The 276273-nt window shown below is 39.1% G+C and overlaps 4 protein-coding genes across 13 annotated transcripts; 2 read left to right on the top strand and 2 right to left on the bottom strand.

Moving 5' to 3' along the window:
* Positions 1-58540: 58540 nt before the first annotated feature.
* LOC129768368 (serine/threonine-protein phosphatase rdgC) lies at positions 58541-256515 on the bottom strand. Of its 10 annotated transcripts, none has more exons than XM_055769978.1 (13): positions 255688-256515; positions 154251-155007; positions 105449-105576; positions 87493-87586; positions 87110-87426; positions 86699-87052; positions 86554-86634; positions 85617-85802; positions 85242-85494; positions 79715-79893; positions 60749-61100; positions 60566-60655; positions 58541-60434 (listed from the first exon to the last, which is right to left on the bottom strand). In XM_055769978.1, exons 2-13 carry the CDS (start codon positions 154462-154464, stop codon positions 60418-60420), a joined length of 2265 nt encoding a protein of 754 aa, XP_055625953.1. In that variant the 5' UTR covers positions 154465-155007; positions 255688-256515; the 3' UTR covers positions 58541-60417. The 10 variants fall into 10 exon arrangements, 8 of the variants coding, with proteins under 8 accessions (XP_055625953.1, XP_055625946.1, XP_055625950.1 ...); XR_008741667.1 differs by having other exon boundaries at positions 58542-59944; positions 60398-60434; positions 60505-61100; XM_055769975.1 differs by having other exon boundaries at positions 58542-59944; positions 60398-60434; positions 60566-61100.
* LOC129768374 (uncharacterized) lies at positions 92999-94337 on the bottom strand. The gene is made up of 2 exons (XM_055769983.1): positions 93469-94337; positions 92999-93408 (listed from the first exon to the last, which is right to left on the bottom strand). Exons 1-2 carry the CDS (start codon positions 94076-94078, stop codon positions 93248-93250), a joined length of 771 nt encoding a protein of 256 aa, XP_055625958.1. The 5' UTR covers positions 94079-94337; the 3' UTR covers positions 92999-93247.
* LOC129768371 (uncharacterized) lies at positions 185141-192434 on the top strand. The gene is made up of 2 exons (XM_055769982.1): positions 185141-185608; positions 190368-192434. Exon 2 carries the CDS (start codon positions 190710-190712, stop codon positions 192291-192293), a length of 1584 nt encoding a protein of 527 aa, XP_055625957.1. The 5' UTR covers positions 185141-185608; positions 190368-190709; the 3' UTR covers positions 192294-192434.
* An 11892-nt stretch (positions 256516-268407) lies between the features above and the next one.
* Positions 268408-269628, top strand: LOC129765769 (uncharacterized). Its single transcript, XM_055766198.1, has one exon. The coding sequence runs from the start codon at positions 268408-268410 to the stop codon at positions 269626-269628; it is 1221 nt and encodes a 406-aa protein (XP_055622173.1).
* The last annotated feature ends 6645 nt before the right edge of the window (positions 269629-276273 follow it).

The raw sequence follows: 276273 nt of genomic DNA, 5'->3' as shown, positions 1-276273 counted from the left end.
TGACGTAGGACTGCCGTTGGCTTAGTAATAATTTGTGTTTTTTCAATAAGCAATAATCGCACTTCGAGTGTTCCTCATTGGGTACGATATCAATGCTGCGCAAAGCTATTGACTAAACTAGTGAATGAATCAAAACAATGTACGAATTCAATTGCAAACAAATCCCAATTTAGGTCAATTCATTTATTATGGTAGTGGTTATCGCAGCAAAAAGTTATCAACATTTTGCCTAATCATCAAACGGTATGCGTAGAAGTTCAGTGAGCTGGCGACATGAAGGGGCATGCAGTCTTGAATAACCAAGCCAAAAAAATTTTGAAAATAAAATTACTTTGAGACCCAATTTTACTCTAATTTTTATTTGAATACGTTCGAATGTATGGTCATCAAAAGGTTTGCGTAGAAGTTCAGTAAGCTAAATACATGAAGGGATATTTCCCAATGCAGTCTTGAATAACCGAGCCGACTGAGAATAACCACATTCAGAAGTGCAAAGATGCATGCAGGTACAAAAGTTCCCGCAGCTTGCATATATTTGCAATGACGATTTTTCCAGGCTCATTAGTTTTGAAATGTGTGTTAGGTAAACGCTTTCTCGCATCCCAGCGATCGTACATCAACCGCTGCGCAATCAGAACTGAGTGGATTTCCAAGTGGGCATTCGTATATATACAGATTTGTATGAATTCAATAGCCAATTTTCAAAGCAGTGTATAAGCTATTGAAACAAGTTTTTGGATCAATATGTAACAAGCATATAACGCGTAGACATCTTTCGGATGAAGTAGTTATCATACCATTTCGTTTAGCCAGCAAAGAGTTATTTACGTTCAAAATCTTGTTGCTCCGGCGTAACGCTCTCGTTTTCGAAACTTTGAACTTACACCCCAGTAAAGAGATGAAAGACGTAGTTCTACCTCGAAAATTGTTCAACGCAGCAAAATACAAACTAAGATTAGCCATGGCAATCACAATATTTAGAGAAGTTTCACCGACAGCCAACGACATGCATCGACAAAACTTGATATTTCTAGATTTTTGTGATTTAAATAGTTTTCAGTTTTGAGCAATTGGAACCACTTTTTGGGCCAATAAGTAACCAGCATTATACATACACTTTTTATTTTTCGAATGATGTGATTGACGTAATACTTTGTACAACTGACAAAGAGGTATTGACGCCTAAAACTTTGCACCCCAAACGTAACACTCTCGTTTTAGAAATTTCAAGCTCACATATCATTGAGAAAGACTTCTGTCTGAATGCTGGAGCGAGACGACTTGAACGTTGACGATGATTATGAAGTTTTGAAATATAGAGGCTTTAGAAATCATCGGTTCATTCGCCTCTAGTTTTGAAAAAGTGCAATTCAAAAAACTAAACTGAACAGGTCATTTCGAAACCCTCGCGGTTGTCTGGTCGTTAGAGAGATGACTGGTGAATTGTGGCCCTAACGATCAGATTAAATATATTTGATAGATATTTAATCCATCAATACCCCTCAACTAGACAACATACTAACGTGTAATAATGTGTAATGTGTCAAACTCTATTATTCACATCTCATGTTTCCTAAATGATTTCTTAAGTTTTCGTGATTGTTGCACATACAAAATGGTATCGGGCCGGGCGGGCCAACCAAAAAAGCCCGGTAGGCCGCAGGTTGAGTATAGCTGTTCTATCCGAATGAATGATTTTCGAGTGACCTTGTTTCATGTAAATGCTCTAAAATCTTGCTGTGTTATAATACTGTTCGTTTATCTCCGATTGATTGATTTCGAACTATGTGGACCAATTTACACTTGTTATAATTCAACAGCAGTAATTGTTAAAGTAACAACAAAACCATTTTCATGTTCATAATGGTGATGAAGACTAATAAAACAACATATTATTAGTCGGATATTGAAATAAAAAGAAATTACTCATACTAGGTTATCTATCTTTCATGATGTATGTTTAACGAATTTGAAATTCGAATTTTCTATGAGTTTTATGGCGCCTGCTTGAAATTACCAGCTTTCCTATACTTATAGGGGGTTCGTGATCTAAATGATGGGTTTCTTGGAATGAATGTTAAGTGTGTTGAAATGTAACCAACAACATACAAATGAATCGGGTGCTCGTTTCATCTTTGAAACATTATTTGTATCAGTCTCTTTTGAAATTATATCAGACTAAATAGGAAGTACCGTTGTGTGGGTTCAATTTGAGCTCAAAAATTGTTACTGTCGATACGCCTGCATTTGAAGTGATTTCCCTCGTCGAAGCCCACCGAAACGATGAGAAAGTTTTTGTTATTTAATTTATTTTTATTACTCAAACTTAACTTGCTATTTTAAATACAGTAGACTCCGTTTATTACAACTCCGTTTATATTGGTCAACCGCTTATTATAACGTAATTACACAACGAAGTTTGGTTTCATTGAAAATTCATTGTTAAAAAATCGAATTTAATGACTTTACTTACAGTGGCATGTCGCCTTTTATGATCCATTTTGAAAAAAGTATTTCCGATCATAATGACCGACATTTTTTCACAAAACGCTTTGTATGACGTCCGATTATTATGACGCGTTTCTCAATTCCCTTCGATGTCATTACACTCGGATTCCACTGTATTCTTTTGCTGCTTATCGCTATCGCTATCATGTTTGGTTGTCCATTAAAATTTTTCAATAGATAATAGCTATTGAATTGCTCTTTTGACGTAGGATTACGGGAACATATTGTGTGTACACATTGGAAAACAAAATTAGATCACATTGTGAAAAATGTCCAATTTCGAACGCTTATTGCAGTCATTTCATGATGGATTTATGAGGAGGCGCTTACATCGTACGTTTGATTGGCATAAATGGAGGTAGCATTCGTGGATTTCACCAATTAGAGGTCAATGAACTCCAAAGTCTGGACATAGAGGTCGCGACTTAGCGTTTTTACAAAAAAGTTTATAAATCTGGTTTTCTATTTTGTAGCTTACTCTAGCTTAGCTTACTTTTCCGGCATCGTTTCCCACTTCATCATTCTTTGATGGTGCTTTTTTTTATCCCATTTATTTATTTAAGGCTAATTAGCATTTTAGATGTAACAGAGCCGAATTTTAATCGTGTACATGTCACATGGTTATCATATCTATAATTAGCACATTACACAGTTGTCATTCGCCAGTATTCCTTCTAAACCATTACATATGGTACATTCACATAGTAGCCATTTAGGCATAAGAGTATTCTTTCTGTTCTTCCATTATCCAGTTGGACCACCGGACAGCGGAAACAGTTGATTGATCATTGTTGAGTTATTTATAGAACAGCAGCCCGATGTGTCTTGCAGAGCAGAGCAGTTGTATGGATGAATCGATCTTATTTCGACCGTGGATCGATCTCCATCGCTGATGATTGTTGCGTGGACGTAGCTATTCCGTAACAACACAAAGATGGTCAATGAGGGCTCTGAGTTTTGAACTCACGATCGATCGCTTACTAAGCGAACGCGCAACCAATGTGGCTACGGAGACCCCCGTCTTTGATGGTGCTTCGCCGTCGCTGTTGACGTCATCTGTGGAAGAACGATGCTTTTCCTGGCGTTTTTCATCGGTCTGTACAAAGAGAGGAGTAGAGAAGAAAGAAGACATCCATCCGCTGAATTTCAACCATTGTGGCGGCCGTTGGTGGTTTGGCTATCGGCGATACAAAATGTATATGGAAGCACAAAAACTGAAAAACTCAAAAGCTAGTAATTTTTGATGTGTTATTATTAATTTTATCCCGAAAATTCATATTAAACTTGATTGTTTCGATCAACCAAATTAAAGCTCTCTAACTGCTCTACAATTTGTTCTGTCACACCCAACTTCATTTTTTCTTAATTTCGCTGCAATATCGATAAAAACAATTCCTGGTGAAAATACAAGCAAAATCTTCAAAAATCACGATTGTTACCCCAATATACTTATAATAGCCACTTGAATTTCACCACAACCTTGAAATATTACATTTTCTCTCGAAATAAGTCATGTTTGAAATATGAAAAAAAAATCCAAACTGTATATAATCGAGTCCAAAATTGTATAGAATCGAGTCTGTATATAATCTGACCTGTAATTAATTAATGACTTGTTTCTACGCTCGGTGTGCCTTTTTGAACATATTCGAATAGTGTTTTCTAAGTGGAATCACAGTCTACAGTGTTGTGTCCTTTGTCCTCCACTATTTTTAAAACATATCCCAATTTTGACGTAGGTTTACGTCACAAACTGAAAAACGAAAATCGATCGATTGTGAAAAATGTCCAATTTGAAACATTTATTACTCAGTTATTTCATGATGGATATATGAGTATTTCAAACAAGTTCAAAATCAGCATGCCACAGATAGCCTAACGTAATTCTACGTTAACTAGGTGGTCGTGTCTCGGACACAACCCTTCTGTTATTTGTTTTTATTATTCAAAATATTCTCTAGAATTATACGATGTGCAGAGATCGAGCCCATCTATGTCGGACAAAACATTAAGACCATTGCTCAAACAAAAAAAGAAAAGTGACAAAACTTTGAGAAAAAATAATCCAATCCAGTACTTCAATCCATTTATAATAATTTATTCGAATTGTTCGAAGAAATTTATAATATCTGTAGATAAAACAATAGTCATTCATTAAAATACGCGTTTTAAGCAGACAACTAAAATGACGCGACAAAATTTAGGACCAGTTCCTCGTTTTGACTGTTTCGATTTTTGAAGAAAACTGATTGTTTCTCGGTGGTGGTTTTTGTATTTTTTGAGACGATCAAAAACCTTCGTGTTTAATGTCCTCCACGATCGCATCAAAAATCCGAAACGACTGGATGCCCAAGGCAAACGAGCGCGAAGGTTGACCCTTCCATAAAGCGAGCCTCCAAGAAAGAGGCATCATTATGAGGTGGGGTTGGCCCCCTGTACTGGGTGGATAAGATCAATGATCAGTACTTCGATTCCCAAACCCTAAGGGATGTTATGCTGTCACACGCCGAGTGGGAGATGCTCTTGAAATGGCAGGTCATGTAGGATAACGATCCGATACACACCGACAAGACCGTCAAAAAGTGGTTCCATGATAATAAATTCGACGTCGCCAGCACGGTCACCGGATCTGAACCCTATAGATAACCTATGGAGAATCGTGAAAAGGTCGGTGTACACGGAGAAGTCGAAGAATAAGCAGCAACTGTGGGATAGGATCCAAGCTTGTTGGTACGCCATCCCGGTCACCACGTGACAGAAGCTGGTGGAATCCATGCCAAACCGGGTGCGTGAAGTGATGAGTAACAAAGGTTATACGACCAAGTACTAACCCCAGAAGCTTTTCACGGTTTGAGTTTTCTTGTTTTTATTTGTTTTACCATAAATTTTAAAACCGGTCTTAATTTTTGTCGCGTCAATTCAGTTGTTAAGTATGTAAATGTAAATAAATTATTATAAATGAATTGAAGCACTGGATTGGATTATTTTTTCTCACTGTTTTGTCACTTTCTTTTTTTTTTGAGCAGTGGTCTTAATGTTTTGTCCGACACTGTATATAATACCAATTTTCATGTCGATCAACATACCAATTTTCATGTCGATCAGTTCAGTAGTTTCCGAGTCTATAAGAATCGGACAGACAGACAGACATCACTCCATTTTTATATATATAGAAATTATATTACTACTGAACCGATCGACATGAAAATTGGTATGTAGGGGTTTTTGGGGCCGGGGAAGGTTTTCGTGATATTTTGAGACCCCTCCCCCCTCTCTAAGGGGGGGCTGCCATACAAATGAAACACAAATTTCTGCATTACTCGAGAATTAATCAAGCAAATGAAACCAAATTTGGCATGTGAAAGTTTTAGGGTGCAATAAATGTTTCTATGATAGTTAGAGAGTCCTTCCCCCACTCAAAGGGGGGGCTGCCATACAAATGAAACACAAATTTGTGCATTACTCGAGAATTAATCAAGTAAATGGGCCGGACGAAGTTTTCCGGGTTAGCTAGTGATCATATAAAGCAAAAAAAAAAATCTTAGATATTTCAAATTCCTATATTCCCGACACCATATTTTTAGCGTAATTCTAGAAAAAAATTAAATCTGTTTACTTCTGGTATACATGGTAAACATGCATTGAAGAAAATTGCGAAGAAAAAAAAAAGTGGGTTATATCTATGATATAACCGCAAGGTTCACGTGGAACTACCTTAGCTGAGCAATCATTCGTTTGTATTGATTAAATTCTTGATTGAATGAAACAGTTTCCAAATTCAATTGAGTTCAATATATTTGCTCTGTGAGTGAAAAAAATGAACAAATGCCGTGTAAAGTCAATTCATTTATTGTGATTGATTGTTCTTCGTTACAATTAAATTTAATGACGGACCTTTTACGTTTGGTATGATGACTAGAACAAAATATATGTACGGAAGAATTATCAAACGTTTGATGAACCAGCCTAAGGCTGAAAATCTTTCCAATAAAGACAAAAAAAAATATCAAACGATTATTTTATTTTACATTTCCCTCTGAAGTTTACATCCCAAAAGTGTACATACTTCTCGAATCTCGAATTTGCTTGAAACTGGGAAGTTCATTCGCTTCTAGTGGCTGCACGATTTTCCCAGGTTCCTAAGTTTAGAAGATCATGTTAGGACAGACATATTCCACTCTGCACAAAGGCATACTCGTAGTTTGCATTTATTTGCAGAGCCGATTTCCCCAGAAACCTCGGTTTTGAAGTCTGTGTTAGGGAAACACATTTCAATCGGAACAAAAATACCCCCGATTTGTATGAATTCGCAATGCCGATTTCCCCACGCTTCATGGATTTGAAGTCTGTGTTAGGGAAACACATTCCAGTCGGAACAAAAATACCCCCGACTTGCATGAATTTGAAATACCGATTTCTCCAGGCACCTTGGTTTAGAAATCTCTATTAGGGAACACATTTCGGTGGGAACAAAAGCTCCCCCTACTTTCGTGTGTTCTTTTTCTTCTTTTTGGCTTTAAGAGGGTTTAAACTTTTCAGTTCACTCGCCTCTAGGCTCTTTCGTGTGTTTGCAATGCCGATTTCGCTGCTTGGTTTTAAAGTCTGTGTTAGGGAACATTTTTCGATGAGAACAAAAGTCCCCCTACTTTCATGTATTTGCAATGCCGATTTCCCCAAGGCTGCTTGGTTTTGATGGCTGTGTTAGGGAAACCGTAAATCGGGCCAATCAAAACGATGCAGTTAGAGCGTTTAGATAACGCCTAATATTTTACAGTTATTCAATTGTTTATCTAATGAAAAACAACATTTTGTTAGTTGCGATAGATGCGTAGAAATATTCCCTATCAAGTGATGCAAACATCTCTCCTATCCAGTACGAAATGTTCGAGCTATAAGCATTCGAAATCTTTCATTTTTTCCTGCATGTTCTGTGTTTAGGTTTTCATTTTACCCTCCATTTATTCCGGTTAGACGTAGTCCCACGTCAAAAAGGTTTTTATATTATAGGAAAAGTAATTATAGGGTAGGGCGGGGCTAGTTGGTCATAGGGGTAAGTTGGTCAGTGACGATATCTTGGAATCTGAGCGTCCAAAAAATTAGCGATCTATGGATGAAAAATAGAGAATTACTGATACAAAAAAAATAAGCAAATCGGAAAAACTTTTTATGAAGTAGGTTAAAAAATACGGACATGGTTCCGATTTTGCCAAAAATCATTCACGGTTTGCGCTTTATAAAATGTGTTCTAAAACTGGTCAATAACCATGAAAAAAATCGGTTCAAACGCAAAACAAAGGTTTATTGGCTTTAAGTGTTAATGGAAATCGCTTTTAAAATTATTTTTATTGAATTTTCATGAATATTCTTTTTCATATATAGAGGGGCTAGTTGGTCACACATATTGTTCGTTTGAGAGCAACGCATATAAAATTCTCAGGTATGCCGTGTTTCATTACGCAAGCTACAAATAAATATAGAAAGTATATGTTTTATTGCTAAACCCAGTGTATTTGAAACGAGACAACCACCACACAAACCACTTGCAATATAATTGTCATATTTATATTTTTTGTTGTAAAATTTTCATTAAATATACTAAACGCTAACATTGAATATCAGAACTCACAATACTGCATTGAGTAATGTAGCATACCTGGAGGATTTTTCTGTATACTTTGGGACGAACGGTACAAGTGTCATCAAAACAAATTCAAGCAAGAATGCAAGCGGTTGTGCGTCACAGGGATGCCAGGTGATTTTCTTCAAAAGTCATGACATGGTACGAGAAAATGTCTTCACCATAATATCGGAGGAAAGTTCTTCACACAAAAACGGAACTATGATAACTCTATTTGTTTATTCCAGCTTTGTATTTTTGGTTGTAACTCAGACCATATCCATTATACTAATTGTAGGAAAGGTATGTAACCGGAAAACCTTCGATTTGTGAAGTGGTCGTTTGAAAGATCTAGGTTAATCTATTGTACAGTAGGGCCAAAATAACAGAAATTCAATGTCACAATCATTCGAATTTTCGAGCGCAAATGAACTAATGTCTTCTAGAGAGAATATGTGTTCGGACCGCTTCGATCGCTGAGACTAAAGCCCTACTTTTTTGACGATATTTTCGGCCAATAGTTAGAATTCCATGGAAATGATATCTTTAAAAAATCCACGTACGTTATCATACTGAAATATCTTCACATATTTTATAATGACTTCAAAATGTCTTCAAAAAATCAAATGTCTGTTTTACTTGCTTCATGATATTAGTTAACTGTTTTTGTTTCGATTTAATTAATTAATTTATAATGAAAATAGAAAAAACATTTGTTATTTGCTACAAAAAACATGCCTATTATTGACCAACTTACCCCGTGTGTGGGGTTAGTTGGTCAATTTATTCTGAAATATAAAGATGTTAAATACAAGAAAAATGTCAAATAATTGATTCTCTGGTTATTTTTCATTGAAAGGGAAAAGGTAAGGTTCATTGTGGTACATAACATTCTAACGCAAAACTTCGTACTACAAAGTTATGGTTCCCGGAATAAATCGCCACAGAAAACGACTGCAACAGAAACCACCGCTTATAAAATGTGTAGTAGGCTATAAATATTGTGGCGCGGTATTGTATTTCAAAACAAGAATTAACCGGGCAAACGTATCGCCCCAGGCAAACGTAACGCCCCGGGCAGACGTATACCGTCCGACGCTCGCTAGAGCTCGGTCGGACATTGCTAAAGGATCGTATCCTATGTTTCAAACTAACCGGGCAATCAGTGGATCCCAGGTTTGCGTGCGAGACACCGCCGCTTCCGACGGCGGGTCGGCGGTGGACTCGGATTGCGTCATCTTGGCGGCATGGGCCGCCTCGATTCCTTATCCTCGCCAAATGGGGACTTCGTCCCCATTACATTGTCCTCAGAATAAATTTCGAAAAACGAGAACAAGAGAATAAATTTATAATAGAAATGTGAGGCACATGATGTTTTTCCCGCGCCAAATATTTCTAGCCTACTACACTTTTTCTAAGCGGTTGTTTCTGTTGCAGTTGTTTACTGTGGCGATTTATTCCGGTCACCCAAAGTTATAGCCAAATTTATTCAAAAATGACCAACCAGCCCCGCCCTACCCTATTACATGGTGATACAGTAACGTTGTATACAAGCAATTATAAACGAAATTCAAAAATGATCCGCTCGTGGTGGGTTTAGTGTTAGGTAAGTAAGCAATGTTTAACTCTCCTATACTCGCACATCCGGTCTAACACACCGAGAATAAATGAGGTTGCTGAATTAAATGACTATTAAAACTCAATGAAGTTAAAGAAAAATTCATTTTTCATTCAATTATATCTTTTTCTTTGAATAAACACCGATAACGTCTAAAAATACACCATAGCAATATTACAGAGAAGCGCACAGTCTGTGAGTACACGAGTTATGAATTTTCGCGTGAGTACAGGAAGGTTAATTATTGGTGGTTTATTTAAACGAAATATGCGAATTTATTAGGAATGGATAAACCAATTTTTTGACGTGGGACTACGTCTAACCGGAATATATGGAGGGTAAAATGAAAACCTAAACACAGAACATGCAGGAAAAAATGAAAGATTTCGAATGCTTATAGCTCGAACATTTCGTACTGGATAGAAGTGATGTTTGCATCACTTGATAGGGAATATTTCTACGCATCTATCGCAACTAACAAAATGTTGTTTTTCATTAGATAAACAATTGAATAACTGTAAAATATTAGGCGTTATCTAAACGCCCTAACTGCATCGTTTTGATTAGCCCGATTTACGGTTTCCCTAAACGGGCATCAAAACCAAGCAGCCTTGGGGAAATCGGCATTGCAAATACATGAAAGTAGGGGGACTTTTGTTCTCATCGAAAAATGTTCCCTAACACAGACTTTAAAACCAAGCAGCGAAATCGGCATTGCAAACACACGAAAGAGCCTAGAGGCGAGTGAACTGAAAAGTTTAAACCCTCTTAAAGCCAAAAAGAAGAAAAAGAACACACGAAAGTAGGGGGAGCTTTTGTTCCCACCGAAATGTGTTCCCTAATAGAGATTTCTAAACCAAGGTGCCTGGAGAAATCGGTATTTCAAATTCATGCAAGTCGGGGGTATTTTTGTTCCGACTGGAATGTGTTTCCCTAACACAGACTTCAAATCCATGAAGCGTGGGGAAATCGGCATTGCGAATTCATACAAATCGGGAGTATTTTTGTTCCGATTGAAATGTGTTTCCCTAACACAGACTTCAAAACCGAGGTTTCTGGGGAAATCGGCTCTGCAAATAAATGCAAACTGCGAGTACTTTTGTCCTCGCTTGCCTTTGTGCAGAGTGGAACATGTCTGTCCCAACATGATCTTCTAAACTTAGGAACCTGGGAAAATCGTGCAGCCACTAGAAGCGAATGAACTTCCCAGTTTCAAGCAAATTCGAGATTCGAGAAGTATGTACACTTTTGGGATGTAAACTTCAGAGGGAAATGTAAAATAAAATAATCGTTTGATAATTTTTTTTTGTCTTTATTGGAAAGATTTTCAGCCTTAGGCTGGTTCATCAAACGTTTGATAATTCTTCCGTACATATATTTTGTTCTAGTCATCATACCAAACGTAAAAGGTCCGTCATTAAATTTACTTGTAACGAAGAACAATCAATCACAATAAATGAATTGACTTTACACGGCATTTGTTCATTTTTTTCACTCACAGAGTAAATATATTGAACTCAATTGAATTTGGAAACTGTTTCATTCAATCAAGAATTTAATCAATACAAACGAATGATTGCTAAGCTAAGGTAGTTCCACGTGAACCTTGCGGTTATATCATAGATATAACCCACTCATTTTTTTTATATACTTTCCAATAGGGGTAGTGGGGGATTGGTCATGGGGGGCCAAGTTGTCACCTGCTTGTTTGGTAGTATGTATAGATGCCGTATTGATAGTCACCTTATGTTTGAAGAATTTAATGACTTTTGAGTCACCCTGTACTTCAGTAGAGCTGTCACATGTCAAAATACAAATAAAAACTGAAATTACTCTCTCGATAGCCATTCGGCCGTAGTTCTGTGCGCAGGGTATCTAAGGAATTTCTCGTGAAATTTAGTTTATTCAGTCTGATGGACTGGACAAATCATCAGTTTGGACGACTGTTCACATATTCTAGTAGAGGTGAACAGATATTTTGTTTAACCTCAGCGATTAATTAGCATAGAAATTATGTTGATGTTTGGGGGCAAAATGGTCATAGGTGAATAACAACTTACAATGTTCTGTTAACTAAAGCTGATTACCTCATCACATTCTGCTTTTGAGGAAGCTCCTTTTGTGGCTTTGACCCTGGCTGTGGCTGAATATGCCACTCCACTAAACCAAAACTCATTATGCGGAACGTAATGTGTTTCTTACTACGTTTTTGTATGCAAGAGAAAATTTAAATTGAGACTTTAGGTGAATACGCTTATTTCATACATGTAGATACTATATCAAATATGATTTGAACAAATTTGGACGAAAAAAAACGCATAAATCTATCACATTTAGCTTGATATGTGCGGATGACCACTTTGCCCCCTTTAGGTGACCACTATACTGCCGTAATCTCACAAAGTGACGCAAGCGCCAGAGGTAAAAATTTTCAGTACGAGACTTTTTGTAAAATTGCATGTATAATCAGCATACGCGTTCATTACGAAAATCTGATCTGTACAAAATGTGTATTGTTGATGGAAAAACATTGCTATCGGCTTGATTTTTGAAAAAATGCAGTTTTATTTAAGCTATGCCACCAACGCCAATTTGTTTTGGAAACAGCAAATTTAATCGCTGTTTCCACAACCGATTGGCATTCATCCATCAAAGTATGTGAGAATCTGTTTTCAATTATGTATTTGAGAACCCGATTGTAATAATTATGGACAGCACCGATTTTTGACGTAGGACTACGTCTTTCATTTCTATACCGGGGTGTAAAATCAAAGTTTCGAAAACGAAAGCGTTACGCCGGAGACCGAGATTTTGAGCGTTAATAGCTCCTAAACAGCTGAACGAAATGGTGTGATTAACACTTCATTCGAAAGATAAAATGTCTACGCGTTCTATACTTGTTACTTTCTGATCCAAAAACTTGTTTCAATAGTCTTAAAATTGCTTTCAAAACAGGCTATTGAAATCACCAATCGGTATATAAGCGAGCGCCACTCGGAAATTCACTCAGATATAATTGAACAGCGATTGGAGCATGTTGTCGCTGTTGTGGTGAAGCTCTTCATTTATCATGAAAGCGCGGATGAACGGTGTCACCAAGAGCCTGTTTGTGCACCTTAGGCCGAAAGGGAATCCATCAGGAGGAGAGTGATGCCACAAACGGTTCCGCTTACACGCGCGGAACTATTTTCGTTTGGATGCCATTCAGCATCGAGAAATTTCCGGAAAGATTCAATCGTTGTTGAAAAATAATCTGCCAGTTCCCCTGAAAACTGAAAAATATATTCATGCGAAAGAGTTCATTTTAATGTTTTCTATCCATGTAACACTGTGACCAAATATTTTTCAATTAAGTGCTATTAACAGGTGGTTATCGAGTTAGCATTAACCACTGGTGGGCTTCGAGTATCGAGGAAAATCGGGAACGAACTAATCGTTGCTGAAAAACACTCTGTCAGTTCCCCTGGGAATTGAAAAATACATTGTTGAGAAAGAGTTTATTTTAATGTTTTCTATCCATATAACAATGCAACCAAATACATTTGGTTTTGTGATTTTTCAATCGAGCGCAATTAACAGGAAAGCTTCTGAAAATTATTCTTTTTCGGCGAGGAATCAAGGGATCGAGGGATTCATTACCTAGCCTGACCTGACCTGAAAGACATGCAGTTTGTTTGGAACTGTGAGGGAGGGCAGAAACCCCAGGAGGCAGGAGGCAGCAGGAGAAGAGAAGGTGACCAAGAGAGTATCAGCATCGAAAAACGGTTCCCCGGGAAGACATCGAAGCAGCCGCCACACACACACACACGCACGGATTTTTTGACGTAGGACTACGTCTTTCATTTCTATACCGGGGTGTAAAATCAAAGTTTCGAAAACGAAAGCGTTACGCCGGAGACCGAGATTTTGAGCGTTAATAGCTCCTAAACAACTGAACGAAATGGTATGATAAACACTTCATTCGAAAGATAAAATGTCTACGCGTTATATACTTGTTACTATTTGATCCAAAAACTTGTTTCAATAGTCTTAAAATTGCTTTCAAAACAGGCTATTGAAATCACCAATCGGTATATAAGCGAGCGGCGCTCGGAAATCCACTCAGTTCTAATTGAACAGCGATTGGAGCATGTTGTCGCTGTTGCGGTGAAGCTCTTTATTTATCATGAAAGCGCGGATGAACGGTGTCACCAAGAGCCTGTTTGTGCACCCTAGGCCAGAAGGGAATCTATCAGGAGGAGAGTGATGCCACAAACGGTTCCCTGGGAAGACATCGCTACACACACATACACGCGCGGCTATTAACAGGTGGTTATCGAGTTGGCATTAACCACTGGTGGGCTTCCAGTATCGAGGAAAATGTGGAAATATCTAATCGTTACTGAAAATAATCTGCCAGTTCCTTTGGGAATTTTCAAAATATATTCATGTGAAAGAGTTTAATTGAATGTTTTCTATCCATGTAACACTGTGACCAAATATGTTTCAATCAAGTGCTATTAACAGGTGGTTATCGAGTTGGCATTAACCACTGGTGGGCTTCCAGTATCGAGGAAAATGTGGAAATATCTAATCGTTACTGAAAATAATCTGCCAGTTCCTTTGGGAATTTTCAAAATATATTCATGTGAAAGAGTTTAATTGAATGTTTTCTATCCATGTAACACTGTGACCAAATACATTTGGTTTTGTGGTTTTTCAATCAATCGCAATTAACAGGATAGCTTCAGAAGATTATTCTTCCCCATCAGTAGGATATTTCCGTATCCAATATTGTATGCGCCCGCAATCGATTATTGCTCAGTCGCCGAAAGTTCCGAGCTCAGAGAGTTCATTCCCCTCTAGTTTGCCTTCCAAATTGCCATCGTAAACCACACCTTCTCTCGATTCAATCACACACAAAAAGCATACTTAAGCGATATTCTGGTGGTGAGACATATTCATTTTTCGTGAGGACATCGACAAGACAACATCGTTGCCTAACGTGCTGGAGGAGGTGGACGGCGAAGGATCGACACATACACGCGCAGAACTCTTTCCGTTAGGATGCCATTCAGCATCGGGAAAGTTCCGGAAAGATCTAATCATTGCTGGAAAATAATCTGCCAGTTCCTCTGGGAATTTTCAAAATATATTCATGTGAAAGAGTTTAATTGAATGTTTTCTATCCATGTTACACTGTGACCAAATATGTTTCAATCAAGTGCTATTAACAGGTGGTTATCGAGTTGGCATTAACCACTGGTGGGCTTCCAGTATCGAGGAAAATGTGGAAATATCTAATCGTTACTGAAAATAATCTGCCAGTTCCTTTGGGAATTTTCAAAATATATTCATGTGAAAGAGTTTAATTGAATGTTTTCTATCCATGTTACACTGTGACCAAATATGTTTCAATCAAGTGCTATTAACAGGTGGTTATCGAGTTGGCATTAACCACTGGTGGGCTTCCAGTATCGAGGAAAATGTGGAAATAACTAATCGTTACTGAAAATAATCTGCCAGTTCCTTTGGGAATTTTCAAAATATATTCATGTGAAAGAGTTTAATTGAATGTTTTCTATCCATGTAACACTGTGACCAAATACATTTGGTTTTGTGGTTTTTCAATCAATCGCAATTAACAGGATAGCTTCAGAAGATTATTCTTCCCCATCAGTAGGATATTTCCGTATCCAATATTGTATGCGCCCGCAATCGATTATTGCTCAGTCGCCGAAAGTTCCGAGCTCAGAGAGTTCATTCCCCTCTAGTTTGCCTTCCAAATTGCCATCGTAAACCACACCTTCTCTCGATTCAATCACACACAAAAAGCATACTTAAGCGATATTCTGGTGGTGAGACACATTCATTTTTCGTGAGGACATCGACAAGACAACATCGTTGCCTAACGTGCTGGAGGAGGTGGACGGCGAAGGATCGACACATACACGCGCAGAACTCTTTCCGTTAGGATGCCATTCAGCATCGGGAAAGTTCCGGAAAGATCTAATCATTGCTGGAAAATAATCTGCCAGTTCCTCTGGGAATTTTCAAAATATATTCATGTGAAAGAGTTTAATTGAATGTTTTCTATCCATGTAACACTGTGACCAAATATATTTCAATCATGTGCTATTAACAGGTGGTTATCGAGTTGGCATTAACCACTGGTGGGCTTCCAGTATCGAGGAAAATGTGGAAATAACTAATCGTTACTGAAAATAATCTGCCAGTTCCTCTGGGAATTTTCAAAATATATTCATGTGAAAGAGTTTAATTGAATGTTTTCTATCCATGTAACACTGTGACCAAATATGTTTCAATCAAGTGCTATTAACAGATGGTTATCGAGTTAGCATTAACCACTGGTGGGCTTCCAGTATCGAGGAAAATGTGGAAATATCTAATCGTTACTGAAAATAATCTGCCAGTTCCTCTGGGAATTTAAAATTACATTCATGTGAAAGAGTTTATTTTAATGTTTTCTATCCATGAAACACTGTGACCAAATACATTTGGTTTTGTGATTTTTCAATCAATCGCAATTAACAGGATAGCTTCTGAAGATTATTCTTCCCCATCAGTAGGATATTTCCGTATCCAATATTGGATGCATAAAACCTTGTGGCTCCAACGTAACGCTCTCGTTTTCGAAGTTCTCCAAATATTCATTCATTCAGAATGAATTCAGATTCAACTTCAAACAAATGATCTCTAAATCAACGATAGTCCTACGTCACCCTTGCGGTTATACCATAGATATAACCCACTTCCTGTTTTTTCGTTTTGATGCCATTCAGCATCGAGAAAATTCCGGAAAGATTCAATCGTTGCTGAAAAATAATCTGCCAGTTTCCCTGGGAATTGCAAAATACATTCACGTGAAAAAGTTTATTTTAATGTTTCCTATCCATGTAAAACTGCGATCAAATACAGTTGGTTTTGTGATTTTTCAATCAAGTACAATTAACAGGTGGTTATCAAGTTAGCATTAACCACTGGTGGTGGACTTCGAGAAGAATCCGGAATGATGTATTCGTTACTGCTAAATAATCTGCCAGTTCCCTTGGAATTGAAAATTTTGTTCAAGCGGAAGAGTTTATTTTAATGTTTTCTATCCACACAGTACTGCTGCGATCGAATACATTTGGTTTTGTGATTTTTCAATCAAGTGCAACTAATTAGCAGGAAAGCTTCTGAAGATTATTCTCCCCCATCAGTAGAATATTTTCGTATCGAATACAGTTCGCGCGCGCAATGGAAAATGTTTCGCATCATATAATTTTCAATTATTGCTCAGTCGCCGAAAGTTTCAAAGTCAAAGAGTTCATTCGCCTCTAGTTTGCCTTCCAAATTTCCATCGTAAACCACACCTTCTTTCGATTCAGTCACGGACAAAAAGCATACTTAAGCGATATTGTGGTGGTGAAACGTATTCATTTTTCGTGAGGACATCGACAAGACAACATCGTTACTGAACGAGTTGAACGAGCTGGACGAGCTGGACGGCGAGGGATCAAGAGATTCATTATCATTAAGAGAAGAGAAAACGACCGAGAGAATACCAGCATCGAAAATTAGTTCCGGTTGAGACATCGGAGCAACCGTCACACACACATACACGCGCGCAACTCTTTACGTTTGCTGATTATTGAGAAGAATCCGGAAAGAAGTGACCGTTGCTGAAAAATAATCTGTCAGTTCCCCTTGGAATTGCAAATTACATTCGAAAGAGTTTATTTTAACGTTTTCTATCCATATAATAATGCGACCAAATACAATTGATTCTGTGGTTTTGACGTAGGATTACGTCTTTCGGGAACATATTGGGGTACAAATTGAAAATCGAAAATCGAGCTCATCGTGAAAATTGTCCGATTTCAAACGCTTATTGCTCAGTCAATTCATGATGGATTGATGAAATTTTTGCGTCAATCGATTCCGGCACTCCATAACAATTTTTTATATTGAATAAAATAATATATATCATTAAACTTACTATCAAACAATTGAAAAATCTCAACCCCTATCCTAACGGAAATACCCACTTCTGATTGGTCGAAATTGACGACACATGCGACGGTTCCCTAACAGAGACATCAAAACCAAGCTGCCTGGGGGAAATCAGCATTGCAAATACATGAAAGTAGGGGGAGCTTTTGCTCCCACCGAAATGTGTTCCCTAACAGAGACATCAAAATCAAACTGCCTGATGGAAATCGACATTGAAACATACATGAAAGTCGGGGACATCTTCATATTGCAAGTAAGGAGAGTGATACGATTTATTCTAGCAAATAAAAATTAAATTTGGAACTATAATGTTGATTGCTTCGTGAAATTCCATATCAATGTCCGATTGTGCATTGTGAAAAATTTAGCACAAGTGTAAGTGTAAAATTGTATACGATAGCCGTTGTGTTGACCCTTCCCCGCACAACATCGAGTCTCACTCGTGGTGTACTTGCATAACATAGGGCACTAGAACAGAGCAGAGTAGTGAAATCAATTGATTTGTGACGTATTAAATAATACGTGAAGGGGTTAAAAATGACTTGATATATGAAACGATTTATCGTTTGGTTGAGGCTGTCTGTTATGTTGTGTTCATTTTCATCCAAGGAAAGTTTAACGGCGAGAAAAATTGGAAAAGAGAAGAAATAGTGATTTCCCATGCTTTACATATAGTATTAGGTGTTGTTAGTCTAATTAAAATTCGCATTGGGTTGAATAAATAATTCCCATTTCAAATACATTTTCGCTATATTAAAGTAACATGTTTTTACTGTTGAGAAAAATTAATAATTGTGTTCGGTATTAATAATTATCTTATATTACAGTGGTGAATTTTTTTTCTTTATCTCATCCATACATATCACATAAGGCATCTCGTCTAGGATCACAGAGGGCGGTTCTCATCATGTCTCGTTCCACTTCGGAATCTTTTATCTGATACGCACCATCCAATGACTGTTTACCATCCTTCTGTCATCATCACTCGGTAAACACTGATGGAGTGAACAAGCAATACCCAACAACCAAACAAAAATGGGTGGGTTATATGTATGATATAACCGCAAGGTTGACGTGGAACTACATTAGCCTAGCAATCATTGGTTTGTATTGATTAAATTTTTGATTGGATGAAACAACATTTTGCCTAATCATCAAATGGTATGTGTAGAAATTCAGTGAGCAGAAGATATGAAGGCATATCCTTCAATGCAATATTGAATAACCGTACCCACTTTTGTAATCCGTGTTAGGAAAGTACTTTTCGGAGTGCAAAAAAAACATGCAGATGTAGAAGTACTCCCGGCTTGCATGAATCAACAACTTCAACTTCTACTTTTTTATACTATAGAGGTTTCAAACTTGAAAGTTCATTCGCCTCTAGTATCTGCACGATTTTCCCAGGTGTCTATGTTTAGAAGACCGTGTTAGGGAAACAGATTCTGATCTGCACACAAGCAAGCGAATACAAAAGTACCCGCACTTTGCATTTTTTTTGCAAAGCCGATTTCCCCTTGGTTTTAAAGTCTGGATTTGGGGAACACATTTCAGTCGGAACAAAAATACTCCCGACCTGCGTGGATTTGCAATGCTAATTTTCCCAGACACCTTGGTTCTAAAGTCAGTGTTAGGGGAACACATTTCAGTCGGAACATAAACGCTGTCCTCGACTTACTTGTATTTGAAATGCCAATTTCCCCACACTCCATGGGTTTGAAGTCTGTGTTAGGGAAACACATTTCAGTCGGAACAAAAATCCCACCAACTTGCATGAATGCAATGCCGATTTCCTCCAGGCACCTTTCTTTTGAAATCTCTGTTAGGGAACACATTTCGGTAGAAACAAAAGCTCCCCCTACTTTCATGTATTTGCAAGGCCGATTTCTCCAACACTGCTTAGTTTTGAAGTCTGTGTTAGGGAACACATTTTGGTGAGAACAAAAATTCCTCTACTTTCATGTAATTGCAATGCTGATTTACCTAAGGTTACTTGGTTATGATGGCTGTGTTGGGGAAACCGTAAATTGGGCCAATCAAAACGAGGCATTTAGGGCGTTTAAGTAAAGCTTAACATTTTACAGTTATTCAATTGATTATCTAATGAAAAATAACATTTTATTAACTACGATAGATGCGTAGCAATTTTCCCTATCAATTGATACAAACATCTTTCTGATCCAGCAAGAAATGTCCGAGTTATAAGCATTCGAAATCTTTCTTTTTTCCTGCATGTTCTGTGTTTAGGTTTTCATTTTACCCCCCATATATTCCGGTTAGACGTAGTCCCACGTCAAAACGGCCCTTTTCAGGTCCACCAAATCATTCTTAAAGAGCTTAACGATGTAATTCTTCAAACATATCCAAAATCAACAGATAACCTAACGAAATCCTACGTCAATTATGCGGTCGCGTCTCGGACACAACCCTCATGTGACTTTTTCAATCAAGTGCTATTAACAGGTGGTTATCGAGTTAGCATTAACCACTGGTGGTGGACTTCGAGAAGAATCCGGAAAGATATCGCTGCTGCAAAATAATCTGCCAGTTCCTCTTGGCATTGAAAATAACATGCAAGCGAAAGAGCTCTCGTTTTCGAAGTGCCTCAAATATTCATTTAGTCATTCATTCAGAATGGATTCAGATTCAACTTCAAACAAATGATCACTGAATCACCGATAGTCCTACGTCACCATTGCGATTATACCATAGATATAACCCACTTCACTTATTATTTTTAATTGCTGTGCAACGTAAGAACTTCACGACACTCATAAGACGCGACGCGAGACAAGACATAACACTTATTGTTCTTACTTAATTAAACGAATTAAAATTTACCTTATGTCGAACGGTTTCGGGCGCGAAGCTGCCCATCTACGGGACAATGTCCGACTCCCACTTCCTGTCCTCAAAATGCAATTGAAACCATCCGTGTTAAATAACATAATGCCGTCCGAAATTATCCGAAGTAAAACAGATTCAGTTTACGCGAGGATGTTTTGAGTTTCGTTACAAGATGTGTTTCGTTTCGTTTGGAGCATTTAGAAGAGTTGAGCTGTTCACCAAATCCGACATTTATCCTTCAATCAACACTCAGCTTCAATTTATCCGAAAGAGAAATTGAACAGGCGAGGAAAGTAAACATCGTCAAGAAGCTTTGTCCCTTGATGCCTGAAGAAAAAAAGACACTACATATTAGGGTAAACTGACCAGACGTCCCGCTTTTCGCGGGACAGTCCCGCGTTTCAGCAAAGTGTCCCGCGTCAGATTACGTCCCGCGAAACGTCCCGCGTTTGTCAAAACTTAGTCGCTAGTTCTAGATCGTTTTCTCTATTAGCCAAAATTTTTTCGTGATCTGTGAATCTGGGAATCGTTACCGATTGAAACGAATGTTCTGATTCAGTGTTCTGTTGGGCTATTTCTCGTATCTCGTATTTTTTTTCCGATGCTTTGACTTATCAAGACAAAAAACTTCTTCCTCTGTTTTTGACTACAACCGTTAAAAAAACATACGTCTGAAATCATCGCGACATTAATTTTTGAAATTTTTATCAAATATTATATGCACATTGCTCTTCTTATTCGGCAGATAATATGAACACGAACTTTGGCGGCCCTCTTAGGGAAGGCCAAGACGTCTATGACAAGCTTAAGGATCAACTTAAATACCGACAATAGTTGTAGGACGCGTTGCCTATATCTTCAGCAACACAATTCAGGCGGCTGCGGATCAACTTCCCGTAAATGTTGAAGGGATAATAATCAAGTTTTAGAGTCATTCGACGCTGAAAGATTTTCATGAGGAAATAGAGGTGGAGTATATAAAAATTCTGAGTAACCGAGTTTTCAAAATATTTTAACCATTGAAATCCAATGTTTTGTCTATTGATAACAGCCCCAGAGTTCTTTGAGACTTTTTCGAATATAAATGATCTGAAATGTGGTTGTTAGGCTGCAGTTTTCCATACTGATGGAGAGTGGCAATATTACAATCAGTTGTAAGTTGCATCTGAAATTGACGATCTCTGGTTTAAGCACCGTGAAAGCGTAAGTAATCGGTTTGTACCATTAAATGTACAAAATGAACTGAATGTTCTTGAGGAAAAATATATGTATACTGAAGGTTTTTTGGAGCTTATCGCATTATCTGTCATGCCAAAAATTTCACGAATAAACGAGACTGATTAAATTATTTTTGTATATTTTTACAGCTCATGTTTACATAACTTATATACACAACGTTGTTTTTTTTGTTGGTGTCCCGCGTTAGACCTCTGGTCATATGGTCACTTTATATTAGGGAATCGTTGTAATCAACAATTAAATTGATGAGTTTGAACTGTTTAGATCTAATCTTTATGAGCTATATGTGAGAACAGCAATACACTTCAATCTAGGATAACTGTACTTTAAGATGAGTTTGATTTTATGAATATAAAGTACATGGTTTTGTGAGCTTCTTAGTACATGATTTCTAATTCTGAAACAAAATTGCTATTATAAAAGTGGTTTGGTTGTATCTATGATATAACCGCAAGGTTGACGTGGGACTACCTTAGCTTAGCAATCATTTGTTTGTATTGATTTAGTTTTTGATTGAATGAAACAATTTCCGAATTCAATTGAATTGAATATATTTGCCTTGTAAGTAAAACGATTGTATCATACCATGTGAGGTCAATTCATGCATTTGGATGGATTATGTTCTTCGTTACAAGTAAATTTAATGACAATCCATTTACGTTTGGTATGTTGTTTGTTTGTTACATGTTGGTTTTGAAGTCTGTGTTAGACAAACACATTTCAGTCGGAACAAATATGCCCCCGATTTGCATGTATTTGCAATTCCGAGTTCCCCAGACACCTTTGTTTAGAAGTCTGTAATAGATAAACACATTTCAGCCGGAATAAAAATGCCCCCGTATTGTATGTATTTGTAACGCCAATTTCCCCACGCTCCTTGGATTTGAAGTCTGTGTTGGATAAACACATTACAGCCGGAACAAAAATGTCCCCGACAAGATTGTTTTTTCAATACCAATTTCCCCACACTCCATGGATTTGAAGTCTGCGTTAGGGAAACACATTTCAGTCGGAACAAAAATACCCCCGACTCTCTTGTATTTACAAAGTGGATTCCCCCAGGCACATTGACTTTGAAGTCCGTGTTAGGGAAACACAGCTCGGTTGGAACAAAGATACTCCCTACTTGCATGTATATTTGCTAAGCGGATTCCTACAGGTACATTGATTTTGAAGTCTGTGTTCGGGAAACCGTAAATCGGGCCAATCAAAACTAGGCAGTTAGGGCGTTTAGATAACGCTTGATATTTCACAGTTATTCAATTGTTTATCTAATGAAAAATAACATTTTATTAATTGCGATAGAAGCGTAGAAATATTCCGTATCAATTGATGCAAACATCTTTCCGATCCAGTAAGAAATGTTCGAATTATAAGCATTTGGAATCTTTCATTTTTTCCTGCATGTTCTGTGTTTAGGTTTTCATTTTACCCCCCATATACTCCGGTTAGACGTAGTCCCACGTCAAAAGTACCATTACATGGGGATGGACTGTTTTTGATTAAAATACTTGGTATGACAAGCTTCTCGGAAAAGTGTTTTTTACAAGAAATAAGGCATGTGACTTTTATTATGCTAAACGTTCACTGCGGAAGAAGTTGTTATGTGAATATTGCTGTCCCTGCTCGTTCATCGTACTCTATCAGAACAGACCAAAAAATCACATCGCATCACTATCAAATTACCCCACAACATAGAGAAAATGGCGCTTGCGCCCCATCACAATGGAAATGGCGCTTGCGCCACTCCGTTTTCAAGCTTTCACGGGGTCATTTTGACACATTTCTGTAAATTTTCACAGTTGTTTGGAACAATTTAGTATTTTTTATCGATCTATAACAAAAAACGTAAAATGTCAATGTTGGCGCTTGCGTCACTTTGCGAGATTACGGCAGTATACCTCCAAGCAAAAAAAAAAGTTCGATTTTTCACCTTTTTTTCTAATGATGAAAAGTGTACTATTTTGAATTTTTGTAGTAAACGTCGTGCTATCTTGAAGAACAATAAGTTGAACTGTAATATTCTTCGAGAAACAGGAATTGAAGCGGTATGTGCGCGAATATTCCTTAGGGTGACCACTTTGCCCCCACTTCCTCTACTATCATTTATTCAGAATTCATATTCCATTGTTCATCGCGATTGAATAGAATCGAAGTTTGACACGGAGAAAACGCAAATCTTACATTTTTTACCTCTTTATTTTTCCGAATAATTCTCGTATCCTCAGGAATTATCCACCATCGTTCGGCCCCTCGCCAAGCTCGTCCGCTTCGCCCGTCTCCACAACCATCTGATGCGAGTCTTCACCTTGGGTGCGAACAAGCGCGCAGCCGAGATTTTGCGCGTCTATGCTTCTGGATTCGGAGCACCCCGAGAAAATATATCCCCGAGTACGTACCGGTTCTCAATCATCGTTCTTATCAGATAAGCCCGTGTGTTTCAATAATTTAAGGAGGAAGTCATAAATCTTGCCTCGCTTAATCCGACCACAGCGTATTACGGCTTGCCGCGGGCGACGTCCGCAGAGCTACCAACCAACCGAGAATAGTGAACCGGAGCGAGTGCGATATTTGAAATTGTATAAATCAAATCGAGCTACCCGTCGGACTACAGATTCGATGAGGCCTTCTGAACTCGACGATCATGCTCTCGCTCGAGCGAGGTAAAACATGAGCACTTGATACCCACAATTTAGTTGCACCCGCGACGGTTCACTTGCCGCCCCCTCCTCCGATTCGCGAACGCGTGGATTGATTCCAGCCGAGAAATTATAACTAATTGCTATAATCGCTATTCGAGAGAAGTAAAATACGAGATCTGCTGCAACTTTTCAAACTTTAAACAACGGTTTCTCACTCTCGGATGTGGAAGCGAATATAATTACTGTTTGCTGTCGAGGAGAGGTTGTTTCTCGCTTGTTTCGTCAGGCGCTGCCGTAACCATCCCAAGGCGCCTGCAAAAACAAATTCCTTGGAAAAATCAATAATCGTATGATCTCCTCCATATGCCTGATCGATCTCTTTGCAGGCTGAAGCAGATCACGCGATTTGCGCGAGAGCGTAAACAAACTCATAACTCACCGAGGCTCAATTATCCTGTTCGAGAGCGTTTGATTCATTATCTGCTCCGTCTTAGGCAGATTGTAACGTCTTAATCAGAAGCATGGTACCTATTGGGGAGAAAGAAACACGTGTTCACGGGTCGAAGATTGTGGTGCTTTATTGGTGATTTATTCATGTCTGGTAGCAATTTGTCATCCCTTACTATGCAGTACTCGCATCTGGTACCTCGCTTGAATTGTATTCCCACGAGAATGCATTCGTCATGCAAACCACTACTTACTGCATCCATTTTGCACCGCCTCCCTGCCATATGGCCAAACGGTGGCCGTGTCACAAAATTCCACCGTCGCCTGTCGCCTCCATTATCTAATTATCGATTCCAGTCACGGAGCATGGCTGCGATGGTCAACCGTCAGCTAGCCACAGGGTGCGCATTTCAAATGCGGACCTAATTGCGTCGAAAATGGCCGACGTCGTCTCGGAGCTTCACGAGCCACCGCCCGGCCGTAGGACCGTTGGCGTTGACCAATTTGCGCCGCAGAGCTCATCGTTGGCTAGGTCGGACCTAAGCAGAAGCAGTTTGAAACTGAGTTTTTTTTAACCCACATGACAATGGTTTGGGTTCATCAGTGGACAGCAGCGATACGGTCCGAGAGTGTACAAATGAGAGGGGGGCGATGTAATTACCGGTCTAATTAGTAGCTAGTATTGTGATATTATTTTGATGTTTTTGTGACGTCGAGGGGCGTGTTTGGTTATGTGGCAAAAAAGCAGACGTTAACAAAAATGGCTATGTCGTGAATAACAATTGTGCAGAGGAAGACAACCTTTGCGTTTTTACAGCTGGAAAAATGACATTCTGCTCTCGTATTGGAGAATATATGAATATATTGTTTGGTTCATCCGAATGGAAATTCTTCTGCATAATAAATACATTGTTTTGTTACAATAGTTTTATGAGATTTTAAAGATGGTTGTTGTTTGATGGTTGGACCGAGGTTTATGAACGAATAAAAAATGATATAACCTTTGTACAACGTTTCTCCCATCGTTCTTCCTCTGTTCGAGAAGAACACTGATTGGTCTTCTTCTGCATATGAAATAGAATTTGACAATTAACATTGGTGGTGATTTGAAGATCGGTTGCAATATTCTATGATTTATCATAGTGAAATTATCTCCAATATGTAGTGCTGACCCGACCCTCTCTGATTCTTTGAAGCTTGGTACTTATGATTGAAACTACCTAAAATCACAGTTTTCATTATCATATGACCAATTTAAATTACGACTGAGTTTTTGAAAGGGCGTATTGTGCAATTGTACAAAATGAAATCGAACTAACAATGCGGATTTCAAAAACTTATATTTTTGATTCGAACGAAAGTTTGTATCCCGTTTGGGTTGGAGGAAATATGAGTTTTCCACGGCATTTGGGACTTTTTTGACTAAAGTGTAACTTTTGAAAGGGGCGTATCGATTTTAGTGAGAGAATTTTTGATAATTTATATCTCAAAAACTATGAGTCGTACCGAAATACCGAGTCATAGAGTATTGATGTTAAAACGTGAAAAAAATATACACTGCAGAAAATCGAAACTTCGAATTTTTGTATGTTAACAATCATTTTTAGCCACAAATTATGAATCCTGATGTGAATTAAAACAAAAAAGCTCTTCATCGATCTCCTTCTAAATGCAGCCATTCTCAAGATAAAGGGTGTGTCACATCAAATTGCATCACGGAAAAAACGCTGTAGAAATTTAATTTTTAGGAATTATATCTTCAGCTTTCGCTTATAATCAGATAAGAGTGTATAGATCACGTTGGCTATGCTTCACTGTCAATTTTTCGTAAATTTGGAAAAATGTCGTCGAACGAAAAAGAGCGTCGAGAATTAATCCTGTGCACTCATTTCGAGAATCCGGAGTTGTCACATCGGGACATCAGTAAGATGCTGGGAATCGTCCAATCCACAGTCAGCAGAGTACTAAAACGATACTTCGAGAACCTAACCATCGACCGGAAGGTGAAGAACGGCAAAAATGTATGCTCCGTCAGTGAAAAAGATCACAAGCGCGTAGTTAAGCAGTTTAGAAGTGATCCGAGAAGTTCGGTCCGGGATGTCGCCAATAAGCTGAATTTGTCAAGTTCATTCGTCCAGCGGACCAAGCAGCGGGAGGGCCTGCGTACATACAAGGTTCAGAAGGCTCCTAACCGCGACGAAAGGCAAAACATGGTGGGGAAGACGCGAGCCCGGAAGCTGTACACCGAAATGCTGACGAAGCCGCATTGCCTGGTAATGGACGACGAAACCTACGTCAAAGCGGACTTTCGTCAGCTGCCGGGCCTGTTGTTCTTCTCCGCAGAGGACAAATTCAGCGTTCCGGAGGAGATTCGCAAGCAGAAACTATCCCAGTTTGCCAAAAAGTACATGGTGTGGCAAGCGATCTGCTCTTGCGGAAAGCGGAGCGCCCCCTTCGTGATGACCGGCACGGTAAACGGGCAGGTTTACCTTAAGGAGTACCTACAGAAGCGCTTACTACCACTATTGAAGCAGCACGAGGGCTCGACCATCTTCTGGCCGGATCTCGCTTCGTGCCACTATTCAAAGGACGTGTTGGAGTGGTACGAAGCCAACGGGGTAACCTTCGTGCCAAAGGAAATGAACCCGCCCAACGCGCCGGAGCTTCGCCCAATAGAGAAATATTGGGCGATTATGAAGCAGGCCCTCCGGAGGAACCCAAAAGTTGTCAAATCGGAGGCGGACTTCAAGAGAAAATGGATTTCTGTTAAAAAAAACTACAACCTGACGTTGTACAGAACCTTATGGACGGGGTAAAGAGGAAGGTGCGAGCATACGGGCTTGGGCTCGAAGTATGAATAAAAAGAAAATGCCAAAAGTTGTTTAATAGTTTTTATTTTACTGTCTGAAATTTTCAAAAGGATCGGTCTACTGGGCGAATTTCTACAGCGTTTTTTCCGTGATGCAATTTGATGTGACACACCCTTTATTTCAATTTTCATAAATAATAACCAAGATTTGTTCCCGCTCGAGAAAAGCTTGTTGGTTAGGTTAAAGCTTGTTGTGTTCATTTTCACCCAAGGAAAGTTATTACGGCAGAAAAACTGGAAAAGTGAAGAATTAATAGAAAAAGTGATTTCCCCTATGCTCTACATATAGTATTAGGTGTTGTTGTCCAATTAAAATTCGCATTGGGTTGAATAAATACTCAGAAAGTAAAAAATATAAAACGAAATTACCTTTTCCATTTCAAATAAGTTTTCTCTATATTAAAAAAAGATAATTGTGTTCGGTATTGGTAATTATCTTATATTACATTGGTGAGTTTTTTTAATTTTATTCATCCATACATAACACAGGAGCCATCTCGTCTAAGATCACAAAGGGTGAGTTTTTTTTATTTTATTCATCCATACATAACACAGGAGCCATCTCGTCTAAGATCACAAAGGGCAGTTTTCATCATATCTCGTTCCACTTCGGTATCTTTTATCTGATACGCACCATCCAACGACTGTTTACCATCCTTCTGTCATCATCACTCGGTGAACACTGGTGGAGTTAACAAACAATACCCAACAACCAAACAAAACAGCCATTTTCATTATCAAAGAGTTTTACGATGTAATTCTTCAAACATATCCAAAATAAACAGATAACCTAACGGAATCCTACGTCAACTATGCGGTCGTGTCTCGGACCTACTGTGATTTTTTCTTGTTAATTTCTCGAAGCTCAGGATTCGGTTCTCGAAGGACCAAATGTTGGCGACCTAGCCTACTCTTATAGGGAGCGCCTTCACCTTTGCAGCAAAGGCCGGAACTGTATTCGTTGCCACCTCGGGATGTAGTAGCAAACCTGGCACTGAGAGGGCCAGAACTGGACACGTCTCCACAACGGATGTAGTAGTTAACCTGACACTGGGAGGGCTGGAACTGGACACAACGCCACCACGAGATGTAGCAGCAAACCAGGCACTGGCACTGGGAGGGCTGGAACTGGACTCGTCCTCTTCACGGGATGGAGTAGCTAAACTGGCACTGGGAAGGCCAAATTTGTACTCGTTTTGGAACTGAGAACTAAATTTGCACTGGAAGACTGTAACTGGTATTCTTCTATTCACCTTTCACTTGGAAGGTTTGATCACTTATAACTAAATCCTATTTTTTTTTTCTAATTCTACATTAACTAAACAAAATCCTATTTTTCTATTTTTCATTTTATACTCTTCGGAAAATTGGGGTTTACCAATCATATTCGCTGTTATATTTGATTCAACGGTTGCTTGGCATCATTTGTTTGGTCACCATAGGTACAAGTATTACTGATATGTTGTTTCAACAGCGTTGCCAAGCGGTTGTTGTTTGATTGTTATAGAAACATATGAAATATTAAAATTTTGTTGTGACAACGACGTAAGCTGCTGCGATGATTTTTCGTGTGCGAACATTATTAATATTGTTAAGAATCTAACCACTACAACCTAAACGCACATCTCTATCGCATTGGGCTCGCAGCAAACAATCTTTGTGATTGTGGCGATGGCTACCACGACATCGAGCATATTGTCTGGTCGTGTATCCGGTTCCATGCTGCTCGCTCTCAGCTCTCTAGAGCACTGAGAGCAAAAGGCAGACAATCGGATATCCCCGTCCGGGATATCTTAGGTAGCCGTGATCCTGATCTTCTGCTTCATCTATACCTGTTCCTCAGAAACGCCGATGTCAACGTTTAATGATGTTTCCTTCGTTGTGTCCCCGTTTCATATCCCTCCTATCCGATCTATAAACTTTTACTTAGTCGCGGCAATACATACACACACTCTTTACAGATACACGGACCAAAGGTTGTGCAGTCCACTGATCATTCAACAAGAGCCAAAGGTTGTATCGCTCATGACAACTCTACACGAGCTGATGTTTGCGCCGGCTAGTGACCATCCTATCCTGGATTCCTCGAGTCGAGAAGACGCACCACGCTAGATATGGGGTACAGACTAGGGGGCGTTGCTGATTAATGGTCAGCTGCATCCCAAAAGGAAGTATCCCGTGTCGGGCACAGGTACAGAGCATTGGAGACAGCAACATCACAATTACGAAAACACTTGTAATACTAACCTCGAGCCAACCGCGAGTAATCGGTTACATATTACTAACATAGTTATAAGGCAAACATTGTCGAAATATTGAACTCCCGGCCCCGTCAGGTTGACGCCATATGAGCCTTAATAAAAATATATATTTTGGATAAAAAAAAAAAAGAATCTAACCTTTCAACTTTTAGGAATAGTTACAGATGATGAAACTTTTCTTCAAGTTAGTGACACCTTACGAAAAGTTCTCCTAGCAAGCACGACTTTTCTTGGTCTAGAGTGAGCTTGAAGTGAGTTGTAAAATCTCATTTGATTATCCGTAACTCGTTCAACTTTGGCTTACAGTTTATTAGCACCTGATTGTTTTCAAATGATCCTAAAAATGATTTTTAATTCTAATGCCTTCCTATTCAGTTTATTTTCGTTCACAAACAATAGACGTAAGATGAAATATTTTGGCTCAACTTTTCGCAAGCTTTTAGCATCCATTACGTGAGGGGTTTTGAGTAGTCGTTTTGTGCTTTATTTTATTTCCACGAATAAATGCAATAAAGGGTGTGTCACATCAAATTACATCACGGAAAAAACGCTGTAGAAATTTAATTTTTAGGAATTATATCTTCAGCTTTCGCTTATAATCAGATAAGAGTGTATAGATCACGTTGGCCATGCTTCACTGTCAATTTTTCGTAAATTTGGAAAAATGTCGTCGAACGAAAAATAGCGTCGTGAATTAATCCTGCGCACTCATTTCTAGAATCCGGAGTTGTCACATCGGGACATCGGTAAGATGCTGGGAATCGTCCAATCCACGGTCAGCAGAGTACTAAAACGATGCTTCGAGAACCTAACCATCGACCGGAAGGTGAAGAACGGCAAAAATGGATGCTCCGTCAGTAAAAAAGATCACAAGCGCGTAGTTAAGCAGTTTAGACGTGATCCGAGAAGTTCGGTCCGGGATGTCGCCAATAAGCTGAATTTGTCAAGTTCATTCGTCCAGCGGACCAAGCAGCGGGAGGGCCTGCGTACATACAAGGTTCAGAAGGCTCCTAACCGCGACGAAAGGCAAAACATGGTGGGGAAGATGCGATCCCGGAAGCTGTACACCGAAATGCTGACGAAGCCGCATTGCCTGGTAATGGACGACGAAACCTACGTCAAAGCGGACTTTCGTCAGCTGCCGGGCCTGTTGTTCTTCTCCGCAGAGGACAAATTCAGCGTTCCGGAGGAGATTCGCAAGAAGAAACTATCCAAGTTTGCCAAAAAGTATACGGAAAGCGGAGCGCCCCCTTCGTGATGACCGGCACGGTAAACGGGCAGGTTTACCTTAAGGAGTGCCTACAGAAGCGCTTACTACCACTATTGAAGCAGCACGAGGGCCCGACCATCTTCAGGCCGGATCTCGCTTCGTGCCACTATTCAAAGGACGTGTTGGAGTGGTACGAAGCCAACGGGGTCACCTTCGTGCCAAAGGAAATGAACTCGCCCAACGCGCCGGAGCTTCGCCCAATAGAGAAATATTGGGCGATTATGAAGTAGGCCCCCCGGAAGAACCCAAAAGTTGTCAAATCGGAGGCGGACTTCAAGAGAAAATGGATTTCTGTTCAAAAAAAAACTACAACCTGACGTTGTACAGAACCTTATGGACGGGGTAAAGAGGAAGGTGCGAGCATACGGGCTTGGGCTCGAAGTATGAATAAAAAGAAAATGCCAAAAGTTGTTTAATAGTTTTTATTTTACTGTCTAAAATTTTCAAAAGGATCGGTCTACTGGGTGAATTTCTACAGCGTTTTTCCCGTGATGCAATTTGATGTGACACGCCCTTTATATGTATCATTATTGAACTACTACATATTTTGTAAATGGAAGATATAAAGCGCGAACGCCCTCTGTCATACGACCTGATCGACTGATTCACTCAACCCTAACAAGGTTGACCCTGCCAATTCACGCTAATCATGCTACCGACACCCGTCGTCCTCTTCTTCGTCAGATTTGAGCAGCTAATCCGATTTCACACGAAAAGCAAACCTGTTCGCAGTCCGCTTGTGTCCGAAAGTCTCTGTGGAAGAGACGAATAAACGAAAGAAAACGATCAAACAATAGAAAATCAGATCACAGCATGATTTTGAACCGAAAAGCTCAATAGCGGAACAACCATATCGTTGGAATCCGCACCGGACTCGGCCTAAGATAAGCGGCCGAAGAAAAAGAAAACAAACTCATCTAATCCGTTCGAGGGCTACAATTTGACACTTCGCTGACGAGCGAGGAATGGTGTGCCCCAGAGACTCCCGGGAACCCTTTTCACAGCGAATTGGTAATCCGATACTTTCGGGTACTCGGAGCACGCGAAGGGGGTCCGCTTGAGTATTTAGAAGGAGGTTTTTGTGGTTTGATCTATCTCGAATGCGCTTAGCGCTTGGGTCCACCACAGTTTGGCTCACCAGTTTCTTCAAGGTGAGCCCGAGGTACTAACAACCAGCCATTGAGCGATTTTCAGACACAAGCTTGTCACCTCCGATTAACCGAATGCCCCACCGATTAGATTGAATCACTCGACAGGACGGGTGCGTATTTTCGTAGAACAGTAGTATCTGCTTCTGACAGTTTCGGACGTCAACCAATCGGGGGATTAGGATCGATTTTGGTTGAGTACCATTTAGTTGCGTTGAATCGATTCGCTGGAAATTCCTGCTGGGGACTTTAGTGTGACAGTAATTCTGGGAACTGACAATTTCAAGCGTCCATTCCACACGGTGAGTCGGAATTATCGTTGCTAGCGGCCACCATAATTGCCCCCCGATAATGGTGCTCGTGCTTAGACAAAACCACAAAAACTGTCTCATTCCGTTTGAGTGGGCGTTTTTTTCCCCGTCGGACCGGGTGGGTTATTAAGTTAATTTCCGAAGCGCAAAAAATGGCGTTCAAACTGCTCGCGCACACCCTCTTCCGGTAATTGTTTTGTTTCGACTTGGCTCGATCATCTCTGCTGACACTCAGTCAGGCAGTCAGTCCGACAGCTGTGTTGTGTTCACGGGTAGCCGTGGGGTATTGTCACCAAGTTCGGAACCTGAGCCTGAGAATGTTTCCAATTGTCAACGGCGACTTATCCCCGCTTTGAACTTATGGTTCAGCTCGGCGATGAAAATGATTACTTTGAGGAACATAAAAAGCACTGCGCGAAGGTGAAATTAATGGGCAGTTCGTGGAGGCAAACAACTGTTGACGGCGCGTTGCAAAGCTTCGATGCGACGAATGAACACCACTGCGTGGGTGGTTGTGGTGCAGAGGCAATAATTACCCTGTTTCGACGCTTTGCACGATTCTGTTAGATGGAATGACTTTTAAGTTTCTGTGGGCCATAGTTTTCACAGAGCTGCGGGAAAACGGCTCACGGATGTTTTGCATTTTTTTTTGTGTTTTATTGATGAACACAATAAATTGATTCACATTTTTCCCACACAATTGCAAATAACGGACTATCGGTTAAATTAATACGTATCTCACCTGCGCGCATCAAATTTCCCAGTTTGTTCGACGTTTCCGAACAAAACCAATTATCGGCACGCCATCACGGCCGCCAGAATCGCTCTGTACCGGGCCAAGGTTTTGTGACGTTCGAGCACGAAATCACAAAAAAAAAAAACACCGCCAGTCAGCAAACTGCTTATTTTCCGCCCCAGCGTGCGCTTCCGAGAGTCCTACAGATGGAAGACGGCGAATTTGAAATGAAACTGATCCGAAACCGAAACCAGCGACCAGCGCTGGGCATGCAGAGGATGCAAAACGGAGCAGAACAAACAGTTTTAGAAATGTTAGAAAAAAAAAATTGGTTGATTATACACTTCCGATGCACTCGAGCGGAAAGTCAAATTTTCGGGGACAATGAGTTCAGGGTATAACCGCAAATTTAGAACAAATTATCGCATTCGTAGTACACTGAATGATGCGGATGAGCTGCGTCACCATGCAAAGATTTCGTGGACTTATTCGGAAGCTAGAATTATTATTTTAGTCGGTTTCGAAAAGGTTTTTTGACGTAGGATTACGTCTTTCGAGAACATATTGGGGTACAAACTGAAAATCGAGAATCGAGCACATCGTAAAAAATGTCCAATTTCAAACGCTTATTGCTCAGTTATTTCATGATGGATTGATTAAATTTTTGCGTCAATCGCTTTCGGTACTCCATAACAATTTTTTATATTGAAGGAAATAATATATGTCATGAAACTAACTATCGAACAATTGAAAAATCTTAATCCCTATCCTAACGGAAATACCTACTTCTGATTGGTCGAAATTGATGACACATGCGGTGGTTCCCTAACAGAAACATCAAAACCAAGCTGTCTGGGGGAAATCAGCGTTGCAAATACATGAAACTAGGGGGAACTTTTGTTTCTACCGAAATGTGTTCCCTAACAGAGATATCTAAACCAAGCTACCTAGGGAAAATCGGCATTGCAAATATATGCAGATGGATGGCATTTTTATATTGCAAGTAAGGTGAGTGATACGATTAATTCTAGCAAATAAAATTCAAATTTGGAACTTTAATGTTGGCTGCTTCGTAAAATTTCATATCAATGACCAATCGTGTTTTGAAACATTTAGCACAAGTGTAAGTGTAAAATTGTGTATGGTAGCAGTTGTGACTGCTGAATGACTTGATATATTTTTTTTTTCCAAAATATATATTTTTATAAAGGCTCATATGGTGTTAGCCTCACGGGGCCGGGAGTTCAATACAATTTTTCTTATTATCTATGTTAGTAATATGTAACCGATTACTCGCGGTTGGCTCGAGGTTAGTATTACAAGTGTTCTCATAATTGGTATGTTGCAGTCTTCGATGCTCTATACGTGTGCCCGACACGGGATACTTCCTATTGGGATGCAGCTGACCATTAATCAGCAACGCCCCCCTAGTCTGTACCTCATATCTAACGTGGTGCGTCTTTCTCGACTCGAGGAATCCAGGATAGAATGGTCACTAGCCGGCGCAATCATCAGTTCGTGTAGAGTTGTCATGAGCGGTACAACCTTTGGCTCTTGTTGAATGATCAGTGGACTGCACAACCTTTGGCCCGTGTGTCTGTAAAGAGTGTGTGTATGTATTGCCGCGACTAAGTAAAAGTTTATCGATCGGATAGGAGGGATATGAAACGGGGACACAACGAAGGAAACATCATTAAACGTTGACATCGGCGTTTCTGAGGAACAGGTATAGATGAAGCAGAAGATCAGGATCACGGCTACCTAACTTGATATATGAAACGATTTATTTCAATTTTCCTAAATAAAAACAGGAAGTGGGTTATATCTATGGTATAACCGCAAGGGTGACGTAAGACTATCGTTGATTTAGAGATCATTTGTTTGAAGTTGAATCTAAATCCATTCTGAATGAATGAATAACTGAATATTTGGGGGACTTCGAAAACGAGAGCGTTACGTTGGAGGCACAAGGTTTTATGCATCCAATATAGGATACGAAAAACCTTGTTCTGAAGAATAATCTTCAGAAGCTAACCTGCTAACTGTACTTGATTTACAAATCACAAACCCAAATGTATTATATGGATATTTTGTGGATAGAAAACATTAAAATAAACTCTTTCGCTTGAATGTAATTTTCAATTCCAAGGGTAACTGGCAGATTATTTTCCAGCAACGATTAGATATTTCCACATTTTCCTCGATACTAGAAGCCCACCAGTGGTTAATGCTAACTCGATAACCATCTGTTAATAGCACTTGATTGAAAAATATTTGGTCACAGTGTTACATGGATAGAAAGCATTCAAATAAACTCTTTCACATGAATGTATTTTTAAATTCCCAGAGGAACTGGCAGATTATTTTCCAGCAATGATTAGATCTTTCCGGAACTTTCTCGATGCTGAATGGCATCCAAACGGAAAAAATTCCGCGCGTGTATGTGTGTGTAGCGATGTCTTCCCGGGGAACCGTTTGTGGCATCACTCTCCTCCTGATGGATTCATGTCTGGCCTAAGGTGCACAAACAGGCTCTTGGTGACACCGTTCATCCGCGCTTTCATGACAAACGAAGAGCTTCACCACAACAGCGACAACATGCTCCAATCGCTGTTCAATTAGAACTGAGTGGATTTCCGAGCGGCGCTCGCTTATATACCGATTGGTGATTTCAATAGCCTGTTTTGAAAGCAATTTTAAAACCATTGAAACAAGTTTTTGGATCAGAAAGTAACAAGTATAGAACGCGTAGACATTTTATCTTTCGAATGAAGTGTTTATCATACCATTTCGTTCAGTTGTTTAGGAGCTATTAACGCTCAAAATCTCGGTCTCCGGCGTAACGCTTTCGTTTTCGAAACTTTGATTTTACACCCCGGTATAGAAATGAAAGACGTAGTCCTACGTCAAAATGAAGGTCCCGTTCGAGAACGGGTCGTTTGGTTTAAGCTGTCTGTTTTGTTGTGTTCATTTTCAGGAATGTTTATATGGCGAGTAAAATTGGAAAAGTGAACAAATATTAGAAAAAGTGATTTCCCATATACTCTACATATAGTATTAGGTGCTGTTAGTCCAATTAAAATTCGCATTGAATGGAATAAATTGGATTTCTTTATATTAATGTAACATGTTTTTACTGATGAGAAAAATTGATTATTGTGTTCGGTTTTGGTAATTATTTTATATTACATTGGTGAGTTTTTTTTTCTTTATTCCATCCATACATAACATACGAGGCATCTAGTCTAGGTTCACAGAGGGCGGTTCTCATCATGTCTCGTTCCACTTCGGTATCCTTTATCTGATACGCACCATCCAACGACTGTTTACCATCGTTCTGTCATCATCACTCGGTAAACGCTGGTGGAGTGAACAAATAATATCCAACAACCAAACAAAACGGCCCTTTTCAGGGCCACCGAATCATTATCAAAGAGATGAACGATGTAATTCTTCAAACATATCCAAAATCAACAGATAGCTTAACGGAATCCTACGTCAACTATACGGTCGTGTCTCGGACACAATCCTCCTGTGACTTTCTTACATACATGCAGCTTTTTTTGGAATCCAATCTTCTGCAAATGGTTCCAAACGGTTTTATGGTCTATACCCAGTTCCTGGCCAATGGAGCGAGTGCTAGTACGGGGTGTATCTTCGACAGCCACTACATCAGAACGAAATCGATCAAACCAACGCTGTGCTGTGCGAATCGTTACAGTATCGAGTCCATAAACTACACGAATTTTTTCGGTCGCCTTCGTTGCAGTTTTATCTCGCAGGTAGTAAAAAGTCACATGAGGGTTGTGTCCGAGACACGACCGCATAATTGACGTAGGATTTCGTTAGGTTATCTGTTGATTTTGGATATGTTTGAAGAATTACATCGTTAAGCTCTTTAAGAATGATTTGGTGGACCTGAAAAGGGCCGTTTTGTTTGGTTGTTTGGTATTGTTTGTTCATTCCACCAGTGTTTAACGGGTGATGACAGAAGGATGATAAACAGTCGTTGGATGGTGCGTATCAGATAAAGGATACCGAAGTGGAACGAGACATGATGAGAACCGCCCTCTGTGATCCTAGACGAGATGCCTTATGTGATATGTATGGATGAAATAAAGAAAAAAAATTCACCACTGTAATATAAGATAATTATTAATACCGAACACAATTATCAATTTTTCTCATCAGTAAAAACATGTTACTTTAATATAGCGAAAATATATTTGAAATGGGAATTGTTTATTCAACCCAATGCGAATTTTAATTGGACTAACAACACCTAATAATATATGTAAAGCATATGGGAAATCACTATTTCTTCTCTTTTCCAATTTTTCTCGCCGTTAAACTTTCCTTAACCTTTAACCCCTTCACGTATTATTTAATACGTCACAAATCAATTGATTTCACTACTCTGCTCTGTTCTAGTGCCCTATGTTATGCAAGTACACCACGAGTGAGACTCGATGTTGTGCGGGGAAGCGTCAACACAACGGCTATCGTATACAATTTTACACTTACACTTGTGCTAAATTTTTCACAATGCACAATCGGACATTAATATGGAATTTCACGAAGCAACCAAAATTATAGTTCCAAATTTAATTTTTATTTGCTAGAATAAATCGTATCACTCTCCTTACTTGCAATATGAAGATGTCCCCGACTTTCATGTATTTGAAATGTCGATTTCCATCAGGTTTGATTTTGATGTCTCTGTTAGGGAACACATTTCGGTGGGAGCAAAAGCTCCCCCTACTTTCATGTATTTGCAATGCTGATTTCCCCCAGACAGCTTGGTTTTGATGTCTCTGTTAGGGAACCGTCGCATGTGTCGTCAATTTCGACCAATCAGAAGTGGGTATTTCCGTTAGGATAGGGGTTGAGATTTTTCAATTGTTTGATAGTAAGTTTAATGATATATATTATTTTATTCAATACAAAAAATTGTTATAGAGTGCCGGAATCGATTGACGCAAAAATTTCATCAATCCATCATGAATTGACTGAGCAATAAGCGTTTGAAATTGGACAATTTTCACGATGAGCTCGATTTTCGATTTTCAATTTGTACCCCAATATGTTCCCGAAAGACGTAATCCTACGTCAAAATGTAAAATATGGCGAATTTCTTGCTTGGTGGACTCCATCTTTGACGCGCTATAACTTGAGACTGAAAAGGACAATCACAACACTGTCAAAACGACACTTGTAGCACAGATTGTCGTCTTTAAATAGCCGTATAGTATAGTATGAACCGATACGTACAGGTAAGTACAACACAAGATATGTTTAAATGTTGCCATATATTGACAATATACGACATTTCTTTTTCCCCAACCCAATATATATAAAGATATGCATAGTCAATTTTTCCGAATTTTTCTAATCATCTCAAATATTTTCCAAAGTAATCTATCATTTTGCGAGTTTATCTTTACCCAAAAGATAAACTCGCAAAATATATGGATGGCGTAGATCTGATCAACCGTTCTCCCGTGATGATATTTTACACTTACGTGGGAAAATCCTTCTTTTATATATAAAGATATGCATAGCCAATTTTTCAATTTTTTTTTCTAATCAACTCAAATATTTTCCTAAGTACTCTATCATTCTAATTTGGGTGAAGATAAACTCACAAAATATATGGGCGACGTGGATCTGATCAGCCGTTCTCTCGTGATGATGAGTTATACTCACGTGGGAAAAACTCTCTTTCATATATAAAGATTTGCTAGAATTAATCGTATCACTCACCTTACTTGCAATATAAAGATGACCCCCGAATTGCATATATTTGCAATGTCGATTCTCCCAGGCAGCTTGGTTTAAATATCTCTGATAGGGACCCGCCGCATGTGTCGTCAATTTTGACCAATCAGGAGTGGGTATTTCCGTTAGGATAGGGGTTGAGATTTTCCAATTGTTTGATAGTTAATTTCATGACATATATTATTTTCTTTAATATAAAAAAATTAGTGGGTTATATCTATGATATAACCGCAAGGTTCACGTGGAACTACCTTAGCTGAGCAATCATTCGTTTGTATTGATTAAATTCTTGATTGAATGGAACAGTTTCCAAATTCAATTGAGTTCAATATATTTGCTCTGTGAGTGAAAAACATGAACAAATGCCGTGTAAAGTCAATTCATTTATTGTGATTGATTGTTCTTCGTTACAAGTAAATTTAATGACGGACCTTTTACGTTTGGTATGATGACTAGAACAAAATATATGTACGGAAGAATTATCAAACGTTTGATGAACCAGCCTAAGGCTGAAAATCTTTCCAATAAAGACAAAAAAAATTATCAAACGATTATTTTATTTTACATTTCCCTCTGAAGTTTACATCCCAAAAGTGTACATACTTCTCGAATCTCGAATTTGCTTGAAACTGGGAAGTTCATTCGCTTCTAGTGGCTGCACGATTTTCCCAGGTTCCTAAGTTTAGAAGATCATGTTAGGACAGACATATTCCACTCTGCACAAAGGCAAGCGAGGACAAAAGTACTCGCAGTTTGCATTTATTTGCAGAGCCGTTTTCCCCAGAAACCACGGTTTTGAAGTCTGTGTTAGGGAAACACATTCCAGTCGGAACAAAAATACCCCCGACTTGCATGAATTTGAAATACCGATTTCTCCAGGCACCTTGGTTTAGAAATCTCTATTAGGGAACACATTTCGGTGGGAACAAAAGCTCCCCCTACTTTCGTGTGTTCTTTTTCTTCTTTTTGGCTTTAAGAGGGTTTAAACTTTTCAGTTCACTCGCCTCTAGGCTCTTTCGTGTGTTTGCAATGCCGATTTCGCTGCTTGGTTTTAAAGTCTGTGTTAGGGAACATTTGAGAACAAAAGTCCCCCTACTTTCATGTATTTGCAATGTCGATTTCCCCAAGGCTGCTTGGTTTTGATGGCTGTGTTAGGGAAACCGTAAATCGGGCCAATCAAAACGATGCAGTTAGGGCGTTTAGATAACGCCTAATATTTTACAGTTATTCAATTGTTTATCTAATGAAAAACAACATTTTGTTAGTTGCGATAGATGCGTAGAAATATTCCCTATCAAGTGATGCAAACATCTCTCCTATCCAGTACGAAATGTTCGAGCTATAAGCATTCGAAATCTTTCATTTTTTCCTGCATGTTCTGTGTTTAGGTTTTCATTTTACCCTCCATATATTCCGGTTAGACGTAGTCCCACGTCAAAAAATGTTATGGAGTGCCGAAATCGATTGACGCCAAAATTTTAGCAATCCATCATGAAATGACTGAGCAAGAAGCGTTTGAAATTGGACAATTTTCACAATGTGCTCGATTTTCTATTTTCAGTTTGTACCCCTATGTGTTCCCGAAAGACGTAATCCTACGTAAAAAAGAAAGAGATGTCTGCTTCCATACATACAAACATTTTTAAATGTTGGGGGACAGATGACATTATTAGCTCATTCACGCTACAAGGCATGAAAAGACATGGTTTCTGCCGAAAATGAAATGCTTTCTAGCAACGCTAGTTTGGGTGTACGTAATCGTCAGCCTCTGACATTTATCCTCTCAAACCAGAGCGGTAATCTACGTGAAACGGCAGTTTAGGAATCCGTGACTAACAGAACTCAACTCAATGATTACTGATTTCCTATGACCTCACGTAATCATTCGTTTGATTCCCCTAAAAGTTATAGAAGTGAACTAAAAGCCCTTTTGCATGTCCCCTTTCGAAGAAAACCGCTACACTCTATTTTAAAAAACAAAATAAAAAATACATAATCACCACCTAAAGAACAAATGAAATCAAATTACGAAAAACTACCGTTTTTGATCATTTCCTGCATGCAAACCGTCCGCAGGCTGAGAAAAAATAGTCAGCCAGCCAATCCGAGAATGGATAACCGAAAACGAAAATATCTGCGGGGGAAGTGCATAGAAACAAAACACAACCGCGTATGGCGTGTCTTTCCAGTGACCCCCCAAATTTCCACGCCTTTACTTCTTCGTGCGTGACTTGACTCGACTATTATCGTAAAAATTGTACCCTTGTGCGCATTCGAACTGACCACCGGAGTTGCAGAGTGACCCCAAATACCGGACGCCTAATGAACCGGAAAACGCGCGACTGCGTATGATGTGCGTACTTCATCAGATTGGCCTCCCCGGAGAGGTGTTAAAAATATTTTCACACCTTCAGGCGTTGAATCTGGTCGAAGGTTTAATTGGCAGAGAGCAGCAGCAAAAAAAAAACACAGCACCAGTTTTGACAAACTGTCAATTTCGTTTCAAGCTACTCAAAATATCTTCGCGAGCACACGTACGGCACCGGTTCGATGACTGCATCCAGGAGTTCGCCGACTTTTTTCGATTCTCACGCAAAAGTGCTTCGAACCCTCGTTTTTTTTTCTCTGGACAGCAAAAAAAATCGAAGCTCTGATGTGACCAAAGCTGTTAGGATCAATACTAGCCTAATTGACAGGACAACACCTTTCAAGAGCGATGAACTTTTTGTATTTTAATATTTCATATTTTTTAACTGCGTACGAAACCTCCTTCCAATAAAATTTGATACCAACAGCACACTCCCGAAGCGATTCCCTCAATTTTACCGGGACTGACTATCGCATCCAGTTGATGACATCGATTACTTCCAGATAACTCGACAGCGAATTTGGACAGCTTCCTCTCGATTCTGGCAGAAAACGAACGGACGGACGAACGAATGGACCATACTCGTGCAGCATCAGCAGCAGCCCCGTTGTGGTTTCGCGCTTGAGTGCGAATCCTTCGCACGTGAAATTCGATATCCCCCCCGGTGGGGGTACGATACGTATTAAGATGCCACATGGCTCGTAACAGAAGCGATGCACTTCTGCATAAGATCACTTTGCGATGAGCATTCGGTTCGATTGAGACACGGAAATCGCAGGATTTTCGCTCTGTAGAGTGCTGTAGCAAACTGAGAAATGCAGCTGAAATTACCGCCTATCCGTCACTGCACCTTACGATGAAATATTCCCGTGCAAATGCTGCGCAACGTTATGCTAGCGTTAGCGTTATGAAAAATATCGTAACGTGCGTCACACTCGATGTATCATGTGAACGATTCTATTACAGGTTTGCGTATCAGCTCACACACTTCGAAATATTTCAAATTGTGTAAATTTAGAAATGTTTCTAAGCGCCTGATCATGAATGCCACTCCACGGTGAAAACGATATGAAGTGCGTATAATCTTGCATACAATTCATTTCGTTTTCACCATGAAGTAACGTTCGGAATCAGGCCCTAAATCAAATAGTCGCAACTAGTGATCCCCGATTTATGGAATTAATCGTTCATCAACTAATCGAATACTTTTCAACAGTACATTATTCAATATGATAAAAAATAATAGAATAATTGATTTATTGCCACACTGAGAAAAAAATAGTTAGACTCATTTTAATAATTTTCTGGAAATTGCTTGCCGTTATAATTAATTGTATTTGTAATTCCTTTAGTTGCTAGTAGTGCTGTGGTTGCTGTTTGGTTTACCAACGTGTTTGTAACGATTCTACATCAGCTGTTAAAATGAAAACAAGCTATGCATCGTGCAACAAACTCTACCCTACCTCTATGTTAATTAATATTGGAATTAAAATATATTAATTGGAGTTAACTTTTCGTACTAAACCGATTTTCTATGTGATATAATAACACGATTCTTTGCAATTGGTGAAAAAAAAATGGGTGGGTTATATCTATGATATATATATCCGCAAGGTTGATTACCTTAGCTTGGCAATCATTTGTTTGTATTTATTTAGTTCTTGATTGAATGATTTAGTTCATGCATTTGAATAGATTATGTTCTTCGTTACAAGTAAGTTTAATGACAGTCCTTTTACGTTTGGTATGATGACATCTTGGTTTTGAAGTCTGTGTTAGACAAACACATTTCAGTCGGAACAAAAATACCCCCGACTTGCATGAGTTTGTAAGGGGCTGTCCACATACCACGTGGACAGAAGAAGCATGATTTTAGACACCCCCCTCCCCCTCAGTGGACAAGCGTGGACATTCCTTATACCCCTCCCCCTGTTGTCCACGTGGACATTCCTCCGGTTATCGATTGTAAGCTTATTCTCGAGTATTTTTATTAAAGCTAGCTGGCTGTTTGAGTTTTCAAAAAATCAGACAATGAAATCAAGTATTTTGTTTGAAAACAGAATTTTCTCGTGTAAACACCAATGACTTTCGCTTTTACAGGTTCGGTAGTGACTGATGGCTATAATGAACCTAGTAAAAACAAAACATCTGCAGTATCATCGTGATCGATGATTCCGTTGACCTACAACCCTGAATTGTTAAACCATGCTAAATATTGTACTGAAAAATTCGTACCGGTTCTAAGGAAAAAACCAAAAGCATATTTTTGTAGACATACATTTTTTCGATCATAGATGCACCGTTTTTTCCTGAATATTTCAGCATCTTCATGCAACTTGAGAATTCCATCCCCTCAGACCTTATGCTATGCAGTAAGTTGAAGTTCTTACAAGAATCTTAACAGTTAATAATCTGAAGAAGCAATATCTAGTGTGTAAGTCGGGTGGAGTTTTAGAAGCGTTCTGGAATGTTGATTTTCATACGTTCAGCTGCTAGCAGTACTTGTTGGAATTCATCGAAACTAGTTGCTTGGTAGAAGCTTATGATACAGATTTTCTTCCAGTCCTACCAGACCCAGCCATAACTTTCTTCAAGTGAAAACCTGCTTCGGGGTTCCATTCACTTGCTAAGATTTATTTTAACTCAACATTCTTGTAAATGATTTACCCTTTACAATTCACTACAAATATGTATTTTCGTCGCGTTTATGAAACGAATTGCAAATTGAGATAAGTCCCTTCAAGTGTTTTTCGGTAAAATAAATCCTTATTCCGGAATCTGGTCGGATTTGAAATCAGCACAATGTTGCCTTCTTTAAGAGGGTATTCTAGTCTTGAAATGAAAAAAATCAATTTTTTTTTCTTCATATTTCTCTAATTCAGACATTTAAGAATATACCATAGAAGAGACTTTTTGAAAATCTCATTATTAACCAAGTTATAGATATTTTAGTGATGTGATATCTTATCTAGTACGGCCATAACAATTAACTTCAAACGCGTTTTTCTCGAAACATGTTTTTTTCAAACTGGCTTACACGATATCTCAAGTTCTACTTATCCGATCTATGTTTATATGAATACAATCTGTATGTATGAAGCGACCCTAATTCCTCCATATATGTATGTAGAGACGCTTGGAGAATGCTTCGCTCCATTTTTCATATTTCATTGAAGCACACTTGCGCTTTGTCGTCAAGATCCAAAAGTGCATCACCCTTGTCGAAAATCGAACACTTCTCTAATTACATTATGTTGTTACCGAGTCTACATTTTTTTACGTACATCAATTTTGTTATTTTTGTGCGAGTGAAACAAATCTCAAGTTTCCATTCGGTTCGTGGCAGTTCAACACACACGGGACATTTTTTGATTACTCGGCGCGTAATTATTTATCGGCAGATATAGCGGGGTAACTTCAAGCGCCTCCCCAGAAATTCGAAGGTAGAAGAATTAGTTTGTAGAATTAATGTCGGAAAAATAAAAGAGTCGAGAGTTGCACGCTAACACGATTGGTCGAGTTTTAGTTGTATGAAAGAAAGCCAAGACCGTTCAGGCAACGCTACATGTATTTTCTATAAAAAAATCATAATTTCGTTACATTACTATTTTTAAAAAATGTTTTAAACAGCATTTTTTTTATTCAAATTTCCCCCATTTTATTAAAAAAACACGTTTTGACTTGTCCGAGGTTCATGCGATGTTGGCATCTTTACTGATTCAGAATCTGTTTGATTTGTTTGTTTCAGAGAACCAGAAGTGCTGGAATCTTGTACACCATGGCACAACTTTTTTTAAACCCCCTCACTTGATCAGCTTCTAATTATGGATATATTTTTTTCCGTTAAATTTTTGTTCTATTGTTGAAAGATAGATCAACAAATAGTGATATAATGGATGGTAAAAATATTCTTTGTTTTACTTTTTCGTAGCACGAAGAAACGTCCGAAATTCGTGTCTCTATCCACCTTCATCTGATCGAGTCAATTCCTATCGGATTGTACAAATGTTGCAACCTTGAAATGCAGAATGCAAAAGTTTATTTCGTTCGGATTGCGATATGTCAAATCCGATCGGGTTCCGTAATATGGGTTAATATGTAGTCAATGCATTGTTGTATGTTTGCATGTTGTATGCATGTTTTTCGTGATGTTTCGTTTCTGTGATCTCGGTGATTTTCGACATCTGTAGCGAATCTACTAATCCATGTGCATGAAAGATTAATATTTTCTTTTAATTAATCAGCAGTAGCAGCATGAACTTTCCAGACAACTCAAGAGGAGCGTATAACAAAAATTACCAGACATCAATGAAGAACAACATCATTGCAAGAAATAGATCTCCAGAGATACGGCCCGTACACTCATGGAAGAATTTGTTGTTCGTTTCAATGTTCAGAAATCCTTGGGAGTTCTCGAAAAAAAAAACCAAACAGTTTTGTCATCAAGAGCAAAAGCTGAACTCAACCCGCACTTAAGTCGTGATGTTTGATACTACAAAAATCCAATATTCTTTGTGTTATTGGGTGTCTTTATCCTGGTGGATTTAATGGGCCTCTATTACCGATTGAAATAAATTGGACCCTAGTTCATGTGCGTTACCTTTAGACTATACTTTTCAGGAAAGAGGTTCAGTCATATGACAAAAAATATGGATGTTTGACCGAGCAGCACTCTCAGGCAGTTCAGTATTTTTGTTGATGAATACTGAGTACTCAGGGCGGGCGTGAAATTCAAAAAATCGTGTAAATACAAAACAGATCTCATTCAATTTTGACTACTAACTTGAATGTTTTACTTTAAAAAATACTTAGCGTGTCCACGTGGACATTATCAAAACCCCCTCCCCCTTGACCGTGGACAAGCATGGACATTTTCGTAACCCCTACCCCCCCCTAAAGTTGTCCACGTGGTATGTGGACAGCCCCTAATGCCAATTTCCCCAGACACCTTGGTTCTGAAGTTTGAGTTGGGAAAACCATTTCAACCGGAACAAAAATGCCCCCGACTTGCATGTATCTGCAATAACAATTTCCCCACGCGCCATGGATTAGAAGTCTGTGTTAGGGAAACACATTTCAGTCGGAACAAAAATAAAGGGTGTGTCACATCAAATTGCATCACGGAAAAAACGCTGTAGAAATTTTATTTTTAGGAATTATATTTTCAGCTTTCGCTTATAATCAGATAAGAGTGTATAGATCACGTTGGCCATGCTTCACTGTCAATTTTTCGTAAATTTGGAAAAATGTCGTCGAACGAAAAAGAGCGTCGTGAATTAATCCTGTGCACTCATTTCGAGAATCCGGAGTTGTCACATCGGGACATCGGTAAGATGCTGGGAATCGTCCAATCCACGGTCAGCAGAGTACTAAAACGATACTTCGAGAACCTAACCATCCACCGGAAGGTGAAGAACGGCAAAATGGATGCTCCGTCAGTGAAAAAGATCACAAGCGCGTAGTTAAGCAGTTTAGACGTGATCCGAGAAGTTCGGTCCGGGATGTCGCCAATAAGCTGAATTTGTCAAGTTCATTCGTCCAGCGGACCAAGCAGCCTTCGTACATATAAGGTTCAGAAGGCTCCTAACCGCGACGAAAGGCAAAACATGGTGGGGAAGACGCGAGCCCGGAAGCTGTACACCGAAATGCAGACGAAGCCGCATTGCCTAGTAATGGACGACGAAACCTACGTCAAAGCGGACTTTCGTCAGCTGCCGGGCCTGTTGTTCTTCTTCGCAGAGGACAAATTCAGCGTTCCGGAGGAGATTCGCAAGCAGGACCTATCCAAGTTTGCCAAAAAGTACATGGTGTGGCAAGCGATCTGCTCTTGCGGAAAGCGGAGCGCCCCCTTCGTGATGACCGGCACGGTAAACGGGCGGGTTTACCTTAAGGAGTGCCTACAGAAGCGCTTACTACCACTATTGAAGCAGCACGAGGGACCGATCATCTTCTGGCCGGATCTCGCTTCGTGCCACTATTCAAAGGACGATTTGGAGTGGTACGAAGCCAACGGGGTAACCTTCGTGCCAAAGGAAATGAACCCGCCCAACGCGCCGGAGCTTCGCCCAATAGAGAAATATTGGGCGATTATGAAGCAGGCCCTCCGGAAGAACCCAAAAGTTGTCAAATCGGAGGCGGACTTCAAGAGAAAATGGATTTCTGTTCAAAAAAACTACAACCTGACGTACAGAACCTTATGGACGGGGTAAAGAGGAAGGTGCGAGCATACGGGCTTGGGCTCGAAGTATGAATAAAAAGAAAATGCCAAAAGTTGTTTAATAGTTTTTATTTTACTGTCTAAAATTTTCAAAAGGATCGGTCTACTGGGCGAATTTCTACAGCGTTTTTTCCGTGATGCAATTTGATGTGACACACCCTTTATTTCAATTTTCATAAATAATAACCAAGATTTGTTCCCGCTCGAGAACGGGTCGTTAGGTTAAAGCTTGTTGTGTTCATTTTCACCCAAGGAAAGTTATTACGGCAGAAAAACTGGAAAAGTGAAGAATTAATAGAAAAAGTGATTTCCCCTATGCTCTACATATAGTATTAGGTGTTGTTGTCCAATTAAAATTCGCATTGGGTTGAATAAATACTCAGAAAGTAAAAAATATAAAACGAAATTACCTTTTCCATTTCAAATAAGTTTTCTCTATATTAAAAAAAGATAATTGTGTTCGGTATTGGTAATTATCTTATATTACATTGGTGAGTTTTTTTTATTTTATTCATCCATACATAACACAGGAGCCATCTCGTCTAAGATCACAAAGGGCAGTTTTCATCATATCTCGTTCCACTTCGGTATCTTTTATCTGATACGCACCATCCAACGACTGTTCACCATCCTTCTGTCATCATCACTCGGTGAACACTGGTGGAGTTAACAAACAATACCCAACAACCAAACAAAACAGCCCTTTTCAGGGCCACCGAATCATTATCAAAGAGATGAACGATGTAATTCTTCAAACATATCCAAAATAAACAGATAATCTAACGGAATCCTACGTCAACTATGCGGTCGTGTCTCGGACACGACCCTACTGTGATTTTTTAATAAATAATAAAATTTTAATAAAATTTTCTAATATTGACTCAAACACTATAATATCTATAAAATTCTGGTGAAAGGATAAAATGAAGGAAATTGCTCGTTATTGACGGTACGGGTACGGGAAAGACACAAATCGGCAGAACAAATGTATAGAAAAATGGGAATGCTTCCAATTTTCATCAATTTAAAACGTTAGAGAGAATTGTAATCTATAGCATATCAAACAAATCTTGGAGAATTTCCAATTCGATTGGTATGCAAATCGTCAGAATCCGTTCGCTGTGGAAATAGTTATTAACTCTAACTTTATGTCATAAAAACGTGACTTGTTTTCGGATTTGGCACCCTTCCTGAAAGACGTAGTTCTACGTCAAAAATCATTTCAAAAAATTGAAATTCAAACTCAAATTAAAACTCAAAAACTTTTTTTTTTAACTCTCAAAAAAATAAAAGTTACAATTTACAACAAGTTACCCATACATCGGAAACATTTTTTACAGGGAACAAGTTTTTCTAACAACAACTTTTTCATGTTTCGCTCGATGTGATTGGAAAAAATATTGTTTTCATTAAAAATATTGGGTTGGGGAAAAAGAAATGTCGTATATTGTCAATATATGGCAACACTTAAACATATCTTGTGTTGTACTTATCGCATCGGGTCATACTATACGGCTATTTAAAGACGACAATCTGTGCTACAAGTGTCCATTCTTTGTGTGGACACCGACTGGACAACATCGTTGCTGGACGAGCTGGACGGCGAGGGATCGAGTGCCTTTCTCAAGGCAAGAGGGCGGAGGTGGTAGCGCTGGAGTAGAATAGAGTAGAGTTTTCAAAGGGCCTTTCTCAAGGCTAGAGACGAATGAACTGCAAAAGTTTAAAGTCTCTATAATACAATACCTTTCTTCCTTCCTACAAGTGTCGTTTTGACAGTGTTGTGATTGTCCTTTTCAGTCTCAAGTTATAGCGCGTCAAATATGGAGTCATCCAAGCAAGAAATTCGCCATATTTTACGTTTTTACTACCTGCGAGGTAAAACTGCAACGAAGGCGGCCGAAAAAATTCGTGTAGTTTATGGACCCGATACTGTAACGATTCGCACAGCACAGCGTTGGTTTGATCGATTTCGTTCTGGTGTAATGGCTGTCGAAGATACACCCCGTACTGGTCGGCCAATCGTCGTGGAAACCGATAATGAATAATGAAGTTGCCTTCCAAATGGCAACAACTTTGCGAAATATTTGACTTAAATTGGATAATTTTAAGTATGTTAAATAAAGCGTCAAATCTCGATCAGAAATACGACATTTCTTTTTCCCCAACCCCATATCGAACAAAACAATATTTCATTGAAAATATTTTTTTTTTAAATTCAAATTAATTTTTCTCAAAAATATATCCAAATATAATTCGCTTCAATTGCCAAATCGATTAGCTCCATAAAACAAAATGTTGAGAAAAAATATGATAATATATTATAAACAAAATATGATATTATTTTTTTTTCTCAAGCATCCATTTATCATAAAATTCTGTAAGGAATAGATATGCATAGCCTTTACGATTTCCAACAAATAACCCATATATCGGAGGATAGGCACTTTTATAGGGAAAGAGTTTTTCCAATAACAACATTTTCATGTTTTCGTAATATTTTAATTTTTTCATGTTCTTGTAAAAATTATCGCGATTTACAAATTCTGCAATTTTTTTCTATTTAAAAACATGTCTAGAATATGTGAAACGCGAAAATTTACACACGAAAATTTAACGAGTAAAATTTCACTTTTTCAGGAGTCTCCATACAAAAATTCCATGTATTCTAGAAAGTATAAAAAGTTGGTGTCTTCTACAAAAGTTCACATTTTAATGAGATCTAATACTTTGTCGAATACATTATATCGCTATCTTGACATTAAACGAATTTAGGATTGTTAGTAATTTTTTGAAAGGAAACATGAAAAAGCAGTTGTTAAAAAAAAATTCCTGTAAAAGTGCCCATCTTCCGGTGTCTTCCGATGCTTGCTAGAAATTGTAAGGGGTATCATGTAATTTTATGTTAAAATTTTATATTAAAATGCGTTTTTTGAAAATTTTTTAAATATTTTTTCCAGTGTATTTTTTTATATTTTTGTATGTAAATTTAAACAATCTCCTACATTTCATCCTTTGACCAGAATTTTATGGATATTATAGTTTTTAAGTTATAAAATTTTGAAAAAGATAAAGAAATTTATTTTGGCCCTCTTCAAAAAGGACTCTTATTCTTTTTTGAACATTTCAAGTATGCAAAGTTGCTTAAATGACCAATGCTCTTAAGGCCCATTTATACGTTGCTAGTAGCTGACTTGAGAATGAGCAGCTACTGACCCGGTGAACTCGCTTGACAATTGGTTGACTCGCCTTGTCCGTTCACACAGTGTGAGCTGCTGACGAGAAACTAGATACTACAGCATTGGCTTACCAGGGATGCCAGATGATTTTTCAAATGTCCATCAAATAGTCAGAAACAGTAATCAGGTCCGAATTTAACAGATGATTGATCCGAAATCGACTTCTCTATTGGCAGTTTTCGTCTCAGGTTTTCAATTGCATTTATTTTATTTAGTTCCACAATTTTATCGCGAAATACACGCTGACCGTGTATAAAAATACTTTGTGCTGAATTTCTTCGAACTGAAGGTACTATCCGAAAAAGCAGAAAGGCAACAGGATTTGGGCCAGGAATTGGATGTAAGGAAAAGGAGCAACAAATAAAATCTTGAAGGAACTCTACGATGATGATCCTCTAGAGTACATAGCAGTGTTGAGAAAAACACCTCAATTAGTGGAAACACTGTTGGATTTCATTGGACCAAGAATACAACGGCAAGATACACTCATGAGGGATGCTATACCTGCAAGAGTGAAATGAAAAAGGACATTGATGTGCCTTGCTTCTGGAATATCGTTCAGATAGTTGTCGATATTTTTTAGAATCTCGAAAGCATTCATAGCTAAGATAATTCCGGAAGTATGTGATGCTATAAATGACAACCTAAAAGATTTTTTAAAATTTTATTTATTTCGCCTTGCCAGCAGCTTCGTGTACCAATTTATCAAATAAAAATGATAGTAGATTTGCAGGTGGAATAAATACGCGTCAAAAATTAAAATAATGAATGAAAATGTACTTTTTGAAATCGAATATGTATTCTTTTTTTTTTTTGCAAGTTGTGAGTGAATTTTGAATGAAAATTGTGCCTGATTCTATATTAGAAATTCTCAAGAAAACTATCTCAAAAATAAAGCGTGCCCCGCCAGCTTGCAAAACAAAATAACAACGATTTCATTTAGAAACTTTGAGGGTTTTATTTGTTGATCCAATAATTTTCAAGTCTATAAATATCTTCGCATATTCGCAAATATCTTAAAAATAGAGACATTTCTTCACATTTGGCATCCCTGATTCGAACGCTAAATTCTGTTTTTGGCGTTTTGAGGGATGCAAGTGCGAGTGAATTCAAAAAACTTTGAAGTAGCTCGCACGCCGAATTACAAATGACACTAACTGGCATGATGTGTTCACACGGTGTGAGTAGCTGCACTGCAGTAACTGACTAGACCGAATCGTATTCTTACTCGCACCGTCTGAACCCGGCTTTACATCCATAAAGGCCCATTTATACGTTGCTAGTAGCTGACTTGAGAATGAGCAGCTACTGACCCGGTGAACTCGCTTGACAATTGGTTGACTCGCCTTGTCCGTTCACACAGTGTGAGCTGCTGACGAGAAACTAGATACTACAGCATTGGCTTACCAGGGATGCCAGATGATTTTTCAAATGTCCATCAAATAGTCAGAAACAGTAATCAGGTCCGAATTTAACAGATGATTGATCCGAAATCGACTTCTCTATTGGCAGTTTTCGTCTCAGGTTTTCAATTGCATTTATTTTATTTAGTTCCACAATTTTATCGCGAAATACACGCTGACCGTGTATAAAAATACTTTGTGCTGAATTTCTTCGAACTGAAGGTACTATCCGAAAAAGCAGAAAGGCAACAGGATTTGGGCCAGGAATTGGATGTAAGGAAAAGGAGCAACAAATAAAATCTTGAAGGAACTCTACGATGATGATCCTCTAGAGTACATAGCAGTGTTGAGAAAAACACCTCAATTAGTGGAAACACTGTTGGATTTCATTGGACCAAGAATACAACGGCAAGATACACTCATGAGGGATGCTATACCTGCAAGAGTGAAATGAAAAAGGACATTGATGTGCCTTGCTTCTGGAATATCGTTCAGATAGTTGTCGATATTTTTTAGAATCTCGAAAGCATTCATAGCTAAGATAATTCCGGAAGTATGTGATGCTATAAATGACAACCTAAAAGATTTTTTAAAATTTTATTTATTTCGCCTTGCCAGCAGCTTCGTGTACCAATTTATCAAATAAAAATGATAGTAGATTTGCAGGTGGAATAAATACGCGTCAAAAATTAAAATAATGAATGAAAATGTACTTTTTGAAATCGAATATGTATTCTTTTTTTTTTTTGCAAGTTGTGAGTGAATTTTGAATGAAAATTGTGCCTGATTCTATATTAGAAATTCTCAAGAAAACTATCTCAAAAATAAAGCGTGCCCCGCCAGCTTGCAAAACAAAATAACAACGATTTCATTTAGAAACTTTGAGGGTTTTATTTGTTGATCCAATAATTTTCAAGTCTATAAATATCTTCGCATATTCGCAAATATCTTAAAAATAGAGACATTTCTTCACATTTGGCATCCCTGATTCGAACGCTAAATTCTGTTTTTGGCGTTTTGAGGGATGCAAGTGCGAGTGAATTCAAAAAACTTTGAAGTAGCTCGCACGCCGAATTACAAATGACACTAACTGGCATGATGTGTTCACACGGTGTGAGTAGCTGCACTGCAGTAACTGACTAGACCGAATCGTATTCTTACTCGCACCGTCTGAACCCGGCTTAACGTTTCACTGCTATCTGAGATGGTGCTGCCAACTCCAAAGACGAGTTGACATGACTTTGGCTGTATGATGAAAATGTTGATGTTTGGAAAGGTGAAATGATTTATTTAATCAGTGATTAGGAGAATACATTGATATGGAGTTTTGTTTATGTTTTCAGAATTGAAAAAGTGAATGTACTCGTTGTTACCGTAGAGTCATCCTTTCGGGAGAAGCAATGGTGATAACTGATTTAAATGGTACACCCTGTATAATTCGATGCACTCTATTCACCAGACACTCGTCATTGGCGAGATTCTCCCGCATTGTCGCATACTGCCGCAGATTCGTAGGGTAACACGGGGTGAGTTGGACATACGGGGTGATTTGGACCACCCCATTATCTCAAAAAGTTCGGCTCAACTTGGATTTTTTATAATGTCATCTTCTTTCATTAATAAACCGTATGTAACTAACGTAAAAAAAACTTTGTTAAAATTCGAAGTGAATGATAGCATGAACACAGTAAGCACTTTGATTGTCAAAAAATGTGAATTTTCCGATCGTGGTTTTAAGGTTTTTCCCGCTGATTAAACAAACTTTTCATGTATTGTGCAGTAAAGTTCTGTTCGTCTACAGAAGAGGAACCAGGGCTCTGCATAGTCATAGTCAACTGAGGATAGTCAGCTGACTATCTGACTGACTATATCCATAGTCAGTTACAAATGACTTTTGGCTTCTTCATGCAGTTTCTCCACCAAAACGACTGAACAGCCAGTCGGGCGTTTAGTCACTATCTCCCTCTACCGACTCGACTATATCATTTCATTCTTCCCAGTCAAATTGTCCTCATTGCATTTTGAAGTGACTTCCCCCAAAACGAATTCGTTCCTCTCTTTCTCTCTCCATGTACATGTGCATGCATCGATGTTTGAGTTCAATGTGGTTTGACATACGCTACAGGTGAGCTAGATTCTTCTGTATCGTACACGAAAATCACTTACACGTATAAAATAACGTGCAGTGTGTGCGCGCGCTATTTTGCACGCCTTATACTAACTAATACTAACGTGAGGACCTTTATAGCATACTTGATAAATGTCTAAGTTCATTGGTTTGAGTTCACGATGGGTAGACAATAAACCGTCCATTTATGGGTTAACTTCTTTTTTGCATCAGAAATCAAGTTTCCGTTCCTCTTTATATGAACGTAAAATAAGATTGCGTGCGCGGGTATAAAATTAGTGCCAGGGGGAAATGGAAGTGTGGATTGAAGTCAGTTGAATGAAGAGGCAGATTTGTAATCATTAGTCAAGTCACTTTTGACGTAGGACTACGTCTAACCGGAAGATAATGGGGGTGAAATGAAAATCTAGGAACTGAACAAGTAGGAAAAAATGCAAGATTTGGAACGCTTATAACTCGAGCATTTCTCAATAGATCGTAAAGGTTTTTGCATCAATTGATAGGAAATATATCTACGCATCTATCATAACGGATAACATTTCATTTTTCATGAGATAAATAATTGAATAATTGTGAAATATCAAGCATTGTCCAAATGCACTATGTGCCCATTTTTGATTGGTCCATTTTGTGCTCCTCAAATCGTACCGACCAAAACGGGCAACCAGAGCAGCAGCGAAATAGAATGAAGCACGATTGGAAAGGAAAAAGAAACAAAATAACGAAACATTGGTCGCAGTCTCACACATGCGTAATTCTCCAGTCAGCTTAAAAATCCCCGCTCCGCTGCCGTAACGATCATTCTTTGTGTGGACACCGACTGGACAACATCGTTGCTGGACGAGCTGGACGGCGAGGGATCGAGTGCCTTTCTCAAGGCAAGAGGGTGGAGGTGGTAGCGCTGAAGTAGAGTAGAGTAGAGTTTTCAAAGGGCCTTTCTCAAGGCTAGAGACGAATGAACTGCAAAGGTTTAAAGTCTCTATAATACAATACCTTCCTTCCTTCCGTAACGATCATTCTCATTCAAACCGTACACCACATCGGTTCGCATCACAACACATCAACAAACCAACCCAAGCAGCCATGTCTGGACATGGTAAAAGAGGAAAAGTGAAGGGAAAGGCAAAATCCCGCTCGAACCGTGTTGATCTGGAGTTCCCCGCAAGGGTAGCTAGGCCGAGCGCGTTAGTACCAGTGCACCAGTCCACCTAGCAGGCGACATATAGTTTCGGCCGCCGATGTTATCGAATTAGCTGGCAAAGCTGCTCGCGACAATAAGAAAACCCGCATTCGGAACAGAACACATTCGGTTCGGTGGACATCAAGACAACAGGCAGTTGCAGCGAGTGGCGAATGGCAAACGCAATCGCAAAACGGCATTAGGTAGCAGAAGAAAAAAGTTTGTTCTTTATACAAACTGCTTTGGTAGCAAATCCAGAACAAGGCGGCATCGAGGGCGTTCGAAATGGTTTTTTTCAAAACCACGAGTACTAAGTTTTTTCTAAATTGGAACCATTCCATAAAACAAGGCGCTTTTCAGGGCCATTAAACCTTCCAAAAAAGAGTTCAGGAAATACAGTTCAATGCTTTCTAAAACAATATCCAAAATAATAATAAAACAAATTGATTTTTTCATAATTTGTTCGCCAGGATATGATGAGTATGTGAATTTGGCAGTTGTTCTGAGCTATTGATTTTCACCAATTCTTAAATTGCTTCTAGATTGAAAGTACAGTAATTTACACTTATCTCGACATTTAGCTAATTGGACGGACCTGTAATGCGACATATTTAGTTGGACATTTTTGTAAACATAGAGTTGGACCCCGAAATTATGACCCCACATTGAAAGTCGACACTGTACCACTGTCATCGCAAATGTTCAATTACAGGTTAAAATTACCTTCAATCCGATACTGAGTGGTGGTAATGCGACGTGCCATTGAATGTAATTTACTGTAAAATATGTCACAAGCTGGATGGGAAGAAATTTTCCAACTGTGAAAGCTGTGGCGAGTGGCAAATGCAATCGCTAAACAGAAAGGTTTAGCCGAACAAGATGGGGATATCGAGAGATAACAAAACAATAAACTCTTTAGATTGAAGATCATTTTGTGATCCTAAAAAGGACCCTTTTTAGCCTGCATGTGAATCCAACGAGCGAACAAATCGTAATGAATGTATTTTTTTGCCATCGCTCCCTTTTAACGCTCATTCGTTCGTCTCGTTGGACTCGCCCCTCTGGCTGAGTCTGCCGATTTGTCTCTATCCTGTGAGTGTGTACCGCTAGAGTATAAAACACGCGGACCCTAAAAAAATATCTTATTTTCTTTCAAACCGTAAACCAGTGTGGTTGTACGGCATCGGCATCGTGGACGTAACAAAGGAGGACAAGTTAAGGGAAAGGCAAAGTCTCACTCGAACCGTACAGGTCTCCAGTTCCTTGTTGGTCGCATTCACTGATTGCTCCGCAAGGATAACTAGGCCGAACGAATTGGTGCCGGAGCACCAGTATACCTAACAGCGATTATAGAGTTTCGGCCGTCGGAGTGCTCGAGTTGGCTTGCAAAGCTGCTCACGACAATCAGAAACCCCGCATCAAGAACAGAGCAGCTTCGGTTCGGCGCTCATCAAGGCAACAATTAGTTTCAGTGAGTGGCAAAGTGTTTCTCCGGCACGTCTCATTAAATGTAATTTACTGAACAACATGTCACAAGCTGGATGGGATGAAATTTTCCAACTGTGAAAGCTGTGGCGAGTGGCAAACGCAATAGCTAAACAGGAAGGTTTAACCGAACAAGATGGGAATATCGAGTGATAACAAAAACACAACACCAAAGGTTCTTTTAGAACCATCAACATATTCATAAAGAGTAAACAGTAAACTAATCCTTTTTTCAGGTAGATAGGTATGTATTCACGTAGGAGAAGAAAATAAAACAATATATTTAAAATATATATTTAACAAAAGCTGTCCCCTTTTTATAGTCCTACGTCACTCCGGTTATGTCCCCGACATTACCCACCCGTCTTTTTGTTGGCGGCGACTCCCGAGGCAGTTCTTGTCGAAGCGAAGCTGCTGAGAGTAGATTCGGTCCTCATTTTTCACTTTCGAAGATTTCGGGCTCTGAGAGGAACAATTTGATGCAGCGAAACTGTAAGTTTGATAACAATAAATTAAATTAATTGCATTTTATTTTTTGCATGTTGTGTGGGGTGACATGGAAACGTTTTTGTGGGGTGAATTGGTCTTACAGATTTGGGGTTTTTCTTTGATCTAATTGATTCCAAATGCCGCTGAATAACAAAAAGAGGATGGACAGACAACGTTGGAAGAAGGAGGAGCTTGAAAAAGCAACGCAGGCCATCGAGAACGAATTTTCTTTGACCAAGCATCAAAAGTGTTTGAAAATGCTCGAACAACAGTGAAAACATCCATGCAGAATTCGAGATGTTCTCAATCCATTTTTTCTGGTCTGGAATATGGCCAAGACACCTGGTATCGATCCCAGACCACTGTTATTGATTGTAACATTATTCCAAAATATTTTACATAAACATAAATATGTTTTTTCGATGAAACAAGCACTGGACCAAATCACCCCACAGATGGTCCAAATCACTCCGCATCAAATTTTAATGTCCAAAAATCATCTCTTTTATATTGTGATATATATGATAGTTTAAAGCTTGATATAATGATTAAACATTATTGACTGAGAGAAAACAAGTGTTGCATAGGATACAATGTGACATTTTTTTATTTAGACCGTATTGGTTTGGAAAGATTAGGCGATTTGCTTAGGTGGTCCAAATTTCCCCCTTTTCCCCTGCATAGAGAGATCATGACTTACCAAAACAATGTTTTCACAATATTACAAATAAAAAAAAGGGTGTTCCCCCATATATATTTATATTCATTATCTTTAATTCGCATTCCAGCGTGTCTTTTGTTGAAGATAACATTTTTCGTAAAAACAGCAACATTTAGCTTTGGTATATTTTATCTTGTTTTTCATTCATAGTAGACGTTTACGTAGCTTAAAAACACAAAGTGGCCTGAAATGACTCCTTGTTCAACGTGTAGCAGAGGAAAAATATGCCAGCGTATTTCTTTTTCAAACGTGAATGTAGTTTTCTTGTTTTTTTCCGGTTTTTGCTTCGTTTTAAAGCGACTTATGAAGAATTTTAAAAATTCATGAATTTGACTAGTTTTAATGCAATGCGTTAAATTAAATCTTCATTCCATAACAGTTAAAACCAGGAATATACAAACACTATATACAAAAGTTTCTTCTAGGTAAAATTATACCTTTGAAAGCTTGCACAAATATGTTTCTCATTCTGCAAACGGTCGAAATAAATTACAACTGCTGAAATAAACTAGATCTCTATGGAGAAACTTATTCCACTGCCTTACATTATCACTAGCTTCAGGAGTAAAAAACGTCTAGATTGGTTTTCTTTCACCTCTTTCTCTCTTGTTTGTTTGGCATGTTCTCTTTAACAACTATAATCGATTAGTTTCTCGGTGTGAATTAGTTAATGGGAAATATTCTTATAAAACAGCAACCATTGAACTCGCAAAAATTCGCTTTAACATGTTTGTTTTTTCAAAATTTTATCTATATGCTTTATTTTTATCCGTGGGTCACACAGTAAGATCGAAAAAGTGGTTGGTGCGTGTGATACGATTTTGTTCGTGTCGTAAGGTGTTGTGAAAATGGTGAAAATGTAGTAATAGTTGTAGTAATAGCGGTAAAAGTAGTAGAAGAGTAGTTGGCCATGCGTTCCTTCTGAATATGCTATTTGTTTTCTGTTGTTTTCCTCTGTTCATTCGATTCAGTTGTCTAACAACTCACATCTAATAGTTTGGATTTGTTTTTTGTTTGTTTGTTATCAGGAAACCATCGATTTGATTTGTAAAGTTAATATATAAGTTTAAATTTCAATTTTTAACTGTTTATTTGTTCAGTATTTTAAATATACGCTACATCTGCTAGATTGAATATATTCTCTATCTTCGTAGAAAAGAATCAAAACTAATTAAAGCTTCCATAGAGTTTTTCGTCGCTTCCGAACGTTGTATGTATTCGAAATATTGGTAAAATGCAACTCTGCGTATAAAATAAATTATTCTCTCAAATGTGTGTGTATTTTTTTTTCGTTCTCCTAGATTTGATATTGCTCCGTTGTTGTGTGTTAACAGAAAACATAAGTTGTTTGTAGGATTTTAAAAGTTTTGTTCCCAGCTTTTCCATTTTCTTTGTCCCCACCGCTTCACAGAAACTTGAATGCGTAGCTTCGGCCTGCAGGTAGAATGAGAGTTATCTTAAAACCGGGTAAGGACTTCTTGGAAATGTTCAGTCAACGGTTTTGGTAGCGTTGATTTGCCCCAAAACAATACGATGAAATGAAATTGTAAACGAAACTGACTACAGAAGGGAAAACATTCAATTTAATTAATTAGCTACGTGATGGTTGCGCAACACAGGGCAATAAAGGCTCTCCAAGCTCTACATCAATTACCACTCGAGAATGTAATAATATTTCTCTTCCCTAGGTGGTAACAGCTGAGTGGCCGGAAAAATGAAATTTGGAACATACTTCTCGAGGCTTCTCGGAGGCGGCTAAAATTTAGAAATCTCGTCTCAATTGCGAACAACTCGAGGAATGGGGAATGTGACTAGGATACAAATTTAATTAGCACTCGGAAAGTAATCAAGCGAGAAATGGAATGAAATTCAATACACGTCGCTCACTTTTGGTAGTGGAGATACGATTAGTTCCGAAAGTTACCTAATTAAATTAAAGTCAAAGAAGATTAGCGGAACATTTCTTTGGGCAAAGAAAACGGCACCTAATTTACCTTGCTAATTCCCCCCTCGTTTAGGACTTATCCTCTAAATTCCCATTGCTGGTTAGCGTACCTTTCGCACTGTTCTCCGTGCTTTTCTTCTTCCTCGTCTCCTGATCCTCGCCCTCCGCTTCGAACGTTTCGTAATCTTCCGAATCTTCCGCTGTTTTAGAGGAATCATCAATCTTTTTACCGTTCGTTTTCTTATTCCCCTTCCGTTTGGTGTCCCCATTCTTTTTAGCCCCCTTTTTCTTACCCTTGTGCTGGTCGCAATCCTCGTCGCACTCCTCCACCGAAGCCAGCGCCCGGTCTTGCAGACTCGTCAGCAGCTGTTCCTTCGCGTTTTCGCACAACCGGAACGTCTCCAGGAACTCATTCAGATCCACCAGTCCGTCCTTGTTGATGTCCATCATCCGGCACATGTCCAGCAGCTGTTCGTGGGTGTTGTGGGGGAAATGCTTCTCCAGCAGGTCGCAAGCCTCCCCGAATTCCTCCAGTGAGATTTGGCCCGAGTTATCCTTGTCCAGTATCCGGAAGATGGTTTCCAGGCTGTTCTTGTTCTTGTACAGCGATTCCGCCACCGACATCGTTCCATTTTGGGCGCATTTCTAGGAAAAACAAAAAACGAGAGAGGGAAAAATAAGCGTTAACAGAATCAACGCTAGTAGGGAAAAAACTTGAAAGAAAAACAGTCCACGGAACAAGGTAAGAAAATTCAATTTTTTACCTTTGTGACACCCGGGGACGGGATGAATTGCTAACGACAACTTATAAATTGAAACGATGTTAACTCAGCTCAGCAAACACAGAGATCTGGGCTGGGATGAAAGAAAAAGGATTGCTTTGGATTTCCAACGCCTGATGAATTCCGTAATGACGTTTCATTATGCCAACAAAGCTAGAGGGGAAAGGTAGACGACGCGCAAAATTCCATTTGGAATCCCCTTTTTTTTCATTTTATATGATGGGATCTATTCGATGTGGTATTTTCTCCTGGGGTGCGTCGTGAGAAATCATTTACATAATAAATATGAGGAATGTCGAAGATGAAAGTATAAACATCATTCACTTTTTTCGTTGCAAAATGTTGTATGGAATATAGAGAAGCGTAGTCTAAACACTTCATATGTCCAAAATTTGGATGCTCTACAAATTGAACTGATCTCTGCAATCCAGCTGAACAGACGGAAATTATTATCAACAGGTGCACCAAGCAGAATAGAGTACTCGGAACGTTTTTAACTCGTAGGGTAAATGATCTTGGTTTGTCCAGTCGAAAATATGATCATGGTTTGCCCACTTTTTTGAATGCTCTAATTCAGCGCTCCTGTGTCAAATAAGGCCTTCGAATGTTTCGAAACATATAAATGAAATTGTCTTTTACATGATTTATAGTAGTTTGATAGTATATTTTTACGAAATCACATGTTTTAAAGGATTCTAACTTTTAATCGATCACCAGATGATTATTTGGCACGTATTCAGACAAACAAAACTTATAAATATTGCAAAACTTATAAATATTGTAAACATCATGCTTGCTCACCATTTGTATCGGATTTACATAGCTAAACCATTAAATTAACGCATTTTGATGAACTCAATTCTGATCATGAGTTGTCCAATTCAATAATGTTGTTTTGCCCACATGATTTCTATGGCAACCGCTTGGCGCGCTGCAGTTTGTTTATGTTTGTTTATGGTGTGCTTCGCGCATAGCAGAAGTATGGTTTTTCTGTGTTGATTGTGTTGAGGTGAACACTTCTAAAATGCCCAAGAAAAGGCAATATTTTGAAGAAAGCCTAAATTATGAATGAATCAATATGATGACAGTAAACTCAAGCAATGATAAATGCAACATCTAATTGTGAATTCGAATGTTTTCATTCAAAGATGGAGATTTCTAAAACCGGACAAACCATGATCATTTTTTTGGGCAAACCATGATCATAATTCTTCTTTAAGGAAAATCTTTAAAAAACATAAAAATTTGAATAATTTCAACACCTTATGATAGTATTAGCAAACAAGAGACTTGGGGCTTTTCAACAAACCCAAACTCGTATCGATTATGTGTGATTTTCATGAAGAAAAATCGATTTGCATTTACTAGTTGCGTAAAAACACCCCAAATTGGACAAACCAAGATCATTTACCCTACTTGTTTTTTTTTTTTTTTTTTGGAATGGTATTACTCAAGAATGTTTTAATGATCGAATTCAGAAGAAAATAAATGAGGAACAAAAAAGTGCCCAAGCGAGATCGCATTGTGAATGTAGTAATATATTGTCGACAAGAACGAATATCGTAGAAGTTTGAGAATGAAATCTTCAATACAAATATTTGATAGCCCTGACAAGGGCCGATGGCATCGAAATTTTAACAATAACTATTTAGTTGGAGGCCTTTAAAAGCCACCCCACTTCCATGTTTTTGATGAAGCAGCTAAAGATGGTTGATTCATTCTTACCCTCGAGTCAACAACACACAAATTGATATGCGGCAATTTGTTCCGATTTTGTCAATGAGCCCTTAAATAAAGCTATCGATTTCGAAGGGAAAAATGATTCCGTAAAATCGTGACCTGTTCTCAAACTAAACTGCTTGCGGTTGAATTCGACACGTTCATTAAACAGCGCAAACTAACAAGCGCTTGGCGGATTAGATCCATTAACACTCCTATACTCGCGCATTGGTCTGTCAGACCGAGAAATCAATAATTCGTTCATTTCTTAGAAGATTTCAATACTACGACTTGGCGATTTTCTCTAGCTTCGTTATTCGTCATTCTTCATCGTTTAGCGTATCGCATGTGTTGGTACAATGGGGACGTTTGCCACTTTTTTAACACTTTCGGTCTGACACACCGACGCGAGTATAGGAGTAACTTTTTTGGACAAGTGCCTTTTTGAAGTAGAACTACGTCTTTCATCAAGGGTGCCAAATCAGAAAACAGGTCACGTTTTTATGAAACAAAGTTAACGTTAATAACAATTTTTGCAGCGAACGGATTTTGGCGATTTACATACCAAACGAATCGGAAATTCCCTAAGATTTGTTTGATATGCTATACATGACAATCCCATAGTCTGTATTAGGTTTAAACTGATGAAAATTGGAAGCATTCCCATTTCCTCATACATTTGTTCAGTCCATTTGTGTGCTTTCCCGAACAGAGCTGTCAATAACGAGCAACTTATTGACGAGTAACGAACGGTTTCTCCCGTATGGTGTAAAGTCTCCGTGAACAAAGGAAAAGAAGAAGAACGAAGGGGGATATTTGCCTAAACGGTTGATCTCACTGAGGCAAACTTTCATTCTTAGTGAGGAAATCGACTGAACAACATCGTTGCTGGACGAGCTGGACGGCGAGGGATTTCTCAAGGTAATGGGGGTGGAGGAGTAATATGATGGATAAAGTAAAGTTTTCCAAGGGCTTTTATGAAGGTTAGAGACGAATGTACTGAAGAAGTTTAAAGTCTGTCTAATTCAAAAGCAAGGAAAGAAGGCAAACTTTCAGTCTCGTTCTGTATTCAAAGCATCTCTTGTTTTACGTCATCATATGTCTTCGTTTCGGATTGAGCTGTGGACGCGACTAAATTACTCACTCGCTAATGTCTCTGGTATTACAATCATTGCTTCAAACTGATGTCATTGCATTAAGGTTCTGAACTACACAATTGTGTGGGGAATCATCAAACTAGGCTATCATCAGCTCACCAAGAAAATAAATATTCTGGAATTTTGTCAGTGATTTGGTTTCGCATGACGGTAGGAAAACTCTCTCCACAAAGGATGACAGCTAAGCTAATCTAGACTGACAATATTAACAGAAAGGGCTTCTGTTGAGAAGAGCGCAAAACAGAGATAAGTGTGTGTATATTTAGTTGCTTCAAGCCATCGATATATGGATATTCCTGTGCGTACGTGCGTGCTTCATAACCCGTACGGAAAAATAGTGCATCTTAGCGTAGCGAAACCCCATTTGTAATCTATCTCTATATATAAAAATGGAGTGATGTCTGTCTGTCTGATTCTTATAGACTCGGAAACTACTGAACCGATCGACATGAAAATTGGTATGTAGGGGTTTTTGGGGCCGGGGAAGGTTTTCGTGATATTTTGAGACCCCTCCCCCCTCTCTAAGGGGGGGCTGACATACAAATGAAACACAAATTTCTGCATTACTCGGAAATTAACCAAGCAAACGAAACCAAAGTTGGCATGTGAAAGTTTTAGGGTACAATAAATATTTCTATGATGGTTAGACAGTCCTTCCCCCACTCAAAGGGGGGGCTGCCATACAAATGAAACACAAATTTCTGCATTACTCGAGAATTAATCAAGCAAATGAAACCAAATTTGGCATGTGGAGGTTTTAGGATGCAATAAATGTTTCTATGGTGTTAAGATACTCCTTCCCCCTCTCTTAGAGGGGGCTGCCGTACAAATGAAACACAAATTTTTGCATTACCCGAGAATTAATCAAGCAAATTAAACCAAATTAGGCATATGGAAACTTTAGGGTGCAATGAATGTTTCTATGGTGGTTAGATACCCCTCCCCCCTCTCTTAGGGGTGGCTGCTATACAAATAAAACACAAATTTCTGCATTACTCGAGAATTAATCAAGTAAATGGGCGGGACGAAGTTTGCCGGGTTAGCTAGTATATATATATAAAAATGGATTTCTGTCTGTCTGAAACTACTGAAACGATCAACATGAAAATTGGTATGTAGGGTTTTTTGGGGCCGGGGAAGGTTTTCGTGATAGTTTGAGACCCCTCCCCCCTCTCTAAGGGAGGGGGGGCTGCCATACAAATGAAACACAAATTTATGCATTACTCAAGAATTATTCAAGCAAATGAAACCAAATTAGGCATCTGAAGGTTTAAGGGTGCAATAAATGTTTCTAAGGTGGTTCAACACTCCTCCTACCTTTCTGAAGAGGGGAGGGGGGAGCATACATGCATACATCTGCCATACAAATGAAGCATACATTTCTGCATAATTCAAGAACTAATCAAGCAAACTGAACCACATTTGGCATGTGGAGGTTTTTGGGAGCAAGAAATATTTCTAAGTCGGTTCAACACTCCTCCTACCAGTTCTGTGATTGGACCCATGAACATGCTCATAGTAAGAAAACGTGGATGTTTGAAGGTATTGATAACAAAACACAAATTGTGGGCGGGACGAAGTTTGCCGAGTCAGCTAGTATACTGTATATAATCTCACAAAGTTCTACATCACTGCTTTGTCAAGTAAAAACCATTGCGACCAGTACAGCACATATGTCAACATTTAATACGATCGTAAAGGGTTAAATTTATAAGTTCAATTTTGAAGCATAATCTTAGCTATATTTTCATTGATTGGCATAGTTATTATAAATTTGACGATGTTGATGGTATCCACGTAAAAATTCGCATTCACTTTGCTTTAGTAGGAAAAAGATAAACAGTGTTATTTATTTATTGTAAATGGGCTAGATGACGCAAATTTTTGCATCTTTTCGCCTGAGATTTAATATGAGAAAGCAGTCCTACAGGCTACACTGACTCTCATTCAGACTGATTCGAATGCTATAGGAATGAAATTGATGAGTTGGAAAAAATATTATTCAGATCAAGCCATAACTAATATTGGTTCGCTATTTTGAAAAATCTGTAAATCTGTATGAAAATCTGAAAAATCTGTAATCTACAGATTCTTGGTTTCAAAAAGTCTGAAAAATCTGTATAAATACAGATTATTCTGTAGATATGGTAACCCTGGTCCTGGGGTGTAAACTTAAAGTCTCAAAAACGAGGGGGTTACGTTCTAAGTTACCGGATGAACGAAGTTTTATGAAAATAATATTACTCGAATAATAAAAGACCTACAAGTGATATTTTTTTACTCATTGGCCATAATTTTTTTTTAATATCCCAAAACTGCCTCAAAAATATTTAAATCTCTATAAATAGCGATAGCTTCTTGAAATTTCATTTCAGTCTGATTTGAGTCTGATCTGATTTGGGTCACCCCATTATCTCAAAAACTACGGCTCAACATGGATTTGTTATAATGTCATCTTCTTTCATTAATGAACCGTATGTAACTAACGTAGAAAAACTTTGGTAAAATTCGACAGGTGGAAGGAAATGTTAGCATGTACACAGCAAGCACTTTGATTGTCAAAAAATATGCATTTTCCGATCGTGGTTTTAAGGTTTTTCTGTTAGAAATCATGTCATGCAAAAACTTAGAAAAACTTAGAGCATTTGATGAGAGGAGGGTAATGATTTCAGAAGTGGATAATTGAGACGCAAATATGCATTTTTCGCACTGAAATGCATAAAGGGTGTCTCACATCAAATTGCATCACGGAAAAAACGCTGTAGAAATTCGCCCAGTAGACCGATCCTTTTGGAAATTTTAGACAGTAAAATAAAAACTATTAAACAACTTTTGGCATTTTCTTTTTATTCATATTTCGAGCCCAAGCCCGTATGCTCGCACCTTCCTCTTAAGATTCTGTAAGGTTCTGTACAACGTCATGTTGTAGTTTTTTTTGAACAGAAATCCATTTTCTCTTGAAGTCCGCCTCTGATTTGACAACTTTTGGGTTCTTCCGGAGGGCCTGCTTCATAATCGCCCAATATTTCTCTATTGGGCGAAGCTACGGCGCGTTGGGCGGGTTCATTTCCTTTGGCACGAAGGTGACCCCGTTGGCTTCGTACCACTCCAACACGTCCTTTGAATAGTGGCACGAAGCGAGATTCGGCCAGAAGATGATCGGGCCCTCGTGCTGCTTCAATAGTGGTAGTAAGCGCTTCTGTAGGCACTCCTTAAGGTAAACCCGCCCGTTTACCGTGCCGGTCATCACGAAGGGGGCGCTCCGCTTTCCGCAAGAGCAGATCGCTTGCCACACCATGTACTTTTTGGCAAACTTGAATAGTTTCTTCTTGCGAATCTCCTCCGGAACGCTGAATTTGTCCTCTGCGGAGAAGAACAACAGGCCCGGCATCTGACTAAAGTCCGCTTTGACGAAGGTTTCGTCATCCATTACCAGGCAATGCGGCTTCGTCAGCATTTCGGTGTACAGCTTCCGGGCTCGCGTCTTCCCCACCATGTTTTGCCTTTCGTCGCGGTTAGGAGCCTTCTGAACCTTGTATGTACGCAGGCCCTCCCGCTGCTTGGTCCGCTGGACGAATGAACTTGACAAATTCAGCTTATTGGCGACATCCCGGACCGAACTTCTCGGATCACGTCTAAACTGCTTAACTACGCGCTTGTGATCTTTTTCACTGACGGAGCATCCATTTTTGCCGTTCTTCACCTTGCGGTCGATGGTTAGGTTCTCGAAGTATCGGTTTAGTACTCTGCTGACCGTGGATTGGACGATTCCCAGCATCTTACCGCTGTCCCGATGTGACAACTCCGGATTCTCGAAATGAGTGCGCAGGATTAATTCACGACGCTCTTTTTCATTCGACGAAATTTTTCCAAATCTACGAAAAATTGACAGTGAAGCATGGCCAACGTGATCTATACACTCTTATCTGATTATAAGCGATAGCTGAAGATATAATTCCTAAAAATTAAATTTCTACAGCGTTTTTTCCGTGATGCAATTTGATGTGACACACCCTTTATAAACCATCGAAAAAAACTGTGGATGATAACTTCGTCAAATATGCTTCTTTTCATACATCGCACAAAAAAATCGCACAAAAAAAAACGGCACAAGAACAGAAAATCGCACAAAAAAAATTCGCACAAAAAAACCGCACAACAACAGGTTCTACTGTATTTGGTAGTTTAAAGCTTGATATAATGATTAAACATTTTTGATTGAGAGTAAACAAGTGTAGCTTAATATACAATGTGACATTTTTTATTTAGACCGTATTGGTTTGGAAATATTAGGCGATTTGCTTAGGTAGTCCAAATTTCCCCTTTTCCCCTACGGAGGATTGGTTGTCTTGATGATTTGAGTGTCGAACGCCAAAAAGAGATCACACGCGAAAGAATATTATGTCGTTTATATTTGAACAAATCACAAGACAATTCCAAGAGAAAACAAAATATCCATTCATCCATTTATTGGGAATTGACTTTTTTTTTTGCTGTTTATTAAAATCCAAAGAGTAAAAGTTTGCTACTAAAAGGAAAAATTCGTTCTAAGCTGAGCAAACCAAGCGGAAGACCTTCCGGATCCGGTCCAACAATGGAAAAGGGAATGTTGGAGTGCATTGGCGATTTTCATCGGGAATTATAAGAACGGTCAAAATCGTCTAAAGCCGAAACATTTAAAGCAATTCAAGCTCGACACATGTTATGAGTATCTGACAGTGAACTGAAAAAGTCGATTTGACAAACTGGCAACTACGAAGTTTCGGAAAGGAGGTTTTTGCCAAAAGAAACCAAGACTCCGTAGTTATTTGCTGCTGAAATCAATTCTAATGATGTCATTAACGGGATTGCATTGGATGTGTTACAGTTCATCATGAAGTGGGACTTTCAAGAATCGGTTCTAATTGTTACAGTGAATTGAAGCTGTTTCTAACCGTGTGCGTTTCTGTGACATCTTGTGGAGAGGCTTATCAGAGTTGAAATTAATTTAAAATTTGCGATCATCGAAGGGTCAGACATGTTTAACAAATAAACCATATTTTATTTATTTTCATCAGTTCATGTAGAGCATCCATACCAAACGGTCGTTCTGCTAAACTGCTCTTAATCCAAAGTGTACATCGATTTGAATTCAAAAGTCGGCCTCAGCCACCCGAGATAATTAAAGTTAGTGCTCCGCCACCCGGCGAGACCTTATATGGAATCATTGCGACGTAAACTTGAGTGAAGTTATTGCTACCGTCTTACTTCACATACTGAAGTAACAGGGTCCAAGGACAGAAGAGAGCTACCTAGTGTTTTGCGTCTCCATTGAATTTGAAAATTCAAAATTAGTGTGTGATAAACACCAAGTGTATCCATAAATTTTTTATACTAACTATAATTAAGTCGGCAGTAAGTGACGAACCCAAAAAAAGGAAGTTTAGTGTGGAAGCACATGGCATGTATGAGCGGGGACGATCCCGGAGGGTCAAGAAATGAATTCGGAGCTGTCACCACCCTTCTCCTCACCGGGAAAAACGGAACAAACCTGCCATGTAACCCGTTTGTAATAGGGAAGAGCATAGAAAATTTCGCCGGAGCAATAGAGAGTGCAAAAAGTGAGGCAAAATGCACTCGATATGTACTTCGAACGAGAAGTGCAACCCAGGTTGAAAGATTACTTCAAATGACTCAGCTTTTCGACGGAACTGAAGTATCGATCGTATTACATCCGACTCTCAACATCAGTCGCTGCGTCATATCTTCGTTCGATTTATTACCTCTAAGTGAGGAAGAAATAAAAAAAGAATTGGAAGGTCAAGGGGTTATAAAAGCGAGGAGAATATTAAAAAGCAATAAAGAGAATACCCCAGCCATCATTCTAACATTTAATAAGTCGATTTACCCGGAGACAGTGAAAGTAGGAGTTCTTCGCGTAAGAACTCGTTCCTATTATCCGAACCCAATGCTGTGCTTTAAGTGCTACGAGTACGGCCACCCACGATTGAACTGCCCTAAAGATATAAAACGATGCTACAATTGCTCCAGCGAACATGAAGATAGAGAAACGTGCGAAGAACAACCATTCTGCCGAAACTGTAAAGGTAGTCACCGACCTAGCAGTCGTCAGTGTGAAATTTATAGAACTGAAGTCGCAGTGATCCGTACGAAAATAGATTACAACCTCTCGTATGTGGATGCGAGAAAACGTGTAGCGGCTACCTACTGGTACCTACGCACAGGTAGCTGCGCAACCCCGACTTGATCACGCCAGACTGAACACTCTCTCAAACCAAGTTAAAGAAAAACAAGCGGAAATCTCAAAACTCGAAAAGCAACTAGAACAAAGACAAGCGATGGAAGAGAAAATGAACACCATCATCGAACAAAACAAGGAGAAGGATGACAAAATTAATGAATTACTAGAACTAATCCGAGACAGAGACACGAAAATTGAAAAACTTGAACTACAAAGCCAAAAAATGAAAAAGTTCATCGACACGTCGCTTCATGGTAGATCACGGTCGAACTCACAGACCAGTGAACCAGAACACGAAGGAATAAGGAAATCAAAACGAGGCACAATTCAGCAACATTCTCATTCACAACAACAAACATCAGGCATGTCACCACCTCCGAAAAAAGTATCGAATAATTCAAGAAGCCTAATCATGACCAGACAAGCAGCTAACCACATTGCCGTGGAAGAAGTTGATCTAACCGATTCCGAAACCAGCCAAGATTTGTTCAAATCACCTGTTCGACCCAATAATGCAAAATCGAAATAGTCATAAGCCTACGCCAAACCCCAAGTCTCACATTATAAACAACAACAGCACGCAACATAACAACATCAGCAACCGGTTTGAGGAATGGGAATGTGAAGTACCACCCTCACTTCGTAAAGAAGCGCAGCAGGAAGGTGAATCCGTCCGGGACGTCTTGCTTCAACCCGTTGATGGTGAAGCCTCCTCTGCGGCCGGCAGTAGAATATCAGAATATCCAGCTAGCGCACAGCAACAAACAACAACGCAATTCAGAACAACCAAAGTAAATTTTGACCCAACGTACGAATCATCAATTATTTCAACTCAGAAAGAAACATCGAATGTAGTCAGCATAACACCAGTCCCCGTAGCATCCCTGCCCGGGGAAGTTCCGACTTCTAACGATGAACCTCCGGCGGCAGATGCTGCGGGGAACCTGGGTTGCCCCCGGGTAAGTTCACCTATTCATTCCTCCACGAACACGACTGGCGGCCTCGTCTGTTTGCTTTCAGTATCTCCACAAGCAGCAGAAAACGCCAGTGCAACAGAGTCAATACCAGCAAACTTACCGATTCCACTCGTCAATCCTCACTACCCGCTTCATTTTCACCCGTCGATCCACTGTAGCAGAGAGAAAATCATAAATGTAACGAACAACGAAACACATACAACACCCACCCTCGCAGCATCCCTGTCCGGAGAAGTACCGTGTACTAATGATGAGCCTCCGGCGGCAGATGCTGCGGGGAACCCGGGTTATTCCCGGGTAAGTTCCTCATGTTTATATAACTTGAACACATCCACTGCCTCTACTCACGTTTCTCCAGAACCCTCGTCAACGTCATCCAGTGTCAACATCACACTCGCCATTCAGTGGAATCTGAATGGCCTCCGTAATAACCTGGGAGACTTGCAGTGCATTATTGCACGTACAGATCCACTGTGCCTGGCCCTGCAAGAGACCCATATTCGTGGCGATACGAATCCGTCGAGTTGGTTTGGTAACCGCTATTCATGGGAGGCGGCAATCGGGGAGAACATTTTTCAGTCTGTTGGTATTGCAGTCCGTTCTGATATCCCGTCCACCCCTGTACAACTGGACACCGAACTGATTGCAATTGCCAGGAAGATGTTGTTTCCGGCAGCCATTACGGTTGTATCTATCTATGTACCGCAAAACCAGCCCAATTTCTGCGCCATGCTTGACCATTTGATAGATCAGATCGACACACCATTCCTGCTCCTGGGTGACTTCAATGCACACCATACGCTATGGGGATCCTCTAGAGATAGCCGTAGGGGGTTAGAAATCGCGAATATTGTAGAGAACCGGAACGCGATAATTCTGAACGACGGTAGCATCACCTTCTCACGGGGTCGATCAACATCAGCCATTGACCTCTCCATCTCCTCCCACCAACTGGTTGATTCACTTAGTTGGTCAACGTTTTCAGACAAGTGCCACATTGATCACTATCCCATAATGGTGAGATACGGCAGGTGCCCGCCAGCCACCAGCCGGAGACGTAGATGGATATTCGAAAAGGCCAACTGGGATGGCTATGAAAGTGAAATAGCAAGTGAGCTGAGCCTGAGTGAGATGGATCGAGGGATTTTATCCGATGAGTTCGAGAGCATCATCGTTCGTGTTGCGAGCAACCATATTCCCCGCACAAGTGGTTCACCCCGCTGACCGCTGAGCTCTGGAGAAGAGTGAATGCACTATCCGGGAAAAGGAGGAGCACTGGATTCACCATCGTGGAAAACGGTGTCGCCATCACAAACCCGATTGAGATTGCTAACCGGATGGCAGTATTTTTTGCTTCGCTATCAGCCGACACAGCACTCCTTGCGCGCTTTATAGCACGTAAACAAAGCGTAGAACGACAGTTTCCCATCGTCTTCCCACCCGATTCTACGCAAGTGTACAACAGGCCGTTTGCTGGAGCTGAACTTCATTACGCCCTTTCGACGGCCAAAGGCAGTTCACCGGGGATGGACAACGTCAGCTACCACCTATTAAAACATCTACCGATTGAAGGAAAGAGGGTGCTTCTGGACCTATACAACCAAATTTGGAACAACGGTATAATTCCAACGACGTGGAAAACTGCATTAGTCATTCCCATTCCCAAGAAAACCCAGACGAGGTCTCCCAGCGATTTCCGCCCCATTAGCCTACTACCTTGTGTAGGAAAAATTATGGAGCGTATGGTGAATCGTAGACTGATGCAGTTCCTGGAGGACGGCAAATATTTAGACAATCGGCAGTTTGCTTTTCGTCAGGGTTTTGGTACTAGTGTTTATCTTGGATCACTTAGCGACACAATCTGGCGCGCCATCGATTCAGGTCAGCACGTCGACATTGCCATCCTGGATATTGCAAAGGCGTACAATTCCGTCTGGCGTGCGGGAGTCCTTCGTCAGCTACGCGATTGGGGTATTAAAGGTAGACTTGGACTTTTTCTGCAGGATTACCTAGCTGACCGCAAGTTCAGAGTAGGGATTGGAGGATGTCAATCCGACGAGTTTGTGGAAGTGAATGGTGTTCCTCAGGGCTCAGCGCTTGCTGTTACACTGTTCCTGGTTAGTGTCAACTCCGTGTTCCATTGTCTACCAAGGGATGTGTACGTCTTTGTGTATGCGGATGATATCGTCATTGCTGTGTCTGGAAGAAGCATTCGTCTAGTCCGTAGGAAAATACAAACCGCGGTAAACGCGATTGGACGCTGGGCTGAATCAGTCGGTTTCTCAATTGCTGCAGAGAAGTGCGCGATAACGCACTGTTGCAACTCACACCATGTGGCAACTGGTGTTCGGGTGAAACTGGGAAGCATCAACATTCCGTTCAGGCGCGAACCTAAGATACTTGGTGTGACCATCGACCGGAAATTCTCCTTCGCACCGCACTTCCGCAGAACTAAACAAGAATGCGAAAGCCGCCTAAGACTACTACGCACCATCAGCTCGCGTCATCCCAGATGGAACAGGCATACCGGGCTGAATATCAGCAGAGCTCTCATCAATAGCCGCATATTCTACGGGGTGGAAGCAACGTGCACCAATAGAAGCGGCTTGATAAGTGTACTTGCTCCACTCTACAACAGATCGGTGAGGCTCTGCTCAAATCTTTTGCCCGGTACCCCGGTAACAGATGCTTGTGTGGAGGCAGGGGTTCTCCCTTTTCGCTGGATCGTTGCAGTTACCATCATCAAACGTGCTCTCAGTTATCTTGAAAAAACCACAGGGAACGATTGTGTGTTGCTCCATGTGACTAAAGAGATCTATCGCAGTTACGTTGGAACTGATTTTCCGAAGCTTGCCCGGTTGCACCGCGTGTGCAAACGGCCATGGTTCGAGAGAAGAATCAATATCGACACCAGCTTGGCATCAACACTAGGAGCAAACCCCAGCTCTAGTGTGGCAACAGCGAAGTTCGCGGAACTGGTGAACACAAGATTCCTCCACCACATGCGAGTGTTCACCGACGGATCCAAGTGCAACGGTTCAGTCGGCATTGGAGTCAGCGGCATTGGAAGGGGCTTATGTCTTAAAATGCCGAAATTGTGCTCGGTTTTGACGTAGGACTACGTCTAACCGGAAGATATAGGGGGTGAAATGGAAATCTAGGCACTGAACAAGTAGGAAAAAATGCAAGATTTGGAACGCTTATAACTCGAGCATTTCTCAATAGATCGCAAAGGTTTTTGCATCAATTGATAGGAAATATATCTACGCATCTATCATTACGAATAATATTTCATTTTTCTTGAGATAAATAATTGAATAATTGTGAAATATCAAGCATTGTCAAAATGCACTATGTGCCCATTTTTGATTGGTCCATTTTGTGCTCCTCAAATCGTACCGACCAAAACGGGCAACCAGAGCAGCAGCGAAATAGAATGAAGCACGATTGGAAAGGAAAAAGTCACAGGAGGGTTGTGTCCAAGACACGACCGCATAGTTGACGTAGGATTCCGTTAGGCTATCTGCTGCATGCTGATTTTTGATATGTTTAAAGAATTACATTGTTAAACTCTTCGATAATGATTTGGGTCCGTTTTATCTGGTTGTAAGGTATTGTTTGTTCACTCCACCAGTGTCCATAACCGAGTGATAATGCTAGAAAGATGGTGATTATTCATTAGATGGTGCGTATCACGAACTAAAGCCGCCCTCTGTGGTCCTGGACGAGATGGCTCCTATGTTATGTATAGATGGAATTAAGAAAAAAAAGCTCATCAATGTAATATAAGATAATTATCATTATCGAACACAAGTTTTCTCACCAGAAATGAAGTGTTACTTTAGTATAGAGAAAATATATTTGAAATGGAAAAGGTAATTTCATTTATATTTTTATTTTCTGAGTGTTTATACAACCCATTTTCTTTTCGCTTTAAACCCAACGGAACACGATGCTATTTGCCTCAATACAAATTTCAATTAGGCTAACAGCACCCAATACGATATGTAGAGCATATGTGAAATCACTTTTTCGAATATTCCTTCATTTTTCCAATTTTGCTCGTCGCATGAACTTTCCTTGGGAGAAAAAAATTCGTTTCATATTTCAAGTCATTTTAACACAATAGCTACCATATACAATTTTACTCTTACAGTTGTGCTAAAAATTTTACAATACATGATCGGTCATTGATATGAAATTTCACGAAGCAACCAACATAAAAATTCCAAATTTAAATTTTATTTAATTCTGTCAAGCATAAGTTCTGTTCAGTTCATTGAAACATTATTCTTCAATCAACCCATCGAAAGATTCTTATTGGAACGAAAATAACAAAATAAAAACACTCGTTCATCGCTCCCAACTTATTCGCCAGCACGTATGCAATCAGAATGCCCACACTAGTTACAATGAGCACTATCCATTTGTGCGCGTCGTTAGTTAAACTATCGGCCACGAGGGTATTTACATGCTGATTACCCTCAGACACCTTGGATTTGAAATCTCTGTTAGGGAATACATGTCAGTGGGAAAAAAAGCTCCCCTACTTTCATGTATCTGCAATGTCGATTTCCCCCAGGCAGCTTGGTTTTGATGTCTCTGTAAGGGAACACATTTCAATGGGAACAAAAGCTCCCCCTACTTTCATGTGTTTACAATTCCGATTTCCCCCAGGCAGCTTGGTTTAGATGTCTCTGTTAGGGACTCGCCGCATGTGTCGTAGATTTCGACCAATCAGAAGTAGGTATTTCCGTTAAGATAAGGGTTGAGATTTTTCAATTGTTCGATAGTTAGTTTCATGACATAAACTATTTTCTTCGACGTAAAAAATTGTTATGGAGTGCCGAAATTGATTGACGCAAAAATCTCATTAATCCATCATGAAATGACTGAGCAATAAGCATTTGAAATTGGACAATTTTCACGGTGTGCTCGATTTTCGATTTTCAATTTGTACCCCAATATGTTCCCGAAAGACGTAATCCTACGTCAAAAGAAAAAAATGAACGAAACATTGGTCGCAGTCTCACACATGCGTAATTCTCGAGCCAGCCAGTCAGCTTAAAAATTCCCGCTCCGCTGCCGTAACCATCATTCTCATTCAAACACCACATCGGTTCGCATCACAACACATCAACAAACCAACACAAGTAGCCATGTCTGGACATGGTAAAGGAGGAAAAGTGAAGGGAAAGGCAAAATCCCGCTCGAACCGTGTTGATCTGGAGTTCCCCGCAAGGGTAGCTAGACCGAGCGCGTTAGTACCAGTGCACCAGTCCACCTAGCCGGCGTTATATAGTTTCGGCCGCCGAAGTGATCGAGTTAGCTGGCAAAGCTGCTCGCGACGATAAGAAAACCCGCATTCGGAACAGAACACATTCGGTTCGGTGGACATCAAGACAACAGGCAGTTGCAGCGAGTGGCGAGTGGCAAACGCAATCGCAAAACGGCATCAGGTAGCAGAAGGAAGGAAGGTATTGTATTATAGAGACTTTAAACTTTTGCAGTTCATTCGTCTCTAGCCTTGAGAAAGGCCCTTTGAAAACTCTACTCTATTCTACTCCAGCGCTACCACCTCCGCCCTCTTGCCTTGAGAAAGGCACTCGATACCTCGCCGTCCAGCTCGTCCAGCAACGATGTTGTCCAGTCGGTGTCCACACAAAGAATGTGAGGTAGCAGAAGAAAAAAGTTTGTTCTTTATACAAACTGCTTTGGTGGCAAATCCAGAACAAGGCGACATCAAGGGCGTTCGAAATGGTTTTTTTCACAACCACGAGTACTAAGTTTTCTAAATTGGAACCATTCCATAAAACAAGGCGCTTTTCAGGGCCATTAAACCTTCCAAAAAAGAGTTTAGGAAATACAGTTCAATGCTTTCTAAAACATTATCCAAAATAATAATAAAACACAAATTGATTTTTTCATAATCTGTTTGCCAGGATCTGATGAGTATGTGAATTTGGCAGTTGTTCTGAGCTTATTGATTGTTGGGGACTTTCCTGATTATTCAATTTTCACCAATTCTTAAATTGTTTACAGATTGAAAATACAGTAATTTACTATTAGTTCGACATTTAGCTAATTGGACGGACATGTAATGCGACTTATTTAGTTGGACATTTTTGTAAACATAGAGATCCAAATTATGACCCCACATTGAAAGTCGACACTGTACCACTGTCATCGCAAATGTTCAATTACAGGTTAAAATCGCCTCCAATGCGACACTGAGTGGCGCTTCGGCACGTCGCATTGAATGTAATTTACTGTACAGGCATGCCACAGCAAGTCTCACTCGAACCGTGCAGGTCTCCAGTTCCCTGTTTGTCGCATTCACTGATTGCTCCGCAAGGGTAACTAGGCCGAACGGATTGGTGCCGGAGCACCAGTATACCTAACAGCGATTATAGAGTTTCGGCCGTCGGAGTGCTCGAGTTGGCTTGCAAAGCTGCTCACGACAATCAGAAAACCCGCATCAAGAACAGAGCAGTTTCGGTTCGGCGCTCATCAAGGCAACAATTAGTTTCAGTGAGTGGCAAAGTGTTTCTCCGGCACGTTGCATTAAATGTAATTTACTGAACAACATGTCCCAAGCTGGATGGGAAGAAATTTTCCAACTGTGAAAGCTGTGGCGAGTGGCAAACGCAATAGCTAAACAGGAAGGTTTAACCGAACAAGATGGGAATATCGAGTGATAACAAAAACACAACACCAAAGGTTCTTTTCAGAACCATCAACATGTTCATAAAGAGTAAACAGTAAACTAATCCATTTTTCAGGTGGATAGATAGGTATTCACGTAGGAGAAGAAAATAAAACAATATATTTAAAATATATATTTAACAAAAACTGTCCCCTTTGTATAGTCCTACGTCACTCCGGTTATGTCCCCGACATTACCCACCCGTCTTTTTTTTCGGCGGAAGCGACGGCCATAGCACATGCTGTTTGCCGTGTCCCAGCCCATATTCCAGTGGTCGTTTTTACCGACTCGCTTTCGGTGCTCTCAGCTCTGGAAGCGGGAAAATCACGGCACCCATTCATTCAGGCAATAGAAATAAACTGCACACCGATGACAACTTTGTGTGGGGTCCCCGGTCACAGCAATATTCATGGCAACGAGCGGGCGGACACGCTGGCGGCAGCTGGTAGGTCGGCACTGGCATTCGCGACGGACACTGTTCCTGCGGCTGACATTTTCAAAAACTTTAAAAAAACTTTAAGCTTAAAACTTTAAAAACGAATCGTTCACTTTACGCGACACTGGAGAAGCTCCACCGGGTTGTTAAGTAAAGTTAAAGGCGATTTGACTCGATGGAATGATAGGGACAACAGACGGGAACAAAGGGTCCTGTCCAGGTTGCGTGCGAGACACACAATGGTGACCCATGCTCACACGATCTCCAGATGTGATCCACCAATTTGCACAACATGCGACACCAGATTAACAGTCGAACATATGTTAATCAATTGCCTGGAATATCATGACCTGCGAGAACATTATCAGCTCTCAACATCAATAAGGGATGTTCTCAGCAATGACCCTGTTCGTGAGGAGGTTCTTCTGTCGTTTTTGAAGGATGCCGGTTTGTTCTGGGAAATTTAAATGAGTACCTTCCCTGTAGCATCCCTGTCCGGAGAGGTCCCGACTTCAACTGATGATCCTCCGGCGGCAGGTGCTGCGGGGAGCCTGAGTACAGCCCGTGTGAGTATCATCTTAATCCTCGTAATGAACACACATACTGTTCCTTTGCTATTTTCTAGAAACGTCACATACGTCGGACTGGAATATTTTTATTGGAAAAAGACGGCTACGAGGAAGTGCAAGAAATGCTGCAAGAGCGCTGCCCGTCCCCGAGCCCCGTTATGAGAGACTTCGTTTCATACTGATTTTCAAATTCGAAAGTATTGATGTGATGTTCGTTTTCCACTGTCTCATGTAACTGTATTTGTAACACCATTTACTCTTCGAGAGACGGCGAATGACCTGAAAGGTTAAAGCCGGCAGAAATAAACCAAACATAATAATAATAATAATATTTATTTTCATATTTTGTAACTATCAGCTCCAGTGACCAACACGTGAAGACTTTGTGATTTTTTGTTCATCCTATCTAATATTATAATGAATACGTTTCTTGTTTAGATAAGTTATATTTTTCATTCGAGAACAACAACTAAGTATTATGGAGGGGTGACACCCTAGTAACTCGCCCCGGGTATCACCCGGTTGCGCTACGCCACTGATTGTGGATAAGTTAGAAATTATGTAAAACCTCGAAAACGAATTCTAATCAAGCTCAAGGCATTTCAAGAACATGAAAATCTCACAAATTTAATTTTTTGTTCCAATAAAATAACATCAAATATCAATACTTACAAACGAATCCGTGTCCAACAGGTGCAGCGTCTTCCGATAATTGACCTCCACAACGGAGGTGGATACGGAGGCAGTCGGATTGTCCACCGGAGCCAGTTTGTCCTTCAGCATCCGCCAGGGCAGGCCAAGGTTAGTCGCGGACTCCATCGCTTCGCACCACTTCGTTATGGTTAGCATACCTGGGGGGGAACAAAAGAAAAAAAAAAGATAACAAAAATGAAATTCCTTCACTCCTTACACATTCAGAACGTGACGATTGAAAAGCATTTCTCATTCTCAGCAGAAGAAAAAAAATCGGATGGAATAAATGGAATGAATCGAGAAAATTTACATGTTATCTTCCCGAATCACTCCTACCTAGGAGATGCGAGATGTGTTGGGATTACGAAACGAAAACTCACTCTGCGGCAGGAATAAAAATGAGAGAAAACGATTTACGTTTTCCCCCAGCCGTCGTCCGTTGCTTGACTGTGACGTCTATACATAAAACATTTAAGGCGCTTCCGGGAAAAAATATGAAGCCATCGCCTGCGAAACGTCTGTTTGTTATTGTAACCACTTACTCCTTCAAAAGGAAGCAAAGGTCAAAGCGTACGTCAGTTTCTGGATTCTCTGGATACTTGTGAAGTACCGGCTGACGAAGGCTAGCAGCGGTAATCGATTTCTGTTTTTCCTTTGCCCTTTTTTTTCTTCGTTGTTCTTTATGATACTATGATAATTTAATTTTTCCCCGATCTATCTTTTCATGGGGGTGGGGATTTGCTGAGAAGATACCGCATCCGATACTTCGGTTGGAGTTTATTCGTCCAATACACGATAATGCTGAGAAAGCTACTTCGGGCACTGCATAATAAGAAGCTTCTCACGAGTAAAGGTCAGATTTAAGAGATTATGCGGTCTGCAGCTGTGGGTTTGATGAAGAATTTGGTTCACGGAGGCGACAATAATTTCGCAAGTCCAGCCAACCCAACAAATTTCATTCGGCCCAGTAAATCAAACTAATTGAGATATCACCTCCTGCTTGCGAGGGGCAGACTTTCCGAGCGAAATCATCACATCCTTCGTCAGAGAATGTGTCTGTTCGAGTTACTTATTTACGACTCGATCCCAAATTGGGTAAACCAACGTTATAATAAACCATTTATATTTTGTCGTCTTCGTCAGGGAACCCTTTTTTCCGGGACCGAAAAAGTTAATTTGATAGTCCTTCAAATTGCCACTCAGAAATTTGGTGATACAATTTTTACGATTATTCACCCTCGAAATCGGGAAGCCCACAAAAATAAAAACGGGAGGAATGAGGCAGCGGGAGAGGCAAAAGTTATGCTTATCCCATGGCAGCTTTTAATATTGCACTTCCGGTGCTTCCTAACCCAAGACGCGACAGAAGGTACGCCCGGCATTGACGGCAGTGCTCCGGAATTGAGCACTAAAACGCCACAAAACATTGCAGCGGACGTAAAAACTGGTGACAAGAGGGAACATAATATTGTCACGAGGCGGAACTCGGTTCAGGTCGGTTGCACTCGTGAATGTGGGGATGCATGATGAAAGAGCTGAAGGTTGACTCCTTCTTCCGGTGACGGTTCCTGTATTTCTTCCCTCCATCAAAAGGCCGGAGGTTCCCCATCAACATGACTGGTTGTGAAGTATTTATTCACATAGTATCAAATATTGCAAGTTCTGTTTTTTGTGTGGATCTTGGGTTGAGGCTACATAACAATTTAATAATGCTGCAACTCGACTTATGTTGCAGCGTCGAGAATAATTTACGGTCCTCTCGAAAAATAAAAACTTTGTTTCATATTTTCGCCGTCACACGGGAAACCCATCCATTTGAGAGGTTCGTTTTGATTATTTTGTTCTCTCTGGTGCTAATGGTACTTTTTTATTGCTATTCCTCATACTTTGTAGTCGCAGTAAATTATGTCGTACTTTTCAATTCAAGTATGGAAGAAGCACTTCTGATGTTTATTTTGTTCTCACAACAGGAGAATTGTCTGCAGTGTAATATACAATTGCATCCGTCTTTAACATTTATTTGGGATTTTAGAGCGACGAAAACGATACTTTCACGAATGGGAAAACACTCTGAACTCTATTCAGTATTTCTCAATTTAGTTGCGTGATGGAAAGAGTGAGCCATCTGATAAATTATGAAGCATTAAATCGTTAGAATGATTGCTGGTATGATATCAGACCATTGTGTCAACCTAATTTTTCAATGGCTTTTATTACACGACAAGATCCACAATCCTGGATCCTGAACATTTTATCTTCCGAAACCGAAAATTCTACAACTGGAATCCACGATTATTGTACATGGTGTAGATTGGGTCGATAGCTTGCCAACATTTGTGCAGAGACTTCGTATTTGTTTCCGTGTGAATACGGAGAGTTTTTTTGATTCACGAATTTATATGGATTTTTCAATACAGAGAATGAAAATCATATATTGTGCAAATAATGAAACCGTCGCATTAGTGTTTGTGTAAAATGGATTTAAATAAAAATTTTAACTTATTAGGAAAGAAATTACTCTTATATACAGTACTGTTTGCGAGAACTTTTTACGAGCTTGTTACGAATTTCATATCAATCGCTAGAATTTTCACATATAAATGTTATGAGTAAAACATTTATATACATTTATAAAGACAGACCCTTCCCCTCTTTTCCCCATAGAGAGGAGGAGGAGTGTCCATTCGCCATAGAAACGGCTCGTGCCCCCTAAAATCTTCGCATGCCAAATTTGGCTCCATTTGCTTGATTAGATTTGGAGTTATGCAGAAATTTGCTTTTCATTTGTATGACAGCCCACCCTAAGAGAGGGGGGAGGAGTGTCGAAAAACCATAGAAACATTAATTGCATCTTAAAACCTCCACATGCCAAATTTGGTTTCGTTTGCTTGATTAGTTCTCGAGTTATGCAGAAATTTGTGTTTCATTTGTATGGCAGCTCCCCTTAGAGAGGGGGGTGGAGTGTCTAATCACCACATTTATTGCACCCTAAAACCTTCTTCTTCTTCTTCTTCTTCAATGGCACTAACGTTCCTAGAGGAACTTCGCCGTCTCAACGTAGTATTACTTGCGTCATTTTTTATTAGTACTTAGTTGAGATTTCTATGCCAAATAACACGCCTTGAATGCATTCTGAGTGGCAACCTCTAGAATACGCGTGATCACAGTGCAAGTCGGAAGAAATTTCTTTGACGAAAAATTCCCCCGACCAGAACGGGAATCGAACCCGAACACCCGGCATGTTAGTTATGACGCTAACCACTCGGCCACGGGAGCACAAAAGGAGGAGGAGGAGTGTCCATTCGCCATAGAAACGGCTCGTGCCCCCTAAAATCTTCGCATGCCAAATTTGGCTCCATTTGCTTGATTAGATTTGGAGTTATGCAGAAATTTGCTTTTCATTTGTATGACAGCCCACCCTAAGAGAGGGGGGAGGAGTGTCGAACCACCATAGAAACATTTATTGCATCTTAAAACCTCCACATGCCAAATTTCATTTCATTTGCTTGATTAATTCTCAAGTAACGCAGAAATTTGTGTTTCATTTGTATGGCAGCACCCCCTTAGAGAGGGGGGGTGGAGTGTCTAACTACCACAGAAACATTTATTGCACCCGAAACCTTCCACATGCAAAATTTGGCTTCGTTTGCTTGATTAATTCTCGAGTAATGCGGAAATTTGTATTTTATTTGTATGGCAGTCCCCCCTCAGAGAGGAGAGTGGAGTTTCTAACCACCATAGAAAAATTTATTGCACCCTAAATCCTCCATATGCCTAATTTGGTTTCACTTGCTTGATTAATTCCCTAAACCCTCCACATGCCGTTTCATTCTTTAACTAAAATTTTGTAGATCTTACAGTTCATCAATTAATATTTTTTTGTAATTTTTCCGGAGTCTGCATGCAAAAATACCATATATTTCCAAAGCTACAAGAGAAAGCAAATTGACAGGTCGGACTCGATTATCCGGAGTATTGATTTTTTTCTCACTCCGGATAATCGAATCATAAAAAAACGAATTTTCTCTCGGTAAACGTAAAATAATTGAGTGCCTTAGAATGCAAGGGGTGTGAGTGACTTGATCGATTTCTCTTCATCAACTTTTTCTTTAGTTAAAAACTCAACTGCAAAAGAGTTCCAATTTAAGTTCGCTATAGAATCCGATAGATGAGGTTCTGACCTATCTTCCACATTGTCAAATACAACTGGGAATGTATTTGCAGCTAAGTTATGACCAGAAGAGAGAGTCGATGTAGAGGAATCGATCAAATCACTTACACCCCTTTCATTCTAAGCCCCTCAATTATGATTTGCACTTATTTATTGAACAGTTTTATTTAGCTTGGACACGTTTGTATTTTTGTGACTTTGTAGCTTTGTAACTTTGTAACTTTGTAACTTTGTAACTTTGTAACTTTGTAACTTTGTAACTTTGTAACTTTGTAACTTTGTCGCTGTACCACATTAATAGAAATTTAACCCCCTTCCTGTTGACCGTATGGTCTGAAATTTGAAACACATCTTTATCTCTGGAGTCATTATTAAACTGCGTATTCCATGAAATCCAACATGGCGGCCGGTACAAAATGGTGAATTATGGACATATTTTCCCAAAACCCCATCAATATGGGTATCAAATGAAGGTGTTTGTCTAGTAGAATACAGTTATTTATGAGAAATGCAAATCTAGGATGGCGGCCATTCATTTTTAGCGTCGGCCAAGTTGAATTATTCAAGATCATGGAATACGCACTTTTATAATGGCAGTTGAATTAAGGGTATGTTCCATATTTCAGATCAGTCAGTGATCAAGAACGAGGTCAAATTTCAATTAATGTGGGACAATCCTACAAACACTCAAACATACACACAAACAGGACAAGTTGAATGAAATCATTTAAAAGTAATTGTTTATTTAGGAACTGTGGCCATCTTGTGGACTTTGATTTTTCATGATCTACTGTGTTCTACAAGTCGAGCACTTTCATTTGATACACATATTGATGGGGCTTTGAAAAATAATATGGCGCCATCTTGTGGTGGAGGCCATTGTGGATTTGCTTTTTTCATAAATAACTGTGTTCTACTAGTCAATCCCTTTCATTTGATATCCATATTGATGGGGTTCTGAGAAAATATGTGATCCGCCATTTTGTAGTGGCCGCTATCTTGGAGTGGCATTTTTCATAAATAACTGTGTTCTACTAGTCAAGCCCTTTCATTTGATACCCATATTGATAGGGTTGTGAAAAAACTATATATGGCGCCATCTTGTGGTGGCGGCCATTTTAGATTTGCATCTTTTATAAATAACTGTGTTCTAATAGTCAGTCCCTTTCATTTGATACTCATATTGGTTATTCAATATGAAATTATTACACAAATTTTTCAAAATTTCAGAAAATAAAAAATTAAATACTCCGGATAATCGAGTTCGACCTGTATAACCTTCATCTGATATTTATCTAAGAAGTAACATGTTGGACAATGAAATAGCACACTTACCCGTATTACCAGTGTCCCGCGAGACGAACTCCCGCTCGAGTTCAACCCGCCGCTCGCGAAGTCTCGCCGCCAGTTCTCTCAGCGCCGAAGTTTCCACCAATCCAACCCGCTGTCGGAACGTAAGCTTGCGCGTCTTGGAAGCGGCCGCCGTGTACATCACAAAGTGGGTATCGAGCTGGGGATCCAGCTTCAGATAGGCACCCTTGTTGGAGCCAATTTCGTAATAGTTGGAAGCGGAAAATATCGTGATGACCTGGAAATGGCACACGACATGTGTCGGGCGGGAATGTTTATTAGCACTGCATAATGCGAAGTGACGGGACGAGCCGACGGAAAAGGAAGAAAGAAGCAAGAAAAAAAACAAAAATAACCTACCTTTCCGCTGTGCATTATTTCATACCCATCGAGTTTGCACTCGTGCGAACGAACCAGATACTGGAGCTTATACCGCTGTAGGAACTTGTTGGTCACATCCGGACCGAAGTAGGTGCCCGCGCCTCGCAGCGAATTTGGCCGGCAGCCTTCGTTGTGTTGCGGGTCACTCCAGAGCATGTCGAATACCTATCAAGGATGGGGACCGAAATCGAACATTAGTTGGAAGTGTTGCCAGCATGAATAGAAGACATGAAATTTAATTATACGAATGTTTGCGGTGGCATTTTGTATTCAAAGTGGAATGGGGACAAATAACCGAACAGTAATTTGTTGCATCACACATGTAAACGAGCTGCCATCACAGTCTGGGGGAATTTGTGGGCTCAAGCTTCGAGTTTATGAATATGTTTACCGATGCATACGGGCAATCCCCACCCCGTATAAACTCGTTGCAGGTCATTTATTCCCGCTGAATAAATATGCAAATAGACGGAGAAAATTAAATTAGATATGCATACTCTAGTTTTAGTTAAGGCATTACAGGGCTCTTCAACTCCTGTTTGCCTCAAGTGGGCAAACTGTGTCGAGGCTAGACACCGGTTGGATGCAGCTCCGTTCCCCGTTTTCTCGCGTAGTTCGTTCACCTCCCCCACAAACTGGCCAAGTTGAGAGTAATGTGCAGTCAACGCATCCTGTTTAGAAACGAGGCTGTGGCTATGTGGAAGACACAAGTGTGATTGGAATTTAGATTGGACTGAGCGACTGAAACGTAAAATTACACACAAACTCCTCAAGCCGTTCGATCTTTGAGTAGTAGAAACGATTTACGTGCAACATTTGTCGTTCCATTTCCGCTTTTAGATATGATTATTCATTCGGTTGGATGAGCGGATTAATGGTATGGGAACAAGAGTAAGATATGTGTAAGATAACTCACCTGCTTCCATTCTACTTTATCAATTATTTCCGCTCCTGGCGCAGAGCTTTCAGTGATGGGAGGGCGCAGGAGCGAAACGTACTGTAATCATCAAACATTCGCACTTAATTCATACTCAGGATCCATTCACCCAAATAAATCTCACCTTCCCACGATCTAAACTACGGATGAGATCCAGGTCGGTGGAATCGGAGATGCCACCATGCACCACCAACACGCGGTTGTTAACTATGGTACCTAGCGGAAGCCATCGGTACACTTCGTCAATGAGTTTCAACAGTCTTTCCGCATTGTGTTTATACTTCTGGTGCACTTCCCGAACGAAACCGTACCGAACGTTCATGACCGTGTCCTCGTGGTTACCACGATTCAGGAACACCCCACCGGGAAACACTAGGAAAGTGCAGAGCAGCAACAGCAGTACCTCCAGACCCTTCTTACCACGATCCACGAAGTCGCCGTTGAACACGTACGGATTCTCCGGCGAAGGAAGTCCATTCTGAAAGCGAAAATAATGCACCAACCATCTTTGAACCGTGCAAACCGATCTTCGAACCTTGTGGAACACCACTAACAGATCGTCCAGCTTCCCGTGCAGATCACCACAGATCGTGACCTGCTTCGAGATGGCCGTCGATGCCTGGTTCATATTTGGCAGTCGTTTGAGTTTGGATGTCGCCTCCCGCAGGATTCCCGCCACGTACTTGGCGTGCAAGCGATTTTTCTTCTTCCGGAACAGATCGATGATCACCTCAAGCTCCTTCTTGTCCAGCGGAAACTTGATGTGTGGTCCCTGGTAGCCCCGCTCCGGGCCCGATATACCCTCGTCGGCGAGATCATCCGACTCGTCGGAGAATTTCATATCGAGTGCCTCTGGGGGAAAGAAAGTTCAACGTTAGCATATGGCAACAGTGACATACAATCTTGTCGGCAAGGTACCGGTGGAAGAAGCCCGGGAGGTTTCCTGTGAGCCAGTGGATCGCGCGGCAGTCTCTGGAATGTGCGTTAGCAGTGCGTTGAAGAAGTTGTACAGCTGAAAAAAAGGAAAGCAGTTAATAAATGGTGATACAACGCTTTCCAATAGAACGAATATATGGGATAGAGGAGCGTATCCACCGAATAAACACATTTCCCACCCACAACCCAATAATGCAATATTTATCGCTGTCTGTTTGAAGTAATTGAAACTGATGGAAGCGCACGTAAGGGTTGGTGTAATTTGCAGACGATTGACATAGTGTTTAGTACGATTGATGTAGTGTTTAGTACGTGAAAGTCGGGTTGATGAAAATTAATGATACTGCTCAGGGTTGTGTGTTTTGAAATACTATACCCCAACAGTCAGAAACAGAAACGTCTATCAAACAACAGTCAATTGCAACGGAAGAGCTCTATAATTACAGTAAATTACCGTTCTTCCGCGAATCAATCTCACTCAACAAATATTGATGTTCATGTTCAGCAATCATTGCACTGAACGAGTAATTATAATAAAAGGGTTAGTAAAAAAAAAATCTATCTATTACATTCTCTAAAACTGACTCTTCACTAGTGGAAATAAATATTTTATCTGGAAAAAAAATAATTCGAATTTTGGTTTCGAAGGCCGAGTGGTTGGCATAGAAAATGTAATGATGGAAATTCATGCTTTGGTCGAATTTGTTTTCATTGAAAAGAAGCATAAAAGAACATGTGATATGTAGTATTGTCCATCGTTTCCAATAATTTCCCCTGTTGAGAACGCCCCTTGTCGGCAAGCACACCTCTAAATATTTACGTGGTAGCAACTGACAGATGATAGATGACTGAATACATTTAGCGATAAGGGTATTGCATTAAAAATAAATGAAACTTTCTTTACCGATATAGTGAGTAAAACAATTGTTTTTTTTTTATCAATTTATTTTTCCAACTAGGCTAGGTTAAGTGCTTTGTACCAACGCTCATCTCCACATTGTGAATTCTGCTTTTTTGTTCACGGTAAATTGCTACTTACAACTAGGGAAAAGATTGTGAAAGTAGTGTTAATCTAAATTCTATGATTTAGGATTTTGCTTAAATTGATCGAAGATTTCGATTTTTTCGTGTCCTTCAAGCAGCACTTGATACATACAAAATCACCTTCCGTTATTTCACGAATTCAATCGAAATTGCTTGCTAATGGATTCTTGGTACGATTGTTCGTGTCGAGTCATAATTTTTAACGTAGGACTACGTCTAACCGGAAGATATAGGGGGTGAAATGTAAATTTAGGCTCTGAACAAGCAGGAAAAAATGCAAGATTTGGAACGCTTATAACTCGAGTATTTCTCAATAGATCGCAAAGGTTTTTGCATCAATTGATAGGAAATATATCTACGCATCTATCATAACGAATAACATTACATTTTTCTTGAGATAAATAATTGAATAATTGTGAAATACCAAGCATTGTCAAAATGCCCTATGTGCCCATTTTTGATTGGTCCATTTTGTGCTCCTCAAATCGTACCGACCAAAACGGTCAACCAGAGCAGCAGCGAAATAGAATGAAGCACGATTGGAAAGGAAAAAGAAAAAAAATTAACGAAACATTGGTCGCAATCTTACACATGCGTAATTCTCGAGCCAGCCAGTCAGCTTAAAAATCCCCGCTCCGCTGCCGTAACGATCATTCTTTGTGTGGACACCGACTGGACAACATCGTTGCTGGACGGGCTGGACGGCGAGGGATCGAGCAGAGCTGATTTTTGTCACTGTCACTGCTCATATTTTAGCTACTATGACGACCATTGCAACATTACTATCGAACGACGTGCAACAAAACACAAACCGACAAAACAAGTTGTTCGCTCTTTGCTGATGAATGGTTTGTCAGAGTGCTCTGACGATCAAAGCATGTTGCTTGTCATTGCACTATTGTGGCCAAGACGGAAAATACTATGTCATTTGGTGTTATGGAAGTTTATACTTTTTTTCAATTTGTTTAATGGAAATTTATACATTTATCAGGGTTTATAGGGCTTCGTGAATATCCTTATTATATAAAAATGCTAAACATCGAGGAGAATAAAATATATAAATGAGTATAGGATCTGCCAAATACGTGCATTTGGATACCGGGCAGAAATTTCATCGACGGAATTTCTTCATTATCCTCACATGTGAAAATTTGTCATTGCTAGTTGAAATTTATGTCCTGAATTCAACCGCTATAAACACCTTATGTGTAAAGTAAGGAATTGATACATGTAACGAACTGTTTCCTTATCTTAGTGTGTCTGGGTTTAATGGTAATTTATTGAAGTTGAGGAGAACAATTAGTTGATATTTTGTAATAGAATCAAAAGATATCTGCTAATCCTTCCCATTTTCAATCAGGTTTTTATTTGAAAGGAAAGTTAAACCGGTCGTCTTGTTTAATGAGTTCCATAGATTCTCAGGTGATTCGTTGGGACTTAGTAGTATGTGAACATCAATGCTTCCTAATTCTAGTAGTGTATAAACATTTATAAATAACTAAGAGAATGATTGGGTTGGAGTGGCGCACCTGCAATTGCGGTATGACATTTATGCAGGAATAATGAGGGAGAACTGATAAGGTCAATTTTAATTGAGGATAAATTTTTGCCCCGTTAAGCTCGGATTGTTATTGCTGCGGTTCACATTCAATACGCATCAAAAACATTTGCACAATATTAATATCGATATTTATTGTATAAATAGAAAATAGTCGAAAATTCGGCTTGAGAGAAATCACATATCGTGAAACATCCGAAAATAAACCATGTCCTTTTTTATTTCCTTATTTAGTAACTGTCAGTCCAGTGATTAATGTTTCTCTAACGAAAAGCTCAATGTCGGCCCCTAGGGACTGACATGGGGCTCAATGTGTTAAGCAAGCCAAATTCTGGTAAAATCAAGCTTGTTATTCAGCCATTCCATGCCAAATCGATATAGTGGTTCTCAGATTTTCATGGCAATTGGTAGTTATATTCCTTATCGCGGAATATTGAATCCGTTTTTTTTTTATTAATTTTTCATTATTTTTTATTCTTTCCGATTAACATTTTAGAGTGGTCCGCCAAATCAACTTTTAACCTTTTTTCCAAAACTGACTTTTTCAAATTTCATAAACTTTAGATACAGGACCGATTCAAATGATCGACATATCAAATTGAAGCCAATGAGCTTGTCTTTTTTGAAAAATATTTCCATTGCCCTTTTGTTTTCGTAATTATTTATTGTATTTGTGTTTTATCGTTTACATGATTTAGGAACCAAAGGCAAGCTTTCTTTTTAGTTTTTATTTTTTTTCTTGAAAACTTTTTTACATAACATATCCAAAAATCGAAGAGATGAATTTTTCGTTTTTGTGTTATGATTTTTCAAAGTTAACAAGTTTCATCTAAATTCAATCTTATTAAAAAAGCAATCGTCGAAATTGATTTAAGACCTTACGTGTAACATGATAGTCTGGGATTACAAATTATAATAAGTATTGATAATGTAACCATGATACAGTCGCTATAAATCATTGTAGGCACATGGCAGTCTAGTCGCATATGAATATTGAACGAAGACTAAAAACACGTTAACTTTAAAAATCATAACACAAAAATGAAAGGAAACACCTCTCTGATTATTGGATATGGATAAAAAAAATCTCAGTGTTCAAGAAAAAACATAAAAAATATAGCGTCCTTTATTTTTGGCCATGTAAACTATAAAAAACAAATACAATCAATAATTACGAAAACTAAATCCAATTTTTCGCAAGTGTAATATATTTTTTCAATTTAGGCTTATTGGATTCAATTTGATATGTCGATCATCTAAGTCGGTCCAGTAGTTCAAAAGTTATGAATTTTTGAAAAAAAATCACTTTTGGAAAAAGGGGAAAAATGGATTTTTTGGACCACTGAATTTTAAAATGGAAATGGGCACCCTAATGGAACAATAAAAAAATACGAGTCTAATATCCTGCGATAAGAAACGAAACTACCAATTTTCATGAAAATCTGAGAACCACTTTATCGATTTGGCATGACTGATTCATAAAAGAGCAACCTGAAAAATGAAACAAAAACTATAGAAATTTTCAAATGTTACGAGAGAGTTGTATTGGAATTTTTGTAAGAAAAGAGGTGGGAAGTTGTTTTAAATTATATTTTTTATTAACAAGATTAAGTTCGTCTTTTATTGAAACATTGTTTCAAGCAAACTCAATTCAACAAACATCTGTTCTCATATAATAACCCTTAACATATATCTAGTAATATAAAACCTGTCTTGCAATCTAGTTGTTTGAATTCATCTCTGTGATTGTGTCGTTCCAGATGTAAAGGTCTGACCTAACCTTATCTGAAAGATCCTTTTTCAATTTAACTAGAAGAATATTAGAAAGGGTTTCCGCTCCTAAACCAGTTCTCTGATCAGAAAGGATTATCGCCAATGCACTGAACGCTCTTTCAACCGATACCTGACTGGATGGTGTAGCCAAAACAACCATAGCTACGGAGTGTAGTTCCGGGTGGGTATATTTACGAGCTACCCAGTGTTTCCACACATTGAAAGTATGGGGCTGACGATCCTGTGTATCCAAAGCTCTTATTTGATTATAAAAAGTTGAAGAATTGTCAGAGCTTGTATTGAATGTCCCACCAAACATTTTGGTCAATATATCATCGACTTTGTCGTTAAAGTCAAATGCATTCGTGTGTTCCTTTTCATCAGAAGACACCACTGGGCTTAGAGAGCGAATTCGTTTCCAAGTATCTGCAATAAAATTCTGAAAAGAACATATTATTTTAACATAATTCAACATAAGAATTGATAAAAATAATGTCTAAAAATGTTTTTTTGTTTGAAAAACAAAAAAAATTAAAAATATATTACCAAAAGAATTTTATAATTCATTTACATAAAAAAAATAGAAAAAGTTTGGGTGTACGTGCACGTTACTGAAAAATACATGAATTTCTGCTTTCTCATTAGTAGACTCAAAAACTGTAGAATCAAGGAAGTTCAACCTCGGATCCAAATATAAAGATGCCTTAAATGCCATGTTGTTGCGAAGACGTTCCAATCGATTTGTGCATGTTGATACAAGGGCATTAGAGAAAGGATTGCCTTTCAGCATACTGACCTCCTGAATGGCAACCAACCAGTCGATGTAGAATTGTGACAAGGGATAATGATCGGCCTGCATAACCTTTGTACAGTGATATAACGGCCTGGTAGCATCAACGTAATCTCTGATAAATCTCCAATCATCCTTGCCCAAACCTGAAAATGTATTTTTTTCTTACATTTATTTATTGGAACGATTAAATTGTCTTAATTTACACATTTCAGAATACTGAGTTCCCAGTTCAACAAATTTCGCTTCTTGCTTTAAAATGCTAGACAACATTTTGTATTTACCGCCCCAACATGTTGGTGACCAGAGCGGAGGGAGGGCAAGTTGTTGAACCTCGACGAATGATTTATATTTAATTTGACGTAGATGACGTACTACTTCCGTGATGCATTTAAGATTCGGATCAGCTTTATCAAAAACATCCGCAATCGCAAGTTGGAGGGAATGAACCGCGCACCGAACAAGGGATATCCGTGCATCCCACTCTAGCTCAAGCTCTTCAATGAGGTCTCTTTCCTGTGGTATGTTCTCATCATCTTCGAACAATAAAGTCGATACTGCAATGGACTCATTCAGCGAAGATTTATTTTTTTTACGGTAGCAACCATGTTGCTGCCGTTGTCCACCGTAATGCTAAAGATTTGATCCAACTTCAAATCATAGACACGCAATGTTTCCAATACTTTATCACGCAAAAACACAGCAGTTTGTCTCTGGTCTACTTCAATCATTCCTACAACAGAGATCAACATTAATTCGTTGGCAATAAAGAAATATACATAAACGAAAATACCCAAGGTTCGAATCACCAATTTTCCGTTGAGTTCGTACTGTGCGTTGATTCCGAGAACGTGACGACCATGCCGTGATGCAGAATCCAATTTGATAGATACCAGCTTGTGTTTCATTTCGACTGCCATTATTGATTTTAGTTTGTTAGCTGCTGCAGAAATCCAAACCTTGATGTTTGATCTGGATACTTTTATGTTCACAGCATCTGCTATAGGATCAAGCAACATTTTCAGACCCTCCCATTGAAAGCAGTTCAAAGGCAGGTTGTGTTGCGTGACAAGCTTTATGGTTCCTTCGACATACGTTCGCTTGTCGACGGAAACAAGGCGCTTAGTGATTACTCGTGACCTTTTTTCTTGATTTCCATCGGGAAAGAGCCCTTTAATTTCCGCTGCCGTTTTATGTTTGTTCCGGAAGTGTCGTACCAAATTTCCTGAATCGAAATTCTCCTGTATATAAGTACAACCACTGTCAGGATCAATAGCACAATAATATTTAATGCCTTCGATTTTGCAACACTCTTTGGCAATTTCGGCAAAACTTTTCCTGCCGTGAGCTCGCTTTCTCTGCATAGAGGAACACCCCACACTACTGTTCACACCGATCGGCATAATAATTCTTTAAACAAAAATCAAACTCAACAACCGGAACGGAAATCGTAACTTTGCTCGTTGAAAATTAAATACAATCTACGACAATCAACAATTCGTTACGGACATTTTTACAGCCTACTTGATCGGTCAAAGCGTATTGACGGAGCTCGGCAACAGGTATCGTGTTGCATCGTACTCCGTCAGTCACCATTTGACCAAGAATTTCGTCAGTAGCAAGTGACTAACGTTGCACGTTAGTTGTCAGTGATATTGATGAAACTGTGCAACTCTGGGATCGAGTGCCTTTCTCAAGGCAAGAGGGTGTAAGGTGGTAGCGCTGGAGTACAGTAGAGTAGAGTTTTCAAAGGGCCTTTCTCAAGGCTAGAGACGAATGAACTGCAAAAGTTTAAAGTCTCTATAATACAAGACCTTCCTTCCTTCCGTAACGATCATTCTCATCCAAACCGTACACCACATCGGTTCGCATCACAACACATCAACAAACCAAGCCAAGAAGCCATGTCTGGACATGACAAAGGAGGAAAAGTGAAGGGAAAAGCAAAATCCCGCTCGAACCGTGTTGATCTGGAGTTCCCCGCAAGGGTAGCTAGGCCGAGCGCGTTAGTATCAGTGCAACTATATAGCCGGCGTTATATAGTTTCGGCCGCCGAAGTGATCGAGTTAGCTGGCAAAGCTGCTCGCGACGATAAGAAAATCCGTATTCGGAACAGAACACATTCGGTTCGGTGGACATCAAGACAACAGGCAGTTGCAGCGAGTGGCGAGTGGCAAACGCAATTGCAAAACGGCAGCTGCTAGCAGAAGAAAAAAGTTTGTTCTTTATACAATCTGCTTTGGTGGCAAATCCAAAACAAGGCGGCATCGAGGGCGTTCGAAATGTTTTTTTTGACGTAGGACTACGTCTTTCATTTCTATACCGGGGTGTAAAATCAAAATTCCGAAAACGAAAGCGTTACGCCGGAGACCGAGATTTTGAGCGTTAATAGCTCCTAAACAACTGAACGAAATGGTATGATAAACACTTCATTCGAAAGATAAAATGTCTACGCGTTCTATACTTGTTACTTTTTGATCCAAAAACTTGTTTCAATAGTCTTAAAATTGCTTTCAAAACAGGTTATTCAAATCACCAATCGGTATATAAGCGAGCGCCGCTCGGAAATCCACTCAGTTCTAATTGAACAGCGATTGGAGCATGTTGTCGCTGTTGTGGTGAAGCTCTTCGTTTATCATGAAAGCGCGGATGAACGGTGTCACCAAGAGCCTGTTTGTGCACCTTAGGCCAGACATGAATCCATCGGGAGGAGAGTGATGCCACAAACGGTTCCCCGGGAAGATCTCGAAGCAGCCGCTACACACACACACATACACGCGCGGAATTCTTTCCGTTTGAATGCCATTCAGCATCGAGAAAGATCCGGAAAATAATCTGCCAGTTCCTCTGGGAATTTAAAAATACATTCATGTGAAAGAGTTTATTTGAATGTTTTCTATCCATGGAACACTGTGACCAAATATTTTTCAATCAAGTGCTATTAACAGATGGTTATCGAATTAGCATTAACCACTGTTGGGTTTCCAGTATCGAGGAAAATGTGGAAATATCTAATCGTTACGCTCTCGTTTTCGAAGTCCCCCAAATATTCATTTATCCATTCATTCAGAATGGATTCAGATTCAACTTCAAACAAAGGATCACTTAATCAACGATAGTCCTACGTCACCATTGCGGTTATACCATAGATATAACCCACTTTCTGACGTAGGACTATCGTTGATTTAGAGATCATTTGTTTGAAGTTGAATCTAAATTCTTCCTGAATGAATGAATAAATAAATATTTGGGTGACTTCAAAAACGAGAGCGTTACGTTGGAGGCTCAAGGTTTTATGCATCCAATTTTGGATACAAAAAACCTTATTCTGAAGAATAATCTTCAGAAGCTTTCCTGCTACCTGCACTTGATTGACAAATCACAAAACCAAATGTATGTGGTCGCAGTATTATATGGATAAAGTCTGCTTCATTTAATATTGGAACACAAACAATTGCGTGTAGTTCAGTCATTTATTAACGAATTCATAATTTGTTTTTCATACAAATATAGCATTTTCTTTACTCTTTCATAAAAAAAAAATTTAAAAAATTATTCATTGCTGTTTCGAAGAAATTCTCGTACTTTTCCCGTAATACGGCACATTAGGCGGCGCACACCCTTTTCGTCCACCGTTTTGGCGATTTGATTCCACCAGTTCTTCATTTGAGTCATGTTCCTAACAAGTTTTCCCTTTGCCTTAAGCCTCCGCTTCGTGATTGCCCAGTATTTCTCTATCGGCCGGAACTGGGGGCAGTTTGGGGGGTTGAGGTCCTTCGGTATTACGCTGACCCCGTTCGTTGCGTACCATTCCATAACCGTTTTGCTGTAATGGCAGCTTGCGAGGTCCGGCCAAAACATTACTGGACGGTCGTGGGCACGAATAAACGGCAGAATCCGTTTCTGTAGGCACTCTTTTTTGTAGACTTCTGATGTCATTGTCTTGTCAATGAGAAAGACTTTGGTTTTCTGTCCACAACTGCATATCCCCTGTCAAATCATGTACTTGCGGGCGAATTTATCCGCAAACACGAACTTAAATTTTGCAGGTACATCCCCCCGAGCCGTCGCCAAATAAAATTTTTGACCTGGGATTTGCCCAAAGTCTGCCTTCACGTAGGTCTCATCGTCCATCAGAATACATCCGTCGAACTTGGTCAGCACTTGGTCGTACAGCTTTCGAGCACGGATTCTGACCACATTGTTCTGCTTCAGCGTCCGATTTGGCTGTTTGCTGGCTCGGAATGACCTTATTCCTTCCCGGAGACGAATTCCTCGCACCGTACTGTGAGCGGCCTGGAACTTATTGGCCAAATCGCGGTCTGAAAGATTGGGATTCCTCTTGACGGCCTTGATGACTTTCCCACGCAGTTTCCGGTCGACAGTTCCACTCCGACGCTTCGAATGCGGCTTCCGAGCCGTCGTCAATGTTTCCTTGTACTGCTTGATAACACGCCATACGGTATTTCTGGGCATTTTAAGCTGTTTAGCTAGCTTAGATGCCGACAACAATGGATTTTCAAGAAAACTGTGCACAATTTTATCTCTCCGTTCGGCTTCCATGGCGGTTGTTTACAAAATGCTATCGTTTGGTGTTATGACATAAATACATGGTGAAAGGTAATGAATTTCCCGACACGTGGGTGAAAAAAGTTTCCAAATCTGTCCACTAGGAGCGCCACAATGAGTAAAAGAATTTGTTCCAATATTAAATGAAGCAGACTTTAGTAAACATTAAAATAAACTCGCTTGAATGTAATTTTCAATTCCAAGGGGAACTGGCAGATTATTTTTCAGCAACGATCATTTCTTTCCAGGTTTCTTCTCGATAACCAGCAAACGAAAACAGTTGCGCGCGTGTATGTGTGTGTGTGTGTGTGGCGGCTGCTTCGATGTCTTCACGAGGAACCGTATTTCGATGCTGATACTCTCTTGGTCACCTTCTCTTCTCCTTCTGATCGATCGGTTTTTCTGCGCTCCCTCACACTTAAAACAAACTGATTGCATTTCAGGTCAGGTCAGGCCAGATAATGAATCCCTCGATCCCTCGCCGTTCAGCTCGTTCAGTAACGATGTTGTCTTGTCGATGTCCTCAGGCGTCGTGCACAAATTACGCAAGTCGGTTTTGAAGTCCTGAGCAATTCCACGATCCAAATGCTGCAAAGGTAGCTTGCGGATCAGCATATCGGTCGACTTCTGATAGCGACGAATTTTACGCAAAGTTCCCGGTCGATAGCGATGTGGCTTCTTCATTTATCCTGCGGCTGGTGCGCTTATCCGAGCTGCTTTCGTGTGGCTTACCACCGAAAGACTAACGAACTGTCTGCGAAAGACTAACGAGCTCGAGTCCTCACGGTGCGACTCTAATTTGCGCTGGGTAATTTCCTCGGAGGACTCGATTCCTCCTTTGAGCATTAATAATCTCTTTCTGGCAAAACGAAGTGGTATGAATCACATTATTTGAATGATAGAATGAAGAAGTTTTCTGCCAATTTCCTTCAACCTCCAAACATATCTTTCTCCCATTTGTCGTTTTCGCGTTCGCTAATCCTTTCTCACAACACCCATTTCTCGTTTGAGAAATTGTTGAGTAAACATTGTTTGCCAGTGCGCGTAGAGCGGGAATTCCTAAAGATTCATTGCACCTCTAATAAATTGCCGAAAGACGTGGTCTTAGGTTGATCGCACTTGATTGAAAAAATCCAAAACGAAATGTATTTGGTCGCAGCATTATATGAGTAGAAAGCAAATAATCGCTCGAAAATGACTTGATTTTCGCGATGTGAAACATTTTCCGTTTTTCATGTTATGCATCCAATATTGGATACGAAAATTTTCCACTGATGGGGAAAAAAATATTCAGAAGCTTTCCTGTTAATTGCGATTGATTGAAAAATCACAAAACCAAATGTATTTGGTTGCAGTGTTATATGGATAGAAAACATTAAAATAAACTTTATCGCATGAATGTATTTTTCAATTCCCAGGGGAACTGGCAGATTATTTTTCAGCAACGATTATAGCAACGAGGGTTCCGCGCGTGTATGTGTGTGTGTGGCAGCTGCTCCGATGTCTCAAGCGGAACCGTGGCATCACTCTCCTCCTGATGGATTCCCTTCTGGCCTTAGGTTCACAAACAGGCTCTTGGTGACACCGTTCATCAGCGCTTTCATGATCAACGAAATTAGCTTCACCACAACAGCGACAACATGCTCCAATCGCTGTTCAATTATAACTGAGTGAGTTTACGAGCGGCGCTCGCTTATATACCGATTGGTGATTTCAATAGCCTGTTTTGAAAGCAATTGGAAGACTATTGAAACAAGTTTTTGGATGAAAAAGTAACAAGTATATGACGCGTAGACATTTTATCTTTCGAATGAAGTGTTTATTATACCATTTCGTTCAGTTGTTTAAGAGCTATTAACGCTCAAAATCTCGGTCTCCGGCGTAACGCTTTCGTTTTCGAAACTTTGATTTTACACCCCGGTATATAAATGAAAGACGTAGTCCTACGTCAAAATCGTACTAATCTCCACCAGTACCTTTCAAAAATAGTGTTCGCTACACAATTTAAATAAAGCTTTTTGTATGCCGTGGATGAGGATCGCATAAAAAAAGTTTCCCTAAGAAAATAACCCAAAGTCCCATTCGTGATCAACATTCGATTTCATATTTTCACTTTAATAAGTTGCCTACCCACTTGTGCAGATTATAAAATCAACTATTTGCTCCTTCCAATGAGCTTCTACTGACACGTTAAAACAAATAAAACAAAACATGAGAATTGGCATAATCTGACACAGTCCCTATGTAGCGCGATGAAATACATACCATAGATAGAAAAAAAACCGATGACTTCATTTTTTTCAAATACCGTACAAAAAAGTCGCACGAGATTTTTGATGGATCTTTTTTCTGCGATCGCACAAAAAAAATCGCATAAAAAACCGGACAAAAACAGGTTTTACTGTACTGTATATGCATCTCGCGTTATTACACGATGATATTAGATAGAAGAAGAAGAAGAAGAAGAAGAAGAAGAATAAGAAGAAAAAGAAGAAGATGAAAACATGATCAATACAGATAGCGTACCTTTTCTTTCTCATGTGACATTATGACTTTCATAAAGGTTCGTAATAAGTAGACTTATGTCCAACCACTACTACTAGTTACCCTATACAAAATGTTTACTACCTCGAAAAAACACCCTATGCCAAATATTAGCTCAATCGGACTTATGCATAGGGTATAATATCGTGCAAATCTACATTTCACAACAAGTTCCGAATGAAAAATCGAGATAACTATTTTCATTGGCACTTAAAACCATACGTTTCGTCTTGTATTCCGAAAAAAAACGATGTATTGTATTGTATTCCGAAAAAAAACGAGGTCCCAGAGTGTCGATTTTTGTAAAAAAAAATAATTGCGAGATGACACTAGATATCGACGACGACATGCAATTTTAAGACATTTGGCATCAACTTTTTTTTTCCAAAACCCCGATTTCCCTACTCCCCCCTTGAGTGATTTTTCGATTTTCAAAAAACTCAAAATTTAACGTCTGTGACACTAATAGATGAAGTTCGAATGAGCTAATATTTTGCATAGGGTACATTATCGTGCAAATCCACATTTCGCAGCAAGTTCCGAATGAAAAATCGAGATAACTATTTTCGTTGGTACACAAAACCATACGTTTCGTCTCGTATTCCAAAAACAGGAAGTGAGTTATATCTATGGAATAACCGCAAGGGTGACGTAGGACTATCGCTGATTTAGAGATCATTTGTTTGAAGTTGAATCTAAATCCATTCTGAATGAATCAATAAATGAATATTTGGGGGACGAGAAAACGAGAGCGTTACGTTGGAGGCACAAGGTTTTATGCATCCAATATACGATACGAAAAAACTTGTTCTGAAGAATAATCTTCAGAAGCTTTCCTGCTAACTGTACTTGATTAACAAATCACAAACCCAAATGTATTATATGGATATTTTATAGATAGAAAACATTAAAATAAACTCTTTCGCTTGAATGTAATTTTCAATTCCAAGGGGAACTGGTAGATTATTTTCCAGCAACGACTAGATATTTCAAAATTTTCCTCGATACTGGAAGCCCACCTGTGGTTAATGCTAATTCGATAATCACCTGTTAATAGCACTTGATTGAAACATATTTGGTCACAGTGTTACATGGATAGAGAACATTCAAATAAACCCTTTCACATGAATGTATTTTTAAATTCCCAGAGGAACTGATCGATTATTTTCCGGATCTTTCTCGATGCTGAATGGCATCCAAACGGAAAGAATTCCGTGCGTGTATGTGTGTGTGTGTAGCGGCTGCTTCGATGGTCATCTTCTCTTCTCCTGAAGGATCGGCTTCTCTGTGCTCCCTCACAGTTTCAAACAAGCTGCGTTTCAGGGCAGATCTCGATCCTTCGCTGTCCAGCACCCTCAGCAACAATGTTGTCTTGTCGATGTCCTCACGAAAAACGAATGCGTCTCACCACCAGAATATCGCTTAAGTATGCTTTTTGTGCGTGATTGAATCGAGAGAAGGCGTGGTTTACGATGGCAATTTGGAAGGCAAACTAGAGGGGAATGAACTCTCTGAGCTCGAAACTTTCGGCGACTGAGCAATAATCGATTGCGGGCGCATACAATATTGGATACGGAAATATCCTACTGATGGGGAAGAATAATCTTCAGAAGCTTTCCTGCGAATTACACTTGGTTGAAAAATTACAAAATCAAATGTATTTGATCGCTGTGTTATATGGTTAGAAAACATTAAAATAAACTCTTTCACATAAATGTATTTTTAAATTCCCAGAGGAACTGGCAGATTATTTTCCGTATCTTTCTCGATGCTAAATGGCATCCAAACGGAAAGAATTCCGCGCGTGTATGTGTGTGTGTAGCGGCTGCTTCGAGATCTTCCCGGGGAACCGTTTGTGGCATCACTCTCCTCCTGATGGATTCCCTTCTGGCCTAAGGTGCACAAACAGGCTCTTGGTGACACCGTTCATCCGCGCTTTCATGATAAACGAAGAGCTTCACCACAACAGCGACAACATGCTCCAATCGCTGTTCAATTAGAACTGAGTGGATTTCCGAGCGGCGCTCGCTTATATACCGATTGGTGATTTCAATAGCCTGTTTTGAAAGCAATTTTAAGACTATTGAAACAAGTTTTTGGATCAAAAAGTAACAAGTATAGAACGCGTAGACATTTTATCTTTCGAATGAAGTGTTTATCATACCATTTCGTTCAGTTGTTTAGGAGCTATTAACGCTCAAAATCTCGGTCTCCGGCGTAACGCTTTCGTTTTCGAAACTTTGATTTTACACCCAGGTATAGAAATGAAAGACGTAGTCCTACGTCAAAAAAAAAAATCAAGTTCCAGAGTGTCGATTTTTGACAAAAAAAAATCTTCGAGATGATATTAGATCTCGATGTTTCATGCAATTTTACGAAAACCCTGATTTTCTTTACTCCCCTCTTGGGTGATTTTTCGATTTTCAAAGAACACAAATTTTGACCGCTTTGCGCCACTCTCCCTTAAGTCCGATTGAGCTGATATTTGGCATAGGGTGTTTTCTCGAGGTGGTGAACATTTTTTATTGGGTAACTTTTAGAAATTAGAGATGAGTATTTTCATTGGTACCCTAAGCTAAATACACAATAGTTGCGATGACAATGATCACTCAGTTTGGCAATGTAGGTATAGTGACGCTGCCAGAGAGCATCTTCAGAATACCCTTGCACCTCATGCTCCTATTGGAGATGTGTAGGGTACTCGTGATGTCTGCTATATGGCAGATTGGCTTAGATTGGAAGGGATGTAAGTGATTTGATCAATTTCTCTTCATCAACTTTTTTTAGTTAATAACTCAACTGCAAAAACGTTCCGATTTGAGTTTGCTATATTCCCAATTTGTTTCCGACATCTTAAAATTACGTTACGTTGAAGGTATCCCCGTTTGGGTTCCCTCATGCTCATGCTTCATAGCAGCGGCATACGTCCCCCGAACACTTTAATAAAGTTTGTTATAGTTGATTTGACAATTTTCAGCGATAACTTCGAAATAACTTTGATTTTTCTTAGACGCGAGAGAATTTTTGATATTCTGTTCCTCTTTTTTGACGTCATTTTGACAACAGAATAGAAAATTGGTCTTCTGGGGCTTTGGGGTCCAGGTTTTCTAAATGCGATAAAAAAATAAACCAAATTTTAGTCGACCCATTTTTGGCAATTCTTCCCTTTAATCGCCCTTTGACAATCAAGAAGCGAATATTTCCAGCTTAATGCCAAGAAGTACTAATACTCTTTTATTATAATGAGAAAATATCTAAACAAATTTTGTTTATATCTTGCACAAACAGAAATCAAATTTGGGAGATGCACAGAATTCTAACAACTTTTTCTTGAATAAATTCACTTATCAATTTTTTTTTTAATTTTTTGCTCGAGCTTGGATAGGCGGTCAGGGGAGACGACAACACTAGCGGACCGATACTGGATTTTTTTTTATAAGCGAACGATCGTAAGTTCAAACTCAGGGCCCTCAATTGACCATCTTTGTGTTGTTATAGAATAACTACGTCCACGCAACAATTATCAGCGATGGAAATCGATCCACGGTGGAACAAAGATCGATTCATCCATACAACTGCTCTGCTCTGCAAGAAACATCGGGCTGTTCTATAAATAACCCAACAATGATCAATATCAACTGTCTCCGCTGTCCGGTCTGCTGAACAATGGAAGAACAGATAGAATACCCTTACGCCTAAATGGCTACTACAGTGTAATTTACCATAATGTAATGGAACAGAAAAACCTAACGCCTAAATGGCTACTACTACTACTGTGTAATTTACAATTTATAGTAACATAAACATATGTACATGTACACGATAAAACCCCGGCTCTTTTTTTTTGCATTTATTTATTTTAAGACTCATTAGCATTTTTGATGTAACAGAGCCGAACTTTAATCGTGTACATGTCACATGGTTATCATATCTATAATTAGCACATTACACAGTTGTCATTCGCCAGTATTCCTTCTATACCATTACATATGGTGCATTCACACAGTAGCCATTTAGGCGTAAGAGTATTCTTTCTGTTCTTCCATTATCCAGTTGGACCACCGGACAGCGGAGACAGTTGTTTGATCATTGTTGAGTTATTTATAGAACAGCAGCCCGATGTGTCTTGCAGAGCAGAGCAGTTGTATGGATGAATCGATCTTATTTCGACCGTGGATCGATCTCCATCGCTGATGATTGTTGCGTGGACGTAGCTATTCTATAACAACACAAAGATGGTCAATGAGGGCCCTGAGTTTTGAACTCACGATCGATCGCTTACTAAGCGAACGCGCAACCAATGTGGCTACGGAGACCCCCTAAAACCCGGCTCTGTTACAGATAAAATACTAATGAGCCTAAGAAATAAATAATTGGGATGAAAAAAAATCTTTTTTTTTTTTGAATAAATTCACTTATTGTCAATACAAAGTATAGTTTTGAAATTATGAAAGTTTCACAACTTTTAAGTTCAAGTCATAAGACTTACAGATTCTCAATAGCTTCAAATAGCTGAGAAATAAAAGTATCACAGAAGAATAATGCCATTCGTATGAAATATTCAGCAATTCACCAGCTAGCTCTACGGCTTTACATACTCATATTGGAGGAGGAGAGGCAAAAATATTGATCAATATTCATGCGCATTTTGCCATTCCGACAATATATACGGTATCGAATTGATGATAGTCAACACGCTGTGTACATTCGATCTATCCAAACGTCGGTCGCAATGCCCGTCACGTTCAAATGCTGCCATCGAAACTCCACCAGATAAGTTCTCGTATTTTCAAATAAATGAATTGGAAAAAATTTTTTTTTTGTATTGCATTTCCATTCCAAATACCAACCCGTAAACAACAGTCTTTTCCAACATATGGTTTGCCTGTGCTTCCTTTCTCCCAAGAGAACCCATCGTTCATTTTTAAGCACCTCGAACATTCCGACTTTCCTCCCAGTTCCAAGAGAAAACTCCACTAAATCCACCTGACTTGATTCGATTGAAACATCCAGGAGGATTATCAAAAATTGATGTTTCCACTCCCACGACCAATCGAGGCGAATCATAAAGATGGGTGGCGAAAGAAAGCGCAAACAAACAAAAATCGAGGGGTTGTATCCGAGACACGACCGCTTAGGACGTAGGACTACGTAATCTTTTTTTTTAATTCGTCAGTTTATCATTTCGGATATTATTTGCGAATACGTCGAACTTTCATGAATAACTCTTTAGTAAAAAGTTCCGAGGACCCTGAAAAGGTTTAATGGCTTGCGTGGTTTTGTAGAATCATTTGGAGAACCAACGATTTTTTCTTTTCTTTGCGAGAACAATACACTAATTGGTCATATGTGCGTAGTTACCCTATATTGACAGCTCTGTTCGGGGAAGCACAAACATGAACAGAACAAATGTATGGAGAAATGGGAATGCTTCCAATGTTCATCAATTTAAACCATATACAGAATATGGGATTGTAATGTATAGCATATCAAACAAATCTTAGAAATCTTCCGATTCGATTGGTATGCAAATCGTTAAAATCCGTCCGCAGCAAAAATAGTTATTAACGTTAACTTTATTTCATAAAAACGTGACCTGTTCTCTGATTGGGCACCCTTAATGTAAGACGTAGTCCTACGTCAACAAAACAAAAACTTACCCGAACTTGGTCCTGCTCTCCGGCGTATTCGATGCTCTGGAAGATGGTCCAAGTGTAGCGGCGCCGGATTTCGATTCGCGCCAGAAACCGCCGATACCAGCGCTGGATCAGGATGGCAGCTTTCATTGCTGAAACGTGTCGCAAGAGAGAAAGAAAACTTTGCGTTAGTAAAGTTTTTCCCGACTCCAGGCGAAACCGAACTGAACGAGGTATAATGTTTACCGAAGCCTTCCACCCTTCCCCGCTCCCATCCTGTGGGTAACACAATTTGCCGGAAGAAATCGTGTGGTTGTGGAAAACAAACGTGACGTGACATGGTTCTTTAGGAGAAGATTAAACAATATAAGGTGGTGAAAACTCTATTAGGCTGTGAGTGTGGAAGGGAATTGAGGAGGAATTCATTTTTAACAATTCATTGTTCTTTAGAGAGCATTGTTGATGCATTTTCAAATAAATTATACCAATAGTCTTCACATAGTGAATCGATATTCCAATTCGAGATTCAATTGAAAATAAGAACGGAACATAATTCCACTGAACTCGTTTGTATTTCATCCGCCTTCAATCGCTTTATGAATATGTGTCTATATTATAATAGAACTTGGTAAGAAGCCAAGGAGCAAACCCCATTGATAAATTGCTTCTCAAAGCCCATTCAGTGAGCATTTGACTACCAAAGCCTCTTTCGGTTCTCATCAGACGTCAAAATTATACCGAATTCTAAAGGTCGTTGGTTTTATCTTACCAATCAAGCCAATTTGGGTACCGTCATTAAAAAGCATCAGAACAAAACGTGTTCGAGGAAAATTACCAACTTCGGCAACGTTTCCCCAGCAGTAGCAGCTCATTGGCTCACTAATTGATAATTATGCATTATTTCCAGTAAAGTATTGCTGGCTCAACTGTACACTTTCGTTCGTTAGCAATCAAGTGGCCCGGGCGCTGCGTCAAACGTGCGGACAAATCCTTCGACCGAAATGTTCGCAATCGCAATCGTTGAATCAGAACCGGCTGACGACACGGTATCATTTCGCTCATCACACACACTGATAATCTCCGAAATTGTTCGCGACAGCTGATGCTGACGAGGATGCTCGTTTTCCGGTGGAATTCCATGCCCCCGGGGATACTGTGGTGCGGCTCCTTTCCTCTCGCGAACATCGGTGAAAAAATGAAGATACAAACTCGGGTAAAGCTTCAGCCTTACAGAGGGGTGATGGGAAAAGTTTAATTTAATGATGAAACTTCGGTGAAGGTAATTTGATTATGATTTGCAGCAAATCTGCACTAATTTGACTCAAGTATAAGTTTGTACAAAGGATGAAAGTAGGCATTTGGAAACAGCCTATTAATATTGGATAGTGTTAATTTTCTTATCATTAGGTTTATGGAGATTTTGAGGTGCAACAAATGTTTCTATGGTGGTTAAACACTCCACCCCCTCTCTAATGGGGGGCTGCCATACAAATGAAACACAAATTTATTAACTCGAGAATTAATCAAGTAAATGAAACCAAATTGTTGAGGTTTCAGGGTGCGATAAATCTTTTTACGGAGGTTAGACACTCCACCTCTCTCTCTCTCTCTCTCTCTCTCTCTCTCTCTCTAAGGGGAAGCTACCATACAAATGAAGCATACATTTCTGTACAATTCAAGAACTAATCAAGCAAACGGAGCCAAATTTGGCATGTTGAGGTTTTAGGGGGCAAGAAACATTTCTAAGGTGGTTCAACACTCCTCCCACCTTTCTAAGGGGGGCTGCCACAGAAATGAAACATAAATTTCTGTTTAACTCGAGAACTAATCAAGCAAATGAAATCAAATTTAGCATATGGAGATTTTAGGGAGCAATAAATGTTTCTATGGTGGTTAGATTCTCCATCCCTCTCTCTAAGGGGTGGGGTGGGGGTGCGGGTGGTTTTGGTCTGCAATACAAATAAAACACAAATTTCTGCATTACTCCATAATTAATCAAGCAAATGGAACCAAATTTGGCATGTGGAGGTTTTAGGGTGCAATAAATGTTTTAACAGTGGTGAGACACTCCACCCCCTCCACCCTCTCCAAGGGGGAGCTGCCATATAAATGAAAGACAAATTTATGCATAACTCGAGAAATTAATCAAGCAAATGAAACCAAATTTGGCATATTGAGGTTTTAGGGTGCAATCAATGTTTCTATGGTGGCCCCACCCCTCCCACCTCTGGAATGGAGAGGGGGTCCCATAAAAATATAACACACATATTCAACCAATAATATTCCAACCAAACATGACAACGGAAAATTTTCAGAAAACTCTGAAGGAAAAAGGGAAAATTCGGAAAATTAAATTCCTATATGTTGGGAACACTGCAGATCTACTTCCGCACGGTATGTGAAGTGCCACAAGGGTGGAAATGTTTGTAAACAAACAAAGTTGACAGAGATAGAAGAGAGGTTGAGAATGAGAGATAGAGTTGCCAAAAGAAGAAAATAAAGAAATACTAGTGGAAAGTTATTGGTAGTAGGAAATTTATTAAAAGAAAGTATTTCTATAGAGCTGAATTAGATACGAAAATGATAGAATTAAGGACATTACACATAGAAATCTTGTAAGCATAAATTCAATTTAAATTTACATGCTTTGAAACAATATTTATGACACAGGTACAACAAACAGGAATTTAACATTTCACACGGAGAATTATTGAACAAATTGTCGGTCCGCAAGTACAGAGTATATAAAGGAAGGAAGAAAGAAGGAAGAGGAATTGAGAATTAAAAGGAACACTAATTGTAAGGAAAATTTGTATTTCAAATGTAATTTGAAATACTATTGAAAAATTAATGGTCGGAAGGAAGTTTCTTTGTTCGATCCGAACACCATATGTTCTGCGCACGATGAAACGCACTCCTATATCTTCTTCTATCTATACCAATAAAAAATTATCGCCGAATGTGTTGATAAGAGCAAAACTCGAGGAAGGAATTGTCCGATTTAGGGCTGTCTTTATTCTATCATATTTTCTGTATAAAACATTAATTCCATGTAATGGAGGACATGTTATTTGCAAGTGGTTGAAAAATCTTGAACGAGAATTGTGTCTGAAAATAATCTGATATTATAATGATGAGTTTTGTTAGAAATACTAGGAATTTCATAGTAAAAGATAAATTCAATGGGGTCGATTAGAAGATCAATCAATGAACAGTTCTGCGAATGGACCCATGAACTTGCTCATAGTAAGAAAACGTTAATGTTCGAAGGTATTGATAACAAAAAACAAATTTTGGGCGGGACAAAGTTTGCCGGCTCAGCGAGTTTTATATATTTTCTGGCATTTCAAAATTTTGAAAAAAATATATAACTTTGAAACCCACTTCTGCTCTAATTTTTATTTAAATGCGTTCGTATGTGTCTTTTTTTCTACATGTGACGTTATTTTTCCTGAATTTTCAAGAGCAACACTATAATAATTTTCTTCATCGCCTGTATTATTATTTTTATTTTCTTGAAATCGATTATTTTATTGTATTCGTGGTTTTCAATTGTAAGATTAAAATAAAAAAAAAAACAATTCGGATTTTTTAAGTTTTCTTCTCATTAATCCGATTGATCTTTCCACAAGGACTTTATTTTTTTCTCACAGAGCTCTATCCTACTGCTGACACCTATGAATATGGTGAACCATCTAAAATCAATGTAAAGATAATCTCATATATTTTAAGATACGAGAAAAACAATTGTACAGCGCAATGCTATAAACATTGACAAAATTTAGACAAATGAAAAACAAAATTTAAAAAATATTAGAGCAGTAATGGGTCTCTAAATTCAAAATAAATTAAAAATGCCCAAAGATCAAAAAAACTTTTTTTTTCGCGCAATCCTCTTAAGAATTCAAGAAAAAATTACGCTACATGTGGGAAAAAAACACATACGAACGCATTTAAATAAAAATTAGAGTAAAATTGGGTTTCAGAGTATTTTTTGACGTAGGACTACGTCTAACCGGAATGGAAATCTAGGCACTGAACAAGTAGGAAAAAATGCAAGATTTGGAACGCTTATAACTCGAGCATTTCTCAATAGATCGCAAAGGTTTTTGCATCAATTGATAGGAAATATATCTACGCATCTATCATAACGAATAACATTTCATTTTTCTTGAGATAAATAATTGAATAATTGTGAAATATCAAGCATTGTCAAAATGCACTATGTGCCCATTTTTGAATGGTCCATTTTGTGCTCCTTAAATCGAACCGACCAAAACGGGCAACCAGAGCAGCAGCGAAATAGAATGAAGCACGATTGGAAAGGAAAAAGAAAAAAATGAACGAAACATTGGTCGCAGTCTCACACATGCGTAATTCTCGAGCCAGCCAGTCAGCTTAAAAATCACCGCTCCGCTGCCGTAACGATTATCATTCTTTGTGTGGACACCGACTGGACATCATCGTTGCTGGACGGGCTGGACAGCGAGGGATCGAGTGCCTTTCTCAAGGCAAGAGGGCGGAGGTGGTAGCGCTGGAGTAGAATAGAGTAGAGTTTTCAAAGGGCCTTTCTCAAGGCTAGAGACGAATTAACTGCAAAAGTTTAAAGTCTCTATATTTCAAGACCTTCCTTCCTTCCGTAACGATCATTCTCATCCAAACCGTACACCACATCAGTTCGCATCACAACACATCAACAAACCAACCCAAGCAGCCATGTCTGGACATGGCAAAGGAGTAAAAGTGAAGGGAAAGCCAAAATCCCGCTCGAACCGTGTTGATCTGGAGTTCCCCGCAAGGGTAGCTAGGCCGAGCGCGTTAGTACCAGTGCACCAGTCCACCTAGCCGGCGTTATATAGTTTCGGCCGCCGAAGTGATCGAGTTAGCTGGTAAAGCTGCTCGCGACGATAAGAAAACCCACATTCGGAACAGAACACATTCGGTTCGGTGGACATCAAGACAACAGGCAGTTGCAGCGAGTGGCGAGTGGCAAACGCAATCGCAAAACGGCATCAGGTAGCAGAAGAAAAAAGTTTGTTCTTTATACAAACTGCTTTGGTGGCAAATCCAGAACAAGGCGGCATCGAGGGCGTTCGAAATGGTTTTTTTCAAAACCACGAGTACTAAGTTTTCTAAATTGGAACCATTCCATAAAACAAGGCGCTTTTCAGGGCCATTAAACCTTTCAAAAAGAGTTTACGAAATACAGTTCAATGCTTTCTAAAATAATATCCAAAATAATAATAAAACACAAATTGATTTTTTCATAATTTGTTTGCCAGGATATGATGAGTATGTGAATTTGGCAGTTGTTCTGAGCTTATTGATTAACTTTTTATTAAATTTATCACCAATTCTTAAATTGCTTCTAGATTGAAAGTACAGTAATTTACACTTATCTCGACATTTAGCTAATTGGACGGACCTGTAATGCGACATATTTAGTTGGACTTTTTTGTAAACATAGAGTTCGGGGTCCAAATTATGACCCCACATTGAAAGTCGACACTGTACCACTGTCATCGCAAATGTTCAATTACAAGTTAAAATTACCTCCAATTCGACACTGAGTGGTGGTAATGCGACGTGCCATTGAATGTAATTTACTGTACAATATGTCACAAGCTGGATGGGAAGAAATTTCCCAACTGTGAAAGCTGTGGCGAGTGGCAAACGCAATCGCTAAACAGAAAGGTTTAGCCGAACAAGATGGGGATATCGAGTGATAACAAAACAATAAACTCTTTGGATTGAAGATAATTTTGTGATCCTGAAAAGGACCCTTTTTAGCCTGCATGTGAATCCAATGAGCGAACAAATCGTAATGAATGTATTTTTCTTTCTTTCTTTCTTTGTTTTTAAGAGGCTTTAAACTTTGAAGTTCATTCGCCTCTAGCCCAGTGGAGAGCCACAATAAAACCAGCCCAGAGGGGACTGTCGAAAGGGAAACCAAAAAACGCAAAAACACAACGCCAAAGGTTCTTTTCAGAACCACCAACATGTTCATAAAGAGTAAACGGTACACTAATCCATTTTTTAGGTAGATAGGTAGGTATTCACGTAGGAGAAGAAAATGAAAAAATATATATTTAACAAGAGCTGTCCCCTTTGTATAGTCCTACGTCACTCCGGTTATGTCCCCGACATTACCCACCCGTCTTTTTTGTGATGATCCCACTCTCAATAACGATACGTATTACTTTTTCAAGAACTAAAAACAGAAAAAAAACATTACTTTACTCTTCATGAAAGTCTCCGAAATTTGAGTTCATTTTACTAGTTTTTAATACTTTTCACACTGTTCTGAAGATTATTTGTTAGATTTTCAACGATTTTCCTGTTTAAACTTGTTTCTCACATTTTTTTTTCTTCGTTTGAATTGTATTTGTTGATGTGTCTAATTATAGGTCGCAATCGCCTTTTATACGGGATGTCCAATTAGAGGCGAAGCTCTGTACTAAGTTGGATATCCGCATTGACGGTATTGAGCTTCGTATTACGAAATGGGGTAGTAGGCATGACAATAGTGAAGGTGGGGGTAAGACGAACATGTTAAGAAGAACATCAACTATATCTATATTCTTGTAATTTAATATACTGTTTTTCTAACCTAATTGGCCAAATATTTTACAAAAAAGTGTTTTCGATGTTTTTTACTGAAATTAAAACAGACTGAAAGTACAACTTTTTTTTTCAATGCGGGTAATTTGGACATATAGTGGGGGACAGGCTTGTAATATGTGAAGCGTAGAGGTTTATCGATCGCGAGAGGAATAATTTTATTCAACCAAGGTTTGAACTCATAACGAATGTCCGTTAAATGATTAGAAAACCGAATTAATCCACCTAGAAGTGATATCGTGCTTTTCAACAGTACAAACGGACAGACCCTCAACTATTTTGCTTTTGGTTCCAGTCAGCTTCTAAATGATCCCACTCTCAATAACGATACGTATTACTTTTTTAAGAACTAAAAACAGAAAAAAAACATTACTTTCGAGCTTCGTCCCGTAATGATAACACAACATCGTTAGCCAAGCTTTAAAATCGACAGAGAAAAAAAAAACCATTGTGTATTCCTGCTAATTACAATCACTTTTTTCCATGTTTAACCGTGTTTCCGCCCACATCTCGCGATCCTATGCGATAATCCACCTGGGCTCCGAGTTGGCTCGGGGCGATGAAGGAAAAAAGCGGAGTCGTTTCAACGAAGAGATTGATTCCATCCGCGTTCAAACGGATTGACGTGAGCAAACAAAGAAAGCAAATTCAAACAATGTTCGCCGCCTCTTTACGCTTTCTCGGACTTAACTCGGACACGCTCGACTCCACTAATTGTCAGTTACTCGTCTACTTTTAATGAAAACTTTTTTTTGCGTCGTTTTATTAAATTGTCCGAAGTAGTACGGGATACTTCAACAACGTAATTGCCTCCTTCCACTCAACCGATTTCGTTCCGAGAGGGACAAGCGAAGTTTTCCATCTTCCGCCAGTTCGATTTTTGCCTGGCCACCGGAAACCGAGGTGGTCCCGTGTGCCCGTGTACAGAAGACACCATCACAGTCAATTCTCAAGACGAAGAGGAAATAAATTGATGTCTTCTGACTTTCCGTCGATGCAATTCGTTTAATTAAAATTGCGCACCTTACAATCAATTTACCGTCGAAAGGAGTGCCACTTTCGTCGGGCGGAAATAAATTGAAACGTGATTCTCAACAGGGGACGGGGAAGCAGAAGATTGCTGACAGCGTCAGCGAGATAAGATTAACGATCGATTTTCGCTGGAAGATGGAAATAAATGAAAGAGAAGCCCCGCTATGGTGAGGAAATAGTTTTCACAGCGATAAGAAGAATGAATTCTGGTAAGGTTGCAAGGTTCAAAAAGCTAGTGGAATCTAAAAATTGTAAGGGGTTTTGTCTAGGACACGACTGCATTTTCAACGTAGGATTCCGGAATTCTATTAGTCTGCTTGTTTTTCACTTCGAATGTTATTTCAGAATGCATCTTTTTTTTTTTTGTTATTACTTTTAGGATGAATATTTCAGTGGTGTAGAAAGAATCGTAGTTTTGTAGAATCAGCTGAAGATGGTTAGATCATGATTTATTTTTTTCGGTTACTTTTTTTCCTTGATTTTTAATATTTTGACGTAGAACTACGTCTTTCATTAAGGGTGCCAAATCAGAAAACAGGTCACGTTTTTATGAAATAAAGTTAACGTTAATAACTATTTTTGCCGCGAACGGATTTTGGCGATTCACATACTAAACGAATCGGAAATTCCGTAAGATTATGCTATACATAAGAATCCCCTGGTTTGTAAATGGTTAAAATTCATGAAAACTTGAGGCGTTTCCATTTTCCCATACATTTGTACTGCAATAACGAGCAATAACGAGCAACTTATCGACGACCAACGGAGGGGAAATCGTAGGATTCAAAGTTCCCATGAACAAAGGAAAAGTAGAAGAATGAAGGGGTATACTTGCCTAGAGTATAAACAAAGGATCTCGCTGAGGCAAACGTTAGAGGCGAATGAACTTCAAAAGTTTAAAGCCTCTTAAAAACAAAGAAAGAAAGAAGAAAGGCAAACTTTCATTCGGCATCGGACTGTTGAGCAATCCAGTTCACTTTGCTTTCGCTGCTCTTCGATCTAAGATTGGTTCCCACCAGTGGTAATCCAACTTGGATATCGTCATTTGGTTTTTCTGTTCGTTTTTCGCGTCATTCGTATCGTGTGTTTTTCTTTCCGCGTCATAAATTGGACGCTTCGCGTAGTGTATGATGAGCAAGAGGAAGAGGAAGGCAGGCTCGAGCCCTGCAAAAAACGAACGCATTGCCAGGGGCAATAATATTTCGAGGCAAGCGTCATTCAATGATGCACGCGATGTTGGTGCAGTGAAAAGCGCTCGCACTGAACCGAGCAGGGTTGCCAATAATATTTTTCAAAAAACTGGAAGATTGCTCTCAAAAAAACTGGAAGAAAACTGGATCCTGAAGAACCAGAACTTTTATTTAAAGAAGATTGGTTATGATTTATATAAAATAATTTTTTTATCCATTCCAATGCTGAAGAAATAAAAAAAATTCTTTGAAGATTCGTGTAGTAATTGTATGGTGTTCATAAAACTGTAATTGTAATTACTGTAAAACGATATTAGAGGGACTGTTCTATTTGGGCAAAACTTGAAGAGTCTCGCATTTATCGCTTCATATCCATAAACTCGCTGATAGAAGTCGCAAAACTGCGAAAAGTTCGATACCTCAAAATGGTACGGATTAGATGAAAAATACCATAAACAACTTCCCATAATTTTATTTCAATACTCAAATGAGCACATTCAATGTCAAAACAACACTGCTCAAGTATCACTTTGATATTGAAATTATCAAGTTTTGGTATTGAGAAGCTATTTCTCTCATTTTTTAGGTATTACTCATTGGTAATTTATTTCTTATATAATACTTGTCCAACAGAATTTTTGTATGAAGATCAAAATGAGGTATCCTTAAGTACTACCTCTTATTGTTATTGTTTCCATGCGGTGCCAAAGATACATTGATGTAGTTATGAGATGTGGAATAATGGTGCTGGTGCAACATGTATATAATCGAGTCTAGCCGAGTCTATGTCAATTGCGAAAAAGGCCAAAAAAAAAAGAAAAGCGTTCGAGGTAAATTTTCATTGCATTGACATGAAATAAATTGCGACTTACGATCAGCTAGTGTATTGTTTTGCGAGGGCAAGAATGAATAATCAATTATTGACGATAATTAATTGATGATTCATTCTTGCCCTCGCAAAACAATACACTAGCTGATCGTAAGTCGCAATTTATTTATACAATGAAAAAACCATTTCAGAGATTATTCTACTAAGCAGTTGTTTCTAAAATTTCACAGCATTATAGAATAATATCCGAAAGTATGAATAAGCGACTTATATAGAATAACAGCGTAGTTCTACGTCAACAATGCGGTCGTATCTTGGACACAACCTCCTATAATTTTTTGTAAACTCAAGAAAAATCCTGAATTCATCCTGGTTGTCATTTGGACATCAATGTATCATATGAGCGTGTTAAAGCTGTGCGTTGATGTGATTACGAATGGCTTATTCGAATTTTTGAAAATTGCGTTTTTGTCCGAATGTGTATGGGGCAGTTTCGGACAACGAAAAAAATTAAAATTTTATTTTTATCAACAATTACTTCCGTTTCCTCTTATTTCCAGCATATTCTGCATTTTTCTGTTTATCAGTATTTGTCTGAAAGGAAACTGCTTGCTATGAGATTCAGTGAAAATTCGTGATTTTGCTTTCTTTCGTTTTCGAGTGGTGATTTTCCGCGGTGAAGTTTTTGGAAAATGTTCAACATTTTCCGGGGACAAAGTTGCCAAAGTAAAATCTATATGTGCTGTAGACGCAATGTTTTGCAGCATTGTTGTAGTACCCGATGAGTCAATTGCTACCACCGCTCCAGTAGGTGAAATCATTTGAGCATTCAAAACCCTTGTCCGATAAAACCTTTCTTGAGAATGGATAGCAACCTGTCATTTTGAATCCAGCTAGGATATTACTCAGATTGGAAGAAGCATTATAAACCGGTGCAACTATACCTGAAAGGTCGTGTATAGAAATAGTTTTTCCAGGATGGTTGAGTAGCCAATCGTTCTGGGAAACTGAGAGCTTTTGCTTGAAAGGGCTCATAACTAAAATATACAGCGGTTGTAAGCGATTTGTGACATGAGATGGAAAAGATACGTGAATTGTGGAATTGTTTTCTCGGCAATATTTATTATATATTTTTTTCCAAAGTGCAATGACCTTTTGATTGATTTTTAATTTTTTGAAATAGATTCGTTTACGATACTTTTTGCTACCCTTTTCAAATGTTACAGAATATTGAGAAACAGTTTTCCCATTATGCAACCGTTAGTTGGGAAATTAGCAAAGACAATGGACTCAGTTGGACCACCTCTGAGCTAGAATCATGAAAACGTTCTATTCGAAACTAGTTCGATAGCTCTTCCCATCTCATCTTCGTTGATGCTGGTTCTATCGGTTTTCTTTTTGTGGTTTCGAACCATCATTAGATCTAAGAATCAAACTAAATTGATGTTTGTTAGTAAACAACAATCAGACACAAATTTTAAGAGGTATTAAACAGTGTCCAAATGTGCCCCACCACCATCCGAAGGCAAATCATAATTTTATCTAATAAATAGGCCTTTACTGCCCCGTTGTATGCAAGTTTTTTCATTTCATATCATTTCATATTAATTACTATCTAAGATGGTGTACTTGAATTTCTAAATCGTCCACAAAGGGTTTATGGAAATACTTACAACTTCAAGCTCAAAATGTACGAAACGTGTATGAAAAATGGGCACTGTGTTGTTACGAAAATAACGACAAGGAGATGTCAAATCATATGACAGCTGTTGGTGGTAGGGCTGTTAACTTACTTACTTATATTTTTAAGTTGGTTGAAAATTGTACCACTTAATTTTTATGAGCGTTGTCCGAAACTGCCCCCCTTTCCCCTATAGAGCAATTCCACGCCAAATCATCCGTCGTTAACCCGACCCTCTCCGTTTTTTTTCGGAACTTGCTATTAATGACGGAAGCTATCCAAAATCTCAATTTTCATCATCATATCATCATGTTCAAATCACGACTGGATTTGAAATAAATATTCAAAATCATTGAATGGACAGGCCTGTAATGCGACACGAACAATTGGACATTTGATTCTTAATTGGACATTTTTTGTAAATACTCGTTTGGGTGAGTTTCTTTAACACGATAAATTTCTAGGAGTGTTTTCAACCATTTCCTAGTAATTTATGTGTTACAACCAAATTGTTTACATTTTAATCATGTCATTTACTTAATTACTATTCAAAAAGGCGAACTCTTCATGAAAGTCTCCGAAAGTTGAGTTCATTTTACTAGTTTATATATTTTTCACACTGTTCTGAAGATTATTTGTTAGATTTTCAACGATGTTCCTGTTTTAACTTGTTTCTCACATTTTTTTTTCTTTGTTTGAGTTGTATTTGTTGATGTGTCTAATTATAGGTCGCAATCGCCTTTAATACGGGATGTCCAATTAGAGGCGAAGCTCTGTACTAAGTTAGATATCCGCATTGACGGTATTGAGCTTCGTATTACGAAATGGGGTAGTAGGCATGACAATAGTGAAGGTGGGGGTAAGACGAACATGTTAAGAAGAACATCAACTATATCTATATTCTTGTAATTTAATATACTGTTTTTCTAACCTATTTGGCCAAATATTTTACAAAAAAGTGTTTTCGATGTTTTTTACTGAAATTAAAACAGACTGAAAGTACAACTTTTTTTTCAATGCGGGTAATTTGGACATATAGTGGGGGACAGGCTTGTAATATGTGAAGCGTAGAGGTTTATCGATCGCGAGAGGAATAATTTTATTCAACCAAGGTCTGAACTCATCACGAATGTCCGTTAAATGATTAAAAAACCGAATAAATCCACCTAGAAGTGATATCGTGCTTTTCAGCAGTACAAACGGACAGACCCTCAACTATTTTGCTTTTGGTTTCAGTCAGCTTCTAAACAGTCCACATCTGGCGATTAGATTTCCGTTTATAAACGCAGGGCATTCCTTATGAACAGATTAAATAGACTTTAACAGTCCATCTCACTCCCACTGGCAACTGTTCGTTTTACCCTACCAGTACAATTATTTCAATAATTTAAATTTTCCACTTAAAAATTAAATTACTTTTCCGTACATACCTGATATCGCTTCTCTGTTTACTCACAAAACGAAATATAATCATCAGCGAATTGAATTTTGATATTAAACCACTAAAAATACTTAATAACGAAGCAGCTAAATTTACATCCACACGCGGAATCATGTATAATTTTCGGTTTTTGTTTCCTTTTCCCACTTTTGATCAGTATTCATTGCCATAGGGTGGCTTAAATATTGTTATATATATATATATATATATATATATATATTGTATATTGTAGAATAAAATGTAGAAGGTGTTCTCATTGACAGAAGAATGAAATTCAAAATGTAACTATACAAATTAACCACCTGTCCATATTTCCCCCACTGTCCGTATTACCCGCGGTTCCCCTATAGGTTTTCAGAAGAAATGAACACACTTTAAAATAAAAATTATGAATGAAAATTATTATTTCCAAATCAAATTAGTACTCTATGTAAATGAATTTTCATTTCGCTTGCAAGTAATGAAAAAATGTCAAACAAAAATTGTGTCTAAAGATAGTTTTCTATTATACAGGCAAGTTTTGGTGAGAATATCTGAAAATTCATAGAAAATAGTTTAAATTAAAGGGCGTGTCACATCAAATTGCATCACGGAAAAAACGCTGTAGAAATTCGCCCAGTAGACCGATCCTTTTGAAAATTTTAGACTGTAAAATAAAAACTATTAGACAACTTTTGGCATTTTCTTTTTATTCATACTTCGAGCCCAAGCCCGTATGCTCGCACCTTCCTCTTTACCCCGTACATAAGGTTCTGTACAACGTCAGGTTGTAGTTTTTTTTTTAACAGAAATCCATTTTCTCTTGAAGTCCGCCTCCGATTTGACAACTTTTGGGTTCTTCCGGAGGGCCTGCTACATAATCGCCCAATATTTCTCTATTGGGCGAAGCTCCGGCGCGTTGGGCGGGTTCATTCCTTTGGCACGAAGGTGACCCCGTTGGCTTCTTACCACTCCAACACGTCCTTTGAATAGGGCACGAAGCGAGATCCGGCCAGAAGATGGTCGGGCCCTAGTGCTGCTTCAATAGTGGTAGTAAGCGCTTCTGTAGGCACTCCTTAAGGTAAACCTGCCCGTTTACCGTGCCGGTCATCACGAAGGGGGCGCTCCGCTTTCCGCAAGAGCAGATCGCTTGCCACACCATGTACTTTTTGGCAAACTTGGATAGTTTCTGCTTGCGAATCTCCTCCGGAACGCTGAATTTGTCCTCTGCGGAGAAGAACAACAGGCCCGGCAGCTGACGAAAGTCCGCTTTGACGTAGGTTTCGTCGTCCATTACCAGGCAATGCGGCTTCGTCAGCATTTCGGTGTACAGCTTCCGGGCTCGCGTCTTCCCCACCATGTTTTGCCTTTCGTCGCGGTTAGGAGCCTTCTGAACCTTGTGTGTACGCAGGCCCTCCCGCTGCTTGGTCCGCTGGACGAATGAACTTGACAAATTCAGCTTATTGGCGACTTCCCGGACCGAACTTCTCGGATCACGTCTAAACTGCTTAACTACGCGCTTGTGATCTTTTTCACTGACGAAGCATCCATTTTTGCCGTTCTTCACCTTCCGGTCGATGGTTAGGTTCTCGAAGTATCGTTTTAGTACTCTGCTGACCGTGGATTGGACGATTCCCAGCATCTTACCGATGTCCCGATGTGACAAATCCGGATTCTCGAAATGAGTGCGCAGGATTAATTCACGACGCTTTTTTTCGTTCGACGACATTTTTCCAAATTTACGAAAAATTGACAGTGAAGCATGGCCAACGTGATCTATAAACTCTTATCTGATTATAAGCGAAAGCTGAAGATATAATTCCTAAAAATTAAATTTCTACAGCGTTTTTTCCGTGATGCAATTTGATGTGACACACCCTTTAGTGTCAGAACAACGTACATCTAGTAGGTGAATATCACCAAGGAAATATTTTCATACAAATTTTAGTAATTTAAAACTGCCTTAGAGCCGACTTATCTGATAGAGAATAGTTGGCCTCATACAAACTAATGTCGTATCCAGATGTCGACACTGTCAATCATAATATTAGGCTGTCAAAAAAGTCCTGCGGTATTTTTTTTTAAATTTTCATTTGTTCATAAAATTAGTTACAATCATCTGTTTTAAGTCAAATATGCGCCGTTTTGTCCGATGACTTGTTCCCAACGAGATGCCAACTTCATAATACCCCTGTTATAGAAGCTCGCTTCCTTATTGGCAAAAAACTCGGATAGCCAATTTTCACAGGCCTCTTTTGTGGCTAACTTCTGACTACTTAGCTCGTTCGCCATGGACAAAAACAGGTGGTAGACACTTGGTGCAAGGTCCGGACTATACGGCGGATGCAAAAGAACCTCCCATCCGAGCTCCCGAAGCTTCTGGCGCGTCACCAAAGAAGTGTGTGGCCTGGCGTTGTCCTGATGGAAGACAATGCGGCCTCTGTTTATCAAAGATGGCCTCTTCTTCATGAGTGCTACCTTCAAGCGGTCCAGTTGTTGGCAGTACAGGTCCGAATTGAGCGTTTGGCCATAGGGAAGCAGCTCATAATAGATTATTCCTTGACAATCCCACCAAACACACAGCAGAACCTTCCTGACCGTTAATGAGGGCTTGGCCACCGTCTGAGCCGCTTCAGCGGGCTTCGACCACGACCGTTTGCGCTTCACGTTGTCGTAAGTGACCCACTTTTCATCGCCAGTCACCATCCGCTTCAGAAACGGGTCGATTTTGTTGCGATTCAGCAGCGATTCACATGCGTCGATACGGTCAAAGATGTTTTTTTGCGTCAACGTGTGTGGCACCCATACATCGAGCTTCTTTGTGAATCCAAGCTTCTTCAAATGGTTAATAACGGTTTGATGACTTATCCCCAGCTCTTGGCCGATGCTACGGCTGCTACTATGCCGGTCTTTCTCGGCTAATTCAGCGATTTTGTCGCAATTTTCGACGACAGGCCTTCCGGAGCGTGGCACATCTTCGACGACCTCTACACCAGAACGAAAACGTTGAAACCATCGTTGTGCGGTGCAAATGGAAACTGTATCGGGTCCATAAACTGCACAGATTTTATTGGCAGCTTGAGATGCATTTTTGCCTTTATCATAGTAGTACTGTAAAATATGTCGGATTTTCTCTTTATTTTGCTCCATATTTGCGACACTATAACTCACGAACGACTTACCAAAACAAAACACTGTCAAGGACTATATTATAGCGCGCAAAAATACCTTTCCAACAAGCTATAGTATCACTCGATACAACGAATACAACTAGAACTACGCGCTTACAACGACACCTCGCTGAAATACCGCAGGACTTTTTTGACAGCCTAATATTTTTACATCTGGATTAAAAAAAATTAATGATTTTGAATACGTATTTTTAGAAATCAGTCGTAATTCAAATTGGTCATAATGAAAATTATGACTTTGTGTAGCTTACATCATAAGTACCTAAATTCAATAAAATCGAGGATGCGTCAAAATTTGCTGTTTTCGGCTTTAGTTTATTTTACGCGGTTTTAGGAATCTACGCGGTTTATTTTTACGTGGATTTCAGAATTCACGCAGTTTTTTTACCCGGATTTCGAAATTTACGCGGTTTTTTTACGCAGCACGTATCGACCACATAAAAATTCAATGTGCTAATTGATGTGACTTTTTACGAAATACGTTTATATTGTATCACTGGTTAGTAACTGAGAAATAAAACGAGATACAGATATCATGATTGTAGCATGCAGGAAAAATCTGTTAATCAATTGTGAGAATATGGGTTGCATTTTAAACAAATAATTCACTGTTTGTTAGATTTTTACACGGATTTTGAAATTTACGCGGCTTTTTGAAGCGCGGTTTTTTTAAAGCGGATTTTGGAATTTACGCGGTTTTGTTTACGCGGCACGTATCCCTCATGTAAAAAGCGACTCCAGTGTGTAATGTTAAAATGTAACAGACAACAGATAACAGGTGATAACAGGTAAAATAAAAATGCTAATTACTAATATTGTCACTGTATATCGTAATTTGTATTGCTAGTATAAACAAAATTGAGAAAAAAAAACGATTTTTCCAGCTTTTTTCCAGTTTTATTCGAATTTTTCCAGCTTTTTCAAAAATTTGGTTGGCAATTCTGCCTCCCTGTCTCTCTAAGTGAAGGGGACTAGAGAACTTATCAAGCGAATGGAACCAAATCTGGCATATGGAATATTAGGGGGCAATAAATGTTTCTATGAAGGTTCAACAATTCTCCTTCCTCTCTAAGAAGGTGACTGCCATACAAATGGAACACAAATTCCTGCTAACATGAGAATTGAATTCCCGTAGATTCTGAAATTACATCGTGATAAGCGTTTTAAGTCTATTTGATATTTGCGCTAACGGATTTAATCTTTGTTCGATAGTGGAAATGGATTTTTATGTAAAAAAATGCTCTTCTATATCTTCTCACTATATACATAAAAATGAATCGCCAAAAACTCGAGAAAGAAATAATCCAATTTGAGTTGTCTTAATTTTTTGAAATTTTCTGCATCAAACATGTATTCCATGCAACGGAGAAACATGTTATTTGTAAGTGATCGAAAATTTGGAACGAGAATTTTGTCTGAAAATAATTTTATATTGTAATGGCGTGTTTTAGCAGAAGTACCAGGAAAATTATAGTAAAAAGAAATTGTAAAGGGTCAATTGGAATCAATCAATGAATTGTTCTGCAAGTGAACCCACAAACATTCGCTCAGTAAGAAGACGTGAATGTGAAACGTGGAAAGTATTGATAACAAAAAAAATCGATTTTAGGCGAGACGGAGTTTGATGGGTCAGTAAAATTTTTTATACAAAATTTTTTTGTGAAAAATACGCAAATGAAATCGGGTTTTAAAAAAAATATGCAGATGCCAAATATCTACAAATTGCATGAAACGTCGAGATTTGCTGTCATCTTGGTTTTTTTTTTTTTAAACTCGACTCTCTGGGACTGGTCGTTTTTGACGTAGGACTACGTCTTTCATTAAGGGTGCCCAATCAGAAAACAGGTCACTTTTTTCTGAAATTAAGTCAACGCTAATAATTTTTTTCGACGCGAAAGAATTTTTTTATACCATACGAATCGGAATTCACTGAGATTTGTTCGATATGCTATACATTACAATCCCCTGGTGTGTAAATGGTTTAAATTGATGAAAGCTAGAAACATTTCCATTTTCCAATACATTTGTTCTGCTCATTTGTAAGCTTATCTACCCGTGCCAACAATAACGAGAAACATATCGACGAGCAACGAATGGGAATATTTGCTAGAGTAGAAATATTGGATCTCACTGAAGCAAACTTCCAGTCTTGTTCATTAGTCGAAGTAATGAACATCGCTTGGTCTTCCTTTTTTTTTTGCGTCATCACATGTCTTTGTTTCGGATTGAGCTGTGGACGCGACCAAATTACTTACTCGCTGATGTCTCTGGCATTGAAATCATCGCATCAAACTATTGCCATTGTATTAAGGTGAAGGTGGAAGCTAGCCATTGTAGTAGTATAGGTAAACCCACGTGTAAAAATGGAGTAATAATATTCGTGAGAGAAGAGCAAAGCACACGTGAATAGATCAATTCACATATCAGACTGTGTGGCGCTTCATTGACACGAGTCTTTAAATACATTTGAAGAAAAAAAAGTCACAGAAGGGTTGTGTCCGAGACACGACGCATAGTTGACGTAGGATTCCGTTAGACTATTTGTTGATTTAGGATATGTCTGTAGAATTACATCGTTAAACTTTTTGATAATGATTTGGTGGCCCTGAAAAGGGCAATTTTGTTTGGTTGTTGGGTATTGTATGTTCACTCCACTTATGTTTACCGAGTGATGATGACAGAAGTATGGTAAACAGTCGTTTGGTGGTGCGTATCAGATAAAAGATGCCGAATTGGAATGAGATATGACGAAAACCGCCCTTTGTGATCCTAAACGAGATGCCTCCTGTGTTATGTAAGGATGAAATAAAGAAAAAAAAACTCACCAATATAATATATGATAATTACCAACACCGAACACAATTATCAATTTTTCTCATCAGTAAAAACATGTAACTTTAATATAAAGAAAACATATTTGAAATGGAAAAGGTAATTTTGTTTTACAATTTTTACTTTCTGAGTTTTTATTCAACCCAATGCGAATTTTAATTGGACTAACAACACCTACTACGATATGTAGAGCATATGGGAAATCACTTTTTCGATTTCTTCCCTTTTCCAATTTTTTCTCGCCGCATGAACTTTCCTTGGGTGAAAATGAACACAACAAAACAGATAACCGAACGACCAGTTCTCGAGCGAGAACACACCTTGGTTTTTATTTATATAATTGAAAAAATGTTCACAATACACGATCGGTCATTGATATGAAATTTCATGAAGCAACCAACATTAAAGTTCCAAATTTAAATTTTATTTGCTAGAATTAATCGTATCACTTATCTTACTTGCAATATAAAAATGCATCCGACTTGCATATACAGGGAAACTTCGATATAACGTACATTTTACCTCGATATAACGTACACATTTCCAAAGTGTAAAGGAAATTTTTTTTATATTTTTTTTCTGATAGAACAATGAATTATCTGTATTGTGATGCTAAAACAAGTTTTGTACCTTCAATCAATCCCGAAATACAGCTGGTTTTGTGATTCCGGTTTCTAAATGAATCAAGTTTTATTCAACAGTACGAAGGGGAACATCATGAGAAAGGCTGGCTTCGTCTTCTGATTGAAGTTATTCATTAACTTTACTAAAACAGCATAATGTATTATAGACTACGTTTGTGAGTACTTTATTATGCTTCGATATAACGTAGAATTTTGAAATTTAAATGTACGTTATATCGAAGTTTACCTGTATTTGCAATGTCGATTTCCCTCGGGAACCTTGGATTTGATGTCTCTGTTAGGGAACACATTTCGGTGGGAACAAAAACTCCCCCTACTTCCATGTATTTGCAATTTCGATTTCCTCCAGGCAGCTTTGTTTTGATGTCTCTTTTAGGGAACGCATTTCGGGAGGAACAAAAGTTCCCCCTACTTTCATGTATTTGCAATGTCGCTTTCTCCCTGGCAGCTTGGTTTTGATGTCTTCATTAGGGAACCGCCGCATATGTCGTCAATTTCGACCAATTAGAAGTGGGTATTTCCGTTAGGATAGGGGTTAAGATTTTTCAATTGTTCGATAGTCAGTTTCATGACATATATTATTTAACTCAATATAAAAAAATGTTACGGAGTGTCGAAATCGATTGACACAAAAATAACATTAATCCATCATGAAATGACTGAGCAATAAGTGTTTGAAATTGGACAATTTTCACGATGTGCTCGATTTTCGATTTTCAATTTGTACCCCAATATGTTCCCGAAAGACGTAATCCTACGTCAATAACAATTCAATACTAAAGTAAAATGTATGAACGATATATTCCGATGAACAATTGCAAATATAAATATATCTAGAAGGTGCATTTGCATATGAAGCAAAATTCTGATTATACGCGAGCGTAACATGAGCAAATTTATAACACATGCGAATTGGGGCTCTTTTGGTATTGACAAGTTCTTCCGCATGGTAATTCGATGTTGATAATTCCTTAATATTATCCATCGTTGATCGTATTGTTTTCACATATTCACGTTGGAGAGCCTTAACCCTTCTCTTCGTTGGCCGATGCATTTTGATTGAATGTAATACTTTTCCGTTTACTGTTTTTGAAAGCATAGGCAGACGTGGCAGTGTTCCGAGCTCTGCAATACAATTTGCTTAACCAATGTAAAAGCTAAAACTTACATTATAGACCCATTAAACGTAAAAATAATAATTGTATTGATATCAACACAATTTTATTCTATTGATTTTCATGACATGAAACGCTGTGACTCAGGAATAACATTTTATTGAGTGGTTTTTATAGCTGTTTCGATGATGTTGTCTGGCATCAGTGTCGAAAAAATGACGATGCTTTCACCAATACAAACAAAACTATTGCCGAAAATTTAAAAATGAAAATTTAACTTTCAGAGCACTAGCTCGAGTTTCCCGACGTTTTTCACTATACAGTGCGACAGCAGATGAAAATTTAATATCTTGTGAGTAATCGATTAGAGTTTGGTTACTTGATGGGAAGTGTGCGAAAACGATCATTTTCTTCACACTGTTTCGCAAAATTACTGATTTTAGGGCGAGGGATGAGGGAGCGATATGAAAGAAATGAGCGCCATTGTGGCAGTCATTTGTGGCTAGCTTCCACCTTCACCTTAAGGTTATGCTACATAGTTGTGTGGGGAGTGACCAAGCTAGGCCATCGTTGGTACATCAAGAAACAATGTTTTGGAATTTTGTGTGTGATTTGGTTTCGCGTGCCGGTTGCAAAATTCTCACCACCAAGGATGACAGCTACGCGAGTAATATTAACAGAAAGTGCTTCTGTTGAGAAGTGTATGGATTTTTGGTCGCTCCAAGCCATCAATATATGGCTTTGTGTGCGTACGTGCATGCTTCAGAACCGTGAAAATGCATGCTTCAGAAACGAAAAATGTAACGTTTATTAGGAGTTTTCAAATGCATATTACGCAGAATCGTTCTTACGATGTATGTTATAATATATACCATTCGACGGCAAATTTATCCAAAAATTTTTTCGCCTGAGGCATCAACAGTGGAAATAATAAAACGAGTGAGCAATTTAACAAATAAAAGGGGTATTTTTAACGAGCGGATGTGAAGGTAAATAATTCTTTCTTTCAACTTCGTTCCCATGAATGTTGTATGTAACACAAAATTTCGTGCAATAATTCGTTCTATCTAACAAATAGGCAACATGTTAAAGTAATCATATGCAAGATGGCATGCATTACTCAAACTTCATGCAAGATTCAATCAAAGCAACGAGGAAAGTGTTACCCATACAGTGATCGTTCATTAATTAGGAGGAGGCAGCGATTATGCGAAGACTTATTGAGATCTGCATTACATCGCAACACAAAAATGAAACGAAATGAAATATTAATATTCTTCATGACTCATATTCAAAATTCTCAATGACTCAATTCCTTCTATGATAGATTGATCAGTAGAACCAATACGACTTGAATGTGATAGTCTGCAAACAAACATTATTTCACCGAAAAAGCTACTGCTCCCGAAGCCTAATAATAAAGGGTGTGTCACATCAAATTGCATCACGGAAAAAACGCTGTAGAAATTCGCCCAGTAGACCGATCCTTTTGAAAATTTTAGACAGTAAAATAAAAACTATTAAACAACTTTTGGCATTTTCTTTTTATTCATACTTCGAGCCCAAGCCCGTATGCCCGCATCTTCCTCTTTACCCCGTCCATAAGGTTCTGTACAACGTCAGGTTGTAGTTTTTTTTTGAACAGAAATTCATTTTCTCTCGAAGTCCGCCTCCGATTTGACAACTTTTGGGTTCTTCCGGAGGGCCTGCTTCAGAAATATTGGGCGAAGCTCCGGCGCGTTGGGCGGGTTCATTTCCTTTGGCACGAAGGTGACCCCGTTGGCTTCGTACCACTCCAATACGTCCTTTGAATAGTGGCACGAAGTGAGATCCGGCCAGAAGATGGTCGGGCCCTCGTGCTGCTTCAATAGTGGTAGTAAGCGCTTCTGTAGGCACTCCTTAAGGTAAACCTGCCCGTTTACCGTGCCGGTCATCACGAAGGGGGCGCTCCGCTTTCCGCAAGAGCAGATCGCTTGCCACACCATGTACTTTTTGGCAAACTTGGATAGTTTCTGCTTGCGAATCTCCTCCGGAACGCTGAATTTGTCCTCTGCGGAGAAGAACAACAGGCCCGGCAGCTGACGAAAGTCCGCTTTGACGTAGGTTTCGTCGTCCATTACCAGGCATTGCGGCTTCGTCAGCATTTCGGTGTACAGCTTCCGGGCTCGCGTCTTCCCCACCATGTTTTGCCTTTCGTCGCGGTTAGGAGCCTTCTGAACCTTGTATGTACGCAGGCCCTCCCGCTGCTTGGTCCGCTGGACGAATGAACTTGACAAATTCAGCTTATTGGCGACATCTCGGACCGAACTTCTCGGATCACGTCTAAACTGCTTAACTACGCGCTTGTGATCTTTTTCACTGACGGAGCATCCATTTTTGCCGTTCTTCACCTTCCGGTCGATGGTTAGGTTCTCGAAGTATCGTTTTAGTACTCTGCTGACCGTGGATTGGACGAGTCCCAGCATCTTACCGATGTCCCGATGTGACAACTCCGGATTCTCGAAATGAGTGCGCAGGATTAATTCACGACGCTCTTTTTCGTTCGACGACATTTTTCCAAATTTACGAAAAATTGACAGTGAAGCATGGCCAACGTGATCTATACACTCTTATCTGATTATAAGCTGAAGATATAATTCCTAAAAATTAAATTTCTACAGCGTTTTTTCCGTGATGCCATTTGATGTGAAACACCCTTTAACAATAAGACAATGAAAAGAAATCACAATAACATAGCTACCAATTAAAAATAAAGCAACTTCATGATTTCATGCGTATTCTACCTCAAAATATCACAAAATCGTGAATATTTTCAACTTGTTTTTTTCGTTTCTTCGTTGATAATTTTCAGTTAGACAGTTGAACTTCCTACCAGAAGTTTATCGTCTTTCTTTGTTCGTAACAAACCGTTTGAAGGTTATGGTACATATAACAAACGGCTGTTTTTAGCGCTACTATTTAGAGTTTCAAAAGAGTTAAACTAACAGATTTCTGAACAATAAAAAAAAATACATTTTAAATAACCAAGTATTCTGAACAATCACAGTCCTACGTCAAACTTCCGTCCATGCCCCTAGGCTCAAACCCTTCTACTTTTTTTTACCCATAATTATTGTTATTATTGTTTATTTATCATTTGACATCAAGGTCTTCAAGGAAGTATCCCGTGTCGGGCACAGGTACAGAACATTGGAGAAGGCAACATCACAATTACGAAAACACAGTAATCGGTTACATATTACTAACATAGTTATAAAGCAAACATTGTCGAGATATTGAACTCCCGGCCCCGTCAGGTTGACGCCATATGATCCTTAATAAAAAAAATATATATTTTGGATAAAAAAAATGAGTGGGTTATATCTATGATATAACCGCAAGGTTCACGTGGAACTACCTTAGCTTAGCAATCATTCGTTTGTATTGATTAAATTCTTGATTGAATGAAACAGTTTCCAAATTCAATTGAGTTCAATATATTTGCTCTGTGAGTGAAAAAAATGAACAAATGCCGTGTAAAGTCAATTCATTTATTGTGATTGATTGTTCTTCGTTACAAGTAAATTTAATGACGGACCTTTTACGTTTGGTATGATGACTAGAACAAAATATATGTACGGAAGAATTATCAAACGTTTGATGAACCAGCCTAAGGCTGAAAATCTTTCCAATAAAGACAAAAAAAAAATTTCAAACGATTATTTTATTTTACATTTCCCTCTGAAGTTTACATCCCAAAAGTGTACATACTTCTCGAATCTCGAATTTGCTTGAAACTGGGAAGTTCATTCGCTTCTAGTGGCTGCACGATTTTCCCAGGTTCCTAAGTTTAGAAGATCATGTTAGGACAGACATATTCCACTCGGCACAAAGGCAAGCGAGGACAAAAGTACTCGCAGTTTGCATTTATTTGCAGAGCCGATTTCCCCAGAAACCTCGGTTTGAAAGTCTGTGTTAGGGAAACACATTTCAATCGGAACAAAAATACCCCCGATTTGTATGAATTCGCAATGCCGATTTCCCCACGCTTCATGGATTTGAAGTCTGTGTTAGGGAAACACATTCCAGTCGGAACAAAAATACCCCCGACTTGCATGAATTTGAAATACCGATTTCTCCAGGCACCTTGGTTTAGAAATCTCTATTAGGGAACACATTTCGGTGGGAACAAAAGCTCCCCCTACTTTCGTGTGTTCTTTTTCTTCTTTTTGGCTTTAAGAGGGTTTAAACTTTTCAGTTCACTCGCCTCTAGGCTCTTTCGTGTGTTTGCAATGCCGATTTCGCTGCTTGGTTTTAAAGTCTGTGTTAGGGAACATTTTTCGATGAGAACAAAAGTCCCCCTACTTTCATGTATTTGCAATGCCGATTTCCCCAAGGCTGCTTGGTTTTGATGGCTGTGTTAGGGAAACCGTAAATCGGGCCAATCAAAACGATGCAGTTAGGGCGTTTAGATAACGCCTAATATTTTACAGTTATTCAATTGTGTATCTAATGAAAAACAACATTTTGTTAGTTGCGATAGATGCGTAGAAATATTCCCTATCAAGTGATGCAAACATCTTTCCTATCCAGTACGAAATGTTCGAGCTTTCGAGCATTCGAAATCTTTCATTTTTTCCTGCATGTTCTGTGTTTAAGTTTTCATTTTACCCTCCATATATTCCGGTTAGACGTAGTCCCACGTCAAAAAATTATAGGAGGTTGTGTCAAGACACGACCGCATTGTTGACGTAGAACTACGCGGTAGTTTAATTCGAGTCGCTTGTTTATAACTGCGGATATTATTTCATAATGCTACGAAAATTTTGAAATAACCATTCTACCAGTATGGTCTCCCTGAAATGTTTTTTATTGTAGAATCATTTGACGATAATTGTTTGATGATTCATTCTTGTGCTCGCAGTACAATAATACATGCTCGAGATAAGCGCAGCTTTCATCCTAAGCAGAGAAAGTTTTGCTACTGGCAAGCAAAACCAAATCACATAAAAAATTCCAGAACGACATTTACTTTCTTGGCGACTAAATAAGCGAAATAAACTCTATCTGCACTCGAACCCAAATATATTAATGATTTATTATAACTTATTGAATAACTTGGTATTCCCCAATTTTTTTTGGTTCACAACCATACACCTGCTTCACCATAGCGTCAGTTCAATGCCTTGATACAATGTCAAAGGCGTCCACAGCTCAGTCCGAAACGAAGACATGTGATGGTGCAAAACAAAATGAAGTTTGCCTCAGCAAGATCCACTGTTTACACTCTAGGCAAATATTCCCCTTCGTTCTTCTTCTTTTCCTTTGCCTCAGCAAGATCCACTGTTTACACTCTAGGCAAATATTCCCCTTCGTTCTTCTTCTTTTCCTTTGTTCACGGAGACTTTACACCTTACGATTTTCCTTTCATTGCTCGTCGATAAGTTGCTCGTTATGTACTGCTCTGTTCGGGAAAGCACACAAATGGACAGAACAAATGTATGAGGAAATGGTAATGCTTCCAATTTTCATCAATTTAAACCATATACAGACTATGGGATTGTAATGAATAGCATATCAAACAAATCTTAGGGAATTTCCGATTCGTTTGGTATGTAAATCGCCAAAATCCGTTCACGGCGAAAATAGTTATTCACGTTAACTTTATTTCGTAAAAACGTGACCTGTTTTCTGCTTTGGCACCCTTAATGAAAGACGTAGTTCTACGTCAAAAAAAGGTCTACATGAAACTTACTTACATAAATTAAAACGGACACGCGGAAAATAAACGTTGACGAAATGAACAAGTAGACACATTAAAATCAAACAAACTGTATGCTACATGAAGACGTCTACAAACAAAATTAATTGGATCGTGTGAGCCATATCGGGTATTCCTGCGTGCAGCTTGAATGATTTGCCTAGATCGCAGAACTCGTTCAGGTACATATATGCGCAGGCGACCCAGTAGCTCAGAACTGTTAATTTCAGCCCGTAGGATCTTCGCTCCGAATACAGCTTGATTGATAGCACGCCGAATTTGATCCTCATAAGGTGGAAGATTCATCGGGTCACGCCAATGCAGGTTATTCAACGCCCGCCTCTCAAATCTCCTTTGCACGGACTCAATTCTGCTTCAAATGGACACCAAACGACAGATGCATTCTCTAGAATTGGTCTGACTAGCGAACAGTAGAGAGCACGCAAACCCAAGGGATCATCCTTCCTTCGGCAACCGTCGGAGACTTTTAAGACGAACCCTAATTGACGATTGGCTTTATCAATTATAGCTGTGTATTGCAGTTTGAAAGAGAGTCGATAATCACACAACACTTCAAGACCCTTAACTTTCTCGACGCGTCCAAGTAGTTCGCTAGGGTATGAATAGTTGAATCTCTGCTGGAGCAATCTTCCGATTCGATTGGTGTGCAAATCATCAGAATTCAATCGTCATGAAAATAGTGATTATCGTTAACATTGTTTCATAAAAACGTGACCTGTATTTTGGTAAGCCAACCTTCCTGAAAGACGTAGTTCTACGTCAAAAATTGAAATATGTAAGAATGAAAATTCTGTCAGGACAATCATCAGCCACATTTGGATAAAACTATTCCATGAAACCGTCACAGTAACTAATGTGCCGCAATAATCGTCAACGCCACCGGTGGAAGCGATCCCCCGGGGTGAGAATGTCTGGTTCTCACGGGCTATCACCCGTTATGAACGGAATTCCACCTGAACCAGAAAGAAAAAAATAACTAATGTCCCAATCGCGTGTCCAACGCTGCCATTGGGACCAAATGGCGATGCTAACGAAACCTCCCATAAGAAACAGGCCGAAACGGAAAGGGACATACAAATGTACTCGGAAAAGTTTACATTCACACTTAGACACATTGGACACGGGCCACACGCCATCCAATATGTTCGGCAGTAAAGCAGAAAGTCTGCTGTTTTTCCGCTTTCCGTTTTTTTGTGTCCCATGCCGAAGTTGATCACTTTTTGCTGCTGAACCTGTCTTATTTTTGGCGGCTCTGCAGTAAATGAACATTTACCGGCAATCACGAACAGTGACTTGCGTGTAAATGGTCGTCACTCCGGGAACTGGTCTCCCCTCCAGCCTCAAGAAGTCAAGCCCAAACTGTGATGGATTATGAAAAAAAAAACAAGACTCACCTTTGAGAATCGTATCAGACTTGCGATGACAGATCATCGATGGCATCCTCTCGCGTTCACATGATGCGATTAAATTTCCCATGAGTTTTTCCCGAGAAATACTGCTCCGACATAAATTTCACTTCCTTTTCTGCGAATCACAATCCCAAGACACGGTATGACATAATTACGTCTAACGCCACTGACAGAGAGAGATTATTGACAACGAAGAGGATTAGGCAGAGGCAGGGCTACTTTGACCAACAGAAGTAAGGAAAAAACAAATCGCCAAGCAGATGGGAAAACTCGGGAAAAGCAAAAGTTCAGCCACCCATGCGGAAGTATCGATTTCGGACCGCTTTCCATCTATTTCCATCCCGGAACCGATCAAACGAGCAGTGAAACAAAAAAACAAAAACGGAAACCACTTGGCTGGAAACAGGCGATAAAAAAGGTCCATTCCAAATCGTACCGGCACCTCGCCGGGGCGTCCTAATGATGCCCGGATTTGCACTGCTGCTCATTTTCCATCCGTTCATTCCGGTGTAAAATAGCAGAACCTGTCGGCGGTACGTAAAAATGAAACAAACCCTATCCACCCACACCTCGGCCCGCACGGTTTTCTTCGAAAGAAGAAAATGTTCTGAAAGTGAGCAATACATTTTGTGAATGAATGAATGGAGTCGTACAAACAAACGCTTTCTCGCGCCCACCCACTTTTCACTGGCGCCCGCCCCTTCCCCTTCCACCACTCGCATGAACTGAATTTATCTCGTGTCATTTGTTTCGTTTCATATTTGCGCGGAGCGGGGATTTTCGCGTCCTCCCCCGCAGTGCATGTCATCTTCTTCCAGGCCCAAGATGAAGAGACGGAATCCCGTTCCCGTCATGTTTACTACGACGGTCGACACGTGGCAACGAGGGAATAAAACAAAGCCCGTGTGTTCGTTCGCCGTTCGAGCGTTTAATTGGGAATTCGGAGAATTTATGAGAGTTTGTTTTGTTGTGCCGTATTTGATTTAGTATTATAGCCGTTGATAAATAACGCTTGTTTGCCGAAAGTTTTACCTAGATTGGGAGACGAGCTCGTCAAAATGGTGGGAAAAATCTTTTATCATCGTTACTTTTTTCCATCGAAACTTAGTCCACTTCGCAAGCCTATTATCGGTGCTAGAGATATGCTTCACATACTTTACACTCTTTGTCATCTATTTTCAATTAACATGATTGTTTTTCTATTTCTATGAAGAGAGCACATTTAATCGAACACTCCGTTTAATTTCGTCCACTAGGGTAACACGGGGTGATTTGGTCATATGGGGTGATTCGGACCACAACTTTATCTCAAAAATTACGGCTCAACTTGGATTTTTTATAATGTCATTTCCTTCTATTGTTGAACCGTATGTACCTTAGTAAAAAAACCTTTGGTAAAACTTCACAAGTAGAGGGAAACGGTAGCATAAACACAGCAAGCACTTTGGTCGTCGAAAAATGTGAAATGTTTGCGGAGGAAATTTCCAACCTTACAAGTGGGGAACGAGTCGCGAAAAATTCGCCACTCAAATGGTTGAACCCATTCATCGATCGAGACAACATCCTTCGTGTCGGTGCTTTGTTGGCTAGTCATTATCATTTGAAGCTACTGCATGCAGGTCCACAACTCATGCTCGCTACTCTCCGCCAGAAGTATTGGATTCTGGGCGGAAGAAACTTGGTTAAATCCGTCTTTCACCATTGCCACACTTGCTTCAAAAGCAAGCCCACACTAGTCCAACAAAGCACAGCCGATTTGCCAGCATCGAGAGTCTCGCCAACCAGACCATTCTCTGTTTGCGGAGTGGACTACTGCGGTCCATTTTTTATAAAGTCACCTGTGAAAAAGCGCGGTCCCACCAAGGCCTATGTGGCCATTTTTGTCTGCTTCTCCACCAAGGCAGTTCACATAGAGTTGGTGAGTGACCTGTGAGCTTAGTTGCTCGTAGAGGAAAAATGTCAGAATTGAATTCTGACAACACCACGGCATTTAAGGGCGCATCGAATGCACTACATCGCATCTATCGCATGCTGAAGATCAACGAGGATGAACGTAGACTCATATTCGACTGGTGTGCCGACAACGAAATTCGTTGGAAATTTATTCCGCCCCGAGCACCGCATTTCGGCGGTCTCTGGGAGGCCGCGGTGAAATGAGCGAAATCACATATGCTGAAGACCATTGGAAATGTCAACATATCATACGAGGACATGCTGACACTTTTGGCACAAGTTGAGATGTGTCTCAACTCTCGTCCTCTCACCCCGATGCCGCAGGATCCGTCCGATCTGGAGGTCCTTACACCAGGACACTTTCTGATCGGCGAGAATATGCAATCCGTTCCAGAGGTAGACCTAACGAGGACTGCTGAAAACCGTTTGGATCACTGGGAATTAACCCAGAAGAGGTTCCAAGTCATCTGGTCGCGGTGGTATCCAGAGTATCTTCAGCAGCTGCAGTCACGTGCTACAAAAGGGTGTAATCCACCTGTTTCCATCGAAGAAGGACGGATAGTCATCATCAAGGAGGACAATGTTCCGTCAGCTAAATGGCCTCTTGGAAAAATCACCAAGCTTCATCCCGGAAAGGATGGTGTAGTCCGGGTGGTCACCCTGAGGACTGCATCAGCCAAGGAAGTCGTTTGCGCTGTATCCAAGATTGCTCTCCTTCCGGTACTCTCCCAGTCATCGAGCATCGAATAACTACGATCCAGGTAGAGCAACCCAAATGGGAGAACTTGCTCGAAGCGCACCTGCGCATAGCACAGGTAATTGCGGTTCCAAATTCTCTAATTTTATCGTTCGATCTACCTGGTCTTTTTTCTCTCTATTCTCGGTTGACGTGTGACAACTTCTCCAAACATCATTCCTGGCAAGACTACCACACCAACTGTCCATCGCATCGCAATCTTGGATTTGGAACTAGCCTGGAATATGATCGTAGTTGAATCACCTGGCATGATTCAAGGTGGCCGGAATGATCAGAATCTAAATAAAATAAAATTAAAAATAATTGTCACACACTCACATAACACTCACGCGACGGTATGACAAATTCGTCATCAGTGGTCACTGACCACTGTCCGAGAACAATTCCCCAAAAATGCTGTGCCGAAAAACAATAGGCACAAGAAACTATAAATTACGCATGTAATCCACACGCACTCTCTTTCGCCAATAAATCATCATACGATATACAAGTGTTTAATTCATTCGGTGTGATCTCACAAAGTATTTTTCTATTCGTTTCGTCGTCTCAGTCGGCTGTTAAGCTCACGCGTTTCATCCGGTGACAAAGATCCGTTTCCGCTTAAGTGACGCGCGTACAATTGTACATTTCGGTGCGTTTCTGGTGCTGCATATTGCAGTGAAGAAAGTCCTTCGAAACCGGACTACAGTGTTCGCTTTAATTTCGTACACTATGTCTATGCTGATGGTCCAAACCAGAGCAGCCACACAGAAGAATAGTACCAACATTGACAATCAACAAATGAATTCCGATGATAATGAGACTGATCACCTCAATGTCCGGGAAGCCTTAAATCACCGAGAAACATATAACTTACCAAAACTAATAATCGAGCGCGCAGCAACACAAGATTGCATTAAAATACAAATAATGGATAAAAGCTATAAAAGGGAATTGACTCCAGCGTCAATCATCCACACCGAGCCATCCAATGTAAACAAAACCCTAGGTAAAATCACAAAAGAAATTGAAGAAATGGCCAGAAAAGCGAAGATAGAAACCTTAGCTCTAGCGCTAACGAGTGGAATCTTGAGAATTACAAATATTCAAACTTTCAAGCAAGTTTGCAACGAAAAACTAAAACGAACGAAAATACTAATATACCAACCACCAAAACTGGTTGAAGACAAAGACGAGATACAAAGAATACTGAAACAATATCATGACACACCTACGGGAGGTCATGTAGGAGCAAATAGACTATATCAGAAGTTACGTTACTATTATTATTGGAGAAACATGAAGAAATCCACATTTGATTTCGTAAAAAACTGCATTAGTTGTCATAAAAACAAACACACCATTAAAATTAATGAAAATTTTGTACTGACGCCTACACCCCAGAAACCATTTGACTCAATAGCCATGGACACTATAGGACCATTTACAAAATCAAATACAGGGAATAGGTATGCACTAACTATACAATGCGACCTATCTAAATATGTAATCATCAAACCAATACCTAACAAACAGGCAGAAACTTTAGCAAAGGCATTCGTTGAAAGTTTTATTCTTATTTACGGGACACCTTCGACCATTAGAACAGATCAAGGTACCGAATATAGGAATGAACTTTTCAATAAAATAGCTGAACATATGAAACAATCATTCTCAACACCTTATCACCCACAAACGATCGGAGGGCTGGAGAGAAATCACCGTTGTCTAAATGAATACATAAGACAGTTCGTCAACGAATCACAAACTGATTGGGATGAATGGCTACCTTATTACTCATTTTGCTACAACACTACCCCTCGTCCTGATTTCCATTTTACACCGTTTGAATTAATTTTTGGTCACCAAGTAGTACTTCCTCAAAATATTATGAATCCAAAAGCAATAGAGCCAAATTATAATATAGATCAATATCATTTCGAATTAAAACAAAGATTACAAGCAGCCAGAATTAAAACCAGACAGTTAATCGAAAAACATAAAGTACAGCAAAACAAGAAACACGAAACCCAAGCAAAACCTATAGAAATCAAAATTAAAGACAAAGTTATGATAACAAATGAAAATCGTAACAAACTGGATCCGGTATATAAAGGACCTTATACAATTATTAGAATAAATCATCCTAATGTAACAATAAGTAACGAAAATTCGGACACGCAAGTAGTCCATAAAAATAGATTAGTTAAAATAAATTCGCAACGAGTTTTCGATAATCAACAAAAATCAAATACACATGCATACTAAAACATATCACTTTAATTCGTTATTATTCTAATTTGAACTCAAATTCAAGCCCGTTTACTTCCTCTCGGAACGCAATGAGCATTCCTTCCCAAAGGGGGATGGTGTAGCATCCCTATACATCTCCATCATGCATTATTTTTCAATAACCCAAAAACGATATTGCCTAGAAAGCAATGTTAAAAACATCGTTTCCAAACGACCCAGAATCAAAATATTGCTTCACACTCATTCCTCACTGGGTCATAAAATATTATTGCTATTCGACACTTTTCCTTGTTTATTTTTCTGTCTCTCGCCGCATGTACGCTTTGCGTACAAACAGCGATTCGTCTTCCGCATGGGCTAACACATGGTTACCATAAAAAACCATCTGGTTGTTTTCCAAACACCGATGGTGGCTTGAGTTTGGGTCAACGATAATTTAGGTTATTATAAAGGGTGTGTCACATCAAATTGCATCACGGAAAAAACGCTGCAGAAATTCGCCCAGTAGACCGATCCTTTTGAAAATTTTAGACAGTAAAATAAAAACTATTAAACAACTTTTGGCATTTTCTTTTTATTCATACTTCGAGCCCAAGCCCGTATGCTCGCACCTTCCTCTTTACCCCGTACATAAGGTTCTGTACAACGTCAGGTTGTAGTTTTTTTTTGACGTAGGACTACGTCTAACCGGAAGATATAGGGGGTGAAATGGAAATCTAGGCACTGAAAAAGTAGGAAAAAATGCAAGATTTGGAACGCTTATAACTCGAGTATTTCTCAATAGATCGCAAAGGTTTTTGCATCAATTGATAGGAAATATAACTACGCATCTATCATAACGAATAACATTTCATTTTTCTTGAGAAAAATAATTGAATAATTGTGAAATATCAAGCATTGTCAAAATGCACTATGTGCCCATTTTTGATTGGTCCATTTTGTGCTCCTCAAATCGTACCGACCAAAACGGGCAACAAGAGCAGCAGCGAAATAGAATGAAGCACGATTGGAAAGGAAAAAGAAAAAAATGAACGAAACATTGGTCGCAGTCTCACATATGCGTAACTCTCGAGCCAGCCAGTCAGCTTAAAAATCCCCGCTCCGCTGCCGTAACGATCATTCTCATTCAAACCGTACACCACATCGGTTCGCATCACAGCACATAAACAAACCAACCCAAGCAGCCATGTCTGGACATGGTAAAGGAGGAAAAGTGAAGGGAAAGGCAAAATCCCGCTCGAACCGTGTTGATCTGGAGTTCCCTGCAAGGGTAGCTAGGCCGAGCGCGTTAGTACCAGTGCACCAGTCCACCAAGCCGGCGTTATATAGTTTCGGCCGCCAAAGTGATCGAGTTAGCTGGCAAAGCTGCTCGCGACGATAGGAAAACCCGCATTCGGAACAGAACACATTCGGTTCGGTGGACATCAAGACAACAGGCAGTTGCAGCGAGTGGCGAATGGCAAACGCAATCGCAAAACGGCATCAGGTAGCAGAAGAAAAAAGTTTGTTCTTTATACAAACTGCTTTGGTGGCAAATCCAGAACAAGGCGGCATCGAGGGCGATCGAAATGGTTTTCTGCAATACCACGAGTACTAAGTTTTCTAAATTGGAACCATTCCATAAAACAAGGCGCTTTTCAGGGCCATTAAACCTTCCAAAAAAGAGTTTAGGAAATACAGTTCAATGCTTTCTAAAACATTATCCAAAATAATAATAAAACACAAATTGATTTTTTCATAATTTGTTTGCCAGGATCTGATGAGTATGTGAATTTGACAGTTGTTTTGAGCTTATTGATAGTTGGGGACTTTCCAGATTATTCAATTTTCACCAATTCTTAAATTGTTTCCAGATTGAAAGTACAGTAATTTACAATTAGTTCGACATTAAGCTAATTGGACGGACATGTAATGCGACTTATTTAGTTGGAAATTTTTGTAAACATGGAGATCCAAATTATGACCCCACATTGAAAGTCGACACTGTACCACTGTCATCGCAAATGTTCAATTACAGGTTAAAATCGCCTCCAATGCGATACTGAGTGGCGCTTCGGCACGTCGCATTGAATGTAATTTACTGTACAACATGTGACAAAGCTGGATGGGAAGAAATTTTCCAACTGTGAAAGCTGTGGCGAGTGGCAACAAATCTCTAAACAGGAAGGTTTAGCCGAACAAGATGAGGATATCGAGTGATAACAAAACAATAAACTCTTTAGATTGAAGATAATTTTGTGATCCTGAAAAGGACCCTTTTTAGCCTGCATGTGAATCCAACGAGCGAACAAATCGCAATGAATGTATTTTTTTGCCATCGCTCCCTTTTAACGCACATTCGTTCGCCTTGTTGGACTCGTCCCTCTGGCTAAGTCTACCGATTTGTCTCTATCCTGTGAGTGTGTACCGCTAGAGTATAAAACACGCGGACCCCAAAAAATATCTTATTTTCTTTCAAACCGTAAACCCGTGTGGTTGTACGGCATCGGCATCGTGGACGTAACAAAGGAGGACAAGTTAAGGGAAAGGCAAAGTCTCACTCGAACCGTGCAGGTCTCCAGTTCCCTGTTGGTCGCATTCACTGATTGCTCCGCAAGGGTAACTAGGCCGAACGGATTGGTGCCGGAGCACCAGTATACCTAACAGCGATTATAGAGTTTCGGCCGTCGGAGTGCTCGAGTTGGCTTGCAAAGCTGCTCACGACAATCAGAAAACCCGCATCAAGAACAGAGCAGCTTCGATTCGGCGCTCATCAAGGCAACAATTAGTTTCAGTGAGTGGCAAAGTGTTTCTCCGGCACGTCGCATTAAATGTAATTTACTGAACAACATGTCACAAGCTGGATGGGAAGAAATTTTCCAACTGTGAAAGCTGTGGCGAGTGGCAAACGCAATAGCTAAACAGGAAGGTTTAACCGAACAAGATGGGAATATCGAGTGATAACAAAAACACAACACCAAAGGTTCTTTTCAGAACCATCAACATATTCATAAAGAGTAAACAGTAAACTAATCCATTTTTCAGGTAGATAGGTAGGTTTTCACGTAGGAGAAGAAAATAAAACAATATATTTAAAATATATATTTAACAAAAGCTGTCCCCTGTGTATAGTCCTACGTCACTCCGGTTATGTCCCCGACATTACCCACCCGTCTTTTTTAACAGAAATCCATTTTCTCTTGAAGTCCGCCTCCGATTTGACAACTTTTGGGTTCCTCCGGAGGGCCTGCTTCATAATCGCCCAATATTTCTCTATTGGGCGAAGCTCCGGCGCGTTGGGCGGGTTCATTTCCTTTGGCACGAAGGTGACCCCGTTTGCTTCGTACCACTCCAACACGTCCTTTGAATAGTGGCACGAAGCGAGATCCGGCCAGAAGATGGTCGGGTCCTCGTGCTGCTTCAATAGTGGTAGTAAGCGCTTCTGTAGGCAATCCTTAAGCTAAACCTGCCCGTTTACCGTGCCGGTCATCACGAAGGGGGCGCTCCGCTTTCCGCAAGAGCAGATCGCTTGCCACACCATGTACTTTTTGGCAAACTTGGAAAGTTTCTGCTTGCGAATCTCCTCCGGAACGCTGAATTTGTCCTCTGCGGAGAAGAACAACAGGCCCGGCCGCTGACGAAAGTCCGCTTTGACGTAGGTTTCGTCGTCCATTACCAGGCAATGCGGCTTCGTCAGCATTTCGGTGTACAGCTTCCGGGCTCGCGTCTTCCCCACCATGTTTTGCCTTTCGTCGCGGTTAGGAGCCTTCTGAACCTTGTATGTACGCAGGCCCTCCCGCTGCTTGGTCCGCTGGACGAATGAACTTGACAAATTCAGCTTATTGGCGACATCCCGGACCGAACTTCTCGGATCACGTCTAAACTGCTTAACTACGCGCTTGTGATCTTTTTCACTGACGGAGCATCCATTTTTGCCGTTCTTCACCTTCCGGTCGATGGTTAGGTTCTCGAAGTATCGTTTTAGTACTCTGCTGACCGTGGATTGGACGATTCCCAGCATCTTACCGATGTCCCGATGTGACAACTCCGGATTCTCGAAATGAGTGCACAGGATTAATTCACGACGCTCTTTTTCGTTCGACGACATTTTTCCAAATTTACGAAAAATTGACAGTGAAGCATGGCCAACGTGATCTATACACTCTTATCTGATTATAAGCGAAAGCTGAAGATATAATTCCTAAAAATTAAATTTCTACAGCGTTTTTTCCGTGATGCAATTTGATGTGACACACCCTTTATAAGCTAGTTGGTAAGCAAATAATACAGCAGTTCAATTTTAACCATCAACCCGGAATGGTTATTTAGTTATCCGAAACATCCCGCGCCCAAGAGAGGAGAAGCCACGATTCTCTGAATTACAAAAAGAGGATGGACAGACAACGTTGGAAGAAGGAGGAGCTTGAAAGAGCAACGCAGGCCATCGAGAACGAATTTTCTTTGACCAAGCATCAAAAGTGTTTTCTGGTCTGGAATCTGGCCAAGACACCTGGTATCGATCCCAAAACATTTTTACTGATTGTAACATTATCCCAAAATACTTTACGTAAACATAAGTATGTTATTTTCGATGAAACACACACTGGACCAAATCACCCCACAGACGGTCCAAATCAATCCGCATCAAATTTTAATGTTCAAAAAACATCTCTTTTATTTTATGATATATTTGGTAGATTGAAGCTTTATTAAACATTATGTATTGAGAGAAAACAAGTGTAGCTCAGTATACAATGTGACATTTTTTATTTAGACCGTACTGGTTTGGAAATATTAGGCGATTTGCTTAGGTGGTCCAAATTCCCCCCTTTTTCCCCCATATACCACTCTTCAATTATTCATTTCAAATCGGGGGTTTCGAACATTTTTTTTCGATGCCAAATCTCTTAAAATTGCATGAAACGTCGAGATCAAGTGTCATCTCGAATTTTTTTTGGTCAAAAATCGTTTGTTTTTTCGGAATAATTATACGAAAAAGTATAGTTTTGAGTGCCAATAAATATAGTTATCTCGATTTTTCATTCGGAACTTGCTACGAAATGTTGATTTGCACGATAATATACAGTAAAACCTGTTTTTGTGTGGCTTTTTTGTGCGAATTTTTTTTGTGCGATTTTCTGTTCTTGTGCGGTTTTTTTTGTGCGGTGTATGAAAAGACCCATAACGGGTGTTAAATAGAAAATGAGAATTTTTTCAATACCTTTCAGTAACTCAAATAAAGAGCGTAAAATTTTCTTTCTCCAAGAAAATTGCTCTTTGGGCTCCCTAGAAACAGTAGGCGTGTTTGGTTTTGCTAGTTTGAATTTAGTCAAAGCAAAGATGGCGTCGAAACAACACGTGCTCCGCGAACGCATTGTACGGTTCTACGAAACGCATTTCCAGCAAGGAAAAAAATTCACGGTGGCACATTTTAAGGAAGAAAATGTACCTGTCAGTACGGTATATCGTATCCTGGGTTCCCTGGACGTAGAGCGGAAGGTCGGAAGTGGTCATCCGGTGACGATAATGACGAAGCAGAGGAAGACATCGTTATAGAAGCTGTTTGAGAACAAGGACGCAACCAGCCTGCGTGACGCCGGTCGGTAATATGGCTGCTCCCACGTATTGATCCATCGGACCCTCAAGATGGAAGGAATCGTCCGCAGGAAGAAGACGAGGTCGCCGGAGTACACGGAGGAGCAGATTGAGACGGTTAAATCACAGTGTCGGTGGATGACCAAAAACTACCGCGGGACGTCTTTCGTTCTGGACGACGAAAGCTATTTTCCGCTGTCCAAAACGCATATTCCAGGAAATGATAATTACTACTCCAGAGACAAGTCATCCACACCGCCTGAAGTTCAAGCACAAGTTTGAAAAAAAGGTTATGTTGTACATCGCCATTTCCGACCGGGGCATTTCAAAGCCTTGGTTTAAGCCGAGCGGTCTGGCAATCAACCAACAAATCTATCGAGAAGAGTGCCTCGATAAAATCCTGCTGCCGTTCCTGAACGAGCATCACGCGGATGGGAAGTACGTCTTCTGGCCGGACAAGGTGTCTTCCCATTACGCCAAGAAGACGCTAGCGTATCTTGAGGAGAAAAAGATACCGTTCGTGCCGGAAGATCGTAACTCAACAAACTTGCCCCAGTGCCGCCCAATAGAGGATTTCTTTGGCTCACTCAGTGCCCTAGTGTATAAAAACAATTGGAGGGCCAAGGACACGAAGCAACTGACTACAAGAATCCCGAATTGTATCCGGAAAATGGACGTAAGTGCCGTACAACGTTCTTGTGAGAGCATCGCGACAAAGTTGCGTCGAACAGCAGAGCACGGCCCTTACTCAAACATTCACTGACATTTTTTTGAAGAAAATACATTATGTTATTAATAAAAAATACTGAAATCGATGAAAAATTTTTTTTTTATATGTGATTGAAAAAATTCTCATTTTTTATTTAACACCCGTTATTTGACGAAGTTATCGTCCATTTAGTTTTTTTCGATGGTTTATATGCATTTCAGTGCGAAAAAAGCATATTTGCGTCTCAATTATCCATTTCTGAAATCATGCCCCTCCTCTCATCAAATGCTCTAAGTTTTTCCAAGTTTTGCATGACATGATTTCTAACAGCAACACGTTTCGACATGCAATTTAAAGCACAAAACAGCCACGCGCAACCATAAGGCAAAGTGTCCCATCGCAAAGCAGGGAAACAAAAGGAAATTGAACGGTGAATGGTGTGGATTTGAGTTTTTTTTTTTTTTGGGGGAAACTTTTTTTATGAGGCCCCTATCTACCGCACAAAAAAAGTTTTTTTTTCAAAATGTGTACCGAACACAATTTTTTATAGCTGCTGGTGAATTTTTGCACGATTTTTTTTATAGTTTTAGTATAGATTTGGGTGCCAATAAAAATAGTTATCTCGATTTTACATTCGGAACTTGCTAGGAAATACATTATTCGGAACTTGCTAGGAAATGTTGATTTGCACGATAATATACTACTATACTAAATCGGACTTAAGGGAGAGTGGCGCAAAGCGATCAATGTACGAGTTTTTTGATAATCGAAAAATCACCCAAGGTGGGAGTAAAAGAAATCGGGGTTTTCGAACATTTTTTTTTGATGCCAAATCTCTTAAAATTGCATGAAACATCGAGATCAAGTATAATCTCGAATTTTTTTTTTTGTCAAAAATCGTTTTTTTTTCGGGATAATTATACGAAAAACTATAGTTTTGGGTGCCAATAAATATAGTTATCTCGATTTTTCATTCGGAACTTGCTACAAAATGCACGAGAATATACCCTACGCAAAATATTGATCCATTCGGACTTCATTTACTGGTGCCACAAACGGCAAAATTTAAGTTTTTTTTTAAAAACGAAAAATCACCGAAAATTGAGGTTCTTAAAAAAATTGATGCCAAATGTTTTTTAAATTAAAAAAAAATGTTTTCCCATGCATTCATTCACACCCTAATGGAAAAATAAGAAAATACGGGTCTAATGTTTTGCGATAAAGAACAAAATTACCACTTTTGACGAAAATCTGAGAACCACTATATCGGTTCTGCATGGAATGACTGTATAATCGTCAATGGACACAGTTTGCGTCACCTACTAAATGACCACCACGTTAGATGTTGGTTTTGATCACCTAGAAAAAAAAACTTTCGAATCATTGACAAAAAATGAAACAAATCACGACATACGGCCAGCTTGTATATTGTTCGCGTGAGGGCAAGAACAATAAATCAACCATCTCTAGTTGCTTCTACAAAATCCCGAAATGAAAATATGTAGGGATTTTTGGGGTCGGGGAAAGTTCTTATGATAGTTCGAGACCCTTCCCTCCTCTCTAAGGGGGCGCTGCCATACAACTGAAACATAAATTTCTGCACAATTCAAGAACTAATCAAGAAAACGGATCAAAATTTGGCATGTTGAGGTTTTAGGGGGCAAGACACATTTCTAAGGTGGTTCAACACTCCTCCCACCTTTCTAAGGGGTTCTGCCACAGAAATGAAACATAAATTTCTGTTTAACTCGAGAACTAATCAAGCAAATGAAATCAAATTTAGCATATGGAGATTTTAGGGAGCAATAAATGTTTCTATGGTGGTTAGACTCTCCATCCCTCTCTCTAAGGGGGGGCTGCAATACAAATGAAACACAAATTCCTGTATAACTCGAAAACTATTTTTTTGACCTAGAACTACGTCTTTCATTAAGGGTGCCAAATCAGAAAACAGGTCATGTTTTTATGAAATAAAGTTAACGTTAATAACTATTTTTGCTGCGAACGGGCATACCAGTCGAATCCAAATTTTCTAAGATTTGTTTGATATGCTATACATTACTATCCCATAGTCTGTATATGGTTTAAAATGATGAAAATTGGAAGCAATCTCATTTCCTCTTACATTTATTCTGTCCATTTGTGTGCCTTCCCGAACAGAGCTGTCAATAACGAGCAACTTATCGACGAGCAACGAGGGGGAAATCGTAAGATGTAAAGTCTCCGTGAACAAAAGAAAAGAAGAAGGGAAGGGGAATATTTGCCTAGAGTATAAACGGTGGATCTCGTAATTGGGGTGGAGGAGTAATATGAGGAAAAAGTAGAGTTTTCCAAGGACCTTTTTGAAGGCTAGAGACGAATGAACTAAAGAAGTTTGAAGTCTGTTTAGTCCAACAGGCAATATTAATAGAAAGGGCTTCTGTTGACAAGAGCGCAAAACGGAGAAAAGTGTGTGTATATTTAGATGTTTCAAGCCATCGATATATGGATATTTGTGTACATACGTGCGCGCTTCATAACCCGTACGTAAAAATAGTGCATCTTCGCTACGCTGAAACCCCATTTGTATCTGCTCCCGTGTGCAGCGTGTGCATTATGCAGCCGTAATGATAAATTTAAACAAGCAGTGGAGTTAACGAGAGGGAATAATTCGCGCTAGGGTATTAGTAATGAATTATGTGCTGAGGCAAATATTCAGCCTTTCTCCAACAGATAACATTGTTTGTATTCCGTCGTCATAAAGGCTTCGTTGGTGCCTTTGACATTACATCAATGCATTGAACTGACGCTATGGCGAAGCATGCGTTGAGGTTGTGCGCCAAAACATTATTTGGTGAATACCAAGGATCTTGGATGTCGTGCTGGAATTATATAAGTTATTTGAGGTCGTGTGCCAGTTGCAAAATTGTTTTCCACTAGGATTGCAATTGCGCTAATTTTGATCATAATGAAGTAATGCTACTCTTTTCGAGGTTGTTGAGATGACCAGAAAAATATTATTTCGTTTATTTAGTCACCATGAAAGTAAATGTCGTTTTGGAATTTTGTATGTGCTTTGGTTTCGCTTACCAGTAGCAAAGCTTTCTCCATTAAGGATGACAGCTGCGTTTATCTTGAGCATTAGAAAGTAATGCAACTTTTTTCGAGGCCAGTAATATTGAAAGAAGCGTTTCTTCTGAGAATAGCACAAAATGATGACAAGTGTTTATATTTCTAGCAGCTTTGAGCCACAGATGTATGGCTCTGTATGCATGCTATGGCAAACGCTTGTTTGACGTTTGATTTACGTTGTAAGAACGATGCCTAGAGGTGCGATTCCACTGAGGCAATACTAAATAATTTCCACTGCTGCTGGATACTCACGAGTAACTTTCGGTATTTCAGTTTGTTCGATGTAATGGTTTTGTGTAGCATCGGCGGAAGGATTGAACTAATCAAGCAAGCGGAACCAAATTTGGCATATGGAGGTTTTAGGGGGCAATAAATGTTTTTATGGTGGTTTTACACTCCTTTGCCCTCTCTACAGGGGGGGGAGGTTAGTTTGCTAAACAACTCGAGAACTAACCATACAAATGGAATCAAACTTAGCATATAGAGGTTTTAGGGATCGATAAACGTTTCTATGGTAGTTCGACACTCCTCCCACCTCTCTAAAGAGGGGCTACCATACAAATGAAACACAAACTTCTGCATAACTCGAGAACTAATCAAGCAAATGGAGCCAAATTTAGGATGTTAGGGTTTTTGGGTACGAGAAATGTTTATATGATGGTATGACACCCCTTCCGCCTCTAGAAAGAAGAGGGGGTCCCATAAAAATATTGACACATGACACGACATGACAATTGAAAACTTTCGGAAAACTCTGAAGGAAAATGGGAAAATTCGAAAAATTCAATTCGCATGTGTTCTAGAATTACATATTGACGAGCGTTTTTAGTCCATTTGATGTTTGCGGTAACGAAATTGATCTTCGTTCGAAAGTGGAAATGGATTTTAATGTGATAAAACGCACTCCTATATCGTCTTCTGTCTATATAAATAAAAATGGATCGCCGAATGTGTTGATAAGAGCAAAACTGGAGAAATGAATTGTCCGATATAGGGCTGTCTCATTGTATATTTTCTGTATCAAACATTTATTCTATGTAATGGACAAATCTTGCACGAGAATTATGTCTGAAAATAATCAGATATTATAATGTCGAGTGTTGGTAGAAGTACTGAAATTTTATAGCAAAAAATAATTTTAAAGGGTAGATTAGAAGATCAATCAATTAACAGTTTTGCGATTGGACCCACGAATGTGCGCTTAGTAAGAAAACGTGAATGTGATAACGAAACATAAATTTTGGGCGGGACGAAGTTTGCCGGGTCAGCTAGTATACAATAAAACAAACCGATTTTATGACTTGGAACAATTTTTAAATTATCAAAAATAATCGATTAGCATCTCTGGAGATTTGTTCCTTGAATCCTCGTTGTCATCCTGGTGGTGGATTAGAGGAACGTATTTCAGCAAATGAGTGATGTCTAGGTATTTGGCATTCGAAATATTCGTTCAGATAAAGTGGGTAGAACCACAAGTCGGCCTCTGCATATTTTTGCTCATTCTCCGATTCTACAAAATTTGTAGATACACGAAGGTTCAAGTCAATCTTACAATGAAACTTTAATATTCTAATTACGTTCAACAAGCATCCCAGAAAGACGATAGAATCGGCAAGATCAACAATTTCGCAGTTAGGATTGCATCCAATATCTGGATCTTCACCATTTACTTCTTCCTCGGAAGTTCAAGATTCTTCAGAAAATTGTGTGATTCCGAAGTCGGATTCACTATTACATTCTGAAATGGTAATTTTCTTCTGTAATTTACATCGAAGATTAACAATTTTCAATAATTTGATTTTGAAAAACAGAACCTTTCACGATCGATTTAAATTTCAATTTCAAATCGACCATCAAAAGTTTAGTAATTACAATTTTTACTCTCTGACACTTGGTTCACCCTGTCGGAACAAGATATAAAATTATACATTCTATCCACTTTTCAATAACTATTAATTGTCTGAAAAGCATATACATTGTGTTTCAAAACGAAAGACTTCTGATGCTGGAAAATCCAATATTTGATTTCAAATTTCTTCCGTTTTCTGTTTGTCAGAAAAAATGTGGCTTCTCTCTAGTCACTATGGTGGAATGCACTTGGTTCAATCTGACTGCATATTATTATCAGTTTTTGCAAATCATTCAAAATAAATTTATGCGATAAACCTCGCTATTTGCAACCTTATGGTGATCTGATAAAAGTAGAGTGTAGGCCAGTCTTCAGAAAACATACGCAGCGCTGCGCTTGAGTTTAATTTTCATCAGCGCGCGTTCAAAACAAACACGTATTCTCTCTTGGTGCGAAATGCAAATTCATGAACACGACAGCGCAAAATGTACCCGGCGCAGAATTCAGATACTAAACATCTCTTCTCACTTTGTGATGCGCGCCTCATTCTATATACACACACACATACACATCTAATTCTATCGCCCGCTAAGTTCTAAGTTCGTTCTAAGCAAAGCATAAAACATTGTAAGGGGTTGTATCTAGGACACGACCGCATATTTTCAACGGAGAACTACGCAATTATATTATGCAATCCACTTGTTTACCACTTCGAATATTATTTTTGTAATAGATTAGAATTCTTCGTTACAAATAAATTTGATGAACGTCCTTCTACGTTTGATATGATGCCTGGGACTACCAAAATACGTGAACGGAAGAATTGTCAAACGATCATTGTATTCCACATATCCCTCTGAAATTATTGCACATCTCATGTTTACGTAGTTCTCGAACCGGGAAAGTTCATTCACCTCTAGTATCTGAAATGACGGCTTCTCAGTTTAAAAGTACGGTTTAGGGAAACATATTCCGTTCTGCACAACGACAAGCGAGTACAGAAGTACTCAACACCAAAAAATACCCCCGACTTGCATGTATTTGCAAAGCGGACTCCCCCAAGCACATTAATTTTGAAGTTCATGTTAGGGAATTACAAGCTCAGTGGGAAAAAATACCCCCAACTTGCATGTTTTGCCAAAGGAAGGAAGGTGTTGTATTATAGAGACTTTAAACATTTTCAGTTCATTCGACTCTAGCCTTGAGAAAGACTCTTGGAAAACTTTACTCTACTCCAGCACTGCACCTCCACCCTCTTGCCTTGAGAAAGGCACTCGATCCCTCGCCGTCCAGCTCGTCCAGCAACGATACTGTCCAGTCGATGTCCACGCAACAAATGATTTGACAAAGCGGATTCCCCCAGGCACATTCATTTTGAAGTCCGTGTTAGGGAAACACAGCTCGGTGGGAACAAATATACCCCCGACTTGCATGTATATTTGCAGAGCAGATTTCCACAGTTACATCCATTTTGAAGTCTGTGTTGGGGAAACCCTAAATCGGGCCAATCAAAACTTGTCAGTTAGGGCATTTAGATAACGCTTGACATTTTACAGTTATTCAATTGTTCATCTCATGGAAAATAATATAGGGTTGGGGGAAAATTTCTGATAGAAATTTGACACTTTATTTAACATACTTAAAATTATCCAATTTAAGTCAAATATGCGCCGTTTTGTTCGCAAACTTGTTGCCATTTAAAGGGTGTGTCACATCAAATTGCATCACGGAAAAAACGCTGTAGAAATTTAATTTTTAGGAACTATATCTTCAGCTTTCGCTTATAATCAGATAAAAGTGTATAGATCACGTTGGCCATGCTTCACCGTCAATTTTTCGTAAATTTGGAAAAATGTCGTCGAACGAAAAAGAGCGTCGTGAATTAATCTTGTACACTCATTTCGAGAATCCGGAGTTGTCACATCGGGACATCGGTAAGATGCTGGGAATCGTCCAATCCACGGTCAGCAGAGTACTAAAACGATACTTCGAGAACCTAACCATCGACCGGAAGGTGAAGAACGGCAAAAATGGATGCTCCGTCAGTGAAAAAGATCACAAGCGTGTAGTTAAGCAGTTTAGACGTGATCCGAGAAGTTCGATCCGGGATGTCGCCAATAAGCTGAATTTGTCAAGTTCATTCGTCCAGCGGACCAAGCAGCGGGAGGGCCTGCGTACATACAAGGTTCAGAAGGCTCCTAACCGCGACGAAAGGCAAAACATTGTGGGGAAGACGCAAGCCCGGAAGCTGTACACCGAAATGCTGACGAAGCCGCATTGCCTGGTAATGGACGACGAAACCTACGTCGAAGCGGACTTTCGTCAGCTGCCGGGCCTGTTGTTCTTCTCCGCAGAGGACAAATTAAGCGTTCCGGAGGAGATTCGCAAGCAGAAACTATTCAAGTTTGCCAAAAAGTACATGGTGTGGCAAGCGATCTGCTCTTGCGGAAAGCGGAGCACCCCCTTCATGATGACCGGCACGGTAAACGGGCAGGTTTACCTGAAGGAGTGCCTATAGAAGCGCTTACTACCACTATTGAAGCAGCACGAGGACCCGACCATCTTCTGGCCGGATCTCGCTTCGTGCCACTATTCAAAGGACGTGTTGGAGTGGTACGAAGCCAACGGGGTCACCTTCGTGCCAAAGGAAATAAACCCGCCCAACGCGCCGGAGCTTCGCCCAATAGAGAAATATTGGGCGATTATGAAGCAGACCCTCCGGAAGAATCCAAAAGTTGTCAAATCGGAGGCGGACTTCAAGAGAAAATGGATTTCTGTTCAAAAAAAACTACAACCTGACGTTGTACAAAACCTTATGGACAGGGTAAAGAGGAAGGTGCGAGCATACGGGCTTTTACTCGAAGTATGAATAAAAAGAAAATGCCAAAAGTTGTTTTATAGTTTTTATTTTACTGTCTAAAATTTTCAAAAGGATCGGTCTACTGGGCGAATTTCTACAGCGTTTTTTCCGTGATGCAATTTGATGTGACACACCCTTTAGAAGGCAACTTCATTATCCCCCCTTATAAAACCCCCCTTCTTATTTGCAAAAAACTCAGACAGCCAGTTTTCGCAAGCCTCTTTTGAGGCAAACTTAGTATCACCAAGAGCCTTTTTCATGGACCGGAAAAGATGATGCAATAGGACATCCCATCCGAGCTCCTGTAGCTTCTAGCGGGTCATCAAAGATGTGTGAGGCTGAGCGTTGTCCTGGTGGAAAACAACACCATCCCTATTGATCATTTCTGGCCGCTTCTGGTCAATCGCCTGCTTCAAACGGTCAAGCTGCTCACAGTAGAGAACCGAGTTGAGGGTCTGGCCATAGTTGAGCAGCTCATAGTGGATGATTCCCTTCCAATCCCACCAAACACACAGCAAAACCTTCCTGGCCGTCAATCCGGGCTTGGCGATGGTTCGGGCCGGCTCAGCGCTTAGTTGTGATAGACGCGTAGAAATATTTCCTATCAATTGATGCAAACATCTTTCCGATCTGTTAATAAATGTTCGAGTTATAAGCATTCGAAATACGGACAGGGTTAGCAAACAAATCGGCAGAACAAATGTATGGGAAAAAAGGAAGTTCTTCCAGTTTTCATGAATTTAAACCGTTTAGAGATTAGCGAGTTTTAATGTACAGCATATCGAACAAATCTTAGAGAATTTCCGTTTTGATTGGTATGTAAATCATGAGCATTCGTTCACAGTGAAAATAGTTATTCACGTTAACTTTATTTCATAAAAACGTGACCTGTTTTCTGATTTGGCAGCCTTCCTGAAAGACGTAGCTCTACGTTAAAAAACAACAGCGCGCCTCCATACGAACCGTATACGCTTGTATCTCAACAGAGAGAACAGTCCAGATTCAAGCGAGCAGTATAGCGCAAAAAGACTGATGTAGGCTAAGGAATTTGAAGTCAGTTGGCGACATTACAATTACATGATGATCATCCTCGAGAGCGCATTATATACACTGATCAACAGGAGATTTACATTGTCACTCAAAAATAAGATTGATATGGAAGCAAAAAATTCTTCTGTTAAAAGTATTCACTTTGCCGACCTTATAATCATGCGTTAAAATCGACCGTGCAACATTGCAAATTATCCACAATAAATCGAGAGCCTTTAGCCCGCTACCTCATAATTTGATTTCCCAATTTCAACCCGCACGCTCTGAATTACGACTTTATTTCACCGCCTCTCAACACACCAAAACCGTAGTCCGATAGAAATTACACTTTAGCGTCCCTTCCCCCCTTCGTCCTGATGATTGAAGGACTTTTGCACAATTCACCATTATTCCACCGGCAAAACATCATATTGTTAGATTATCCTCATTCATGGTACAGCAGACTTATGTCAGCTTTATTGTGCTCCTTAATATTGTTTTCCTTGACGCTGTATCATTTTGGCTTTTACGAGAGTCTGGTCTGTCCCTGACCCCGCTGCCTGCCTGCTGCCCTGGCCGAGATAAATCGATTTTCATAAATCACGAGAGACCGGACCATCCGTTTTCGCATGATGGCACAAAGCCAAGTGTGCGCGTCCTTACTGTCTGATTTTATCGCTCATCATCGTGGAGCATCTCTGCCAGGAGACCGGTGGCGAAAGCCCGCCGAGCACCAGTCATGCCAACGCCAAATTGTTACATTAACTAAATAAATAGCCGAAGCGAGCTTTCCGGCGGAAGGTTCGGCAAAGCGTAATAATCCAATAGAAGTGAGAAAATGTGCTGATTGATATCGTGGGCTAATTTTCGCCCTAATTATTAATCATACCGACGGTAGTGTCAAAAATAAATTGCAGTTAAACGATTAATAGCGGATAAAGGTCGCATCCCGCGCTGTCAGCGCGGAAATTACAATAAATCCATCAACTCGATAATGGCCCTATCACCGCAAACAAAGCGCACTTACTTCGCTCAATCTTTGTCATGCTCATGCCGCGGCCAGTTTTCCTCCACTGCCGGCACCAGCCCTTCGAGGTGAACAGCTTCAGCAGGCTGCCACTGTGCGACGTAAGCTCCGCGCCCCGCTCGATCTCCGACGACCGGCAGGACGACGAGTCCTCGAAGCTCGAGCCGCGTCGAGTGCGTTTCAAGCAACCGCAGCTCCGCAGCAGTTCAGCCATTCTGCACTTGTTTTCTTCTTCCTCCTTCGCAGCCCCGCAGACAACGATGATAAGAACCACTTTCGATTTCCGTTTTTTTTCCACTCCCACTTCCGCGTCACTTTTGGCACAGAAAGCACGTCACTTCACTAGATCATTATGATCGGGAGGGAGGTGGGTGTCTGGGTGAAAATATATTTCGGAAAACTTCTCCCGCCCCCACGCAGAACACACGATAAATAGTGCTTCACGGGACTCGCTTTGATTTAATCACTTTTGTTGTCGCTTCTTCGAAGGAACACACTTCGCGCACTATGGTTTGGCTTTTCCTGAAAACGATGGCACAACGCTGGGGAAAACTTTCCGATGCGTTCCTTTTCGCCTATCGGTGCGAAGCTATTCGGTTTATTTGTCGCATAGTTTGCGATGGCGGTGGCAACACGCGGGGAGACGGTTCCGGCGTTGCTGACGGTGCTGCTGAGTGACGGATCAATTCGTATGTAAATTTGGCGCTGCGGTATTACGAAGAATGTCCTTAGCGGTGTTCACCGGTGCCAGATGAATCTGTGGAGATGGGAGAAAGATGGGAAAGATATTTTCAGTATATCGCATTTTTGTGCCTTCAATTTATTTTTGCAGAGCAAATTTGGGCAAGGTAAACAAATTTTCGATACATGAGGCAACGTGAGATGAGGATTATTAGAGGAAAGCCCATCGGAATACTGATTTTCGACTCGGAAGGCCTAGTTGACTGCACAGAAATTACAAAATTAAACCTTCATTATACAATATGTCTAAGTTCTATAAGACCAACCTAATTATATTTCGTTGCAACACAGTTAAAATTACAAAGAGATACATTCATACATGGTAGAAAGCTTAGAATAAAGTATATTTAAAATCAATTTCGTTCAAAAGAGTCGTTTGTTTATGGATTGTTATTAAATATGATAATTTCAGCTGTCCAATTTCTTTAAGACCAAATTTATTATCATATTATCATTATCAATGAAAAAATTCTAAACAAACAAAGATTTACTGACGAACGATTGTCTCGCGCTGCTATCTTCTGAAATCCAAATCGCATTTGCTCGTAAAGTACAAATGGCTTCCGTTTTTCTCGATATCAAAGGGGCATTTGATTCAGTTTCCATGGAAATTCTCTCAGAGAAACTTCATAATCGTGGACTTTCACCAATTCTGAATAATTTCCTGTACAATTTACTCTCAGAAAAGCACATGTTTTTCAATCATGGCAGCTTGAAATCTTCTCGATACAGTTTTATGGGCCTACCACAAGGCTCCTGCCTAAGCCCCCTCTTGTATAGTTTTTACGTCAATTTTTTTTTTTATTAATTCATTTATTTTTACAGGCTCAGTTACTTAAGTTTAAAGGAGCCGAATTCTTAAATATATTTTTAAAACTATATATATATAAACAATTTTCTTACATCTATGGTTAGTAAGGTGGAAAACCGATTACTCGCGGTGTACTCGAGTTTAGGAGGGTGACATATTTTTAGGAGAAGGATGGGATATAAGGAAATTGTAACAATGTTGATGAACACTCATTTCTTAAATCTATTCGTATATCTATAGTGTATTTACATTTCAGCTTATTCTACTATTTATAGCAAGGGGACGAATTACCCGCAAAGGAAGGAAAGGAGGGTATAAGGATGTAGGGACAATCACACACGAAGATCTATAGCTTTAAGGAAAACATATATATGGGACATGTAATCAAGGTCTAACCGAGCCAACACATCTCTCACCGGCACATTGGGCTGTCTTCCTCGGGCCCGAAGGGAGTTTTCTAAATTCGATCTGGCGACCAGATACACCTCGCACGACCAAACAACGTGCTCGATGTCGTGATAACCTTGGCCACAAACACAGAGATTGCTGCTGGCAAGATTGAAACGGAAGAGTAGTGCATCTAACGAACAGTGATTGGACATGAGTCGGGAGAAGGTGCGAATAAAGTCCCGACTCAAGTCCAGACTTTTGAACCACGGTTTGAGGCTAACCTTTGGGATAATCGAGTGAAACCACCGGCCCAATTCATCTTCATTCCACTTGCGTTGCCAGTTAGCGATGGTATTTTTGCGAACTAAAGAATAAAATTCATTGAAGGCGATTTGGCGCTGATATATATCGCCTTCAATTGCACCTACCTTTGCCAATGAGTCAGCCCTCTCATTACCCGGAATTGAGCAATGTGAAGGGACCCAGACAAAGGTAATGACATAACAGCGTCTGGATAAAGCACTCAAAATTTCTCGTATTCTCTCAAGGAAGTACGGCGAGTGCTTTTCCGGCCTCACTGAACGGATAGCTTCGACGGTGACCGGAATAAATCGCCACAGTAAACAACTGCAACAGAAACAACCGCTTAGAAAAAGTGTAGTAGGCTAGAAATATTTGGCGCGGGAAAAACATCATGTGCCTCACATTTCTATTATAAATTTATTCTCTTGTTCTCGTTTTTCGAAATTTATTCTGAGGACAATGTAATGGGGACGAAGTCCCCATTTGGCGAGGATAAGGAATCGAGGCGGCCCATGCCGCCAAGATGACGCAATCCGAGTCCACCGCCGACCCGCCGTCGGAAGCGGCGGTGTCTCGCACGCAAACCTGGGATCCACTGATTGCCCGGTTAGTTTGAAACATAGGATACGATCCTTTAGCAATGTCCGACCGAGCTCTAGCGAGCGTCGGACGGTATACGTCTGCCCGGGGCGTTACGTTTGCCTGGGGCGATACGTTTGCCCGGTTAATTCTTGTTTTGAAATACAATACCGCGCCACAATATTTATAGCCTACTACACATTTTATAAGCGGTGGTTTCTGTTGCAGTCGTTTTCTGTGGCGATTTATTCCGGGAACCAATAAGATCTTCGGGATGGGCTCCCCACCAGGTGCCGGTAATTGTACGGAGAAAGTTTATTCTTTGTTGACATTTTTTACTCAGATACCTAATATGGGCCCCCCAAGTACATTTGGAGTCGAACCAGACCCCAAGATACTTGAATGACATAGCATGAGTGATCGGTTTACCCAAAAGTTGAAGCTTTGGTTTTGCTGGTCTATGCTTCCTAGAAAAAACCACCATCTCTGTTTTCTCCGTGGAGAATTCGATCCCTAGCCCAATGGCCCAGGTTGAAAAATTGTTCAAAGTATCTTGTAAGGGTCCTTGCAGGTCGGATTCGTTTGATCCTACGACAGACACCACTCCATCATCTGCAAGTTGTCTTAGGCTGCAATTTTGTGTAAGGCAATTGTCGATGTCGCTTACATAGAAGTTGTACAAAGGGGGGCTTAAACATGAGCCCTGGGGGAGGCCCATGTAAGAGACCCGACTTACTGCCGAATCTCCGTGAGAAAAGTTCAAATGTTTCTCACAAAGCAAGTTATATAACATATTATTCAATAGAGGCGGCAGACCCCGAGATTGTAATTTGTCTGACAAAACCTCTATTGAAACAGAATCAAAGGCCCCCTTTATGTCCAAGAATACTGAAGCCATTTGTTTTTTTTCGGCGTAAGCCATTTTAATTTCTGAAGAAAGCAACGCAAGACAATCATTCGTCCCCTTGCCCCTGCGGAACCCATATTGTGTATCTGAGAGTAAGCCATTCGTTTCAACCCATCGATCAAGGCGAAACAAGATCATTTTCTCCAACAATTTCCGTATACAAGACAGCATTGCTATTGGGCGGTACGAATTGAAGTCGGACGCGGGTTTTCCGGGTTTTTGAATAGCTATAACTCGTACTTGTTTCCAATCATCTGGAACAATATTATTCTCCAGAAACCGATTGAATAAATTCAACAAGCGATGTCTCGCCACATCAGGGAGATTTTTCAGCAAGTTGAACTTAATTCTATCCGATCCCGGAGCAGAATTGTTACATGAAAGGAGAGCAAGAGAGAATTCTACCATCGAAAACTCGGAATCAAGATCGCACCTATCTTGTGGTATATCTCGAACAATTTTTTGCACAGGAGCGGAATCAGGACAAACCTTCCGTGCAAAATTCAAAATCCATCGATGTGAATATTCTTCGCTTTCATTCGTTGAAGAGCGATTTCTCATGTTTCGAGCCACTTTCCATAATTTTTTCATTGACGTTTCTCGTGACAAACCTCCCACGAAATTTCGCCAATAAGCACGTTTTTTCCCTTTGATCAAGGTTTTAAATTGATTTTCAAGGTCCAAATACGTCTGAAAATTTTCAGGGGTTCCACGTTTCCGAAAAGCTTTAAATGCATTCGATTTTTCTACATAAAGCTTGGAACATATGCTATCCCACCATAGATTGGGAGGTTTTTACGTCAATGATATGGATGATTGTCTAACTAGAAACTGCACGCTGAGACAACTTGCAGACGATGGAGTTATTTCCATCACGGGTACTAATCCCGCCGTTCTGCAAAAATCCTTGCAAGATACCCTGAACAACCTGTTCACGTGGGCTCTCAAGCTGGGTATCGAATTCTCTACGGAGAAAACCGAAATGGTCGTTTTTTCTAGGAAGCACGAACCCGCCCAATTCCAGCTTCACCTATCCGGTAAAGCGATCAAGCACTCGATGTTTTTCAAATACCTTGGAGTATATTTTGACTCTAAATGTACCTGGGGGAGACACATTGCGTATTTGAAACAGAAATGCCAGCAAAGAATCAATTTTCTCCAAACAATTACCGGAACATGGTGAGGTGCCCATCCAGGAGACCTCATTCAGTTGTACAAAACAACGATATTATCAGTGTTAGAATATGGCAGTTTTTGCTTCCGATCAGCTGCCAGGATTCATATTCTCAAGCTGGAGAGAATACAATATCGTTGCTTGCGTATAGCAATGGGGTGTTTGCATTCGACGCATACGATGAGTCTCGAAGTCTTGGCAGGAGTACCCCCGCTTACTCTTCGATTCACAGAATTATCCTACAGATTTCTCATCCGTTGCAAGATCATGAATCCATTGGTGATTGATAACTTCGAAAATCTACTCCAACTGACTCCTCAGTCAAGTTTTATGTCTTTATACCATGAGTACCTTACCCATGAAGTGCACCCTTCACCGGGCATCTCCAACCAAGTTGGCTTCCCATACTTTTGCAATTCCTCTGTCAATTTTGATCTGTCCATGCGACAAAAAATCCATGGAATCCCAGATCATCTACGCTCAGATTCTATTCCGCCGATATTTTCGGCAGAATATGGGAAAGTTAGATCTGATAAAATGTTCTTTACTGACGGTTCATTCATAAACGGGTCCACTGGCTTCGGCATCTTCAATGAAAATTCCAGTGCCTCTTTCAAACTCAAAGATCCTTGTTCCGTGTATGTCGCTGAACTGGGTGCGATATACTACGCTTTAGGAGTTATGTTTGTTCTTTGAACAAACGAGTTTTTAAAAAACACTTTATTATTCACTTTTCTTAAAGTCAAATACTTAAACCTCACTGCACCGATCTACACGCGAAAAAGAGATTGAGCCACATGGCGCTAACTCTTTTATAGCCTAAAAATGCTGATTATTAGTTTTAGCTATCAACTCGTTCATTGGCGCGAAACGTGGCGTGATGCGCCTGTTGCTTTTCCTGACGGCTTCCCCCTGGGATGAAAGTCGTCCTCGGCTTTCTGTTTTCTGGATTTATGCTTGCGGTACCATAGTGATCTTCGGGCGAGTTTGTCTGTTAGGTTCCGATGGTTCTTCCGGGTTCTGATGACTTTGAAGTTCCTCTAGATGCGACATTGATGATCTCGATGGGAGTCTATTCCAGATCCAAAATGATAGAGCTACGATGAAAATAATTGTTATTGTTGAACCGAATCCAAACGATGTCCACCCAAAGAGTTCGAGTTTCCATTGGATGTTATCTGTCCTTAGATTGATGTGTTTGATATGACCACGTTGTTCCAGATGTAACTTCTGTAAGTATTCTATAGGGAATTTGTTTGTAATCGTAGTAAAATTTACCGTCAATCCCGTTGTTGGAACGAATGATGCCAGTTGAACTTCTTTATTAATGTTGGAGTACATTTCGTCGTTGATAAAAAGTGTGCAGTTTGAAAACTGTACGAGGAAAGATCCCTTAAGTTTTCTATGATTCAATGAGCAGTTCGATGTTATTGATATTTCCGCGTCATTGATAATCACGTTTGAGTCATCGACTCGTTTGATAATACCATTGGTGTAGGTTCTTTCCATTGGGCATGTAGCTGATTCACCTCTCATCAATTGTTGAATGCATTTGGTTATTGGTTCAAGCTGCGTACTTGAGCATACATAGACGTTTCTACTCATTTCGCAGAGGGATTTTAGCGCAAAAGATGACGGACCTTGTAGATAATAGTTGGTTGAGATGGATATACGGGAGTTATTGAAGATAACTGGTTCGATGAAGTTGAGATCATATTCAGCATCCTTGATTCGTGGTACCTTCAGTATGTAGGCAATGGATTCCTTGGATGAAACCACGTATGCACTAGCGAAGTCCAAGGCTCCTGCTATAAAATTGTTTCCTTCCAGAAGATGATGAATTCTCGTGATTTCCTCTGCATTGATAATTCTGCTGCTTGGGATGTTGTGTTGAGCCAAAACTATTGCCTCCTCTAAATCTTCTAATTGTTGTGTGAGTTCATCTAAGCAAAAGAGCAAACCTACTGATCTGAAATCCTTATCGTTTTTCAATGCTGTATTATTCAGTATTATTGTTACGTTATTCACTTTTTCTGTTAATTTATTAATTCTGTCTTCGAATATGTGATTAATTTTGATTTGCTTTTCATTCGCATTTATCAGACTATTTGAAGTTGAGTTTATAATCCTTAAATCTTCTGCATCGGGGCTACCTGAAATGTACTTCCAAAGTGAACCTAGTTTTTCCCATCTTCTAACTCTAGTAGAGGGTTTTAATTTCAAAAATGTCTGTTCTAGTTTCGTTACTTTAGTTTGAATTAATACGCTTAGGAAATCAGCTGAATCTATATTTGTTTTTGCATGATATAAAAGTGTTTCAACAGAGTTTTGTAATTTAATGAGATCTACTCGGTGCAGTATCCTAAAATAATTGTTGCTTACATAAGCTTTTCCTAAATGTATGATTGCTACCGGGCTCTTGTCTAAATCGTGTACTAAAATTTTGCCATTCGTCGTTGTCCAAAGCCAGAGCCATAGTCTGTAATAGAAAAGTCTGTGTCTTAGTTATCTGTAAAGTTTTTCTTAATGTGTTTTTTATGTGTTTTAATTCCGGCCTGGTCGGTTACTGTTTTTTCTGTCTCATTTGTAATGTCTATTAGTCTGTATCTATGTCTTCTAGGTGTGGGCTTAGCTTTGCCTTTCACCAATAATCTTTGTTTGTTTAGTTGTTTGAATTCTTCTTTAGTTACTAAAGGTATTTTCGAATTTTGTTTGTGTGCCTGATTCGTTAATGAGTCCTTTGCGTTTTGTAATGTTTTTTGTTTTGATAGGTTGATTTCTATTGGATTGAGAGAACTACAAGTGCCGAAAATAACTTCTCTCGGTTTTAAATTTATTGACGAATGTTTGGTTTCGTTATAAATCGCTGTGATCATGGCAAGACCTTCGTATAAATTTAGATTCTCTACTTTTTTCTGATTGGCCATGTACATTTCTAGCAAAGTACTGTGGAATCGTTCCACGATACCATTACTGTCACTGCAGCTGGCAAAATGCAAGGAGATGCCATAATTTTCCAAAAATTCTTTGAATTTTGAATTTCGAAAGCTTGTGGCTTGATCACAAGTAATTAATTTGGGAATGCCAAACGTTTTGAAGTATTTTATTAGTGTTTCTTGAATTTCATCTGTTGTCTCATGCATGATCTTGTAAATCTGTGCAAATTTTGAGAATGAATCTACAACAGTAAGAAATTTTTCAGTCTCCTTTATAAAGACATCTATGAAAACATTTTCGAATGGTCCATTGTAGATTCGTCTAGAATGAGGTATAACGAATGGTCTTCGTTCATACTTAGCAAATTTACAAGATTCGCAGTTTTTGACGAACTCTTTCACTTTAGCCAACATGCGGGGAAAGAAGACTGACTTCTGTACTTCCTCGTATGTTAGTTTGTATCCACGATGATTGAAGCTGTGACATTTTCTTATAAATTCGTTCTGATCGGTACCTGAAATTAAATCTGGAAGTTTGATATTAGTTAAATGAACTTTAATATTTTTAAAATTTGTATCGATAATGTGTTGGCACATTCGGGCAATATTCAGGTCGGCAAAAATACCATTTAGTTTCGTCGGATCTAAGTGTCTTGTCAGAATGTCTTTTATGTCGTCTTCCGTATAGTCAGGTTTGTGAAATATATGACGAAAATGGTTTGGAAAAACCATACACGCAAGGTATGGACTCTTTGCGGCATCATCTGCTCTGTAAATAAGTAGTTGGTTCGCATATTTATTAATGATCTCTGGTCCATAGATCGGGTCATTATCGAAAAATTGATTAGATAGTTCTTCGTTTAGGTTCAATTCTGTGCGTGGAATCCTTGAAAGGCCATCAGCAACAACGTTTTGCTTGCCCTTCTTATAAATTATTTTAAAATCAAATTGTTCCAAGTAGAGCCTTTGTCTTGTAACTCTTCCCGTGGAATCTGTTAACTTTAATTCCTTTGTAAGAGGTTCGTGATCCGTATAAATCGTGAACTCTCTACCATAAAGGTACGGTCTAAAGGTTTTGGCAGCAAAATAAATGGCCAAAAGCTCTTTCGCCGTGGCTGAATACTTTTCTTCAGCTCTGCTCAATGTCCTGGATAGGTATGCAATAGGCCGTTCCTTTCCGTCATGTAATTGAGCTAGAACTGCCCCAATGGCAACATTTGATGCGTCCGTTGTAAGAATAAACGGATTATCGAAGTTAGGGTAAGCCAAAAGTGTTTCTGTTGTCATGATTGTTTTTAGCTCTTCAAATGCTCTCTCGTAATCATGATCAATATCGATGATTTTATTTTTACCTCTGAGTTTTGAAGTCATGGGTTTTGCAATATGGGCGAATTTAGGAATGAATCGTCTATAATAACTTATAGTTCCGAGGAACGATTTTAATTCTTTGGAGGGTTTTGGTAGAGGCCAAGACTTTATAGCCTCTATCTTATTAGGATTGGGTTTTACCCCGTCTATTGTGACGACATGTCCTAGGAAAGCTACTTCCTTTCGAAGGAAGTCGGATTTGTCACATTGAATTTTCAAGTTCGCATCCCTAAGGGTTTGGAGAACTTTTTTGATGTCCTCTAAATGACTTTGAAGATTAGTACTGTAAATGATGATGTCGTCCATATAGACGAAACATCGGATCCCTAAATGTTTTCTCAACACTGTATCCATAAGACGCTGAAAAGTCGCAGGCGCGTTTTTCAGTCCAAATGGCATACGAAGAAACTCGTACTTGCCATTATCAATATTGAAAGCGGTTTTCGGGATGTCTTTAGGGTCGACTTCAATCTGGTGGAAACCACTAGCTAAGTCGAGCACTGTAAAATACTGAGCTTTTCCTAGTCGGTCTAAGATTTCGCTCACCTCAGGAATCGGATATCGATCCGCCGGGGTTTTTTCATTCAATTTTCTATAATCGACAACAATGCGATATTTTCGTTTCCCAGAGTTGTCGAGTTTTTTCGGTACGACCCAGATGGGGGAGGTCCATTGTGAAGAGGATTCTCTAATTATACCGTTTTCTAACATTTTTGTAATTTGGGTTGAAACTTCCTTACGGAGGTGGTAAGGATATTTATATGTTTTTTGATGGATGGGTTTTTCATCCGTTGTATTAATAGAATGCTTTACCTCGTGTGTAAAGGTTAGCTTTTCATCATCCGCAAAGAATACGTCTTTGAATGATCTGAGTGTTTTGATCAAAGCATTTTTCTCTTCGTTATTCAGGTGTTCTGATGGGAAATTCAAACGAGGATTTACCTTCTGATGATTGATTTCTAGTTCGAAAGCGTCACTAGGGAATGGCTGAAGTGCCGTGTGGCCTTGTTCACCTTTCTTGGTTAGATGCACGAAAGCTTTATAATTATTTGCTTCATAAACGCCTGGTTTTAAAATTACGTTAGGATTCAAACCGATTTCCTTATCAATTAAAAATGAGCCGTTCGTTGTGGTGCAGATTTCGAATAGGTTTTCATCGGTGCCGTGGAAATTGATAGAAGTGGGGAAATATTTTGACACCGTGTATCTACGATTACTAAATGTAACAAATGCTCTGGAGGTGTCGATTACCGCACCCATGGCAGCTAAATTTTCATAGCCTATAAGGCCGTCAAAGAAATCATGAAATCTGAAGACATAGTACGGAAGTTTTTCATCGGATACTTCCGGGAGCAAATTTGTGTTTACCACGCGATCTATAAGAAACTTTCCGTTCTTGTTATTTATAACGGCTGGTCGTTTAATTTTTGTCGATATATTAACGTGCTCAGGGTTGATGTATGATTTATTAGCGCCAGTATCCACTAGGAAATTTAAATATCCCTTCGTGGTGGACAGGCGCAGGTATGGAATAAAGTTCATGTTGGCATGTTTGCTACACGAACGGTTTGAAAATTTATTTCGTCTCCTGTTTCGCTTGCAGTGTCATCGTCATCGTCATTGTCTTTGTCGTTGTCGGTGTCGTCGTTCACTTCGTTATTGTGAACTTCGGCTTTGTTCTTATGAAATGGTTTTGCCGCGGGTTTGAAGCGAGGGGGATTGGATTTCGCTTCGCCGTTGCTGTTCGGTTTGTCTTTGTAGTTGTCTTTTTGTCGTGGGAATTTACTGTATGATGGGCGATTTCGCACCTCAGCGTTTTGGTTGATGCATACCGATTGGTATGCATCTTCTAATGTGGTAGGTTTGGATTGTCTTATTATGGATGCGAGTGGCTCGCCTATGTTGTCTAAATATTTGGTAACTATTAGTATTTCAATCAGATCATTTGTTTGCAGTGGATTAAGCGATAGGTTCATCTTGATTTTTGTGGATAATTCTTTTACATCCGTATAAAATTTATGGTTATTTCTATCACCTCGTTTCATGTGAAATAGGTGAGACAAGTTTGTGGCTAGATCTTTCTGATCGCCATAAATTTCCGACAGAACCCGTTTTATGCCAGGTATGGTATTAGGATTTCCGTTTGCGCATAGAACGGTGCGCGCATCACCTTTTATTTTATTTTTAATAGCCCTCATATAGTGGCTGGGTATCGTGTCGGGAGCGTTGTTGTCTCCCTTCACTAAGTACATTTGGTATATTTCTTCTAGCTCTTCAAGCCAGGCAGGTAATTCCTTTTTGATGCCTGTGAATTCAGACATGTTTCGAATCGGGTCAGGCAGTCTATAATTGTCAAACTGTCTTCCACTGCTAAGCAGCATTTCTTGGAGCTCAGCCACAGTAGCTTGGAGCTGCTCAATTTCACTTGATCGGTTGCTAGGCATTTTCTTGCTTTTGCAATTTTTCCACAGTAAAAGGATAAAAATGACTTACGTTATTATTTTCCACATGTGTTCACAAGATCGAAGCGGGCCTTAGCTGTCGTTCCTCGATGAAGCGTCGTTCCTGGTGATTAATCCCCTGTTGGATGACGTGGCTTTTCTCGGTTCCTGTCGCTGGGTCTCTTTTAGTTCACTTCGATACTTATCCTACCGGCTGCGCCAGTTATGTTTGTTCTTTGAACAAACGAGTTTTTAAAAAACACTTTATTATTCACTTTTCTTAAAGTCAAATACTTAAACCTCACTGCACCGATCTACACGCGAAAAAGAGATTGAGCCACATGGCGCTAACTCTTTTATAGCCTAAAAATGCTGATTATTAGTTTTAGCTATCAACTCGTTCATTGGCGCGAAACGTGGCGTGATGCGCCTGTTGCTTTTCCTGACGAGGGATCATTGAAACATTGCCCATCGACCATTATTTTATTTTTTCAGACAGTCTCAGCTCAATAGAGGCAATCCGCTCAATGAAAGTTGATAAACGCTCATCTTATTTCCTAACAAGAATAAGACATCTATTGAGTGTTTTGGTCGAAAAATTATTCAAGATTACCTTAGCATGGGTTCCCTCTCATTGCTCGATTCCGGGAAATGAGAAAGCGGACTCGCTAGCTAAGGTGGGCGCTTTAGAAGGCACACTTTTTGAAAGGCAAATTGCTTATAATGAATTTTTCCACATTCCTCGTCGGTATACGCTCGTAAGTTGGCAGCGCATGTGGAGTGGTGATGAGTTCGGTCGTTGGTTACACACGATTATCCCTAAGGTCTCGACGAGTGCAAGGTTCAAGGGATTGAATGTAGGTCGTGATTTCATTCGCGTGATATCTCGGCTTATGTCCAATCACTACAACCTAAACGCGCATCTCTATCGCATTGGGCTCGCAGCAAACAATCTTTGTGATTGTGGCGATGGCTACCACAACATCGAGCATATTGTCTGGTCGTGTATCCGGTTCCATGCTGCTCGCTCTCAGCTCTCTAGAGCACTGAGAGCAAAAGGCAGACAATCGGATATCCCCGTCCGGGATATCTTAGGTAGCCGTGATCCTGATCTTCTGCTTCATCTATACCTGTTCCTCAGAAACGCCGATGTCAACGTTTAATGATGTTTCCTTCGTTGTGTCCTTGTTTCATATCCCTCCTATCCGATCTATAAACTTTTACTTAGTCGCGGCAATACATACACACACTCTTTACAGATACACGGGCCAAAGGTTGTGCAGTCCACTGATCATTCAACAAGAGCCAAAGGTTGTACCGCTCATGACAACTCTACACGAGCTGATGTTTGCGCCGGCTAGTGACCATTCTATCCTGGATTCCTCGAGTCGAGAAGACGCACCACGCTAGATATGGGGTACAGACTAGGGGGCGTTGCTGATTAATGGTCAGCTGCATCCCAAAAGGAAGTATCCCGTGTCGGGCAAAGGTACAGAGCATTGGAGACAGCAACATCACAATTACGAAAACACTTGTAATACTAACCTCGAGCCAACCGCGAGTAATCGGTTACATATTACTCACATAGTTATAAGGCAAACATTGTCGAAATATTGAACTCCCGGCCCCGTCAGGTTGACGCCATATGAGCCTAATAAAAATATATATTTTGGATAAAAAAAAAAAAAAGATTTACTGTCAATAATTGGAAACATTGCCATTTCGACTAATAACTTGGAAAATTCTACAGAACGAATTCCTCGATATTTTGCCATGTCTCCGAAATTGCGACCTTGAGCTCTTCAATCGTGGTGTACCGCTTTCCCTCAGTGTATATTCTGTGTACAAGAATCCCCCTAAGATTTTCAACAGGATTCAAGTCTGGAGAGCGAGCCGTCAAGTCCAAAAAATAAGTTTTTGGTCCTTAATCCATTGCTTTCCTTGCTGGTATGAATAGTAGCATTGTTTTCCTGGAATGTGATTTTTTTGTGACGATATCCACGCAAAAACGGTAGGAGAAAGGATTTTTTTTTTCTATCTGTATTATAGTGACTTTCAACTCATTTGGCTGGTTCGTCACTTTTTACATCCATTTTTGGAAGAATGTAGGGAGTGAGAATTGAACTCATGATCTTTAGCGTGAGAGGCATGGATGTTACCACTACGCCAGATCGCCTCCTGGGAGAGAGGATTCCAGAACATGTATGTACTCCTTGAATGATGTGAAAGCTATCTTGAGCTTTCCGGTTGTACAGAATCCCGCTCAAATCATGCACGAGCATTCCTTAAATCTCGCCAGTACCCGTTGAAACCATCAGAATCATCCAAATTGAACTTTTTTCCGTCACTGAAGATAACCTATACGTTCAAGAACATTTCGTTTTGGTAAATTGCAAAATGTAGTCTTTTGAAAACATTCTTTGTCATAACATACCATGCCCCACTGTCGGTTCAGGCGAGCTTTGATAAAACCAAGGAGCTGGAATTGACAGGTGGTTCGTTTTCGACAGTATGAGGATAAGGCATGGAAGATGCGCGAGGGGATGAAACATGACAGCGACTATTTTTGTTTATGAACATTAATATCGGGATATGTCAGCGTTGGAAACCCTTTTGTGTAAAATAAAGTATGGAAACAATAGTAAGCCATTTTAAACTAACACTCATTGCCTACATCCGAAAATATCATTAATGAAATGAACGCACATTCTTTTCTTTCAATTTAGATGCAGCAATATGAATTCCAAACCAATTAGATAACACCGATCAACCAGGTCTAATTGTTATGCTACAGAGCGTTTTCTCCGCACAAACAGACGGCTTTGACTTTATGCTACAGAGTGTTTCCTCCGCACCGCTAAGTCGGTCTCAACCGAATTCAGGGCAACAAGAATCAGCAACAGACAGACAGATAGACAGCTCGGCAACGACTATTGTGATCAAAGCGAATGGGACACACAAGTCCGCCGGTAGTTGCTCTTTCATATAACCATCAGCAATAATTTGCAGCAGTCACTGAATCACAATAATGGTGCCAACAGCGTAAACGAAAACAACGTTTATGCGCAGCAAAGACAGCAGTATGCACTTTCCATTGCCCATGCAAACACCAGTTCATCAATCACAACGGTGGCCATCAGCAGTAGCAAAGTGACTTTGACGGCATTCACAATCGGTCGATATTTTCAACCAATCCGAATGTGTGAATTAAAAATACTAAACTATTATCATGAATAAAACGATGATTGGTGGTGGTCTTCAGCCAACTGGTTAACACATGAGATCCATATTTATGCTAATATAATATTGTAAAGCGTTTATTTGTTATTATACCTGAAACCAGAGGTGACGAACCAAAACCTAACCAATGCATTGCGCATCACTTTCATTGAAAATCACCTTAATAAATTGCTTTTTTTCAAATAAACATAACACACATATTCACTTCCAGAAACATAATCTTAACTTCCATGGTTCAAAATTACCGATGTTTATGTTGATTTTCTAAACAATAAACCGTTGCTTCTCACTATGCTCCGGATGAGACAGGTTGTAAAAACAACAAGAATATATCGATGTTTTGTGTCCAGGGGTTCAGTCTATGGTTCAGCAACAACACGGTCATTTTGTCGTATAGCCATGCTCTCGGAAACAGCCTAATCATACAGCACTGGCAGCTGGCAGCGGCAGTATTACTGCTACCGAATAGTCTCCGGTGCTGAACTCAGCAATGATGGATTGCGGTACAGGCATCGACAGCAACCGTAATTCCAACGATGGTACTATCGGAGATGGTGGCGATTTGATCGCCAGTATTAGTAAAATTGTTGGTCGCAACAGGTAGCCGTACAGCAAATCACTAGGGATAGGTCATCATCGTCCTCCTGCAAATCCAATAATAGTAGCAACTATAAGAATAGCGATAAGCCGAAAATCGAAAAACAATCCTCACCTCGAAATGAGTCAACAAATAGACCCTAGCAAATCTTCCAAACATCAGTTTGAGCTATTCAAACAGTAATTTTTTGAATGAACACCATTAACAAATTGATGAATGTTTCTTTTGTTGTCCTCTTCCTCGGAAAACTCTCCGTTTGTTTATTAATGCGTTTGGTCGCTGTCAATTTGAACTCAAGTAATGGCTGTCCGGCAATTCTGACATAACGTTCCACCTTATTATACCGCCTTGGATAAAACTAAGACGTCTTCCGATGTAAGATGGTGTAAAATTAGGGGCTTTAACCTTTTAAGCCCCCTTTATGTGAGGACTTTTTACCAAAACTCGACGAATTGCTACCCGCGAAACATTTAAATTCAAATATTGCTTTATTTGTATAAGCTATTTTGAGGTATTCGAAGCTGTTCTAGCTATTCCCCGCTTATCACGGTCAGAGAGCTTCTATTTACGTGGAGCTCTCTCTCTCTCTCTCTCTCTCTCTCTCTCTCTCCTTTTTACCATATCTTGAGAATTCGCTAAATAATTGAGCACTACTTGATGGGATTGTCCAATCCGACGAGAGATTTCTCTGATACCAACATTTTCTAGGTGAAATGCATCGATTTGTCTTTTTCTCTCTCCGTGAGCACTTTTCCCTTCGGCAATTTCCAGATGTTTTAATCAAAACAACTAAAACAACGGAAAATGTAACTGGTCTTATGGAGCCGATCTGGCGTAGTGGTAACATCCATACCTCTCACGCTGAAGATCACCAGTTCAATTCTCCCTCCCAACATTCTTCCAAAATTGGAAGTAAAAAGTGACGAACCAGCCAAAAAGTGTTGAAAGTCACTATAATACAGATATATAAAAAAAAAAAACTGGTCTTATACAAACTTGACACTTTTTTTTTCCAATTCATTTATTTGTAAGGCTCAATCGCATGAGCTTTGCGGAGCCACTAATTCATGATTTGTTTTTACAGAATTTCAACTTAAATCTATGTTTAGTAGGTTTCGACCGATTACTCGCGGTTTACTCGAGGTTAGAGGGGCAACAAAAACTTGACACTTGAAAAATACTAAAACATTCGTTTACGTTTAACGCTTGCACACACACATATGAAAATCATACAGTGTATGGTAGTCACCAATACCTATACACTAGAATGTAAATTGAAGCATGGTTTGTTTACAATTACACAAAACAGCAAGATCATCACCTGGCTTTATAAAAGATGGACAGAGTGTATACCAGAAGTGTAAATATGAAACATAACCGCGTTGAGCCCCAACATTAAAAATTAATGAAAGGCGAAAAAAATAGAGAGCTTTCAATAGTCATTACTTCGAGTAGAATATTTCAAAAGGACTCGGACTGACAGTTCGAAAAACTATAAATTTTTATTTCTACATTTTCGGGTAGCTTGCAGCCTCAAAAATGTTGTGTCAAATAGATTTGGTTCCTTTACAAAGTTACAACGAGGAACAGAGGGTCATTCATCTCAATGCACCACAGTAAAGATAAAATCAAAACGCGTTTTTCTCGAAACTTCGTTTTTTTCATCTTGCGATAATGTATTGGATTTCAGGATTTACATGATGGATTTGAGTTAAAAATTGTTATTTTGGGTTATTCGATTTTATATGAGCATTTTACATGTCTATCATAGAGCTATTTTTTTCCTTGTTTATAATTTTTAGAAAAAAAACCCGCTCTACACGTTAGAGAATACATTTTGGCATATTCTATCCACAATTCAGTTTCATCGGCATATTACTCTCAAAATAAGAATTGACCGTCTGTCATTGTTACTCCATTGGCGTTGGAGTTGGAGTTGGATGGTCTTAAATATGAAAAAGGCTATCAAATATGCTGCACTTCTCTTCTGATCTACTTTTTTGTGGAAAAAACCTACTTGAAAAAATGTTGTATTTTGTTGTCGTAATGGTTGATTAAATGTGTTTTTATAGATGACATGGGTTCGGGACCAATGCATAATGGTTCAAGAGGTGCATTTAAGTGGAAATTAGCATTTGGAGCTCGACAGTTATTCTCTAGACGAAAAATGTCTTCGAAAAAGTTGTTACATATGATAGAGCGCTGTTATCAAAATTAGGGTGACCAAAATTTTCAACGAAATAAAAAATATAACTTTCTTATCTTTACAGATAGGGATAAACATAGTTCAACAATGTTGTAACCCCGGTTACTTGAGACATCTTTGTGGAACAATTTTTTTTCCATCCCTTGAAATAACTGATATAGCGTCTTATTTTCTACGTTGCGTTACTGTCACCATGAAAAAAAACCTTTTTTTTGTTCCAACTTTTATATTTCAAATTCTACATGCAAACTGTCTTCGAAGAACTTTAGAACTTACTAATACAAACATTTTGCGATGCTTTTTGCGATATTACTCCACTCAAAGTTATTAATATTTCTTCCCAAAAAATACGCTTTTTTCATTTGATTTTCATTCTTTCTGGGGCAAACATAAATCATGTTTGTCGGCGGAATTTGAAAGAACAAATTTCACTCTATATAGTCGGTGTTAAGTCAGAGAGGACCAAGTCGCAAAATTAAAAATCGCGAATTTTTTATTGCATTTGGTTAAGCATTACGTAAGCTACATACCACACTTATCAGATTTGGGAAATCACGCGTACAGCAGGAATAACGTATCGAAATTGCTTTGAATGCCCAATGAAGGCCCCTTAGAGCGCAAAACTTCAAGCACGTTTTTCTCGAAATCTGAAAAATGTCACATGGTCTGGTCTTGGTGAACACCGACCATATAATATGTGATTTTCAAAACTATGTTATTTTTGATGTTTGAGTAAATCAGAATTGAAATAATGAGTTTTTGGGTGAAACCCCATCAATTACTTTGAGCAGGATTAAGTTAAGGACAATTTCTGCTTCTCAAAATGTTGGTCTTGATAAGTTCCAAAAGTCGTACGAAAACAATTTCTTTAGACAAAAACTGTCTTCGACAAAGTTGTTGCATGTGATATATCGTTCATTTTCATGTTATCAAAAATAGAGTAACCATAATTGTCGATGAAATAAAAAATATAATTTTTATATCTTTATAGATAGAAAAAACATTGTTTGACAATGTTTTAGCCTCAGTTAATTTAATCAACTTTGTAAAACAAAGTGTGTTTTTCTTTTAATATAATCGATTTGGCGCTCATTCTCTATGTTGCATTAGGGTGACCATGAAAAAAACTGTTTTTGACGTAGGATTACGTCTTTCGGGAACATATTGGGGTACAAATTGAAAACCGAAAATCGAGCACATCGTGTCATACTGTTTTTAACCTCTGACCGAGAAGGTCGTTTTTTTCAGCAGCTCGGCGTTTTGGATTCCTGGATAGCAGACTGGGTAGTCACCCCTTGGCGATTTTGGCGATCCGAAGGAGATTTGTTTAAACTATATCAGCGTGGGAGCAAACGGCGAACAGGTGAAGGCAACAGCTGGCTTCGACCGTTAAGAGCGGGCGCTTACCGGCTAACCGGAAAAGCGCGCGCTTTTGCGGCGTCACTGACGCTCCCCACTATAGTGCATCTTAAATACATTCATAGTGTTAATATATGCAAGCAAATTTCATACGGTGAAATGATTAAACCGAATGTGTATACATCTGAAAATTATTAAGTGCATTTTTCCCAGAATTTTTCGCGATCTACAGTGAGTTATATTTGGATTATTTCCGTTTCTCCATTCGGTGTGTTGATCGTTTTTCGGAGATATATCCGAATAGTGTTTGTTGGTTCGTGTCAACCAAAATCATTCTGCCGGCTATACCCAGGGTGTAGCCAGGCAACATAATGGCGTCTAGTAGCTCCGGGCCTCCGGGAGGCCAGAATGGGCTGACCCTCTGAACGGTAATTTACAAATTTTACTGTTACGTGCTACCGGAGATAAAGAACTACCATCCAACCCATTTATCGTGAGTAAAACCATCACCAATACCGTGAAAGATTTTAACAAAAACAACGCCCGACCATCAAAGGACGATAAGAAGAGAACGCAATACATCTTAACAGCCAGAGACGAGGACACTATCGGTAAGCTCCTCTTAATAAATGAACTGATCGATAAGACACCTGTTGAGGTGATATACCATCCAACATTAAATCAACGCAAATGCGTTGTCACATGTCGTGAAGTGATCGATATGAAAGAAGACGTACTTCTTACCGTACTTACCGACCAAAACGTGATCGAAGTTAAACGGATCACTAGGAAGGAAAAAGATGTAGTTATCCCTACAGCTACTCTAATTTTGACCATTCGTGGGACAGTGATCCCAGAAGTGATTGTATTCGGATTCCTTCGCATCGGGACTAGGCATTTTTACCCAAGTCCGATGCAATGTTTCAAGTGCTTCCGCTATGGACATACGTCGAAACGATGCCAACGCGAGAATCCACTCTGTCGAAATTGCGGCAAGGAACATGGCACAGAAAACAAAACGTGTAACGATGTCGCCCACTGCATTAATTCCCAAAGGAAACCACTCCTCTTCATACAGGAAGTATCCAATATGGCATAATCAAAATCAGAATAGATCAAGGCATTTCATATAAACAAGCCAAAGATCTGTACAACGTTAAAAATAATGGACCTTCCTATTCAAGTGTCCTACAAGACAGATTAAATAACCTCCAAAAACCTGCTAGCCTGCTAGCTGCAACAAATGCAAATGTAGTTGCGTTTCAGCTGAAACAAGTCCGGAAACAAGTCGCGAAAGCACTCCATCCACAGTTGACACTACTATGTCTGAATCTGATACCTCGACTAGTGAATCAGAATACGATTCAGATGTTTCTATGACAATATCTGAGGCTCCAAGAAAAACCAAGAGGAAGATATCTTCCAAAAACACATCTTCAGAAGAGCTAAAAACCTCGGAAGATGAACTTTGCCAAAATAAAGAGAAACAAAGAAAGAAGACAAGAAATAATCAGACATCAACAGAAACCACACCACAGAAAAACAACACACAAAACAACAACACACAAAACAACAACACACAAAACAACAACAAACAAAACAAAAATTAAAAGAAATCCGGAAAGAACAGCACCCCTTCAAAGGGAAAATAAGATCCACCTTACTCGTCAATACATTCACTCCAACGAGCAAACTAGCTATTCAATGGAACATTCGAAGTCTCCAAAGAAATTTTCCGGAATTACAAACATTAATTTTTAAATATAATCCCACAATCATAGCTCTTCAAGAGACTATGACGCAGAGAAATTTTCACAAAGATTCTATCAAAGGATACACCACTTATTTCAAAGAAGGACCCAACCCTTCATTCAATGGGGTTGCAACTTCAATAAAAATAGGTACCCCCCACAATCTTCTCCCCGTTAATACTGCTCTACAAGCAGTGGCAGTACGCATAAACCTTCCTTTTCCAATCACAGTAGCCAGCATATACATTTCTCCTACGTCCGACCCGGCTCTTCTACGGAATCAACTGGACCATCTTCTTAACCAACTTCCCTCCCCAGTTCTCCTTATGGGTGATTTCAATGCTCACTCATATGCCTGGGGATGTTCATACCTCAATCGAAGAGGTTCCATTTTAGAGGATTTTCTCTCTGATAATACTCTCACTCTTCTGAACAACGGCCAACACACCAGAATCAATTCTGCTTCTGGCTCTTCTTCGGCCATAGATCTCACCATCGTATCCCCTCAACTTTGTTCAAAGCTTTCATGGAACACTCACGACGATTGCTGCAACAGCGATCATCTCCCAATATATATTTCCTTTGGCCAACCTTCTCCAGAAGTTTCAACAAGGCCTAGATGGAAATTTGAATATGCAAACTGGGCTGGCTATCAATGTGACATTGAAAGCTGCCTCTCAGCCAAACAAGATTGGACACCCGAGGACTTTTCCCAAGCCGTCCTTGAGGTTGCAATACGGCACATTCCTAGAACCAGCGGAAATCCTGGTAGAAAATGCGTCCCATGGTGGACACCCGAAGTAAATAAAGCCATCAAAGACAGAAGAAAAGCCTTACGCAAGCTAAGAAAGGCCCATCCGGATAACCCATCTAAGCACACTTTGCTAGAGGAATTCCAAAGGGCTCGCAACAATGCTAGAGCTATTATTAAAACAGCCAAGCATAACAGCTGGATTAAATTCGTCATCGATATTAATCCCAACACGTCGTCAAAGGAATTATGGAGCAAAATTGGCAGACTTCATGGCAAAAAAGGAACAATGAATATAACCTTCTAATTAACGGTCATTATACAAATGATCGGAAAACTATAGCAGAGGCTTTCGAAGATTTCTTTGCCTCCACCTCATCCAACCAAAGCTTCGATACTACCTTCCAAACCCGCAAGGCAGAATGCTAAAAAATCCCCATTGATTTTAACACCGACGCAAATTTTGACTTCAACAAAATTATTTCCCTCAAAGAACTAGAATGGGCCTTAAACAAAGCAACACGCGGCTCCACTGGACCTGATGATATCAGCTACCCAATGCTGAAAAACCTACCCTATCTTGGGAAAAAAGTTCTTATAAAACTTTACAACAATGTATGAAACAGTGGAATTTTCCCAAATTGCTGGAAAGAAGGCCTAATGGTCTCTCTGCCTAAACCAGACAAAAATAATCACCTGCTGGACAACTTCCGTCCCATCACTCTTCTGAGTTGCATAGGTAAAATCATGGAGAAAATTATCAACCGGCGCTTAACGACCCTTTTAGAGTCAAACAAGCTGCTCGACCCTAGAAAATTTGCCTTCCGCGCGGGTAAAAGTACAGAAGACTGCCTCGTAGCTCTCGAAAAAGTCCTAGACGACGCCGCTGAACGTAATCTGCACGCAGATGTTGTATCACTCGATCTTAGCAAGGCCTTCGATCGAGCATGGAGGTACCCAGTTCTGAAAAATCTTTTCAACTGGGGGGTTCGTGGTAGATTAGGCTTCTTCATCAAAGGGTTTCTGGAAAACAGAACCTTTAAAACAATCATCAACAATCACAAGTCTTTATTGAAAATCCTTGAAAACGGTTTTCTCCAAGGTTCAGTCCTTTCTCCAACACTCTTCACTGTTGCCATGCAACCTATTTTCGAATTAATTCCCGACAGCATAAAGATCTTTGTTTATGCGGACGACATCACTCTTATTTCTGTCAGTACCTTTGGCTTAGCACAGAGAAAGAGACGTCAAAGTACAATTGATTCCATACAAAACTGGGCCCAAAACATAGGATTCCAAATTTCGCCAGAAAAATCCCGATTCATTCACATTGGCAAAAAACTCAAAAAGAAATCCGCCCTAAAGCTTAATCAAACCAAAATCCCTCAGAAGAGAACACTAAGAATACTGGACGTAACCTTCGATACCAGGCTTAACTTTTTACATCATGCTCAATTAGTCAAAAAAGCAGCCAGCGGTAAAATGAATATCCTGAAGTCTATTACAGGAAGTTTATCCTCTGGACACAGAGAAACATTGCTCAAAATTATCAATGTCTGGTTGATCCCCCAAATCCTCTACGGAATAGGCATCTTCAGCCGTGGTGGGCACAGAGTACTCAACACTATTGAACCCATCTACAACAAAGCAATAAAGCTAGCAATAGGAGCCTTCACCACAAGCCCCACTCTTGCTGTTATGGCGGAAAGTGGTCATCTGCCTTTCAAACACCTTGTAACAAGAATCATCACGGGCAAAGCCATCCGACAACTCTCACTTCCTGACAATGACCCCAATGCACCATCAGTAATTCGAGCTATAAATTGGTTCAAAGACCTCACGAACCAAGACCTTCCCGATATATGTGCACTTTCAACTGCCACGGGAAGAAAATGGAACGCCATACCGCCGAACGTGAATCTTGATCTTCTCAAGACTGTCCGTGCGGGCGACCCTCCACCAAAAATTAAAGCCTGCTTCAACCATCTCACGGCTACTCACTTTCAAAACGAACACCAGGTCTACACAGACGGTTCTGTTAACTCCGATGGAGTTGGGTGTGGAATTTTCGAGAACAGATACACCGGTAGCTTTTCTCTTCCACCGCAATGCTCCATCTTCAGTGCGGAAGCTTTTGCTCTATTAATAGCTAAGAGTGTACCCATGATCATCTTCCTACGGTAATTTTCTCCGATTCAGCTAGCTGTCTTCAAGACCTGCTCAGTGGAAACAGTAGACACCCATGGATAATACAGACAGAAGAGGCTTCGCGAAAGCTGGAACATAGGCTGATTAAATAGCCCTCCCACCCATCTCCATCAAATCAAAAATACCACGCTTCCTTGGTTTGATCAAAACAACAGAAAAGAAAGACGGGTGCTAACCCGTCTTCGAATTGGACACACTTTTTTCACACACTCACACCTAAACCGAGTGACCACTTTGCGCATGTAACTCAGCCCAAGTTTCAGTTAGACATCTTCTACTAGAATGCCAACATACCAAAGATGCTCGTGCTCGACACAATATAGGTCAGAGTCTCCGAGACATTCTCAGTAGAGACGAGACACAGGAAACCAATTTAATTGCGTTTCTGAAAGAAACCGGCTTCTTTGGTAAAATCTAAATTCTAAAATATATCTTTATTTAAATTAATCACTTCACCGTTACGTATGCATATATAAATTAATAAACGTGTATACATGTATAAATGTACATACGCATGCATACATATGTATAAAAACGAAATCATAAAAGCAAACAGAATTTTGCGTATGTACGGTTAATCATATGTTAAATCATATAATAATATATAACCAATAAACATTTTCGCTTAATTCACAACAACCTTTACTTACATTAATCTTTCAGCAAATTTAGCAGTACTACATAATTTACATGACCTCTTACATAACATTTTTCCTAACTACACTAATTCCTTCTTATCCAGCATTTTACTAACACTATTAAATTTTACTGCATTCATAAATCACCCAACATCACCTTGCCTCCCTTCATTCCTTTCCTTTGTATCCCACCCTTTTCCCCATCATCCCTTCCTTTTCACCCACCTCCCCCACTCCCTTCCTTTCCCTTTGTTCTAGAGCTAGGTTCTACGATGCTTTGTCGCCGCTTTGGTACTCATTAATAACAATACAATTTCTTTACAGCTTATATTAAACATCTTACATAGCATAGGATTCCTTCCTACCTTCACCCGGTTTTACAACTGAACAGACAGGTCCGCTGAATATGGCCTCCTCAAGACTGGTTCTCAAAGGCTCTTCTCAGAGCTAGAGGCGAATGAACTGAAAAGTTTAAACCCTCTCAAAGCCAAAAAGAAGAAGAAGAAGGAGCACATCGTGAAAATTGTTCAATTTCAAACGCTTATTGCTCAGTCATTTCATGATGGATTGATACAATTTTTGCGTCAATCGATTTCGGCACTCCATAACAATTTTTTTATATTGAAGGAAATAATATGTCATGAAACTATCTATCGAACAATTGAAAAATCTCAACCCCTATCCTAACAGAAATACCAACTTCTGATTGGTCGCGGGTCCCTAACAGATACATCAAAACCAAGCTGTCTGGGGGGAATTGGCATTGCAAATACATGAAAGTAGGGGGAGCTTTTGTTCCTACCGAAATATGTTCCCTAACAGAGACATCAAAACTAAGGTGCCCGAGGTAAATTGGCATTGCAAATATATGCAAGTCGGGGTCATTTTTATATTGAAAGTAAGGTGAGTGATACGATTAATTCTAGCAAATAAAAATTGAATTTGGAACATTAATGTTGCTTGCTTCGTGAAATCTCCTATCAATGACCGATCATGTATTGTGGAAAAATTAGCACAAGGGTAAGTGTAAAATGGTATATGGTAGCAGTTGTGTGAAAAAATGACTTGATATATGAAACGACTTATTTCAATTTTCGTAAATAAAAATCAAGGTGTGCTCCCGCTCGAGAACGGGTCGTTTGGTTTAAGCTGTTTGTTTTGTTGTGTTCATTTTCACCCAAGGAAAGTTTATACGGCGAGAAAAATTGGAAAAGTGAAGAAATTTTAGAAAAAGTGATTTCCCATATGCTCTACACATAGTATTAGGTGTTGCTAGTCCAATTAAAATTCGCATTGGGTTGAATAAACACAAAACAAAACAAAAACAAAAATTTATAAAAGAAAATTACCTTTTCCATTTCAAATTTGTTTTCTCTATATTAAAGTGATGAGAAAAATTGATAATTGGTGGAGTGAACAAACAATACTCAACAACCAAACAAAACGGCTTCTTAGGGCCATCAAATCATTATCAAAGAGTATAACGATGTAATTCTTCACACATATCCAAAATCAACAAATAGCCTATCGGAATTCTACGTTAACTATGCGGTCGTGTCTCGGACACAACCCTCCTGTGATTTTTTTTTTTTGCTTCAACTTTTATATTTCACATTCTATATCAAAACTGCCTCCATACGACTTTTAGAGCTTATCAAGGCCAACATTTTGCGATGCACTTGTCAATGTCCTTAATCCTACTCAATCTTATTGATGGTTTCCAATCCAAAAACTCATGATTTCAATTTTGGTTTACTCAAATATGAAAAATAACATAGTTCTGAAAATCACACATTATGTAGAGTGAATTATGCTCTTTCAAATGACGTCAATAAAATTGGTTTATGTTTGCCCCAAAAAGAATGAAAAACAAACGAATAGAGCGCATTTTTTGGGTAGAAATATCTATAACTTTGAGTGTAGTTAAGACATTGACGAGTTATACACCGCAAAATATTCGTATTAGTAAGTTCTAAAGTTCTAAAAGTTCTTCGAAGGCAGTTTGCATGTATAATTTGACATTTAAAAAATAGAACAAAAAAACAGTTTTTTTAATGGTGAAAGTAACGCAACTGAGAAAATAGGCGTTATATCGGTTATTCCAAGAGATAAAAAAAAAGTTTGTTCTACAAAGATGTCTTAAATAACTGGGGCTACAACATTGTCGAAATTATATTTGTTATTTTTTATGTTACTATTTTTGATAACATAAAAATGAGCGCTCTATCAAATGTAACAACTTTGTCGAAGACAGTTTTCGTCTAGAGAATAAAGGTCGAGCTCTAAATGCTAATTTCCACTTAAATGAACCTCTTGGACCATTCTGCATTGGCAATATATTTTTTTGAATGTTTTCTTTTGAAGCTGAGGAATTTTTACATAACATATCCAAAAATCAGAGATGTTTTCTTTTTCGTTTTTGAGTTATCATTTATCATTTTTTTATGGCCTATTTCTATGGTTTGTATGGCAGACCCCCCTCCCCCCTTTCTAAACACAAATTTATGCATAACTCGAGAAATAATAGAGCAAATGTAAGCAAAATTGGAATATAAGGATTTTACAGTACAATAAATGTTCCTATGATGCTATGACACCCCTTCCGTCTCTGGAAGGGGTTCCCTAAAAAAATATCACTCATATTTCAACCAACTATATTCGAACTGAACATGACAATTGGAAATTTTCGGAAAACACTGAAGGAAATGGGAAAATTCGGAAAATTGAATGCTCATACGTTCTACAGTCGAGATAAGCGTTGTTAGTCCATTTGACGTTTGATGTCTGTATAAAAAAAAATGGAAGGCCAAATGTGTTGGTAAGCGCAAAACTCGAAAAGGAAATCGTTCCATTTGAGCTGTGTATTTTTTATTCTACAATATTTTTTTTATTCTATGTAATGGAGAAACATGTTTTTTGCAAGTGATTGAAGAATCTTGAACGAGAATTGTGAATATTATACGAGAATGTTATAATGACGAGTTTTGGTAGAAGTACTGAAAAATTTATAGTAATAGGAAATTGTAATGGGTCAATTAGTTCTAATGTCTAGAAAATGGAAAAATATATTTGCTTTAAACTTAGGTCACTGGTTTTTCTATACTTTTTTTTTCTTCGCATTTCGCATTTCAATCCGACAAATAGTTCCCAATTTATGATTTTTTGATAGAAAAATCTGTATAGATAATCTGAAAATAGAATCCTAATGAAAATGTGCCTATCTAAATTTGTATACATTCAAATGGAAAATATAATCTTTATATATATAAAAATGTTTTGTTCGTTTGGGTACGCGTCAAAAACTCGAAACGTACAGAACCGATTGAGCTCAAACTATAATACAATATACAAAACAACCAAACACATCTAGGATTGTTGTTACAACATAAAAAAAATAATAAATTCAACTCAACCATGCAACCACAATGTGCCACAGCAAAGCGTGGCAGGTTACAGCTAGTTTAATATATTTGTAGAATTATCTAAAATGCAATAGTACAGGGTGGGCCATTTAAAGTGGAAGCATCTGGCAACCCCATAACTTTTGACAGAGATGTCAGATTAACAAATGTCATACCGCGTTGGAAGCGTCATTTCAGTAAAATTTTAACCATGGAACAATACACACCTAAACAACGCGCTGAAATTGTTCAGCTGTACATTCAAAATAACGTGGCTTTTGGCAAAAAATCATAATGTCTGATGAGGCGCATTTCAACTTGAATGGAGGAGTGAATAAACAAAATTGTCGGTTTTATGCTACTGAAAACCCTCAATTCATCGAAACGCAACCTCTTTACGACCAAAAAGTTACTGTGTGGTGTGGCATTTATGCCGATAAAGTCATCGGCCCGTACTTCTTTGAAAACGAAAATGGAGCAACGGTAACCGTGAATGGGGAGCGTTATCGGACAATGATAACCGATTTTTTATTGCCATTTGTTCGTGAAAATGAATTGGACAATTACTGGTTCAAACAGGACGGCGCTACATGCCATACAGCGGCTGCCACGACCAAATTATTGCGCGAAATGTTCCCCGGAAGATTAATATCGAAAAACGGCGATTATGACTGGCCACCAAGATCACCTGATTTGACGCCTCCTGACTTTTTTTTATGGGGATATTTAAAATCTAAGGTATACACTGGTAAACCAAGGACCCTGGCTGCGCTGAAAGACAATATCCGACAAGAAATTGCTGCCATATCGGCCGAAACATTGGGCAAAGTGATGGAAAATGCCGAGAAAAGGGCACATTTTGCGGTCAAGGCCAGAGGCGGTCATTTACGAGATATCATAATCAAAAAGTAGTTAGAACAAATCTCCTTGGACCAAAATAAATGAATTTCAAAAAAAAAATTTTTTTAAATTCCACTTCTTTACTTTGCTATTGCAAAAACAAATCCTTCCACTTTAAATGGCCCACCCTGTATATCAAATAAATTATAAATTTTTCATATTTTATAACACATAAGAAGCATCTTTACTAATGAATGTTTTGATGTATTGCTGTAAAACGGGTAGAAAATAAACGCGCAAATCTGTGATCGTGGAACTTAATGGGCTGAGATTTACTTGAACGACTGTTGGTAGAAGTTTTTAAACGTATCGCCAATGAAAGCCTTGTGGTGCCATTCCGTAACCTCCAAATCTGTTTCTGTGCCATTTAGAATGTGATTCGATCAAACTATTTTAGCATTTCAAGCATGAGTCCACTCCGTAGCACCAAAATCATGAGAATACTAAGCGATGAAACTGTGAACATTACCATTATCGTAGAACTGTGTCGTCTCATGAATCACTCTAAATTGTGTATGAGTCGGTGTGATTTTGCATAGATAAAATAATAAAAACCCAATCAAGGGCAGATCCAAGCAGTGCATGTTGCAAACTTGTTCGCGATGCAGAAAATCTCTTTAACGGAAAGTTCACAGTGCACATAAAAGGTTCACCAAACAATGGAAAATGAATCGCATCACCTGCGATGCATTCTAGCCTGTAACAATGTCAGTAACAGATGCAAATTTCCGGCATATTTTCGTCTATTATCCGAGATGGCACGCACGGCATCTGTTGGCACGAACATTCGTACGCATTCCTCAAAACACTCTGTTAGAACGTAGCAAAAATGTTCGCACTCGTTATCGTAACACCCGGTCCGGGATGTAGACCAAGAGCGATACGTTCCAACTAATGTGTGCTCATCGGCTTTACGGAATCTGCATCGCCATCGACTACTGTCCGCAAGGGTATGCGTATGTGCTAAGGACATTCGCTTTTTGTTGCTTGAAAGCGAAAGGATTACCGCATTTTTTGCATTCGATCTGCTCCATAGCGAACTGCTTCCGTTCCGATATGCTCCAGTGTACCAAAGCTTTGCAGGTAATCGTTACTCGCACCAAACCAGTTAGTAATTGATTCACCGTTAAGCTATTTCTTGCGCTAGCCAATATCTCGTTATCTACTTCCCCGGGGAATGGAATCGAGTCAGTCAGCGAAAGTCAGCCTCTGTCCCACAGTGAAACCAATCCACGACCGTGACATGTAATGCAACTGTTGTCGCCTCCATGACCCGACAGACACTCATTCCCGCGCACTTTGTTAGTATCCAGTGAAACCAACATAAATTGAAATTGACATTCAACACATTATGCCACTTTGGGTGGAAGCGAGTGCTTGTATAGGCAAGCACAAGCAAACTCCCATCGAGAAGACGTGTTGCTACCTGGTTAAGCTTGACTCACCCCGGAAAGCTTGGAATGCAGGGAAAAAGGCAGGGAAAACTTTCCCGCACGAAGACACTCCATTAGCTTCACATTTGCGGGCCACCCCAAGGCAGGGCAACATAAACACATGGTCTGTGTGTGTGGGTATGTGTTGGATAGGGTCACGCCTCGGTAATGGGAAAACAATGCGATTGAGAAATGTGAAAGTTCATCCCGTACGAATACTCCAAACGACGACGACGACGACAATCTAGAGATGGAGATGGGTTGCAATTGTGGAAAATCGGTCGACTGATGTGCTATCTGACTGCTGTTAGACCGATCTGGGTCAAAGTGTTGCGGTCAACTTGGGATTCCACCGGGAGGGTTCCTTTAAACATTCATCAAATGGATGGCGTGTTTCGCCATGAGTCACGTACTCGGCATTCATCATAAGTATTCGCACACTGGTCGTAGATTTACATTGGTCGTGTCACGTTTTATGATATCGAAAGAAATGAATGGGTGCTATGCGGGACGGACATTTGTCATGGCGTGTTGGAATAACAAAATAATACAATAGCAAATTTTGACGGAAAATTATTTATTTATTATGTTTTTTTCTGAATAACTTGGGAATTTCGGAAATTCATCCAATAAATATTAAAAAAATTAGTGAGTTATATCTATGACATAACCGCAAGATTGACGTGGGACTACCGTTGGCTTAGTAATCTTATATTTGTATTAATCTATATATATATATATATATATATATATATATAATTACGTGATGGAGCAAGCCACGTGACATCAACACCAGCACAGAACGCATAAGTCAGCATTCTGCTCACAATAGGAAAACGCAACATCATCAACAACCTTGAACCACGCCACCCGATCAAAGTCCATAGACGCCACCATCGAATCCGAAATGTCTCATCAGCAGATTTAGGTTATTTAAGATCTCACCTTCGAATAGCTAGGTCATTATGTGTACAACCTTGTAGTGATAAAGAGTGAAATAAATGTTTTTTTTCGATTAAACCGTGAATGTAAACGTAATTGGCGCTGTAGCAGTCGGTGACAGTTAGGAAGTGATAGTGTAAAAACAGTGGAACAGTGAGGAAATAAAAAACCTCACTAAAGTGGTACCCGCAGGAAGCGTCAGCAGCTAAAGGATTAGATCCGTTGCTAGATTCGAGGACCCCCCGGCACATCAACTTACCAGACTGGAACCCAGGACCCACGTAAGTGAATTATCCGCTTATACTATCCTTAGTTAAAAGTGATAATTTACAAAAATACTGATTCGGCACTACCAGATAGACCGATCAGAGTGCAAATTTTTTTAATCACTTTTGCCTCCCGCTCAACGAGCCAGAAGCAGAAGCGAATAAGTAAATTTTTTGCACATTCCCCCCTCTTGAGAACGACGCGCTCCAAGTAGACGTCAATTCTCACCTCCCCACAAACAAAACGATTCGAACAACAGGTGCGCATCAGGTTTCGTTCGCACAAAGCTAAACGCCGCGACGACAGCCAAGTACCGCTGAACAATCGTCTTTATGCCTAAAGTGACTAATAGTACAGCACTTAAAAAGGCACGGAAGCAATTGAAATTTGCTATCCAAAATACTGATCTATCCGAGACAGAAGAAAGTGTCGATTCGGATACTTCAGGTGATTTTTCCCACGTGCCCTTAAAGGACAATACACAAATACCTGACCTATCAGGCTTAATAATAACTGAAACTAAAGAAATGGAGGAAATTGCCGCACAACTTCGTGCTATTAATCAACAGATGGCACTCATTAGCGAGCGACAGCAACAACAGGAAAATACTTTACAGCTACTAAACCAACAAACTGAACAAGTCGTAACACACGAACAAGCACCAAATGTGCAAATTCAACATGAAATTCAAAATCAAATCCAATACAGAGTGGAAGATTTTTTCCGTATACCAGATCCGATAAAATCCCTCCCTACATTTGATGGGAACAGAAAGCAATTGACGGCATGGTTAACCACTGCTGAAGAAACGTTAGAAATATTCAAAGGAAGAGTGAACGATCAACTCTTTAAAATGTACGTAACAGCCATAACAAATAAAATCGAAGGAAGGGCTAAGGATATTCTCTGTTTAGCAGGGAATCCTAAGGAGTTCGATGCGATTAAAGACATCTTGACAAATGCTTTAGGCGATCGTCAGGAGTTGTCGACATATAAGTGCCAATTGTGGCAACATAAAATGACGGATGGCATGAGCATCCACAAATATTATCAAAGGAGTAAAGAGTTAATACAAAATATAAAAACTCTCGCCAAGCAGAAAGAAGTTTACAAAAATAATTGGAACGCTATCAACATTTTTATTGACGAGGACGGTCTCGCCGCTTTCATATCTGGGCTAAAAGGTCCATACTTCGGTCACGCTCAAGCAGCTCGACCCAAAGACATAGAGGATGCGTATGCATTCCTATGCAAATTTAAATCCCAAGAGATAGTGGCAAACAGCCTTGGTGAAAAACACCAAAAACCAACAAAAACACCACACAAATTTGAAGGTCCCTTCAAAGGAGGACCACCAAACATTCAAAAACCCACATTTTCACCGAAAAACGAAGGTGAAAATTCAAAACAATTTCAGACCAAACAAAACTACGGCACACCAATGGATGTTGACCCATCCTTGAGAAGTAGATTAACATTGAACAAAAAATTAATCAACAATACGGAAATGGAATCAAAGGGTAACGATTCATCCGACGAAGAAGATATTAATGAAGGAAATTCAAATTTTTACGGAACTGTTTCGGAAACAAACGAAACATAGAAAAAAACCAAAATTTTCTACCCTATCTTTTAATCGAAGATATCTCTAGCAGCAAGAAAATACGCTTGCTTATCGACACAGGCGCAAACAAAAACATTATCAGGGAAGGAATAATACCAACAGTAAAAAATACCAACACAACAAAAATAAAAAACATCTTCGGAACACATACTATAGACAAAAAATGTAAACTCAAACTCTTAGGTCCAAACATACCAGCACAAACTTACTTCATATTAACATTCCATGAGTTCTTTGATGGAATCATAGGCTCTGAATTTATGTCCAAAACGAATACGTTTATAGATTATAAAACCGGTACAATCTGCATTAACGGAATCAAGACTCGTTTTAAGAAATATATCCCCTCAAATAAATATTACTATCATACAATCACAGTCGAAACTGACAGAGACGGCGATTGGTTTGTTCCAAGATACCAAAATTTCTCTAAAAATACGCTAATTCAACCGGGATTATATTCGTCTCGAAACAATAAAACCACTATAAAAATACTTTCTAAAAACAAAGAACCGCTTGTCGTACCAAAATTGAAGTTAACAGTGAACAACTTTGAAACACTTTGTCCGATCCCCACTACTTCGAAAGATACACCCGATAAAGAAATTATAGACAAATTAATACGGACACAACATTTATCAAACTACGAAAAAAACAAACTTATCGAAACAATAATTGATAATCATCAAGTCTTACTTAAAAACGACGAAAAACTTACTTCTACGACTGCGATTAAGCATAAAATACTAACGAAAGACGAAGACCCAGTTTATACAAAAACATACCGGTACCCACATCATTTTAAACAAGATGTCGAATCTCAAATTCGAGAAATGTTACAAAGCGGAATAATCACACCTTCAACAAGCCCATATTCCTCACCAATTTGGGTCGTACCGAAGAAGATGGATGCTTCGGGCAAACGAAAAATCAGAGTAGTCATTGACTACAGAAAATTAAACGATAAAACAATCAACGACAAATTCCCGATGCCAGAAATCGAAGATATTCTCGATAATCTAGGCAAATCCCAATATTTCACCACGTTAGACCTAAAATCAGGATTCCATCAGATCGAAATGGATCCTAAACATCAGGCAAAAACAGCTTTTTCTACTAGCCAAGGGCACTTCGAGTTTACGAGGATGCCATTTGGGCTAAAAAACGCTCCTGCCACGTTTCAACGGGCAATGAATAACATCCTTTCCGACTTTATTGGCTCTATTTGCTATGTTTACCTCGATGATATTATTATCATCGGACACAGTCTAGAAAACCACCTAGAAAACATTTCCAAAATACTCCAACGACTCGTTAAATTCAACCTCAAAATTCAACTCGATAAATGTGAGTTCCTACGTAGAGAAACAAATTTCCTTGGACATATAATCACACCAAACGGAATACGACCAAACCCAGACAAAGTTCAACAAATTTTAGACTGGCCTTTGCCAAAAAACGAAAAACAAATTAGACAGTTTCTTGGACTATCGGGATACTACCGACGTTTCATTAGAGATTACTCAAAAATCACGAAACCGATGACAAAATATCTAAAGAAAGACCAGACCGTAAATACAAAAGACTCTGACTATGCTGAAGCATTCTCAAAACTCAAACAAACGATAGCCTCAGATCAAATCCTGGCATATCCAGATTTTGATCTTCCCTTTATATTAACTACAGATGCTAGTGATTACGCTGTGGGTGCAGTCCTATCACAAGTACAAAACAAAGTAGAACGACCCATTGCATTCGCGAGTAGAACACTCAACAAGGCTGAAACTAACTATTCAACAATAGAGAAAGAAGCTCTTGCAATAATATGGGCTATACGCAAATACAAACCCTATTTATTTGGTAATCAATTCAAATTATTTACGGATCATAAGCCACTTACCTTCATAAAAACATCCCTGAAGAATAACAGAATATTACATTGGAGACTAGAACTCGAAAATTACCAATATACAGTAGAATATAAACAAGGAAAAGCGAACGACGTTGCAGACGCTCTAAGCAGGAAAACTGAGAACACGTTTGAAATGGACACAAATACCACCGACGATTTAAGCTCTCAACACATAAATAAACAAACAGATATTGCTGAAATAAATGCTCACACAGAAAATCTAACCATTGAACCAGAAGGACAGATGAACCAACAGAACCCAGAGACAACAAGATCAGACACCGAAGACCTGGAAACAGTACATTCAGCTGACGATTCGGACGATTATTTTATTAAATCAACTGAAAGACCGATCAATTACTATAGAAACCAATTAATATTCCGACAGTCAAGACTCGACATAGAAGCATCAGAATCACCATTCCCAAATTATAGACGAATAACAATAAGCATGAATGACTACGACGAAAACTCAATTACAGAATTCATAAAAAAATACCATAACGGGAAGCAAACCGCAATTTTAGCTCCAGAAAATCTAATTAATCTTATCCAACTATCTTACAAGAATCATTTTAGCAAATCAGGATACTTCGTAATAACCCAATATCAAGTCGAAGACGTCAGAACCGAAGAAAGGCAGAATCTACTAATCACAAAAGAGCATGAACGAGCACACCGCGGAATAACGGAGGTGGAAAATCAACTTAAACGAGCATACTTCTTCCCAAAGATGCACAACAAGATCAAGGCAGCAATCAACGCATGTGTAATCTGCAATACCCATAAATACGAAAGGAGGCCATATAATATCAAATTATCTCCGAGACCATCGACCGAAAAGCCAATGGAGAGAGTTCATATGGACATTTTTTCTATAAATTCCTTTAATTTTCTATCAATGGTTGATTCTTTCTCCAAATTCGCGCAAATGATTCCAATTGAAACCAAAAACCTTATTGATGTAAAAAACGCACTTTCAAATTTCTTTAGTAATTTCGGTACACCTTTACAAATTGTAACGGATCATGAAACAACTTTCAGATCCATTCAACTAAAAAACTTTTTGAATAACCTAGGAACATCTCTTACCTACGCCTCATCCTCAGAAAGCAATGGGCAAGTTGAAAAGACACATTCAACCATTATAGAAATTTACAACACAAATAAACATAAATTTAGAGACATGAACACACCAACACTAATTGCACTTTCTATCTCATTATATAATTCCAGCGTACATTCTGCAACAGAATATACACCGAACGAAATCTTGTTCAACCAAAGGAATGTAGTAAACCCCCAGGAAATTTCTAGTACAGCTAACGAAATTTTCACGAAAACAAAAATAAACATAGAGAAATCAAGAAACAAACAGACAAAAAACAATAACAAAAAAGAAGACCCACCCAACATTATTGAAGGACAGGAAGTATTTGTAAAACCTAATCTAAGAAAAAAATTAGATCCCAGAGCAGTCCAAACCAAAGCTCACCAAATCACTGAAAAAACGTTTGAAAACAGTAGAAAGGTCAAACGACACAAGAACAAAATAAAGAGAATCAAAAACGACCATCCATGTATAAGTTAATTCTATCATTTTTATTTTGTCTGTTTCTACAGAATCATTGCCAACATCTAGAAATCAAAAACCTAAATCAGGATCCAATACTACTATTACATCTAAAACACTGTTACATACAAACCGGCATTATAAAAATTGTTCACCCAATAAATTTAACTATACTCGAAGAAAACGCTAATACATTTTTAGAAATTTCAAGAAGAATAGATAGAACTTCACCCATATCAGATCTAATCATACGTAAAAGCAAACAGATAGCAGATAGCCTAATTCAACTGAAACCTATTAAAAGTAGAAGACAGAAACGATGGGACAGCATTGGAACAGCCTGGAAATGGATTGCAGGAAGCCCCGACGCGGAAGACTTGCGCCTCATCAATAGCAGCCTAAATGACCTAATCGACCAATCAAATGAGGAACTCAAAGTGAACCACGTAATTAACGAGAGAATTACAGCAATAACGAACAACATCAATCAACTAATCGATCATCATACTTCACTCAACACCATACTACTGAAAGAGATGGATGCAATCACATTATTACTATCCCTGGATGCAACCAACAATATCCTCGAAGAGATCGAAGACACTATACTGAGATCACGAGTATCCTTGCCAAGCAGTAAGTTACTAACACTTAAAGAAATTTTTCTGATCGAATCAATTCTGAACGAACAAGGTATTACAACTGATTTCCCAGAAGACGCCTTGAACTACGTGAAACCAAAAGTAGCCAGTAGGAATGACACACTGCTTTACATTTTGGAAATACCTAAAACCCATGGGGATTGCCAAATAATCAAAGTCATCCCACTTATCGTCAATGATACTGTTATTACAGACGCTCCAAGTTACATCATTAAATCAAACAAAAAACTTTTCACAACGAACGAACCTCAAAAGACGGTCCAACAGCTACATGAAACACAGCCATTTTCTGACCACTGTGTTTTTCCTATAGTAATGGGACTAGAAAGCCATTGTTATGTCACCCAGTCAAACCAGACAACAATACAATCCCTTCCAGGAAGCAAACTCCTGATAGTCAACGTAAAGAATCAATTCATTAGTTCGAATTGCGGACCGCATAATCGAATATTAACAGGAAACTTCCTCCTAAATTTCGAAAAATGTAGCATCCAAATTGAAAACGAGACCTTCGTTTCCGAGGAGATTATCAGCAACACAAAACAATTAATTGGAATATTCCCAGGACTATCACTAAATAAGTACATAATCAACAAACAAAACTTCTCAACTTTAACCTGGCAAACGATGAATAATCGGCACCGAATTGAACACATTGTATTACAGCAATTCGAACATAAAAGATGGTTCTACGGAATACTTGGAAGCTTCTCATTCACCACTTTCATCATTATAACAATAGCGATTATCTGTTTTCGCAGGAAAAAAGTTGTATTTACAGTTCGTTATCCCCGTTCGAACAAAAAGTCGAAACAGAAGAAACTAGGAAAATCTCAGCAACTGGCCGAGGACGTCCAATCTTACCCCCCGGAGGAATTACGTGATGGAGCAAGCCACGTGACATCAACACCAGCACAGAACGCATAAGTCAGCATTCTGCTCACAATAGGAAAACGCAACATCATCAACAACCTTGAACCACGCCACCCGATCAAAGTCCATAGACGCCACCATCGAATCCGAAATGTCTCATCAGCAGATTTAGGTTATTTAAGATCTCACCTTCGAATAGCTAGATTAGTATGTGTACAACCTTGTAGTGATAAAGAGTGAAATAAATGTTTTTTTTCGATTAAACCGTGAATGTAAACGTAATTATATATATATATATATATATATATATATATATATATATATATATATATATATATATATATATATATATATATATATATATATATATATATATATATATATATATATATATATATATATATATATATATATATATATATATAAAAATCTCGATACCGATAACCATACATTCAATACCGAATAGGGTGGCTCTATGGAGAAAAAAAATCTGGATATTTTTGACGTAGAACTACGTCTTTCATGAAGGGTACCAGATTAGAAAACAGGTCATGTTTTTATGAAATAAAGTTAACGTTAATAACTTTTGTTGCCGCGAACGGATTTTGGCCATTTACATACTAAACGAATCGAAAATTCCATAAGATTTATTTAATATGCTATACATTAGAATCCCTTGGTTTGTAAATGGTTAAAATTCATGAAAACTTTAAGCGTTTCCATTTTCCCATACATTTGTTCTGTCCATTTGTGTGCTTTCCCGAACAGAGCTTTCAATAACGAGCAACTTATCGACGACCAACGGAGGGGAAATCGTAGGATTTCAAGTCTCCGTGAACAAAGGAAAAGTAGAAGGATGAAGGGGAATACTTGCCTAGAGTATAAACAGTGGATCTCGCTGAGGCTAACTTTCATTCGGCATCGGACTGTTGAGCAATCCAGTTCACTTTGCTTTCGTTGCGCTTCGATCTAAGATTGGACCCCACCAGTGGTAATCCAACTTGGATATCGTCGTGTGGTGTTTTCAGTTCATTTTTCGCGTTATTCGTATCGTGTGTTTTTCTTTCCGCGTCATAAATTGGACGCTTCGCGTAGTGTGTGATGAACAAGAAGAAGAGGAAGGCAGGTTCGAGCTCTGCTAAAATCGAACGCATTTTCAGGGGCAATAAAATATCGAGGCAAACGTCATCTAATGATGCACGCGATGTTGGTGCAGTGAAAAGCGCTCGCACTGAACCGAGCCTTCGCGAGTGTGACACCGCATCGAACAACAGCAAAGTAGGCGATTTCGGCGCGTCGGTTGAAAAAGTAAACGCCGTTACCCAGGCAGCAACCAAAATCAAGCTCCTTCCGCTGGTGGTGAAGGCGGTCGCTCTTGACAAACTCATCAACGAATTCGCATCGATGGGTGTTACAGCAGAGTACAAGCTGTGTGGCATAATTCAGTCTTTTCCAAGCAGTTAACATTGTTTGTTTTCCGTCATCATAATGGTTTCGTTGGTCACAGCATTATAGAATACTATCCGAAGGTATAAACAAGTGACTTATATAAAATAACAGCGTAGTTCTACGTCAACAATGCGGTCGTATATTGGACACAACCTCCTATAATTTTTTTCAAAAATTTGACTTCATACCATACATATAACCTTAGATTTTGACCCCAATTCCCTATTTTTAATTGCGATTTTATTATTTTTGTGTCAAAAATATTCTAATAATTTAACCGTTGTTCGTTTTTTCAACAGAACGAATTCATTTAAGTTGTTCAATGACTGATGGCGTAACGCCCGCTTCATTGAACATCCATCTACAAATACACAAGTAACATCAATTCATCTAAAGCAGGGAGCATCACCGACGAGCTGGAAGCCTTTTTGAATGAGCACAACAAGTTATCGAAATTCTTCAAATCACATTTGCTCGGATTACAAAATGACAATCACGCCATTGCCATCAACCCTGATAAAACATTAGCTGGAGAGCACGTGTGTAGATCCAAAGCACAAGCGCTGCTGGAATCATGATAGCATGGTGACACGAGAAATTTAATGCGAAGAAAAAACAATAATCTGGAATTCATCGTTGACACAACCCGTTCATGTTCTTCTTCAATGGCACTAACGTTCCCAAGGTTTGCCTTCTCAACGTAGTACTTCTTGCGTCATTTTTATTAGCAAATAGTTGAGATTTCTATGACGAACAATACGCCTTGAATGTATTCTGGAGTGGCAAGCTCAAGAATACGCGTGACTACAATGCAAGTCAGAAGGGTTTCTTTAACGAAAAATCTCTTGCATAAACATTAGACCAACGAGACCCCGTCACAGATACTTAATTCATTATGAACATCATTTCTCATTTTGATTTTATATTTATGAACATGCGACGAAACAAACAGAGGGCGCGCTCGAAGAATTTTTTGTTTATCATATGGTGATTTGACATGGTAAAGAAACGCCAATTCAAGATATCGTAAGCTGTGCCAACAATTTATGGTCGACATATACGCGAAGGTAGAGAGTGAACGACTGCAATTCTTACTACACAATCAACAAAAGCGGTGCGAGGAATAATGCATTCACTTGCGAGACACTATCATGAGCAACGCCGACACAGCTTTAGTTATAGCCAGGCCAAAGCGCAATGCATTGTCATGACATTGCGCGTGTGTTCAAACACAAAATGAAGTTTGATCGTATTCGTCCCCACATATTGTTGGTTGTATTCTGTTGAATGGAAAAAGCGCAATTTTGCATTCTGTTCAAGCTCAAGTCCAATCGAGTTGAGCAAATGTGACAACCTTGCCACGCAATTCGACGTAAACAACATTGGTCTCCATGTTCCATTTCTATGAAGCAAAAATAGTAATGGTTTTTCGGGTGGAATAAACACTCAAAATTTAGCATTCAAACACATTCAAAACAAATTTAGCATCCAAACGAAATCGAATAATAATTTTCATTCAAATTTCAACAATTTAGAATTATTTCCGGAATTATGCCGATCAGATAGAGAGTAAATTGAACCACAAATACGGATGACTTATTTTGACCATTGTTTCGCGATAAGGCGAACGAATTTAAGAGTGTAAAAGTCGATTTCGATCGAATTGTAAAATCCGATCACTCATATGCATATATGAATATTGAGTTCTGCAAATCGGTGAAGAGTAATAAAAACATCCATGAATAAAGGAAGCAATATGGCTGTGTTCCAAACTTAGATTACCGATGTGAATACTCCTCGATTGAATGACATCGATAAAATAACGCGATTCCAAACAGGCCGATTAATCAGCTCCATTGAAGTTAGCTGGCGTATCGCTGTTTTCCAATTTATGAACGAGACCAAGCTGTTATAAACTAAGCCATGTTGAAAATCACATGCACGTATTTTCTAACAAGGAGACAGCAACAAATATTGATTTTTTATATTTCATTTTTTCTACTTTACGACAAACTTATATTACTTTTTTCAGTTGACGTTTAACTTTTAAGAGATCAAACATGTCAGTTACGTTAATGAAATACACCAAGAAACATCATATAACCTTTCGTTCAAATCATTTAATTGGTTTTTTTATTGGTCACATTCGATTTATTTTAAAGATCGTTAAAATATTCAAACACACTTACAATACATTAGTGTGTTTTATTCAACACCCAAAATACTCACTAGAAATAATTTATTTGGCAGAACAACGTTTGCCTGGTCAGCTAGTTGAATTATAAAATTCAACATATTACCTTTGTAAGCAAAGAACTTGAACAAACGCCATGTAGCACCAATTCATGCATTGTAATAGTTGATGTTCTTCGTTACAAGTAAAGGGCCTGGCCGGATAAGGGAGTAAAAAGTGCCCCCAAACCAAATCACCAGCTATATGGCAAAAATTGTACAGGATATCAAATAAGAAATTTAGGGGGTTTTCGTAGCCCAACTGGTCCGCTACTAAGCGAACGACCATGAGCTCATAACTCAGGGCCCCTAAACTGACCATCTTAGTGTGTTATTCGAGCTATTATGTCCACGCAACAATCATCATGTGTCGGTAATCCCAGTCCCTTACCGCTCACATTTTCGGTCTGCTGCATCGGTAACTGGCACTATTAAGAACGCAACAAAGGAAGCCTCATATCAACAGTCCCGCTGTGAACAGCCCAACTGTGAACATTCGAACAATAGCAAAAAAGGCGACATGTGTTGTGCATCGATAGAATAGGAATTCTCTTACGCCTAAACGACGTTATAGATATAACAAATGTTTATCGATAGATAGCGATACTCTTACGCCTCAAAATGGTAACAGTGTAATATACAACAAAAGTTTATCTTAAGATAAAAAATGTACACGAATGAATTCGGCTCTGTTATAAGGCAGAATTACTAAATGAGCCTAATAAAAATAAAAACTGTTGGGATAAAACAAAAAATAAATAAATAAGAAATTTTAGCGGTGAACCCCTATGTGGTTTAACATAGGATCTATAGTGAAAAACGTGCTTTCTCGTTTATTTCACGCCATCCTCAAAAGCTTCGCGATAAAAATTTGAAAAAAATACTGAATGTGCATCTTACTACGGTGTATCAAGAAAAATTATCAAAAAAAAAATCATCTAAAATTTTAGTACTAAAAAAATATTGAAATTTTGAAATTTTTTTTTTGGGATTTAGAGATTCAGTACCACTCTAATTCATATTTAAATGTGTTCCTACGGCTCTTTTAGACACTTGTGATTTTTTGTGATTTTTTTCAGTGTTGCGCGGTACAAAAAATATTTTTTTATATAAGATTCTGGCTGGGTAAGGGAGTAAAATGTCCCCCAAACCAAATCACCAGCTGTATGGAAAGTATTGTATAGGGTACGAAATAAAACATTTTGGCAGTAGTACCATATTTTTGAGTCCTTATATGGTACACCATAGGATCTATGGTGAAAAATGCACCTTTTCGTTTTTTCACGTCATTCTCAATAGCTTTGAGACAAAAATATGAAAAAAATACTGAAAGTACATCTTACTTAGGTGTATCGTTCAATATTTTCAAACAATTTTTTCATCAGAAAATCAAACACTATGAAAAATTTAAAATTAATTTTAAATTAAATTTTTATTTTTTTTTTCATTTTCAGATTCAGTATTACTCTAGTTTGTATTCAAATTTTGTCCTACGTCTGTTCTAGGTATGTGATTTTTTTTCAGAATTTTTAGAGTGTATTCACGATACAAAAAAAATTATATATATTTTCAGGCATTTCGATATTTAAAAAAAAAAACATTACTATGAGACCCAATTTTGCTCTAGTTTTGATTTAAATGCGTTCGTATGTGTGGTTGTTTTTTCCACATGTAGCATAATTTATTTTTTATTTTTAAGAGGATTGTACGAAAAAAAAAAAAGGGCCTGGCCGGATAAGGGAGTAAAAAGTGCCCCCAAACCAAATCACCAGCTATATGGCAAAAATTGTACAGGATATCAAATAAGAAATTTAGGGGGTTTTCGTAGCCCAACTGGTCCGCTACTAAGCGAACGACCATGAGCTCATAACTCAGGGCCCCTAAACTGACCATCTTAGTGTGTTATTCGAGCTATTATGTCCACGCAACAATCATCATGTGTCGGTAATCCCAGTCCCTTACCGCTCACATTTTCGGTCTGCTGCATCGGTAACTGGCACTATTAAGAACGCAACAAAGGAAGCCTCATATCAACAGTCCCGCTGTGAACAGCCCAACTGTGAACATTCGAACAATAGCAAAAAAGGCGACATGTGTTGTGCATCGATAGAATAGGAATTCTCTTACGCCTAAACGACGTTATAGATATAACAAATGTTTATCGATAGATAGCGATACTCTTACGCCTCAAAATGGTAACAGTGTAATATACAACAAAAGTTTATCTTAAGATAAAAAATGTACACGAATGAATTCGGCTCTGTTATAAGGCAGAATTACTAAATGAGCCTAATAAAAATAAAAACTGTTGGGATAAAACAAAAAATAAATAAATAAGAAATTTTAGCGGTGAACCCCTATGTGGTTTAACATAGGATCTATAGTGAAAAACGTGCTTTCTCGTTTATTTCACGCCATCCTCAAAAGCTTCGCGATAAAAATTTGAAAAAAATACTGAATGTGCATCTTACTACGGTGTATCAAGAAAAATTATCAAAAAAAAAATCATCTAAAATTTTAGTACTAAAAAAATATTGAAATTTTGAAATTTTTTTTTTGGGATTTAGAGATTCAGTACCACTCTAATTCATATTTAAATGTGTTCCTACGGCTCTTTTAGACACTTGTGATTTTTTGTGATTTTTTTCAGTGTTGCGCGGTACAAAAAATATTTTTTTATATAAGATTCTGGCTGGGTAAGGGAGTAAAATGTCCCCCAAACCAAATCACCAGCTGTATGGAAAATATTGTATAGGGTACGAAATAAAACATTTTGGCAGTAGTACCATATTTTTGAGTCCTTATATGGTACACCATAGGATCTATGGTGAAAAATGCACCTTTTCGTTTTTTCACGTCATTCTCAATAGCTTTGAGACAAAAATATGAAAAAAAATACTGAAAGTACATCTTACTTAGGTGTATCGTTCAATATTTTCAAACAATTTTTTCATCAGAAAATCAAACACTATGAAAAATTTAAAATTAATTTTAAATTAAATTTTTATTTTTTTTTTCATTTTCAGATTCAGTATTACTCTAGTTTGTATTCAAATTTTGTCCTACGTCTGTTCTAGGTATGTGATTTTTTTTCAGAATTTTTAGAGTGTATTCACGATACAAAAAAAATTATATATATTTTCAGGCATTTCGATATTTAAAAAAAAAAACATTACTATGAGACCCAATTTTGCTCTAGTTTTGATTTAAATGCGTTCGTATGTGTGGTTGTTTTTTCCACATGTAGCATAATTTATTTTTTATTTTTAAGAGGATTGTACGAAAAAAAATGTATTTTGGCCTTTGGGCATTTTTAATTTATTTTGAATTTAGAGACCCATTACTGCTCTAATATTTTTTAAATTTTGTTTTTCATATGTCTAAATTTTGTCGGTATATTTAGAGCATTGCGCTCTAAATATACTAGATATATATAATCGTTTTTCTCATATCTTTAAATATATGAGATTATCTTTACATTGGATTTAGATTGTTTACCAAATTCATAGGAGTCAGCAGTACGATAGAGCTCTGTGAGAAAAAAAAATAAAGTACTAGTGGAAAGATCATTCGGGTTGATGGGAAGAACACTTAAAAAATCCAAATTATTTTTATTTTTTTATTTTAATCTTACAATTGAAAACCACGAATACAATGAAATAATCGATTTCCAGGAAATAAAAATAATAATGTAGGCGATGAAGAAAATTATGTTTGTGTCTCGCAATGCTCTTAAAAGTTCAGGAAGAATTACGCCACATGTAGGGAGACAGACACATACGAACGCATTTAAATAAAAATTAGAGCAGAAGTAGGTCTCAAAGTTATACTTTTTTTCCAAAATTTCGAAATGCCAGAAAATATTTAAAATTATTTTATACTGCCTATTTAATGTTTTTTATTATTAGATTTTTTGATGAAAAAATAGTATGAAGATATTTATCGATACACATTAGTAAGATGTACTTTCAGTATTTTTTCATATTTTTGTCTCAAAGCTATTGAGAATGGCGTGAAAAAACGAAAAGGTGCATTTTTCACCATAGATCCTATGGTGTACCATATAAAGACTCAAAAATATGGTACTACTGCCAAAATGTGTTATTCAGTACCCTATACAATATTTTCCATACAGCTGGTGCTTTGGTTTACTCCCTTACCCTTTGGAAATATAAAAAAAAATTTTTTGAACCGCGCAACACTTGAAAAAATCTGAAAAAATCACACATATCTAGAAAAGCCGTAGGAACACATCAAAATATGAATTAGACTAGTACTGAATCTCTAAATCACAAAAAAAAATCAAAATCTCAATATTTTTTAGTACTTCAATTTTTTAGGATTTTTTTTCGTGATATTTTTTCTTGATACACCGTAGTAAGATGCACATTCAGTATTTTTTTCAAATTTTTATCTCTAAGCTTTTGAGGATGGCGTGAAATGAACGAAAAAGTACGTTTTTCATTATAGATCTCATGTGAAACCACATAGGGGTTCAAATAAACCGCCAAAATTTCTTTTTGATATCCTATACAATGTTTGCCATACAGCTGGTGATTTGGTTTGGGGGACTTTTTACTTCCTTACCCGGCCAGGCCCTTTCTGCATAATTCGAAAATTAATCAATCAAATGGATCCAAATTTGGCATGTGAAGGTTTTTGAATATGAGAAATGTTTCTATGGTGGTATGACACCCATCCCCTCTCTGAAATGGAGAGGGGGTCCCGTAAAAATAATACACATATTTCAACCAAACATGACAATTTAATTTTTTGACGTGGGACTACGTCTAACCGGAATATATGGAGGGTAAAATGAAAACCTAAACACAGAACATGCAAGAAAAAATGAAAGATTTCGAATGCTTATAGCTCGAACATTTCGTACTGTAAAGGAGAGATGTTTGCATCACTTGATAGGGAATATTTCTACGCATCTATCGCAACTAACAAAATGTTGTTTTTCATTAGATAAACAATTGAATAACTGTAAAATATTAGGCGTTATCTAAACGCCCTAACTGCATCGTTTTGATTGGCCCGATTTACGGTTTCCCTAACACAGCCATCAAAACCAAGCAGCCTAGGGGAAATCGGCATTGCAAATTCATACAAATCGGGGGTATTTTTGTTCCGATTGAAATGTGTTTCCCTAACACAGACTTCAAAACCGAGGTTTCTGGGGAAATCGGCTCTGCAAATAAATGCAAACTGCGAGTACTTTTGTCCTCGCTTGCCTTTGTGCAGAGTGGAATATGTCTGTCCTAACATGATCTTCTAAACTTAGGAACCTGGGAAAATCGTGCAGACACTAGAAGCGAATGAACTTCCCAGTTTCAAGCAAATTCGAGATTCGAGAAGTATGTACACTTTTGGGATGTAAACTTCAGAGGGAAATGTAAAATAAAATAATCGTTTGATAATTTTTTTTGTCTTTATTGGAAAGATTTTCAGCCTTAGGCTGGTTCATCAAACGTTTGATAATTCTTCCGTACATATATTTTGTTCTAGTCATCATACCAAACGTAAAAGGTCCGTCATTAAATTTACTTGTAACGAAGAACAATCAATCACAATAAATGAATTGACTTTACACGGCATTTGTTCATTTTTTTCACTCACAGAGCAAATATATTGAACTCAATTGAATTTGGAAACTGTTTCATTCAATCAAGAATTTAATCAATACAAACGAATGATTGCTAAGCTAAGGTAGTTCCACGTGAACCTTGCGGTTATATCATAGATATAACCCACTATTTTTTTTTTCAATGTAATAAAACGCACTCCTATATCTTCTTCTATCTATCTATCTATATAAATAAAAATGGATCACCGTATGTGTTGATAAGAGCAAAACTCGAGAAAAGAATTGTCCGATTTAGGGCCTTGTCTTTATTCTATCATATTTTCTGTATCATACATTTATTCCATGTAACGGATAAACATGTTATTTGCAAGTGGTTGAAAAATCTTGAACGAGATTTTGAACGTGAATGTGATAACGAAAAATAAATTTTGGACGGGACGAAGTTTGCCGGGTCAGCTAGTAATTGAAATAAAAACTTGAGCTTTTAAAACATTGAATACTGCTGTTGTCAATATTATCATTTCTAAGAATTATCCCCTTGGAGATTCATGTACCCCAGGAGATGTTGATTTTTAAATTCTTCTTTGAATGGTACTAAATGATAAGTAACTATTTCTATCTATATTGAGGATGATATTTCAATTAGATGGATTATTAGAACGTTGGATGTAGAATAAAATTTACCAAAACTTAGTTGAAAACAACATAGTTATAGTCGCTCCCTTGTGATGTCACTGTTTATGGAACGAATCATAGAGTATGAACCTGAAATCAGCACTTTCTCGGAATACCATTAATGGAATAAAAATATAGTTGGTTCGAGATAAAGATTTTTTTTCCACTTCGAAACAAATATCGAAGTGATTGATTCGATTTGCTTTTGATGAACTCACCATTTTGCATTTTTCGAACCAAACCATGCTCAAAATATTTTTTTTTAATACTATTTTTTGGCTTACGTCTGGTACTTTCTAAAAACTAAATGTATCGTAACAATTCTTCCACCACCGGAAGAGGATTTTTTAAGATTATTTTCTGTCAAAAAAATCCAAAACCGACCAACGGATGCGCTATAAAAAAAAAGATCAGTGCGTACACATCCTAACTGAAGCAATCTTACTAACATACAGGGTTTTCCAACTTTAAATTCCGAAAGTAAATTGAAATAAAACACACTTAGAATTCGAATTTCGATGAAACTTTTATTTCAAATTAAAGTTTGGTTTATGCCATTATGTGTGAAATACAACATCATTCACATGTCCACCTAGGGCTTCCTCGCACACCTCGATCCGGAACAGGTAATTTTCGATTACTTTTCGGCACATATGGGGCGGTATCCCGGTCATAACTTCACGAATGTTGTCTTTCAAATGTTCAAGAGTTTGCGGAGAGTTGGCATAGACACGGTCTTTCGCATAACCCCACAAAAAAAACAGGAGGTGGGTTACATCTATGGTATAACCGCAAGGGTGACGTAGGACTATCGTTGATTCAGAGATCATTTGTTTGAAGTTGAATCTGAATTCATTCTGAATGAATGAATATTTGGAGACCTTCGAAAACGAGAGCGTTACGTTGGAGACACAAGGTTTTATACATCCAATATTGGATACGGAAATATCCTACTGATGGGGAAGAATAATCTTCGGAAGCTATCCTGTTAATTGCGATTGATTGAAAAATCACAAAACCAAATGTATTTGGTCACTGTGTTACATGGATAGAAAACATTCAAATAAACTCTTTCACATGAATGTATTTTTAAATTCCCAGAGGAACTGGCAGATTATTTTCAGTAACGATTAGATATTTCCACATTTTCCTCGATACTGGAAGCCCACCAGTGGTTAATGCTAACTCGATAACCATCTGTTATTAGCACTTGATTGAAACATATTTGAGCCCCATATACGAAAATTTTAGGTGTTAACGTAGCCACCGAGCTCGAAATGTGCCTCATCGCTGAAGAAAATTTGATGCGAAAATTCAACATTTTGCTGCTGTTGTTCGTTCACCCAATCGACGTATGCCCGACGCATTCCATGGTCACCACGCTCTAATGTTTGTACCAGTTGGACTTTATATGGATGTAGGTGCAAGTCCAAATGCAAAATTCGCCACAATGATGTGTTTGACAAGCCTAATTGCTGAGCACGACGTGGAATCGAAATATTCGGATCATCCTCCACACTGGCAGCAACAGCAGCAATATTTTCGGCCGAACGCACATTACGATGATGCACAGGTTTCACAAGATCCGCTACGGATCCAGTTTGTTCGAATTTACGCACTACATTAGCGATTGTGTGCTCTGTAGGCCGTCCATGACGACCAAAATCCGTCCGTAATGCTTGAAAAACATTTGCCGGTTTTTCATCATTTTTATAGTATAATTTAACAAAATTAACACGTTGTGCGATGCTAAAACGATCCATATTGTAAAATGGCAGACATTCAACTAACGATATGACGCTTTGGTTGACAGCTATGTCAAACGGTTGTCAGCGCAGGGCTGTATACTTTCGGAAGCCCGAAATGGAAAACCCTGTACTTATCATTTGAAAGACTGTAATTTTCTTATTTTTTTTAATAAAATTTGTTGCTTCTAATGAAAATCTAATTCAAAAAAAAAATTTCTATTATCGACTTATCGACTTTTTGCTCAGACTTCTACACTTCGGTACCTTTTGATACTGATATTAGCTCGAAAGATAGCTCGGAAGGAGTAATCCAGCTGTTCTAGATCCGAAAATCTGGCATTGCTGCCGAATATTCCTTAAATTTTGTACTTCATTCTTTAGTTGAACCGTAAGAACCATTTAGATCTAAAGCATATTTCATGATAATTTGACTAAACGCTATTTAAATTGATAAAAGAAATGCGGTGAAACAGTTCGTAAACATCGAACATCGGAATGCTATTAGACATGGTAAATTTATATTTATACCTTCTCCGTGCGAATCGTATCAGGTCGTTATCTGTTTCTCTATCGTTTATTTCATTCATCCTTCAAAACACAAAAAGATTGACTACCTGAAGTTTTTTTTTCCGTCATCTAAAAAATATACAAACATTTGGTTTGCATGAGCCCATAGGCATAGGCACTGGTTGACAAGAGAACACATTTTATCCCTTCTAACTTAAATCCCAGAGTTAATGGATCCGCCTCCCCTTCCGTGGGTCTATTTCATTCTTTCCAGATTATTGGGTATGAAAACGTCCCAAGAACAACATTCTCATGCTTTGCTCTTGATGACTCAAGACGCCAGCTATTCTCAGTTTCACAACTATGAAAAGAACAAAGCGGACCGATAGAACAAAGACCGATAGAATCGAAACCGTTCTTGACAAGGTCACAAAATCCTCGGCGGGATCGAGCAAAAATGGGCCGCTATCTCGTCGTTCGATGCCAAATATAATATCCTCGTCTTTCCCCGCGGACGTATGACAAGTCTCCGATTTCCGTCGTCGCAACACATCGCATCGATTAGCGGGAGTCACGTCACTACCCTCCACTCCTTCCCCAACCGAATGAGAAGATCATGCTAATGGGATAAACGTTACGAGAACGTTTTACGGTTAGGATTTTCCCACGGCGGTGCGAAGGAAAGAAGCCCCATCGAGTGAGCGGGTGAGTGGAAGGCGAATTGCAGGCTTGCGGTATCGAGAGGGAAAAAGTATCCCTGCTCTGGCCGCGTGGACGAAATCGATTCTCCCGCCCCTGCAGAAATCAAAAAGCTTGCAAAGGGTATTGCTTGTGTTCGCGTGGGAAGCGGTGTGCCGCTCGTAATTGCTGTTACGTCAATTGTGTGTGCGCGCCTGAGTCCAATGAAACCATAAAATGCTATCGTTTCTTCTTGAGATACATGGTAATGCATAAAAGATACTGATTGTACTAAATAGACGAAACAATTTAGATGAAAGGATGAAAAGAAGAACAAAGCTTCACAATTCTTACAAAAATTAAGAGACTAATGGAAAGCATTTCCATGTTGTATCACAAAATGAGTTGTGTTCAGTCATACTTCGATATGCAAGAATATATTTCAACAAAATTAGAATTAATTTTTAAAAATGTTAAAACAAGACCAATCAAAATATCCGGACAAATTTCATCGTTTTGCGAGGTGTGGATGCAACAGATGATTTTTTTTTATTGAAATATGAACTTGTCTTCAAGAGCAACTTTCAACAAAGATTCCATAAAATTTTCGCTTGTGATATCAGGATGTCAGCATCGAATAGTTACTTATTTGGTTTGATCTAGGATTTAAAACGCTTGCTTTTATCAATTCACAAAATAGTTTTCAGAACTCAATAGATGCCCTATACTCTAACATATAAGTTTTGATTAAATTGATTTAACGGAGTAAACATACTTGAAGGTATTTCATGCAATAAATGACTCGAAGTGATTCCATCCTAAAGAATATATAGGGGTTTGTGTTCAAGACACGACCGCATTGTTGACGTAGAACTACGCTGTAGTTTAATTCAAGTCGCTTGTTTATAACTGCGGATATTATTTTATAATGCTACGAAAATTTTGAAATAACCACCCTACCAGTTTGGTCGCCCTAAAATGTTTTTTTTTTATTGTAGAATCATTTGACGATAATTGTTTGATGATTCATTCTTGTGCTCGCAGAACAATACATGCTCGAGATAAGCGCAGCTGTCATCCTTAGTGGAGAAAGTTTTGCTACTGGCAAGCGAAACCAAATCACATACCAAATTCCAGAACGACATTTACTTTCTTGATGTCTAAATAAGCGAAATAAACTCTTTCTGCACGCGAGCCCAAATAAATTAATGACTTATTATAACTTATCCAATTACTTGGTATTCCCCAAATATTTTTTGGTGCACAACCTTAACACCTGCTTCACCATAGCGTCAGTTCAATGCACTGATGCAATGTCAAAGGCACCAACGAAGCCTTTATGATGACAGAAAACAAACAATGTTAACTGCTTGGAAAAAGGCTGAATATTTGCCTCAGCGTAGATTCATTACTAACACCCTAGCGTAAATAATTCCCTCCCGCTATCTCCCCTTCTTGTCTATATATATATATATATATATATATATATATATATATATATATATATATATATATATATATATATATATCATTGCAAATGGGGTTTCAGCGTAGCGAAGATGTACTATTTTTACGTACGGGTTGTGAAGCACGCACGTACGCGCACAAATATCCATACATCGATGGCTTGAAGCAAATGAATATACATACACTCATCTCTGTTTTGCGCCGTTTTTTTTTCCAAAATATATATATTTTTATCAAGGTTCATATGGCGTTAGCCTGACGGGGCCGTGAGTTCAATGTTTTGAAATTTTTTGTTATTATCTATGTTAATAATATGTAACCGATTACTCGCGGTTGGCCCGATGTTGCTGTCTCCAATGCTCTGTACGTGTGCCCGACACAGGATACTTCCTATTGGGATGCAGTTGACCATTAATCAGCAACGCCCTCATAGTCTATACCCCATATCTAGCATGGTGTGTCTTCTCGACTCGAGGAATCCAGGATAGATTGGTCACTAGCCGGCACAATCATCAGCTCGTGTAGAGTTGTCATGAGCGGTTCTACCTTTGGCTCTTGTTGAATGATCAGTAATATTGTCCACTGTTTATTCGCAATCGGAATCGGAATTCCGCCTCCGATTTGACATCTTTTGGGTTCTTCCGGAGGGCCTGCTTCATAATCGCCCAATATTTCTCTATTGGGCGAAGCTCCGGCGCGTTGGGCGGGTTCATTTCCTTTGGCACGAAGGTGACCCCGTTGGCTTCGTACCACTCCAACACGTCCTTTGAATAGTGGCACGAAGCGAGATCCGGCCAGAAGATGGTCGGGCCCTCGTGCTGCTTCAATAGTGGTAGTAAGCGCTTCTGTAGGCACTCCTTAAGGTAAATCTGCCCGTTTACCGTGCCGGTCATCACGAAGGGGGCGCTCCGCTTTCCGCAAGAGCAGATCGCTTGCCACACCATGTACTTTTTGGCAAATTTGGATAGTTTCTGATTGCGAATCTCCTCCGGAACGCTGAATTTGTCCTCTGCGGAGAAGAACAACAGGCCCGGCAGCTGACGAAAGTCCGCTTTGACGTAGGTTTCGTCGTCCATTACCAGGCAATGCGGCTTCGTCAGCATTTCGGTGTACAGCTTCCGGGCTCGCGTCTTCCCCACCATGTTTTGCCTTTCTTCGCGGTTAGGAGCCTTCTGAACCTTGTATGTACGCAGGCCCTCCCGCTGCTTGGTCCGCTGGACGAATGAGCTTGACAAATTCAGCTTATTAGCGACATCCCGGATCGAACTTCTCGGATCACGTCTAAACTGCTTAACTACGCGCTTGTGATCTTTTTCACTGACGGAGCATCCATTTTTGCCGTTCTTCACCTTCCGGTCGATGGTTAGGTTCTCGAAGTATCGTTTTAGTACTCTGCTGACCGTGGATTGGACGATTCCGAGCATCTTACCGATGTCCCGATGTGACAACTCCGGATTCTCGAAATGAGTGCGCAGGATTAATTCACGACGCTCTTTCTCGTTCGACGACATTTTTCCAAATTTACGAAAAATTGACAGTGAAGCATGGGCAACGTGATCTATACACTCTTATCTGATTATAAGCGAAAGCTGAAGATATAATTCCTAAAAACTAAATTTCTACAGGGTTTTTTCCGTGATGCAATTTGATGTGACACACCCTTTATTCTCAATTCGCCGTTAAGCCGTCGGTCGAAAAGCTTGTTGGATTTTGTTCTTCTGTTCTCGGATTGAAGATGGAAGACATCAAACGACTTCAGTGCCACAGAGGTGATGCATGTGCGTTCGTAAAAGTCAGTGAACTGGCGATCGCACAAATGTCAGCCACCAATCAACAACACAAGAAATCAGCTGGTGCGAGACCGACACAAACGAAGAAATCTACCGCTCCACCACTGACATCATCACAAGTGTTTCCAGATCTGCCAAGTGTTACGAAGCAAAGTGAACCCTCGGGTTCAAAAACGCACACAAGTGAGCAGCCCGAAAGCACCTCATGTCCAAAACCGAATACAAACAGCCACCATGTAGCTCAATCTCAACGAACCAAATCGCTAGCGCCACCGCAAGCTGTCATAGCTGTGGACGATTTTTTCAAAAAAACAGCGTTGCGATCGCAGAGCAAGAGTAGCAATGGTAATGAAACAGATGACTCTACCACATCCATCAGCAGCAGACCGAACCGAGGACGACCGGCGGGTAAAAAACCTCGCCGAGAAGATACCGACGGAGAGAGTTTTGAAGTGATGCTAATCTAAATGGCTCTCACATCATATAACATATCGTCCATCAACATCGCTACTATCACGAACCCCACGAAACTGAACGCTTTACGAAACTTCGTCAACAGTCAGAGCCTTGACATCGTGTGTCTGCAAGAAGTAGAGAACGAGCAGCTCTCCTTGCCTGGCTACGTAGTTTTCTTCAATGTAGACCATACGAAAAGGGACACAGCTATTGCTCTGAAACAACATATACAAGTTACAAACGTTGAGAGAAGTCTGGACAGTCGACTGATTGCGCTGCGAGTGCAAGACACGACGATCTGCAATGTTTACGCTCCTTCCGGTTCTTCACAACGCGCCGTTCGGGAATTTTTTTCCACGGAACGCTCCCCTACTCCCTTCGTCATAACACCACGAATGTAATCTTGACCGGCGATTTCAATTGCGTGCTTAGAACATGCGATTCAAGTAGCCCGAATGCGAGTCCCGCTCTCAAAGCAGCCGTCCAGCAACTACAGCTGCACGACGTATGGGAGAATCTATGTCCCAGTGATAGTGGTTTCACGTACGTCTGTCGCAACGCTCAGTCGCGCCTAGACCGCATCTACAGGGTGGGCCATTTAAAGTGGAAGCATCTGGCAACCCCATAACTTTTGACAGAGATGTCAGATTAACAAATGTCATACCGCGTTGGGAGCGTCATTTCAGTACAATTTTAACCATGGAACAATACACACCTAAACAACGCGCTGAAATTGTTCAGCTGTACATTCAAAATAACGTGGCTTTTGGCAAAAAATCATAATGTCTGATGAGGCGCATTTCAACTTGAATGGAGGAGTGAATAAACAAAACTGTCGGTTTTATGCTACTGAAAACTCTCAATTCATCGAAACGAAACCTCTTTACGACCAAAAAGTTACTGTGTGGTGTGGTATTTATGCCGATAAAGTCATCGGCCCGTACTTCTTTGAAAACGAAAATGAAGCAACGGTAACCGTGAATGGGGAGCGTTATCGGACAATGATAACCGATTTTTTATTGCCATTTGTTCGTGAAAATGAATTGGACAATTACTGGTTCCAACAGGTCGGCGCTACATGCCATACAGCGGCTGCCACGACCAAATTATTGCGCGAAATGTTCCCCGGAAGATTAATATCGAAAAACGGCGATTATGACTGGCCACCGAGATCACCTGATTTGACGCCTCCTGACTTTTTTTTATGGGGATATTTAAAATCCAAGGTATACACTGGTAAACCAAGGACCCTGGCTGCGCTGAAAGACAATATCCGACAAGAAATTGCTGCCATATCGGCCGAAACATTGGGCAAAGTGATGGAAAATGCCGAAAAAAGGGCACATTTTGCGGTCAAGGCCAGAGGCGGTCGTTTACGAGATATCATAATCAAAAAGTAGTTAGAACAAATCTCCTTGGACCAAAATAAATGAATTTCAAAAAAAAAATTTAAAATTCCACTTCTTTACTTTGCTATTGCAAAAACAAATCCTTCCACTTTAAATGGCCCACCCTGTATGTCAGCAGTGGTCTGCGCAACCATTTGCGAGTAGCACACACCCACGTCTGCTCGTTCACCGACCACAAAGCGCTCACACTTCGTCTATGTCTCCCCCACCTTGGACAAGAACGTGGTCTTGGATTTTGGTCCCTTCGACCATATCTTATGACTAACGAAAACGTTGCGGAATTCCAGTATAAGTGGCAATACTGGACCCGACAACACATAAATTACGGCTCTTGGATTGAGTGGTGGCTGTTTCGCGAAGCCCAAAATAAAGCGCTTCTTTAAGTGGAAAAGTCGATCCGTTTTCGATGAATTCCACAGTGAACATCAACGCCTGTATGGCGAACTACGACGTGCATACGACGGGTACTACCAGCATCCAGAAATGTTGACCACTATCAACCGACTGAAAGGCGAAATGCTAGCGCTTCAACGGAGATTTTCTCACAATTTCATGAGAATCAACGAAACATACGTGGCGGGGAACCCATATCGATATTCCAGTTGGGGGAAAGACGGAGAAAGAAAACCATAATCAGCTGCAGACAGAACAGGAGCAAACAATAACAGAGTCGAGATCGATCGAGGACCACTTGGTCACCTACTTTTCGTCACTATACTCAGAGGAGGCGAGAGAGGCCGATGGGAACAGTTTCATATGTGAACGTGTTATTCCTCCAAACGACGAAGTCTGCATGAGCGACATTACGACTGCAGAAATATGGTCTGCGATAACCCAAAGCGCACCACGAAAATCTCCATCGCAGGTTCGAAGTCATCCACCGCGAGCTGAACCTGCTGCTAAACGAGGCGCTCAGCGGAAATATTCCTCCAGCGTTTGTGGAGGGTATCATCGTGCTGGTCAAGAAGAGGGGAGGCGACCATACGGTCCGATCATACCGTTCGATCTCACTGCTCAACAGCGATTATAAGCTGTTCTCCCGTATCCTCAAAACCAGGCTGGAGCGGGTGATGAGGGAACACCACGTACTAAGCGAAGGTCAGAGATACTCGAACTCAGAGAGGAACATTTTCCAAGCCACTCTTGGCTCTAAAAGACCGCATAGCGAGTCTCCGTCATGACCGTCGTGCTGGGAAGCTAATTAGCTTCGATCTCGACCATGCGTTTGATGGGGCCGGCATTCTTTTCTCTTCCAAATCATGTGTTCTCTCGGCTTCAACGACGATTTCATCGCTCTACTCTCGCGCATCGCCAGTCGATCTGCTTCTCGACTGCTTATCAACGGACATCTCTCACGTTCATTTGAGATTCAACGATCGGTACGACAGATCGTTGTCAATGCATCTCTTCGTACTGTATCTCAATCCACGAGTGTGCAGACTCGAAAGTATATGCGGAAACGATCTACTGGTAGCGAATGCGGATGATATCAGCGTGATCGTCACATCGGCAGCGCAAATTGAAGCGATGCATGAACTCTTCACTCACTTCGAAAATGCTGCTGGGGCAAAATTGAATTTGAGAAAAACTGTTGCTATCGATGTTGGGTTATGCGAAAACGACATTTTCAACACCCAGTGGCTGCAAACAGCCGATGTAGTCAAAATATTGGGTGTAGTTTTCGCAAACTCGATAAAGCACATGACAACACTAAACTGGAATGCGCTGGTGGGGAAATTTTCGCAACTAATGTGGCTGCACTCTCTACGCATGCTGACGCTGCATCAAAAAGTGATCATGCTTAACACGTTCGGTACCTCCAGGATATGGTACCTCGCGTCCATTCTCCCACTGTTGAACGTACACATAGCGAAGATTACATCAACGATGGGAAAATTTCTCTGGAGAAGGATAGTTGCCCGCGTCCCGATGATGCAGTTGGCTCGCTGGCCAATGATAGAATTGATATAGACCAATTGAAGTTTCATCTACATATGCAATTTTGACGAATTAAAATGAAACAAGCAACCTTTATATAATAAACTGACAAATAAAACCATTAAAAAAAATTATAGGAGGTTGTGTCCAAGATACGACCGCATTGTTGACGTAGAACTACGCTGTTATTTTATGTAAGTCGCTTGTTTATACCTTCGGATATTATTCTATTATGCTGCGAAATTTTAGAAACAACTGCTTAGTAGAATAATCTCTGAAATGTTTTTTTCATTGTAGAATCAGTTGACGATAATTGATTGATGATTTATTCTTGCCCTCGCAAAACAATACACTTGCTGATCGTATGTCGCAATTTTTTTTCTTGTCAATGCAATGAAAATTTACCTCGAACGCTATTCCGGTGGTCTTTTTCGAAATTGACATAGACTCGGCTACAGTCGATTATATACATGTTGCACCAGCACCATTATTCCACATCTCATAACTACATCAATATATCTTTGGCACCCCATGGAAACAACAACCATGACAACACTTGCAAGTAAAAAATATCATGCTACATGTTATCTAGTATTGACTCAAAGGAATCGCACTTCTAGGCATTGTTCGTACAACGTAAACCAAGCGCCAAACAAGCGTTCGCCATAGCATGCATACTGAGCCATACATTGGTGGCTTGAAACTACTAGGAATATAAACACTTCTCATCATTTTGCGCTATTCTCAAAAAAAAACCCTTCTCTAATATTACTGGCCTCGAAAAAAGATGCATTACTTTCTCATGCTCGAGAGAAGCGCAGCTGTCACCCTTAGTGGAGGAAGTTTTGCTACTGGCAAGCGGAACCTAATCATATACAAAATTCCAGAACGAAATTTGCTTCCTTGGTGACTAAACAAGCGAAATAAACTCTTTTTGTTAATAACAACCTCGAAAACAGTAGCAATACTTCATTATGATCAATATTAGTGCAAACGCAATCCTAGTTGAAGACAGTTTTGCGACTGGCACGCGAACCCAAATAACTTATAACATTCCAGTAAGACATTCAAGATGCTTGGTATTCCCCAAATAATTTTTTGACGCACAACCTTAACGCCTGCTTCGCCATAACGTCAGTTTAATGCATTGATGCATTGTCAAAGGCACCAATAAAGCCCTTCTGATGACGGAAACAAACAATGTTAACTGCTTGGAAAAAGACTGAATTATGCCACACTACTTGTACAGGATGTAACACTCATCGATGTGAATTCGCTGATGAGTTTTTCAAGAGCGACCGCCTCCATCACCAGCGGGGGGAGCTTTGGTTGCTGCCTGGGTAACGGAGTTTACATTTTCGACCAACGCGCCGAAATCGCCTACTTCGCTGTTGTTCGATGCGGTGTCACACTCGCGAAGGCTCGGTTCAGTGCGAGCGCTTTTCACTGCACTAACATCGCGTGCAGCATTAGCTGATGCTTGTCTCGAAATTTTATTGCCCCTGGCAATGCGTTCGTTTTTTGCAAGGCTCGAACTTTTTCCTCTTATTCTTGCTCATCACACACTACGCGAAGCGTCCAATTTATGACGCGGAAAGAAAAACACACGATACGAATAACGCGAAAAACGAACAGAAAAACCAAATGACGATAACCAAGTTGGATTACCACTGGTGGGAACCAATCTTAGATCGAAGAGCAGCGAAAGCAAAGTGAACTGGATTGCTCAACAGTCCGATGCCGAATGAAAGTTTGCCTCAGCGAGATCCACTGTTTATACTCTAGGCAAGTATTCCCCTTCATTCTTCTACTTTTCCTTTGTTCACGGAGACTTGAAATCCTACGATTTCCCCTCCGTTGGTCGTCGATAAGTTGCTCGTTATTGAAAGCTCTGTTCGGGAAAGCACACAAATGGACAGAACAAATGTATGGGAAAATGGAAACGCTTAAGGTTTTCATGAATTTTAACCATTTACAAACCAGGGGATTCTAATGTATAGCATATTAAACAAATCTTACGGAATTTCTGATTCATTTAGTATGTAAATCGCCAAAATCCGTTCGCGGCAAAAATAGTTATTGACGTTAACTTTATTTCATAAAAACGTGACCTGTTTTCTGATTTGGCACCCTTAATGAAAGACGTAGTTCTACGTCAAAAAAAAATCGCCAGAATCCGTTCACGACAAAAATAGTTCCACTGACTATTCACTATCACTGTATCCTTTTCCCATGTCCGCTCTCCATAAAACGATACGACAGAGCATGGAAAGCTGCCATCAACTGAAGTGAGGCGAAGAGGAAGACTCAAAATATGTTCCAAAGATTCGCTTTAGGATAGCAATTCGAAGGATATTGGCACTCGAACGTTGCGTCGAGCGTTGTTGACTGTGTCAGTGGAGAGCAACTCTTCCGTGCCAGAAACAAACATATTTCACTACACCATCCCCCGTTTTCGCTCGACACAGCAACTGTATTTCAAGAGGCTTTCACTGGAAGATTTCTGTCGTCACTCCCACCCCCACCCCTTGGGAGGGGTGGAAACAACGACGATTGTAGCGCTCATATAACAGCGATTACGTTGTCTCTCTTGGTTGGCATAACGTTTTGTTATATCCAATAAGTTGCGAATAAGTGCCTTGGGAAGGCTCCGTTGATTTGCAGCACCGAGCGAAGGAGCAAGTGGCCCCCGTTTGGGAACCTTCTTTGTTTGCTCGTAGTGTGACAACCCGCGCGCGCCTGTTTTTTTGTAGCGGCTGTGTGTGTGTGAGGGTGGATTACTAATCCCACAGACGTTAATCACACGATGAAATCTGTCTTTTTTATGGTGTACACTTCGCCGGAAGCATTAGCGACCGCTTCATACGTTCGCATGTGACATGAAGTACTGCCTCTAGCGCGCGCAAGCGAAGCATCAGGCCAAAAAAGAGGACAGCATAATAAAATGTACAATATATGCTTTGTCAGGCAGTGGGAGTAATGCGATGATGATTTCAGAACAAAAGCCTGGTGTGGGTTGATGACGTACTCGTTTTCCCAGTGCCTATACCAAATGTCTGGTCGTGAAAAGATCAAATAAGTTGAGTGTTTCGCCTGCCACAATGAGTTCGTTGAAGTGAGGAAAAGTATTATCGTGTGACACATTATAATCTAGCTGAAATTGGCAATTGTTTTAATGGTATAAGTAGCAGTGAGTGTATGCGTTGAGGTGACAGTTATTTCCACCCTTCAGAAAAAAATATCAATGACTCCAACGACCCGTGGCCAAAAGATGGTGCGTATATCAACGTTAACGAGCGGTATTGGAAGCATAAATTTGCATTTTTTACAATCTAGAGGGAAAACAGAGATTTGGAAGCTTTTTTGTGATTCATGAGAACTCAAGATTCATACATAACACAAAGATATAACTATTCGAGAATTCAGAAAACGTAAGAAGGACGACTTTCCTACTCTAAAGGCATATAACTGATGGTTTACATTTACTTATGTATTTCGATACGATGCGAAAATGCAGACGATGTTTAAAAATTGCTTTTTCATCGACGTTTAAATTCGACGTCAAGCATTATTCAATGTTCACTCTGGTCGTAATTATTACTCGGCTCAGGTTTCGCAAAATTAAATAATTCAACTGATAAAACTCAAATAATATCATCTGATCCCCTGATGCTACGCTGAACCAACGTACCGTTTTGAACGGGACAGTACCGTTTTTTGAACCATTTTCGATTGTACCGTCTTTTTATGAATCTGTACCGACTTTTCAGTTTGAAAAAAGAAGCATATTTATTCCATTCTCAAAATTTTCAACTTTTTTTCGAATGAACGTCTGATTGGGATTTGGGCTAAACTTTTGATCAGTGTATTCGCAGAGTGTGTTTGTCTAGATCAATTGTAGAGTTTTTGTGAGTTGTGAGTTTTCGACGCTAAATTCCTTTCTCCTGAATCTTTTCTCGAGAGGATTTCTAGTATTTTTGGCAGATTGCGTTCCTACTTTCTTACACAAGAAAAATGTTGTTATACTACGCGATTGTATTTGAAACCACATACCTTAAACTATGGATGCTTCAGGGATCGGTTAGTGATCTTTTGAATATTTAACGGTCTTGTTTAAAGAGACAGTATTGGAGAATTTTCTGTTGATTTTGGTTAATTCAAAGAATTCTTTAGCACATAAAAAGAAGTACAGATCGGACTCGATATATTTTGTACTCGATTACATACAGTTTGAAAAAAAATCTTTTTTAAATTTCAAGCAAATATGTAACTTTTGACTTTTGACTTTTGAAGATTTTGCTTGAGTTTTCACCAGGAATTGTTCATATCGATATTGCAGCGAAATTAAGAAAGATAAAAGTTTGGTGTCAAAGAACAAATTGGAGAGCGGTTAGAGAGCTTCAATTTAATTGATAGAAACAATTAAGTTTAATATGAGTTTTACGATAAGATTTATAATACTAACTTTTAAGTTTTCACTTAAAAATTTAGTGGATTTGAATGTTATTTAAATCCACTGATTCAGATGTTCCATTACTACATCTTGCACTAAATTTTCTCATCTTTCAAAAGGAAGCAATAGAATCGTCTTCCGTAGCGTACCTTTTAATGTAGAGTCTGTTTGACGCAACAGAGTCCGAAACAGGAAAAAAGTTCTATAACTCTGTAATTGTTGAAATTCGGACATATATGTAGGAGGATTTTTTTCATGAAATGTAATCGTCTATCAACTCTTGAGAGATTCTGGATAAATTTTTTTTGTTTCATGTGAGAAAGGTGTTTTCTGACTTTAAGGGGATGAATCGAAAATTAAGCTCTTCTTTTATATTCAAAAAACGAAACATATATGCATAAAAAACGAATTAAAAAAATTGTTTTTTGACTCGATTATACACTGAATTCGATTATATACAGTGAAAAGAAATCCGAGACTGTATATAGTCGAGTCCGCCCTGTATTTATGAATACTGAGATGCAAACAGTTCTTAAAAGTTTAGTTGATTGATTGGCAGTTGTTGAGCTTGAGCTTGGGTAGACTGTACAATTCGTAGTTGCTCTCCGTGATTGACCTGAACCAACCAAATTGCCCAAAGAACACACAGAATGACGCTTGGGACTAGCAAATCATTCTCGTTGTGCAATTTTCGGTGATTCGAGCTTTAAATGGTCAATAACGACGCCGGCCACGTCCTTACAGTCACCAGGGGAAGGGAAGGAATGTTAGTATGATATTCGCCGCCCGAAGGCCAGAAGGGTCACCTCTATAGCGTGGTTCCCTAGCGTTTATCATGGAAGGGATAGTTGTTAGTGGGAATGGTTAAGAAAAATCAGGATTCACTGCGGTAAGTGATGTGATTCTAAAAATGTGAACTCTCAACTATTCGGCGAATGTGATTTGAAGAGAATATACATTCTTATCATGCATTTCATTATTCATCGTGCGTAGTAAATAGATATTTTTCCTGACCTGAGAAGGTCATAAAAAAACTCCTTTAAAAACTCTTGATCTATACATTTTTATTCAATCATGGAGACCAAACCTATTGTATTATCTTTGAAAATATTATTCAATCGCAACGACCGAAGTTATTTTTAAACCTAAGAAGGTCAGACTAAAACCAAACACAGAACTCTTAAAAGTTAACATTTTATATTCTACAAATAATAATACAAAAAATACAATAATTACAATTTTACACAGTCTCCAGCGGATACACTGTTAAGGATGTTTGGAATTTGAAAACTGGAATACAAAAACAGGAACTTGTAAATGCACAACAAGGTTACAGAAATGATAATGTGATCTACAGACACAGATATATACGCGATTTAAAATAAGACAACAATAACACAATATAGTAAAATAAGGACCCGAGCCCGACAAATTTGCACCACCTTCAGATATTAATCCAAGTTTAAAGATACCTCAGAAAGAATTACAGTGCAATTTCACATTCAACTTCTATGGTTGCGGAAAGACAAATGCAGAAGCAACGACCGTAAATATTTGGCTGACAAAAAATGAGCAACTCTAACTGCATTAGGTTGGCTTGGCTTCGCGAGACCGCCACTCTCAGAGTGCGGCGCTGTGTAGTGAAAAGGGTGCAAATATACGAGCGAAGAGATTAATCTAGCATCAATGAACACAAACACAGACGTATAAGAAAAATAAAAGGAAAAAACAGGAAGTGGGTTATATCTATGGTATAACCGCAAGGGTGACGTAGGACTATCGTTGATTTAGAGATCATTTGTATGAAGTTGAATCTGAATCTGAGAACTTCGAAAACGAGAGCGTTACGTTGGAGGCACAAGGTTTTATGCATCCAATATTGGATACGGAAATATCCTACTGATGGGGAAGAATAATCTTCAGAAGCTATCCTGTTGATTGCGATTGATTGAAAAATCACAAAACCTAATGTATTTGGTCACAGTGTTACATGGATAGAAAACATTAAAATAAACTCTTTCATATGAAAGTAATTTTAAATTCCCAGAGGAACTGGCAGATTATTTTCAGTAACGATTAGATATTTCCACATTTTCCTCGATACTGGAAGCCCACCAGTGGTTAATGCTAACTCGATAACCATCTGTTAATAGCACTTGATTGAAACATATTTAGTCACAGTGTTACATGGATAGAAAACATTCAAATAAACTCTTTCACATGAATGTATTTTTAAATTCCTAGAGGAACTGGCAGATTATTTTCCGGATCTTTCTCGATCCAAACGGAAAGAATTCCATGCGTGTATGTGTGTGTGTGTGTGTGTAGCGGCTGCTTCGAGATCTTCCCGGGGAACCGTTTGTAGCATCACTCTCCTCCTGATGGATTCCCTTCTGGTCTAAGGTGCACAAACAGGCTCTTGGTGACACCGTTCATCTGCGCTTTCATGATAAATGAAGAGCTTCACCACAACAGCGACAACATGCTCCAATCGCTGTTCAATTAGAACTGAGTGGATTTCCGAGCGGCGCTCGCTTATATACCGATTGGTGATTTCAATAGCCTATTTTGAAAGCAAATTTAAGACTATTGAAACAAGTTTTTGGATCAGAAAGTAACAAGTATAGAACGCGTAGACATTTTATCTTTCGAATGAAGTGTTTATCATCCCATTTCGTTCAGTTGTTTAGGAGCTATTAACACTCAAAATCTCGGTCTCCGGCGTAACGCTTTCGTTTTCGAAACTTAGATTTTACACCCCGGTATAGAAATGAAAGACGTAGTCCTACGTCAAAACTATCCATGGTGAGCGAGGACGATGACCATGTTTCTTTCGCTCTATTGCATTCCCACTTACATCCATTCGCCCATGGGATTGAGAAAAAAAACCTCACGTTCATAGATACAACACTCTCACTACGATAATCTCTCTCGCTCGCTGTCACACAGAGGCACTTTCCCAACACTCCTTTTTGACGTAGGACTACGTCTTTCATTTCTATACTGGGGTGTAAAACCAAAGTTTCGAAAATGAAAGCGTTACGCCGGAGACCGAGATTTTGAGCGTTAATAGCTCTTAAACAACTGAACGAAATGGTATGATAAACACTTTATTCGAAAGATAAAATGTCTACGCGTCATATACTTGTTACTTTTTCATCCAAAAACTTGTTTCAATAGTCTTAAAATTGCTTTCAAAACAGGCTATTGAAATCACCAATCGGTATATAAGCGAGCGCCGCTCGGAAATCCACTCAGTTCTAATTGAACAGCGATTGGAGCATGTTGTCGCTGTGTTGTGAAGCTATTATCGTTTATCATGAAAGCGCTAATGAACGGTGTCACCAAGAGCCTGTATGTGCACCTAAGGCCAGAAGGGAATCCATCAGGAGGAGAGTGATGCCACGGTTCCGCTTGAAACATCGGCCGCCACACATACATATACACGCGCGGAATTCTCGTTGCTGAAAAATAATCTGCCAGTTCCCCTGGGAATTGAAAAATACATTCATGCGAAAGAGTTTATTTTAATTTTTTCTATCCATATAACACTGCAACCAAATACATTTGGTTTTGTGATTTTTCAATCAATCGCAATTAATAGGAAAGCTTCTGAATATTTTTTTTCCCATCAGTGGAAAACTTTCGTATCCAATATTGGATGCGTAACATGAAAAACGTGAAACATCATCGCTAAAATCAAGTCATTTTCGAGCGATTATTTGCTTTCTACTCATATAATGCTGCGACCAAATACATTTCGTTTTGGATTTTTTCAATCAAGTGCGATCAACCTAAGACCACGTCTTTCGGCAATTTATTAGAGGTGCAATGAATCTTTAGGAATTCCCGCTCTACGCGCACTGACAAACAATGTTTACTCAACAATTTCTCAAACTAGAAATGGGTGTTGTGAGAAAGGATTAGCGAACGCGAAAACGACAAACGGGAGAAAGATACGTTTGGAGGTTGAAGGAAATTGGCAGAAAACTTCTTCATTCTATCATTCAAATAATGTGATTCGTACCACTTCGTTTTACCAGAAAGAGTTTCTTAATGCTCAAAGGAGGAATTGAGTCCTCCGAGGAAATTACCCAGCGCAAATTAGAGTCGACTATCGATTGCGGCATTCGTACACAAATAATTTTATAATGCAGTTTCACCAAAGTGATTTCTTCGGATATATTCACTACATCATGTCATATATTTCGTATTCTTCGTTATGAAATCCATATCCATTGCACCTATCGGTAACGAATTATTATCGAAACCACGATTTTCGCTAAATGCTCCTTTCAGTTCGGCCTGTAAAAAACTTTTCTGAACTCTAATCCATCAAATTGGGAGCCCTGAAAAGGGCCGTTGATTATATGCTAAGCTAATATAGCACGCTCTCCTCGGATACGATGGGCCAGCTGGATGTCCTTGGGCATGATGTGACGCGTTTTGCATGGATAGCACACAAATTGGTATCTTCTAATAAGCCTCCTGCAGCGTCATAACAGTGGAACTTTGGAAGCGCAAGTCGGTTTTGAAGTCCTGAGCAATTCCACGATCCAAATGCTGCAAAGGTAGCTTGCGGATCAGCAATTCGGTCGACTTCTGATAGCGACGAATTTCACGCAAAGTTCCCGGTCGATAGCGATGTGGCTTCTTCACCTATCCTGCTGCTGGTGCGCTTATCCGAGCTGCTATCATGTGCCTTACCACCGAAAGACTAACGAGCTGTCTGCGAAAGACTAACGAGCTCGAGTCCTCACGGTGCGAGAGTAGAGTAAGAAATGAACGAAAGCAAAGGAAGCGTCATTTTATAAACCATAAAAGTATAGAATCTAAACCCCACCCTTATTATATTCGTAAGTATACAGTAAGCTTATATAATAAAGAGGGTGGGGTTTACATTCGATACTTTTATGGTTTATAAAATGACGCTTCCTTTGCTTTCGTTCATTTCTTACTCTACTCTCGCACCGTGACGACTCGTTTGTTTGGGACAAAGCAGACAGCTCGTTATTCTTTCGGGGGTAAGGCACCACGAAAGCAGCTCGGATAAGCGCACCAGCCGCAGGAAGTGTGGAGAAGCCACATCGCTATCGACCGGGAACTTTGCGTAAAATTCGTCGCTATCAGAAGTCGCTGATCCGCAAGCTACCTTTGCAGCATTTGGTTCGTTGAATTGCTCAGGATTTCAAAACCGACTTGCGCTTCCAAAGTTCCGCGGTTATGACGCTGCAGGAGTCCTATTCGAAGATACCAATTTGTGTGCTATCCATGCAAAACGCGTCACATCATGCCCAAGGACATCCAGCTGGCCCATCGTATCCGAGGAGAGCATGCTATATTAGCTTAGCATATAATCAACGGCCCTTTTCAGGGCTCCAAATTTGATGGATTAGAGTTCAGAAAAGTTTTTTGCAGGCCAAACTGAAACGAGAATTTTCGTTTGGATGCCATACAGCATCGAGAAAATTCCGGAAAGATCTAATCGTTGCTGAAAAACAATCTGCCAGTTCCCTGGGAATTGAAGAATACATCCATGCGAAAGAGTTTATTTTAATGTTTTCTAATTCGGATTTTTAGCGTTACGTAATTCGTGCGCGACGCCTGAGGACATCGACAAGACAACATTGTTACTGATCGAGCTGAACGGCGAGGGATCGAGGGATTCATTACCTGGCTTGACCTGACCTGAATTGCAATCAGTTTGTTTTAACTGTGAGGGAGCGCAGAAAAGCCGATCGAATTACGGTTCCTCGGGAAGACATAGAAGCATTCGTTTTTTTGCGAACGAATTCAGTATTTTCAACATGGGATAGATCTGACACGGTCTTGTCTGTGTTAGGGAAACAACTCGAATCTATAGGAAGTTAGAAGCTCTATTTTCAACGCTATTCACTATTTCGCATCAATTATACGAATTTTGATAATTAAATTTATGATTAAATTTTATTTTAAAAAATATCAAAAATATCCATCGTGAAATGATGTATTATTTTCACTTCCTATATGTTCCCGAAAACGTAATCCAACATCAAAACGTGTCGATAGTACTTTCAAATATTTCAAATCCTTAAAACAAGACTTTTGAAATGAAAATGTATTTTCACGACACTGTGAGCGCACTTGCACGGCTCACATTGCTGTGCTTTAAATATAAAAAGATAAAGAGTGTTATTTATTGTAACGCTAACCGATGACGCAGATTTTTTCTATGAATATCAGATGTACTGAGTTGAGTTTATATAAATATCAGATATTGTAGGTCCTCCAAATCATTCTAAAGTTCAGAAGATCATAGAGTCAATGTGCTCCATATGAATATAAAAAATAAGGATACCTCATTTCTGATATTGATACCAAAATTCAAGCAAAAACCTATTACTCAAGCATTGAAATGGATAAAAAATCTTTTTAGATAAATCAAAGCCGACTTTCTTAAAATAAACCGGTTTTACAAGATCCACTTTTATTAAGAGCAATCTTCCAGTTTTTTGAAAAATATTATTGGCAAACCTGGTTGTGTCCCTGCTTCATATCCCTCCTATCCGACCTATAAACTTTTACTTAGTCGCGGCAATACATACACACACTCTTTACAGATACACGGGCCAAAGGTTGTGCAGTCCACTGATCATTCAACAAGAGCCAAAGGTTGTACCGCTCATGACAACTCTACACGAGCTGATGTTTGTGCCGGCTAGTGACCAATCTATCCTGGATTCCTCGAGTCGAGAAGACACACCATGCTAGATATGGGGTATAGACTAGGAGGGCGTTGCTGATTAATGGTCAACTGCATCCCAATAGGAAGTATCCTGTGTCGGGCATTGGAGACAGCAACATCACAATTACGAAAACACTTGTAATACTAACCTCGAGCCAACCGCGAGTAATCGGTTACATATTACTAACATAGTTATAAGGCAAACATTGTCGAAATATTTAACTCCCGGCCCCGTTAGGCTGACGCCATATGAGCCTTAATAAAAATATATATTTTGGATAAAAAAAAAGACGGGTGGGTAATGTCGGGGACATAACCGGAGTGACGTAGGACTATACAAAGGGGACAGCTTTTGTTAAATATATATTTTAAATATATTGTTTTATTTTCTTCTCCTACGTGAATACCTACCTATCTACCTGAAAAATGGATTAGTTTACTGTTTACTCTTTATGAATATGTTGATGGTTCTGAAAAGAACCTTTGGTGTTGTGTTTTTGTTATCACTCGATATTCCTATCTTGTTCGGTTAAACCTTCCTGTTTAGCTATTGCGTTTGCCACTCGCCACAGCATTCACAGTTGGAAAATTTCTTCGTATCCAGCTTGTGACATATTGTTCAGTAAATTACGGAGCGGAGGTGGTAGCGCTGAAGTAGAGTAGAGTAGAGTTTTCAAAGGGCCTTTCTCAAGGCTAGAGACGAATGAACTGCAAAAGTTTAAAGTCTCTATAATACAATACCATTACCAAACTACATTCATTACGATTTGTTCGCTCGTTGGATTCACATGCAGGCTAAAAAGGGTCCTTTTCAGGATCACAAAATTATCTTCAATCTAAAGAGTTTATTGTTTTGTTGTCACTCGATATCCCCATCTTGTTCGGCTAAACCTTTCTGTTTAGCGATTGCATTTGCCACTCGCCTCAGCTTTCACAGTTGGAAAATTTCTTCCCATCCAGCTTGTGACATATTTTACAGTAAATTACATTCAATGCAACGTACCGAAGCGCTACTCAGTGTCGCATTGGAGGCGATTTTAACCTGTAATTGAACATTTGCGATGACAGTGGTACAGTGTCGACTTTCAATGTGCGGTCATAATTTGGATCTCTATGTTTACAAAAATGTCCAACTAAATATGTCGCATTACATGTCCGTCCAATTAGCTAAATGTCGAACTAATTGTAAATTACTGTACCTTCAATCTGGAAACAATTTAAGAGTTGGTGAAAATTCAATAATCTTGAAAGTCCCCAACTATCAATAAGCTCAGAACTACTGCCAAATTCACATACTCATCAGATCCTGGCAAACAAATTATGAAAACATCAATTTGTGTTTTATTATTATTTTGGATAATGTTTTAGAACGCATTGAACTTTATTTCCTAAACTTTTTTTTGGAAGGTTTAATGGCCCTGAAAAGCGCAAAACTTAGTACTCGTGGTTTTGAAAAAAAAAACCATTTCGAACGCCCTCGATGCCGCCTTGTTCTGGATTTGCCACCAAAGCAGATTGTAAAAAGAACCAACTTTTTTCTTCTGCTACCTGCTGCCGTTTTGCGATTGCGTTTGCCACTCGCCACTCGCTGCAACTGCCTGTTGTTGTCTTGATGTGTTCTGTTCTGAATGCGGTTTTTCTTATCGTCGCGAGCAGCTCTACCAGCCAACTCGATCACTTCGGCGGCCGAAACTATATAACGGCGGCTAGGTGGACTGGTGCACTGGTACTAACGCGCTCGGCCTAGCTACCCTTGCGGGGAACTCCAGATCAACACGGTTCGAGCGGGATTTTGCCTTTCCCTTCACTTTTCCTCCTTTACCATGTCCAGACATGGGTGCTTGGGTTGGTTTGTTGATGTGTTGTGATGCGAACCGATGTGGTGTACGGTTTGAATGAGAATGATCGTTACGGCAGCGGAGCGGGGATTTTTAAGCTGACTGGCTGGCTCGAGAATTACGCATATGTGAGACTGCGACCAATGTTTCGTTCATTTTTTTCTTTTTCCTTTCCAATCGTGCTTCATTCTATTTCGCTGCTGCTCTGGTTGCCCGTTTTGGTCAGTACGATTTGAGGAGCACAAAATGGACCAATCAAAAATGGGCACATAGTGAATTTTGAGAATGCTTGATATTTCACAATTATTCAATTATTTATCTCAAGAAAAATGAAATGTTATTCGTTATGATAGATGCGTAGATATATTTCCTATCAATTGATGCAAAAACCTTTGCGATCTATTGAGAAATGCTCGAGTTATAAGCGTTCCAAATCTTGCATTTTTTCCTACTTGTTCAGTGCCTAGATTTCCATTTCACCCCCTATTTCTTCCGGTTAGACGTAGTCCTACGTCAAAAATTCTTACCATCATTAACTAATATCGAAAAATATGCAGGCAAACCTGTTTTTGTGCGATAGGTTTTTCTTGTGATTCCTCATTCGTGCGATTTAATTTTTGCCCTGAAACTTGAATTGACAAATCCATCGCACAAATAATAAAATTGCACGAAAAGGATCACAAAAGCAATCGCAGTCAGAAGGATCGCACAAAAACAGGGTTGCCAGTTCTCATTTTCAAAATATATCGCCTTCGCTTTTTGAGCGAAATTTTTGAATAGTGTTTACTATTAGCAATCGTTCCCTCTGTATTACAAATATTTCTTCAAAAATAACACTTCACTCATTTGTCCAGCAAAGACAGCAGGCAGGTCCGACGATTACATCCCTCGTTTCCGCAGTATATCACTCGTAACTGCAGTAAAGCTAAATATAAAACACCACAACCGACTTTGACGACGCGGGCGTTTGGGAAGCTGCAAAAGTGCAAGCACGTGTTTCTGTCAGATCGCGAACATTTACTACACACATCACCCACAACCTGCCTCTCTGGCCTGAACTATCGGTGGAAGACATCAAGTTACGAGCGTGTGGGGGTATTATTCATGCGATTTTAATAACCATGTTGTTTATATAAATGTCTGTGGGTTTTTTTTATTCCGATTCTGTTCTACCACTGCCTGTCTCCTGGTTCATTTCCAAAACCGCCCAGCGTCAAAACGAGGAGTGGGTGGAACGGAGGCGGTTGCCATTGGTGGGAAAACACCGCGTGGTCGCAACCGATGAGCTGATACGAGGGGACGGCAATCGTATCTGCGAAAAAATGACCTTTGACAGGTGCACACATACACGTGCGCGCGGTCGCAACGTAAAAACACGCCTTTTTGAATGTGCATTTTGTTTGCTCACCAAATTGCTTTTGGAGTGCTTAATTAAATTTCATTATTAATGCTAGTGCGCGTTTTTACAAATGCACTTTGTGTGTAGCGATGAATTTGCCAATTGATTGGAGAATTACCTTGTATTTCACAGGATTATGGATTTCAACTTTCCAAGTGTTCTTTCACTGGCCAGATGAGTTTCAAGCCAAGGGGTTATGCCAAATTGCTGTTGACCTTTCGGTAAACTTTCCGATGAATGAGCTGTTTAGGCGTATTTACTGTTCATAACAAATCTGTTTGTTTTGTTTTGCTCACCGCTGCTAAAGTCTTTCAAGTTTTACCGCTTTCACTTTTCTTTGCATTAGAGGGAAACAAGTTGGATGCTTATCCAAACACGAACAACTTTCTGACGAACAGCTGTGTGTAGCATCCACACAGCGGATCCTGCTAAAAGCCGACGCTCGCTGCTCGCTGAATGGTTTTGTTTGTTGCGAAAAAAAATTGTTGTTTTTCAAGCCAATTTTAATTAGCTGCGGTTTGTGCGCTTTCCTAATAACAACATTCAACGCGCACACCCACCGCCCCTACACTCTGCCGAAACAGTAATTATCTCTGTGTTCGGATTTCTACTGGAAAATTCAGAGTCAATTAAATGCAGCTCCATCGGTAGATTTGAAAGACTAATCTGTACGTTTTCGGAAAATCTTGATAAACAGTAGCAGACGAACGGAATATGTGGCATGAACATGTGTAAAATTTTGTAAGTATCGCAGCTGCTCATTTAGAAGATAATTAGGGAATTCCAGTTGAGTCACAGTTCGAGTTCGATTTCCATTCTGTGTATTCAGAATTTGGCGAGCGTTTTCTCCGGAAATGTTGAAAAAAAATCATCAAATTCATTGTGAGTTTCAATTGTATTTCGCAATGATTCTTCTTCCTCATCTTCTACATGTGTTTGTTAAATATGCCAAAATGAAAAAAGTTACACTTGAGTCAAAATATTCCCAATTGCTGTGGAAAACTCATATTTCCTCCAACCCAAATGGAATACAAACTTTCATCCGAATCAAAAAAAATCATGTTTTGTCATTTGTCGATTTCATTTGGAATGGCTCATAAGGTTTATAAGACTTGTATTACGTGACCAATTATTCTTACATATTACCCTCGATTCCTCGCCGCGCCTGAGAAGTCAGCTCACTTGGATGATTTTTTGGGTGCAGCTAAAGATGGTTGATTCATGATTCATTCATTAATTTTCCTGCTTTTCGTACGTCATTTCTATCAATGCATCTTTATTCTCAACACACCATCGAAAAGCCGAAGCGAAGCTTACGTTGCAACATTTTTCTTCTCCTGCACGGAATTTTAAGCGAGAGGTTTACGATCGACTAATTTGCGCAGCCAGCTTTACAATGGTAGTAGTATACGAAAACAACAACACACGAAAACGATTCGGTATTGCTCGTGCACGAAAGCATCGTAGCAACATACTGCGTCGTACTAATTTCAAGTAATATTCGTAGTCATGGTAACCTAGCACTTGTAGGCAAGGTTGTCAAATTTTCGATGAAAAGGTAGAATAAAGATGTTTACCCTTTCGGTAGAGATGAAAATGTAATAACACAGCACAATGGTCCAAGAAGCGCATTTAAGTGAAATTTTGCATATAGAGCTCGACATTATCATGTTCACATTCGACATTAATAGACTCATTTTTATGTTGTCAAAAACAGGGTGACCAACATTTTCGATGAAATAAAAAATCTAACTTTCTTATAGATAGAGGTAAGCAGAGGTGCCAACCTTCCTGATTTTTCGGGATTTCCCAGACTTTTTGTGACGTCCCTGATATTCTGACAGACATTCAATTTTACCTGATTTTCTAAAATGATCCTGATTTCTTCCGAATTTTGTACTATTAACAGTTCGGCTGAAAATTTCATAAGGTTGACGTCTAGATGGCGCCTCTTGCAAAAAATCTACTTGACTATCACAAAACACCATCTTTCAATGGATACGTGTCAAAATTTGACAACAATCGGTTGATTGGTTCGTGAGTTACAGCATTGAGAGTGAAACAACTTTTGTTATTGTGAAAAAAAATGGAAAAATCCGAATTTCGTGTATTGATGGCAAAATTGCATTAATTGGGCTTCGAATTGCTTCCGCATCCACCGTATTCTCCAGATCTAGCCTCGAGCGACTATTTTCTGTTCGCAGACCTGAAGCTCGCTGGCAAGAAATTTAAGACCGATGATGAAGAGATTACCGAAACGCCTATTTTGAGGAATAACCGAAAGAGTAATATACAAATGGTATCGAAAAGTCGCAAGATCGCTATAATCGCTGTATCGCCCTCGAAGGCAATTATGTTGAATAATAAATTTGAATTCTGCAAAAAAAAAATAGTTTTACTGTGTTACCTTATAAACTTTTCAGCCGAACTGTTACTTTATTAGAATGAAAATTATCCTTGAAAATATCCTGGGATCCATTTCAAAGTTATCCTGTTTGGGAATGAGAACTGTCATAATAGCTCTCCGGTCCGCACATGTATAATGCCAACATTAAATACAATTCTCTTGATACAAAGCTTTACATAACTTTTTTTATCAATATGTATGAACGTTGCGAATCGGCTGAATTAGCTTTTCCAGAGTAAATATCCCGATTTATTTTCTTTTTTTTTCTATTGATTCGTTTATTTTTACAGGCTCAATTACTTAAGTTTAAAGGAGTCGGGTTCTTAAATATAATTTTCAAACTATAAATATATATATATATACATAAACAATTTTCTTACACCAATGGTTAGTAAGGTGGGAAGCGATTTAATTTCAATACGCACAAATATTTCAAGGTTTTTCAAAACAGTGCTAGATTATTTCATGAAACCAGAGTATCTGTCGAATTTAAGAGATGATAACGATATTACATTACTATGAATGATATGTATGTACAAGCAATCTTAAAGTTATTGATGAAGTAATACGTTTCAGCAGTGTTTCAGAAAATGGGCATGTGCAGAATTGGTGGACAAAAATTTGATGTCTAGAAGGAATTGACGGTTCGCTCGCTTTTTCGGCACTACGATGCCTTGTTTGTAACATTCTCACTATGCCGGAAATTTTTTTCTGAATGTAATCAGAAAAAAATTAAGCTTTGAAATCAGCTCAGTAACGATACGATGATTTGATGAAACTATGTATAAACATCATCAATCACACGCATGACTAGCGAATGTAAATGTAGTATTTGTAGTAAACAAATGAGCATTTTTTTCATTGTACTAAAATATATTTTTTCTACAACGAATATTTTCGATGGTACAGATTTTTCGAAGATAATGTACAGATGAGAAAGATTTTTAACCCCTCTGGTCAGATTAAAATGTGGCAACACTGCGTTTCAGAGTGTGATATTACTCAGTAGAAACTCATTAAATTCAAAATAAATATTATAATATTTCATATAACATTTGCTCGTAGATTCAAAGTAGAATTAATGGTGAAATTATAGTCAATATATCTATAATCGAATCAAATAACATCAAAATAAAGAAAAACTGCTTGTATACTTTCCTTATTTGGTGATTTTGCAAAGAAATTTCGATGGTAAAAACTTCAACACTATGACCAAAATGAAAATACGAGAAAACAAACATGTTCTAGGAGGATAGAATTTTGTAGCTACCTGAAATATGGCGAGAGATTGTAGCATTATATAATAAGAATGCAGAATAAAATTGAATATATGTAAGTCTGCCTATAAAAATAATGCTTTTATTTTCCCAAAAATCGGCACGAACTTTCCGGGCAATTCAATATGAGCTATCCTGATTTCTTCCTGATTTGTTAAAATCCTAGTTGGCAACTCTGTAGGTAAGCATAGCTTGACAATGTTGCAGCCCCAGTTATTTTGAGCAACTTTGTAGAATAAAGCTTTTTATATCACTTAAATTAACCGATATAGTGTTTTTTTTTCTTTTTTTTGCGTAAGGCTGACCACGAAAAAAGGTTACACTTTTACATTTTAAATTCTACATTTAAACTGTTGTCGGGCAACTCTTAGAGGTTACTAAGACTAACAATTTGCGATGCAGAACTTCTCTATATCTTAATTATACTCAAAGTTATTAATGTTTTCCCCAAAAATACGACCTTTTCATTTGTTTGTCGTTCGTTTTAGCGCAAACATAAATAATGTTGATTAACGGTATTTGAAAGGGCACTTTTAACTCTATATAATGTGGATGTTTCAAAACTATGTTATTTCTTCTATTTGAGTAAACTAATTTTTTTTCGATATAAAACAAAATTGTTTTACAAAGTTGCTTTAAATAATTGGTGCTATAACACTGTCGAGCTTTGTTTACCTCTATCTATAAAGAAAAAAACAGTTAGATTTTTTTTTCATCGGAAATCATGGTCACCCTATTTTTGACAATTCTATCATATGCAACAACTTTGTCGAAGACAGTTTTGTCTAAAAAATCATTGTCGAGCTCTAGATGCAAATTTCCACTTAAATGACAACGAAATGTATTTTTCTACTAGCTGACGCGGCAAACGTTGTTCTGCCATATAAATTATTTCTAGTGAATATTTTGGGTGTTAAATGAAACATATATAATGTATTGGAAACGTGTTTGAATGTTTCAACGATCTTTAAAATGAATCGAATGTGATCAACAAAACAGAACGAATGATAAGATTTGAACGAAAATGTGTATAATGTTTCTTGATTCAATGTATTTCATTAATGTAACTGACATATTTGATCTCCTAAAAGTTAAACGTGAGGTGAAAAAAGTAATATATTTTTGTCGTAAAGTAGAAAAATGAGATGAAAGAAATCAATATCAATTTCATTCGATTGTTGTCTCGGTGGAAAATACGCGTTTGCCGTTTTCAAGATGGACGGTTGGATCCATAACTGTTCATGAAATGGGAACAACGATACGTCAGACAACTTCAATGGAGCTGATGTACCTGCCTATTTTGTAGCGAAATTTTTCGTCTTTTTAAATCAATACAGTATTCACATCGGTATTCTGAAGTTACAAAACAGACATGTTTCACCCATATTCACGGTTTTGCAAATGTATTTAATGTTTTATATCAAATTGCAGAACTCAACATTATGGCACTGCTCAACGATTGCCAGATTGTTTGTATTGTTGATTTCTGTAGATGATTGTCTGCCATTGTCTGTATTTCTTCGTTGATATATTGGACATCAGAACACGCTTGGGATCGTGTCGTTGATACAATCTTTAGGTAAACGCCTTATACTTATTACATCCGCCATGCAAGGCGTTAAAAGTTTCAGATCTACGCATGAACCATGTTTGAGGTAACAATACCGAACAGCCGTATCCCAGAATCACGATTCGATCAATATCATCTTTTGCATTCTTAAATCCATTCCTCTCAAATTCAATCGTTCTATGTGAATGTGGCAACCTTGCCTTGTCGCAAAACATACGTCAAAATGATTCATCCGTATTTGTGGAGCAATTCACTGTCTACCAGATTGGCAGAGAGGGGAACAAATTCAAATTGCTTTTAACAATGATCAATTGAAAAGGATTACTCGATGTCATTTGAATACATAGAAGACACAGTCCTGACCCTAACTTCACTTTTTTTTAATGAATTTCCTTGCATTTCCACCAAAATTTTACCTTTAATATCACCAGACACGATTTTTCAAGTTCAAGGTTATCCCCACTTGCAGAGAATGTATTACCTTTTTTACATAGAACACATTTGATATGTAGAACTAATTTTTCATTTGAAATTTGGGGTTTTGAGTCGAACGGAGTACAAAATGCAAAATTTCAATCCGTTCGGGTAATTCTGACTCGATCGGATTTCAGAATACGGGTTAGTAGTTGATCAGTAGACAGATCTAGAATTTGTAAGGAATTTACATTGTCGATATCCTCAGGGCCTATCGATTTTGTCGAATAACCAGACTAAAAATGTGTGTTTGAGGTAATCCTCGTGTCTTCGTGTTCAACTGAATACATCCAGCAATATGTGGGACCGAACCCGACATGACTTATTTCTTTATTTGAACACACACTCTGTACCTTCTCGCGTATGTCGATCATAAATTGTTGTGACAGCTCACGACATCGTAAAATGGCGTTGTCCTGATCATATCTTCTTCTTCTTTAATGGCACTAACGTTCCTAGAGGAACTTCGCCGTCTCAACGTTACTTGCGTCATTTTAAATTAGTACTTAGTTGAGATTTCTATGCCAAATGACACGCCTTGCAATGCATTCTGAGTGGCAAGCTCTAGAATACGCGTGATCACAGTGCAAGTCGGAGGAAATTTCTTTGACGAAAAATTCCCCCAACCAGAACGGGAATCGAACCCGAACACCCGGCATGTTAGTTATGACGCTAACCACTCGGCCACGGGAGCACAATCATATAAGCCTGATCATATAGAATCAGCATATAATAAAATTCAAAATGAGAAATGATGTTCATAATGCATTAATTACCTTTAGCGGGGTCTCGTTGTTTGATGTTTATGCAATATCCGTCTTGCCCCTTCAGAACAGAGTACTCACACATGTTCCAGAGCAAGTTACTTAGAATCAGTGCTTGGAAATATCTGTATCACATCAATCTTTTCAGCTGAATTTCCGGCCACATTCGATCATTATACCATTGCATTTGGGATACCGAAAATGAACCAACGCCAAGCCTCACAATCACAGCAAGCCACTCACAGTTGACACATCCAGTTTTGTTCATTCTGTTTTTCGTTCTGTTCTGCGTTCACGGAATGTGAGCAAAAGAAAATATCCCTAGTTTTGTCATTCATTGACATTAACATACCAGTTCATTCACTATCAGCATCGTTCTCGGACACTGACGAAACGGAGAAATTCGTTGAGGAAGATAAGAAAGTACAGAATGCTCATAATAGTGACAAGAAATTAAATTGTTCAAGCATGCAAGGTTTCCGTCGCAGTTAAATTGCTTTAATTTTACATAGTGAATATGCAATTCCAATTCCACTTGTCAGAAATCCTTCAAAAGAAGAATTCCGATGTAAAAAATACCGTTTTGACTCAAATTTCAAACATTTAATTTTTTTTTAAATTCTGAACTCACGAACAAAAAATGGTGGTGTCCAAGACACGACCGCAATAGGAATATTTCGAGCTTCCTTTTGCAAACGGATCAAACTATGTTATAGGATTAGCGGATGAAATTGCCAACATTCAGCTTTGGCTGACGAAGTTTGCATTCGCTGCTCGGATCGATTCTGCAGAATGTCCCCTCGCCGTCCAAGCCTAAGCAATCCTTAGCTGTGAGTGTACATGCAGATCTTGCTCTTTTGTTGGCATTTCCGCTTGCGCCACCAATTTGCGTTGCCCTTTCGGAGTAACTTCAGAAACCACTGAATAAGCAAGGCACTGACTCAATGAGAAAATCACACACATATCGGGATATTGAAAATGAACAGTCACAACATTCCTGACAATTCAATGGCAATGAATAAATGTGAATGAATTCTCATGACTCGAGCTTTAAGGAAAGCTCAGAGGGCACAGAATGAACATGAATGAACACAGTTGTAAATTTGTTTGCCGTCGAATGAATGACAGCAGCATCGACAAGCAAAATAAACGCGTCACACTGATAAAAATATATTTTCAATGTTACTTAACAAGCTCAATATTTCCAAGCCCTGCTTAGAATACATTCGAGGCGTATTGCTTGGCATAGAAATTTCAACTGAAAATGATGCAAATAATACTACGATGATAAGAAGAGCGTTGGGAACGTTAGTGCTATTGAAGCAGAACGTGGAGAGAGTCGTATGAACGATGTGCTTCAACGATGAATTCCAGATTCTGGTTTTTTCTTCGAATCACAATTTCTCGCGTCACTGTGCAGTCGCCATCTATGATTCTAGCAACGCTTGCACATTGAATTTACACACGTGCTCTCCAGCAGGTGTTTTATCAGGATTGATGACAATAGCGTAAATGTCATTTTGTACACAGAGCAAGTGTGATTTGAGGTATTTCAATAATACGTTGTGCTCATTCAAAAATAATTCCAGCTCGCCGGCAATATGCCTGGCTTCAGACGAAGCGAGGTCACTTGCGAATGTGTGGATGAAAGATCGATGTAGCGAACGTAGCGGCATCTGTCATTTAACAACATAAATAAATTCGCTCTGTTTGAAAAACGAAGGACGGTTAAATTATTTGAATATTTGTATAAAATCACCATTAAAAAAGGGTATGGGGGCTTACATTTATGGTTTTATGAATTGTTGAAAGTGAAATTTAAGAAAAAAATATTCAGATTTTTTTTTCTGCATAGGATCACCCTAATCGGTATTAAATATATAGTAATCAGTATCCTAGCGGTATCGTATATAGTTTACATCCTATTCCTACCAAGTTTTTTGTGCATAATCTTATCAAAATCAGTCGAGCCGTTTCGGAGGAGTTCGACCACGAACATCATGACACGAGATTTTTATACATATAGAGATTGCGACATGGCAATTGGATCTGTTACAATTATTGTTGATTTTATTCGTCTTTTTATGTAATTTGTTTGAACGACACAAAAATGAGAAATTTTCTGAAAGTATATGCCACGAAAAACATATGTTAACGGTATGGAAAAATAGATCTCGCGTGGTTTGGCATCCCTGTTATCTGCACTTGGTCGAATAAAAAGTAAAAAGAAGTTATTGTACATGTTTCCCCTAAATATATGCCTAAACGATTGGCGCTCGAGTCGGCCGTATAAACCCTCATCTCGTTCACAATATTCATGAGCCCATTCGATATACGACTGCATTAACAAACCTACTTATACGTTTTACATCCTCAAAGTCTCGTTACGAAATTCAATTGAATTACGATTCAATCTCCAGTGCCGTAAAGAGCCGCGATAAAATGATTCTCTCGCGAGCGCCTCATTACACATACGCCGGGGAGCTTCATTGTGATCGATTTCTCTATCCGACCCCCCAAAGCATCCATAACTCCTCAAAAGTAGCGCTGGATTATCTGAATATTATAGCCCACATTAATCTTACGGCCCGTGGAATGTGATAAATTTGGCAGCGCGCCGTGACCGCGTCCTGTCCGTTTCGCCCGCGAAAATGGCTGTCTCTCTTCAAAGAGAATGGTATGGAGTTTCCGAAAGGGGAGGTCGGGTAGAGTAGGTCTATAATTCGGAACGTTGTTGTTTCGACGGTTTCGATGTTTCGGGCGCAGACAGTGATGGCTTATTGCAAGTGAAGGATCGGATTTTATGCCATGATACGGGGAAACATAAACAGATTCGGTCGGGCAGGAGTACCGGAATGGCTAGCCTGTTCGCAGGAGGGAGAACACAGACATCGTAAATAGTAGATAAACATTAACTTTGTTGATTACATTTAAATTGACTTCTACGATGAGCGCGCTTGGTTGCGTTGAGTGGAAGTGAGACCAACAAAAAGTGGCCAAAGTTCTTTCAAGATTTTGGACCCTCATCAATTTCAATTCGCTGCATTATTTGGACCACAAAAGATTAGAGAGAAGTTTGTCATTTGCCACGACACGATGGAAAGGCTCAAAATATCCCTGTCAGGCAAATCGTCCTTCCACAAGGACCATCTTTCATCTGCATGTGGCAGAAGATGCTAAAGACGAGAGCTTGTTTTCGGGTTTTCTTTTGCTCCGTTGTTCGCTTCCAGGAAGAATGGTTCGCCATTAGATTCGCCGATGACCGTTAGAAACAGGTTCGGTTCGCAATCAAGCAGCAAAAAAAAAGGGGTGAAAGGCCTGCTTTTCTATCGAGCAGAGGTATAAGTTCATATTTCGGAAATATAGATTGCCATATTTTTTCGATGGATGGAAAGAAAAATGGGTTTCTCAACGGGAGGAGACTTATTGAGTTTGATTTGTTTGACTTTGAAATGGGATGTGAAGTGCTCGGATTCGATTCGATAGTCGGAAATATTTTGGCGAAAAATCAGATCAGAAATTCATGATAATGGATGTGGCATCTGTGACACGAGTGTCTTGTTCGTTTCTCAACATGACAAAAAATCAAAATTATTTCACATTTTTTTTTTTTTTTTTTTATTGTCGTCAACCTAAATTGTAGACCGATACATTCTTAATACTACTTAAAACTACTTACTTAAAACTAAAAATCAAAAGAGAGCTGGCTGGATAATTCATTCGTTTAAGACGATTTTAACAAGTTACAGAATCAATTTTTTTTTATTTATTTATTTCGTAGACTAAATATGCTGCCCAAATATTACAATGAAATTTAACGATATCTTATGCTATTCAGATAGTCTTTGAGCATTGATCTTGACATGGTTACATCAATTCTTTCACTGTGTTCGTTACAGAGGCTCATCATACGATTAATAGTACTATATTTGGCATAATTCGTTCTTCGGTAATCTATGTAGAAAATGTTAGGATTTCTCAGGTGCCTAATCGGTGCGTAAAAATTTAGGTTTCCTAATATTTCTTCTGAGTCCACCCGTTGTGATATGATATCAATAATAAATAGAATCATGGCAGAGTTCCGACGTTCTTTTAGGCTTTTAATATTGAATAGCATACAGCGTGCTTCATATGGAGGTAGATGATATGAAGACCAGCCTAGTTTACGAAGTGCAAATAACAAAAATTGTTTTTGTACAGATTCAATTCTGTCTTCGTGTGAAGTTATGTAGGGGGACCATACAATACTACAGTATTCGAGAATTGATCTGACGTATGTAATATACAATGTTTTTATTGTGTACGGATCGTGGAAATGGTAACTAAAGCGTTTAATGAAGCTCAACATATTATTTGCTCTATGGATGATTGTATTATAATGATCCACGAAGGTTAGTTTCGAATCTATCCACAATTCAACGCTGGCAGATCACATTAAGGAGTTTTATTGCAACGATTTGTCGAATCACCGATTACAGTGGCAAATCCCCAACATCCTCTACGGCATGTAGCCCGAAGCATCAACTGAAGCTGGATATGTTCCCATCTCCCGGCCCGCCAGTGTCTCTGCTTGGATAGGAAGGTGATAGGAAGCAAACGATAACACACGATAGCGTTTATCATGATGTGTTCTGCTGGTTCTGGTTCAATCCAAACTCGACCTAATTTTAGATAATCTGCTTTCCGCTCGGAGCTCCACTAAATCGAATTCAACCCGCATCCTGCACTTACGCTTTTACTTTACGATCCCGTTTATGTCGGTGGCATTCTGCGGGGGCATAGATAGACGACGTTGTAACAGAAACAAAATGCTCCAAATACGGTACGGTTTCGGTTAAATGGAGCTATTTTATTGTGCCGCTGGCTCGGTGCCATTTTTTTGGGCTTCCGGCCTGCAGGCGAAACATTCCGCGCGCGCTCAGATACGGGAGAGAATTGTTCGGAAGTTGATGTTCCAGGAAATACCATGGGATACTGGGAATATTCGGACGATAGAACATAGAATGCAGACAATTTTCGAACTAATAAAGGATAGTACGGTGATAAATTATTACATTTATTTCCTATCCCTATATGGACGTTTCAGTTCTTCGGAATTGAGCAGAGTGATTCAAAACAGAAATAATAAAAAGGAAGTTACACCAGATCATACACAGAATGGAAGAATACAACTCATGAATCATACAAGTCATTTCCCTAGTTATTCAAATGTCTGATCGAATTACTTCTGATTTTTTTATGAATTGAGATGACAGATTCAGTGAGCTCTTAAGTCTGCAAAAACAAGTCACGTTTTATCCGGAAATTTTAAGTTAATAACTATGTTAACTGCAAACGAATATTGATGTTTAGCATTTCAACGAATCGGATTCCCATCTGTCCTATTTGTCCCATTTGTTCAACATTTGTTCTACCACTTTTTAAGCTGCGAGGGTATTCACGATTCATCCTGCTAGCCGTCGAATGACAGCGAAAATACGAATGGCTTTCCATAAGGCCAGGGTTGCCACATTTAATTCTGTGAAATTTTCTGAAAAAATCTGTACATCTGTATTTTTAGCAAGACAATCTGTATAAAATATTTTGAATGTTTTGAATATTTTGAATTAATTTTTCTAATTCATGGGTTGCACTGGATACAACAATTTCTCTTCACGCCTTTTGACATTCAACAGCTGGGACCGAGTTATATCTGAGTAACTGAATTTTGGCCCCATTAGATTCGTCTTGAGTAGCCGTTATTCGTTATCCAAGACTTCTCTATTACCTGCTCCAACTAATTAGGGAAATTGGCGCATCAAATCATTAAGGTTTGATAGCTTGACGAAATTATGAGGGTTTACCAAGGCCGCTGTTTTGATAACCGGATCGCTGAAATCAAATCGCTTTGAAATCTGTTTCACGAGTTCAGTATAGATGTCACGAGAAAATGATTTGAAGATCAGTTTTCTAGCTGCATCCAATCCTTCGCCAGGCCTCCTCAGAGAATCTTCAAACTCTTTCACATCAAGGTCAGCATCAGCGAATCGTTGCCTGTAGCTCTTCAAACATAAGTTACCCAACATCAACAATAACACTCTTGTCTGCGATTGACGTTATTGATGAGCGGTAGAACAAAGTTCAGGAACAGCATAATTGGTTTAGTCATAGGATCGTTTAAATAAGTCAATATACGATCGGAACAAAAAGAATAGTTTAAGCTCTTCAAATCGCTCAAGATTTCGCTTAGCAACTGCCTCGAAAGAAATCCGTCTCGTTGCGTTGCGTTCAACATTTTTATAAATCATTAAATTGAAAAAAAAAATCACGACCTGTTGAACACTATTACATTGTAACGGATAGTCTTAGCTCTGTCGAAGCTATCCGTTCAGTGAGGCCGGAAAAGCACTCGCCGTACTTCCTTGAGAGAATACGAGAAATTTTGAGTGCTTTATCCAGACGCTGTTATGTCATTACCTTTGTCTGGGTCCCTTCACATTGCTCAATTCCAGGTAATGAGAGGGCTGACTCATTGGCAAAGGTAGGTGCAATTGAAGGCGATATTTATCAGCGTCAAATCGCCTTCAATGAATTTGATTCTTTAGTCCGCCAAAATACCATCGCTAACTGGCAACGCAAGTGGAATGAAGATGAATTGGGGCGGTGGTCTCACTCGATTATCCCTAAGGTAAGCCTCAAACCGTGGTTCAAAGGTCTGGACTTGAGTCGGGACTTTATTCGCTCCTTCTCCCGACTCATGTCCAATCACTGTTCGTTAGATGCGCTACTCTTTCGTATTAAGCTTGCCGACAACAATCTTTGTGTTTGTGGCCAAGGTTACCACGACATCGAGCACGTTGTTTGGTCGTGCGAGGTGTATCTGGTCGCCAGATCGAATTTAGAAAACTCCCTTCGGGCCCGAGGAAGACAGCCCAATTGCCGGTGAGAGATGTGTTGGCTCGGTTAGACCTTGATTACATGTCCCATATATATGTTTTCCTTAAAGCTATAGATCTTCGTGTGTGATTGTCCCTACATCCTTATACCCTCCTTTCCTTCCTTTGCGGGTAATTCGTCCCCTTGCTATAAATAGTAGAATAAGTTGAAATGTAAATACACTATAGATATACGAATAGATTTAAGAAATGAGTGTTCATCAACATTGTTACAATTTCCTTATATCCCATCCTTCTCCTAAAAATATGTCACCCTCCTAAACTCGAGTACACCGCGAGTAATCGGTTTTCCACCTTACTAACCATAGATGTAAGAAAATTGTTTATATATATAGTTTTAAAATTATATTTAAGAATTCGGCTCCTTTAAACTTAAGTAACTGAGCCTGTAAAAATAAACGAATAATTAATAAAAAAAAAAATTAAATTAAAATTGAACTAACAAAAAATATGTAATTCTGTATATACAGGTTCTGTATCTGAAATTTGTCGAAAAATCTATAAAACATAGAATATTCTATATATGTGGCAAGAGTTATGTTTAGTATCCCACATTGGCATTGACAAATAGAAATGATTGAATGAAAAAATTTAAAGCTTCTATAATTAAAAAGTTGCACGAGGGTTGTGTCCGATACACGACCGCATAGTTGACGTAGGATTCCGTTAGGCTATCTGTTGATTTTGGATGTTTGAAGAATGACATCGTTAAACTCTTTGATAATGATTTGGTTTTAATGTCTCTGTTAGGGAACAGATTTCGGTAGGAACAAAAGTTCACCCCTTCTTTCATGTATTTGCAATGCCGATTTCCCCCAGGCAACTTGGTTTTGATGTCTCTGTTAGGGAACACATTTCGGTAGAAACAAAAGCTTCCCTACTTTCATGTATTTGCAATACCGATTTCCCCCAGGCAGCTTGGTTTTGATGTCTCTGTTAGGGTATTTCCGTTAGGATAGGGGTTGAGATTTTTCAATTGTTCGATAGTTAGTTTCATGACAAATATTATTTTCTTCAATATAAAAAATGGTTATGGAGTGCCGAAATCGATTGACGCAAAAATTTCATCAATCCATCATGAAATGACTGAGCAATAAACGTTTGAAATTGGATAATTTTCACGATGTGCTCGATTTTCGATTTTCAAATTTTACCCCAACATGTTCCCGAAAGACGTAATCCTACGTCAAAAGTACTACTACTATTGGTACGCGTACATCACTCTCTTGAAATACAAATGCAACGTTTGTTGTGCGTACAATGTAGAGAAGAAACATATTACAATTTGATTACAGCTCGCTCTCAACTTATTGGGTATAAATTAGACATTCGATTTCAAACACACAATGTTTTACATAATTATTATCACAACTTTTCTACTCAATACAGAATCCAAGCGCAAAATCACATCGAAGTGAATGGAAAATATCGCCCATAGCGGGACATTTTCCGGTGGAGGCACTACTTCGATGTACCAACTCCTACAATGAGTGAAGTTAAGGAGGCCATTAACCGGCTAAAGAACCACAAAGCAGCTGGTAATAGCTTTCCCCGAAAGCTGACAAGACTGACAAGATGATCAGAGGTCTTCGACAAGGCGATGGATTCTCCTGTCTGCTCTTCATCATCTTTTTCTGTATCAAACATCTATTGCATGTGACGGAGAAACATGTTATTAGCAAGTGAATCTAGAATTTTAAGCTAAAATTGAGTCTAAAAATGAATCTATATTATAATGACGAGTTTTGGTTGAAGTTATAGGAAAATTATAATAAAAGAAAATTAAGACCAATTAGAAGATCAATCAATGTCGAGTTCTGCGATTGAATCCGCGAAAGTTCGCTTGTTAAGAAAACATGAATGTTCGGAAGAATTCACGACAAAAAATAATTTTGGGCGGGATGAAGTTCGCCGGGTCAGCTAGATAAGCTAAATAAATAAAGGGGTACGTATATTTTCGTACTAAATTCATTATTCAAAAAGTTAAATTGAAATATTCAAAAAAAAGTTGCATTATCAACTACGTTTTTTCAAGTGTTTTGATACACATTGAATGCGATAAAAAATGCGAACAACATATCAAATTATTCTAATGAATGTACTTCACCAATCTAAAAGCTTGATCACACATTTTATCTAAAATACATTGAGATAGGAAGAGATAAAAAGCATCATATTAAATTATCTGACATTTAATTTTTAATAGAAGATTAAAATACTATCCCCGCCGATTACCTAGCTCTAACAAGGTTGAAGATGTTCTTTAATATTTATATTAAGAGGAACTGAAAAAAAAATTCTGGGCAATTTCCACCTATACGATGAAACGATAAAAAATAAGAAATAAAAAAAGGAAAAAAAACTTTTCAAGTTAAACGGTTTAATGTACTAAAAGCTAGAAATTAATTAGGCAAGTAACAGTTAGTAGTTCTCACATCTCTTCCTTCATTTATCTAGGGCAATGATGGGACTAAGAGAAAATGGTTTTTTTTTTTTTCATTTTTTGACGTGGGACTACGTCTAACCGGAATATATGGAGGGTAAAATGAAAACCTAAACACAGAACATGCAGGAAAAAATGAAAGATTTCGAATGCTTATAGCTCGAACATTTCGTACTGGATAGGAGAGATGTTTGCATCACTTGATAGGGAATATTTCTACGCATCTATCGCAACTAACAAAATGTTGTTTTTCATTAGATAAACAATTGAATAACTGTAAAATATTAGGCGTTATCTAAACGCCCTAACTGCATCGTTTTGATTGGCCCGATTTACGGTTTCCCTAACACAGCCATCAAAACCAAGCAGCCTTGGGGAAATCGGCATTGCAAATACATGAAAGTAGGGGGACTTTTGTTCTCATCGAAAAATGTTCCCTAACACAGACTTTAAAACCAAGCAGCGAAATCGGCATTGCAAGCACACGAAAGAGCCTAGAGGCGAGTGAACTGAAAAGTTTAAACCCTCTTAAAGCCAAAAAGAAGAAAAAGAACACACGAAAGTAGGGGGAGCTTTTGTTCCCACCGAAATGTGTTCCCTAATAGAGATTTCTAAACCAAGGTGCCTGGAGAAATCGGTATTTCAAATTCATGCAAGTCGGGGGTATTTTTGTTCCGACTGGAATGTGTTTCCCTAACACAGACTTCAAATCCATGAAGCGTGGGGAAATCGGCATTGCGAATTCATACAAATCGGGGGTATTTTTGTTCCGATTGAAATGTGTTTCCCTAACACAGACTTCAAAACCGAGGTTTCTGGGGAAATCGGCTCTGCAAATAAATGCAAACTGCGAGTACTTTTGTCCTCGCTTGCCTTTGTGCAGAGTGGAATATGTCTGTCCTAACATGATCTTCTAAACTTAGTAACCTGGGAAAATCGTGCAGCCACTAGAAGCGAATGAACTTCCCAGTTCCAAGCAAATTCGAGATTCGAGAAGTATGTACACTTTTGGGATGTAAACTTCAGAGGGAAATGTAAAATAAAATAATCGTTTGATATTTTTTTTTTGTCTTTATTGGAAAGATTTTCAGCCTTAGGCTGGTTCATCAAACGTTTGATAATTCTTCCGTACATATATTTTGTTCTAGTCATCATACCAAACGTAAAAGGTCCGTCATTAAATTAACTTGTAACGAAGAACAATCAATCACAATAAATGAATTGACTTTACACGGCATTTGTTCATTTTTTTCACTCACAGAGCAAATATATTGAACTCAATTGAATTTGGAAACTGTTTCATTCAATCAAGAATTTAATCAATACAAACGAATGATTGCTCAGCTAAGGTAGTTCCACGTGAACCTTGCGGTTATATCATAGATATAACCCACTATTTTTTTTAGTGTAGAGCTCTGTTATTGTTGAATTTCGAACATATGCGTAGATAGATTTTGACGTAGGATTACGTCTTTCGGGAAAATATTGGGGTACAATTTGAAAATCGAAAATTGATTACATCGTGAAAAATGTCCAATTTTAAACGCTTATTTCTCAGTCATTTCATGATGGATTCATGATATTTTTGCGTCAATCGATTTCAGTACTTCATAACAATTTATTATACTGAAGAAAATAATATATGTCATGGAACTAACCATCGAACAATTGAAAAATCTCAACCCCTATCCTAACGGAAATACCCACTTCTTATTGGTCGAATAGTCGACACATGCGGCGGTTCCCTAACAGAGACATCAAAACCAAGCTGCCTAGAGGAAATCGGAATTACAAATACATGAAAGTAGGGGGAACTTTTGCTCCCACCGAAATGTGTTCCCTAACAGAGACATCTAAACCAAGCCTGGGGGAAATCGGCTTGCAAATAAATAAAAGTAGGGGGAGCTTTTGTTCCTACCGAAATGTGTTCCCTAACAGAGACATTAAAACCAAGCTACCTAGAAAAATCGGAATTGCAAATATATGCAAGTCGGGGGCATTTTTATATTGCAAGTAAGGTGAGTGATACGATTAATTCTAGCAAATAAAATTTAAATTTGGAACTTCAATGTTGGTTGCTTCGTGAAATCTCATACCAATGACCGATCGCGTATTGTGAAAAATTTAGCACAAGTGTAAGTGTAAAATTGTATCCGGTAGCAGTTGTGTTAAAAATGACTTGAAATATGAAACGATTTATTTCAATTTTCATAAATAAAAACCAGGGGGTGTTCCCGCTCGAGAACAGGTCGTTTTGTTTAAGCTGTCTGTTTTGTTGTGTTCATTTTCACCCAGGAAAGTTTATGCAGCGAGAAAAAATTGGAAAAGTGAAGAAATATTAGAAAAAGTGAATTTCTATATGCTTGACATTTAGAATTAGTTGTTGTTAGTCCAATTAAAATCCGCATTGGGTTGAATGAACACACATAAAGTGAAAATTATAAAAAAAATTACCTTTTCCATTTCAAATATGTTTTCGCTATACTAAAGTAACATGTTTTTACTGATGAGAAAAATTGGTAATTGTATTCGGTATTGGTAATTATCTTATTTGCAATCTATGCAATCGTGTCTAGGACACAACACTCCTGTGCCTTTTTTTTTTTTATTTCTTACCTAATTTTCTTCGGAATATTTTGATGATGTACTGTATTCTATTAGTCAAATCAATTCATTCGATAACGATATTGAGGGGATTACAAAAAAGATACATATACCTTTTTGAAATTATATTGTTCATAATGTAGTGTGTTCTCCAAGTCAAGCCATTCAGAGATTTTTTACCGGCGGCCAAATTGGATTTTTCAAGATAATGGAATATACAGTATTATAATGACAACAGAGATAAAGGTTTGTTCCAAATTTCAGATCAATAAATCAAAAGGAACGGAGTCAATTTTTTATTAATGTAGGACAACCCTACAGACATACAAACATACATACAAACGGGTAAAGTTGAATGAAACCGTTTAAAAAAGTAATTGGCTCTTTTGTTATAATGGCCATCTTGGATTTGAATTTTCCTAAATAGCTGTGATCTACTGGTCAAGTCCTGACCACTTGATACCCATATTGATTGGGTTTTGGAAAAAAAATATATATCGCCATTTTGTTGTGGCAGCCATTTTCGATTTGCATTTCTTATGTATAACTGTGTTCTACCAGTGAAGTCCTTTTATTTGATACCCATATTGATGGGTTTTTGAGAAAATATATAACCGCCATTTTGTAGCGGTCGCCATCTTGGATTTTTAAAATCATGGTATACGCAGTTTTATGATGACTGCAGAGATAAAGGTGTGTTCCAATTTTCAGATCAATCGGTCAACAGGAAGGGGTTCTAATTTCTATTAATGTGGTAAAGCACAATAATTAATTAAGTTATATCTTAGACCCCCATAGCCAAATTTCTTTGAAAATTTTATCTTTTGTTTTTTTTCTTACTGAATAATTATCAATTTGGAAACATAACAGTTGGTTGAACATTATTTTCTCACAGAGGCGAACTGGCGAAGTGGTGACATCCGCACCTCTCACGCAAAAGGTCACGAGTTCAATTCACACTCCCGACATTCTTCCAAAAAATGGAAGTAATGTGACAAACCAGCCAAAAGTGTTGAAAGTCACTATAATACAGAAAACTCATCATATTCAACGAAATAAATAGAGAAAAAAATTAGTAAATCTCAAGTGTAATAAATAATTATGAATACAAGTTACTCACAAACTATAAAAACAATCAAATCGCTATCCAATCTATCCACAACTACCAAAATATCAAATTACGGTTCAATATTGATTGATTGATTGATTTTCAAATGGTTTCTTCGATTTCGCGTTGTTTGTAACCATAATGACGCCTTTTTCTACAAAGTATGATGATGGAAAAACGATTATCACCTTGGCTCATTCCATAGATGTGATACAATCATTTCATCGCTTTGTGCTGCTTCTAAACTCTTTGAATTAGTAGTGATGGAACCCGTCTTCTCGTTTTGCAAACAGTACATAACTGATGACCAGCATGGATTCATGCCGAAACGCTCAACATCGACGAACCTGTTAGTATTTTCAAATTATATAGTGGATAGTTTGTCACGGAATAGCCAAACTGATGCCATCTATACGGACTTGACTGCTGCATTCGACAAGATTCATCACGACATCGCAATCGCAAAATTGGAAAAGCTCGGATTCACAGGAAGGATGTTAGATTGGTTCAAATCCTATCTCAAAGAACGAAAACTTCGCGTTACCATCGGTGATAGCAGCTCCAACATTTTTTCTGCAGCTTCCGGTATTCCTCAAGGAAGCCACCTCGGACCCCTGATCTTTCTAATCTACTTCAACGACATTTGCTTGGTATTAGAAGGACCTCGCGTTTCGTTTGCGGATGATTTAAAAATCTATTGCCGTATTAGTTCTGTAGCCGACTGCTGGTTTCTTCAACGACAACTGGATATTGTAGCCGAATGGTGCGCCACGAACTGTATGGTTATAAATCCATTAAAATGTTCCACGATATCCTTCTCTAGGAAAAAAGAACCGATCACGTTCGAATACGTTCTCTCTGGTGTTCCCATTCCACGAGTTATGAAGATCAAAGATCTTGGAGTGATACTGGATTCGAGGCTGTCGTACAAAGAACATGTATCGTATGTTGTAGATAAAGCATCTAGAAACTTGGGATTCATTATGCGGGTTTCAAAAACTTTCACGGACGTACATTGTCTCAAATCCCTGTATTGCGCTCTAGTTCGGCCTGTTCTGGAATACTGCAGTATCGTTTGGAATCCGCACTATCAAACTGGCATTACGAGAATCGAGTCCGTTCAGAGAGGATTCATTCGGTACGCACTTCGCCTGCTTCCGTGGCGCAATCCTCATCAGCTTCCTAGTTACGAAACCCGATGCTTGTTGATCCATCTGGATTCACTGCACTGCAGAAGAAAGCTAGCTAAGTCTTTGTTTGTAGCGGATACACTCACTGGTCGCGTCGATTCTCCAGAAATTTTAAGCCACCTAAATCTCAACGTACCACCTCGACGGTTGCGGAGAGTTCCTTTTCTGCGGACCATACTTCGGCGAACGAACAACCGATTGTTTATTTCAGTAAAATAGACTTATATCTAAAACAAGGAAAGCCTAATTCGATGTTCATTACGTTGTCTGTAAAATTCACGAACTTTCTTGGGAACATCTGCCATTAGGTTCCGTACAGTATCCTCAGATATGCTGGCGGCGGCGCTTTTCCATCTTCTCTTGAAATCATTAATGCCATTCGCTTTCTTCTTAGTCTCGAAAAGTTTTCTCTTAATCAGAGCCCAGTACTTTTCCACTGGGCGAAGTTCTGGACAGTTCGGTGGATTTGCTGTTTTTGGCACCATATTTGATGTGCGTTATACCATTCCAGGATGGATTTTGCATAGTGACAAGAGGCCAAATCTGGCCAAAACAACGATGGAGAGTCGTGGCTTCTTATGAATAGTAGCAACCGCTTCTGGAGACATTCCTTCTCGTAGACATCTTTGTTGATAGTGCCGGTAGAGACGAAAGATTTGAATTTTCGGCCACAACTGCATATGGCCTGCCAAACCAAGTACTTTTTGGAAAATTTAGACTGCCTCTTGGTCCGGAAACACTCGGCTACGGCATTCCTTTGCATTGCAGTATAAAAAGCGAGACCCGGAAACTTTTTGAAGTGCATGACCATTTTTGCAAAAACTGGGTGTAGAGCACCTTAGCACGACTTTTTGCAGTGAAATTTTGCTTATCATCACGATTGGGCACCTTTTTCACTTTGTACGTCTTTAGTCCATGGCTCTGCTTCACTTTTTGTACACATGATTTTGATTTTCCAACCTTTCGAGCCACATTTCTAACTGAAAGGTTGGGATGTTTCTCAATAATGGCAACCACCTTTCGGTCCATCTGTCGGGAGCATACTTTTAGATTTGTTACGCTCCAACCTTCCGATCCACAATCAAGCGCTGGTCAAACGATTTGCACACACTAAACACGGTACTCTTCGGCAGTTTTAGCTTTTTTTGGTGAGATCGTGTACCGACAGTGTTGGATTTTGCTGCTGTTCGCGCAAAATGTGTTTGCGTACTTCCACTTGATTCGACGCCATTTTACCAAACTGAAGAAAAATGTAAACATGTTGGACATCGAAATAAAGAGGACGGTTTCAGCTGTCATGTAAGTGAAATGTTTCATTGATTAGTGAAATATTTCATATACTACACTGAAAGAAAAGTGTCCGAAATTTAACGTGGACAGGCTTTAATACTGATTTTTTACACATTGAGCAATTTATAAATTTTTGAGATCTAAAAACATTTTAGTAAAATCCTTGTGTAATGCGTCCAATTGAATGACATATGATAATAAAACGTGGTCTTGAAGTTTTTGTGATAGTTTTGACAAATGCTGAACTTCTCTTCTCCTCAAATTTTGTTTTGAAAGTTTTGAAAGAACAACAGAGCTTCATTGCTGGGTAATGTAGACTCGTCCAGCTGGAGAGAAAATCTGTTGGTCTATAATAAATTGAATAACATTTTTCCCTCTTCTCGACCCATCTCAAGTTTCCTGAAATAATAAAAAAAAAAATTTTGTTACGCCATTCACATAGATGACCAAGAATTTTGTAAATTCTTTTCCGATCACTTTATTCTGGTTCACTATATTTAGCTTTGTAAATACCTTGTAATCTCTTGAATTAAATTAGAAGTTGAGTACATTATCATACAAGCTCCAACGAATTTCAGAACGCAAATGAACTTGCAACCTAAGGACAAGCTTGATATACAGTAAAATATCAGGAGCATGTTTGGATATGAATGACTTCCTTCGTGTTAAATCGGGTATATGTTTAAAATACAGAGAAATGTTAAACATTCCTGAAGGACTCATACGCTCAAACACATTATCTTGTAAGAACCTGTACCAATCTGTACCAGAGGGGTTAAAAATCTTTCTTACCTGTATTTTTTTTTCCAAAAATCTGTACCATCGAAAATATTCGTTATAGAGAAAAAACTAATTTATTAGCATGATAAAAATACTCATTTATTTACTTCAAATACTTCATTTACATTTGCAAGTCATTCGTGTTAGGTGAATCTAGATTGCATACTATCATTTATTAAAATTTTCGATCTGTCGCCACGATGTTTGATCAAACCTATTGATCTCAAAATAGCGTTCATCGTATCGTTGCTGAGCCGATTTCGAAGCTTATTTTTGTTCTGATTATATTCAGAAAAAAATCGCTCGACAGTTGCCTAGGATTGGGGCATAGTGAGAACGTTACAAACGAGTCATCGAAGCGCTGAAATGCGAGCGAACCGTGAATTCTTTTTAGACACCCAATGTTTGTACACCAACCCTGCACATGCTCGTTTTCTGAAACTGTGATTTTCTCAGGGAGTAAGTTAGAGTAGAATCCTGGAAACGTTTCTAACACAACGTTAATGCTTGTTTTTTTTTTAATTTAATTTATTTTCAACTGGCTCAGCAACGTTAAGCATCAATGTGCCGTGTTTATGAATAGGGAAAAGCCTCTGTGAGTAGAACTATGCAAATGTTCTTTCTCATAAAGGCATAAAAACCCTATGATTTTTTCAAGAAATAGAACAATACAAATAATTATACAACAATTCATTATAAAATATTATTTAAGACTTCTTCTTGAGGATTTTTTATAGAGATAACCACCTCCTTGAAGATTGCGAGCAATTGCGTGCATCTGAGTATTTTTGAGTTCTGAGGAAAATAGTTGAATAAAAATGAAAACGTTAATAACCATATATTATTAATAAATAATATAAATATTCATAACAAAAAACAAAAAAGTTGGAGAAGTAAACGATAATCAAAAATAAAAGAAAAATACACACATACTCATACTTGAAAGCGTATGGATTTGAGGAAATAATAAATCAACATAATTGCATCGAGATTACGAGTAGCCAGAACGTCACGGATCGAAACATTGAGTGGCATTCCCTTTTTGCGAAAATTTTCTATTAAAGATAACCTTTTATTTTGAAATTCAGAGCAATACCATACAATGTGATCAATATCGTGGTAACCTGTACCACAAATACATAGGTTACTATCACTGATGATAATTCGAAAAAGATGTGCATTCGAGGAATAATGATTAGACATGAGTCTGCACACTACTCGAATGATATCACGAGACTAATTATATCCTTTGAACCATGGTTTGAGGGAAACTTTAGGAATGATAGAATACAGCCACCGACCTTTATCACTACCATTCCAACTTGTCTGCCAACATTGAAGTGCACGTTCACGAGGAAAATGGAGATATTCATCAAAAGTAATTGGCCTATGAAATAACAGTCCTTCCGTGGCGCCCTTCTTAGCAAGAAGATCAGCTTTTTCATTTCCTGGTATCGAACAATGAGAGGGAATCCATACAAAAGTGATATTAAATGATCTTCTTATCAAAACACTTAAAAGATGTTGGATTCCAGACAAGAAATACGAAGAATATCTAGACCTTACCGAACGAAGTGCCTCTAAAGAGCTGAGACTATCAGAAAAAATGTAAAAATGTTCAGGGGACTGTAGTGTTCACACCTTTAAATAACAGAAAATGTTACACCTATATTTAAATACCTTGATATTGTATAACGCCACAAGGGTATAAATGTCAAAGACAGAATAATAAACAGCACTTAGATTTCTGAAAGTCATTACGTAAAGACGTGTTTCAGTCGTTTCTCCCTCTCAGCAACAATTGGCGACGAGGAATTTGAACCTTTTGTTTGCGAAGAAAGTGCTTTTTTCCTATTTTTCGCTGATTTAGTTGAACTTAACCGAGTGTAACGAGTGAAAGGATTAGCCTGAAAAAGAAAAAATAGTGGTTGCAGTGTTTTTTCCCCCGAAAAGTGCTGCTGATAACTGGTGGTTGAAGCTTCCTTTTGTTCTCGTACAAAGCGGTTGAAAAGAAAACCAGCACAAAGGAGCAGACATTTTGTTCGGTGATTCCTGGATCTGGCACGCGGAGCACACGTGGCCGACGGACCGTGATTTTATCGACGGGCAAAGACATGCAACAATCCAACTCCTCACGGACGGAGAGCTGAAGCAGATAGGAAACCAGGGTGGTTCCAAAAACAGGTATTATTTTGTCAGTAAGAGCCGGATAGTGGTTGTGAATTTAATTTATTTTAATTAGAGATGAGACAAGGAATGGCTTCTAGTATCGAACCGTATCGAAAGGGTACGTCGTTCGGGGACTGGGCAGACCGTTTGGCGTACACGTTTATTGCGAATGACGTGTCAGCAGTGAAACAGTCCCATTTCATGAATCTTTGTGGCCCCTATGTGTACTCGCAGTTGAAATTACTTTATAAAAAAAATGCTTTAGATGCGGCAAGCTACGATGAAATCATCGTTAAGCTTAAACAGAAAATAGATAGAACAGAACCGGATTTGGTTCAACGTTTTAGGTTTAGCCACCGAATTCAACAGCTCGATGAGTCGACCGAGGATTTTGTCCAGGCAGTAAAACTGCAGGCGGAATTCTGCGGTTTCGGCGAATTCAAGAGTGTAGCTATTCAAGATAGGGTTCTCGCGGGACTCCACGATGAAAATTTAAAGCAATTATTGCTAAAGGAGGAGAATTTGACAGTGGAAAAAATGGACAAGTTAATTAAAACATGGAATATAGCCAAAAATAATGCACGTACACTCAACACCAATACAAATAATAATTTTTCGGTTGGGTCACAATGGGACCAATATGGTCAGCAAGGTTATTACCCTCCAGCAGAACAAATGAATTATGTGAAGAGACCTATTCATCAGAGACTGGGGTTTCAGTCGTACAATGATTACAATAGAAATTCATATACACAAAGGAACAACAATAGACATAATGTGAATAATTTACAACAACATAATCGATATTCACAACGAATGAATGGGTACAACAATAATAGGAATTGTTACAGTAACACACAAAGAAACAATAATTTTGATAATGATAATTTTAAACGTAGTTATACTGATAAAATTTGTGATTATTGTGGGGTGAAAGGTCACATCAAGAAGAAATGTTTTTCCTTGAAAAATTTGAAGCGAGATGCAGTGAAATTTGTGGATACAGCTAAACCTGGGACGAGTGCGGAGAAACAGCTGGCTACATTAATGGACAAAATGACGACTACAGACAAAGACGATGACGATTACGAGGAATGGAACCCAGGTGTCAAATGGAAACGTGGAAATAATGGCCCACCGGAATCAACTTAGGCTCTTTCAGGGAAAATACCCGGAAGCACGACCGAACGTCACGATGCAACCGGACACTCATCAGAGAAATACTGGCGTTCTGGAAACAGTGGAAGAGGAGAACGGAGCTGGATGCGGCTCAGAGGAAGACATCCTGAGGGAACTCCCGCAGGATGAACTGAAAGACAGAATAATAAACAGCACTTAGATTTCTGAAAGTCATTACGTAAAGACGTGTTTCAGTCGTTTCTCCCTCTCAACGCAACAGGGACAAGGTCTGAATATGTTGTAATGCAGTGTATATTGCAGCCAATTCCGCAACAAACACCGAACAGGGTAAACTAAGCTTACGGAATATGGAGAAGTTAATATTAAATACCCCAAAACCTGTGGAACCATTAAGACTGTATCCATCAGTAAAAAAAGTTTTGGTTGAGTCAATATGTTTATATCTTGACAAGAAAATTGCAGGCATGACTATTTGGTGGAGATCACCGGAAATACCACTCACATAAACTTTCATTGACAAGTCAAAATTAATAGAAGGATTGAACAAAATTGAAGGAATGGTCTGGAAACCAAGTAAAGCAGATGGGCTTTCCAGGGTCAGAAATTCAAGATATAGTTCGCTTAGATTGAGTGCCTAAGGTTAGCATTTTTTCAAAGTTTGCTATCACTATCGGATTGAGTGTTTCACAACGTATCAAAAAACGAAATGATAACTCGAAAAAGCGCACAGAAAGAGGAAGGACACCAGCTAAAATTTCTAGGCTCATTGTATGTGTTGACTGCATACATCCTAGAGCAATACGCAAACAGCGATATTGGATCCTTTCCAGTTGCAGAATATGAGTACGGGCAGCGGACCTGAAGCAAAAACTTCCATACTCCGTAACAGATAGAACGGTTGTTTTATACAACCTAATCAAATCGTCGGGATGAGCCCCCCACCAAGTCCCTGTTATGGATCGGAGAAAATTTATTCGTTTCTGACATTTTTGTCTCAAGTAACCTATGTGTTTACCCCATGTGCCTCTGGAATCAAACACAACTCCTAAATACTTGAATGACGGCGAGTGCCTAATTGTTCTATCCAAAAGTTTAAGTTGCAATTGTGCGGGACGGTGTTTTCTTGAAAACACAACCATTTCTGACTTTTCAGTTGAAAACTCAACACCCAATTTACAAGCCCACTCAACCAAATTATCAAGAGAAATCTGCAAGGGATTATACAGATGCATACTGTCTTTGCCTGTTACCGACACTACACAATCATCTGCATATTGTCTCAAAGTACAGTTTCCTGATAAACAAACATCGATGTCATTTACATAAAAGTTGTAAAGGATTGGACTAAGACATGAGCCTTGAGGAAGGCCCATGTAGCTAATCCGTAAAACTGATGAAGATCCATGGGAAAAACTCATATGTTTTTCACGCATTAGGTTAAACAAAAAACTATTTAATTTTGGAGAAAACCCATTTAGATGAAGTTTTTCACACTGATGCCATTTGTTGCTTACTACACAAGGCTATGTCAACCTCGGAAGAAAGCAGAGCAAGACAATCATTTGTTTCTTTTACCTCGACGAAACCCGAACTGCGAAGGTGAGAGGAGGTTGTTGGATTCTATCCACCTGTCTAAGCGACATAGAATCATTTTCTCTAATAATTTTAGAATGCAAGAGAGCATTGCAATTGGTCTGTAAGATTTATAATCAGACGCAGGTTTACCAGGTTTCAGAATAGCTATAACTTCAATCTGTCGCCACTCATGCGGAACAACGTTCTGCTCAAGAAAAACTTTGAACAATTTTAACAAACGTTTCTTCGCATTATCAGGTAGATTTTTCAATAAGTGGAATTTGATCCTATCTGACCCCGGAGCCGAATTGTTACATGACAGAAGTGCAAACGAAAATTCAGCCATACTGAACGGAGGCGCAATATCATCAGATGTCTCCAAGAAGGGAGATGGACCAGGTGCTGAGTCTGGACATATCTTCTTGGCAAAGTCAAAGATCTACCTTTCAGAATATTCAACTTGTTCATTTGAATGAGTTGAATTTCTCATTTGTCTGGCAACTCTCCAAAGAGTGCTCAAGGAAGACTCTCGGGAAAGCCCATTCACAAAATTACGTTGTGGTTCACGTAACACAATTTATGGAGCATTATAAAAATTTCAAATAGGAACTTGTGTTATTTTATAGGGGTGTTGCTGAAGTGATAACTCAACTATCTCGTAAGTATAAAAAGTTAGTATTTTCAATCTTTACTGTAACTTAGTAAGAGTTTGAGTGAAACCATTAAATTATCCGAATCAACATTGTAAGGTAACTCTAAATTTTAAGGTGTGGCGTACCCTACACATAGTTTCTCTGATTATATAACCATTATTATAAAACACATAAAAAAACACATTTTTCCAGAAATCTTTTCTTTGTGTTTTTTGACAATCGAAATTGCTATCAGTTTTGCGAGCCCCATGTCGCTAGTAAAAATACATCCCATAAAAGCGCTTCGATCCGAAAAATATCCATCAATCCCCCCGAAAACAATTGTCTTTATGGCCACATCGTGAAATTATAAAAGTGTGCCTGCATCCCATGGAATCACCGGAGCAATAATAAAAAAATCCACCTACGAACGCTGCGAGCTATCTACCGAAATCTCCCACTTACGTGAGAGGGAGGAAAAAAGGGCGAAAAAATGTTGAGTTTATATTGCGGTCGAAAAGCTTCTTTGCTCCAAACCGCCGGTGGAATGTACGATGGGATGTACCCGGAGGAAATCACGTCGCGGGTATTAATTCGGATTTGGTTTGTCCTCTTTTTATGCCGGGCTTTAGTTTTACCGGCACTGCAAAACTGATGGGGTTTTTTTCTGTCCTGGTACTACTCGTGTTCCGCATTCCAACCGTGTGAGAGTAAACCGAAGAGATAATAAGACTTACCGCCACGGTGAACATTTTCCCACGCGTCAGCCGGAACGTGCGAATCTCGACGAAAACTGGTATTATGGAGGCGCATGATGGAGCAGCTGTACAGCTCAAACGATGTTAACGGAGTTTATTGGTCTGTTGTTCGTAACTTCAACTTAACAGCGGACACGTGTCACACCAGAAACCCACATTCAATTACAATTCCAATTTACTAACCACGTTAGTTTCAATTATACAAACTCTATCCAATTTATTTTTAATGCTGACCACTTGATGGGGGGAGAAAGCTAGTGCCGCTAGCTAGTGGATGACGGTCACCCGCTCCCCACCATAACAGTTACCAAAACTCGGCGGTAAACTATTCTGATTGCATGGACAAAATGTTCGTTTGACGGTTTTTTGGCACAACTAATTCAATTTAAACTTCACTTATCTTAACTTCGTCAACTGCATTCCCCTGCTGATTGCATTCACTTTTCTTGCACGGAGAATTTATATTTTTTGATATCTTCTTTCGCTTCTCATAACTCTGCACACAGTTCATTCAAAATTGCTTTTGTTTCTGGGAAACTATTCCATTAAAAACACTACTCCCGTCTCACTGCACTTCACGAAACCAAATAGGGAAACCGTTGCAAGGGCATATGCGGGTGAGTGAAGAATATCAAATTCACACATCGATAGTTAGTCACACATTCAATCCTCAGTCAACACACACACACCCTGTCCCTTCTCTCCCTCACAAAAAGGAATACACCCACAAAGATTGGGTTGTGGCCATGCCGAATTTCTATTTCCGTCCGTTCGACTCGAGCGTTCACCAGCGACTGACTAGCGCGACGTGGCGCCGACGAGAAAACCTGCTGGCAGAACCTGTACCATTAGGTAGGTACCAGACCGTTGGAGCAGCTGAGTGTGGCGCCAAGCGGAAATTCACGCGTGTGTTTGGAATGAACGCTGTCTCGCCGGAGTTGAGCACTTGCCGGAGGGAAACACTCGCGAGAGATGAGTGCGCTTCCAGCTGATGCCGTGTTGTACTGCAGGTCCCCCGCTGGGAGTCACGCACAGTCAAAACAATTGGCTCGCTTTCCACGTTCTTCATGTTGCGCTTGGCGTTTGATGTCTCGAAGTTGGAGACGAACGATTAAAGCTGTTGGTTCACTCAGGACGCAGCCAGGGAAAACCATGCATAGTGAGAATAGAAGGTTTTCATTTTTTACTCTCACTATGCGTGGAGTTATCCTTGTGTTATCAATTTTAAACGACTTTGATAAAATCTCAATTCTACGAATAAATGGAAGAAACAGTTACTGTGATGATTTAGAAAATATTTCACTATCTTCGTATGAGAATATTTTCGACACCTACAGGAATATATAGGGATTGCTAGTCGAACATACAGCCTTCTTAGTATACCGATAACGAAAAGCACAAACTGTGGCATTAGCAAACGACTCCGAACTGCTTCTAACGCACTGCCATTTAAACAACGCTGCACTCTCGCCAGGTTTTTCGAATCCGTATATTCACACTTCTGCATTCTGCATTACTCGAGAATTAATCAAGTAAATGAAACCAAATCAGTCATATGGAGGTTTTAGGGTACACGGAACGTTTCTATGGCGAATAAACACTGCTCCCCTCTCTCTGAGGGGGGCGGGATTACTACCATACAAAAGAAGCACACATTTCTGCATAATTTGAGAACTAATCAAGCAAACGGAACCAAATTTGGCATATGGAGGTTTTAGGGAGCAATAAATATTTTTATGGTGGTTTGGCACTCCTTTCCCCTCTCTAAAGAGAGGGGGGGGGGAAGGTTGCTGAACAACTCGAGAACTAATCAAACAAATGGAATCAAACTTAGAGGTTTTAGGGATCGATAAACGTCTCTGTGGTAGTTCGACACTCGCCCCACCAAATTATGAATTCATAATTTGTGGCTAAAAATGATTGTTAACGTACAAAATTCAAAGTATTTAACGTATTTAACGGCACTAGCTTTCTCCCCCCATCAAGTGGTCAGCATTAAAAATAAATTGGATAGAGTTGTATGGAAAATTAATAAAAATTCGATGCTTCACAAAATTTGTCAAAATTAGTTTCACCATCTTGAATTCATTTTTTAAACTTTTTACATGACTTCTATTTTATATGAAAAAAATTTTTAAAAAATTAAAACAATATATATTTTGGATATCGAAAAAAAAATTTTTTTTTGTAAATAAAAAAAAGAGTTCTAATTTTTTTTCTCTGTGTATATTTTTTTCACGTTTGGTCATCATTACTCTATAACTCTTTCTAAGACACGATTTCGGTAAGACTCATAGTTTTTGAGATATAAATTATCAAAGATTTCTCTTACTAAAATCGATACACCCTTTTCAAAAGTTACCCTTGAGTCGAATAATTTTCAAATGCTGTGGAAAACTCCTCCAACCCAAACGGAATACAAACTTTCGTTCGAATCAAATAAACATGTTTTTAAAATCGCCATTTTTAGTTCGATTTCATTTGGAAATGCACAGGAGTAAGTTTAACTATACCCAAACTAGCGTTGACAGAAAACATTTCATCTTTGGCAGAAATGATGCCATTTAGTGTGCTGGACAGTAAAATGCGCAAATATCGAGCTGTTTGAAAAGCTTAAAAATGGTTGGTATGTATGCGAGCAGTCATCTCTTTCTGTTTTCTTTTCTCATTTAGGATTGTGCCAAAAAAAAAAAGGTCCATACGACATCAATGGGGATCGAACCAAGGCCGGCTGGAATGCAAAGCTATTTCACATGACCACGCTGTCCACATGGCTAATGATGCTTCAGCAGTTGTTCAGCAAATACGTGATAATATTGCACCTGATTATATAATGAAGTTGGAAAGTGTTTCCTAAGAGTAAAAGACGGGTGAGTAATGTCGGGGACATAACCGGAGTGACGTAGTACTATACAAAGGGGACAGCTTTTGTTAAATATATATTTTAAATATATTGTTTTATTTTCTTCTCCTACGTGAATACCTACCTATCTACCTGAAAAATGGATTAGTTTACTGTTTACTCTTGATGAATATGTTGATGGTTTTGAAAAGAACCTTTGGTGTTGTGTTTTTGTTATCACTCGATATTCCCATCTTGTTCGGTTAAACCTTCCTGTTTAGCTATTGCGTTTGCCACTCGCCACAGCTTTCACAGTTGGAAAACTTCTTCCCATCTAGCTTGGGACATGTTGTTCAGTAAATTACATTTAATGCGACGTGCCGGAGAAACACTTTGCCACTCACTGAAACTAATTGTTGCCTTGATGAGCGCCGAACCGAAGCTGCTCTGTTCTTGATGCGGGTTTTCTGATTGTCGTGCGTGAGCAGCTTTGCAAGCCAACTCGAGCACTCCGACGGCCGAAACTCTATAATCGCTGTTAGGTATACTGGTGCTCCGGCACCAATCCGTTCGGCCTAGTTACCCTTGCGGAGCAATCAGTGAATGCGACCAACAGGGAACTGGAGACCTGCACGGTTCCAGTGAGACTTTGCCTTTCCCTTAACTTGTCCTCCTTTGTTACGTCCACGATGCCGATGCCGTTCAACCACACGGGTTTACGGTTTGAAAGAAAATAAGATATTTTTTTGGGGTCCGCGTGTTTTATACTCTAGCGGTACACACTCACAGGATAGAGACAAATCGGCAGACTCAGCCAGAGGGGCGAGTCCAACGAGACGAACGAATGAGCGTTAAAAGGGAGCGATGACAAAAAATTACATTCATTACGATTTGTTCGCTCGTTGGATTCACATGCAGGCTAAAAAGGGTCCTTTTCAGGATCACAAAATTATCTTCAATCTAAAGAGTTTATTGTTTTGTTATCACTCGATATCCCCATCTTGTTCGGCTAAACCTTCCTGTTTAGCGATTTGTTGCCACTCGCCACAGCTTTCACAGTTGGAAAATTTCTTCCCATCCAGCTTTGTGACATGTTGTACAGTAAATTACAATCAATGCGATGTACCGAAGCGCCACTCAGTGTCGCATTGGAGGCGATTTTAACCTGTAATTGAACATTTGCGATGACAGTGGTACAGTGTCGACTTTCAATGTGGGGTCATAATTTGGATCTCTATGTTTACAAAAATGTACAACTAAATAAGTCGCATTACATGTCCGTCCAATTAGCTAAATGTCGAACTAATTGTAAATTACTGTACTTTCAATCTGGAAACAATTTAAGAATTGGTGAAAATTGAATAATCAGGAAAGTCCCCAAGTATCAATAAGCTCAGAACAACTGCCAAATTCACATACTCATCAGATCCTGGCAAACAAATTATGAAAAAATCAATTTGTGTTTTAATATTATTTTGGATAATATTTTCAGAAAGCATTGAACTGTATTTCCTAAACTCTTTTTTGGAAGGTTTAATGGCCCTGAAAAGCGCCTTGTTTTATGGAATGGCTCCAATTCAGAAAACTTAGTACTCGTGGTTTTGAAAAAAAAAACCATTTCGAACGCCCTCGATGCCGCCTTGTTCTGGATTTGCCACCAAAGCAGTTTGTATAAAAAACGAACTTTTTTCTTCTGCTACCTGATGCCGTTTTGCGATTGCGTTTGCCACTCGCCACTCGCTGCAACTGCCTGTTGTCTTGATGTCCACCGAATCGAATGTGGTCTGTTCCGAATGCGGGTTTTCTTATCGTCGCGAGCAGCTTTACCAGCCAACTCGATCACTTCGGCGGCCGAAACTATATAACGCCGGCTAGGTAGACTGGTGCACTGGTACTAACGCGCTCGGCCTAGCTACCCTTGCGGGGAACTCCAGATCAACACGGTTCGAGCGGGATTTTGCCTTTCCCTTCACTTTTCCTCCTTTGCCATGTCCAGACATGGCTGCTTGGGTTGGTTTGTTGATGTGTTGTGATGCGAACCGATGTGGTGTACGGTTTGAATGAGAATGATCGTTACGGCAGCGGAGCGGGGATTTTTAAGCTGACTGGCTGGCTCGAGAATTACGCATGTGTGAGACTGCAACCAATGTTTCGTTCATTTTTTTCTTTTTCCTTTCCAATCGTGCTTCATTCTATTTCGCTGCTGCTCTGGTTGCCCCTTTTGGTCGGTACGATTTGAGAAGCACAAAATGGACCAATCGAAAATGGGCACATAGTACATTTTGACAATGCTTGATATTTCACAATTATTCAATTTATTATCTCAATAAAAATGAAATGTTATTCGTTATGATAGATGCGTAGATATATTTTCTATCAATTGATGCAAAAACCTTTGTGATCTATTGAGAAATGCTCGAGTTATAAGCGTTCCAAATCTTGCATTTTTTCCTACTTGTTCAGTGCCTAGATTTCCATTTCACCCCCTATATCTTCCGGTTAGACGTAGTCCTACGTCAAAAAAGGAGCGCATGAATGAGAACAATATCTATCTCGGTCTGGGCCGTATATGTGGCAAGGTATGCGGAAAGCTTATTTGTCTTTTGTTTCGGTCGCTCGTATTAATCTTATATTGCTGTGACATGTATATTATACAAATGCTTACCAGTATTTGTGAATCATGACATTTTCTGTTATGTTATGTCTCATTTAATGTCATAAATCGGGATGACAAAACTAAGCTAAAAATCAATTTTTGGTGCACGGATGGTTTCTGAGCAGAATTCTACACCCAAAATAGATTTTTAGCTCATGTTTTATCATCCCGATTTATGTTAAGACATAACATAACAGAAAATGTCACGACTCACAAATACTGGTAAACATTTGTATAATATACATGGTACAGCAATATAACATTAATACGAGCGAGCGAAACGAAAGGCAAATAAGCTTTCCGCATACCTTGCCACATACACGGCCCAGACCGGGATAGATATTGTTCTCATTCATGCGCTCCTTTTTTACTCTTAGAAAACACTTTCCAACTTCATTATATAATCATATGCAATATTATCACGTATTTGCTGAATGACTGCCGAAGCATCATTAGCCATGTGGATAGCGTGGTCATGTGAAATAGCTTTGCATACCAGCCAGCCTTGGTTCGATCCCCATTGACGTCGTATGGACCTTTTTTTTGGCACAATCCTAAATGAAATGAGAAAAGAAAACAGAATGAGATGTCTGCTCGCATACATACAAACCATTTTTAAGCTTTTAAAATAGCTCATTAATTGCGCATTTGACTCTCTAGCACACGGAATGGCATCTTTTCTGCCAAAGATGAAATGTTGTCTGCCAATGTTAGTTTGGGTGTAATGACGAGTAGAGAGTAGACTGGCTACCCGTTATTGTTGTAGAGATGAGATCGAATATAGTCAAGATGTTCATCTATACTGTTCGAAGGTTCTATTGCGACTGGTACTGTTACTGATGATGATGATATTGAATTAGAGAGACTTTAAACTTTTCAGTTTATTCGTTTCTAGCCTTGAGAAAGGCCCTTGGAAAAACTTCACTCTACTCCTGCATTACACCTACACCCTCGCTGCCTTGAGAAAGGCACTCGATCCCTCGTTGTTCAGCTCGTCCAGCAACGATGTTGTCCAATCGGTGTCCACACGACATTGACACTGAACAAGCTTTGCCTCATTTATGCGGTCCCGGCGTTCTTATATCTATAGCTTTTTTTTGTTCGGGTTGAGTCTCGAATATTCGCTATAAAACAATTGGATTTGTAATCCCCGTTTCCTATATTGTTCCTGCCTCTGACAATTCGCTTTGTTTTTGTTCGTTTGTTATGATTGTTGTTTTGTGCTGTGGTAAGCATTACGTGTGATCAATCAATATTCTTTACAGGTAATTGTTCCTGGTAATCGACGTAAGTGAGAATAAATATTTTTTCTACCAGGACAACGCTCGGCCTCACACATCTTTGATGACTTTGATGACACTCCACCCCCAAGCAAACGAATCCAAATTAGGTATATGGAGGTTTTAGGGCGCAATAAATGTTTTCACGGTGGTTAGACCAGGGTTGTAAACGGTCGACATTTCTCTCAACCATCACATACTACTCTTGCGCGAGAGTCACGGCTCAATATGTATTGCGAATGTGACCAAGAATGCATTGCTCGGATCCAACCACCTCACCTCAGAAATTAACGCACAGCCACAAGCACGACCATCAATTGCACGTTTATAAATTCTCTCTTTCTGTCGAACATACCCAGAAGAGCGGTGAAAATATGCTATTTCCATCCCACCATTCGTGCTCATAACCATCCTTCAATTCCGGTTAATATGACTGTAGTTTTAATGTCATTTGACATGCCATACCAAATGAAACACAAATTTCTGCATTACTCTAGAATTAATCAAGCAAACGAAACTAAATTTGGCATGTGGAGGTTTTAGGGTGCAATAAATGATTCTATGGTGGTTAGATACTTCTCCTCCCTCTCTTAGGGTGGGCTGTCATACAAATGAAAAACAAATTTCAGCATAACTCGAAAACTAATCAAGCAAATGGAGCCAAATTTGGCATGTGAAGATTTTAGGGGGCACGAAACGTTTCTATGGTCTATAGACAATCCTTCCTCTTCTCTAAAGGGGAGAAGAGAGAGGGGTCTGTGTCCGAAAATAATCTGATATTATAATGATGAGTTTTGGTAGAAGTACTAGGATTTTTTTTGTAAAAGGTAAATTCAACGGGGTCGATTAGAAGATTAATCAATGAATGTTCTGCGATTGGACTTATGAACTTGCGCTTAATAAGAAAACGTAACTGTTTGAAGGTATTGATAACAAAAAACAAATTTTGGGCGGGACGAAGTTTGCCGGGTCAGCTAGTGTTAAATAAAGCGTCAAATTTCGATCAGACATACGACATTTCTTTTTCCCCAACCCTATATTAGGAAAAGGTTTCATCTCTAACACAACTAATAAAATAAATTCTCTCAACTCTTTTGCTATTCTTTAGTCTTATCAGGTTAGATTGTTTTGTTTATGACATTTCCCTCTGTGTTTTGCTGTCTGACGTTTTTTCGTTATTTATCATTAGTTGTCAGGTTGGCAGCTACGGACGGGCTGAGCTCACCCAACTGCTGCACGAAATTGCCCTGTGGTTTCGTAACAAGTACAAGGTAAATAATAGATGTCGCAAGTTCCTTGACCAAGATAATTCCACCTTGATTTCCAGTTGTTAATTATCGAATACTAGATACTGCCAATCCAAATTTTTAAGGATTCCACAGAAAGCCCAAACAATAAAGTCAAATACTGATTTGCAATTGAAAAACGAGAGTATAGTTTGATTATACCCTATGATCAGGAGGTTCCGTGATTTTTTTTTTAAACGTACCATGCATACGGGAACTTGGTCGTGTTGGTACAACCATAAGGCACACATCTGTCAGGTTTTAGTTCCATCCGATCATTAGTCGCAAACGACCGGTATGTGGGCCGAAAATTCTTGGATTTTGCGTCATGATAACGCGCTATCGCACCGAGCCCGAATTGTACTGAATTATTCGACCAAACATCAAGTAAATACCATCGAACAAGTACCGTATTCACCTGATATGGCCCCGTGCGACTGTTTTATTGTTCCCAAGTTTAAGTAGCCACTTCGTGGAAAGATATTTCAGTCGATCGAGGAAATCAAAGAGAATGCAACGAGAGAACTAAAGGCCATCCCTTCGGCAACCTACCAGGGATGCATGGAGGACTGGGTCAAGCGTTGGCACACGTGTGTTTCCTCAAATGGATCATATTTTGAAGGGTATAGAAAAAATTTGCCTGAAATTTGACTCTATTTTGTTTTATATGGGACTTTCTGTTCATTGGGTATTCAGATTACGTCGCAACTACTTACTGTGTGCTACTGGATATCAAGTATGGAAAAGTTCATTCGCTCATTTATCCACACTTAATTATCAATCACTCTTGTATCTGCTTGGAATAATCATGGCGAAAAAAATACAGCAAGTAATCGTGAGATTGCACGATGAATCATTTTACACTCCCCGACCATCTTCATTCGGGACTGAATGTGAACATAACAAAACAAAGAGTGGAAAACAACATTCAATGAATGAATACTTCTTTGGAAATATCGCACGAAACAAAATAACAAGTGAGTCAAAAAAGATTGAATCTGCGTGTATGTATGAGTTTATTTTTCCTTGTACTCTTTTCCTTGTCAGCATTCAAGTGCACATGAATCTACCTCTCGCTCATCAATAACTTGCGTTAATATGGTCTTTTGCGTTGGCTTAGATCGTTTCGTACTAGAAACAAAAAAAATGTCATTGCAATAGTGCACAGGAAACAACTCGATTTCAACTATCTACCTATATTTTACTGCCGCGATCGAGGCTCAATGATTGCTCTTTGAGGGAAAAACGAATGATTTTACAGAGACACTCGCTGGCTCAAGCAAAAGTTTCCAGTTTGATTCTATCACCATCTAACGTCATTCCGAGAGGCAAATGAGGGAATGCAAAAATTTCTGAGAATAGATGAGCGGAATCGAGACAGAATTTTTCCGTTCTAATCGAGAATGAACTTGCGAAGAGGATAGGTGAATGTTTTCTGTCTCAAATAAAGTGAGGCATAAACGGAGAATAGAAGGGTGAGTTTTATCTGCGAATGAGTGTTGTTGAACGAATTTCGATGCGATTTTGCCCATACCTGCTGAATATAGTTCAATTTAGACTCCAAGTAACCAAAACGAATGCCATGACGAAAATGTTTTCTATTCCTAATTTCATTGGGGCTTGTCTCTGTCCAAGATATGGTAATCATAGTTGGTCAGCATTCTCTTTTGCAGCTTTCACGTTCTTAATTGGATTCTGCCAATCATCGCGATTAGGTGTGGCCACTCCTTGAATGAAGATAACCTTTCCCCTTTGCTAACCGCTTTGTTTGGGTGATGCGCAAATAGAATTCTTACATTTAAAACTTCTTTCGAAACCATGTGATCAAAAGCTAGTTGAAAAACTAAAGAGGGAAAAAATTTTCATTCATAAACAAGAAAAAGGACTAGATGATGCTCCCTCTTCATCTATATAAATAAAAATGTAAGGCAAAATCTGTTGGTAAGCGGAAAACCCGAAGAAGGGATGGTCCGATTTTAGCCTTCTTTATTTTGTTGTATTCGTCTCTTCCCGTAGATCAGGATCAGAGAGACGTCTCTTTCCGTAGATCAGTGGAGAGAAAAATCGAAAAATTTTCGGAAAATCCTGAAGGAAGGTCGGAAAATTCGGAAAATTGAATTCCCACATGTTCGAAAATTACATCATAACGAGCGTTGTTAGTTCATTCGATGTTTGCGCTATCGAAATTGGTCTTTGTTCGTAAGTGGAAATGGATTTTCAGGCGAAATAACGCATTTCCATATCTTATATCTGTAGGAGAAGTGTGTAATACGCACCCCCTAAGCGAGAATGGATTTATCTTGACCGTGCTCTCAAAATTTAAGGTATCAACTACGTCAGTACGTAGATTAGTTAACCCTCAGTCATTTGTAATCGTTCTGTATTTTAGAAACTGAATAACAAAAGTGCTACGAATTTGATTTTGCAAGGCGCCCCAATTCTAAATTCCCAATCATACGGTGTTAAATGGCCCAGCAGAAGTATAATATGCCCATGAGTTGTTTCACTCAGAAACTATAGAGCTCAGAGAAACAGCTTATATGAATGAGAGATTCCATCAATCTATTCCTTTCATGCCCACCAGCGAAGAGAAGAAACTGTTCCTCCGGTGAGCGTGTTCCCCCAGTATTCGTGCATTAATTCTCCAGTCCGCGCTCTTGTTTTCCTGTTTTCTCTGAGCACATAATATAGATGCCAGATGTAAAGACATGTTTTCGTTTTGGAGAAATTTAATTTTGTGAAAACATAATGAGGTCATTTCAAAGTATGTGAAAACAATTGTTTGTGTGATTTATCGAACATGATTTGGAAATATCGTGATGGTTTGCTCATTTTTGTTCATTATGATTACATTTGAAGACATTTATTCGTGCCACGCAAAGATATTTGAAAATACCATCTGGCATCCCTCACATCCAAGCAATTTCTCTCGTGAGAATGTTATCCGCTCGAAAGCGGGCATATTGCCCCGATCGAGGGTATGCCATACTGGCCGATGGTAAGCTGATGCGGAAAATATCAAATTGAGAAGGAAATGAATCCTTTCTTACCATTTTCTTCATCTGAGATATTCACTGGGAGCTCGACTCAATAAATATGACGCACAGTTATCGCCTCTGAATCGGTTTCAAGCAACAAAACCTTATAGAAATGATGTACAAAATTACATCGAAAATCGCTACAAAGAAAATTATTTTTCCTATTTTTTTAAAGCATGCTACAAATGTGAAACTTGCATGGTGGGATTCTATCATTGACTAGCACGATTACCTGTATCCATTGCATTTCTATTCTTGCTGGTTTACCACAAAATCAGGCGGATCAAATTGCCCGGTAGGTGCGTTTTAGACACATCTCCTCTATCTATCGGAAAATTCGGAAAATTCAATTCCCACATATTCGAAAATTACATCATAACGAGCGTTGTTAGTCCATTCGATGTTTGCGCTATCGAAATTGATCTTTGTTCGTAAGTGGAAATGGATTTTCAGGCGAAATATCGCATTTCCATCTATCTATATATATATATATATATATATATATATATATATATATATATATATATATATATATATATATATATATATATATATATATATATATATATATATATATATATATATATATATATATATATATATATATATATATATATATATATATATATATATATATATATATATATGGAGTGATGTCTGTCTGTCTGTCTGATTCTTATAGACTCGAAAACTACTGAACCGATCGACATGAAAATTGGTTTGTAGGGGTTGTTGGGGCCGGGGAAGGTTTTCGTGATATTTTGAGACCCCTCCCCCTTCTCTAAGGGGGGGCTGCCATACATATGAAACACAAATTTCTGCATTACTCGAGAATTAATCAAGCAAATGAAACCAAATTTTGCATGTGTAGGTTTTAGGATGCAATAAATGTTTCTATGGTGATAAGATACTCCTTCCCCCTCTCTTATATATATATATATATATATATATATATATATATATATATATATATATATATATATATATATACATATATATATATATATATATATATATATATATATATATACATATATATATATATATATATATATATATATACATATATATATATATATATATGTATATATAAAAATAAAAATGTAAGGCAAAATCTGTTGGTAAGCGGAAAACCCGAAGAATTCGTCTCTTCCCGTAGACCAATATAGTGGAGAGAAAAATCGGAAAACTTTCGGAAAATTGAATTCCCATATGTTCTACATTTCGAAATCGGGATACGGTTTTATATCAACACGCGCAAGTTGCTCAAATTAATATTGAATTTTTCGCACAGTAGCACGTACTTTTAATATCACGATTAGTGGTCACACTACTACTTTCGGTTGTATACTCACAGATAAAGTGGATTTTTCGTGAATATCCTAACGAGAGTGTTAAAAAACGACATTCGCCAAGTGAAAATATCACGCGGTAATTGTAGCTCATAGGATCACTAATACACACAGGTGCGATAACACAATCGGAACGTGTGAGTTGAACAGTGCGTCCCGAGTAACAGAGTAAAGTAAAAAGAGACCAAAATCGGTTCATGTCTGCGGATCTTGAACACTCTGTAAAGTGAAGTGCATCAAATAAAATGTCACTGAGCACCGGTCAAATGACCGGTAGCTCCCCCACTCCACCTGGGCTTCCCCCAGAAGAACCTCCTGGATTCCAAGACCACGGGAAAATCCCGCATTATATGCGGGGTGATGATGAGTTGAATCAAACTAGAGTTCTAGTTTTGCAGCGAAAAATGGAAGAAGATAAAACAAAAAATCCAGAGAAGAATGAGAGGAAGATGATACCTCGCCTTCCTGAACCATTCATCATCGAAACTTCAGTTGAACTAGCAGTAGGCAAAAAAGAAGCTAAAACTATTAAAGCCTCCCGCGAAGGACGTCGATACCTTCTCTGTACGAATTCGAGAACAATTACTGAAAAGCTCACTAAAATGACGGAACTCATAGATAAAACAGAATTTGAAATATTCGTCCATCCTACTCTGAATACGGTACAGGGAACGGTGTATGAACCGGACTCCATCAATACCGATATGAATGTGTTTATTGGGAAGTTGAAATCGCAAGGTGTACAATCAATTCGACGTATAAAAAAACGAATAAACGGAGACCTGCAAAACACCCCTTTACTGGTCATAACGTTCAATGGCTCGGTTCTACCCAAGTATGTATACTTTTGTATGCTACGAATTGCAGTACGCCCATACTATCCACTGCCCCTGCTCTGTTTCAAATGCGGTGCTTATGGTCACCCACAAAAATTCTGCCCACAACAAAATAGTATCTGTATGAGATGCTCACAGGCCTCTCACCTTGCTGATGGAGAGCGGTGTGAAAATCCCCCTCACTGTTTTCATTGTAAGAACGGGCACCCAACAACATCTCGTGACTGCCCAAAATACAAGGAAGAGAATCAAATTGTTCATATCAAAGTGAACCAGTGTATCTCTTTCATTGAAGCAAGGCGTATATATAACGAAGAAAATAAAAAGGAATCAATCCAGAACCAACTGAAGCAAGAATTAACGGCCAAGGACATATTGATAGCAAATCTGCAGAAGCAAGTAGACCTCTTAGCAAAACAAGTTGCCCAACTCAAATCAGCTTTGAAACAACGTTCTCAAAGTCGTCCTTCAACCCCAAAAACCCCACTCACCCAACCAAACTCAGTAGCCAAGACAGGATCTTCACCAAGCCAAAAGACTACAGCATCGCAGCAAAACAACACTCGTTTATCAAGAAAAGACCAAGTAGAATTTGCCCAGCAGCCTCCGAAGCTAGACAAAGAGGTGTAAAAATTTTAGAATTAGCGGTGCAACATGATATGCTAGTGCCCAACGACGGTTCCCACACTCGAATAAATCCAGCCACCGGAGTTTCACAGGCTCTTGACGTCTCTATCTACTCAACATCGATAGCATCCAAATTCAACTGGAAGACATTACCGGACTGTTCTGATAGCGATCACCTACCCATTCTTATTGACGCTCCTAGAGTCTCAAACGAACAGAGTCATCGACCTAGATGGATTTACGACAAAGCTAACTGGAATCTATACGAAAATCTCACTAACATATCTCTGCGTCCTGGAGACACACTGACGGTCGAAGAATTCACAAGAAGGATAATTGCAGCGGCAGAAGCTAGTATTCCGAAAACTGCTGGAAAGGTCGGACCGAAAACTGTTGTATGGTGGAATCCAGATGTTAAAACAGCAATAAAGGAAAGACGTAAGCGACTTCGCACTCTTCGCCGGCTGAGCCCAGACGACTCACGAAAAATCACAGCACTAAAGCAATTCCAAGAAGCGCGATCAACATGTCGTAAAACCATTCGAGAAGCGAAGAGAAAAAGTTGGGAAGATTTCGATGAAAGTATCAATCCAAATAGCTGCGCCAGCCAGGTCTGAAGCAACATAAACAAATTGCTTGGTAAAAGAAGAAATAATACAATAACTATGAACCTTCCAACGGGCATGACCAACGACGGCCAAACGGTAGCTAACGCCCTAGCAGATGATTTCCAAAGTCATCCGATGCCAACTACCCAGAAAAATTCCATAAGAAGCACAAAGCAGACCTCCGCACGTTCACTAAATCTCAGCGTCCAAACCTGCACAAACTCTATAATGCGGACTTCTCGATGGAGGAACTGTTATGGGCTCTTGACCGTAGAGGAGGCTCATCAACCGGAGCTGATAATATTAGCTATGTGCTTTAACAACGAATATCATTTTCTGCAAAAGTTGCCATGTTAGAGCTCTTCAACAGAGTATCGGACGGTGGCTCGTTCCCGGAGCAGTGGAAGCTAGGTACCGTAATACCCATTCCCAAGCCTGAAGCGGACCGAAGTAAAACAGATGGCTACCGACCGATAACGCTCCTGAGCTGTTTTGGCAAACTTTTCGAAAGATTGGTGAATCGTCGTTTTATCACTGAGCTCTAATCTACAAGAAAGCTTGATTCACGTCAACACGCTTTCCGTGCGGGCAAAGTAGTCGACACCCACTTAGTAAATCTAGAATCTCTCATTACTCTCGAAAACTCGTAGATTGGAAAATCTCCGGGCGTTTATTGAACATTCTTTCGAGCTCTCTTTCTGATAGACACTTTCAAGTAGCTGCTAGCGGATGCATTTCAAGCCTCAGAAAAGCAGAGAATGGTGTGCCACAAGGATCCATCTTATCTGTTACCCTATTCTTGGTAGCCATGCAACCTATCTTCAAGAAAATACCCCCTGAAGTCAATATTCTTTTATACGCCGACGATGTGATCCTTATAGTCAAAGACAAAAATCACAGTGCAATACGAAAGCATCTAAGAAAGGGTGTTAAAGCCGCCACCGATTGGGCATTGAGCGTCGGTTTTGCCATCGCTCCGACCAAATCCAAGCTGTTACATGCCTGTTTCCAACAGCACCGAAAACGAGGACGAGCCATTAAAATAAACGACGCGCCAATATCACGAGTAAGAAAAATAATTCTCGGAATCCTTGTCGACGCAAAGCTCAACTTTCAACAACACCTAAACTCTATCAAGAATAGTTGCAGTAGAAGAATACAAATCCTGCGAATCCTAGGTCGCCGATTGAAAAGAAGTAGTCGATCTACTCTGTTAAAAGTGGGCTCAGCGTTGATCATCTCCAAGCTGTTTTTCGGATTAGGACTCACTAGTCTTAACGTAGATGATGTTGAACGAATTCTTGGACCAACATACAACGAGGTAGTGCGCCAATCCTCTGGTGTATTTATAACCAGCCCAATCAGCTCTATCATGGCTGAGGCGGGATGCCTCCCGTTTCGACTAGCACTAACTCAACGCCTGTCGCAACTAGAAAAAAATCCGGAAGCAATCGACTATCCGGTGGTAGAACGATCAGTAGAACTACTTCAACAATCTACAGGATTTATATTTCCGAAGGTAAGCTGCATCCAACGAGCTAGTGATAGACCATGGCATGCTCCACCACCGAAAATCGATAACCAACTAAGAAACGCAATCAAAGCTGGCACAATAAAAAACATCGTTCTGCCACAGTTTCAAGAGTTTATCGCGAATCGTTATAACTCTTTCACTCACGTTTTCACTGACGGCTCTAAAGACGGAAACTCCACTGGTGCTGGAGTGGCTATAGGTAGGGAAAATTATAGCTACTGTTTACCAAGTATCTGCAGCGTTTTCTCCGCGGAAGCATTCGCCTTGAACGTTGGTTTGTCAAAAACGGGTGAGGAACAAAACACACTGGTACTGACAGATTCTGCTAGTTGCCTCGATGCTTTACATGGTGGGCGATCGAAACACCCATGGATCCAATCTGTTGAAAAACAGATCGGAAACCGAAAAGTCCAATTCAGCTGGATTCCAGGGCATTCTGGTATTCCGGGAAACGAACAAGCAGATCACTTAACCAAACAAGGACTAACAAAAACTCAACTTGACATCCCAATACCAGCCCAAGATGTCACACATGCTATCAAAAGCAACATCTGGCAGGCGTGGGAACTGGAATGGAACCGAAGCCGAGTACAACTCAGGCAAATCAAAAACACACCTGGAAAATACCCGGATCGCACGTGCGCTTCCGATCAGCGTATCTTATCACGAATACGAATAGGGCATACTCGTCTCACTCACTCCCATCTGCTAAAACACAACCCTCCACCGATTTATACATGTTGTGGAATACGACTAACAGTGCAACACATTCTAATCGATTGCAGAGCATTCGCCCAAACACGCAGTACTTGCGGGATCAGCGGAACTTTAGCTGATATCCTAGCGTACAATCCACAGAAAGAAGAATTAGTTATTAAATTTCTCAAAGACAGCAACTTGTATAACGAAATTTAACCGAAAACAATGTTAAGTCACGTTATGTAATTATCTTTCAAAGCGACACGAATGCCATAGTAATGGTAAAGTTTCTTTAATAAACAAAAAACAGGAAGTGGGTTATATCTATGGTATAACCGCAAGGGTGACGTAGGACTATCGTTGATTTAGAGATCATTTGTTTGAAGTTGAATCTGAATTCATTCTGAATGAACGAATATTTGTTACGTTGGAGGCACAAGATTTTATGCATCCAATATTGGATACGGAAATATCCTACTGATGGAGAAGAATAATCTTCAGAAGCTATCCTGTTAATTGCGATTGATTGAAAAATCACAAAACCAAATGTATTTGGTCACAGTGTTACATTGATAGAAAACATTCAAATAAACTCTTTCACATGAATGTAATTTTCAATTCCCAGAGGAACTGGCAGATTATTTTCAGTAACGATTAGATATTTCCACATTTTCCTCGATACTGGAAGCCCACCAGTGGTTAAAGCTAACTCGATAACCATCTGTTAATAGCACTTGATTGAAACATATTTGGTCACAGTGTTACATGGATAGAAAACATTCAAATAAACTCTTTCACATGAATGTATTTTTAAATTCCTAGAGGAACTGGCAGATTATTTTCCGGATCTTTCTCGATGCTGAACGGCATCCAAACGGAAAGAATTCCGTGCGTGTATGTGTGTGTGTGTGTGTGCGTAGCGGCTGCTTCGAGATCTTCCCGGGGAACCGTTTGTGGCATCACGCTCCTCCTGATGGATTCCCTTCTGGCCTAAGGTGCCTTCATCCGCGCTTTCATGATAAATGAAGAGCTTCACCACAACAGCGACAACATGCTCCAATCGCTGTTCAATTAGAACTGAGTGGATTTCCGAGCGGCGCTCGCTTATATACCGATTGGTGATTTGAATAGCCTGTTTTGAAGGCAAATTTAAGACTATTGAAAAAAGTTTTTGGATAAGAAAGTAACAAGTATAAAATGCGTAGACATTTTATCTTTCGAATGAAGTGTTTATCATACCATTTCGTTCAGTTGTTTAGGAGCTATTAACACGCAAAATCTCGGTCTCCGGCGTAACGCTTTCGTTTTCGAAACTTTGATTTTACACCCCGGTATAGAAATGAAAGACGTAGTCCTACGTCAAAAAAATATGTTCTACAATTAGCTAAGCGTTGTTAGTCCATTTGATGTTGGCGCTAACGAAATTGATTTTTGTTCGAAAGTGGAAAAGGATTTTCAAACGGAACAACGCATTCCAATATCTTCTATCTATATAAACAAAAATGGAAGGTCAAATGTGTTGGTGTGCCCTAATCCCGAGGAAGGAATGACCCGATTTGAGCTGTCTTTATTTTGTAATATTCTCTGTATCAAACATGTATTTCATGCAACGGAGAAACATGTTTATTCCAAATGCTTGAAGAATCTTGAATGAGAATTGTATCTGGAAATAATTTTCTATTATAAGGACAAATTTTTCTAGAAGTACTAGTCAATTTATAGTAAAAGGAAATTGTTAAGGGTCAAAGGGTCAATGAAGAGTTCAGTGGTTGGACTCACTAACGTTCACTTAGTAAGAAAACGTGTTCTTCTTCTTCTTCAATGGCACTAACGTTCCTAGAGGAACTTCGCCGTCTCAACGTAGTTTTACTTGCGTCATTTATATTAGTACTTAGTTGAGATTTCTATGCCAAATAACACGCCTTGAATGCATGCTGAGTGGCAAGCTCTAGAATACGCGTGATCACAGTGCAAGTCGGAGGAAATTTCTTTGACGAAAAATTCCCCCAACCAGAACGGGAATCGAACCCGAACACCCGGTATGTTAGTTATGACGCTAACCATTCGACCAAGGGAGGCACCAAGGGGTCAGCTAGTTATGAAATATAATGAATGCTTTGATTTAAAGGGAATAATAATTCATCAATCTGACGGCGTCTGTTGCAAACGCTTTGATCAATACTTCCGATGCATGATTACCAGCATTCAATCATATTTTGTATCATTTTCTCAATCACAATTCAACTGTTGATTGGTTTATGTGTATGAATATGGGAAGCTGCGAGCTTCCCGAGTGACTAGCGTTTGGGAAATGGAAAGGAAACTATTGAATACTGTATTGCCGGGGGGAATTGAATCAGCAGATGATTGATAGCAACAGCGGAACGCAACTGAACGTTGATTTGAAGATGGAACGATAAACTTCTTCCTGCGTGTATGGTGAAGAAAAGTTGCCTAACTATCTTGATTCAATCCACAATCAAAGAGACTTCCAGCATCGATTCGATAGATGGAAACACCAATTGCAGCGGAGAAACTTTTATAACTTACTGCAACAAAGTGTTCCACCAGTTAGTACCCAAGCATCGAAAGTTGGTACGGCTGAATGGTCTTTTCATGTTTCTACGCCCCCTTTCATCGACAGCACGTTTTACGCTCCATCATATAACCGACCACACTAACGATAATAGTGCAACATCACTTACGGATCTTCCTCTCGAAGCTGGCCAAAAGTTCTATCTCAGGCACAAATGGCGCAAAAATAAAGGCACTAGGATGGTAGAAAAATGAACTCCACTGAATGCGAGAAACATTTGTCTAAAGCGGTTCTTTTATACTTTTACCCGCCATGCCAGGGCGATGGTATAATAACATCGAGGAAAACTGGTTTCGTGATGTTCGTTTTTTTTTTGCGGCACCCCCTTTTCCAGCGCTCGCGCTCATGGAAAAATAACATAGAGTACAATGATGAGATATACATCACCGTTCGGATGGGTGACGGTAAATGAAGGCAAGCCTTGAGTGGGTGGGGACGAAAGCGGCGGTAAAGCAATATGTTAGTGTGGTTACCGACGAGATACTTCCCGTTGTCGAAACAGTCGACATTGGCTCAGGCAGCCGGAGCAAATTGGGAATACCGTATCATCCCGACGATGGAGACGCGAGGTTCAGGAGCAGCAGCAGCTTCGTCCGCTCTCTCCTGTCAACGTTTCACGGTGGATTTCCGACCGAGGTGATGAATGGTAATCTACGTCAAATTGACTATTGTTGTACGTCTCGAGCTCGAGCTCAGGCAATGAATCGACAGTGAGTGCGATGTAGCGTATATCTCGCGTATGGATCGTCTGCGTCGGCGGGCTGTCAGAATATATATATATATAATATGAACGGATGGTTCGCTTCCAGCGAGGAAAATTGAAATTAAATAGCTGTCAAGCAAGTGAATAAACCTTTCTAATAGAAACCTACTTTGCGGTGAATGTCACAACATGACAAGGCGAGTAATCCACACGAGAAGCTTGCTTTTGGCAGCTGAGAACCACACGATAAAGTTGAGTACCAACTCAATACCGAATTTTCTTCTCTGTGCTTCGGGAAATAGTTAAATTACATCCTCGGCGAAACTATGGAAGCACAGCGCAGCGCTTTTGTTATACACCCAACTAATTGCCAACTGACCGCAGAAACCAACTGACCTCGATATTGATGTGAAAGCTGTGGAAAACTAACCCGCTCTAGACTCGGGACTGGAGCATGTGTCCATGTCTACAGGAAATACACACAGGACCGGCACAATATGATGTTGTG

This window comes from Toxorhynchites rutilus, chromosome 2, assembly GCF_029784135.1.
Source record: "Toxorhynchites rutilus septentrionalis strain SRP chromosome 2, ASM2978413v1, whole genome shotgun sequence".
In the NCBI taxonomy this organism is placed as follows: domain Eukaryota; kingdom Metazoa; phylum Arthropoda; class Insecta; order Diptera; family Culicidae; genus Toxorhynchites; species Toxorhynchites rutilus.
The sequence above is the reverse complement of the archived record's forward strand: the minus strand, read 5'-3'. Positions and strand labels throughout refer to the sequence as shown.

Bases quoted from the DNA above. Each gene is read 5' to 3' on its own strand.
- LOC129768368 (XM_055769971.1), bottom strand. From the start codon at position 154,464: ATGGCTGAACTGCTGCGGAGCTGCGGTTGCTTGAAACGCACTCGACGC. The intron at 87,587-105,448 runs GTAAGTTTTTGT...CCTTTTTTTCAG, and splicing joins GAGAGCAGGACCAAGTTCGG to CTGTACAACTTCTTCAACGC. The intron at 85,495-85,616 runs GTAGGTTATTTT...TGCCATTTCCAG, and splicing joins AAATAATGCACAGCGGAAAG to GTCATCACGATATTTTCCGC.
- LOC129765769 (XM_055766198.1), top strand. From the start codon at position 268,408: ATGTCACTGAGCACCGGTCAAATGACCGGTAGCTCCCCCACTCCACCT.
- LOC129768371 (XM_055769982.1), top strand. From the start codon at position 190,710: ATGTATAAGTTAATTCTATCATTTTTATTTTGTCTGTTTCTACAGAAT.
- LOC129768374 (XM_055769983.1), bottom strand. From the start codon at position 94,078: ATGCCGATCGGTGTGAACAGTAGTGTGGGGTGTTCCTCTATGCAGAGA. The intron at 93,409-93,468 runs GTATTTTCGTTT...TCTCTGTTGTAG, and splicing joins ATTGGTGATTCGAACCTTGG to GAATGATTGAAGTAGACCAG.